Source organism: Eurosta solidaginis, chromosome 2 (assembly GCF_040869045.1).
Source record: "Eurosta solidaginis isolate ZX-2024a chromosome 2, ASM4086904v1, whole genome shotgun sequence".
Taxonomy (NCBI): Eukaryota; Metazoa; Arthropoda; class Insecta; order Diptera; family Tephritidae; genus Eurosta; species Eurosta solidaginis.
Genome location: NC_090320.1, coordinates 204,405,725 through 204,694,082, shown reverse-complemented (window position 1 = coordinate 204,694,082; position 288,358 = coordinate 204,405,725). Strand labels below are relative to the sequence as shown.

The window sequence follows — 288,358 nt, the reverse complement described above, 5'->3', positions numbered from 1 at the left end:
AGCTCTTCATAATTTCAAGGCTGACTCTCGGACTATAAGCAGAGAAAGAAGTTTATTTAGTAGCACTACGGGCTCTTTTAGTTTATGTGAGGGTCTCATGGACCGGCCTAGCTTTTTTAAAATAGATTATATATTAATTACTATATACTATATATTCTATAGGGAACAAGGTGTTGGATTTAATTGTTAATAAAACGAACTTGGACGTGGCGGCGGCCGTGTCCTGGTAGCGTGTTGCCTATAGCAACAAAAGTCCTGGGCTTACGTCGTTGCACGGCAGTGATTTCACGAAAATTCGAAGAGAAGCTCGTCTTAAATCTACTTATTTAAAGAAAATGTAAGCGCGATGACCACCGATTTTAGGTCGAGATTCTGTTCCATTTTGCGTCGTGCTCCCTTTTTTAATTTGTCATACAAATTGCAAATGCGTGACGGGACCTACTTGTTTTATGTCGACTCAGAACGGCTGCTTAATAAATGTTATTTCTAAATAAGGTCATTCCTCGGCAGTGATAAATCTCCTCGGAGGTATTTAAAAAAAATATATATATAAATATTAGGGCAGGTCGATTTAAACATCGCCCATTGCTCTGTGAAAATCGTATTCTAGGGATCAAAACAAGAAACTTTGCCGAAGGAACCATATCTCTAAAACGAATTCTGATGCCCCCCCCCCCCCCCCCACAATTTGGGTCGAACTTTTGGGTAAGGGCAAATTTTGAAAAATCCCACTTTGACCCATTTAGAGTGCTCCAATCGAGTCCAAATGTATGACCGACCCCCACTAACTTTGGAGGCCCGACCTACATCAGAATTCGTTTTAGAGGTATGGTTCCTTCGGCAAAGTTTCTTATTTTGATCCCTAGAATATGATTTTCACAGAGCAATGGGCGATTTTTTTGCCTCCCCACAAATCGACCCGCCCTAATAAATATATATAAAATTTTAGGCGCGATAACCTCCGAAGAGATTTTCGGCCGAGCTTCTCTTCCAATTTGCGTTGGGCTCCTTTTTTTAATTTTTCATACAAATCGGCGGGACGGGACCTACTTGTTTCATGCCGACTTCGAACGGCATATGCAACGCAGATGAGTTTTCACTGAGAGATTTTCATGGCAGAAATACACTCGGAATGCTTGCCAAACACTGCCCCGCTTAGAAAAATTGTCTTCTAACTGAAAAAGCTTGCTTCTAAATTTTTAATGTTGCTTTGCCCGGGGCGTGAACCCAGGCTCGTCGGTGTGGTAGGCGGAACACGCTACCGTCATATCACGGCGGCCGCCGCACAGTGGAACGAATTTGAAAATTTGGGACTTAGGACTTTAAATGTACATTTTCGTATTCTGTGATCTTTTTCCATAATTTATTGTTATATAACATTTTTTCGTAAAACCTAATTTAAAAAAGTTATGACACTTTTAGTAACCGGGCTTCATATGGACATACCCTAACGAGCATATGTGTACATTAGACTGGGTTGGTCCCCATACAAAAAAAAAAGTTGCCAATGTCCGCCACTAAATTTAAAGATTATGTTGAAACGGTTTCGGAAAAATTTTACAAAATTTTTTTTATCCTTCGAAATACAGCCGAAAAGGTTTTTTCGTTGTAACTTGGTTATTTGACGTCCGATTTTTAAAATTGATATGTCATTATTTTGGCCTTGAGAAGCTTCACATTTCCGTTTAATGTCCTTTTAAGCTATGAAGTCGTTTTCACATGATTAGGTCAGCTAACAAAATTTTACCCCACTAATGTATGTTTTTTTCCTTACCATACAAAAGTACTTAAAAATTCAAGAAAATGTTGCTTTGAAACCATATTACTAAAATAATAAACAAAGAAGTTATAGCACTTTAAATATTAATGCAACTGTTATTTTACCTGATTCTTATTATACTTAGACCTGAAACTTATAATATTTTTGGAGGAAAATATATTATTATTAGGGTTTGCATTGAAAAGTTAATAAAGATATGCCAAATATCATGAATAGGAGAAGTCAAAGTAAATAAGTGAGTCAAACCTGTTCTTTCGTATTTATAATAATAACACTATGGGACAAAATCAACTTTTTTCTGGGTATTGGACAAAACCCACTTTTTTGTAGAGATTGAGACTTAAGTAAATAAAGTACTATCTCCGTTTTTCGAACTTAGCCCCCAAAAAATGATTATCGGCTTACGAAGTTCGAAATTTTATTTTTTGTTAACGCGTTCAGAAAATTGAAAAAGTAAAGGTGAAAAGTCAGAAGTCAGAGTCTGACTGTATTCAGAAGTCAGAGTCTGACTTTTCACCTCGTATAACAGCTGTTATACTAAATTTCTCAAAAAAAGAATTCAGCCCTTCAAATAAGGGAAAAGATTTTGTTAGCTGACTTAATCATGTGAAAACGACTTCTTAGCTTAAAAGGACATTAAAGGGAAATGTGAAGTTTCTCAAGGACATAATAATATCATATCAATTTTAAAAATCGGACGTCAACTAACCAAGTTACAACGAAAAAACATTTTCGACTGTAATTGGAAGGATCAAAAAAAATTTCTCCGAAACCCTCTCAACATAATCTTCAAATTTAGAGGAGGACATTGGCAACTTTTTTTTTCGACCCAGTCTAGTGTACATCTATGTAGGTATTTTTTCCAATTTCCAGCAATTTTGGCTTCACTAAAATAATTTTTACTATTCAGACTGGTTTATTGGTAGACGTGGTAAAGCAAGGGCACGGTACAACGAATGGTGGAAATACCGCTAGACGATTTTTCGTTGACATTAAAACTACCGCCTCTACAACTGGTGTTAGTGAAAATCTCATTCAAATATTCTCTATAATATTAGGGACACTTTCATGTGGGTGTTCAATAAATGTACAAAAGTTCAAAATGTACGCCAGAGAAACCATTCGAGTTTACGTCGAACTATATGAATGGTATTACATGCCTTCAAGTGTACATAAAATTTTAGTACACGGAGCTTCAATAATAGAGCATTTTGGTTCCATTGCTAGCGGAAAGTTGTCCGAAGAAGCCGCTGAATTCAGAAATAAAGATTTTAGAGGATATCGTCGAGACCATGCAAGAAAAATTAGCCGCAAAGCCACAAATGAGGACATTTTAATTAATATTTTAAATAAAAACCTCGACTATGACGCAGAAAACTAAATATTTTAGTTTCTCAATTTTAATTGGGTACGAATATACATACTACATATGAAACGCAACATTTACTTAAAATAATAAAAATTGTTTTTTTTTTTAAGTTTTTTTTGGTCATATACCTATATGTATATTTGGAGGTTTCATGGACTACCTATTGACCGATCGAATAATTTTTGCTTTTAATTGCTCTTTTGGTCTTAACGAACAAGCTGGAATATAAGCATCATATAAAAAAAAAATTCACGAACAAGCTGGAATAGCTAAATTTTTGAGTTAAATGCAAATTCAAAATAAAAAAATTAAATGCATAATATGAATTATCAAATATTTTTATTTTTAAATATTACCCAGAATTAAAAAGTGATTCGTAATACTAACATTAACAAAAAAACGAGAAAAAAACAAACAAAAAATATTTTTGTTTTTAAATTCTTTAAATTTAAAGAATTAAAAAGTGATTCGTAATACTAACATTAACAAAAAAACGAGAAAAAAACAAACAAAAAATATTTTTGTTTTTAAATTCTACCCAAAATTAAAGAGTGATTCGCAATACTAAAATAAAAAAATAAAAATAAAAAAAAACCCGAACCTTTTCGAACCACGAAGCCGAGTAAATTGCATAGTATATAACCCTAACTATATAAATAAATTAAGAAGTTTTGAGGAAATGTGAGGAAAATGAGTTAACGGTAAAAATGTGATTTTTCCCATACATAAAATTTTTATATTTGCTATAACTTTTTATTTAAGACTTTATGAAAAAATACTCATATATAAAAACGTCATGTAATGAGACTTAAAATCGATCCCCATCAAATCTTTTGTGTTATTAACTAATATTTTTTTCATTTCCCTAAGTCCACTGAAAGCCAAATCCAGCCCACTGTGCGCCGTATAGTTATTTATTCTGAAAAATAACATGACTGCTATTTAACAACAAAAATATCTAAGTGTATTACTGTATATTGCCCTTGCTATTTTACCTATATTTTCAGAGATTCGTATCATCTGATTGGCTTGAAGAAAACTCAAAAATGTTGACCGAATTTCGAGGAAATCTTGGAACAATCGCTTAAGAGGCGACCGCCTGTTTTGTGAAGTATTTTGATGATATTTTTCTGGGGGTTCAACCTAGGACCTTTGGTAGGTTAGACAAGAACATTAGATACCTTCATACCGCAGCGGCTTTCAAAACTCGAATATAATCAATAATTTTATAAAATCCAATGTATTTCAGCATCAAAGGCGATTTTCGCAAAATCAACAATCCTTCATACGTGACGTGGAATATCTAATTGAAAATTGTATACAAAAACCAAAGCTGAGCTGATACCGAATAAAGTTGAAAACAAACGCGATTAGGTGTATAAACAAAAGAACAACAACAACATAACAAACTACGATAGCTGATGTGCTTGTACCCACCAAAACATTCACACCTCATACACGGCTTAGTTCATTAAATCAAGAGACAATATGCCACCTAAACGAAGTAATGAGTTCACATCTCTTTATTGAAGACTTCATTGGAGTATTTACGGAGAATTTTCATGTTCAGATTTCATCACAAATCTAAGAATGGTACATAATTCCTGCATGAAATGCGGTTAGTGTAGGATGAAAAGCAAAGAAATATGCGACTATAGCCAGTTTTGATCTCTTGGTTGGAGTGAGCCCTTCTTTTTGACCATGTCCTCTGGAGAGACCAATTGTACCTGTTTATGCCTGAACAGGTAGTATCGAATGGGTTCTCTTTATATCCCTACGGGTAGTGTTGGTCAGATTCTTTTTTTATTCTCTTTATACTGTTCGATATGTCATCTTTGCACCCCTACGGGTAGTGTCGGACAGATTCGCTTTGAATTCGGCTTCCAGTGATAATACATATCTACTAAATAAATTTACTATTCTGCTTTGTTGTTACATTGCCTCTTTTTCCAAGCCCTCCGAGCATATTTTTCTCCAAAAAATGTTTCTCAGCAAAAACTCATCTTTGATCGAAGTCGGCATAAAAACTATAACTTACGCCCTTTGTAGGAAAATATTAAAGTACACTGTTGAAAATTTTGGATTAAATCTTATACATTCTGGTCTGCATAAATAAGCAAACTTTTTTTTTTAATGCAGTCCTAGCAAAGTTTAGAACGAAACGGCTAGTTTTTAATTAAAACCTTTTGGTTTAAATTTTAGTACAGAAAATTTCCATTTTTCAAACTTCTGAACTAAAATTTAAACCTAAATATATTAAAAATTGACTTTACCCTCCCATCGTTTATAATATAAACCAAAAAAGTTAAAAAACGAGGTACAGGTAAAACTTTTTGGTTTTAATTTTAGACTTTTCATGGAAAACTATATTTTTCGCGTGTCTGGACCAAAATTAAAACCAAGATATCTTAGAAACGTAGTATAAAATATATGTTTTTTGCTGGCTCAAGGTCCAAATTAAAACACAAACGTTTCGTCTTTTTGTCAATATATTTCGGTTACACTTCGGTAACCATCCTCAGGACACTATTAACAATATAAAAACATCACAATATAAAACAATGTACAATATAAAAAATTTTTGTAAACAAAAAATCACATACATGATAAATATCCGATCCGTCTAATGTGTCTACTGTTGTCGCTTGCTCTCTAACAAATGCCTGTACAAATGTGCGCTGTGGTCTATGTCCGCTTTATAATTCATTCGTATGTTTGTAGGTACGTTGATTATGTAAAGCATTTCCAATGTAAAACGTTTCCTGTAGTGTTGTTCTTGTTCAAGTATAGTTGCTCTGTCAAAGTTAGGAGAATGCCCGGTGCTTTTACAGTGGGACATAAGGGCTGTTTTATGAAAGTTTGTGTTGTGGGACTGTTTGTAGTCAGACTTGTGTTGTGACAGTCTGGTTTTTAACTTTCCTTTTGTTGTACCCACATATATGCTATTACATGGCTCATCCGTTTTACCGTTGCATGGAATTTTGTAAACAACGTTACTTTTTTCGGGTGTTGGAATTTTCTGTTTAGTTCTATTAAATATATTCTTTAAAGTATTAATTGGTTTATGAGCTATTCTCACTTTTCCTTTATTATAACAATCAGATCTCGCTACACGTTCTGACAATTCAGGTACATATGTTAATGATTTGAATATTTTCGCTCTTTCTGAGTTATTTTGATGGGTTTTTGTTGAAGATCGCCTTAATAGAGAATTTATAACCGATTTCGGAAAATCATTGTCTCTTTTATTTCTTATTTTTTATTTCTGTTTTTATCTCTTTGCGGTATATTTCGTCAGATGTTTGTAGCATTCGATGTATACAGGCCCTTGCTGTATTCATTATCATCGTTTTGGGGTGCTTTGAATTGAAGCTGATGATTCGTCCAGATGCGGTTGGCTTTTGATACCACTTCAATTTTAATTGATTTTGTCTTCTAATGATTATTGAATCCAGATAAGCTAATTTTCCGTTTTCTTCTAGCTCTATCGTGAACTTTATATGCTTGTTAAACGAATTTAGTGCGCTCAGTGTGTCTTGTACTTCATTTTCGTTAACTATGGCAAATAAGTCGTCAACATATTTTGTCAGTAGTCTTGGGGGACGTCGTAATCCTGTTATCGTTTTTTCTAAGAGTTCCTCCATTATGATATCCGCAATCACTGGGGATGTTGGTGATCCCATTGGTAGTCCTTTTAGCTGCGTGTATACCACATCGTTAAATTTAAAATACCTATTTTCCTGAATACAAAATGTTACAATTTCCATGAATATTTGTTTTGGTATTTTGGTGTGTTCCTTTATCGTTGACCATTTATTTCGAATTACATCTAATGCCAGCTGTATTGGTATGCTGGGAAAAAGTGAAACCACATCAAAGGAGACAAGTTTTTCGTCGTCACAAATTAGCGTGTTATTAATCCGTTCTTTAAATTCCATTGTATTTTTAGCACTATAGACTGACTTTGAAGTTACATTTTTCAATATGTCGACGATGTATTTGCATAAGCTGTAAGATGGCGATCCGACGGCTGAGCAAATTGGTCTGAGTGGTGTTCCTGTTTTGTGTATTTTTGGCAGACCGTAAATTCTCGGAGCAAGAGCCGTGCTTGTCGTGAGTCTACTTCTTTCTGTTTTTGAGATTAGTTCTAATTTAAAAAGTTTGTCTACTAGGCAATTGTTTCTGTTATGTAATCTGGATGTCGGGTCCTGTCTTTGAATTCTGTACGTAGTAAGGTCATTTAGTATATCTCCCATTTTTTGGTTATATTCATCTAATTCCATCGCTACAGTTTTGTTGCCTTTGTCCGATGTAAGTATTCGTATGTTCGGATTTTCTTTCAGAAATTTTCGTGTTTGTTTCACTGTATCTATTATTGCACAGTCTAATGCGCTTTTCTTTCTTGTTGTTGTGTGGTTCTTTATTAACAACGAAAATTTTTGGTACGTGATTCCTCTTGCTCTTCTTTGTTCTCAAGCGTCTGTATTAAATCTTCTCCATCCGCGATGTATTGGAAGAGGGGGAATTTGTTGTTTTCTACTGGTAAAGCGAACTTTGGACCCTTAGTCATCAGAGCTTTTATGTCTGGTGGGAACTCGACTTTGGTTTTGTTTACAAACCACTCTTCATTTTTGTTGTTGTCAGTAAACATATTGCTTCGTTCGTTTCTCAATTTTTTGTATTTTTCTTCCTGCCGCTTCTTAAGTGTTGTTGTTAAGCTGTTTGCTAAATTTTCTTCGTTTTTCAAAAAATCTGTAAAGTCTTCGCTGCTGAGTTGTTCTTTCAGGTGTTTTTTTGTTTCTTCTTTATGTTGTTGTTGTCTTTTTAATATGTTGTGTTTATGTTTAATAATTAGGCTAAGTATTTTAGTGTGGTAGTAATGTGTGTATCTGTCTAAGGTTTTGTATATATCTGAATGTATGTCAGAGTCAAATACAAATAATTGCTTACATCTGGTGGAATTTTTTATAAAGTTGGGGATTAATTTTGATTTCCTACACTTTAACAGATATTTTATACTGGACTTTAATTTTACCAACTTCTTTGAAACTCTTTGAAATTTATTGATTGATGTCTTGTTGTTATAGTTGTTCTTGATTGTTGCATACTCCATCTTTTGCTGTTATATGCTATCCGGCGTGCCTTCCGTCTTTGTATAATTGATGATTTAGCTACCTTTATAGTATAAAAAAGCTTAAAATCAGCAGTTAACTTTGCTAGGTTTACAAAATAAACTAAAATTTTTCACCGTTACTCTTCAGTCTGCAAATCTTAAGGTAAAAGTGAAAATAGCAGTTGTGAGGAGCATGAGGGTAAAGGCGGAGATATACTCTAAGCAGAGAATGGTAACTGCTAGGATGAAACTAGGAAATCGGGGGTGAGAAAATAAATGAAGAGGAGGACAGCGATAGAGATAAACAGAAATTCGATGGCAAGAATGGGAACTGAGAGGGATATATGTCTCGAGTTTTTAATGCAGGTGGAGATAGAAAAGGAAAGTGTGATGGAGAAACAGAAAGAGATGGACATGGAAATTCAGATGAGATATGGAAATTATTGTGGTTAAGAAAGGAAAGGGGGGATAAATTTCGGATAACGGGAATGTGCCAACGCACCTTATGCAGATTAGTATCTGCCTAACCAGAGCAAACGCCGGGTCGGCTGCAACGAAAAGTGCGAAAAAAAAATATTAAAAAATTATTTTTTTTAAATACGAAACATATATTACCGACAATATAGAGCTGCTGAGTGAATGCCCAATCTACGACAACGTTCCCAAAATACTTCGGAAAATAAAGCACCCTCAGAGTTTTACTAAATAATGCCCTACATTCGTTACATTTTTTAGCAGAGATATGTAAAAGATTAACACCAGGCGTTCTTTAGCAGTATCTAAAATTTGATCCAACAAATCTCTGAGAAAGGGCGTTTTTCAAAATGTTTCTGAAAAAGCGATTTCTTCTAAGAAATTCTAAAATTGGACATTCTCGAACAAAAACGGTTGGTACAACCTAGTTTTTATAAGGGAAAAAATAACAAAATAAGTCGATTGTAATTGCCTTACTATAAATTTGATAGATCATCGGGGAGAGCAGGAGAGGCGGCGCTATTCTAACTCGGTTGTCCAAATCAAAGTCAGGGCAAAGAATTCTACGTAAATCTAGCGTCTTCCCTTATTACCACTGACATTATTCTTTGCTGGGTATCAATGTGTTAAAATAGATAGGCGGAATATAAACATACATATGCGCCAACTATATACATTTTTCAGTTGTGTGTCTGTGTATAAGAGTGGGTGGTGCCAAATCGAGTCAGACACCGAACCAATGTTTTGTGGTTGAACGTCATTCAAAGTACATGCATACATACAAAGCTACAAACCCAAAGCACAATAGGTTAAATATGTATTTGAAGTTTTGAATAAAACATGAACCTATTTAAAACACACATGTGCTATAGAATGCCAACAAAATGTAAGTTCGAATTTCGAGATACTCAATTTTACGAAACGAAAGGATTGCAATGACGGTAATGAATGAAAACATTCTACATATACATATAAACATGACTTGCATATACATACATATGTATGTTTTTCTATATGTAAATGTATGCATGTTTGCTAGCTACGAAATTTCCAATTTGGCAATAACTACACACGTGGATGAATCGGTGTATCCTTACCGTAGGCAGCAGCCAGATAAAGAATGGCATGCAAGTAGCTGACTTGACGTTGCATGATGTGGCTAACTGGCTCATTGCTACAACATAGGCTGACGATGAAGTTCGTGGTTACGAAATCATTGGGTGTATGTGCCTTAATTGCTCAGTCGTTGTACAAAAGGTTTGCAGCGACCCTTAGTAATGTACGTTGGTTGGTTTCTGTGTCAGTCGCACACCGTAAAGTTTGCGCTTGCCACATTGATGAAGGACAATGGTTGAGCGCAGACGGTGCATATAACGAATGCAAAGGAAAAAGGACGATGAAATAAGAAACAAGACGAGATAGATATAACAAACGAAAAATTGCATCAATAATAACAAAAACCAAAAAACAACATACACACACACACATTGACAAAAGCAACCATAGCAATAACATGCGACAATTTTAGATAGCATGACAGTAACACACGTGCAAAAGTTGACTTTTATAGAGTCGCAATCACAATAAAGGAGTCTATTATCCTTTTTATATGCGGCAAAGGAAGTCAGTGGAAGGATCGATATCCATTAGGAAAATTAAAATTGTGGCAGAGGCAATGAACGCAAATGTAAACGTTCACTAGTGTGAAGGCGGCATATAATCGTAGAAGCATATTTACATATACATATACATATATTTCAGCATATATATAATATTAGACTGTATCAGAAGCAAAATTTGTTTCCTAGTGTTAAAAGTTGAATTGGTACGTAGAAAATTGTCTTTGAATCATGGAGTTTGCCGAAAAAAATTTTTTGTGATAACAACAATAAACAATTTTTCGAATTCGGGAAAAGGCTGAAAAGGGCGAATAATTCGTCCAGAAAAAATTTTTCGAAATAGGGAATACTGAAAGCAGAAAGAAATTAAAACACATCCGTAAATATTAGAAGAAAATTTCCAGGATTTATGGTCTTATAACATGCAAGCAAAATCAATCAACGCACAAAACCCGGGGTCAATTAAATAGTGAGGAGGGTTGTTATTTCAGCACTTCACTTCCTATGATTAGGCAAAGCCACGTAGAACACTTCCAGAACCGAAGAGCTCCACTGCTACAACAGCAACAAGAGCTCCACCAGAGCACACAGTAATATGGTACCCAAACTTATATAGGGGATATTCAACCCAGAACCATGATATACATACCGCTGGGACAATTCTAGAGCCTTTTCCATGTTGAAATTTTTATATAAGCCCGTGTGCGGAGATTAACCACCAACAAGGCTACTTAAATGAGAAAACCCTTATACTTAGCGACAGCCAGACCCAACTCAAGGCAATATTTTCTGTTGAGATTACATCTTCAATAGTCGCAAGGTGGGTCCCAGGACACAGAGGGGTGGATAGTAACGAACAGGCGGACAGCCTGACCAGAATGTCAGTAGCCGAAAGACTCATAGACCCCGAACCCATCATTACAAAAGAGTTCATTATAATTAAATAAGAGCTCAGATAGGACATAACAAATTCTTTTCGCGTGCGATGTTTCTGCCAGAAGAAGGCTAAAGATCCTTCCATTGCAAAAGCTAGGTAATAAACACATACGCTCCCAAAAGCTAAATACCATCCTACGGTTTCTGAGTGTACAAGACTTATGAGGTTCTGAACAGTGATTGAGGGCACAAAATACCTATAGGTCGCTGTGCCTGAAGAAGAATAATGGACAATTTTTCAAATTTTTTTTCTTAATTTAAAAAAAAAATATATTATTATATTACACATCCCGCCTGCAGACCTAACGGCCAAAAACATCGCGTTATCAACTGCAACAAGGCTTAAAGCCTCGTGGCAGTTTGAATGCATACCTTATGGCCACAGCAGTATAGCCATCTAATATCGGGCAAACGGAATATATGGTTCCGTGCCTGAGCTTCGAAAGAGATATTAGGGCCACAATGGAGCCGGAGGGTTGGTGCTGGTGTGCAGAAATGGCAGAACTTAATATACACGTTTATACGGATGGTTCCAATTTAATGGAAAGGGTTGGGTCTGATCTTTACTTTGGCGACCCAGAAATAAGTAGATACAGGCTGCCAGATTACTGCAGCGTTTTTCAGGCGGAAGTTATATATATATATATATTGATAGTCAGGCTGCAATTAGGGCAATAATCTCACACAGTACTTCATCAAGAAGTGTTGTAGAATGCAAAGAAGCATTGGAAAAACTTCGCTTATGCCTGACCATACATCTTTACTGGGTTCCCGGTCATAAAGGGATAGAAGGTAACGAAAAGGCGGATGAGTTGGCAAAGGAGGGTGCAATACTCGCTGAGTCGACGATAGACGTCCCAACCCGCTTGGGGGAAATCAAAAGGAGACAGGAGTTGCATATGATCCATCAAGCAGGAAACGCGTGGACAAAAGCGCGGGGCAGCAAAATTTCTAAGATCATGTGCAAAGCCTACGATATTAGACGCACAACTAGTGGCCCATATCTCGCGAAGACTTAAGGCTCACGTTGGGCATACTGACTGCACAATGCCTTCTGTCGTCACATGCCTATAAGTTAGGCCCTGTCAGTAACAGCAAGTGCAGGAAGTGTGAGCTGCAGGAAGAAACGGTTGAGCACGTTCTGTGTTCGTGTCCTACGCTCGCCAGGACAAGGCTCCAGCTATTGGGAGTGACAGAGTTGCCAGATCGCGAGGCAGCAATTAATCTGGGTCCTAGAAAACTGCTAGTATTTGCCAAGAGGACGGAGTTATTCTATAACGCATGTCCTGGCACCTGATTGGGGTTCTTCCGATTGGTCGTCAAATAAATTCTGCTAACACTATGTACACATTCAGTATATGTGAGGCCTTTAATAACGGGCCAGTTCAACTTAACCTAACCTAGAATTGTTTTTAACTCCGAATGGGAGTTATTAAATGCCATTAGTAGCTTATTAAAAAAATTATAATAAATACAAGGTGCGATATATTTCCGTAGATATTTAGGCCAAGCTTCTCCTTAAATTGTCCTTGTGATACTCTTTTAATTTTTCCTGCAAATTCGCGTGACGGAACCAACATATTTTATGCCGAGCCGAACGGTTTCCGCAACCAATGTCCATTTTTACCCCAAATTTTAGGTATGGTCGAGAGAAAACATCAGTCAGTTTAATGTGCTCATAGTCATACATCAACAAAATCATCATCACATACACAAGTATATGAATGTGTCCAAACAAAAATAATGTACATATACGATTTTGTTGGTTTGGATTTTATTCCATTTATTTTGGCTGAATTTGAATTTAATTTCGTTTTCAACAGCGCGTTACAACAACCTCTGAAGTAACTCTGTCTGTCTAACCGGCAAACCATGTGCTTTGTTAGTTAGCCTGGGAAAGGATAGACGCCTACCGTGTATTTGTGTTATAGTTAAATGATTTTGAGCTTAAAAAATGTATTAGCAATGACGGCAATTTACAGTTGCCAAGCGTTGACGGTTTTTATTTTAGCTCTTGTACTTTTAGGTTCTGTGTTTTTTTTATTGAGCGTTATTTTCATACCTTTCATGAACATGAAATGGTATATTAACTTTGGTCCGATGTTTGTAACGTTGAGAAATATAGAAGATAGGCTCACCATTAAGTATACCGAATTGATCAGGGCGACGAACTGAGTTGATATAGCCATGTCAATCTGTCCGTCCGTCCGTCTGTCTGTTTAAACGCAAGCTAGTCCCTCAAATTTTGAGATATCTCTATGAAATTTGGCACAAGGATTTACTTTTATATTATATTAGACAGTTGTCGGATCCGGTAGGATCGGACCACTATAACATATATATCCCATACAACCGATCGTTCAGATAGAAAGATTTTTGGCCATTTCTCCCTTAATTAAAATAAAAAAAAAAAAATGTAAGGCGCGATAACCTCCGAAGAGATCTAAGGCCGAGCTTCTCTTCCAATTTGCGTCGTGCTCCTCTTAATTTTCCCTACAAATTGGCCGGACGGGACCTACATGTTTTATGCCGACTCCGAACGGCATCTGCAAAGCAGATGAGTTTTCACTGAGAGCTTTTCATGGCAGAAATACACCCGGAGTGCTTCCCAAACACTGCCGAGGGGCGACCCCGATTAGAAAAATTTTCTTCTAATTGAAAAATCTTATTTCTAAAATTTTGATGTTGCTTTGCCCGGGAGTTGAACCCAGGGCATACGGTGTGATAGGCGGAGCACGCTACCATCACACCACGGTGGCCGCCCTTAATTAAGAAACTATAAACGTGAAACTCGGTGATATATATTCTAATATATCGTAGAAGATATCCTGTAAAAATAATTTCGATCGGAGCTATATATAATATATATCCCATACAACCGATCGTTCAGATAAGGGGGTTTTTTGCCATTTTTATACTCAGTTGAGCAGAGCTCACAGAGTATATTAAGTTTGATTGGATAACGGTTGGTTGTACATATATAAAGGAATCGAGATAGATATAGACTTCCATATATCAAAATAATCAGGATCGAAAAAAAATTTGATTGAGCCATGTCCGTCCGTCCGTCCGTCCGTCCGTTAACACGATAACTTGAGTAAATTTTGAGGTATCTTGATGAAATTTGGTATGTAGGTTCCTGAGCACTCATCTCAGATCGCTATTTAAAAGGAACGATATCGGACTATAACCACGCCCACTTTTTCGATATCGAAAATTTCGAAAAACCGAAAAAGTGCGATAATTCATTACAAAAGACAGATAAAGCGACGAAACTTGGTAGATGGGTTGACGTTATGACGCAGAATAGAAAATTAGTAAGATTTTGGACAATGGGCGTGGCACCGCCCACTTTTACAAGAAGGTAATTTAAAAGTTTTGCAAGCTGTAATTTAGCAGTCGTTGAAGATATCATGATGAAATTTGGCAGGAACGTTACTACTATTACTCTATATGTGCTAAATAAAAATTAGCAAAATTGGATGAAGAACACGCCCACTTTTTAAAAAAAAATTTTTTTTAATTCAAATTTTAACAAAAAATTTAATATCTTTACTGTATATAAGTAAATTAAGTCAAAATTCAACTGCAGTAATGATATGATGCAACAAAATACAAAAATAAAATAAAATTGCAAAATGGGCGTGGCTCCGCCCATTTTCATTTAGTTTGTCTAGAATACTTTTATTGCCATAAGTCGAACAAAAATTTACCAATCCTTCTCAAATTTGGTAGGAGCATAGATTCTATCACGGTAACTGTTCTCTGTGAAAATGGGCGAAATCGGTGGAAGCCACGCCCAGTTTTTATACACAGTCCACCGTCTGTCCTTCCGCTCGGCCGTTAACACAATAACTTGAGCAAAATCCGATATATCTTTACTAAACTTAGTCCATGTACTTACCTGAACTCACTTTTTCTTGGTATAAAAAATGGGCGAAATCTAACCATAACCACGCCCACTTTATCGATATCGAAAATTACGAAAAATGAAACAAATGCCATAATTCTATACCAAATACGAAAAAAGGGATGAAACATGGTAACTGGATTGGTTTATTGACGCAAAATATAACTTTGGAAAAAACTTTGTAAAATGGGTGTGACACCTACCATATTAAGTAGAAGAAAATGAAAAAGTTCTACAAGGCGAAATCAACAGCCCTTGGAATCTTGGCAGGAATACTGTTAGTGGTATTGCATATATAAATAAATTAGCAGTACCCGACAGATGATTTTCTGGATCACCTGGTCCACATTTTGGTCGATATCGCGAGAACGCTTTCACATATACATCTAAGGGCCACTCGCTTTTAAAACCCTCATTAATACCTTTAATTTGATATCCATATCGTACAAACACATACCAGAGTCACCCCTGTCCCACCCTAATGGCGATATCTCGAAAAGGCGTCCACCTATAGACCTAATGCCCACTCCCTCTTAAAATGCTCACTAACATCTTTCGTTTGATACCCATATCGTACAAACATTCTAGAGTCACCCCTGGCCAACCCTAATGGCGATATCTCGAAAAGGCGTCCACCCATAGACCTAGTGTCCACTCCCTCTTAAAATGCTCAGTAACACCTTTCGTTTGATACCCATATCGTACAAACATTCTAGAGTCACCCCTGGCCCACCCTAATGGCGATATCTCGAAAAGGCGTCCACCTATAGACCTAATGCCCACTCCCTCTTAAAATGCTCAGTAACACCTTTCGTTTGATACCCATATCGTACAAACATTCTAGAGTCACACCTGGCCCACCCTAATGGCGATATTTCGAAAAGGCGTCCACCTATAGAACTAAGGATTACTCCCTTTTAAAATACTCATTACCACCTTTCATTTGATACTCATATCGTACAAACACATTCTAGAGTCACCCTGGCCCACCCTAATGGCGATATCTCGAAAAGGCGTCCACCTATAGACCTAATGTCCACTCCCTCTTAAAAAGGTTAGTAACACCTTTCGTTTGATACCCATATCGTACAAACATTCTAGAGTCACCCCTGGCCCACCCTAATGGCGATATCTCGAAAAGGCGTCCACCTATAGACCTAATGTCCACTCCCTCTTAAAATGCTCAGTAACACCTTTCGTTTGATACCCATATCGTACAAACATTCTAGAGTCACCCCTGTCCCACCCTAATGGCGATATCTCGAAAAGGCGTCCACCTATAGACCTAATGCCCACTCCCTCTTAAAATGCTCAGTAACACCTTTCGTTTGATACCCATATCGTACAAACATTCTAGAGTCACACCTGGCCCACCCTAATGGCGATATCTCGAAAAGGCGTCCACCTATAGAACTAAGGATTACTCCCTTTTAAAATACTCATTACCACTTTTCATTTGATACCCATATCGTACAAACACATTCTAGAGTCACCCTGGCCCACCCTAATGGCGATATCTCGAAAAGGCGTCCACCTATAGACCTAATGCCCACTCCCTCTTAAAATGCTCAGTAACACCTTTCGTTTGATACCCATACCGTACAAACATTCTAGAGTCACCCTTGGTCCACCTTTATGGCGATATCTCGAAAAGGCGTCCACCTATAGAACTAAGGATTACTCCCTTTTAAAATACTCATTACCACCTTTCATTTGATACCCATATCGTACAAACACATTCTAGAGTCACCCTGGCCCACCCTAATGGCGATATCTCGAAAAGGCGTCCACCTATAGACCTAATGCCCACTCCCTCTTAAAATGCTCAATAACACCTTTCGTTTGATACCCATATCGTACAAACATTCTAGAGTCACCCTTGGTCCACCTTTATGGCGATATCCCTAAATGGCGTTCATCCATAGAACTATGGCCTACTCTCTCTTAAAATACTCTTTAATACCTTTCATTTGATACACATGTTATACAACCACATTCCAGGGTTACCCTAGATTGATTTTCCTTATTTTGTCTCCATAGCTCTCAACTGAGTATGTTATGTTCGGTTACACCCGAACTTAGCCTTCCTTACTTGTTTATTTTATATTTATCTTAAAAATCGTTTAGGTATGTACATCTGTTCACTATATATTTCTTATCTTATACATCCGATTATTTGGAGATTACGAACGGGATAAGATTATTGTTCAGTCCCATTCATGAAAGGTATGAAGTCTTCGGTACAGCCGAAGACAGTTCCGTCCTTACTTGTTTTTTTTTTGTGTTTGCTCAAGACTTTGCTTATTATGTTTCAGTCACAGCCATGTTTGCGTCGGAAGCGCTGATTTGGTTTTTTGGTTTAATCTTTAAATTTGCTGAAATATTTGGAAACGGATCGAAATTTCTCAAGTGGACCACTTTAAAATCGATTGTCTCAGTTTTCATTGATTAATACGGTTTTTAATCGGTTTAGAGGTAAAGATCATCTCCCCAAAATATTTTTGCAAACAATTTTTTTTACATTAATTATTAACAGTTGGATTTTTTGATCATGTTATTTTAAACAAGTAATGGTGTCTAAGTTCGGGTGTAACCGAACATTATATACTCAGCGTGAGCTTTAATTGAACATTTCATATCAGATAAATTACTTTTCTACATAACACGTGACACCGCCCGTTAAAAAAAATGTCTCCCCATTTCCTCTTACAATAAAACTTGACAAGTGAAATATCATTGATTAAAAACTATTTTTTGCTAAGCTATAGCTTATTATTCTAGTCTACGACACTTTTAAATAAACAAAATAAATATAAGGCGCGATAAGCTCCGAAGAGATTTTGGGCCGAGCTTCTCTTACAATTTGCGTCGTGCTCCTTTTAATTTTTCATACAAATTAGCGGGATTATGGGAACTCCGAACGGCATCTGCAAGGCAGATGAGTTTTCGCTGAGAGCTTTTTATGGCAGAAATAAAATCGGAGTGCTTGCGAAACACTGCTAAGGGGCGACCCCGCTTAGAAAAGTTTTCTTCTAGTCGAAAAAACTTGTTTCTAAAATTTTGATGTTGCTTTCCCCGGGGCGTGATCCCAGGATCTTCGGTGTGGATGGCGGAGCACGCTACCATCACAACACCGCGGCCCCTTTTAAACTTGTTTTCTAAGTTGCCGTGGTCTTTAACCGATCCCGTCCATCTTTATTAGAAATATTTCCTGCTGTAAGGAAAATATGTGTACCCAATTTTGTTATTATATGAAAATTTGTCTTCGAGTTATGGCTCCTGAAACATAGAAAATTACTTAGCCATAAAAGGGGCGGTGCCACGCCCATTTTTTAAATTTGAAGCTTTTCCTATTTTTTGTTATAAATTGACTTGGAAAATGAAATACCATTGATATCTGACATCACCGCCATCCAAGAAATGCGTTGTACGAAGCAAGGAAGAAAGAAGATCAAAAATTGTGACATATATTGGAGTGGCCATGCGAATAAGCGCAGTTTCGGCGTCGGATTCGTGGTGGGAGAGAGACTTTGTCGCCAAGTGCTGGCGTTCACGCCTGTGGACGAGCGTCTCGCCGCTATTCGAATAAAAGCAAAATTTTTTAATATATCATTCATCTGCGCCCATGCGCCGACAGAGGAGAAAGACGATGAGGTGAAAGACACTTTTTATGAACAATTAGAACGCACATACGAGCGCTGCCCCCGTCATGATATAAAAGTCGTGCTTGGCGACTTTAACGCCAGGGTGGGCAAAGAAGGTGTTTTTGGCCCTACAGTCGGAAAGTTCAGCCTACACAATGAAACTTCTCCTAACGGACTGAGGCTGATTGACTTTGCCGGTGCTCGAAACATGGTCATATCAAGCACGAGGTTCATGCATAAAAAGATACATCAAGCTACATGGCTGTCTCCTGATCGAAATACTCGCAATCAGATCGATCACGTTGTGATAGACGGACGGCATGCCTCCAGTGTTTTAGATGTGCGAACGATCCGAGGACCTAACATCGATTCGGACCATTATCTCGTTGCAGCCAAAATACGCACCCGCCTCAACGCGGCTAAAAACAAGGAACAAAAAACACAAGGAAAGCTAGACGTCGAAAAGCTTCAATCACAACAGACTGCCAATGATTTCGCAACTCGACTCTCACACCTGCTCTCTGAGGGCACAACTCATCCTGAAGGAATACAGGAGCAGTGGGAGCATATCTCCAAAGCACTTCATACTGCCGCCGAGGAAAAAATTGGTTACCGGCGGCCACGAAAAAACAACTGGTATGATGAAGAATGCCGCGTTGCAACCGAAAGAAAAGACGCTGCCTACAGGGCTACGTTAAAAGCGAGCGCGACAAGAGGAGTGTGTGAACGCTATCGTGAGTTGAAAAGGGAAGCGAGACGCCTTTTCAGGAAGAAAAGAGCAGAAGCAGAAAGGCGTGAGTGCGAGGAGTTTGAGCTGCTAGCCACCAGGAATAACGCCCGAAAATTCTACCAAAAAATACGGCGACAGACGGAAGGTTTTAAGACCGGGGCAAACTCCTGTAGGAATGAAAACGGCGACCTTGTAACTGATGTCCAGAGAGTGCTTAGATTATGGAGGGAACACTTCTCTGCTCTCCTAAATGGAGGCAGCAATTCACCGCGCAGAGATGAAGAACCCGATCCCACAATCGATGATGATGGAATATATGTCCCCCCGCCCGATTATGACGAAGTTAGAATAGCAATAACCAGATTGAAAAACAACAAGGCCGTGGGCGCTGATGGATTGCCTGCGGAGCTATTCAAGTTCGGCGGCGAGGAGTTGGTAAGGCGCATGCAGCAGCTTCTTAGCAAAATATGGGCGGACGAAAGCATGCTCGACGGTTGGAATCTAAATGTTCTTTGCCCAGTCCACAAGAAGGGGGATACTGCAAAATGCACCAACTATCGTGGAATCAGCCTTCTTAATATCGCATATAAGGTCCTTTCAAGTGTATTGTGCGAAAGATTGAAGCCCACCGTGAACCGGCTGATTGGACCTTATCAGTGCGGCTTCAGACCTGGTAAATCTACCATCGACCAGATTTTCACAATGCGCCAAATCTTGGAAAAAACCCGTGAAAAGAGAATCGACACACATCACCTCTTCGTCGACTTTAAAGCCGGCTTCGACAGCACGAAAAGGAGCTGCCTATATGCCGCTATGTCTGAATTTGGTTTCCCCGCAAAACTTATACGGCTGTGCAAAATGACGTTGAGCAACACCATCAGCTCAGTCAGAATTGGGAAGGACCTCTCCGAGCCGTTCGAAACTAAACGAGGTTTCAGACAGGGTGACCCCCTATCGTGCGATTTCTTTAATTTAATGCTGGAGAAAATTATACTAGCTGCAGAACTTAATCGCACTGGAACAATATACTATAAAAGCGTGCAATTACTGGCATATGCTGATGACATTGATACCATCGGCCTAAACACCCGCGCTGTTAGTTCTGCTTACTCCAAGCTGGAAAAAGAAGCGGTAAAGATGGGTTTGATGGTGAATGAGGACAAAACGAAGTACCTGCTGTCATCGAGCAAAGAGTCAGCGCATATGCGCCTTGGCAACCACGCTACTGTTGGCAGCCATAATTTCGAAATAGTAAAAGACTTCGTTTATTTGGGAACCAACATCAACATTAGCAACAACATCAGCACTGAAATCCAGCGAAGAATCAATCTTGCCAATAAATGCTACTTTGGACTAGGTAGGCAATTGAAAAGTAAAGTCCTCTCTCGGCGAACGAAAATCATACTCTACAAGTCACTTATCGTACCCGTCCTGCTATATGGGGCAGAAGCATGGACCATGACAACAGCAGATGAAGCGGCTTTGGGAGTGTTCGAGAGAAAAGTTCTTCGAAAGATTTATGGACCTCTACGCGTTGGCGATGGCGAGTACCGAAGAAGATTTAATGATGAGCTGTACGAGCTATACGCAGACATCAACATAGTCCAGCGAATTAAAACGCAGCGGCTGCGCTGGCTAGGCCATGTTATGCGAATGAAAGATGATGCTCCGGCCAAGAAAGTGTTTCTATCGGAACCCGCCTATGGAAGCAGAGGTAGAGGGCGGCCCCCACTCCGTTGGAAGGACCAGGTGGAAAACGATTTAAACTCCCTTGGTGTGACCAATTGGCGCCGGTTGGCGGAGCGAAGGAGCGACTGGCGCGCCTTGTTGGACGGCCATAACCGTTTAGACGGTTAAGCGCCAATTAAGTAAGTAAGTAAGCTTATTATTTTCGTCCACGACCCTTATAAAAATCTTTTATATAAAAGTGGGCGTGGTCTGATTTGGTAAATTTTTCTTCAAAGCATTCCTTATAGTAAAGGCAACCTCTCTACCGCATTTTGTTACGATAGGTTTAACGATTTTTTATTTATGATTAATAATATTTGTAAAATTAATTTTATCACAAGTGGGCGGTGCCAAGCCCATTTTAAAAATTGTTTTCAAATTTTTATCAAGAGTCTCAATATCAGTCCACACGTCAAATTTTAATATTCTAGGTGGATTATTTACTAAATAATTAGGTTTTTTGTCTTTTCCAAAATGTTATATATATAAAAAGTGGGCGTGGTTATCATCCGATTTCGCACTTTTTCAATACCAATCTATTCTGGGTTCAGATAAGCTCGTGTACCAAATTTGGTGAAGATATCTCAATATTTACTCAAGCTATCGTGTTAACGGACAGACGGACGGACCGATATCAATCAAATTTTTTTCGATATTGATGATTTTCCATATCTATATCTATCTCGATTCCGTTATACCTGTACAACCAACCATTATCCAATCAAACTTAATATACTCCGTGTGCAAAGCAAAGCACTCTGAGTATAAAAATTAATAACTCGTGAACGGTTTATCGAAACTCAACGTTCTTTACATCAAAATTTTCGCAAATTAATATACTTTGCCATAAAAAAATTGATTTTTATAACAAATTATTATTTTGCGAAAAAATCCTGTTTGTTTTAAATAATTAAGAATTAATAAAACTTCTCCGCCTGCGAGAAAATTTTAACACATATCATTTAATTCTACAATCCCCTAAAAAAATGTTGGTGAAAAAAAGTCATTATTTTGCATTAGGTCAAAAGTTATACATGTTTTTATGACCGCGCTCCTGCCTCCAGCGCTAGACGAGCCAAAGTCAGAATCACCAAAGTTTTTCAGTTGTATGGCAGCTCGAAATTTAGTCACTTGATGTACATAACTAAACTAAATTGAAAATTCGAACTTCATTCACCAAAATGCTGTGTGGGTAAAGGCCCAAACAGATTCGACTTTTGTGTTGTCATTTAATTTCCTTGCAGTCTTCTAATTTTGCTCGATTTTAATCTTTTTCAATTATTTGGTTTCAACCCAGCCAGCATTTTTTGAAAATTTTGATCAAAAAATATTCAAATATCATACCCCAAGGTGATTAAAAACGTTCAAATTTAAAAGCATTTTCTGTTCGAAAATTAACGTATCGTCGGGAGAAAAATGTACCATAAATGTGATTATTCTTGAATAATCATTTGTGATTCATGTTTCGAAACGCTTTTTATTCATATTTGATATCATTGTAAAATTGAGCTTTAATTGTTTTAGAGTAATATTTGACTACTTTTCAGAGTCATTTTCTGATCATATTCGTGAACATATTTCAATCGTTTTGGTTGAGATTTTTAAATCATTTTTGAATGCGATTATGATGCATTTATTCTTCATATCTCATTCCAAATAGATACTACATGATAATCTTATTTCATCAGGGGAAGAAATCATGCGAAAATGAGCTATTTTAACCACAGGTCACTCGCAAAAAAACTTGACCTATATACACCTGCGACTACAACATCCAGCATCAGGTATGATCGTCAATATTTTAAAATACGATACATTTGCTTATTTACATTTTTTCAATGACAAAAAATTTAAATTCGAGTTTTTCTTTCATTCATTCAAAGTGCTTTCTTTCAAAGTGATCCGAGCGCCAAAACAACGCAAAAGTCGAATGTGTTCGGTACTTAATATAGAAAACTTGACTACTTATTTCACTAATCCTCTGTGTGCAATTGGTATTAAAGTTTTAATAATTAAAAAACAATTTCTAAACAGTACCGGAAACAATTCTGAAACCGTGTGAAAGCTATAACGAAAACGGTTCCCAAATTTTCTACAGGTAGAGCAGAAATTATGCAGACATAGGTACTATCCTATCAGCCACGAAATAGTCTTGAAATTATGCCGAAATTGTGCCAACACTGAACGCTGAAACTATCTCTCAAAAAATGTTTGAAAGAAAATAATCACGAAATATGTCCAATTTGATAGCGAAAACCTTTCAGGCGAAGGCACTGCCTACTTTTCCGAATTGTTAGACTAATGATACTCCGAAGCTTATCTACGTTGTGGTTCATCGTCTAGCTTTATATTATTCGTCAACAGCACGAAAGCAATTGACAAATTTGTTTCACAGCAACTGTTCGTGATAGAAAGCCGATGTAAGAGGCGGCTCTTATCATTTTGCTACCTTTTTGGACACGATAGCGCCAAAGGTTATGATGCTGTTAATATTGTAACGAATTTACTGCAATTTCGCTTATCCCAATTTCTCTGCTAACGTTCGAAACGCTAAACTGTTGAATAAATAACTCCAATATTGAATAATGCAAAAATGGCCTTTATTAAAGTACTTCACAATAACACTTATGTATACTTTGCAACCAATAGCTTGCTTAAACCAAACTGATTGTCGCGCCTCTACTGTTGGTGCTTTTATATTCTGTGATTTCCTCGTTGCATCTTCTAGGCGTTTCCAGAATTTACTTAGTTACTGCTATAAAATTATAACTACAGATGCACGTGTATAGTTTCTCATATGCGCGTGTATTTGTGAGCGACACTTCTACAATTATAATTGCATACTTTTGGGAGCATCTCAGATAAGATATCTGCATGTGTTTGTGCGTCTCTTCTCCGCTGCGTATACGTACATATGTGTAGACATAATGATTGATCTATTGATGTGCATACAAGTCACTGCTTAGCATCGCTTAGAGATGACAGTACCCCTTAGTGTTGCTAATAATAAACAATATCATTAATCATAGTTCACATACATCAAGTTTTTACGATTAAAAATAATTACAAAGTAAATGTTTCCATCGAAAATGGGAGCCCCTATTTTTCAAAAATAGATCCAGTAGATCTTCAAAATTATTTTCTATCTGTGAGCAAAGTTTCAAATCTTTTGAGTGATATGATTGAAATACAAAGGCAACTTTTGGACATCCAACAACAAAGCGAATCTTGGGGAAAAGTAAATCATCAAATTGCGGGTAAGTCATATTTCACCACTATTCGTTAATTTAAAACACTTAAATTTTTTTGTAATAATGACAGTTTAACAACGAGGGAGCTTTGTGCCATATTATTCTTATATCCAACGCACGCCTTTTTTTCACAATAATACCAGAATTTTTCATTCAATATTGTTTTAAACTTATTTTGAAAATTATTTTTAACCATTTAGTTCGATATTATTTAAAAGTGTGATTTTTAGTTTTTTAAACTATATTTATTTGGCGAAGTTTTAAGTTTAAGTTTAATTAAACACCGTGTTTATAGATATTCTCCAAGCACACTCAGAGAAAAAATTAATAAAAAATATTAATAACAAAAAAATTAATATTAAATAACAAAATTTTAAGAAAAAAAGCATATTTCTTCATTCTTCCTTTTGATGATGTAATCTGCACATATACTTAAAACATTTCATAACAAGTTTGAGAATAACCTGTGCATTAACCGATTTATATGGACGAAAGTTAACCGCTAAACCGAGTTTAGGTTCGACGCTTTGCATTCGTATTCACTGTTAGTTATTTCCTATATTTTTTCATCCCTCCAACTTTTCTAACATTTCAATTAACTTATTCATATTTCTTTCTTAACAGTAAAAACCCTGCATAAATTGTTGGATCATGTGGTCCACTGGAGTACTTACAATTATACTCCACTGTAATGCAGGAATGGACCAACTCATGTTTCTACACGAATATAATTGTAAGCCGATCATAGCTCGATTTTAACGATTGTAATCACTACACGATGTTTATTGGACTGTGGGTACTCCATGGATTACTCTGATATAATGCAGAGCTGGAGTATATTTTTTGTATGAATTGTGGTTAGTTTTGGAGCACTCGGTTGGTCCATAGCGAGTACTCCATACATGCATGTATGGAGTACTCGCGATGTTTGCAGGGTATCCATTCAAAAATATTTACTACCCTTTTGTTGCTTACGGCCTTTCATTGAATTTCGTAACATTTTAACTGTGTAATTTCTTCTCAATATTTTTTTTTTTTTATCGCGTAGTTGCTTTCATATTATGTTTCACAATAAAAGCATTATGGCTGTCGGTTGATATTCGTTGTTGTTTTTCTTGCTGTCGCTTACCTGCCATTTAATTTTTTTTTTTTTTTTTTTGCTGCCATTTTTGTTCATTTGTGTCCCAAATTCAATCAATCAAATGTCAAAAGTCCACGCTATTCGCATGATCGTTGAAAGTTTTCGTATTGTTGGTATGTTTTAATTGTTGTTGCATGTTAAATGTTACAATTGACTTTCATTAAAATTTTGCTAGTAACACTTGAAATGTTGTTTGTAAATTTAAATGTTACAATGACAAATAGAAAACTGCCATTTTTTCAGTGGTAATCCGTTAGTTGGTTGATTTGTTGAAAATTTGTTGCTGATCCTTTTCGAATGGTTAAGTCTAATCTGAACAATAAATGACGAAAAGCTCTTTATCTGAACAAGTTGTTTGTATGGGGTATATACAATATACAAAACCGATCACATATATACTACACACCTCTGTATGTAATAGTCTGGTAAAATTTGAAGCTTCTAGCTGATAAATTGAGGAAGATATTATAACAAAACCTCTTTTCTGAAAAATCAGTTATATAAGATTTAGTGGTCCAATCCGGTCGATTCCGACCAATGTCTAATCCAACACAAAGAAAACATGACAAAATTCCATCAACATATTTCAAAAATTTAGGATATAGTTTGCGTTCAAACAGATAGATGGACGAGAGGACAAACGAACATAGCTAAATCCACTCAGATCGTAATCGTGATCAATTCGGTATACTGAATGGTGGGTCTAGCTCTTCTCCTTTAAGGACTTACAATTATGATATTCGTGAAAAACCTAATATAAAACATCATGTTCATGAAAGGTATAAAAATGTTGTCTAAGTGGTGCCGCCTCTCGGCGATGGTTTGTATTTCTGGAATGAATAGTTTTTCATTGAAAATGAATTTGCCTTGCAGATACTGCTTTTTAATTAGTGAAAAAAGCGAAAGCGGGAAAAGCCAGTCATCTGCACCCGAAAGACTGTAGGCCTTTTAGTTTGACATCTTTTCTACTCAAAACTCTAGATAGTTAATAGATGTGTATATAAAATCGAAAATTAACGAGAAATTATTCTCTTTAGAACAACATGCTTACACCAAAGTCAAGTCAGTCGCCACTGCATTGCATAAGATGGTTATGAATATAGAGAAGGTCCTGGAACACCAAGAATATGCCCTAGGTGTTTTTCTGAACATTGCCGGATGTCTCGAAAAGAGCAATCATGGACAGTCTCAAGTCGATCGAAGTTCATCCAGCTTTAGCAAATTGGATTAGCTCCATGTTAAGCTGCAGAATGATCACATCGCAATGGGGTCTATGCGAGCCAACGAAATCTGTACACAGAGGAACGCCGCAAGATGGGGTTTTATCACCAATGCTGTGGACGCTGGTTATAAACCAATTGCTTAGGCCGTTCGACGGAGGACCAGTCAAACTTACGGCATATGAAGATGACGTTTCTGTCATCATAAGGGGCAGATGCCTAACAACTATCAGCTCTCTGATGGTTCAGTCACTTCGGGATGTGCATGCCTTGGCATCTGGAGTCGGGTTAACCCCCAACGTGGAAAAACCGATCTAGTATTATTTACTAGGAAGTGTAAGGTCCCTAATTGGACTAAGCCCAAGCTTGGAGGGGTAACTCTGCAAGAAACATATAGCACAAATTATCTAGGTGTTATACTAGATAGTACGTTGTCGTGGAAACTCCAAGTGGGAGAGATGGCGAAGGAAGCCTCCGCGGCACTCTATGCATGCAAGAGGATGTTAAGATGCACGTGGAAGGGGTTGGGTTTACTGTGTCGACGCAGAAATAAATAGATGCTACAGGCTTCCAGATTACTGCAGCGTGTTTCAGGAGGAAATAACAGCAGCGAAGAAAGCAGCAGAAATTTTGGAGGAAGCGTGCTTAAGTTGCAGCCGCGTCAATTTATTTACTGATAGTCAGACTGCGATTGCGGTAATAATCTCACACAGTACTCCATCAAGAAGTGTTCTGGAATGCAAAGGAGCATTGGATAAACTTTGCTCAGGCCGGACCATACATCTTTACTTGGTTCCCGGTCATAAAGTGATATAAGATAACGAAAGGGCCGATGAGTTGGCAAAAGAGGGTGCAGCACTCGCTGAGACGACGATTAATGTCCCAATCCGTATGGGAGAAATCAAAAGGAGACAGGATTTGTATAAAATCCATCAAACAGGAAGGGCTTGGACCAAAGCGCGGGTCTGCAAAATTTCTAAGATCATGTGCAAAGTCTACGATATTAGACTCACAAACTGGCTTATATCTCTGAAGAGAGTAGACTTAAGGTTCACGATGGGCGTACTGACTGGACACTGCCTTCTGGCGTCACATGCTTATAAGTTAAGCCTTGTCAGTAACAGCAAGTGCACGTTCTGGGTTCATGTGCTGCGCTCGCCAGGTCAAGGCTTCAGCTATTAGGGGCGGCAGAGTTGCTAGATCTCGAGTCAAAAATTAAGCTGTCCTAGAAAACTGCTAGTATTTGCTAAGAGGACGGTGGTATTCTATAACATTGGGGTTCTTCCGTTTGGTCGTCAAATTTTGGTAACACCCTGGACACGTTAATTCTATGGGTCTTTATTGGCCGGCCAGTTCAACCTAACCCAACCCCCTGCGTAGTGCAACACAATACTCCCTCGAATTGTGCGCGAATTGTGCGTGCGTTTGTGCTTGCACACCAAGTTGGCTGTTATGTCTATTTCAATGCACACTAAGAGTTTTGTGAAATATTGTGCCGCACAAATACAATACACAAAAAAATTCTAACTTTGCCAAGTATTTTATTATTTTGTGTTTGGTAGTGTGCATCGTAAAGTCCAATACTATACAATTGAATTGTACCGTTTTGTAAGAATGCACGTTCTGCTGTGGAGGGCCTAACTTGCGGTATATTGCAATTTTCTTTCCCAGACAGTACTAGATAACTTCGGTTGGTCCCCTTGTATGGCGGCCGCCGTGGTGTGGTGGTAGCATGCTCCGCCTACCACACCGTATGCCCTGGATTCACACCCCGTGCAAAGCAAGATGAAAATTTTAGAAATAAGGTTTTTCAATTAGAAGAAAATTTTTCTAAGCGGGGTCGCCCCTCGGCAGTGTTTGGCAAGCGCTCCGAGTGCATATCTGCCATGAAAAGCTCTCAGTGAAAACTCATCTGCCTTGCAGATGCCGTTCGGAGTCGGCATAAAACATGTAGGTCCCGTCCGGCCAATTTGTAGGGAAAAATCAAGAGGAGCACGACGCAAATTGGAAGAGATGCTCGGCCTTAGATCTCATCGGAGGTTATCGCGCCTTACATTTATTTTTTATTTTTCTATTTATTTGGAAGCTCTGCAGAAATATCGTTAAATCTATAATTTAAGGGCTACCTATAAGGTGAAACAAACATAAATGTGAATCAATAGGTACGCAAAAGCCTTCTTTATATTGAAAGCAAAAAAACAACTTGTTCTTTCAGAGAAATTAAATATTTAAGATTTAATTATAAGTTCTAATTTAAATTGATTTGGATACTTCCCAATATAAATGCGAAACCAAAAAGAAAGAAATCGCTATAAAACAAAATTTGAAATGCTTTGAACTTTAACTAATATATGTATGTACATACATATGAATGTACATTCAAGTTTAACAAGTAAAGAAGGCTAAGTTCGGGTATAACCGACCATTACATACTCAGCTGAGCGCTTTAGAGACAAAGTAAGGGAAAATCGCCATGTAGGAAAATGAACCGAGGGAAACCCTGGAATGTGTTTATATGACATGTGTATCAAATGGAAGGTATTAAAGAGTATTTTAAGAGGGAGTGGGCCTAAGTTCTGTAGGTGGACGCCTTTTCGAGATATTGCCACAAAGGCGGACCAGGGGTGACTCTATAATGTGTACGATATGGGTATCAAATTGATGGTATTAATTATGATTTTTAGTTGTATATGTGAAGCCGTTTTCGAGATATCGGTCAAAATGTGGACCAGGCTGACCCAGAACATCATCTGTCGGGTACCGCTAATTTCTTTATATATGTAATACCACGGACAGTATTCCTGCCATGATTCCAAGGGCTTTTGATTTCGCCCTGCAGAACTTTTTCATTTTCTTCTACTTAATATGGTAGGTGTCACAACCATTTTACAAAGTTTTTTCCAAAGTTATATTTTGCGTCAAAAACCAATCCAATCACCATGTTTCATCACTTTTTTCGTATTTGTTGTTGTTGTTGTAGCAGTGCTTCGCCCCACCTAATAGTTGCGACCGATCACAAATTGTCATCAATATCCTCTAACGGGAGTCCAAGGAAACTTGCTGTTTCAACAGGGGTGGACCATAATGAAAGGGGTGTTAGAGCCGTTGGTTCCACATTACAATTAAAGAGGTGGTTGGTGTCACGTGGGGACACATTGCAAGCGGGCGTACATTTTGTATGTCGGGGTTGATTCTGGATAGGTAAGAGTTTAACCTGTTACAGTATCCAGAACGAGGTTGAGCAAGAGTGACACGCGTTTCCCTGGGGAGTATGCGTTCCTATTCCGCAAGTTTTGGGTACTGTTTTTGAGTACTGGATTCACCGGGAAATTCCTGGAATAAAGGTCCGACGCCTGTTTGTGGAGTTCACCAAGGCCTTCTTGTGTTTTTTTGCTTCATACGGCTGAGTTCTCAGGTGCCGTATTTCCTCAAACTGCTTACTGAGATGACTCCTTAAGCCCCTAGGCGGTGTTGGCCCATCAATCAGATGTCTGTTGGGATGCCCAGGTTACTGGGTATTCAACAGGAACTGTTTGGTTAGCATCTCATTTCTCTCGCTGATGGGGAGTATTCTCGCCTCATTATGTAGACGGTGTTCTGGGGACATAAGAAGATAGCCCGTGGCGGTTCTGAGAGCAGTATTTTGGCAGGCCTGTAGCTTCTTCCAGTGGATAGTTTTTAGGCTTGTCGACCATATAGGGGACGCGTAGCATGCAATCGGCTGGGCAATTGCTTTGTATGTGGTAATGAGCGTTTTTTTGTCTTTTCCCCAAGTACTGCCAGCAAGGGATTTTTCGTATTTGGTATAGAATTATGGAATTTTTTTTCGAAATTTTCGATATCGAAAAAGTGGGCGTGGTCATAGTCGGATTTTTAATACCAAGATAAAGTGATTTCAGATAAGTAGGTGAACTAATTTAGTAAAAACATATCGATTTTTGCTTAACTTATCATGTTAATGGCCTAGCGGGAGGACAGACCGTCGACTGTGTATAAAAACTGGGCGTGGCTTCCACCGATTTCGCTTAACTACTTTCACAAAGATTGGTAAATTTTCGTTCGACTTATGGCATTAAAAGTATTCTAAACAAGTTAAATGAAAAAGGGCGGAGCCACGCCCATTTTGAAAATTTCCTTTATTTTTGTATTTTGTTGCATCATATCATTACTGGAGTTGAATGTTGACATAATTTACTTATATACTGTCAAGATATTAAATTTTTTGTTAAAATTTGACTTTTAAATTTTTTTTTTAAGTGGCGTGTTCGTCATCCGATTTTGTTAATTTGTATTTAATAAGATTAAGGTTCCTGCTAAATTTCATTATGATATTTTCAACGACTGCCAAATTACAGCTTGCAAAACTTTTAAATTACCTTCTTTTAAAAGTGGGCGGTGCCACGCCCATTGTCCAACATTTTACCAATTTTCTATTTTGGGTCATAAGTTCAACCCACCTACCAAGTTTCATCGCTTTAGCCGTCTTTGGTAATGAATTATCACTTTTTCGGTTTTTCGAAATTTTCGATATCGGAAAAATGGGCGGGGTTATAGTCCGATTTCATTTTAAATAGCGATCTGAGATGAGTGCCCAGGAACCTACATACCAAATTTCATCAAGATACCTCAAAATTTACTCAAGTTATCGTGTTAACGGACAGACGGACGGACATGGCTAAATGAATTTCTTTTTTCGCCCAGATCATTTTGATTTATAGAAGTCTATATCTATCTCGATTAGTTTATGCCGTTACGGATTACCGTTATGCGAACAAAATTAATATACTATATGAGCTCTGCTCAGCTGAGTATAAAAAAGCTACAAAACTGTTAGCTTTTCTTGCCTGCATACATACATACATACATATATAGGTATTGATGTACAACTATAGCAATCACTGCTTCGATGGATGGATAGATGGATGGTTGGTTGGTTGGTCGGTTGAAAGCAACAGGAATTTTGAGTGACATGTCCTAATTTTAGAAACACTTTTACCGGCTGCCATTTTGCTTTGCAACACGTTGTGACAACAACAACAATAACACTACGTAGTAGTTAGTGAGTGAACCAGCATTTCAATTAACCCAATTAATGTACGAAACCTAATTAAATTTTGAACACGAACAACAATATAAGTAAAACAACAACATCAGAGTAAATTACTACAACAAAAGTCATCGACCATATAGTCAATGCCATCAACAACAGCAAATACTGGCGCTCATGTAATGGCTATAAAACAAAATTAATACAACAAATACAATGCAATTAAAACGGAAAATTTGTGTAAGTCAGGAAAGTACTGCCAACTCTAGAGAATAGTCCATGGTTTGTACGGGATGAATGGTACGAATACAAACAAAGTATTTAGTGAGTTAATATTGTGTGCTACACTTCCAAAAAATTTAGAAACACTCTTCCCAAATACTTTCATAAACTTTGGGTAGGTTGAGCTGGCCGGCTACTTAAGAACTCATTTAGACTGACTATGGTGTTACCAGAATTTGTTTGACGACCAAACGGAAAAACCCCAATATTGTTATAAAACTACTCGGTCTTCTTGGTAAACACTAGTAGTTTTCTAGGACCTAGCTTTTATGCTGACTCCAGATCGCACAACTTTGCCGTCCCTAGTAACCGAAGCCTTTACCTCACAACCGCAGGATACAAACACATAAAGAACTCAATCGTTTCCTGCTACAGCCTGCTTTTTGTTCCACACTTTTCTTGCTTGGTAGACCATGTGCCTGCTTGTTATCGTGCCCAGCCTTGTTGGGATGTCTATGTTACGAGCTCTGCGCGCCTATTTTCTAGTGTCATTAATTCCCACATGCCCAGGGATCCCTTATGGATAAAACTCGGTTTACGAGATTCTGTTGATAACAACGCGCACTTTATTTAATTGCATTTTCCCAATCTGTTTTCGAGTCGATTCCGCTTGTGACTTTTGGTCAAATCTCCACTCACCTCTGCGCCGATGTCGTATATTAATTATTTTTCCTATCTTAGCGAGAAGATATATGGGAATATTTCCCGCAACTAGCAGGACAGCCTCTGCGGAAACATGGCGATAAGATGAAGCCATTTGAGGTTGGCTCGTTACTTTTGGTGTTTCATTACCGTCCGAATTTCTGCGTCGTATAAAAAATTTTCTTAGCCCATAGTAAAGCAGCCTTTTGTAGGATCCTCGAATTTATTTCGGAAAGATGCGCTTAGTCTCTGGTCTTTTTTTTTCAAAAATTTAGTTAAGCCACGTCTTTCTATTCGTTGGCCCCCACCTACTAAATTAAATCTGGGATTGATCCGTCTCTTCGTGACGAGTGCCTTTTTTCTACTGCCGCTGGAAGGTGCTCTCTTGGATGTCCAAGCGAAGAAAACTATCGGAAGCAATTTTCCAGCTTTCATTTCGAAAGACGAATTTAGTGACTTAACGGTCTGGCTTGGCGGCAACGGCTGCCGGAGAACAAGGTACGTACCAGGGAGCCCTCCTACAGTCACTATTGCTGCTGTGCGCTGTTTCTTCAAAAGGCTTTCCTTCGTTTTTCCTGCAGTCTCCAGCATGCATGCATAGTGGACTTACGATGCAGAGTTGGAGTCTCATTTAACCTTCAGGACGAGAAATAGCTGTATTGACTTAAATCTGGTAAGGGAAGATTCGTTTCGTGTGTTTACGTGATAAAAAAAGTGTACACAATGTTTCTTCTCGCATATCGGAGTATTTTCATTACAACACTTTATCTACTTTATCATTGTCCCCATGGTTCTCGATATCTTGTATGCTTCCGACACTTTGGCTTCACGCTTCAGCTTTTCCACCCTATAACGGCATTTCTTTTCCCTCCATCGCATAGGGGCATGCATATCAAACATGACGTAAATAGTACATGAAGTCTGCAACCGTCTCATTCACCTTATGCGGAGAACCTGGCAACATCAGCCTTAGATGCCTCTCATGTTTTGTGTGACCTTTTCCGTATCTGTGTATTATTTACATTAATCCTTGAGATGGAAAATATTATATGTCACTGTTATTGCTGGCAGTTAAGTCCTGCATGCCACCCCATCCAGCAGCGCTCGGCAGCAGGATTTCTAAAACAAATTCTTGCTATCGGTATATTGAGATTATGTCAACGTTGAGTGTTGTCGAAACGGCTTCTTGTTCTTGTAGAGATAAGGAGGCTCTCTAAAAGTTTTGTGGAATTCTATCGATGTTGATGATCCTTTACCACCACCAAGATACTACCCAGACCATCGTGGGAACGATTTCATTTAACCATATTAACCTTCCGCCAGTGCCTTGCCTGCTAAATAGGCAGGATTTGTCACGGATAGGTGAGGTTGACAATTAGGTTGGGAAAGCAATAAAATGCGCTGGCAACCCCTTGCGGTATATACATAACCCCATGATTGCCAACTTTCACAACTGTTAGACTGCGGCTGTTACACAGCGGCTCTTCGGTTGAGTCATCCGCAACATTCTGGTTTCCAGTTAGATCCGTCACATTAACTTTTGAATAGGGCCATTCGAGAATCTTATATATAAATAGGCAAGATGAAAAAATGTGGAACCGTTCTCTGCTAAACTATAATTCTAAGGTATACAAATTATATATGTATTGATAGGAAATTTTGAGCTGCACTGTTATCAACAAATAAAAAAAAAATTTGAAAAATCATTTTAATATAAAAAAATTTAACATAAAATTCACACCACTACACATGCACTTATTCATACTATAGACACGCTGTGTGTGTGTGTACTTGCTTTTTGCCTAATATATTATTTTCATTTCCCTTCCATTGATTTTCCTTCCTTTCCTTTCCTTTCCTTTCCTTTCCTTTCCTTTCCTTTCCTTTCCTTTCCTTTCCTTTCCTTTTCTTTCCTTACCTTTCCTTTCCTACCTTTTGTTTACGAGAAGCAGATTGATACAATCATACCCTTCCTGCCAGAGCAATATAACATTTCCCTATTTTGAGCTTACTTATTCATTATACTACCCATCGATTGTTCCTATTAATATATTAAAATGACAAATTATACTTCTTTTATTTTCATTTCCCTTCCTTTGTTTTTCCTTCCTTTCCTTTCCTTTCCTTTCCTTTCCTTTCCTTTCCTTTCCTGGCCCTTTCCTTTCTTTTCCTTTTCTTTTCTTTCCTTTCCTTTCCTTTACTTTCCTTTCCTTTCCTTTACTTTCCTTTCCTTCCCTTTCTTTCCTTTCCTTTCCTTTTCTCTATTTTCCTTTCTTTCCATTTAATTTTCTTTTTATTTCCTTTCTTTTACTTTCATTTCTCTTCCATTCATATTCCTTCCTTCCCTCTCCTTCCTTCCTTTCTTTTCCTTTCCTTTCCTTTCCATTCCCCTAATTTTCTTTTCTCTCATTTCTTTTATTTTTACATCCCTTCCATTTACTTTCTTTCCTTTCATTTCCTTTCCTTTCCTTTCCTTTCCTTTCCTTTCCTTTCCTTTCCTTTCCTTTCCTTTCCTTTCCTTTCCTTCCTTTCCTTTCCTTTCCTTTCCTTTACTTTCCTTTCCTTTTCTTTATTTTCCTTTCCTTTCTTTTAATTCTCTTTTTATTTCCTTTCTTTTACTTTTATTTCTCTTCCATTCATATTCCTTCCTTTCCTTCCCTTCCTTTCTTTTCCTTTCATTTCCATTCCTCTACTATTCTTTTCTTTAATTTCTTTTATTTTCATTTCATAAATATCGTTAAGTATGAACAATAAAAATTGTATATATTATTTTGGGAGCGTGTCATTATTCTGTATTACAAATTTCTGGGTGACAAAATTCCGGAATCATGGCATGGCGTAGCCGGTGTTGGATCGGCTAAGGGTTATTTTTTTAAAGTGCGGCCGAAGGCCGCCTGCGCAGAAGGGTATACTACGCAGAAGGACATCACCGAGGCGGTAGCCACGGTTATACCACACACCCGCCTATGCAGAAAGGTGTTCTACGCAGAATTACTGTGCATGGCGCACTTTTTCAAAATAATTACATGACATCTTTAACATTGTTAGCATTATATTTTAATACAGAATTTTGTAATACAGAATTTTGAAAGCAGAATTTTAAAAAAGTAGAATTTTGTTTTTAGAATTTTTTACATACAGAATTTCAACATCAACCCTATTATTTTAACTGCTTATGTGGTTGAATTTCAATCACTGGGCGAACTCTGGTAAATTATAATCGCCTATTGTGATATTAGCCTCAGTTGCACGGACGTAGCCTGACCTGGCAACATAGTTCACAACATAGGTGTTGGCAAAAACTTTAAGTTTGACTTTTAATACTGGCACAGGACGAAAATTTTTATGACCCCAAGATAACCACTAAATCTTGTGCTCTTTCAAACTAATTTCCTCAAATGCTTACTTTTATAGTCGCCTACCATGGAAATATTCTAACCCTTGATCCGATGGGGTTCTCAGTATTCTGTGCTATTTTTCAAGGGTTTGAATTTAGTGAAGAGTTGTATAAAACCTAGTACCTATTTTTATTGAAATGGCTGTATGTGTTAAGCATCTACTTTAAGCATATAACGTATATACTTAAATACATAATGTACATATGTACAAGTTATCGTGTAGATATTCATTTACTTTCTCAATGAATGTCTGGCACAAGTGGAGGTCTGTCGCCAGTAAAGTATGTTATCGATTAGTTGTTTCAATGGATGGTGGATGAATGTATGGCTAGCAGACTGCGTACCACTCCTAATAGCTATTAAGTATGTACATATGTAATTCATCATCGCTCGATATCCGGCGATCATAAGCTTTATACGCTACGTCAAATGATGTTAAAGCCCAAATGCGAATGACCTTGAGACGCGCCAAAGGTATCTGACGTAGCCAACAGCTTAGCAATGCTCACTGCTGACGTTTCATTCATTAGTCATGTCATTGCAATGATTTTAGTTGTCAAGTTGGTGGAAGAGAAGGTGGTATACGCTTTAACGGTATACACCTTAAACCAAATTCCAATTAATTTAGAACAATAGGACATGAGAAAGAAAAAAAGACAAGTAAGAAAATCTTAGCTCATGTGGAACGAAACGTTATATAATTAGTTGGGAGTTTTTATCCTTTCCTAAGAAATTATTCAAAGAGTTTGGCCTTAGCAATTAGCAGGAAATATAATTTTTAATTTCCCAAAGTGCCTTATTTTAATAATTGAATAAAGAACTCAGTCATTCCAGAAATTTGTTTATTTAATTTTGCCGGTTTTCTAATTCAATTATCTATCCCTCTCTTTTAAACTCCACATTAATAAATTGCAAAGGGTCGAGGCACGCCCATTTTGCCAAAATTGTATGACGGCGTAAAATATACTATATCGCACATTATTCCATATTGGAGCCAAGCGTACAAGTTGTCCTTCAATTTCGACTATGGAAAATGTCTTAAAGACCACGATTCGAGAAAATGTACCTTGCAATATATTGCACTCTGTTAAAGGAAGGTACCGCTTGACAACCGGCTGATGCCCTCGTGAATCCGGGGCTTAAATCACCACCTTACAGATTACACGATGAAAATGGACGTGACCTGGAAAAAAGTATTGCGCCTTGCGACACCTATTTGACTGGTCAATGAAAGAAGAAAGAAAATCAATACAAAGAAAAACCAAATTAAAGGCATAGTCATGGAGTGTAAAGGGAGAGTACTGCCTCTGTGTCTGACTCTAACTCCCAGATGGGCAAGGTAAAAGGCTTTGATCCAAGAGCCACAAAACTCAGCCGCCATGATGTAATATCTCTCAAAGGTAGACCAACCTAGCCGCCTTCTATTCAAAGAACGCGATCACGTTATGATCGAAGGCAGACATTGATCAAATCAGATCATTGATGATTTTTCCACTTTACTCTCGTGCCTGCTTTCTGAGATTCGTCTAACATAACAACCTAACCCATCAATGGGATCACGTTTCAATTGTTCGATATCACAGGTACGGGAATCCTAACAACTGGCCCGATAAGGAATGCTAGGCTGCCTCGGAAAATAAGGACCATTATCATCATTAATTGGCGCTTAACAGCCTAAATGGTTTTGGCCCTTTCGGACTAAGTCAGCTATCCCTGTTTTGCGATAACTGGGTTCAATTAGAACACCAAGGGAGGTCAAGTCTTCCTCCACTAGCCTCTCTCAACTCCCCTTCCTCTGTTTGCAAACTGCGGTGACGACTGACATTTTTTCTTTGCCGAAACATCGTCATCCGTTCGCAAAACATGACCTGGACAGCGAAGCCTTTTGGGCTTTTATTAGCTGCTTAAAGCCCATAAAGCTCATCATTATACCTCCTTCGATACTCACCATCGCATCATGGAACCAGTCATAAATCTTCTGGAATGCTTTTCTCTCGAACACTCCAAGAGCCATCTGATCTTCTCACAATACCGTCCGTGTTTCCGAGCCAGACACTAGAATAGACGCGACTTGTATAGCATAATTTTTGTTCCTCAAGAGATGACTTTACTATCGAAATGGCTCTGGTTGGTTTAGGAGTCGAGGGGGCTCTGATTGAATTCATTAACAGCAGAACTCTCGCAGCGGAATGGGTAAGGCCTATTATCTAGAGGTTTGTAGCGACACGCCATAGTACCCTTCTATCTCCTTTGCTCTGAGTTGAGGTAGTCAATGAGTTTCTTGTGGAAGTGGCGGTCGGGTGGTTGCCTACGCCGATGACCTGGCTATCCTAGTCAGAGGCAAATTACTGGACAACCTGCACGATGTTCTGCAGACCTACCTGGACACTGTGGCTAGGTGGGCTGAATCATGTGAACTGGCGGTCAACCCGGGAAAAACGGAACTGGTTCCGGAACTGGTTAGATGTAAGATGCCCATTTTCGGGGGTTGTGGTCACGGCGAGTACAACCAAAAAAATATTAGTGTCAGTATAACGGACGGCACCGGTTGGTATCAGCGGCACACTTAGAACAACATTGAATATCATGCTGAATATATATCCAGTAGATATTACCGGAAAGGCGGCCGTGGAACGGTCGTTCGTAAAGGGCTATATGCTTCGGACACTCTAGCTTTCTTACCACGTTCGACTTTATCCCCGAAAGGCGGACTATTGTGCGCCGATAACTGCTCCTTGTACAACCTTCACCCGTCATTCCCTCAAGAGAGAATTGTGGAAGGGGACTCATCTGGGCAGGGGACCAGTTTACTTGTTCAATGATGGGTTGAAGTTAAACAGAAATGTTGGTGCGGGGTCTCTTGGCAAGAGCTAAATATAAACATGCTGTGTAGTGCTGACAAGGTTTGGGGAATTTAAGATCTACTCTGATAGCGAAGTGGTTATCAAGGCCTTGAGTTCAACTATACTGCCTGACCTCGGATTGCATCGAACTATTTTATAAATAGATTATCTGGGTAAAGGGTCATAGTTATATCCCAACTCCCAACTCTCGAGCATATCATTGAACTGGATGAAGATAGCTGTAGAGATTTCGGGATTCTTCTGGCCACCTGTGGTCTGCTCCTGCATGTATTTGCCTCGAGTCAGCTCAGCAAGCTTTGAGCGGACACCGCTTCTTGCAGGGTACCAAGATCCTTCTTCTATCAATGGATATAGGGTTTTGATAGGGCAATACTCAATGGGAATCCATGCGGTACGTCTCATACTCTACTACTCTACTCATATACTGAAAACGCTATCCTGCTGCAGCTGCAGTGGAATCATTGAGTCGCTTTATGCTTGACTTCCTAGCTTTTGCCGACAAAATTTTATATGTTTCATAAGAAAAGAGTATTGCCAGAGGAATTACATAAAAAAATCATTTTTCCGGATATAGTCAAGTGTAGATACATACATACATAATTAAATAAATTATTGATTCCTGCAATTGCGATTATAATTTAAATACTTTGTGACAATTCACTAAATGTGAAGACATCTATATGTTTACATATGTACATATATAAATATATATAGACTAACAAAATTGTAGATTGCAAAATGTAACATTTTGACTTCATTATAAATTTATCATGGCCCCCAGGAAAACCAAAATACGAATACAAAAAACTCCACAACCAAAACTGTTACAATCAACTTCAGAACAAATATATTTTCCAATAATCAATTTATACGTATGTACATATGTATGTTATATCGTCAGTGTATATATAAATACAGTCACATATGTGGAAAAATGTCCCAAGTGTACCATATTCTCAATTTTTTGTGGAGTTTTACCTCTTTGTTGCGCAGACTTTAAAGGACAGCAAAGAGCTTGATATTGTAATGAAACGAAAGAGTTAAAAGATGCGTAACTGAGCCGAAACTGGGCAGGTGTTTAGCCGGAAGGCTAGAAGAACCCATCCTTTGGCGAACACCGCACCAGAAGAGATCATCTACGAATACCGCAACAGAAAGCAAGTGGTTTGCTGGTAAAAAAATATATTTAGGACAGCCTCACTCCTGACAGTGTGTGATCCTAGCATCCATCGACCACGCTTCCAGCTCAAACGACAGCCCCCATCGCTACTATGTATCTACGAAGCTTATGCCCCTGCCCCTGTCTTATCCACCTCTTTCTGGCATCAGGACATGAGTGGGACAGGTAAATGACGTATCACTATGTGCACCGTTTGCCAATACGGAATACATACGTTTGCGCCATCAGCCCAGTGCACTTCCTATCTCGGACGATACCACCTGCTTAGATGTTCTGGACTCAACCACGGTACTGCCGCGACATTTACACTGTCACCGCAGACAGAACCATACGTGTGGAGAACTGCGTTAGTTGGCAGCCGATACTAACCCTAGCATCTGATTTCAGATATCCGATAACCCGCACCGGGCAGCTTGTGGATAAAGACTAGCGTGCGAAATGGGAGCAATATCTATAGAACTTTGACCTCTCTGCCGGTGTTGATAAGCTATGGTTAACTGTAAGGTTTTTTTTTAAATCCGACAAAGCACAATGGGAAAATATCAATCTTTTTTGGTTATAACGTGCTGTAGGATGTGAAGAAATTCGCTTTTTACCGGCAATACAGTAATGCATTCCTTGGTTGAAAAATCTAGACGACAGGCGAAAAGACGCTAACATTAACATAAACGCAGTACCATCAGCACCAAAGCGGTTGAAAAAGCCATCGCATATGCTAAGCCATTACAACCAGAAAGTCCGGATGGGATTGCCTTGACGATGCTATAAAATCTTGACAATGAGGGATTCACTTACCTGGAATTTGTTTCAACTTATCTCCGTCCATCTTTGTCATCCCTGAAAAACGGAATCCCTAACCAAGAAGACTTATACCGTTCCTCCTGTCGCCAGTAGCCAAGACACTTGAAACCGTCCTGCTCTCTCATTTCTCGCAAACTTTTATCCATCCACTTCTCATAAATGAAATATTATATTATTCAGATAGCTGTATCTTGGCAATCCGTTATTATAAAGTCTTTCTTTTTGGCATATAATTCGAGGTACAGTAGTACAACAATCTTACAAAGTTTCATCGAATTTGGATTTATAAAAAATTTTGGGTGGGGTGATACACTTGGGAAATTTTACCCCATGTATGTATGTATGTCAGAGGAAATGCTCAAGAGAACATATCATGTGCACAGAAGCAAGCGGGATGGCACGAACTTCCATATCTACATGCAGCAGCCACAAAAGCAAGCAAAATCAAAAGATCAATAATTATTCCGCTGTTGCAACATTGATGGCAGCCAACCGCATTATAAGATATTTATGTGTGTGCATGTGCATATTGTACATGCGGCTTACAAAGCAGAAACACCTCTTCACGTTCCATTCACACACATGCAGCAGTGATACCCAGCTAGCAATATCGAACAGGGCTCTATGCGGGAATTTAACTGATTCGTGGCGAAAAATGTTTATTTTGCAGGGAAGGCTCTGGCGACCACAAGTTGCTCATGGAACGTGGCGATTGGATGAGCTAGAAGGTTTAATGTGATCATATTAAGTCGTCCTCCAGATGGTCTCTTTAGTACTGTAATGGTTCTTTTCTCGGGAACATACCGGATACATGTCCGTCAAAGCACCATCAACATCTTCACAACTCCCCAAAACCTTCGGCAAGTCTCTTTATCGCTACAAGAAAGTAGTAGGTATTTATGCAAGAAGTGTGCACCTTAAATGCTGGCCAGTTTAAGTTTTCCACAGGCAGTGCACATATATATGGGGTATTCCATCCCATTTCGACCAATTTTGAACCCGACCCCTTTAGAATTGGCTGAAAGTTTTTCTTCTTTTTCTAGCTTACGAAAGACGTTTTTCAGAATTTTTTCAAATTTTTTCATCCAACTCAAAAAAAGTTATAAATTTAAAAAAAAAAACACCGTTTTTGTTTTCAAAATGCTATAACTTTTTCAAAAATTGACCGTTTGTGATCTTTTTTTTTTAAATTTGTTTTTAAAAGTACTTTTCGGAAAAAATACAAAAAAAATTTTAAATTTTGTATTTTTGTAATTTTTCAGTTTTTCGAGATTTTTCGAATTTCGCCAATTTTTTTTGATCCGGGATTAGTGGTCCCGGAGTGCGCCGATTTTTTTTTTTTATTTAATTGAAAAAAAAACTTTAAAAATTTTTTTGTATTTTTTCCGAAAAGTTAAATTTAAAAAAAAAAAACACACACACGGTCAAGTTTTGAAAAATTTATAGCATTTTGAAAACAAAAACGGTGTCCAACTCAAAATATGTTATGAATTAAAAAAAAACCGTGTTTATTTCAAAATGCTATAAATTTTTCAAAAATTGACCGTTTGGGATCTTTTTTTTTTAAATGTACTTTTCGGAAAAAATACAAAAAAATTTTTTAAGTTTTTTTTTTTCAATTAAATAAAAAAAAAAAAAATCGGCCCACTCCGGGATTAGTGGGGATGATTGCAGGATTGATTGAAGTTTTTTATGAGAAAAAAAAATGGCGAAATTCGAAAAATCTCGAAAAACTGAAAAATTACAAAAAAAAAACTTTAAACATTTTTTTGTATTTTTCCGAAAAGTACATTTAAAACCAAATTAAAAAAAAAAAAGATCCCAAACGGTCAATTTTTGAAAAAGTTATAGCATTTTGAAAACAACAACGGTGCTTTTTTTTAAATTCATAACTTTTTTTGAGTTGGATGAAAAAATTTGAAAAAATTCTGAAAAACGTCTTCCGTAAGCTAGAAAAAGAAAAAAAACTTTCAGCCAATTCTAAAGGGGTCGGGTTCAAAATTGGTCGAAATGGGATGGAATACCCCATATATACTACACTCAATTAGTAGCTATTGTCTATCCATTGTCCAATCAACAAAAACAGTTTAGTTAAAAGCTATGGATATTTTCCAAAAATATTACCAAAGTCATAGGTTTTCTAATATCAGAAGAAAGAAGAATTTATGCTTAAAAAAACTACTCAATTAGATTTACGGGTATTGAAATTAAGGCTCCATGGTTCGCCAGAAACATGTTTTTAAAGGTGAGTTTTACCTTTAACTTACTTCCCAAATGTAGCCGTCTGAAATGATAGCATGTTGGACCAGTTGAATTTAAAATCTCAGAAACATGTCGCAACACCTCCAGTGATAAACTTTTTGTTAACAAAAAGACTGTAGGCTTGGTTGTTAACGATCCAAATATTGGTTGAGCTTCCTTTCGCAATCACTAGGAGTAGAAACCATTAAGCTGGACTTGGAAGACCAATTAGGGTCCCTTTCGAAAGAATCTGAGATATCATGCAACTTAAAAAAACACCTGCAAGCTATTTTGTCTTAATGAATGAGCCGGAAACTTGATTTATATTTTTTTAGAATCCTAAGTCTTAACGTATGCCTTTATTATTGTTGCAGGGGCAAGAATACTGCGCGAACGTATTAAGGAGTTATTTCCGTCATTTTGCTAATAGGAGTTCAATACTTTCATTTTGTGTACCCAGAATGAGGTTGCCGCACCAATAGATTTTTAACGTGTTAAAATTTCACCTTGAGAGGCGTCTTCTTCGTAGGTCAGACATCAAGTTGCATTTCACTACCATTTGCGGTAAGACTGTTTTTATAGATTTGTGGCAACCAGCTCTCTATGAAAATGAAGGATGAGAACTGAACGCACAACGATCAGTAACATTCTCAAAATATATACTTCCTCAAAAGAGAATGCCTATCTGCTGCTGTTCTTTTCCGGAAATGATGTGGCGGTTATAAAGACGAGAAGGTTAAACCGATAGATCATATTTCTGTGACTGTCTAGCTCTTAAATAAATAACATTGCACTGCATTTATTAATAACAAGTAAGGGTGTCTAAGTTCGGATTTAACCAAACATTATATACTCAGCGTGAGTTTCAATTGTGCAATTCATTTTAGATAAATTACTTATTGAATTTTGTTACGAGAAATTGTTTTTTAGGCTCTAGAAATGTTGTGTAATGCTTGATCGTAATAGGGGCATGGCACCGCCCATTAAAAAAACAAATGTCTCCCAATTTCTTCCTACAATAAAACTTGGCAAGTGAAATATCGTTTAAAAAAACTATCTTTCGCTAAGATATAGCTTATTATTCTAGTCTATGACCCTTTTAAACATCTTTTATATAAAAGTGGCCGTGGTCTTTAACCGATCCCGCCCATTTATACTAGAAATATTTCCTGCTATAAAGAAAGTATTATTCCCAGTTTTATGTTAATTTTTCTTCGAAACATAGAAAATTGCTCCGGAAACATAGAAAATTGCTTAGTCAAAAAAGAGGCAGCGCCACGCCCACTTTCAAAATTGTTAATTATTTCCTTTTTCTTGTTATAACTCCACTTGCGAAATGAAACGGCATTGATATAAAACTCTTTTTTGCAAAGATATAGCTTATTTTATTCATCCACGACAATTTTAAAAATCTTTATTGTTGTTGTTGTTTTATCGGCCTTCATGGTTAATGTTTTAATAATAGTCGAGGTCTAGGCCAGATCAAATATATGTATATAAATTTAAACCACAAAATGATGAAACATTTATTTGTAAATTTTTATTAATGTCGATATTTCGACTTCATTCTGAAGTCATCTTCAGGACTGAAAACATTAATAATAATAACAAGTAAGGAAGGCTAAGTTCGGATGTAACCGAACATTACATACTCAGCTGAGAGCTATGGAGACAAAATAAGGGAAAATCACCATGTAGGAAAATGAACCTAGGGTAACCCTGTAATGTGTTTGTATGACATGTGTATCAAATGGAAGGTATTAAAGAGTGTTTTAAGAGGGAGTGGGGCTTAGTTCTATATGTGGACGCCTTTTCGAGATATCGCCATAAAGGTGGAACAGGGCTGACCTTAGAATTTGTTTGTACGATATGGGTATCAAATGAAAGGTGTTAATGAGTATTTTAAAAGGGAGAGGGCAGGGCCGCCGAGAGGGGCAGCCAGAGCAATTGCCCTGGGGCCCGGACGGTTTTTGGGGGCCCGCATTGGAGACAAGGTAAAGCAGTATTGATAGTTCTCGAACTAGGATTTCATAGATACATACATATTTCGTTGCTACAAAAAATTGTTTTAAAATTGAAAATCACTTAACTAAAATCATAAGCATCCGATCATATATGGGGCATAGTCATAGTCGAAATAAAATGTGATTTTAAGTTAGATAAGCGTTTTTGACAAAATTTTATAAGCGCTATCTGTCAAAAATGATTCAACTAACTTAAAATCATATTTTATTTCGACTTCCCAACGACTTAAGTGGTCGCCATTTCCTTCAAATCATACTCCATACTACTCTAAAAAACGGAGAAAAAGTAAGGCGTGATTGGCTCGTTTGGAGTGCACCAAAAGAAGCGCTTTTTTGTTTTCCATGCCGGCTTTTCAGCAAAATTTCCAAAAATACCCGATCCGCTTTGACAAAATCTTCAGGTTATTCTAAAGAAAAAGGATGGAAGAGGTTACACAACAAAATTCCTGAACATGAAAATAGTCAAAATCATAAAACTTGCTATATAGCTTGGCGGCCACCGTGGTGTGATCATAGCGTGCTCCGCCTACCACATCGTATGCCCTGGGTTCACACCCCGGGCAAAGCAACATCAAAATTTTAGAAATAAGGTTTTTCAATTAGAAGAAAATTTGTCTAAGTGGGGTCGCCCCTCGGCAGTGTTTGGCAAGCGCTCCGAGTGCATATCTGCCATGAAAAGCTGTCAGTGAAAACTCATCTGCCTTGCAGATGCCGTTCGGAGTCGGCATAAAACATGTAGGTCCCGTCCGGCCAATTTGAAGGGAAAATCAAGAGGAGCACGACGCAAATTGGAAGAGAAGCTCGGCTTAAAATCTCTTCGGAGGTTATCGCGCCTTACATGTCCTTGTTTTTTTTTTTTTTTTTTGCTATATAAAGTGGCGCCAATATGAAATGAGAATTCGAAATGCAAGTTCAGTGGATTTTCTCTTAGCGGAAACCCTTAAAATTGAGGCAGCTCGCTAGAGAGAGATACTTCGCAGAATTCTTGATGTTGTTTTATTTCTTGGAGAAAAGGATGGGCATTTAGAGAGGATAATTCATTGATCGGAAATCCAAAAAATTGAAACTTTCTTCGTGTTTTGGAACTGATCAGCAATTACGACCCCTATTGCATGAACATTTGGAGAACGTGAGGGAATCTCAAACGAAAAAGAATCGTCTCCAAGCACATTATTTGTCTGATGGAATACAAAATGAGTTCATAGTAATTAGAAAGATAGAAGCTTGCTGGAGATGTATTACACAGTAATAGTGGATGCAACCCCTTATTCGGCGCATATTTAGCATGTTTTATTAGACAGGGACTCCGGAAAATGGAAAATCCAAGAAAGCTTTTTAGAGTTTGTCGATTGTAACGCGAAAACAGGAGAAGCTATCGCTGAGCTGATTCGCAGCACTCTAAAAAAGCACAATATTCCACTGGATGACTGCCGTGGGCAAGGGTATGATAATGGCAGTAATATGAGCGGTCATTAAGAGAGGTAATATTTGCACCTTGTGCTTGTCATAGTTTAAATTTATGTGGAGTGCAAGCTGCTGAATGTTGTGCAGAGGTCATCACATTTTTCGGTATTATGCAGAAATTTTATAATATCTTTAGCGCAAGCCCTCAGATATGGGAAATTCTCGAGGAAAAAACTAAGTGCACCTTGCACAGCATATATGGGGAAATTTGAGTGTATCCTCTTAGCCTCCATTTGGCTCAAAGTGTTGACGGTAATCAACCATCGAAATATGATACTGCAATCTAGAAATGCCACACTGGACGTGGAAACAGAAAATATACGTAGCCTGATTGATGAGTTGAAGAAGTTCAGGGATCAATGGTCGATCATACTTCAAGAATGTAAGGTTCTGGCAGGGAATATAGGAGTTGTGAATACCTTCGCAGAGAATAGAAGGAAGATAAGAAAGCGCCAGTTCGATGAATTACCTGGCAAATCACCTGAGTGTGATTCCAAAACTCAATTCAAACAGCAAGTTTATTGCGTTCTTTTGGACTGCTTGATTGGTAACATGACAAGACGTTTCGAAGCCGTAAATGACATTGTGATTAAATTTAGTTTTTTGTGGAAGTATCAGGATCTGATGGAAGAAGAGCTCAGAGAAAAGGCAGCGGCATTCTGCACGCTTTATGGTATCGATATTTCTACGGATCTAATAGATGAAATCATTCATCTCAAAGCCATCCACTTAGCAAATTTGGGATGTGATTCGCTGCCACCATTTCAACTTCTGAAGAAATTTCATGACTTGAAGATGGAAGTATTATTTCCGAATATCTGCATAGCATTAAGAATATTTTGCACACTTCCAGTCAGTGTGGCTGAAGGGGAGCGTTCTTTTAGTCTATTATCTTGCGTGAAAAATTGTTTACGTTCTACCATGGTATAAATATTACAAGGCAAAACCGGTGAGAGCCGAAATGACGTTTAAAAAATTTTAAAATTCTCTTTGCTCTCACATTTTAATTTTTTTATTTTGGTTTTGTTTTCATAATAAAAATATAACAAACTGTAATATATTTGGTAATTCTATACGACAGCATGACACTCTTAATACACGTCCAAAAATATCAAGAGGGGTATCAAAAGACGCGTTTTGGATCCAGGATCGGAGGTAGGTAAAAAATTTTGGGTCTGTCAAGAGATATTTGCAAAAATTTCGAACATAAGTGTTTTGCGCGGATATAGTTTTGGTCTCCAAACCGGTGTTGGACCCACCCAAGGCAATTTTTTATAAGCGCGGTCAAAGACCGCCAATGCAGAAAGGTATTCTGCACAAAAATACTATGGATTCCACCCTCGGCTTCGGAGCACTACGGGGTCATTTTTCAGTTTTTCGTTAATATCTTTTGAGCGATCTAAAATTTTTATTTTCCGCCTTCGGATTATTGTTGTCGAGGTCAATACGAGTCTTTTTACACATCTCTGGATATTTTTGAACGCGTATTACCAGTGTCATGCTGTCGTATAGAATTACCATATATTTTTCCGTTCTAACATTAATATTATGATATTTTATCCAAAACCAAATTTTTTATTGGTGGAAATAAATTTTTTTGGTGGCAAAGAAATCACGGTCAACCGCATTCCAGAATTTTCAATTTTGTATAATGGTTTCCCGCAAAAAAAAAGCATCAGGCCACGATCCTCTTCTGAGGAATTTTCTTCAACAAATTGTTGTGCCAAGGTGTACGTAAGAGATACATACCCACTAATAATAACAATTTGGTGTGACATATGTATATCCGAGGAGATTAAGGTCTAGCTTTCCATCCAATTTGAAGGCTACGTATCGTGTATTCATTTTTCTACGAACTGGCTCACCTAAATACATGTTTTATGCCGAGCCAACACTTTATCTGCTAAGACGGACGAACTTTTGGTGCCAAGGTAATGCCGATGGACAATGGGTACCATTTATACAAATTTGTTTTAATATTTTTAATGGATAGGCCAACACACTAGCTCTAGACCACGGCGGCAGACTTTGGCCGTTCAGGCGGTAAATTCAGCCTCCACGAACTATCGTACTCCAACTGAGCGATGCTGTTTAGCTAAGCTGCGAAGAGCTACAGCGCTTTTGCTCGCGTGGTCAAGTTATGGGAAGATTTCCACTGAGTTCGGAGAAGCAGGTGGGGGAAGACTTTGATCTCTCTTGGTGCCCCCTGTTGGCGTCAGTTATCGCGAAACAGGGTTAGCTGGATGGACTTGTTACGCAACGACCAGCATCTCCTAAATGGTTAAGCGCCAATTAACGAATTTATCTTCCAACCGCGAGGAACATTTGAGACTGCTGATCTCTTATGAAGTAAAGTTTCAGCATATTTAAGGGTTAAAGACGTATCAACCAAGTGAAGAAGGATGAATGAAAAATCAATAGGCGTGGTCTCCAACATTCGCTTCTTAATTAGAAGAGGTTAAGGAGTAAGGTCTTTTCTTTTGTCCCTTTGCAAAAATAGGACGTGTTGAGGCATCCACTATATTGGAACCTATTTTTTTTGGCCATATACATAAAAATGGATTTCAAAACTTTTCGAAATATTTTTTCACTTATTTCTTAAGCATTTTATTTTTTTAGCATTAAAAAAGTGAAATATGTCATACCAACAATTTTTTGTGTGTTTTCTTTGGTTTGGCATTTCCACAAAGTTTAAGAGAGTGATTTAAAATTTTTATTATAAATCAAAAAACCATCATGGCCGCCAAGAAGAGTAAATGGTTTTACCTGGTAATATTTATACCATGCGTTCTACTATGAGCCAAAATCGCTTGACAAGCCTTGGAACATTGGCCTTGGAGTCCAGCCTTGCTCGCAGCATTAATTTTGAATCGGTAATTCCCATATTCGCAGAACAAAAAGCACGGAAGGTTTTCCTTGGCTGATTCAAGCTCTTAAAATGTACATATTTAGAAAAAGTTAAGATAAACAAATCAAACAATGAAATCTAACATTTCATTTATGTAAGTGCTCCAGTAAATCTTATTTTATATGAAATAAAACTGACAATGTGAATTGAAAATTTTTGTATGTTGTTATTTTTTTTTTACTGGATTGAGTTTATTTTTTAGGGGGCCCGTAAACGCGAACTGTCCCAGCGGCCCGGTTCGGCTCTCTGCGGCCCTGCTCGATAGGACACTTTTAAACTCAATTCAGCTTACTATTTTAATGTTTGGAGGTGCCTAATTGCGGCTTGTTGTGTTAACAGTTTTTCCATTCAAATTGTATGGGGAATTTTCATGTTTTTATAAAAAGTGTACCAGAGCTTCCACCCTCGTGGCCCAACGTGCTAGCTATACATATACTTATAGGAAATTGAACGGTTTACAAAAAAGTCCAAAAACTTTTTTTCAAATTCGCCATACGATTTTTATGGAAAAAGTGAAGTTTGGTTGACACACCTCTAAAATAAACAAATATGGTTAAATTAAAAGCTAACATTTTGACTAAATATTTTCACCCGCATTTTTTTGGCAGGCAGATATAGTTCTTGAGTAGAACTTTGTGATCCCATCTTTCTATTGCAGATTTCTTCAATAGCAAAGACCTTGTTAAAGAGTGAAATTCTTCCTTAGTGAAAACGGATCATTTTTGAGGAAAAAATGGCACATCAAAACTACTGAAATAGTTATGTTCGCTGGAGTTAAAAATCGTACACTTTCAAGCAAATATGTACATATACATATTTCAAAACATAAAAAAGTCCAAAAAAGGCTATAAGGGATTTTGCAAGTGCGAAGAGATTAAAAAGGGTGGGTATACCTAAATACAAATAAATGTGGCAAGTGCAACCATTTTGTTGGAAGAATGGTATCAGCAAACTGTGAAAAGCTTTGCAAAGCACAAACAAAATAATAAATAGCAAGAAAACAAGTTAAAGCAGAGCAACAAGGCAGTAAAAAAGTTTTGTGCACAGCATCAACAGCAACGAAGGAGGCGAAATAGCAACAACGGCAGTCAAAACACCATTTTTATTGTTGTCTGTGCGTAGGTGTGTGTATACGCACCCCCCAAACCCCGAGAATATGTACATACACACCTATATACTTATATATATTTGACCACGCATCATAAGCACCATCTTAAGAAGAAGAACGAAAAGAGCAACACAAAATTTAGCTACCTACTTAAACTCAGTACTTTCGTAGTAAAAAACTAAATATTTTTTATCGTTCAACCTGAAAGTGGAGTAAATTGTTGCATTGTGCAATGTTTAGAATGCGAAATACAAATGCTGCTTGGGAATATTTAAACTCGAACATTTGCGCAACGCAGCGCCAGTCATGTGACTTTGCGTGCGAATATGTGCCTATGTGTGTAGGTATGAAAGTGTATGCCTATGAATGTAGCCCGTGTCGAATAGGACTTTGATTGAGCCTTGTCGTTAACATGATAATTTGAGCAAAAACGCAGGTTATTTGTATGTAGCATAGATTTGTACCGAAAATGGGCAAAATTCATTAAAATTTGAACAATTGGTTGTATGGGGATAAATATTATATATATGACCGATCTTGAGCATTTTTTCGGGCAATAATATACACCTTATTTGTGAGCATCTGAAAACATTTGGAGCTGATAGCGGTTAAAGTAAAGAAGAAATCAAGTTAAATCTCTTATCCGAACAATCGGTGGTATGAGATATACATATGTATGTTATATATTGAACCGATCTTGACAATGTTTTCAGACAGCAATGGCCCTATATTTAATCATTCTGTAAAATTTCAATCTTCTAGCTGTTCAAAGGGGGAATAAATGACAAAAATTCAATTGTTCGAAAAATCCCTTGTATTGGGGATATATGCTATAGTAATGGTCCGATCCAGTCGGTTCCCACATAGTATGATCAATTGGACACCCAAATATACTTGCTCACCGAGCTTCATCAATATATATATCTCAAAATATGAGGGACTAGTGTTTATTAAAACAGACGGGTAGACGTACAGACGGACAGACGGACATGGTGGGTCTATCTCTTCTCTTTAAGGATTCACAATTTTGGATATTCGTGCCAAACTTAATAAACCATTTCATATTCATGAAAGGTATAACAATACAAAAGGCTTGTAAAGCAAGGATCCACTTTATTATAATTTTTTAGTCGAAAAAGTTCCGGTCATATAATTGGCCTGAGTAAAAGTTTATACGATTTCATGTTAAATCATACATCCTTTTTTTATACTCAGCTGAGTAGAGCCCACAGAGTATATTAATTTTGTTCGCATAACGGTAATCCGTAACGGCATAAGCTAATCGCGATAGATATAGACTTCTATATATGAAAATGATCTGGGCGAAAAAAAAAAATTCATTTAGCCATGTCCGTCCGTCCGTTCGTGGTATTACATATATAAATAAATTAGCGGTACCCGACAGATAATGTTCTGGGTCACCCTGCTCCACATTTTGGTCGATATCTCGAAAACGCCTTCACATATACAACTAAGGGCCACTCCCTTTTAAATAATCATTAACACTTTTCATTTCATTCCCATATCGTACAAACAAACTCTAGAGTCACCCCTGGTCCACCTTTATGGCGATATCCCTAAATAGCGTCCACCTAAATATAGAACTATGGCCCACTCCCTTTTAAAACACTCATTAATTCCTTCCATTTGATACAAATGTCATACGAACACATTCCAGCGTTAGGTTCATTTTTCTAAATTGTGATTTTCCTTTATTTTCTCTCCAAAGCTCTCAGCTGAGTATGTAATGTTCGGTTACACCCGAACTTAGCCTTCCTTACTTGTTATTTTTCGAACTTTTTCAAAGAAGTCCACAAATAAAAATAAAATCTGAACTTTTGGTTTTTAAAGACAGAATAAAAGCCCGGCCCCTTAACTAAACAACAGCTGATCCAAATTATCTGACTTTTTGACCAATCTATTCTCCTAAATGTATGGATTTGAAAGCTCTCCCTACAGCTTCAAAATTTTTGTTTCTAATACTAGAAATTTGTCATTAAAAAACCATACTCAAGTCCTTTTATTCCTACTCTGTACGAATAAAAATCGTTTCATTGCAAATAGAATTCCGGATTTAATAATTTCTTTTGGACTAAAAAATTTAAATTCCGGGAAGGACTTTTATGAAGGACTTTTACTTCGAAAGGAATAACATTTCTGATGCCTGTTATAAAGCTTTTTAAAGAAATATGGATATGTCTCTTTTCCAATTATAAAAGTTTTGTTAATCAATTACAATTTTATGAACAATGGGTTTAATATATTATTTCCTTATAAGGGCATGGCCAAATACTGGGGCAAGGGTAGGATTTCGCATATACTTATTTCTTTATTTAGGTACACACAATTTTATGACTCAAAGCAGAATCATGTTGTTCTATAGATGAGGTGGTCCTTTTTAAACCACGTAAAAAATACTTTATTTGTAGGGTCAATAATACAGGTCACCTTAGAGATAATCAAGTGGACGAAAGAATGATATTATCCCAATAAAGAGCGACTTTCCAGCATTCAGGGGAAAGCAAGTTTCATTAATTCACTTCGAGAGTTCAGACAAATAAATATATATAAATTCTTAAACACAAATCTTCAACTAAACCGACACGATTAGACATTTACATTGAACAAAATGTCATCAGCATAAGCATGAAAAAGACCGTACTGACCCACAGAGAACACATCGTTAACAAAAAAACTAAACAGTTGAGGGCATGTGCTTGCGGCACATCAGAGGGAACAATACACGGTTTGGATGCAGAGTCTTTGTACATATACCTACTACCTTTTGATTTCTTCCTATCAAGTAGCTGCCCATAAGCACGGAAGCATTGTTAGATAATCCAAAGTAATATTAATCTCTGAGAGGGAACAGTGGGTGAATGCCCCTGATTGGCCCACTAACAGCATTCAGATCTATACAGATGGATCTAAACTGGATAACAGGTCGGAGGGGGTGTCTATTCGGAACGATTGGAGATACAAAGATCGTTTCGCGTGCCGGATCACTGTAGCGTATTTCATGCCGAGCTTGAGGCCATACAAGACGCTGTGGAGAAGCACATTTATATTTTCTCAGACAGTCAAGCAGCACTGAAAGCCCTTGACTCTGTCACAACTAATTCCGGAACTGTAGTAGGCTGTCGCAGATCCTTAACGTGATGGCTGAACAGTTTACTCTGCATCTGGTATAGGTTGCGGGACACAAGGGCATACCAGGTAATGAGATGGCGGATGAGCTTGCACTTTCGCCATCCTGGAAGAGGTTGGGCATGCCGCTCTCCACCTGCAAGCTCAAGATAAAGGAGGCTCTACTGATGGAAGCGGGAGCCAGGTGGAAGCATCATGATAGATGCCACACGGCAAAACTCACAGGAAGGAATCTTTCCTTAGTTGTAGGTCTTCTCACTGGTCATGTTTGTATTGGACCGCATGCGAAAAGGATTGGCGGTCCATTTAATGATTATTGTAGAAGCTGCGGCAACGTAAAGGAGCCTGAAACTGTTAGGCATCTGTTCTGTGAATGTCCAGCGCTCGGTAGAAGAAGGTAACGTTTTATGGGCAAGATGTTTCTCGTAGATCTGACTGATATAGCTGAGGTCAATACACGACGTTTAGTTAGCTTCACAAACTCAACGAAGTGGTTTGATTAGGAGAGTAGGAACAAATCCGTGTGGTTTCACAATGGGCCTATAAAGCCCTAAGTGTGCCACTCCGATGTGGACGGCAGCCACTAACCTAATCTAATCCAAAGTAATATTCCAGTTTTCTGCAGAGGACTATGGCTCACTAAGAAAAATCAAGGAGACACAGAAGTGTTATGTCACCATTATCAAAACGAGTTGTAATGTCATCAAGTTTATGTTTTAGTCAGAATGAATAGCAGCACAAATTTCCCAAGCTTGAAGGAAATCCAACCTTATGCATTTGGATCAAATTTAATTTCCATAAGGAGCTTGAAACCGCTAACATCGAAACTGCCTTAAATTCAAATGTAATTCCGGAGAAAATAACTACTGATGTTTGGAAGTAAAGAATTTTCCCGACATTCACTTGTACTAATAAAATAGTCGTTGAGGATATCCAGGTCAATCTGACAGTCAGTTTGTAACTTCCCACATACATAAGTATCATAAAGCCTACACAAATTTTCATCTAAAAAGTCAAGGTTTCCATCCCCCGAGAAAATAAACCAACTCGATATCAGTCATTAATCAGTCGACATTAGACAAATCAACTACATTAACATACCGAACAATCAGTGGCGGATCTAGGGGGGGGGGGGATATGGGGGCCAAAGCCCCCTCCGTTCGAACTAAGTCATTACGTGCAAGGTTGAGGTATCATACGTGCGAATTACGTGCATTTTGCACGTAACTGCATAATTTTTTATGCCAAAAATTGTCTACTGTGAATATTTTTACCGAAAGCATCTCGCATTTTTTACAGAAATTGAATTAAACTCACTTTCTTATGGCTAGGAAGCTCTGAAAGTTGAAATAAATGGAATATAGGGCTCTACTCGTTAAAAACTTAACAGCATATTGTCAGCCCCGTCCTTACTTGTTATAATTCTATTTATATTTTTTAATAATGCAAATACGTTAAGTAAGCAGTAATTACTTTGTTCCGCCAAATAAAAGAAAAAGCTTAACGCCGGAACATATGGCTCGTCTTGTCATCGAAACGACTTTCATCACTTTCATCGCTTTCTTCATTTTCGAAGTTTTCTGCTGTTGCTGGCACTTGCTTTTTTATTAAATATCTGATAAAAAAATTCTTTAGTGGCGTTTTATGCAAAATATTTCCTTACCTTTTCATTTCTACGTTGTGTAAGTGATGACACTTGATAATCGATTAATGTTTTATTATCAGCTGATTACCAAGCTGCCACATCATCATAACGAAAAAAATAAAATAAAATTTCGATGTCATTTGATACACACATTACAAATTTCACAATCCGAGTTGCCCAAATAGATTTGGAGCCAAAAAAGGGCAAACATTTTAAAGAGGGCCAAAAAAAGGGCTAGGGGCTAAACCCGAATTACAGAGCTACAATTTACTACCCTTTCCTGTACTACATGATTTCTTCATTGACGTCAAGGTTCAAAGGTGAATTTTTGAAAATACTGCCTCTGGAGGGACTGATTCCAGCATACTCTGCAGGAGTAGCGATTGAAGAAATTGTACTTGCTGCTAAAGTTCATAAAGAAGATCTCACCAGTCACAATGAGACAGTGCTGAAAAATGAGATTTTATTGTGGCATAACCATTGCAAAAGTGATCCATTCCAGAGTGCTCAAACAGCTACTGATGCCCTGAAAATCATTAAATCAGCACACTTTTCTTAATTTTTTCCAAACGTGACGACACTGTTGCAAATATTTGCGACTATCCCCGTGACATCAGCGACCGCAGAGCGTTCTTTTTCTGTTCTAAAGCGCTTGAAGACTTATTTGAGAGTCAACATGTCTGAAAATCGACTGACTGGTCTGGCACTAGGGAACGTCCACAAAGAAATAGAAACGTACATTGAAGAATTAACCGATCTTTTCTGTAAATCGAATCCCCGACGACTCGAATCTTTGGATTGGTCGATAGAAGATTAAACCAGCAATAAGTGGGTTTGAAAGAAAGGTTTTTATGACTATTTTTATATGGTTGTTATATCATTATCTCGAGTGTGCTGAATAAAAGAAGAACTTCATTTCAGAAAATATTGCTTGTACTTTATTAGTAAGTTATTTAATTTTTTTAATTGTGACAATCCTCGTTTTGTCATGTCATTTTATATTCTGTATACATTTATTTAACACATCATGGAAAACAAAAACAAAATTTTAAAGTGAAAAAATTTCAACCCCCAGTTCCAAATCCCAGATCCGCCACTGCGGACAATTAAGCCCAAAATTTTATATATAAAAAACTAGGCCATGGTCAGAAATAAAGCTAACTTGGTCTCATAAGATTTGAAGTCGAATTATGTGCATATCTTGTTGGAACAAGATATACGGGCTAGACAGGATACTGCGTACCAAATCGTTCCCGAGATGGTCGTGCTAGTACCTTTATGGTGCTTGGTATCGGAACGCACTGGATCTGCATCCGGCAAAGAACCATCAACATCGATAACACTCCCCAAGGCCTTCGAAGAGTGTCCTCATCGCTACAACAACAACAACAACAGGATACTGCGACACTTATGTAAGTGTTTGCCCTTGAAAAAACTAAGATCCTGTCCCAACTAAGCTAACTTGCTTAGTATCCTGCTTACCTAAATTGATGAAATTTGAAAAGATATAGTGAAGAATTAAACCAATTTGGTTTATAATACAAAGCGGCTTCCGAATAATATTGATTTATTAAATATTTGGGATAATTACTCAGATAAAGACCTAACTGAAGTGATCCAAATTATCCTTGGTGTTATTCCCGTTTGGAATCGGCGATATCGCCGCATGTTTGAGCATTAAATAAAAAAATACTTAGCTTGATTTACCTCTCAGGAGATTTAGACTGAGCTTCTTTTCCGATTTGCGTCGTTCCTTTTAATTTTCCCTACAAATAGGCGGGACGGTACCTACATGTTTTATGCCGACTCCGAACGGCATCTACAAGGCAAATGAAGTTTCACTGAGAAGTTTTTCTTTCAAATTTAAACTCTTCGAGTCTTCATAGAGAAATCTTAATTTTAAACCCTGTGCAACGTCCATAATAGTTTCCAATCGGAACCAAAATTTATATGTGATAGTTTTGATCTTTTTGTTATCGTTTGACTGGAATCGGAAAATTCATGTATAAGAACCTCTCTAAAACCAGGTTCAAAGAGTCATAACACCGCTGTGATGAACCAATCCAAAAGTGCAAAAATGGTTCAAGCTGCTGATCCGAACTGACCACATTTTCAACTGGTTCATGTCGCACATCTAAACATTAGAACTAAAACATAAGGACCTTCTCTTCAAGAAGAATGTCAAGTGAAAATAAATTGTTTATGGATTTCGATTAATTGACATATTGTTTTTCAAGGCATTGTATAGAAAATAATCAAGAAGAAGCGAACAGCTCTTGGGAAAGCAACACCTGGTATTGAATTCGCATTGCTTTGAAATGAAAAATTTGATTTGATTTGAAAAAAGTTGTACTTCATCAGATATTATTGTAACACAGTCATTTCCTATGATTAATCTGTCAATTTATCAGAAATAAACAAAAAAATGGTTTTTAACCTGTTAATAAATCGCATTTTGTTATACTAAAACTAGCTAACTTATCCTATTCTATACCATCAAGTATACTCTAGATAGGTACATGCGTTAATTTAAACAATTGAGTAAGGGGAACACTTTTAATTAGCCAGAAGTTAAAATATTTATGCCAGGAACAATGTCAAGTTCTTAAAAAAAAAAATAAAGAAAAAATCACTTTCGCCCACTGTGCCTACAGCGCCTTATCCTAGCGTTTATCGTAGCCATGCATTCACACATGCATACGAACTAGCACCCATATGTTCACGTATGTACATATGTATATATGTTTGTATCGATACACAGAGGTGGGGCAGCAAAGATAAACCAGTTGTTGTATTCCCTACTATTAGAACGCAACGATTGCAACGCATATCCAACAACAGTATACCTACATACCTACATACATACATACTTCTAAAACAGTGGAGGCCATTGTACACACACATCACATTGCTCCACACAACGGTAAATAGGGAAGCGCAAGCGCACTAACGTTACCCGATTGGCCCGCTTGGACGCCATTTACAAAAAATATACGACCAACATACAAACAAACATAAGTTGGAATGCAAGTAGAAGTGTGCGTACATACATATAAAGTTTGAGCTTAAGAAAAAATTAAGAAGCAGAAAAGAAATCAATGGAGAGGAAGAAATAAGCAGAAGAAAAATTGTGAGCGAAAGCAGCAGTCACCGTAATTGTTGTTGTATGGGGTGGCTGTTGTGTGAACTGCTTCAATTTTATTTTCTTTGAATTGTGTGTGCCATTGGAGAGAAAGAGATGAAATGAGATGCTTTGTGCGAACACCTGTTTTTCGAAGAAGATGCTTGTTTGTTAAGGATGGCAAAGGGAGCAGTGTGTAGTAACATACAAAAACACCATAAGAGAATGAAGAAAAACTACATAAACAAACCTACATGCATATTCGAGTTCGAAACCGGTTGCACCACAACGCCTGCTGTCTTTGCTAACAGCGAGTGTTACTTTAAAACAGAAGAAAAAGAAAGCGCTGTCTAGTGCTCCTCCTTCGATACGTGTGCTTTCGGGGTAGTGTGGTACCGTTAGAGCAGTATGGCGTTATGTTCGAAAAGGGGTGGGCGCTTTCACACACGCACTGATGCATGACTGTCAAACACATTCACACATGCACGAGGTAATAAAAATTAGCCTGCTGCTGGCATTTCAGTTGTTTTTTTTTGTTGATGGTGTTTTTGTTTTCTTTTCCTGCGCAGCAGCTGACGGTTGGTGTGTGGATTTGACTGCGATACCGGTTTAGTCGTTCGTGAGACTTTGTCGTTAACGTTGCTGTATTTTACGTATGGAACGCTTTGTATAGCAGCCCAAATTCGATGGTGCTCTAGTATTGGTATTGTTAAGCGCGTTTACGTACATATATTCGAATGCCGTCGTTATTCATAACGACCCTATTTCCGTTGTGATTTTGCGTTTGCATTTATAATTTGGCAAACGTGTTTTAAAAATATGATTTTAATTTGAGAACAAATAGTGTTGTAGAATAAAAAAAAATTGAGACGATTTTTGTGCGAAAGTGGACTTTCGCGAAGCGTGGTGCGGAAAAGACGAAAAGTGTGTTATCCAAAAGTTTTGTACGAAGAAAATTTTGCTTTGCATGGAATAAAACAAAATAAAACTCGAGTAAAGTAGGAGCTGACTCTAAATACGACGTAATCAGTGATTATCCTTTTGATAAATGTACATAAAATAATTGGGCTTAGAGCGTGCGCAAAAAGTGTAAAGATATTAAGGGTGAAGTAATATGCGATATTAAAAACTGTTACTGGATTTGAGAAAACAACAACTATCATGCATTTTCAGTAACATTGCGCCCTTTAAAGATCTGTATAAAAAACTTAGCAGTGTAAAAATTAACAAAGTATTGCTGCAAAGTGCCTTAAAAAGGAAATAAGCAAAAAAAAAATTTAATATCAAGAAAATCAAAAATATAAGAAAAAATAAAAATTAAAAATAAAAGGGAAAAAAGCTAACGAAAGTAATTATGTATTTGCTCAAAATACCAACTAATGCGGCGTATTAAAACAATTCAACAAGTTCAGAAAAGTTATTAACTAAAAAATACAAACAACACAACATTTAACATAAATATTCAAAAAGGAAATTAGAACGAAAACTATTTAAATATAATAATAATAATAAGAGTAGCTAATATGGTAAAATAAAGAAAATACAAAATACAGATAAAAATGTTTTAAAATAACCTTTAAATAAAAAAAAATTGTATGTTATTTTAGTTATTCAAAAATAAAACACCTTAACAAAAAAAAATTATTAAAAATAAGTGCATTTTTTTGTTTTCAAACTAAAACTTGAAAAAACAATATTTTAATGGTATTCGACAAAGTTCAGATATGAAAAAAATTAAAGGCAGTAAAATTCGTACATTAAAACAATGAAAACAACAAAACAATACAAACAACTTAAGGAAATTTAAGCATTAACAACGTTATGGAGTAAACAAAAACAAGTTAAATAAAAACAACAACTTATTTAAACAAAAATAAATAACCATACTAGGTAAATAATATTATATTCTGCGCATACGGCCATACAAAGTCAAAACGCAGAAGTTTCTGAAAATAATCCGAAAATCGTCGTTAGTCAAAAAATATTCAATAACTTTCAACAAAAAACACAAATTTCCACTTTTCACACCTCTAAAAAAACTATAAGCCCAATAAAAAGTATGAAATTCCGTCGCTTAGACCGGTGCTTATAGTCACCTTACTTTGCCCACATGCCTTTGTGACTTAAAACAAGCAATCTAATCATTATTTGAGTACATTGCCTTAAATTCACTAACATTTTACGTTCATGTCCTTGTTGACATTATTGAACATACGTATTTCACCGTTATCACATATTTTGTGTTTTTTGTGCGACATTTAAATTATCACAGAATTTGACAAAGTGCGCGCGTGTGTGTGTGTGTGTTTCATTGTTGGGTTTGTTTTGTTTTTTTTAAAAACTGCCCGCTTGATCGAGCATCAGTCATTAATTATTTATCAGCAAGACGCCAGTTGTAAGCTTACTATATGGTAATGGCAGAGATTGGTGGCCATTTGGCTCACCAGCTACCAAATTTGCACAATCACACACAAAGTGGATTACAACCGTCGCTGGTGATGAATCATCACCTGGAATTGGATTGTCATGGGCATGATGTGATAAGTGAGTATCTAAAATAATCAATTTTAACTTTTTGAACATTAAAATCATATTCGTCGGTCTAGGTGGCACTTTTGCTTGTGTGTATGTGCACAAACAAAATGGTGCTATTTGCACTTTTGCAACAACTTTTCGATAATGTGTACATATTTGTATAGATAAAAGGTACATGCAACTTTTTTGTACTAAACTATATGACTACACCTAATTCGGTTTAAAATTTATACTTTGGATACAAGTGTTCCTGAAAATTAGTGCGCAGAGCTTGGTTTCAATTGTAAATCCAAGTAGTATCCACAATCAGTTAAAAACAAAAATATAATTGTTCAGTCCCTGAGTAGATTTTGAGTCGAAATACTCTGGCTTTAATTGCAGCCGCGTTAGCTTTTATATTGATAGATAGCAATGTACTGGCGTAGCGAGGGGGGCAACAAGAGAGGTCCCCAAAACCAAAATACTGCTGGAAGATTTGAATTTGTACTACGTTTGTAAATTGAAAGAGTTTTCACAATAATATCTGTTATTTAATGATTGTATTTTTATTTCTGAATTGGCCATTGTGCTATGGTTCTCAATATCTACCAGTTTTGCGAAAACAAAATATGGGGTTAACGTAGAGTTTTGGATATTACCGCTTATTTTATTTAACGATTAAATCAAAGATCATAACCAACACAGATTTCAGGTAGCAGTTGCTGCTTAACCAAAAGCAACAACACGAAAACCTTGTGCACAGAGTGCCACATAGAATCAAAATGATTCAGCTCTACTGCATCAAGCAAATAAAAGTGAAGTTAAGCCACATACAAACAGACGCAGTACACTGAAAGAAAAAGACTGGTAAAATCAACCGAAATACGGGTCAATTCAACCGAAATTTCTGTCAATTTTTATCCATCGCAACAAGATGTTGAATCAACTGCGCACAAATCGTTGATTCGTAATTGACCGTTTTAGTAGTCAAATGAACAAAAAAAGTTGTAAATAAATGTAAGGCGCGATAACCTCCGAAGAGATTTTAGGCCGAGCTTCTCTTCCAATTTGCGTAGTGCTCCTCTCTTGATTTTCCCTACAAATTGGCCGGACGGGACCAACATATTTTATGCCGACTCCGAACGGCATCTACAAGGCATATGAGTTTTCACTGAGAGCTTTTCATGGCAGAAGTACATTCGGAGCGCTTGCCAAACACTGCCGAGGGGCGACCCCGCTTAGAAAAATTTTCTTCTAATTGAAAACCGTGCAAAAATCATTGAATCATGTGGTCCACTGGAGTACTTACCATTATAATCCAATGTAATGCAGCGATGGACCAACTCATTTTTCTATACGAAAATATTGTAAGCCGATCATTGCTCGTTTTTAACGATTGTAATCACTACACGATGTTTATTGGGCTGCGGGTACTCCATGGATTACTCTGATGTTATGTGTAGGTGGAGTATATGGTCCAGTCCTAGGACATCGCAATGTTAATTGGACCATATTTTTTGTATGAATTGGAGCACATAGCGAGTACTCCATACATGCACGCATGGAGTACTCGCTATTTTTGCAGGGAATCCTTATTTCTAAAATTTTGATGCTGCTTTGCCCGGGGTGAGAACCCAGGGCATACGGTGTGACAGGCGGAGCACGCTACCATCACACCACGGTGGCACTTACTAACCGAACGTCAATTGAGCTAAATCAAATATGCTGGCACACATTAAACATTATACACTTTATTATTTTGTTTTATTAAACGCACTTTCACCAAATTTTATATTTTGTAATTTATTTAATTTATAGTTTTGAACTTCGCTTTGCACACACAACTGATTCTCAATTCTTTCAGTTGCAGCTCAGCTCATTCTCAATTTCTTCTCTCGCATGTAGTTGCCACACTTGATTGTTTCGAACATCACTTGTAGTATAAATGTTTGACGTAACATTTTAAAAAGAGAACTTGTAAGTTATAGAAAAGTAAATAATCAAATCGCAGGAAGGTAATTCACCACTGGAGTAACTTTACATGTAACTCGGAAAGTTTAATTTTCGTAACACTTTAAGTTGAAACGATTCCAAACCAACTCAAACTTTTATTTTTACGGAAACATCAATACTAAAAAAAGGACGTTTTTTTTTATTATCTTATTAGATTCATTCGCGTGATTGAAAATTCATAAAAACTTGAACAAAATGTTACTAACTTTGGAAAAATCCTGTTCGTTCAAACAAAACTTTTGCAACAAGAGGGCGCAATTTTGTATTTCGCTTGGAGGAAAAGTTGCAAAATTGTACCCGATAAATAGGTGTCCCGGTACTCTCATAATTTTTTGCACAGTAAATTCAAAAAAGGGTTTTTCGTTTTGTATTGATAACTGAAAAACTAGTTTTTTGTTGTTTTTTCGATTTGATGGTTTTCTTATTTTGGTGTTTTTTTTAACAAGTGGCACCATCGTCATAAGTACAAAGTAGAGAGCGCAGTGCTCATGTATTGAGCCGTTGAATTGACCTGTAAGATCAGTTGTGTTAACAGAAAAATCAGTTTGATTGACCAGGAATCTGTAAATTTTACAGAATTTTGTTAACTTAAGAACAACAATTTCTCTTTTGTTGAAATGACTAAACTAATTTGTGCGTTTGACAAAGAACTCGGTCGAATTAATCATAATTCGATCAATTTCACCGAATCTCCGTCAAGTCAAGAACAACAGAACCGATTTGTTGATTTTACTAGCATCATTTCTTTCAGTGTAATAGCCTTATGGTAGGCTTGCCTAGGTGTTAGAAATTTGACGACTCGAGTTCGAATCGCACTCGGGGTGAATATAATTTCTAATTTAAAAATACAAAGATATCTGAAGCTCCATATCAGTATGTTTAATTCCAGTCAGTTTTTCCGTGATAATAAACTACAATTATTTAATAAGAGAAATTATTGTGAATACGTCTCAAACTGATCAAATTTACGAATGTAATAAATGGATAGATTATTGAATTTCTTTTATAAATGATTTCATGAAAAAATATTTCAAACTAAATGCTAGTGTAATATCATTAATCGATCAGAATATCACCTTGTTCCGCCTGTCAGTGCGGAAACGCGCTACCTCAGAATTCGTTTGAAGAACGCTCTATATCAGATTTTTTTTCATAAATGCCCTAGCTCACGTCCAAACGTATTGAATTAATGTTCAGATAGGGCGTTTTTGCAACGAATTCTGATTTGGAGCATTGCTTAACGTAATTTTGCACAGCTGTATAATTTTTTCGCGGAAACTAAACTTCGACATAGCGGCATATACACACAGAGAAAAACTATTATAAAATTAACTTAAAATCGCGGATACACAACTAAAACTTAGGCATAATTAACGTACTAAGTTTTTTCATCATCTTAATAAATAATAACTAAATTAGGTAATAAATTGCCTAAGCTTTGTTTCCATTGTCGAGCATAAATTGTGTACTTATGTACTTTGGTAGTATGTACAAGTTTCTTGGGCCCCATAAAAAATTCTTTAACTAAGTCAATTTTGTTCGATTTATAATTGTTTTTTCTCTGTGTGTAGACAGCTAATTTTCGTGCTGTCGAAGGCGGATTTTAAATCGGGAAGAGGTCATGAGTGTTTATTCTTTTTTCGTGGTTTTTTTTCCAAGATTTGGTGCATAGTGAAAATCTGGTCGATGATGGATGTACCAGGTCTAAAGTCGCCGATTCACGAAGGCCTTCAATCTCTGGTAAAATACGCTCCATATATCATTTTACCAAAAATGCTTTACCAAAAACTGTCACACTTGAATCGGAACAAGTAAAGACGGGACTGTCTTCGGCTGTGCCGAGGGCCTCATACCTTACATGACTGAAGCTGGGCAATCATTTTATACCATTCCTTATAACCGAATCAAAGAGTTTTTATTTGTTAAGAGACGTCACTTAATACTTTGGCAACAACAAAGCAACCGACTCATGCCGAATGTTTTCTCAAGGAAGTTTTGGTAGACTGCATCCTATATATTTATGCGGTGTAGTGACTTAGCGTAGTTGCGATTTTTTAAAATAAATAAACCCAAATATGAGACGAAAATGTATAGAAGGCATTTTTTTAAATAGTAGTAGTATATATTTATTTTAACAAATCAGAATACAGCTTATGACTAAAGCTACTATGAAAATCGAACAAACATATAAATAAAATAAATAAATAAAAGTACAAAATCGTGACAATAACAGAACTTGTTGCGGGTCGCATTGCATGTTAAATAAGTAAATTGCTTACAAGCTATGAGAATTCGTTTAATATTAAGTTCCTGAATTTAATGCTGTCTGCAAGAAACTTGGCAAGAGAGTCGAAATTAAAAAAATATATATATCTAAAGTTCTTTCCCCAAAATAGAGCAAAAGGATATTGTTATACATAGGACATGAACCAATAAAGTGATAAGCGTCTTCTGCCACCTGCAAGTTACACACTGTGCAAAATGGAGACGATATGTTTTTGTAAGCTCTTGCGTTTAGGTTCAGCAAACCTCCCCTTGCACGTAGAATTAAGCTAACGGCATAAGCGGTGAAATCATCCGTGAAATATGAACTCTCTAATGGCATTAACATGGGGTACAGATCGTGGGTAGTAGACTTTTGAGCCATTTCTGGGAACATACTCGTATTACTCTCAGCAAGGCGATCTAAAAGCGAAGACGTGAAAACCTGAATATTAGCTGTTGAAAATTCCGTAATGAAAACGTTTTCTCATCTTGAGAAACGTATTTTTTGCCATATAAAAAAAATTTTCTTTATGTTGATAACGCTATGATTCTACCACTGTTGAGAAACAACATTTGAGGTTTGAGATGCACGTCAGTTCTCAATTTGACCTCTAATGTGACTCAAGCCTTTATGGTCTTTAAGTACCTCACATACACTTAATGAGTCCATAGTGATACCAGAAGTTTGTTTAATGACCAAACCGAAAACCCTATCAAAAACCAGGACCTATATTATTAAATAACTCCTCTTGGCAAATGCTAGAAACTTTTTAGGACCCATGCCACTTGCTGCTTCTAGATATGCAAGCTGTATCACTCATAATAGCTGGAGTCTTGGCCTGGCAAGCGCAGAGGACGATCACAAAACGTGTTCGTTCATTTCCTCCTCCAACCCTCACTTCCTACATCTGCTATCGCTGACCAAGCCTAATTTAAAGGCATGTGACGCCAAAAGAAGAGATTACTGCCTTAATTGCCAGAGACAATTTTAAAATAGAGATATTGCAGGCGCGAAATTCAGTGGAAGGAAGCGGAGCTTTACAAAAATCTAATAGGTCTCTTTCACCACACCACAAACTTTAACACAATTTTTAATATAATTTAAGGACACAAAATACACTGCCCAGCCAGCATTTTTTGAAAATTTTGATCAAAAAATATTCAAATATCATACCCCAAAATGATTAAAAACGTTCAAATTTAAAAGCATTTTCTGTTCGAAAATTAACGTATCTTCGGGAGAAAAATGTACCATAAATGTGATTATTCTTGAATAATCATTTATGATTCATATTTCGAAACGCTTTTTATTCATATTTGATATCATTGTAAAATTGAGCTTTAATTGTTTTAGAGTAATATTTGACTACTTTTCAGAGTCATTTTCTGATCATATTCGTGAACATATTTCAATTGTTTCGTTGAGATTTTTGAATCATTTTTGAATGCGATTATGATGCATTTGTTCTTCATATCTCATTCAAAATAGATACTACATAATAATCTTATTTCATCAGGGGAAGAAAGCATGCGGAAGTGAGCTATTTGAACCACAGGTCACTCGCAAACAAACTTGACCTATATATACCTGCGACTACAACATCCAACATCAGGTATGAACGTCAATATCTTAAAATACGATACGACACGGGATGTTGAAAACATATCCAGGTACATATGTCAAGAGAGTTTCACTTACCTGGTCAAATAGCTCACACCTTTTGTATTGTCCAACTATTATGTATTTTCTGGGAAGCCGAAGGTGGAGAAATGGTTGGGGAAATCTTCAGGCACGAGCAGCATTTTAATTACATTGTCTTGAAGAATATCTTAATAATAAAAATTTTATATACATATTTTTTCTGAACTTCATGATTGAAAAAATGTGTGTATGTGAAAAAAATAAGATTTCTAATTAAAAGTAAAGTTTTATCAAGTACAAAACTCATTATTCAGTCAACAAATATAGTCAGAAAACATTCAGAAAGCTGATTAAAAAATTATTATAAATTTTTGATCACCTAAAGTAAACACATTTAATCATAAAATGATTCCAAAAAGTGATCGAAAAATGCTTTTCAGTTTTTGATCATCAAACGTTTTCATATTTGATTATTTCTTTTGTTCAATTGTATGATAACTCATTATTTAGTCAGGAAGAGTAATCAAATTGTATTTATATGTAGGGAAATTGAACATTTTATCATCTAAATGCTGAATGGGTGATTGTAGTTTTAGAGTGTAAAAATGTAAATTCTGAACACATTAGCTGAATAAAAAATGGTACAAATAATTGTTAAATAATAAATACAGACAGTGGTAGTTTAACACATTCTGCTATGGTGAGTGGTGAATATGACCTACTAGAGTTTTGTGAAGCTTGCTTCACATTATTTTCCGTTCCTGCAACATCTCTATTTTAAAATTGTCTCTGTAATTGCTGCTTGGCTGTATTAAAAAGTCGACGGCTGCAGTTTAAGCTAATTTCTTTTGGTGCTTCTACTGCTTTGGTGACGGTGATTTGGCAGCTTGTGGGATCTTTTTAGGCACCATTACGCCATCCACCTCTATTGTGGCTCTAACAGACTCTTCGAAGCACAGATACGGAGACATGTAGTCTGTTCGTCCTGTTATTAATGACGATATACTACTATGTCCCTATGGCTTGAGCTCAAGCTACCCCGAAGTACTGAGCCTCGTTGCAGTTGGGTAGTATCGAATATTCTTTTAACTTCTGGGTTTAGTAAGGGACATAGCTGAAATAGAGTTTCCGACACTATGCTCCAGGTTGTTTCCATATCATTTCGGCCTAGGTTAAGGTCAACCTGTATCTGGTGATTTGAGGAACATTCTCCCACCAAACCTTATCCGACGAGCTTCAATTTATTGTTTATAAGTTTGGTTGAACTTTAACCTCACATTATATTTTTTAAATTTTCTGTGCATTTTATTTTTGTAAATCTTTTATAATTTTTGCTTTCTTTCTTTCTGAATTTATTTTGCGTCATTTAATTACTTTTTTTTAATGTTCCCCAATGTGATTGTGCTTGGACGAATTTAAAATACCCGTTGATTTATGACTTCAACAGATGTTTAATGTATTACATACATACAAAGATTCATATTTATACGGAGTTAAATTCGTACGTACCTACATACATACATTGCAAATACATACGTACTTACATATGTTTATTGTTAATTAGTAGTAATAGTAGAATCTGATGAGCTGGTTGAATGACATTTTAATTGTGCCCGAATTGTAAAGAGTTGAAAATGTGAACTTATGTACATACATACATATGTATGGTTTTGATTCATATTTAAACTTAAAGATTATGCGCTGGATTATAATTTACTCAGCTGAGCAGAGCTCACAGAGTATATTAACTTTGTTCGCATAACGGTAATCCGTAACGGCATAAACTAATCGAGATAGATATAGACTTCTATATATCAAAATGATCTGGTTGAAAAAAGAAATTCATCTAGCCATGTCCGTCCGTCTGTCCGTCCGTCTGTAAACACGATAACTTGAGTAAATTTTGGGGTATCTTGATGAAATTTGGGAAGGTTCCTGGGCGCTCATCTCAAATCGCTATTTAAAATGAACTAAATCGGACTACAACCACGCCCACTTTTTCGATATCGAAAATTTCGAAAATCGAAAAAGTGCGATAATTCATTACCAAAGATGGATAAAGCGATGAACCTTATGACGCAAAACAGAAAATTAGAAAAATTTTGGACAATGGGCGTGGCACCGTCCACTTTTAAAAGAAGGTAATTTAAAAGATTTGCAAGCTGTAATTTGGCAGTCGTTGAAGATATCATGATGAAATTTGGTATTCACGTTACTCCTATTACTATATGTACGCTTAATAAAAATTAGCATAATCGGAGAAGGACCACTCCCACTTTTAAAAAAAAATTTTTTTTAAATAAAATTTTTACATACAATTTAATATCTTTACAGTATATAAGTAAATTATGTCAACATTCAACTCCAGTAATGATATGGTGCAACAAAATACAAAGATAAAAGAAAATTTCAAAATGGGCGTAACTCCGCCCAAAACGAACAAAAATTTACCAATCCTTGTGAAATTTGGTAGGGACCAGGCATGCTTAACGAACGAAACGATATCATTTCGTTACGATAATCAACGCTAATAAACGAAACGAAGTCACCTCGTTTCGTTTATTAACGTTAAGATCGTCAAATTAACGTTAATTTGTCGTTCTTAACGTTAATAAACGAAACGAAATGACTTCGTTTCGTTTATTAACGTTGATTATCGTAACGAAATGATATCGTTTCGTTCGTTAAGCATGCCTGGTAGGGACATAGACTCTATGACGGTAACTGTTTTCTGTGAAAATGGGCGAAATCGGTTGAAGCCTCGCCCAGTTTTTATACACAGTCGGCCGTCTGTCCTTCCGCTCGGCCGTTAACACGATAACTTGAACAAAAAACCATATATCTTAACTAAACTTAGTTCATGTACTTATCTGAAGTCACTTTATCTTGGTATCAAATACGGCCGAAATCCGAGTATGACCACGCTCACTTTTCCGATATCGAAAATTACGAAAAATGAAAAAATGCCATAATTCTGTACCAAATTTGAAAAAAGAGATGAAACTTGGTAATTGGATTGGTTTATTGACGCAAAATATAAATTTAGAAAAAACTTTGTAGAATGGGTGTGACACCTTCCATATTAAGTAGAATAAAATGTAAAAGTTCTGCAGGGCGAAATCAAAAGCCCTTGGAATCTTGGCAGGAATACTGTTCGTGGTATGACATATATAAATAAATTAGCGGTACCCGACAGAAGATGTTCTGGGTCACCCTGGTCCACATTTTGGTCGATATCTCGAAAACGCCTTCACATATACAAATCAGGGCTACTCCTCCCCTATTAAAACCTTCATTAATACTTTTAATTTGATACCCATATCGTACAAACACATTCTAGAGCCACCCCTGGTCCACTCTTATTGCGATATCTCGAAAAGGTGTCCACCGATAGAACTAAAGCCCACTATGTATTAAATAATCATTAACACGTTTCATTTGATACACATGTCATACAAACACATTCCAGGGTTACCCTAGGTAAAAGTGTAAAAAGTAAAAAGTGGGCTAGGTAGGCAATTGAAAAGTAAAGTCCTCTCTCGGCGAACGAAAATCATACTCTACATGTCACTTATCGTACTCGTCCTGCTATATGGGGCAGAAGCATGGACCATGACAACAGCAGATGAAGCGGATTTGGGAGTGTTCGAGAGAAAAGTTCTTCGAAAGATTTATGAACCTCTACGCGTTGGCGATGGCGAGTACCGAAGAAGATTTAATGATGAGCTGTACGAGCTATACGCAGACATCAACATAGTCCAGCGAATTAAAACGCAGCGGCTGCGCTGGCTAGGCCATGTTATGCGAATGAATGATTATGCTCCGGCCAAGAAAGTGTTTCTATCGGAACCCGCCTATGGAAGCAGAGGTAGAGGGCGGCCCCCACTCCGTTGGAAGGACCAGGTGGAAAATGATTTAAACTCCTTTGGTGTGACCAATTGGCGCCGGTTGGCGGAGCGAAGGAGCGACTGGAGCGCCATAACCGTTTAGACGGTTAAGCGCCAATTAAGTAAGTAAGTAAGTGAAAAGTAAAATCTGAGAAAAATTGAATTTTTATTTGTTTTAAGTAAACTTCACATTTAAGACTTTGTTTTATTTTTCATTGTGAATTTTAAATGAGTATTATTTAAAGTAATGAGTAAATTGTAACCGCAGAAATGTATTGCCATTAAAATTCCTAAAAGGCATTAAGTGCATTTTACTGCCTTTTTACAGTGGACTTTTACCCTCGCTTCATTTCATAATGAAATAACAAAACTTAAAATAAAATCGCGCAACCAAACCGGCAAATTAGGAATTTAATATTTTAGAGAACTTAACTGTTCATATTAGTTTTAATAGCCAAATTGGCAGAGTTAAGCTGACTTTTCGTACTGAAAAACTGTACCCAGTGACGCCAGAAAATGGAAATTTTTTTGTCTTTCCTATAAAACAAGGGAATTTTCTTGTAGCACAACTACTTATGCATATATTTCTGGCCACTGAAGAAACATTGTCTTTATTTTTTTTTGCTTGGCCTTTCATTCGTATTTTGTACAATTCAAAACAGCATGCATTCATTTAAATAAATAAAATAAATGTAAGGCGCGATAACCTCCGAAGAGATCTAAAGCCGAGCTTCTCTTCCAATTTGCGTTGTGCTCCTCTTGCTTTTCCCTACAAATTGGCCGGACGGGACCTACATGTTTTATGCCGACTACGAACGGCATCTGCAAGGCAGATGAGTTTTCACTGAGAGCTTTCCATGGCAGAAATACACCCGGAGCGCTTGCCAAACACTGCCGAGGGGTGACCCCGCTTAGAAACATTTTTTTCTAATTGAAAAACCTTATTTCTAAAATTTTGATGTTTGCTTTGCCCGGGGTGTGAACCCAGGGCATACGGTGTGGTAGGCGGAGCACGCTACCATCCCACCACGGTGGCATTCATTTAATACACTTCACATTTTGCGACTTTCTTCAGAAGGCATAATTTCAAATATCTCACACAACATTCTTATGTCATCTGCAAAGAAAAAGCATTTCCAAAGAAGTAGCGGGGAGAAGAAAGAATACAGTGGCTAGTTGGAATCTGTGCTGGACGATCCATTCAAAAGGTTTTGTAAGGCGTGCAATGCATCCCACTCATACACATATTTACATATGTATGCGTCTATTCTATTAATTTACGTATTAGACATTGCTGATGATAACGCTTCTGTAGCCGAGCAGCTCGAGATCTCGACGCTTGACAAACCGTTGCCCATCAAAAACTCGGAAAAATAAAAAAATTGCAGGATTAGCCTGGTTTTATTGGGCCACTTGAGGGCAGTGCGCTGCCTCAACGTCACAGAAAAGAAATAAACTCTGTGGGAATTGCATGTGATTTTTTTATTTAGGATGAGGGAAATCGGGGAACTATTTTGTTTTATTGGGTAATTTCACAGAGTTTACCTGGCATCCCTGATGACTGGGCCTTATAATTCAATAATTGCTCTTCTGGTTGTAATGGTCGAATTATGGTCACTTAATATAAAAATATATGATTAGAATACCATTACTCACTTGAAAAGTGCCTTTGAATTTTGTTATTCCATAAGAGGAATGCTTCCAAATTTAATATTCCACATGAGGAATGCAAAACGGAATAATTAACATTTTGCTGCCCCGCCCTTCGCAATAAAATCATTTAAGAATGTTTATTGTTTTTACGACAACTTTTCAAACGTTTATACATCTGAAAGTATTTAAAAACAAGTAAGGAAGGTTAAGTTCGGGTGTAACCGAACATTACATACTCAGCTGAGAGCTATGGTGACAACATAAGGGAAAATCAGCATTTAGCAAAATGAACCGAGGGTAACCCTGGAACCCAGGGCATGTATGGGTTTCAAATGGAAGGTATTAATGAGGGTTTTAAGAGGAAGTGGGCCATAGTTCTATAGATGGACGCTATTTAGGGATATCGCTATAAAGGTGGACCAGGGATGACTCTAGAATGTGTTTGTACGATATGGGTATCAAATTAAAGGTATTAATGAGGGTTTTAAAAGGGAGTGGTGGTAGTTGTATAGGTGGTCGCCTTTTCGAGATATCGCCATAACGGTGGGCCAGGGGTGACTCTAGAATGCGTTTGTACAATATGGGTATCAAATGAAAGGTGTTAATGAGTATTTTAAAAGGGCGTGGGGCTTAGTTCAATAGGTGTACGCCTTTTCGAGATGTCGCCATAAAGGTGGACCAGGGGTGACTCCATAATGTGTTTGTACGATATGGGTATCAAATTAAAGGTATTAATGAGAGTTTTAAAAGGGAGTGGTGGTAGTTGTATATGTGAAGGCGTTTTCCAGATATCGACCAAAATGTGGACCAGGGTGACCCAGGACATCATCTGTTGGATACCGCTAATTTATTTATATATGTAATACCTGCCAAGATTTCAAGAGTTTTTTATTTCGCCCTGCAGAACTTTTTCATTTTCTTCTACTTAATATGGTAGGTGTCACAACCATTTTACAAAGTTTTTTCTAAGGTTATATTTCGCGTCAATAAACCAATCCAATTACCATATTTCATCCCTTTTTTCGTATTTGGTATAGAATTATGGCATTTTTTTCATTTTTCGTAATTTTCGATATCGAAAAAGTGGGCGTGGTCATAGTCGGATTTCGTTAATTTTTTATACCAAGATAAGGTGAGTTCAGATAAGTACGTGAACTAAGTTCAGTAAAGATATGTCGATTTTTGCTCAAGTTATCATATTAACGGCCATGCGGAAGGACAGACGGACGACTGTGTATAAAAACTGGGCGTGGCTTCAACCGATTTCGCTCATTTTCACAGAAAACAGTTAGCGTCATAAAATATATTCCCCTACCAAATTTCAAAAGGATTGGTAAATTTTTGTTCGACTTATGGCGTTAAAAGTATTCTAGACAAATTAAATGAAAAAGGGCGGAGCCACGCCCATTTTGAAATTTTCTTTTATTTTTGTATTTTGTTGCACCATATCATTACTGGAGTTGAATGTTGACATAATTTACTTATATACTGTAAAGATATTAAATTTTATGTTAAAATTTTACTTAAAAAAAAAAAAAATTTTTTTTAAAAGTGGGCGTGGTCCCTCTCCGATTTTGCTAATTTTTATTAATCGTACATATAGTAATAGGAGAAACGTTCCTGCCAAATTTCATCATGATATCTTCAACGACTGCCAAATTACAGCTTGCAAAATTTTTAAATTACCTTCTTTTAAAAGTGGGCGGTGCCACGCCCGTTGTCCAAAATTTTACTAATTTTCTATTTTGCGTCATAAGTTCAACTCACCTACCAAGTTTCATCGCTTTATCTGCCTTTGGTAATGAATTATCGCACTTTTCCTGTTTTTCGAAATTTTCGATATCGAAAAAGTGGGCGTGGTTATAGTTCGATATCGTTCATTTTAAATAGCGATCTGAGATGAGTGCTCAGGAACGTACATACCAAATTTTATCAAGATATTTTTCGATCCTGATGATTTTGATATATGGAAGTCTATATCTATCTCGATTCCAACACTTTGACTGTTACACATTCTTTGCTCTGGAAAGTAAGCGATGATAATATACATACATAACTCTTTCTAAATTTTTAAGACCAGATGTTTTTCGGTGATATTGCAATATCTAAAAAATACTTTCGTGAATATTAAAACATGAAATCGTTTGTGAAATCTTTCCTTATTACATTTTATGTTTTATTTTCTCATTTATAGTATTACATTTTCCCAATTTAGTATGCAAAATCCAAATAGTGTTTTTAAAGACAAGCAAATTTTAACGATAGACTTTGTTCGCCCACTACTTCAGGTGTCAAAGCTACAACCGTTTGCAATAAATTTTCCAGCGAATTTCGCTAAAATTTACAAGCGTGAAATAAAAATTAATTAAAATTGCAATAGCAAATAAGCAAACAAAGTTTTATGACATCCACAACAACAACAACAACAACAACAACATTAATAGTTTAAGCCGACATTTATGTACATTGTACATACATACAAATGTCTATATGCATTCATTAATAAATAGCAATAACTAATATTTGGCTAGAAACACAATGCATAAATTATTTGTGACAGCCATCAAAAAGCAATGATAAACAAACATACATACATATGCACATATGTATGAAACCTAGGGCGGGTCGATTTAAAAATCGCTCATTGCTCTGTGAAAATCGTATTCTAGGGATCAAAATAAGAAACTTTGCAGAAGGAACTATACCTCTAAAACGAATTCTGATGTCCCCCAATTTGGGGCAAACTTTTGGGTAGGGGCAATTTCAATTCTACCTGCTGTGTCTTGTGGTGGCTTAAAAAAAACAACACATGCAATTTTACGATCTGCAATGGTGTCGCAGTGATACCTTCATTTTTTAAAACGGTTGATTAAAAAACCCACACAACTATGTTTACGACATGCAAATGCATCACAGTGATGTCTTGGTTTTAAAAGGGGGTTGTAAAAACGCTAATTTCTAATAATTTTTTTTACTTTCTTTTCTTTTACTAAGTTAAATTAATTTTTTCGTTTACATATGTTCTGACTAAATAAATTTCTAAAGAGAAAAATAAACTCCAAAAAGAAAAAACATAGGCATTTCAAAGTGGGATTTTTCAAAATTTGCCCCTACGACCCAAAGGGTGGGGGGGGGGGGGGGGCATCAGAATTCGTTTTAGAGGTATGGTTCCTTCGGGAAAGTTTCTATCTTTGATCCCTAGAATATGATTTTCATAGAGCAATGGGCGATTTTTTTGCCTCCCCACAAATCGACCCGGCCTAATGAACACACACAGTCCGCCGATTGACCGCCGTTTTGACCGCATCAACACTCAAAGTACGAAGTTAAAAAGGTGGGATACACACTGAGGAGACATTTTAAGTACGCAAATAGTGCAACAAATAATATTTTGTTTAAGCTTAGCAATGAGAGATGAGCGATGGGTGGTGGTGGGCGCGGTTTTAAGTCGCATGCAATTCGTTGCATTGGTCATCATGAGCCTTAATCGAAGTTAGCACGAAGTGGGGGGATTTCGTTTGGAAGTGGCGAAGCCATGCAGTAATTTGTGTGTGTATAGGTTTGTTTCTGTTTATGTGTGGTCTATTCTATTTACAACTCCATTGGAGTGCTTAATAAATATTTACTAAAACTTGCTAAAAACTATTTAAATTGAGACTTTACTGATTTTATTTTGTGGTTAATTTTTTGGGTCAAAGCAATTCGAGCGAATGTACATCAATATTTAATTTAAAAGTTGTACATATAAGAAATATTTTTATTTTCCATTGAGCCGTTATAGATACATACATACATAGATATTTTTCCGAAATTCATGAAAATTTAAAAAAAGTAAAAGTTTTTTTCCGTGAGAAGTTTATTTAACTACTTGATACTAAAATTTACTACCCCAATAACTGATAAAATTGATATAAAGTTATACAGCTGGAAACACGAAAATAGCAGTTCCCTTTTTTTTTTATACTCAGCGTGCTTTGCACACAGAGAATATTAACTTTGATTGGATAACGGTTGGTTGTACAGGTATAAAGGAATCGAGATAGATATAGACTTCCATATATCAAAATCATCAGTATCGAAAAAAAATTTGATTAAGCCATATCTGTCTGTCCGTCCGTCCGTCTATCCGTCTGTCCGTTAACACGCTAACTTGAGTAAATATTGAGATATCTTCACCAAAGTACACGAGTTTACCTGGACCCAGAATAGATTGGTATTGAAAATTAGCGAAATCGGATGATAACCACGCCCACTTTTTATATATATAACATTTTGAAAACACAAAAAACCTGATTATTTAGTAAATAATACACCTAGAATGTTGAAATTTTTCGTGTGGACTGATATTGAGATTTTGATACAAATTTGAAAAAAAAAAATTTAAATGGGCGTGGCACCGCCCACTTGTGATGAAATCAATTTTACAAATGTTATTAATCATAAATCAAAAACCGTTAAACCTATCGTAACAAAATTCGGTAGAGGTTGCCCTTACTATAAGGAATGCTTTGAAGAAAAATTAACTAAATCGGTTAATGACCACGCCCACTTGTATATAAAAAAATTTTAAAAGGGGCGTGGACGAATAAAATAAGCTATATCTTTGCAAAAAAGAGCTTTATATCAATGGTATTTCATTTCCGAAGTGGATTTATAACAAGAAATAGGAAAAACCTCAAATTGAAAAAAATGGGCGTGGCACCGCCCCTTTTATGACTAAGTAATTTTCTATGTTTCGGGAGCCATAACTCAAAGAAAAATTAACGGATCGTAATAAAATTGGGTACACAAATTTTCCCTATAACAGAAAATATTTCTAGGAAAAATGGACGGGATCGGTGAAAGACCACGGCAACTTAGATATAAAACAAGTTGAAAAGGGTCCTAGACCAGAATAATAAGCTATAACTTAGCAAAAAATAGTTTTGAATGAATGATATTTCACTTATCAAGTTTTATTTTAAGAGGAAATGGGGAATACTTTTTTTTAAACGCGTGGTGCCACGTGTTATGTAGAAAAGTAATTTATCTGAAATGAAATGTACAATTGAAGTTCACGCTGAGTATATAATGTTCGGTTACACCCGAACGTAGACACCTTTACTTCTTTAATGTAATTTTATAAATTATACCCTTTTGTTAATGAATTTTATAACCGAAGCAAGCAAAACAATCTCAAAAACGTTTTCGAAAATTCAAGAAGTTCGCATGAAACTTATTTACTTAGTATAAACTAACTAACTAAAAATAAATAAATGAATGTAAGGCGCGATAACCTCCGAAGAGATCTAAGGCCGAGCTTCTCTTCCAATTTGCGTCGTGCTCCTCTTGATTTTCCCGGACGGGCCCTACATGTTTTATGCCGACTCCGAACGGCATCTGCAAGGCAGATGACTTTTCACTGAGAGCTTTTCGTGGCAGAAATACACTTGGAGCGCTTGCCAAACACTGCCGAGGGGCGACCCCGCTTAGAAAAATTTTCTTCTAATTGAAAAACCTTATTTCTAAAATTTTGATGTTGCTTTGCCCGGGGTGTGAACCTAGGGCATACGGTGCGGTAGGCGGAGCACGATACCATCACACCACGGTGGCCGCCTAACTAACTAATAACTCAAAAAAATTTTTTTAGCTTTGTAGCCCAAACAAAAAATTTTTTTAAAATACAAAAATCAAATTAGCATAGATTTTTTTTTTTAATTTTAGTCGAATAATATATAAGTTTTCAGGTTTTCAAGATTCGCATGGATTTTTCACAGTTTTTGCTTTCTAAGGGTGTTTTAGATTTTCTTCTGTACAAAGGGCGCATAGTTTTAGAAAACCTTAAACAAGCATCGGATGAAAAATGTCAAAACTCAATTCCAATTGTGAAAGACTTGCAACACATACTTTATTCGGTTAAAATTGATTGTGCAACTAAATTGTCATCGTGGTGTGCATGTAGGTTGCTCGCATATCCCACCAAAGGTCCTAAGAGCAAGGCCCCGGAAAAGCAATATCAAAATACTGTAGAAAATATTTGTCTCCCCTCGGCAGACATTTGGAAAATACTGCGAGTGTATTCCTGACATAAAAAGCTCCTCACTGAAAATTCATCTAATTAGCCCCTCCCAACAATATGTAGGGAAAATTAAAAGGTAGCAGTTTTCGACCTTAACTTAAGGCAAACCATGAATTTCTCAAACAATTAGTGCATTATCATTTTGAAGAATTGAAACCTGCTTTTGTAATAGTCCTAAAGGTGTGTGAAAAATCCAAAATAAGCATTCGTTTGCACGGACAGCAACAATTTACCGGATTTTGTAGTTACAGTGAGTTAGGTGAAATTTTAGCAGAACAAATAATAATTAAAAGAAAACCGAACTCACCTTATATAGTACTTGCAACAAGGTTTACTTAAGTAACAAATAAAACCAAAATGTGTTTATTCCAAAAAAATATATATCATTAAAATTGAGATGTTTGTACGGGAAATTCAGTTTTTGAATATTAATTTTCTCATATCCTATATAGAAACACTAACGCTTTGGTTATATAAAGCAAATTTTATACATATTAGTTTTATTCCCGTTTGCTTTTAGTAGGCGAAATTTACATATTCCATGTACAGACTTTGTTTAATTCTAGAAAAGCACATTCTGCAGAAACTAGGATTGGTGCGTATTTGATTATGTGATTTTTTTCTTTGTGTTTTTTTTTTTTGTACAAAAGAGCTATTCGAATATCTGTGAAAATTTACGATTTTCCCTGGGATGCTCGATAAAAATATGCTGAATAAGGATTCATGACTTGCAGCACTTTTCTGAAATGAAAGTTTTGTCTTCTTTAGTTTTCAGCATCAAGCATAAACTTTTAGATTTAGTTTTAAAACCAGAAGTGTATATACTCAGAGGAAAACGCCGTTCTAAAATCCAGTCTCATTTCAAGCTTTTCATGTTCTTACTTTTTTGTTCTTGAACAACGAACGACCAGTTCTTAAAACAACAACCTTTTGCATGAACTGACGCCATTTTCTTGAAAAGAGAACGGTTGGTTTAAAAATGTGAACAAATGTTCTATTAATGAAAACAGTGTTCTTTAATTAAGCTAAAGAAAAAGAAACGGTACAATACATGTACACTACAATGTTAAATGCAAAATTTGGCACGAGCTATCAAGCAGTCGTAGTGGCCCAGTGATGTTGCGGTTTCGATCGCGTGGCGCGAATTCGATCACCGTCATACTCTGAACTTTTTTTAGCTACACGTTTTTTTAACTCTTATCTTTTGTTCAATTCGATTTTCCATCCACGTAAGCACAGATAATTCTCACACTTGTTATGAAATGTTTTAAGTATATATGCAGATTAAATAATCAAATAAGAAGAATTTCTCAATTAGAGAAATATATGAAAAAATGCATATTATGCCATTTTTCTTAAACTTATTGGTTTTAAGTTTTTTTGTTTTTAATGACAAAAAAATTGTTATTATAAAATGATCAAGCTTAAACCGTTCGTTTTAGATCGACATTTTTTGTGAGTGTACAAATTAAAATTTTTGATTGTTTAAACATTTTAAATTAATTAAGCTTTTAAATTTAAAACCCCTATGTAGTTTTTGAAACCCATGCTGATGATTGGCTAGACGCAAGTTTACATTGAAATAGGGGATCAGATAGCTTCGAGTGTTTTGGCTACTGGCGATAGGAGAGATAGCGGTCGATATGATTCTCCTACGTTTGCTAATTTCCCAGGCTTAAGAAGCGGTACCACTCACGCCATTTTCCATTTTCCGGGGATGACGAAAGTCATTACATTCAAATTTGACGTAGAAATTAAAATTATCCGCTTGTCAGTACAACACTGTGTAGCGCTTATACACATAAAAAATTTTAAATTTTAACTCTTTTGAAAGCGTTGCTAATTAAAAAAAAAATAAATCAAGAAAAATAAAATTATAATTAGGCACTGTAAAATCTAGATAAATATTGAATTTTTTTTTTTTTTTGTTAATTTGTAATCATAATTTGATATGCCTTTTTTCTCGTAGGCTATACATAGATTATTTAAAGTATTGTAACGAATTTTCTGCAAGTCCTCTTATTTGCAACCTTCTGCTAAGTTCGAATCACTGAACTGTTGAATTAATAACTCCAATATTTAATAATGCAAAAATGGCCTTTATTAAAGTACTTCACAATAAATAACTCTACTATTGCTCGACTCATAGCGTGCTTAATCAAAACTGATTTTCAAAATAATACTGCTATTGCTAGCTAGATAGCGTCTTAAATCCAACTGGTTATCGCGCCTCTACTGTTGCTGCCTTTTATACCCTCCGAATTCCTCGTTTGCATCTTCTAGGCGCTTCCATTTCCAGAATCTACTAGTTGGCCATCAGCTATCAAATTTCTCAGCTGTAACTACAGATGCACGATTTTATAGGTTTTCTCATTGCATACTTTCGGGAGTATCTCAGATATATGCATGTGGTTGTGCGTTGCTTCTCCACTTCGTGTACGTACATATATGTAAACATAATGATTGATTCGTTTATGTATATACAAGTGACTGTCGGCTTTATTGTTGTTGTGACTTCATTTACTTAGCATCAGACTAGGGATGTGAGTATCACTTAGTGTCGCCAATATTTGTCACAGTATTTAAAACTTTGTTCCCAAAAATTGAAGGTATCCCCACGAACTCACACATGGCGCAATTGATGCCTCAAGAAATGCTGAAAGCCAAGCAAAATTTGCTCATTGATTTGTTTTGGAACAGCAAAATAAATTCACTTCACTCAACAGTACGTCCTCATGCTTACACTTAGCGTGTGATTTGTTGGCACAAGCAAATAATAAATACTGGAACGGCTTGTGAAAAGTCTAGAGTTGCGTTTTGTAAATATATATGAAAGTTTGTATGCATATATGTACGTGTGTATACGAAATCTTGTTGAAAGTTTACTGAAATAAATTTAAAGTTAATGGCAGTTCTGAACTGACGCCACATAAAGACACTGAAGCAGGACTTACACTAATATAAGAGGGGATAATTGTAAATTTTGACTATTTTTGCGAAAATAAATATTTAGAGCACACAAGAAACGTGTGCGATGCAAGAATAATATAAAAATATAAAAAAAAAAAAAATTGAAAGATAAACAAAAACGAAAACAAACTTTTTATATCTACTATTTATGTAATTAATTTAAAGACTACTTGAGAAATTATCAGCTGTATGAAGTAAATAAAAATCAAGCAACCATCCCCCAGTCTCTTCTGTTAAGTAAAAAAGAAAATAATAAAACATGAAAAACTCATTAAAATATTTACGTTTGCCCGGTAGTGTGGCAAAAAAAATTCAGCAAAAGCAGCCAATTCGCGCACATAAATATATACATATAGATATGCACATATATATTATTTGTGCTTTTGGAGTTACTTCCAATATGCTAATACTTCCGCCCTAAACCATTTCATATAGAAAACTCGGGTTGCTGTAAATTAAATGGGCGATTCTCCGCGAGCTCTCAGTTTTACTAACCCAAAATTTTGGAAAAAAATATTCGATTTTTAAATATTTTCCATCATTTTTCTATGAGTTTTTATAGCTAAAAAACATTCCCAAAGTGGGCGTGCTGCAGCTATTAATTTCTGTTCTTGATACTGAAACCTGCCACGGTTGTGACATTTTGACAATAAATTGCTCATTGAAAAAATCTAGTATAACTCGCAAGATTTTCCGTGAAATTTTAAGGTTATGTCAGCAAACTTTAAAGAAAAATGGTACAATAGACGGTACTTAACTTAAAACTACAAAGTTACAAGTGCCACGGTTGTGACACGATTTTTTGATACGTGCCGTTTTTCCAGTTCTTCAGTGTTTAAAAATGGATATTAGTTATTTTAAGACAGAAAACATTAGATAACATGGAAATATGCGGGGACACTTGCTGATCAAAATTCACACTCACACAAAATTCACACGCCACAAACCAGTGTGCAATATAGCAGTACCAACCTAACTATTTGAATAAAATTTTTTACTCAAAAACTCATGGACACTTTTCAAAATCAAATTACAAAGCGAAAACAGAAATGTTATCATTAAAAAAAATTTAATATTGCAGATTAGGTGAAGTATTTAATATAATGACAGTTTATTACTCCTGTAATTAAAGATTAAAAAAGTTACCACCTAAAATGTTATGGAAAATGTGGTTGTGGACATGCCACGGTTGTGACATTTGTAGGGTATTATGAACTATATCTTCATAAAACTGATGACCAGTCAATAAAATTCAACATGAAACTTTAAAATAAACATAATTTTAGCTCAATTACATAATTTAATTCATAGACAATGCTTTAATATATTTCAAATTTCGAAAAGACACAAAACTGTAAACTCGCGGAGAATCACCCAAATATCTCTCAGTATTGTGACCTCGAGCCAGCAATACTGAGAGATATTAGTAAACAAAGGTCGCAAAAACATCAAGATGTAAACTAAATATTCTTTGTTGAAGTTGACGCAGACTTTGGCACGAAATACTCGTAATTGGGATTTTAATAGACTTACAAATTAATATGTATCCAGATAGTGCAGACTTAATGGAAGAACTCTAGAGAACTTTAGCTGTTTCTTATGTAGACAACGCCGAATAAAACGTGCAGAAATAATAAAAAATAGTATCCAATCTCTAACTTTAGTAGGGTCTAGCTGTTTAAGTGCCGATTATTGGTACCGGTCTTTTACAATAACCGGAAGAGTAATAAGGTCGATATAGTGTGTGTCCTATATGTTCACATATATATGGACAACGTTGTTTTTCGGTGGAAGCATTAGAAGTTGCAGAAAAGAATCAATTTAGTGCCGTTTCGTTAGTTATACTGGTGGCTGTACCCGGCCTAATTTTAACGCTTTTCGGACCCATGCCAACCGGTTTCTCTCCAGGTTTGTTACGTCAATCATTGTTTCTAAGCGCTAGACAATTTGCAATGCTCCACGGTGCTGTGGGAGGACTCTCTTAATCCCCCTAATCCGTCCTCTTCTCCACTATCACTATTCTTCTCTTACTGGATCACCTGCCGTTAAATTATATGATACAAAACCAGTTTTTTCTTTAATTTGGTATACCTGCCATGACTACCTACTTTGTATGCTAAGAATAATATATAATTTTAACCTTAATGTCTTCAAATTCATTGTTCCCAAGAAACCGCACTAAATTGATACGACATCCAGATATAATACTTAGGCCCGGTTTTTCAGTAGTTGGTTAAGTTAAGCTCAAACTAAGTTTGCTTAAACTCTAGTCAAATGTAAACTCCAGTTAAACTACTGAGCAGTTTTTCAGTCACAGTTTAAGGTCGCCTTTGGGGTATGCTGTTTTGTGCGGCAACATTGTTTTTTTTATTATCTAGATAATTTGTAGGTATGGCAACAGCTGGATTTTGTTTACCCAACAAACATAGAAAAAAATTCTCCGGCGAAATATATATCTAGTTCCGGAAGTGGTATCCAACATCATTATTTAATTATTCTTAAACCAGATAGTTCTCGAGTTGATATCTAACTTCCTTCTCCAATCACTATCCAACCTTTGAGAAAATTTGTAAAATTAAAAGTTTTCGAGTTGATCCCCAACGTCATTAATATTTTCCAATTATTGTCCTAATTTCGAGAGATTTTGAGAAATGTACAGTTATCAAATGAATATTCAACACATTTCTCCAGTTGATATCCTATATGGCATACCGTTGAGGTGGAGTAAAAAAAAATCTGCAAGGTGGTGCGAGGTCCTTCCCAATTCTGACTGAGCTGATGGTATTTCTCAACGTCATTTTGCACAGCAGTATAAGTTTTCCTGCTGTCGAAGGCGAATTTAAAATCGACGAAGAGGTGATGTGTGCCAAATTCATTTCTAGTGGGGGTTTTCAAGTTTTGGCGTATAGTGAAAATCTGGTAGATGCTAGATTTACCAGGCCTGAAACCGCATTTACAAGGTGCAATCAGTCGATCGACAGTGGACATTATATGCAATGTTAAAGAAGGCTGATTCCGTGATAGTTAGCGCAGTTTGCAGGCTCACCATTCTTGACTGGGCAAAGAACCCTAATCTTCCAATCGTTGGGAATTCACTCGTCCGACTATAATATTTTTGTTTTGCAGAATACCAGTTACGTTAACCAGAAACCGGGATAAAATTTTAAATTTTCTGAAAGAGTAGTGATTAGTCAAAGCAACGGCCCTGTACCGCAGGTGCAAATCCACATAAAAATTATCTTATACTTTAATTATCTACCGGCATTTTAATTAAAAAAAAATTATTACTTCTTTGCTTTCGCGAAATTAACTATAACCAAATAATGTATACAAATATGCCCAGCATGGCTAAATTTTTTGTTTGACTATTTTCATTTGGTTAGATTGCCATATTGGCTAATGAAGTGAGGATAAGTTGTTGTTTACGCAGAGCCTATTAACTTTTCTTAATTATTTTATTATAACTAAAGTAAATTGCGAAAATGCGCAAATGCAAAAACTGCGATGGGTTGTATCAAATTACAGTCTTTTCATTTATTCATATGCTTGCGTTTAATTTTCGATATTTGTTGTTTTTGTTTTTAACGCTTACGTGACATTAATTAATTTAAATTTGTGTTGTTTAATCAAAATAAACTCGCTTGATTGGTCAAAGTGTTCATTTTAGATATTTTTCGAAATATTATACATACATCGAATGTCAGGCTCTGGTAATCATTACAAAAATAAAACGAAAGCAAAAATTGTTTGAGTACTTCCTTTATATAAATGAACCAGAAGAAAAGAAAACTTTATCTTTAAACGAAGATATAATTTTGTTTAACTTTGATATTCAAATTTTAGTATGACCACTGTAAAAAATTTCATGGGGAAGAAAAATTTTAAGGTCGACTGCAATAAATAGACTTTCGATATAATCTCTACCTAAGTTCGGCAATGTGCGCACCACCTTTATATTTTTGTTCCTCATGAACATTTTTACATTCGCTCTGCTAAAATTTTAATATCAAACTTCAACAAAAGAGTATGTCTTTTTAACACGCTTATATTAGCTTCACTGTATGTTTGTAACTCTCTAAGCTAGGCGCGCAAAGACACTCATCTAGCGGCAATTATTGAGGAAGGCAGTGGTTAAATAACTCGCTACAAAACGAGTTGTGCTTAATAGCGGAGACACGAACCTCTGTGCTATGGTGTGTTTAGTTTTTAAACAGTTTTATTTAGCTTGGCTTGACAGGGAGGCCGGCTGGCTGGCCGGCATGAATTTTGTAATTGAAATTTAAGTAATTTCCCGATAAGCTACAAGCTTGAAACTTGGAATATAGTTCAGAACCCGATGACAATGCAATAATAAGAAAAAAACCCCAATGGGTGGCGCATGAATCGAAATATTTAAAAAATCGTATTTGTGGTCCGATTTGGTTCATATTTGGAACACATAATACATACATGAATAGAAAGCGACCTATGAAAACTATCGCCGCTTGGTGGCGAAAAGATCGAGATATTAAAAAAAATCGTATTTGTGGTCCGATTTGGTCTATATTTGAAACAAATATTACATACAGTCCGGTAGAAGTGACATCAAAATATTTTGGAGTTCGAGGAGGGACAAGCCTACGTGGCGCAGAGTCGAGTAAAGTCTTTGGAATGATTATGTATTGAGGACTTAGATTGTAATAAATTTTCAGGAAAGAGTCCTTGTACTAATCAGTCACTAAATGAACTAAATAGAATGACAAATAATAGGCATTAAATAAAGACTAAAAACTTGAAAAAAAAAATAATAAAAAAAAAATGTTTAAGTTCAACGGTTTTATTCAAAACAATACTTACATGAAGTAATAATAATACTAAAAGCCAGAAAATAATTAGGTAGGTCCTAGATACTAGTCATCACACTCCTCATCAATCTAGGGCGTTGATCAGACAATTAAATAAAAGCGTTGGACGCTTAAAATTTCTATTGATAGTCATATATAAGACCAACTATACCTTAATCAGGTTATGTGTGCTACGCCTCACATTTTTAGAAATTTCACGCACCCAACGCTTTTATTTAATTGTCTGATCAACGCCCTAGATTGATGAGGAGTGTGATGACTAGTACCTAGGACCTACCTAATTATTTTCTAGCTTTTAGTGTTATTATTACTTCATGTAAATATTATTTTCAATAAAATCGTTTAACTTAAATTTTTTTTTCATTATTTCATTTTAAACTGCATTTATGTTATTTAAAGAGACTTTCTTCGCTGGTTTTGGTCCATTTATATAAAAGAAGTACTTAAAAATATGTATCTTTGAAGTATGTGTAAAGTCTTATGTTTCTACATAGCTCAAAAAGGTGTTACTTAAAAATCGATAGCAGGATTCCACAATTCTAAATTGACTTTTTTTTACCTGTAGTCGATCCAAAATTATACTCTTTATTACAACGTAATAAAGCCCGAAGTTTTATTCAAAGTTCCAGGCCTCTAAATCAACTAACGAAATTTTGTTTACCCTTAGTTACCTTGTCATGGGCTTCTGAAGTATGTTCTTAGTTTCAAGAATCTAGCTCTATGGGAAGTTACCCAAATAGCCCCATTTATTTATTTATTGATTTACTTAGATTTAAGTAAATTGAAATTGAAATATATTAACATAAAACAAGTAAGGAAGGTTAAGTTCGGGTGTAACCGAACATTACATACTCAGTTGAAAGCTATGGTGACAACATAAGGGAAAATAACCATGTAGGAAAATGAACCGAGGGAAACCCTGGAATGTGTTTGTATGACATGCGTATCAAATGAAAGGCATTAAAGAGTATTTTATGAGGGAGTGGGCCATAGTTCTATAGGTGGACGGCATTTAGGGATATAGCCATATAGGTGGATCAGGGTTGACTCTAGAATGCGTTTGTACGATATGGGTATAAAATGAAAGGTGTTAATGAGTATTTTAAAAGGGAGTAATCCTTAGTTCCATAGGTGGACGCCGTTTCGAGATATCGCCATAAAGGTGGACCAGGGGTGACCCTAGAATTTGTTTGTACAATATGGGCATCAAACGAAATGTGTTAATGAGTATTTTAAAAGGGAGTGGGCCTTAGTGAGGGTTTTAAAAGGGAGTGGTGGTTGTTGTATAGGTGGTCGCCTTTTCGAGATATCGCCATAAAGGTGGACCAGGGGTGACTCTAGAATGCGTTTGTACGATATGGGTATCAAATGAAAGGTGTTAATGAGTATTTTAAAAGGGAGTAATCCTTAGTTCCATAGGTGGACGCCGTTTCGAGATATCGCCATAAAGGTGGACCAGGGGTGACCCTAGAATTTGTTTGTACAATATGGGTATCAAAAGAAAGGTGTTAATGAGTATTTTAAAAGGGAGTGGGCCTTAGTTCTATAGGTGGACGCCGTTTCGAAATATCGCCACAAAGGTGGACCAGGGGTGACTCTAGAATGTGTTTGTACGATATGGGTATCAAAAGAAAGGTGTTAATGAGTATTTTAAAAGGGAGTAATCCTTAGTTCCATACGTGGACGCCGTTTCGAGATATCGCCATAAAGGTGGAGCAGGGGTGACCGTAGAATTTGTTTGTACAATATGGGTATCAAAAGAAAGGTGTTACTGAGTATTTTAAAAGGGAGTAATCCTTAGTTCCATAGGTGGACGCCGTTTCGAGATATCGCCATAAAGGTGGAGCAGGGGTGACCCTAGAATTTGTTTGTACAATATGGGTATCAAAAGAAAGGTGTTAATGAGTATTTTAAAAGGGAGTAATCCTTAGTTCCATAGGTGGTCGCATTTTCGAGATATCGCCATAGAGGTGGACCAGGGGTGACCCTTGAATTTGTTTGTACAATATGGGTATCAAAAGAAAGGTGTTAATGAGTATTTTAAAAGGGAGTAATCCTTAGTTCCATAGGTGGACGCCGTTTCGAGATATCGCCATAAAGGTGGAGCAGGGGTGACCCTAGAATTTGTTTGCACAATATGGGCATCAAACGAAAGGTGTTAATGAATATTTTAAAAGGGAGTGGGCCTTAGCTCTATAGGTGGACGCCGTTTCGAAATATCGCCATAAAGGTGGACCAGGGGTGACTCTAGAATGTGTTTGTACGATATGGGTATCAAATTAAAGGTATTAATGAGGGTTTTAAAAGGGAGTGGTGGTTGTTGTATAGGTGGTCGCCTTTTCGAGATATCGCCATAAAGGTGGACCAGGGGTGACTTTAGGATATGTTTGTACGATATGGGTATCAAATGAAAGGTGTTAATGAGTATTTTAAAAGGGCGTAGGGCTTAGTTCCATAGGTGGACGCCGTTTCGAGATATCGCCATAAAGGTGCAGCAGGGGTGACCCTAGAATTTGTTTGTACAATATGGCTATCAAAAGAAAGGTGTTAATGAGTATTTTAAAAGGAGTAATCCTTAGTTCCATAGGTGGACGCCGTTTCGAGATATCGCCATAAAGGTGGAGCAGGGGTGACCCTAGAATTTGTTTGCACAATATGGGCATCAAACGAAAGGTGTTAATGAGTATTTTAAAAGGGAGTGGGCCTTAGTTCTATAGGTGGATGCCTTTTCGAGGTATCGCAATAAAGGTGGACCAGGGGTGGCTCTAGACTTTGTTTGTGCGATATGGGTATCAAATGAAAGGTGTTAATGAGTATTTTTAAAAGGGAGTGGGCCTTCGTTCTATAGGTGTTCGCATTTTCGAGATATCGCCATAAAGGTGGACCAGGGGTGACTTTAGAATATGTTTGTACGATATGGGTATTAAATGAAAGGTGTTAATGAGTATTTTAAAAGGGCGTGGGGATTAGTTCTATAGGTGGACACCATTTCGAGATATCGCCATAAAGGTGGACCAGGGGTGACTCTAGAATGAGTTTGTCCGATATGGGTATCAAATTAAAGGCATTAATGAGAGTTTTAAAAGGGAGTGGTGGTAGTTGTATATGTGAAGGCGTTTTCCAGATATCGACCAAAATGTGGACGAAGGTGACCCAGAGCATTATCTGTTGGATACCGCTAATTTATTTATATATGTAATACCTGCCAAGATTTTAAGGGTTTTTTATTTCGCCCTGCAGAACTTTTTCATTTTCTTCTACTTAATATGGTAGGTGTCACAACCATTTTATAAAGTTTTTTCTAAAGTTATATTTCGCGTCAATAAAACAATCCAATTACCTTACCATGTTTCATCCCTTTTTTCGTATTTGGTATAGAATTATGGCATTTTTTTTCATTTTTCGTAATTTTCGATATCGAAAAAGTGGGCGTGGTCATAGTCGGATTTCGTTCATTTTTCATACCAAGATAAAGTGAGTTCAAGTAAGCACGTGAACTAAGTTCATTAAAGATATGTCGATTTTTGCTCAAGTTATCGTGTTAACGGCCATGCGGAAGGACAGACGGACGACTGTGTATAAAAACTGGGCGTGGCATCAACCGATTCCGCCCATTTTCACAGAAAACAGTTAACGTCATAAAATCTATGCCCCTACCAAATTTCAAAAGGATTGGTTAATTTTTGTTCGACTTATGGCGTTAAAAATATCCTAGACAAATTAAATGAAAAAGGGAGGAGCCACGCCCATTTTTTATTTTTGTATTTTGTTGCACCACATCATTACTGGAGTTAAATGTTGACATAATTTACTTATATACTGTAAATATATTAAATTTTTTGTTAAAATTGTACTTAAAAAAAAATTTTTTTTTAAAAGTGGGCGTGGTCCTTCTCCGATTTTGCTAATTTTTATTAAGCGTACATATAGTAATAGGAGTAACGTTCCTGCCAAATTTCATCATGATATCTTCAACGACTGCCAAATTACAGCTTGCAAAACTTTTAAATTACCTTCTTTTAAAAGTGGGCGGTGCCACGCCCATTGTCCAAAATTTTACTAATTTTCTATTTTGCTTCATAAGTTCAACTCACCTACCAAGTTTCATCGCTTTATCTGTCTTTGGTAATGAATTATCGCACTTTTTCGGTTTTTCGAAATTTTCGATATCGAAAAAGTGGGCGTGGTTATAGTCCGATATCGTTCATTTTAAATAGCGATATGAGATGAGTGCTCAGGAACCTACATACCAAATTTCATCAAGATACCTCAAAATTTACTCAAGTTATCGTGTTAACGGACGGGCGGACGGACGGACATGACCCAATCCAATTTTTTTTCGATCCTGATCATTTTGATATATGGAAGTCTATATCTATCTCGATTCCTTTATATATGTACAACCAACCGTTATCCAATCAAACTTAATATAATCTGTGAGCTCTGCTCAACTGAGTATAATTAATGTTACAATTACAAATAATTAGAAAGCTCGTTTATCCTAAATATTCCAACCAAATAGAGCCCATAACTTCGTTCAAAGTTTCAGATCTCTGAGATGTCGGGAAGTTCCTTAAACCTTGAAAGCAAAGTTTCGAATTTCTGTCGATTTTTAGAATTTTCACGATCCCTGTACAACAAACCTTTTTTCTCTCATGTTAAATTGTGATCAGCCTCCAATATGTGTTCCAAGTTTAAAGACTCTTGCGAAATTCCTTTATTTCGTATGGAATTTGGTGGAAAAACAACGAAGCTAGTATAAAGGAAGTAAAAAAGCTTCGCCATCTGCCAAGGAATGCTATAACCAGATTTCATCTATCTCAAAATATAAAAAGCGCCATCTAGCTGAAAGTGTACTGAATTTATATTAAGGTACGACGTTTTGGAAAGTCTGAGGTGCAATATCTTCTGAGGACTGATATTTATTAAGGTAGACATGTAAATATTGTATATATTCTAAATCAGCTATTGGCTTAGGATACCAATTACAGAAAGAGGATAAAATATGTCAAGCCACACTGAAGGGTAACGCCACTAAAATAAAACGTTATCGCCTAATCAGCTAAAATATTTGAAATAGTAAACAAAGAGACAGAGATTATCAATGGAAAAAGCGAAAAAAAAATGATTTACCAAGAGCAACAAAAAATTTATGGCATTCAAATTGGCTACAGGTACCGCCAATATCCAATATTCTAGGTTTATTTATGCGAGGCATGCGACATTGATGATTGTGTGGGTGTGTGCGTGTGCGATAAAGCAGTATTTGTTTATGAGCAACAAAGATTTTGCACATCCGGTGTTCAATAGGATTTGTGGTGAGAACGAGAGCAGAGCACCAACAAAGAAATCGAAAGGTCATGAATTGTATTGAATAGGCAGTTGGCAGATGTGTGCTGATTAAAAATTGTATACAAATACACAGACACACACACAAAGCCAGATCTGAATATCGGCGTACCTGTGAGAAAATATTTGCACAAACATTAATTCCTTGGGCTTAAATTTAAGGTGACTTTTGTGTACAACATTGTTTTCTATGAGTGCCTTTGTTGTTGTTGTTAGCTTACCTTACCTCAATTTTTCTGTTGCTGATTAAGATTTCTCGGGTGCAAACAATAAATTCCTAAATTGTAGATCATTTATGTATTCCAAAGATTTAAAGATTTTGTTTGTATACTTTTGTATTGGTTGAAGATTTATGTACACATGTGAGTGAGAAAATAGCAGCAAACATTTTTTTTCAAATTTTATTATATACTTTCTCCGTTTTGTTTGGTTTTGTTAACTTGTTTTATGCGTTGTTAAACAAAAACTATGGAAAGCCGTGACAAAATCGTTTTCGAAAATATTCGAGAATGGATAGGTAAGTCTTAGTGAAAGTTTTCAAAGTTTCTTTAGAAATTTACAATAAATAAAATCTGAAAAACTATGTCGGAAGAAAATTGTCAAAAATCAAAAAGTTTGAGAAACTTCAAACTAGTACTTTGCTCATTGTGGATAAAACAAGTGTGATATCTTATCCGTCAAATGCCTGACAGAATGTTCAATATGGCGGCGCAAATGGCCGGCTATCTTCAACGGGTGATAGAAAGAGCTACAGAATGAGACAGCGATAGTCAATAAAAAATCAGGCGATCCATTCTATTTGTAATTTTGACGTTTATGCAAAAGTTATCACACTTTTCTTATCCACATTGACTTTGCTGAACTTAAACAAATTGCTTACCCAAAATAATTTTTGAATTTTTTTGAAATATTATTGCGGATTTATTATTAAATTTTTTCAATTATGTTCTTTTTCTTTTATTAAAAAAAAATTATAAAAACTTTGGAAGCCAATTTCGAAAAAAACTTTGGAAAAGAATAAAGAAATTGAGAAGTATTTTAAAACTTATCGTAAAAATTTCTAAATTTAGATTTTAGAAAGAAATGATGTTTATTTTAATATTTATTTAGGAATTTCCCAAAAACGTTTTTTAAAGTTTTTCACAAAATCTTTTTGTAGTTTTTTAAGCTTAAAGCCGCAGGAATAAATCACCATGTAGTGTATTGTATATTTAATTAATTGGTCGATATTTCGGTTTCAATCTGAAACCATCCTCATTGTTATAATACAATAAGAAAGTAATGGTATACAAGAAATTTCCCGACTTTTTTTTTATCGTTTTTGAAAGTTTTCACATAATTTATGTTAAGTACAAAAATTGAAATAATTTTGTTTTGTTGATTTTCTGACAGGGGTGATATATGATGTATATTGGAACGATTTTCCGTCATTCCTTGTCGAATTTGGTATGGAGACAAACCGGTTTCGGTGTTGTGCTATCTTCAGGGTAATTTTTTCGTTCGAGAACATTGAGGATGGCATAACGCCGAAACCGTGTTTCCTCCAAACTAAATTTAACAAGGGAAAACGAAAACTCGTTTCAATATACATACTACAAAAAGAAAATAACGGTAAGAATTTGTTCATAAGTTTTCAGAAAGATTATAAAAAACTTCTCTAATATTGGACTTTTAAAGACGGGTTTGAAGTTTTGTTGGTTTTGCTATAGTACAAGAACTAAATAAGAGTAAAAACTTGTATATAAACTTTCAAAAAGATTTTTAAAAACTTCTTTATATTTCGAAAAAGAATTAAAGGTATTTAACATATATTTTGTTACAGTGCAAGAATAAAACAACGCTAAAACTTTGCAAATAAAGTAGGATGAGAATTTCTCAAGACTTCCCTAATTTTTCCAAAACTTTTTTGAATTTATTTTTTCAAAACTTTCACTGAACCACAAAAAAAGATGTCAATATGAAAATTAAATTTTATAAACATTTTCTAAAACTTGAACAAATATTGAATTTTTTTGAGAAAGTTTTGAAAGTATTTCACATAACTTTTGCTATACTTAGTGTAAGAATAAAATAAAATATATTTTTACAAAGATTTTTAAGATTTTGTCGGATTTTCGAGATTTCGTTATAATACTACAAAAAAGTTATTGTATAACAGTTTAAATTTGAAAATACGTTTTCATGAAGATTTTCAAAGCTTCTTGAGTTTGCGCAAACGATTTGAAAGTTTTTTACGTAGATTTTGATAAAGAAGATTAGAATAGTGGTCAAAACTTTCAGATTTGAGAATTTAAAATACCTATTGAATTTTGTCGATAACGATTTTGAAATGTTTTAACATATGCTAAACATTATAATAAAATTTATGAAAATAATAAAAATAAAAAAAAAAAATAAAAATAAACGTAAAAAATTTCTTAAGAAATTTTAAGAAGATTTCAAAGAACTCGAATTTTGGAAAATTTTCGAACACATTTTTGAAAATTTTTCACATAATTTTCGTTTTAGTATAGGAAGAAACTAAGGGTTTTAACTTCATAATAAATTTTTAGGAAGATTTTTAAAAACTTCCAAATTTTCGGAGTTTTTCGAACACGTTTTTGAAAGTTTTTCACATTATTTTAGTTATAGTACTGAAGGAAAATAACAGTAAAATTTTAAAATACCTTTTCATAAAGATTTTTAAAAACTTCTAGAATTGTGGAAACGGAAAAAACTTGTAAATAATTGTTAGCTACTAATTTTTTACTGGCAGGTGTTCTTTTTATACTCAGTTGAGCAGAGCTCACAGAGTATATTAAGTTTGATTGGATAACGGTTGGTTGTACATATATAAAGGAATCGAGATAGATATAGACTTCCATATATCAAAATAATCAGGATCGAAAAAAAATTTGATTGAGCCATGTCCGTCCGTCCGTCCGTCCGTCCGTCCGTTAACACGATAACTTGAGTAAATTTTGAGGTATCTTGATGAAATTTGGTATGTAGGTTCCTGAGTACTCATCTCAGATCGCTATTTAAAATGAACGATATCGGACTATAACCACGTCCACTTTTTCGATATCGAAAATTTCGAAAAACCGAAAAAGTGCGATAATTCATTACGAAAGACAGATAAAGCGACGAAACTTGGTAGATGGGTTGACGTTATGACGTAGAATAGAAAATTAGTAAGAGTTTGGACAATGGGCGTGGCACCGCCCACTTTTACAAGAAGGTAATTTAAAAGTTTTGCAAGCTGTAATTTGGCAGTCGTTCAAGATATCATGATGAAATTTAGCAGGAACGTTACTACTGTTACTATATATGTTCTAAATAAAAATTAGCAAAATTGGATGAAGAACACGCCCACTTTTTAAAAAAAATTTTTTTTAAATTCAAATTTTAACAAAAAATTCAATATCTTTACTGTATATAAGTAAATTAAGTCAAAATTCAACTCCAGTAATGATATGATGCAACAAAATACAAAAATAAAAGAAAATTTCAAAATGGGCGTGGCTCCGCCCATTTTCATTTAGTTTGTCTAGAATACTTTTATTGCCATAAGTCGAACAAAAATTTACCAATCCTTCTCAAATTTGGTAAGAGCATAGATTCTATGACGGTAACTGTTCTCTGTGAAAATGGGCGAAATCGGTGGAAGTCACGCCCAGTTTTTATACACAGTCCACCGTCTGTCCTTCCGCTCGGCCGTTAACACAATAACTTGAGCAAAATCCGATATATCTTTACTAAACTAAGCCCACGTACTTATCTGAACTCACTTTATCTTGGTATAAAAAATGGCCGAAATCCGACCATAACCACGCCCACTTTATCGATATCGAAAATTACGAAAAATGAAAAAATGCCATAATTCTATACCAAATACGAAAAAAGGGATGAAACATGGTAACTGGATTGGTTTATTGACGCAAAATATAACTTTGGAAAAAACTTTGTAAAATGGGTGTGACACCTACCACTTAAGTAGAAGAAAATGAAAAAGTTCTACAAGGCGAAATCAACAGCCCTTGGAATCTTGGCAGGAATACTGTTAGTGGTATTGCATATATAAATAAATTAGCAGTACCCGACAGATGATTTTCTGGATCAGCTGGTCCACATTTTGGTCGATATCGCGAGAACGCCTTCACATATACATCTAAGGGCCACTCGCTTTTAAAACCCTCATTAATACCTTTAATTTGATATCCATATCGTACAAACACATACTAGAGTCACCCCTGTCCCACCCTAATGGCGATATCTCGAAAAGGCGTCCACCTATATACCTAATACCCACTCCCTCTTAAAATGCTCAGTAACACCTTTCGTTTGATACCCATATCGTACAAACATTTTATAGTCACCCCTGGCCCACCCTAATGGCGATATCTCGAAAAGGCGTCCACCTATAGACCTAATGTCCACTCCCTCTTAAAATGCTCAGTAACACCTTTCGTTTGATACCCATATCGTACAAACATTCTAGAGTCACCCCTGGCCCACCCTAATGGCGATATCTCGAAAAGGCGTCCACCTATAGACCTAATGTCCACTCCCTCTTAAAATGCTCAGTAACACCTTTCGTTGGATACCCATATCGTACAAACATTCTAGAGTCACACCTGGCCCACCCTAATGGCGATATCTCGAAAAGGCGTCCACCTATAGACCTAATTCCCACTCCCTCTTAAAATGCTCAGTAACACCTTTCGTTTGATACCCATATCGTACAAACATTCTAGAGTCACCCTTGGTCCACCTTTATGGCGATATCTCGAAAAGGCGTCCACCTATAGAACTAATGATTACTCCCTTTTAAAATACTCATTACCACCTTTCATTTGATACCCATATCGTACAAACACATTCTAGAGTCACCCTGGCCCACCCTAATGGCGATATCTCGAAAAGGCGTCCACCTATAGACCTAATGGCCACTCCCTCTTAAAATGCTCAGTAACACCTTTCGTTTGATACCCATATCGTACAAACATTCTAGAGTCACCCCTGGCCCACCCTAATGGCGATATCTCGAAAGGGCGTCCACCTATAGACCTAATGCCTACTCCCTCTTAAAATGCTCAGTAACACCTTTCATTTGATACCCATATCGTACAAACATTCTAGAGTCACCCCTGGCCCACCCTAATGGCGAAATCTCGAAAGGGCGTCCACCTATAGACCTAGTGCCCACTCCCTCTTAAAATGCTCAGTAACACCTTTCGTTTGATGCCCATATCGTACAAACACATTCTAGAGTCACCCCTGGCCCACCCTAATGACGATATCTCGAAAAGGCGTCCACCTATAGACCTCATGCCCACTCCCTCTTAAAATGCTCAGTAACACCTTTCGTTTGATACCTATATCGTACAAACATTCTAGAGTCACCCTTGGTCCACCTTTATGGCGATATCTCGAAAAGGCGTCCACCTATAGAACTAAGGATTACTCCCTTTTAAAATACTCATTACCATCTTTCATTTGATACCCATATCATACAAACACATTCTAGAGTCACCCCTGGCCCACCCTAATGTCGACATTTCGAAAAGGCGTCCACCTATAGACCTAATGCCCACTCCCTCTTAAAATGCTCAGTAAAACTTTTCGTTTGATACCCATATCGTACAAACACATTCTAGAGACACCCCTGGTCCACCTTTATGGCGATATCTCGAAACGGCGTCCACCTATGGAACTAAGGATCACTCCTTTTCAAAATACTCATTAGCAGCTTTCATTTGATACCCATATCGTACAAACATATTCTAGAGTCAGCCCTGGTCCACCTTTATGGCGATTTCTCGAAAAGGCGTTCACCGATAGAACTAAAGCCCATTCCCTTTTAAAATACTCATTACCACCTTTCATTTGATACCCATATCGTACAAACACATTCTAGAGTCACCCCTGGTCCACCTTAATGGGGATATCTCGAAAAGGCGTCCACCGATAGACCTAAGGCCCACTCCCTCTTAAAATGCTCAGTAACACCTTTCATTTGATACCCATATCGTACAAACAAATTCTAGAGTCAGCTCTGGTCCACCTTTATGGCGATATCCCTAAATGGCGTCCATTCATAGAACTATGGCCTACTCTCTCTTAAAATAATCTTTAATACCTTTCATTTGATACACATGTCATACAACCACATTCCAGGGTTACCCCAGGTTCATTTTCCTTATTTTGTCTCCATAGCTCTCAACTGAGTATGTAATGTTCGGTTACACCCGAACTTAGCCTTCCTTACTTGTTATATATATTTCTGACTTTAAAAAATGTGTTTCTACCTGCGCCTTCTTTCTTTGAGTCACGGTATTTATGACTAGAAAATTTCTGGGTGCAGCTGTGCGTTGTGAGATTAGAAAGGAATTAAAAAAACCTGGCAGACATAACCCAAATGGAGAAGACTCATTGAGAAGAGATTAGCATAAAGGTTTTGCTTAGATTAATTAGTAACGGCAGTCGAAGTGTTGGTATGATAAAGCGCCACATTGGACAATGTGCTGATGAATTGATGATTGCGAGCATTTTTATGGACATTTTTGGGATGGAACAATTTTAAGATGCTACATATATAGTTTGGGACTAAATATTTGCGAAAGTGCCATCATAAATTTGAGCGAGTAGTGATATAATATGTGAGATATATATATGTATATTAGGGCGGATCGAATCCTTTCACATAAAGTACATTCGCACAAAATGCTCAAAATGTTGCGAAACATCTCAATAAACATTACAGCTGAATATAGTGCAGGACAAATTGAAGTAAGATTGTAGCCTCCAACTTTATTTAAACCATAATTTATATGTGCATATAGTCAATTAAATGTTTTCTCTGGTGACTTTATCATGATCACTTTTTTAAGTTCAAGTTTGTGAAATTTTATTACTAAGATTTTTTGTAATACTAAGCCTTTCAAAGCTTTCAAAAAATTTAATTTTAGATATTTTAAGTGCGCATATTCAAGAAATAAATTTTTATAACTATTTGTTAAACATTTCATGTAACACAAATTTCATAGCACAACTATGCCTGCTTTATAATCTATCCATATACACTCAACCAATTAGTTAATCAGCACATTAATTTATGTATATTACCAGTTTGTGTTGCACTCAAATTTTTAATATTTTTTCTTATTCATTTTCTTGTTTACTTAACGTACAAAAGTTATTTTTTAAATATTTGCTAAAAATTAATGTACATAATTATTTTCTGTTGTGAAACCAAACTTTTAACATAATCAATTAAAAAAACTATTACGAAATCATTTTTTCGATAATAATACTTTTTAGTCGGAGCCTAATCTTTCATTCGCATAACACGACCTAGCCAGCGTAGGCGCTGTGTTTTGACTCGCTTGACTATGTTGGTGCCCGCACAAATCTTGTACACCACATCATTAAATCTAAAACAACTTTTCTCCCGAACAAACCCAGAGCCGTCACATCCGATGTTGTCATGGTTCATACCTTTGCACGGGCGAATACAATAAGTGATTCGTAGCGCATGATTTTCGTTTACCAAGAGACAGGACTTTACTTTTCCAGTGTCTACTCAGTCCAAACTACCACTTCTTGGCAAGAGCGATTATTCGACTTTAAAGCTGGTGTTGTTTTTTGTGTTAATGCTTGTTACCAAACAAATGAAAGTCTTTTAGTATTTCGAAATTATAGTGCCAACAGTGGCCAGGTTGCCAAGGCTGATATGCGCTGACTCTTCGCTTGATGACAGCAACATAGATACGCCAGTAATTTTATGCACTTATAGAATATTGTTACAGAGCTGTTAAGTTATGCAGCTGGTATAATTTTCTCCAGCATCAAATTAAAGAAATCGCCCGACAGGGGGTCTGAAACTTCTCTTAGTATCGAACGGCTCCGAAAGATCCTTATCACTTCTGACTGCGCTGATGGTATTGCTCAATGTCATTTTGCACTGCGTGGAAGTTTTACGGGGAAACTAAATTCAGACATAACAGCATATAGACAACTCCTTTTCATGCTGAAGAGATGATGTTTATCAATTCTTTTTTCGCGGTTTTTTCAAAGATATGTGAAAATCTGTTCGATGGTAAATTTACCAGGTCTGAAGCCGCACTAATAAAGTCCAATCAGCCGATTTGCGGTGGGCTTCAATCTTTTGCACAATACGCTTGACAGGACCTTATATGCGATATGAAGAAGGCTGATTCCGCGCTAGTGGGTGTAGTTTACAGGATCCTTCTTGTCATGAGAAAGTGAACGCGGGTGCATTGATAATTTTTCTTATGCAACTGAAGATAGTGTGGCTTCAAATGTTGTAAAACATTCAATCAACCTTAAAATATTAAATTTAATCTTGGAATTAATTTTCAATACCTTTTTAAGAGTAAAAGTGAACTACTGACTTAATAATTTCAATTAGGTTGAAAAAGCTTGCTGTTGATATACTCAATTTTACAAGTCGTTCGTTTATTTCATATTTGTTATAAATGTTTACAAATCGTTTTAAATATATCTAGCAATTGAGTTTAGACTTCTTTGAAGCTGTTTAAGAATTATTCAACAATGAAATATGTCCCACCCGTGGCAAATACGCGAAAATATTTGCTAGAAATAAATAGGCATTGCTAATACGCCATATAACAACCCTCATAGAGGTATCAACTAATTCGGTCCAGTCGAAATTTTAATCAAAATACCAGATGCATGAATTTGGTTTTTTCATGGCGTTTGAATCTGAGTCAAAGATTTAGAGAGTGAAAATTCTAAAAATTTGCGGAGACTAAAATTTATTGAGCCCATGAAATTATTTAATGACATGAACCATATTTTGAACTTTTATAACACTTTATTTACTATAAAAACGTTTATTAAATGCTTTTAATTCGAAAATGTCCCACCCATGATAACTGCTGTTTCAACCGTGATAGTAGTATTTTTGATTATAACAATAAAACAATTTAAAAAAAAATATTTTTTTTACGGCATTTGATTCCCCAAATGTTCGTATATCCTAAAGTGTCTATTTTTTGTCCCACTCGTGACAGTTATAAAACGTATAGAATAGGATAGGTTAGGTGGTAGCTGCCCTGATAAGGATAGCTCACTTGGACAACACGAAGGTCCGTTGTGATACCACATACACCAAAAATAACGGTGACCTAGATCCAGCTACTTAGAGAATCGTTGGGTAGCAACGATAAAGCTCCGAATGATACCGATCTCAACTTTGGATATATCCTCGGGAGATCCAAGTGAGTCGCGACCGAAGTACTTTCGCCTAATTCTGGCAAAAGCTGGACAATCAAGCATAAAGTGATTTGGTGATTCCACCTCATCATCCTCCATACAGCTGCAGCAGGATGGAGTTTCCAGTATATTGAGACGTACCGCATGGATACCCATGGGACAGTGCCCTGTCAAAACCCCAATGACCATTGATAGGTGAGCCTTAGTGAACCCAATTATTTCAGCAGACCTCCTGCCATCCACTTTCGGCCAGAAAGATCTTGCTACCCTGCAAGACGTGGTATCCGCCCAACGTTTGCTGAGCTGATTCGAGGCCCAGCTATGGAGGAGCAATCCACAGGTGGCCAGCGGGATCCCGAAGTCCCTACAGCCATCTTCATCCGGTTCAGTTGTACCGATGCGGGCTAAGAGATCCGCTTGACAGTTACCCGGGATATCACTATGGCCCGGGACCCAGATAATCTTAATTGTAAAATAATTCGATGCAATCGCAAGCGAGGTCAGGCACTCCCAGACCACCCTCGATCGCACTGTAGTTGAGCTCAAGGCCTTGATAGCCGATTGGCTATCAGAGTAGATGTTAAATTCCCTAACCGTGGTAGCACTGGATAGCATTCCATCCACCGCATCCTTAATCGCAGCAATTTCCGCTTGGAATACACTGCAGTGATCAGCCAACTTAAACTTGCGGCTTAAATTTAGCTCTTGACAAAAGACCCCCCCACCAACCTTTCCATCCAGCTTTGACCCATCCGTGAACAAGTTAACCGGTCCCATGCCCCAGATAATTCCTCTTCCCCAATCCTCTCTCTCTGGAATAACTGGGGTGAAGGTTGTATAGGGAGCTGTTATCGGCATACAGTAGTCCGTTCTGTCCGGGATGAAGTCGAAACTGGTAAGAAGGCTAGAGTGTCCGCGGTCAGAAAGTCTATATCCCATATCACGAAGCCTGACCAACGACCTTGCCGCGGCCGCCTTTCCCGCAATATCTACTGGGTATATGTTCAGCATGACGTTCAGTGCCAAGGTAGGCGTTGTTCTGAGAGCGCCACTGATACCGATCAGCGCCGTCCGTTGCACTGACACTAACATTTTGGAGGTGCTCGCCGTGTCCAGTGCTTTCCACCAGACCAGCACCCCATATAGCAGAATCGGTTTGACCACCATCTCATAAAGCCAGTGTACTATTCTTGGCGAGAGTCCCCATCTCTTTCCGATAGCTCCTCTGCAGCAGTACAAGGCAATGGCGGCCTTCCTGGCCCGATCTTCCGCATTGGGTCTCCAGGACAGTTTCTTGTCCAAAACAATCCCCAAATATTTAACCCTATCAGAAAGTACCAACGGTACCCCTGCAATCGAGGGAGTTCTGAAATCGGGCACCTTATATCTTCTTGTGAAAAGGACCAATTCCGTTTTTCCCGGGTTGACCGCCAATCCACATGATTCAGCCCACCTAGCCACAGTATCCAGGTAGCCCTGAAGAACATCGCGCAGGGCGCCCAGAAATTTGCCTCTGACTAGGATAGCGAGGTCATCTGCATAGGCAACCACCCGACAACCATTGGCTTCCAGCTCCACAAGAAGCTCGTTGACTACCACAACCCAGAGGAGAGGAGATAGGACACCCCCCTGTGGCGTGCCCCTGCACACCTTCCTCTTAATTATGGCCCCTCCCCACTCCGCTGCGACAATTCTGCCGCATAGAAGTTTGCTAATAAATTCAACCAGAGCCGCCTCGACTCCTAAACCCACCAGAGCTCTTTCGATTGACCCCGGTAAGACATTGTTAAAAGCTCCCTCGATGTCTAGAAAGGCACCCAGAGCATACTCATTGTGTTCTAGGGACCCCTCTATTTGCTTTACAATCGAATGGAGAGCCGTTTCCGTCGATCTGCCCTTGCAGTACGCATGTTGTGAAGCCGACAGTAACCCCCGAGGTATCCTTTCCCGTAGGTACAGGTCAATCAACCGCTCAAACGTCTTAAGAAGAAACGACGAGAGACTGATTGGCCTGAAATCCTTAGGTGATACATGAGAGCTTCTGCCGGCCTTCGGAATGAAATTAACCCTAACCGTGTGCCAAGACTTCGGGATATAGTTAAGCCTGAGGCAGTTAGTATATATGATGGCCAACCAGCGGCAGGAAATCCCCAAAGACCTTTGAAGCTGCGCAGGAATGATTCCATCCGGGCCCGGAGACTTATAGGGCTTGAACGACCCTATAGCCCAGGTTATCTGACTTTCCCGTATTGGAATGGCAGGCACTTCTGCATGGCCAACGACCGCCGACCATGCAGGCGAAGATCCCTGCGCAACTGGGACATCGGGAAAATGATTGTCCAGTAAAAGCCTTAGGGACTCCTCGCTACTCATCGACCAGTCCCCACCATCATCTCTCAGATACCCCAGAGGAGCGGGGTTCCTAGAGAGTATTTTTCTAAATCTCGCGGATTCATTGCAGCCTTCTACGTTTTCGCAGAAGCTTCGCCATGCATCTCGCTTGGCTATCCTTATTTCATATTTATAAATCCCCAGACTCACCTTATAGAGCTCCCAGTCCGAGGGTAATTTACTCCTCCTGGCTCTGTTGAAGAGCCGCCGACTGGACGCTCTTAGGTCGTCAAGAGAATCCGACCACCAGGGCGGCTTGCCCTTCCCCCTGTAAGTTTTCAATGGGCAGGACAGCTGAAAGGCGCTATTGCTTGCCGAGGTGAAGTTTTCCACCAGAACGTCTATGTCAGATTCGGACAGGCCCGAACTAATGATAGGCACCGCAGGCAGTAGCTCTCCCAGCTTCCTACAATACAAGTCCCAGTTAGTACTTTTAGGGTTCCTAAAAGATATTTTACCGGGACGTTCTTCGTTCACTGAGAACTGAATATATCGGTGATCAGAGAAGGAGTGCTCGTTGAGAACCCTCCATCCAGATATCCGACCTTCCAGTTCTCTACTAACCAGGGTGAGGTCCAGGACCTCCTCCCTTAACGCAGTAATAAAAGTCGGGTCATTCCCCCTATTACATATACAAAGTCCCTCATCTACAAAAAAAGTAAATAAAGACTCACCTCTAGTGTTGGTATCCGAGCTTCCCCAAATGCTATGATGGGCATTTGCATCGGCACCGATGATCACGCCAACACCTCTCCGCCTTGCTTCAGCGGTGATTACACCCAGTATCGCAGGTGGTGGTCCCACTATGTCCCCGTGGGGCATGTACGCTGAGACCACCCACATTTCATTACTTCCTCGCTCGAGGCAGACCGTGGTTACGTCAGCATTGCTGAAATTAGAGAGAATAAAAGCTTTAATCTCTTTTTTTAACAAGCACACAGGATCTAGGCCTACTTGCCTCCGCATGCACCAAGGTGTTGAATTTTCCAGTCCTTAATCCAGAAATCTTACTGCCGTTACTACTCAGCCACGGCTCCTGGACAAGGACTATATCCACTCCGCCTTTTTCAAGGCAGAGCAACAAATTTGCGGAAAAACGTATAATTAACATATGTATATAAAAAGCTACTGTGACTTTTTTTACATAACAGAAATGGTTGAATGTTAAGTGTCTCAACCTATATATTAAAATCAGAAATCTCTAGCTGGTTTTATCAGAATGCTTCAACAAAGATGGAATATTGCGTACGACTGCCCCACCCGAGACGATTAAACATCCCGCACGCAACCGTCCGTCCATATTTACCAAAGAAGCTGCTTGCGGGGTTGCGTTCATCACCACTGGCGGTACATCGCTGTGTTCTTTTTCTTCATTTAGAAGAGCAGAGCGGTGTTCCCTCCATAATCTAAGATTCCAATTAAAAGATTTATATAAACAAACAAAAATTCAAAAACTGGGCTCGACAGTTCTCTTCTAAGTCGGTTAAATATTACGATCTGCAAGGGTTTATGAAACAAAATGTTCAATTTTTCTTTACATTTAGTTTAGTCATAAATGTAGTACAAAATATTTTTAGACTAAGGCTCAAACTTTTGACCGTATAGTCTGAATTGCTGCCTTTACCACCTCAACCTCGTTGTTTTCAAGCAAAAAATTGGGTAGCCCCCGCCTATTTTTTAATTTTTTTTGTAGTAAGTAAACTTGTTTTACATTTTTATCTAAAATACACGTATGACATTCATTCAATTTGTCATGCTTAAATGCTTGTATGTATGTATACTTTTGCCAATAAATTATTTATTTTATCATTCGTTTGATTATTGATTGTAGTATTTAATTGCAATACCATTTTCTTATCATTTCATATTTCTTCAACAACAATTTGCAATTCTTGCTCTTTAAAGATTAAATATTTTTGCAGTAGATTTTGTTAAATTTCAAATCATTCAAAAATATTCACTTCAACTTAAATCATGTGTTTTTGTTGAATTGGTTGCCACAAATAAAATAAAAATTGGCTGGCATTTATTGCTAGCTATTTGTGGCATGCAACACATACAGCATACTGACACCAATGCCGTGCCCAACTGCGTGACAGGCGCAATGAGAACCACAATGAAACATGCAAATAAAAACGTAGAAATAAACACAGATAGATACAACAAAAAATATATAAAAAATTCAAAAAAAAAAAAAGTGAATTCATTCGAATATAAAGCGGCAGCCATTGTGGCCATTGTTATGTGGCTGCTGTTGCCAGTGTTGTCAGAAACACAAAAAACAAGAAAAGTATTGACCAACGAATTGATGGCGTTGCATTTCGGCAGATATTTGAATAGAATGAACGCCATATTGTCGGCGCTTTTAAAGTCAAGCGGTTGCTAACGGCATCATAGTTTATTGGTGTTGCATTTATTTTAATCAACTTTTTGCCGATATTTCTTTATTTGCATTTACCTGCTGAATGTATGTACACTAATATGTACGAATATGCGAGCTGATGGCTGCATCATTAACTACTGGTATTACTTACCGCTTCCCATTCTTTTGTTGCGGTTGAATGTTGAGCGCAACGTCACGTTCTGCACCTGAGCGTATTCAACATGCATAACGCAAACGTGCAACGCATACATACAAACTAATATAGGACATATTTATTATGTGTCTGTTCTTCATATGTGGCCACCATCGCATAAAGTGTCATATATGTAGCTCAGCGGGTGTTCGCGGTGTGAACTCCCAGGATAGTTCTGCTCATTTGCTGTCGCGCCGCGTTGTTGTGCGCTTAGTCGTCTGCTTACTGACGCGCTTGCTGCCGTATGACGCGTCTTTCAAATCTATCCTCGCGGGAATATTGCGCTTAATGAGCGCATAGCGCCAGTCGCACGCGATAAACGGGCGTGGCGCTCATTATGAAAATATGATATTTATATGTTTGTGTGTGTATGTAAATGAAAGGAAATAAATATTGCACCGCAAAAGTTAAAAAGAGCCTCCTTGCCGCGCCCCCAAAGAACATTCAAAGCAGTCTGATTTCCGTACATACATACATATGGGTGAGTTTGATTAAAGTCGATATGCTTGTATATTAGGGCTGGTCGATTAAAAAATCGCTCATTGCTCTGTGAAAATCGTATTCAAGAATGAAATGGTAATTTCAATTCTACCTGCTGTGTCTTGTGGTGGCTTAAAAAAAAACAACACAAGCAATTTTACGATCTGCAATGGTGTCGCAGTGATACCTTCATTTTTTAAAACGGTTGAATATAAAACCAACACAACTATGTTTACGACATGCAAATGCATCACAGTGATGCCTTGGTTTTAAAAGGGTTGTAAAAACGCTAATTTCTAATAATTTTTTTAAAATTTCTTTTCTATTACTAAGTTAAATTTATTTTTAGCACGCTTTTATTAGCTTGGCCTGTATGTAACGGAATTTTGAGCTTAATTTTCACCGGTTTCTAGAAGTCTGATTAATTTGAAACTTTACATACGTATCAAGGACCGATGACAATGCATTAATGTGATGGGGTGGTGACATAATGTCAACGGCCATAAGGTCAATTGGCCTTATCACCACTTTGAATGGCGATAAGTTTGATTGCAACTTTGCACACCTATCAAGGCTCGATGACAATGCATTAATGTGATGGTGTGGTGACATAAGGTCAACGGCCATAAGGTCAATTGGCCTTATTACCACATAGCCATTTAGCTGATTTTTTCATGTAAAGTGCAAAACCGGCAATTTTTTTAAATGTTTGTATGGTGAACCCCCAGGTGGGTTCCAGGGGGTGTGCCACTGGCATCGGTGGGTCGGGCCTCCAAAGTTAGTGGGGGTCGGTCATACATTTGGACTCGATTGGAGCACTCTAAATGGGTCAAAGTGGGATTTTTCAAAATTTGCCCCTACCCAAAAGTTCGACCCAAATTGGGGGACATCAGAATTCGTTCTAGAGGTATGGTTCCTTCGGCAAAGTTTCTTATTTTGATCCCTAGAATATGATTTTCATAGAGCAATGATCGACTTTTTTGCCTCCCCACAAATCGACCCGGCCTATTGTATATATATACATTCTGTTCCTTTACCGATAACTGCGACTGGTGCTTAGTGCTCGTAATACATATACACTAGAAATTTTGTGTTGGTGTTATGGCAATGTTTTTTTGTTTTATTTAAATGTGCATTCTTGTTGGAGCAGAAAATAATATTTTTTTTTTTGAAATTTAATATGTTGGCAGCTTTAGTTGCCAAACCTTGCGTTTACTAACTACTCCTTTAAAGCGCGATGTATTTATTTTTGTTGGTATATGAAATTTGTTGCGCTGTTGGCAGTAGCCAAAACGCTGACAGGCGCTGACACTTCCACAAGAAAAGCTGCCAGCTGAGAAAACATATCGTTTGTTAAATATGTATTGGCAAGAGAAAATGAGCTTTAAATTGGCGATGAGAAAGGTGCAGTAAAATTTATTGGAGATAAAAAAAAAAAAACAACAAACAATAAAAATTAAAAAAATTAAAACAAAACAAAATCAAATATAAAATAAAATTAAACAAAAATAAATAAAAAACAACATTTAAATAAAAAAGGAGAAAAAAATAAAACAAACTAGTAAAATGAAAGAACAAAATGCAAAAAATAAATAAAACAAAATTTAAAAAACAAATAAATAAATAAAAAAATTATTTAAAAAACTTTTAGTAAAAAAGAAGTATAGGATAAAGCAAGCAAGGAAAATGAAAACAGTGCAAAAAAAATACAATAAAAAAAATAAATAAAATAAAATAAAGTAATATAAAATAAAATTAAAAAAAGTAAGATGAAATGAAATAAAATTAAAAAAAATAAATGAAATAAAATAAAAGTAAAAAATAAAAGAAAATGAAAATTAAAAAAAAATATAGAAAAATAAAAAAACTAAAATAAAATAGAAAAAAAATAAGTTATTAAATATATAACAAATAAAATATGAAAGAGTATAAAAAAAAAACAATATAATATAAAATAGAAAAATAAAATAAAATGAAATAAAGTTGTAAAAAAATGAAAAAGTAAAATTGAGTAAAATTAACAAAAAAATATATAAAATAGATAAAGAAAAACGAAACAATATAAAATAATGAAAAATTAAAAAAATTTTAACGCAAATAAAAACAGCCTAACGTCGTAACTGACATGTCACACTCCAGTAAAATATTATAACGCTAAACTTTATTCCTTACCATCACTCAAAAATGTGAGTGACAGTGATGATTAATTTGACATCAAATTCAATCTTTCAATACTCAACGCCGCGCTTCTATCTCTAAACAAGTTGGTCGTCAGTTGCCTCGAAGAAACACGTCTATTCTCAATTAACTTTAGTGTGCATTTTATGTGTGTCACAATTTTAATAGCTGCGCTGAACTCATAACCAAAGACAAGACATAAATGCAGTCATAGCAGCACCTTTTATTGCTAATTAGCCAAACACGTGTTTAGCTGTCGAACAAAGGTTCTACTTTTAATATGTGTCTTCTTTTATAATCAAATAAATATTTTATTTATACATATCACCAACAGCGAGTAGTACAAACTGGGAGACCTTACCCAGTTGTTTTAGCAGAGGCAAGATACCCAATTCGACAAGCTCTTTCCCTTCGCCGTATTACCATGGCCGTTATCAAGTCTCTTCGGTGAAGTTTTCTAAAGGCATTTAGTTTAGAATGTTAAGGATATTAAGAGAAAGTATACCCAAAAGTCTCTCTCTGTGTGGCATGATGAGAAAAAGTGTACCCTAAAGTCTGCAGAGTGTGGCAGGTCGCCCTTGCTGTTAGCGTAAATTTCTCAAGATCTTTAGTTGGCTACGTGTGGCAGAACGCCACCTCCAATGGCATGACAATGTTAAAAGGTGTAATGATGTATATTGGAACGATTTGCCGTCATCCCTTGTCAAATTTGGTTTCGAGACAAACCGGTTTCGGCGTTATGCCATCATCAGTGTCGATTTTCGTTCTGCTATAGGCGGTAGTTGCCCCTACTGCAACGGGTATAAGAATGCGCATGCCTAGTGGTAGACCTGTAGAGCTACCGGATATGAATTCCATAGGTAATTTATAAAAGGCTATTAAAAACAGTTGGCACATGCAGTTTTTTCTAAACCTATATAATAAAACACATTTTGAGAGTCCCCAACAAATAATGGCATCTGGACCTTAATATGCTAAGTGTATTCCTTCATATAATCAAAATCTAAGAGCGAAAGTTTGTCTCTTTTTCACGAACAGTACTTTCACCGGTAGGCGGCATTATGACGCCAGCTACTGATCCAGTTTCAATCAGTTTTCAAGTGAACAGTGGAAACCCCTAACAATGAATTTGAAGGTGGTCGACATAAGAGCTATATATGTATGTAAATAAATTGTATTTTTCACAAAGAGTTCTTTTGCGACATTTTCAAGAATTTTTCTTTCCCATTGTTAGTTCTACTCTCATTGCAATTGGCATGTGGCATGTGAAATCTTTATTTTTATTTGTATGCACATCTTATACCTACTCTTTAAGTGATTGTAATTCTATTCCATATTATGATGCAACATTTGGCAATTCAAGTGGCGCTTGATGTACACAATTTCAGTTTTGCCGGTATTCATTCAAAGCGTTTCACTACAACTCTATTTCACGCATCAGTACGAAATTTATGTGGACTGAATAATTGTGGCTAGACATTACTGGCGCGACTCTAAGTACATACTTTGTTCTATTGTATATATGTTTGTTCAAATGTAAATAAAAACGGTATTAAATTACTTAAGCGCCACTTAAAATTGCCTCGTTGATATTTTTGAGGTTGAGTCAATTTTGGGTATACTTTAAAAAACTGCATATATAAACACGTTTAGTATACTTTGAAGCATTTATCACTTGACAAGATTGGCTTATTTATACCTACTGAGTACGTATCAATGCCGTAATGCAGTGCTACGCTTGGTCGCTGTGCCTCTGAAATGACGTCAAGTTTCTATATACGTTCTGGCAATATTCAAAACAAAATTTTAGGTTTCAAACCAATCTTTTGCAAAGCAATCAAGCTGTTTCAAAAACGTTCTAGAACCAGAGCACGTCAGATATACAGCAAAGGACTGTCAACATCGCCAGCCTTAGACAAACATATAGTTCTCAACTGAATGTTCAACATCATTCTCAAATTATTATCCAATCCTAAAGAAATTTTGAGAAATCTATAGCCAGCACATTTCTCCAGTTGAAATCCCAGATTGGATATCGAGTTAAGGTGAAGTTGAAAATAAAAATGTTCCCCATGGGTGACGCTACCAAAGCCAATAGCTGTATATTGTGCAGAAATGAAGCGGAGGGTGATATCAGGTCAACGGTCATAACGTCAATTGAACTTATGACCACTGTAAATGGACACAGAGTCAATTTAAGTTTTGACCATATGAAAGAGTCAAGATGTCAAATTGTTACAATGTCAACGATATTGCTTTTCGAAATTGTCATAAAGTCAACTCGTTTTTTCTCAAGTGGCCGTAAGTTCAATCATATTGCTCCACGTATTAAAATGTTAACCACATTTCAATCACAGTCACGTTTTATAGTTTTCGCTATATTTGTGTTGCCAAATGAAAGTATAATTTTTTTTATAATTTATAATTTTCGGATATGACGCTTTTTTTCGATTCGTCCCATTCTAGTGGAAACCCGTGTAAAAAACTGGCCCAATGAGGTTCTCTCTGAGATAGGAACAAGTAAGGAAGGCTAAGTTCGGGTGTAACCGAACATTACATACTCAGTTGAGAGCTATGGAGACAAAATAAGGAAAATCACAATGTAGGAAAATGAACCTAGGGTATCCCTGGAATGTGGTTGTATGACATGTGTATCAAATGGAAGGTATTAAAGAGTATTTTAAGAGAGAGTAGGCCATAGTTCTATGGATGGACGCCATTTAGGGATATCGCCATAAAGGTGGACCAGGGCTGACTCTAGAATGTGTTTGTACGATATGGGTATCAAATGAAAGGTGATAATGAGTATTTTAAAAGGGAATGGGCTTTAGTTCTATAGGTGAACGCCTTTTCGAGAAATCGCCATAAAGGTGGACCAGGGGTGACTCTAGAATATGTTTGTACGATATGGGTATCAAATGAAAGCTGTTAATGAGTATTTTGAAAAGGAGAGATCCTTAGTTCCATAGGTGGACGCCGTTTCGAGATATCGCCATAAAGGTGGACCAGGGGTGACTCTAGTTGTACGATATGGGAATCAAATGAAAGGTGTTACTGAGCATTTTAAGAGGGAGTGGGCATTAGGTCTATAGGTGGACGCCTTTTCGAAATGTCGCCATTAGGGTGGGCCAGGGGTGACTCTAGAATGTGTTTGTATGATATGGGTATCAAATGAAAGATGGTAATGAGTATTTTAAAAGGGAGTAATCCTTAGTTCTATAGGTGGACGCCTTTTCGAGATATCGCCATAAAGGTGGACCAAGGGTGACTCTAGAATGTTTGTACGATATGGGTATCAAACGAAAGGTGATACTGAGCATTTTAAGAGGGAGTGGGCATGAGGTCTATAGGTGGACGCCTTTTCGAGATATTGTCATTAGGGTGGGCCAGGGGTGACTCTAGAATGTGTTTGTACGATATGGGTATCAAACGAAAGGTGTTACTGAGCATTTTAAGAGGGAGTGGGCATTAGGTCTATAGGTGGACGCCTTTTCGAGATATCGCCATTAGGGTGGGCCAGGGGTGACTAGAATGTTTGTACGATATGGGTATCAAACGAAAGGTGTTACTGAGCATTTTAAGAGGGAGTGGGCATTAGGTCTATAGGAGGACGCCTTTTCGAGATATCGCCATTAGGGTGGGCCAGGGGTGACTCTAGAATGTGTTTGTATGATATGGGTATCAAATGAAAGATGGTAATGAGTATTTTAAAAGGGAGTAATCCTTAGTTCTATAGGTGGACGCCTTTTCGAGATATCGCCATAAAGGTGGACCAAGGGTGACTCTAGAATGTTTGTACGATATGGGTATCAAACGAAAGGTGATACTGAGCATTTTAAGAGGGAGTGGGCATGAGGTCTATAGGTGGACGCCTTTTCGAGATATTGTCATTAGGGTGGGCCAGGGGTGACTCTAGAATGTGTTTGTACGATATGGGTATCAAACGAAAGGTGTTACTGAGCATTTTAAGAGGGAGTGGGCATTAGGTCTATAGGAGGACGCCTTTTCGAGATATCGCCATTAGGGTGGGCCAGGGGTGACTCTAGAATGTTTTTGTACGATATGGGTATAAAATGAAAGGTGGTAATGAGTATTTTAAAAGGGAGTAATCCTTAGTTCTATAGGTGGACGCCTTTTCGAGATATCGCCATAAAGGTGGACCAAGGGTGACTCTAGAATGTTTGTACGATATGGGTATCAAACGAAAGGTGTTACTGAGCATTTTAAGAGGGAGTGGGCATTAGGTCCATAGGTGGACGCCTTTTCGAGATATCGCCATTAGGGTGGGCCAGGGGTGACTCTAGAATGTTTGTACGATATGGGTATCAAACGAAAGGTGTTACTGAGCATTTTAAGAGGGAGTGGGCATTAGGTCCATAGGTGGACGCCTTTTCGAGATATCGCCATTAGGGTGGGCCAGGGGTGACTAGAATGTTTGTACGATATGGGTATCAAACGAAAGGTGTTACTGAGCATTTTAAGAGGGAGTGGGCATTAGGTCTATAGGTGGACGCCTTTTCGAGATATCGCCATTAGGGTGGGCCAGGGTGACTCTAGAATGTTTGTACGATATGGGTATCAAACGAAAGGTGTTACTGAGCATTTTAAGAGGGAGTGGGCATTAGGTCTATAGGTGGACGGCTTTTCGAGATATCGCCATTAGGGTGGGCCAGGGGTGACTCTAGAATGTTTGTACGATATGGGTATCAAACGAAAGGTGTTACTGAGCATTTTAAGAGGGAGTGGGCATTAGGTCTATGGGTGGACGCCTTTTCGAGATATCGCCATTAGGGTGGGCCAGGGGTGACTCTAGAATGTTTGTACGATATGGGTATCAAACGAAAGGTGTTACTGAGCATTTTAAGAGGGAGTGGACATTAGGTATATAGGTGGACGCCTTTTCGAGATATCGCCATTAGGGTGGGCCAGGGTGACTCTAGAATGTGTTTGTACGATATGGGTATCAAATGAAAGGTGGTAATGAGTATTTTAAAAGGGAGTAATCCTTAGTTCTATAGGTGGACGCCTTTTCGAGATATCGCCATTAAGGTGGACCAAGGGTGACTCTAGAATGTTTGTACGATATGGGTATCAAACGAAAGGTGTTACTGAGCATTTTAAGAGGGAGTGGGCATTAGGTCCATAGGTGGACGCCTTTTCGAGATATCGCCATTAGGGTGGGCCAGCGGTGACTCTAGAATGTTTGTACGATATGGGTATCAAACGAAAGGTGTTACTGAGCATTTTAAGAGGGAGTGGGCATTAGGTCTATAGGTGGACGCCTTTTCGAGATATCGCCATTAGGGTGGGCCAGGGGTGACTCTAGAATGTTTGTACGATATGGGTATCAAACGAAAGGTGTTACTGAGCATTTTAAGAGGGAGTGGACATTAGGCATATAGGTGGACGCCTTTTCGATATATCGCCATTAGGGTGGGCCAGGGGTGACTCTAGAATGTTTGTACGATATGGGTATCAAACGAAAGGTGTTACTGAGCATTTTAAGAGGGAGTGGGCATTAGGTCTATAGGTGGACGCCTTTTCGAGATATCGCCATTAGGGTGGGCCAGGGTGACTCTAGAATGTGTTTGTACGATATGGATATCAAATAAAAAGTATTAATGAGGGTTTTAAAAGCGAGTGGCCCTTAGATGTATATGTGCAGGCGTTCTCGCGATATCGACCAAAATGTGGACCAGGTGATCCAGAAAATCATCTGTCGGGTACTGCTAAAATATTTATATATACAATACCACTAACAGTATTCCTGCCAAGATTCCAAGGGCTGTTGATTTCGCCTTGTAGAACTTTTTCATTTTCTTCTACATAATATGGTAGGTGTCACACCCATTTTACAAAGTTTTTTCCAAAGTTATATTTTGCGTCAATAAACCAATCCAGTTACCATGTTTCATCCCTTTTTTCGTAGTTGGTATAGAATTATGGCATTTTTTCATTTTTCGTAATTTTCGATATCGATAAAGTGGGCGTGGTTATGGTCGGATTTCGGCCATTTTTTATACCAAAATAAAGTGAGTTCAGATAAGTACGTGGGCCAAGTTTAGTAAAGATATATCGGTTTTTGCTCAAGTTATTGTGTTAACGGCCGAGCGGAAGGACAGACGGTGGACTGTGTATAAAAACTGGGCGTGGCTTCCACCGGGTTCGCCCATTTTCACAGAGAACAGTTACCGTCACAGAATCTATGCTCCTACCAAATTTGAGAAGGATTGGTAAATTTTTGTTCGACTTATGGCATTAAAAGTATTCTAGACAAATTAAATGAAAAAGGGGGGGAGCCACACCCATTTTGAAATTTTCTTTTATTTTTGTATTTTGTTGCATCATGTCATTACTGGAGTTGAATTTTGACTTAATTTACTTATATACAGTAAAGATATTAAATTTTTTGTTAAAATTTGAATTAAAAAAAATTTTTTTTTAAAAAGTGGACGTGTTCTTCATCCAATTTTGCTAATTTTTATTTAGCACATATATAATAATAGTAGTAACGTTCTTGCCAAATTTCATCATGATATCTTCAACGACTGCCAAATTACAGCTTGCAAAACTTTTAAATTACCTTCTTGTAAAAGTGGGCGGTGCCACGCCCATTGTCCAAACTCTTACTAATTTTCTATTCTGCGTCATAACGTCAACCCATCTACCAAGTTTCATCGCTTCAGCAGCCTTTGGCAATGAATTATCGCATTTTTTCGATTTTTCGAAATTTTCGATATCGAAAAAGTGGGCGTGGTTATAGTCCGATATCGTTCATTTTAAATAGCGATCTGAGATGAGTGCTCAGGAACCTACATACCAAATTTCATCAAGATACCTCAAAATTTACTCAAGTTATCGTGTTAACGGACGGACGGACGGACGGACATGGCTCAATCAAATTTTTTTTCGATCCTGATTATTTTGATATATGGAAGTCTATATCTATCTCGATTCCTTTATATATGTACAACCAACCGTTATCCAATCAAACTTAATATACTCTGTGAGCTCTGCTCAACTGAGTATAAAAACTTATTCAAAGTGTAGAGAAACTTTGCTCTGTGGTGCTTCTTTTCTTATTCTGGCGAATATTAGCAGTTCTATACATCACTATGCTCTAGTAAATAAATGCACAACAACAGCAAAGCAAGCTGCCGCATATACATGTAAACCGCTAAGCTAACAGTAAAAACAATATTTCACATACATATATGTAGTCGGCAGCTAAGAGCAGAAATTGTGACTCACACATACACACGCATATAACTAGAAGAGAAACGTAAATATCAGATACGTAAAGGAGACATAAATAAGCAACTGTTCGCGAAAAAACTAGACCGTGGGAGAAAAGGGTGAACGAGGTATCCGAGAGTATTAAAGCAACGTGAGCTGAGGAATCAGTTTGATTTAAACACGCTATCGGTGAATACGGGAGTATTGTAATTGTGAAGTAGAGTTATAAATAAAGAACATTTTGCCATACTGAATATTGGAGATATTAATTCAAAAGTTCAGCGATTCGAACGTTAACAGAAAGTGCATAATAATCAGAATTTCCCAAAATTCGTTACATTATACACCAATCTCATTTTAGTGGAAAATCTGGTTTTAAGCAGAGCAACGCAGCCCTGAAACGGATGTTATGGTACAGGGACTCGGAATATGCAATGTTGATTGTTTTTTTTTTTTAATTTTCAATCGATAACACATTTTCTCAGACATTTGCGCTTTCATAACAATCGCCTTGCTCGTGTTGCGTGAGCTTCTGATTTTAATGATCGTTTCAGAGATTCCCAATTTTGGGGTATCTTTGTTTCGCTTGTATGCTGTTTATCCTTTTAGTAAATAAGTGGCGTCATTGAGATTACAACACGTCGTCTGCGCTTGCTCAATTCAAAGGGCGGCTTATCACTTCAACTTGTCAACCAGTTTCTACAGCTTGTTCACTTTTTAGGTTTTGTTCTTGCATTCTCGACATATTCAAGTATTTTATGTAACCAACATAAAATTGCTCTAATTTTATTTTTGTCATGCATTCTATCAAGGTACAGATAATTTCTTGTTCATAACATTCGAATACCTTTGTATCTCCCGCAGTTGCTTTTCTAGTTCATTTTGTTCATTTTTTTTTTTTTTGGTTTTTTTTGTAGCACTTTGCTCCCTATGCACATGCATGTGTGCATGTAATTAAATCTGGTTATTGTTGGAAGTGTCCAACTGACCTTTGACAAGGTGCAGATCTATTCTATAATGCAATTGTTTTTTTTTTTTATATATCTTGTTAAAGGGTGCGTAGTCTGAGGAGCTAGATATAATTTATGAAGGTAATTTATTTGTTATTCATGCCTTCAAATGAGCGTTTATTGAAATAAAATAAAAATAAAAAGTACGGACGATTTTTAGTAAAAAAAAACGCAGTATATTTTTATAATTCGTTGAACAAAATGTTTAGCCATAGAAATCTTTTTCGAATGATGCAAAAAGCTGTCTAAGATCTTCCCTAGGCGACTCGGCCCGTCATCATACGCACTCAGATTTTTCATTTAGCGACATTGACGTTATGCTTACAGATCCATAAACGATCGGCAAAGTACGATTCGTCAAAATGTAGAGCTATGAAGAAGCAGAGGAGTAGAAGGGGTGGCTTCCACTCCCTCGGTGTAACCAATTGGCGTCAGTTAGCAGAGCGAACGTCTTGTTGGACGTCCATAACCGTTTGAACGGTTAAGCGCCAATTAAAGAAGTAAGTAAGCTATGAAGAATTTGTGTTAATAAAATAACAGAAAAGAGGCAGCATTTGGTGATCCCTGTATTGAAGGCGCAATGCATCTAATATTTCAATGGCAGAAATTGCTTCTTAAGTCCTTTGAAGTCGCATATATACAACCTCCTAAACATACAGAAGAACGCGATTGATATGCTTCTCCCAGGCAGGTTCGTTTTCGCCTTTTGCAATGGTTAGAAAGTTAGATCTGAAAACTGATTTCACTGGCCGTGAGTTGATTAAGGAAACTAGCGATTCGGTTTGGAGGCAGTTGGGGTCCTAGCTATGTTCCTGATTTATTTTGGTTTTACAGATTTCTCCTTATTTGACAAGTGGAACTCCGTCAAACAGTTTGTCGACTAGAATATCACAGTTTATAACATTCAGTATTTAATTACGCTATTTAACATTGAACATTGCCCCGTCGCTGCGTGGATCTAGCACAGTGATTATAAGGAGACGACCAGTGGATATTTTGAGTACGGGGTTTTTCAGGCCCAAGGCTTTCTCTTTCGTATATCACACAAATATACCAAACTGGCAACGTAATGCACTTGATACTCTGGTCAATAGCTAGCAATGTTTCTTTGCATATTCTCCAAGTTACGGCTATGCATTTTAGGGACAAGTTTGCATGCAAATAGAAGCTACGACTACTAATGAACGTCAAACCGAAGATTTAAGGGTTTCTTGCTAGGAGGGGGTTTTGATATTTAAAAGCTAAACAAAATTTCGGCGGTTATAAATGCTTTTCCATATCATTCCCCGTCATTGGATGATTTTCCAGGCTTTTAAGTAGCGATACCAGTCAATGCTGTTTCCATTTTTTAGGAGTGTTAATGAGAAGCTAACGAGATCTCTCTTCGTCGAGGTATTTCAACGTTGGTAGTTTGAAAGCACGACCCGCGGGTTTGGAGTGTTGGGTCTTTCGACGGCCAAAAGAGATCTATGTTTTCTCTTTTATTTTTGGGGATTTGATAAGGACTTCACGGTTGCGGAATCAGTCGTCTTATTTTGATAAAGAAGCCGTTTGAATTTCTTGTGTAGGTGCTTTTTAGGGTATTATTATAGCTCTGCCAGATGGTATGAAACGAGCAGTGGCCTGAGGTGAAATACATTCAGAATACAGAGCAAGTCCCTGTAATTCCCTGAGGCCTCGATCATTAGTTTTTTTTTTTATATTTTTATTATTATTATTTTTTTTATTGTGATTTCCTGAGTCCGGCTGGACGATCAATTGATAGAAACATGGTTAGTGAAGGTGTCGCACTGTGTCGCGATCCCATATAAGTGTGATCAAAATTACTTTACGTACCGCAATTCCACTGTATTTCATCATGGAATATCCACGTACTGCAGATAGAAAAATCTGAAATATAATCTACGCGCTCTTTAAACTATCCGGCGGCAAACTAAAAATGCAGCGATTTCAATGAAACTTGGTAAATAAGTCTATGCTAACCTGGAAGAAATTTGTAGATCTAGCAGTCAACACGCCCACAAAAATAAAATATATTTGTAAACCTAATTTCTTTACAAAACAAGAGCGTCACATATAGCGCCAACCGTAAGAGAAGGCATCGCTTTAAAATACAAACATTACATGCGACAAAATATCAAAAAATTGCGGTGGAATTAGAAGTAGTTTTTTTTTTTTATTCTCTTCTAAAGTTACCACCACGGATAAAAATGCGTTTAATTTTTGGAACGATATGCATCACGTGTTCGATGAATAAATAAAAAGGTAGAGTTGCCATCTGTGGATAACTTCCAAACTCTCCAAAGTTTTTACTAGCTGAATTTAAGTTTGTTTTAGTTAACTTTTTTAAAATGAAAAATGATCAAATTTCCTCAAAATTCCCTAGCGTTTGGTAAACTTGTATAACAAAATCCATCCATGGACTTTTGGTCGATTTGCGACATTGTGAGACCTCGCCACCGCCGCCGTCTACGCTAACCGCCAGTAAATGGATGGGCATCAATTTTTGTCAGTAGCGTAACCATACTAATTTGGAATCTTGGTGCCCTGCAAACGAATAAAGATATGATTTATTTTGAATAGCACTTTTTTCTGGATAGAAGATGCTCATGGCTTTGACTAACAGAGTAAAAAAACTTAGACTAAATCCTTTCAACCCTCCTCTACACCGTCTACAACAAAAAGTCATGAAACTTTAGTTACCTTGTCGCGACACCTGGCCAATAATTTAAGATCGTAGACAAATATAATTACGTCGTCAAGTGTATTTATGAGTAGTCATAAAGTGGCCACTTACCTTTATTATGGATAGGTACCTAAATAAACAGAAGTTTACCTTCAGAAGCAGAACAAAACAGTTCACAATAGAATACGAAAAAAGTTAAGCAAATTTATTGATGATTATATACAAAGAGGCAAATATAAATAGAAGAGGGTAACAGGATAAATATTCTAGCATGCAGAGGACTTCATGAGGAAAAATCGGTAACAAAAACAAATATTCTTAGAAATTAGCTGCTAGTTTCGTATATGCGGTTATTAGACAAAACCAGTCGCGCAAACACAGACACACAAACACACACAAAAGAGAATCAGGTAAACGTAAAGATCAGGCTCATAATTTTTAGGTAGCTGAAGGCTGGCCTGCGGCGGATTTTGTTAATTGTTTTACGTCACCTTAATACCAAGGAAATTCAATATACCAACTAACACACACACATACATACACATTTATGTACATGAAGACATAAATAAAATGATAAAGTGTCTCGAAGTTGCTGGCGACGGCAAAAGGCTATATGTATAAAAAGACGTCCTTCTTCACGGCGGTAAATCGAGATACTTAACTCCCGATACACACGAGTGACTTAGTAGTAAAGATCGCTTCTAGAGCGCCAGCCTACCAGCGCTAGTTAAGTTATGAATGAACGCACTCCTGCTGTGCTATGGATAACCTGAAGTGAATTTAAGGCGTGGCGCAACGAATGGTGGCGAGTCGAGAGCATGAAAAGATTTGTGACAACTCAGCATGTTGCCAACTGGGTTACAAAAGGGCGCTGCTGGTTTTGTTGACAGAAGGAGTGTCTGGTGGTGAAGTGACAATCAATTGATGATGAGTGTAACTAATCAGCATGAGGGTTACATTTTTTCATGGATTATCCATTAGATAATTTTATTTGCGAATTCCGCTAAATTTCCGGTGATCGTAATTGATAGTTTGAGATGGTGGGGCCTTAAAAAGATGTTTTAAGCTGGGAGTTCTTTAATGTTAATGGCTCTTGGCTTAGCATAAGATTAGGAGTTTTTGTTAGCAAACTTGTTTTCTTGCGAAGGAAGTTTAAAGATGATTCTCCCTCCTATTTATGTAGCGATAAGGAGACTCCCCAAAGTTGTATCGATGTTGGTAGTCTTTTGCCGGATATTCATCCGGTACGTTTAGGAAAATAGCACTATTAAGATACTAGCCGGACTTTTGTCGGAACGATTTGATATGACCGCGTTGACCCTACCCCTCCTTCCATGAAGAACCTGAGATCGCCAGAGTCTCGCCTGTTAATCAAACAGAGTTCGTCATCGATAGGTGAAGCTGGAAATTGGGTCGGAGAAGCTATACGTTGTGCTGGCAGCGCATTGTTGTTGGTTGCTCAAAACAAACACTTGAATCCCAGTGAAATCCTACTCTGTCGTCGATTTCCAGTATAATAGGAACACTGTTACAATCGCCAACTTGCATGGGCTGTCAACTCTTTCAAAAGCTGTAAGCCTTAGGAGCCGGATGGCATGCTTCCCGCGCAACTGCGGCAGCTGGCTGGCTTCCATTTACGCTAACTTACTGAGGTTGGGCTAAATTCCCACGCCAATATTTTATATCAACATGACTGTTCTTGTTCCTTCTAAAAACGTCTAATTTATATTCTCATAAGGTGCAGGATTCCTCTAGAGCAGTTTCGGGCATCTCCTCATGCTCGCAATGAGGACAGCTCTGCGAAAGTTGGCAGAGTGACATAGTGGATTATGCTGATGAATGACATTCCTACTAAGTGGAAATCTCTAAATATGCTCATGGACGTCGTACAGCGTATCTGGATATCGAGAGCAGGTGAATTGAATCAGCCCTAGCAAAATAGAGCTGACTCGTTTTATGAGAAGGTACAGGATTACTGAACTTAGACCGTCCCTGTCAATGTATGGTTTCAAGCTTTACGGGAGAGGTGGGGTGGGACGATTTGAGCTGAATCCACACGCTGTGGCATCGAACGAAAATAAAAAATTATCTGGGCGCCAAGGCATAAAAATATCTCTAACCACTGTCACACTGATGGGAGTGCATGCATTGCGCCTTAATATCTTGTACAGCACAAGCTGTGTTAGCTATATGGAGGACGACTAGGTGGAATCATCCAGTCGCTTTGCGAGAAGGAGACGCAAATATCTCGATCTTACTGTCACACTTTCATTCAGCTACCCTTTACAAGTTACTAAAGCAGCTGAGCTCTGTATCAATAGCTTTGTTTGCTAACGTCCACTTTACAGATCACAATCACCTCATGGTGCACAAGAATGGACGAACTCACCCATGAACACTCATACAACTACCGACAGCAATTCATTGCCACAACTTTGCCTGGATATTCAATAGGAACAAAACTGCGAAACGATATGCATCAACTTAAAACAAGCTACTGAGCCACTACTTCAGGGAGGAGAGCAAATACATAGCAAAAAGTTATGCCAACACTTGCAGTGCTGCTTTGTATGATAAAAGCACAACAACAGCAAAAAGCACCGAGCGAAAAGAAGCTGCCACTTCTTAATAACACAAAGTTAGCTTCATTGATCGAGCGCAAAATGGGCAAGAAAAACAGGCAATGCAACTTGCCGCGCTATGTTCAAAGTTGCATACAGTGCCGGTTAATAGTGACTAATTTATGGGCAGCGTGTTGACTTTTGCGGTTACTACACATTTTCGCATTAAGCATGCAACATGCTCAAAAACAAAAAAACAAAACACATGGCGGAAGGAACTAGTAAAAATTGATGCGACTTCGACTTAAGGCGCGGTTAGAATAAAGCAGGTTTGCACTTACGCTTACTAACCTCTGTAAATTTTATAATCAATACGGTGGTCCGCGGGTTTAACGCGCGCTGCGCAGTGTTATCAACATGCACTACGCGCGCTCACTTTTGTACAAAGGCGCGGCTATCATGTGTGTAAACAAGTACCTCTCATTATGTCAAATTGAAATGTTGCGGTAAATAAATGTGCAGGCTGGAGTGAGCGCATACGCATGCGCGAGGGGCACTTGCTCGTCACAAACTATGAGCAAGGCGGCAACAATCATTTGCAATGCGATCACTGACAAATCGTTGCAATCTGCATTACAGCTGCTGTGTTTTACGTTGGTTTTTTTTTTTTTTTTTGTAAGTATTTAGCTGTCATTTAATACCTACAGTGTATTTTTAATAGAGCGCAATTGCAGTGATTTAACTTTTGCTATGCTTTGTTGCATCTGTTCCTACAGCGCTATCTGCGCCGCGCGCATACATTCGTGAATAATTTTAGCGCGTCATTTTTAATGCAGCATTTATGAGTTATAAATAGCTTCAAATAATCCTAATAAAGCATAGCACGTTATTTGATACAGCAAAATAAAAATTGTAGAAACGCGAAAGAACAATTACAATAATAAAAATTGTTTTTGTTTTGTTTGTTTTACAACACTATTGACGCGAATGCGTTGCCGCTGCAAGGTGCTGCTAATTTTTATGGCGCATATCATAAATGCTTCAGCAACTTGCTGACAGGCTGGCACTTGAGTGGCGCATAGGTGGTCAGGCGAATAAACAGTGAAGCACGCAGTGAGTGAGGCAGCGTTGGAGTTTATATTGTTTTATGGTGAAGATTTCGTAGTTTAAAGCGATGCGCTCTGCTGAAACACCCAAGTTGAGCGGTTATACTGTATGGAATTTTCAAAATCCCCACCATATATATTTGGTTGCGGCGCTATGCGTATTATAGGTCGTCTAATAAAAACACATGCATTTTCATATAGATACATACATGCGTATATATATCGAATTTTTGTTGCATGAATGTGCCAGTGTAATAAAAATAAAGGATTATCAGCGCCTATAAAGCAGCCATACATACTTAAATTGCAATAAAATCAGCAATTTATGCGGCAATCACTCGCACCGATCTGATGGTGAATGTGACGCGTGCATAGAGCTGGTATGCAGTGAACGATAGTTGTGTGTATAGTCAAATGGCTTCACTTAGTTGCATAAAAAGGTGCCCAAAGTAAAAAAGAAACAGAAGAATATCTCACTATCCAAGTCCAGCACCATCAAATCAGCTTTGTATCAACATCTTTTGATCACCTTTACCCAATGCGGCGCACACTCAAAAGCAGCGCAACGAATGCCACAAACATGCTGTAGCGGTATTTTCTTCTTGAAATTCAAATTTTATGCCACTCATTAAATATAAATTTGTCGTTGGTTATTTTGTGTGGAGCGCCACGGCAACAGTTATAGTGGTGCGGCCGTAAAGGCAGCAGCAACTACAACACCATCCAATATTACTACGTTGAATTGTCCAAGCTGCAGCGGCAACCTCTGAACATATCAACGTACACGCGAACTACACAAATGCTTCATGAACCACGGAAAGCAGCGTCAATGTACTGTGGGTCAGCAAAATGCTTCTAGCAACAAAAAATGAGAGATGGTGTTTCTTGTTTTTATTAAACGTCCCAATATTTGTTCTGCTTCAGTCGAGCCAAGACTTAAAAAACTCTAGTTTAAAGTTATGCCTACTTTCACGTTTCCTAACTTAACCCCAATGCATTGCATATGCGATTTAACTATAAGCCGATTAATCTTCGGCGCAAAGTCATGTCTAAAGCTAGAAATTCCCTTACCATATGTGGAAAAGACAGCCAGTTTTTTGCGTTTGTTAGTTTTTCGGTATTAAAGTTTAGATGTACGTTGTGCAGTCTTCAAGGAGTGATAATCCTTGCTTTGTGATTTTGTTTTCCTTCTCCAATTAACTTTAGAACAATTTTTTCCCATCATTCCTTCAAAATTGTGTTTTGGAGATAAACCGGTTTCGACGTTGTGCGATCTTCAATTATTTTGTGCTTTCTATTGCGTTAGTGTTTAGTGGCATGTTTTTTTTAGTCTATGACTCCTCTGTATTGATTGCTTGGACGTCTTTAATCTATAGCATGTATCAGGGTATTAGGTTGTTCACGTGTGTTAAAAAATGCGCTGAACACATTTATCAGCATTTAACTGATTTATTGAATCTGTCCCCAAAACGTAGAGTCCTTCCTTCTGCTTGGAAGGAATTTTTCCTCATACCCCTATACAAAAGTGGTAGTAGGTCGTGTGTAGAAAACTATCGAGGAATAGCAAAGTTGTCGGCCATCCCAAAGTTGTTGAAGCTATCGTTACCAATCAGCTAACATTTTCCATTTCTACTTTGATTGCAGAACCGTAACACGGATTCTGTAAAGGCAAATCTGCCATTACTAATCTACTTGAATTCACAACTCATGTTTCTAATGGATTTAGAGAAAATCTTCACACCGATGTTATTTATACTGATTTCAGTAAAGCATTTGACAAAGTATCCCACTCTTTACTTATCTTCAAGCTGGATCGGCTTGGCTTCCAACCTGGCCTCACCCAGTGTATCTCGTCATATCTCTGCGGTCGAACGTAACAAATTATTTTTAAAAATACTTTTTCAAATGTCATCGATGTTCCCTCTGGCGTCCCACAAAGCAGTCACCTTGGTCCAATTCTGTTCTTGCTATTTATTAATGATATCTGTACCACTATAAAATATTCCGAAATCTTAATGTATGCTGATGATGTAAAACTTTTTAGGCCTTATGCGTCTATCGAAGAACGTCCATTGCTTCAAGCGGATTTAAACTGCCTAGTCACCTGGTGCAACGTGAATTCAATGCGACTGAACCTCAATAAATGCAAATTCATGTGTCTCTCTCGAAAATCTTTGCCAGCAGCCTCTTACGTAATTAATAATTTTTGTCTTCTATTTTGTGGACTTGGGAGTCACGATAGATGGTAAACATAGTTTCAACCTTCATATTAATGATACTGTCAATAAGGCTAGAGGTGTTATTTCATTTGCGAAACTTTAGTTAGACCGATACTAGAATATGGATCAATAGTGTGGAATCCACAATATCGAGTCATGCAGATAGACTTGAATCAATACAAAAGCAATTTCTACTTTTCTCTTTAAGGAATTTTCAGTGGGACTCTGCGTATAATCTTCCACCTTATACTAGTCGGTTGAAGCTTATCAATCTTGCAACTCTTGCAAGTCGTAGAGAAATGCTAGGCGTAATATTTATGGATAAACTCCTAAATGGATTGATTTCTAGTCCAATTCTTTTGAACGAAGTAAACTTTAACGTCCCATCACGGGTGTCTCTTTTGAGGCCGTGTAGAACTAATTTCGAATTAAATGAACCTTTTCGGTGCTTGTGTATTGATTTTAACACTCATTCTATTTCATTTGATATAACGGACACTTGTTTTACCATAAAGAAAACGGTCTTATCCTATCTTAACTCTTAAAAAAAAGAAACAATCAAATAAACTAAAAATGTTCACTTATTTACAATGTAGTATGTATATGTATAATTTCTAACTGTTATGTAATTTCTAACTGTACTCAGCTGATGATTTTTACTCTGCAGCTGAGCAGTTTTAGATCTCGACGCTTAACAAACCTCCGCCTATCAACAACTAAGTATTTCGTTATACAATTTGTTGCCAGGTAGAAATCAGTTCTTCTAGTTTGTTTGCCGTCTTTTTTCGTAAAGGGGGGGGGGGGGGGGGGGAGGGTCTTAACTAAACAAAATACGTATGGAAAGTACCCTACCAGATTGATTTTCTTACTGCCGCTGATATCCCTCTTCGCCTCGCTATGATCCGTATACACAAAATTACATGCAGCAAATTCCTTTGTTGAAGCTTTCCAATCAGTCCTAAAAAAAATCGCATTACGAGATCGAATGCGAGAGCCAACGCCAAGTTTTCATGGTTCTTTTTGCTGTCTATCGCAACGTAATCGATTAGGTTCCACCTTATCTGATCAGATGTCAAAGCGGAAACTAGTCTGAGACTTTTTGAGAACACACTAAAAACAAAATCTTTAGTCAGTATGGTGTTCGTCTACAAAAGCGGTAATATCCAAAACTCTACCTTATCCCTATAGTTTGTTTTCGCAAAAACTTGTATTGAGACCCATTGTACATTGGTCAATTATGAATTTACTTAAAAAAAATAAAGAAAAACTCCAAGCAAGAAACCAAAGAATTACGACACCCAAATAAAATAATATAAATTAATTAACAAAACGAACTTCAGCGCAATCAAATACATACAACTCAAACCAATGCACGACAGTGGATATACTGAGATTGTGATTGTGATGAGGAGCTCGCTTTGGTAGCAGGCGTTGAGACCTCAACGCAACACCGCCTTAGTTTGAGCCGTCAATGAAATCGTAATGAAAATTTGCATAAAATCAAAAGGCGCGCACATGCAATAAAAGCAAAAAACTTGTACAAAAATCCATTAAAACAAAAATTCGAAAATAAATATAGAGCGTTTGTAGGAGCGGCCGGCTGGACAGTTCACATTTTGTATGAGTGTGTGCTAACCGCCTGTGCGTGCGCGTAATCGCTCGCTAAGAAACTGGTAGATTTTTAAAGGACAACAATCATAAAATTGGCTTATAAACATATTCGCGCAAAAACTAAAATAAAAATTGTGGGCGCAAAGCAATAATTGACATACACATACATGAGGGGCATAATCATATGTTTAAGTAAGAATTGCTAAGGCGTCGTCAGCATTTAACAGCTAAACTGTTGCGGCGCGCCAACAAAAAAGGTGTTGCTGTAGCGGTTATTATTAGCGACGCCGCATCAGTTATTGATTTTTTATTTATTGGTTTAACCACTTTTTGGGAGGCGCGCATACCAAGTAAATATTATATTTATACACACTTATCATGAAGCGCTACAATTGCGCATACGCGTCTTGTGATTATTAGAGCACGTTTAAATAAGCGTTGCTATTAAGGGAAGTGCGTGTTTTATTACTTAAGTTACTTCAGTTGCGCATAATTATTTACACGCTAAAACTTATTTTTTTTTGCAAAAATCTCTTTGAGTGTTTTGAAATTGCTCATATACTTACATTTAATAGAATTTATAAACAAAAAATGGATTCTCAGAAAGCTTTGTATTCAGTGTTGTATTTCGCACTTTGCTCTGAAATACTTTCAAAGTTCTGCGTATGTTAGCATAGCAGCATAGAGTCATTTGCTTGGACGCGCGCTTTCCTAGCATAGATATTTTTGTAGCTATCTTCTCTATTTACGTTAATCGCGCCGTCTGTACAAATTTACTATTTGTTGCGATTCTTCAGGCTTACACTAAAACTTACCTAAAACATATATCTGTATCTCTAAGCACCTTCTAAATACCCACTAAGAAATTAATTATAAATGTAAAGTCTTCGCTAGAAGCGCTCCGTCGAAAGACAGAACAGACAGCTCACACGACTGCTCACTGAGAGCAATGTTGGACCTATTAATGTAACAGAGCAGAGAAATCAAATTTCTCTCACGACGCACCGCCTCTGGGGATATCAAAGGTTTCCATTGAGCACGGAAAAGCAACCGTTACGATGAGGAATTTCGCTCTGCCTCGGAAAAAAGTACACTGCATATGGCACCACGCTGCGTACAGGTGCAACAACGCGCGTTACATAGCAGCTTATCGTGAAGCGATTTCGGAAGAGCGGAACCGAAAAATTCTACCAAAAACTGGCAGATTACAGACATCTCAAAACCGTGTAAAAGTTCTGCTGAAATGAAATTACGACTGGTAACCCAAGTTCATAGTGCGATAAAGTTATGTAGGGGGTCTTTGTCTGCTAGATTTCGCAGATGAGCATCGAGCCGGCACTCTCGCAATTATAGTTTTTTGACACTTCATTGGACTCAAGGTATATTACTTTGACATCGCGCCGTAATCACTACCGGTTTACCGATATGACAGTTCATTTAGCGACTCTGCAGTCCATTGCTACCATCGATTAAGTCGCTTTGGTCACTAATTGACGGTCAAAGTAAATTACCGCGGAGTGTAGACTGAACAGCCGCCACCGTGCATGCCTCCTTAGGGCTATTTGCTATGCTTGAAAAACATTGCAACTATTCGGTAGCTTTATGCTTAAGAAGAGTGAGTGATTTTCCGATTAGACACCACTACCCTCGTTGGCATTAACTGTGGAGAATAGGAAAGTAATAAAATGTAATTGGCGTAAGTTTTCGAGGAGGTTCCTCAGAAATCTGTAGATGTATGTAGCTCCTGAACAACACTGAATACAAACTAACTGTATTACGACTGCATTTTACATGCAGGTTTCTCCAGCGCCTTTGATGGTATCGAGGAGAGTGCCACTGATATAAGCTTTGCGGCTGACCGCTGTAATCTGCTATCCAGCAGACTGCAATTTCTTTCCAATGCCGTCCATGAAGCCGTGATGCCGTAGAATAAGATTGCTTTAACCAATACGGCGTACAATCAGTGGATTTAAACCCCACATTCCATAAACGCATGCTTTACAGAAATAGCTTTCTCCTTGGAGTTTTCCCTAAAAGCATACCAAATTCCACAATCGGCCGATCCAACTCCAGAAATATTAAGTGTTTCAATTTGTAGAAGTCTCTTTAGGTTTGGAGTAAAACGCACATCATAGCAAATGGCCTGAAGCCGTTTGGCTTTGCATGCGCAACCCATCATCCTTTGTGTATGAAGACTATCTTTGCCTGGGTATGTATTTTTGGGAAGTTAAAAAAATATTAGGCAAGTTTAATAGATTTCTTAAAGCAACAGGAAAAGATGATGTCTATTCCCAGATGTTACAGGGAATCGAAGGATTTGATGTCACATTCGACCAAGGTGCAGTTGGGCTTTTTGAGAGGATTTTGCGTAGGTTGTTGATCTCCGATATACCTTATTATATGGTCGCAAAAGTGTTTATGGCTTATTTTTTGTTATTATTGACAATTTTTAGGGTAAATTTGTAAATTTTCCAACACCCTATCCTGCCAGTTTTGATAGTTAAAAGTTTCCTATTGGCACCGTTCACCGACTGCACCTCCTCTTACCTTGAACCGGCGACTTTGTCATCTAAAGATCATCTGCCCATCATTTGACTAATTACAACTGTCTGTTTAACTCACCCTAAAAATATAAGCGTTTACTTATTGGTAGAGGAGCTGGGAGTTCTACTCGACTCTGGATTGGATGAGTGCTACTCCAGCTTTCGAGAAGTTCTTAGTGGGCATGTGGACAATGCAAAAATTCAAACGTTTTTTTTCTTTTGTCTACGTGTTCATACAAATTCAGTATTTGTACAAAGTATTAATTATTTGTGTTTATGTAACACATTCTTCTAGTCAATAAGCCTCTTTGCCCTATGTTCGTTTGTTTTCGAAATCCGTAATCATGTCTTTCACCATTGTCTTGTTACCTTTGCGGCATTTTGTGCAACATTCTCTTACGACGCATTCCAACATTGTTTGCCACATATTGATACAATATATGTGCATGCAACATCTAAACCTGGTGACCTGAATCATAAAATACACTGAGAGAAATTTTTTCGGAAGAAAATACTTGGAGTTCTAAAAGTGGAAATACTTCAAAGGTGCAAAAAGAAAGTAAAAAAAAAAGGTATTGATAAAAAATTGTGGTATATAAAAGACGCCTGGAAAATAAAAAACGCCTTCAACAAATTCCCTAACACAATCGACTTTTCGACAGCGCATTGAACTAAGGCTGCGTAACTCTGCGCGGTGTTGAGTTATTGCGCTGATACGAAAACGGCGCTACTGATTATCGCAGCTACTATAACAAATTTGCCAAATACTTCAACTCAATAGGGCTGATTACATTCAACACGGCGTCTACAGACCACAACCACAATTAAGCAAAGCTTGACGACAACCGTAGCCAAGCATTGGCGTCTTGATTACTTTGAAAGCGGCAGCCACCAATATAAATTACAGCAAACAGTGGCGAAAGATTTAGAAAACAATATTAATTATGTTTAAAAAACTCCCAAAAGAATGATTTTAGCTTTTATTACCTGTAATTTACTTCTATTTCAGTTTTTATTGACAAAATAAAAAGGTCGCCACACACCTCCGCTTCCCAAAAATAGAATTAGGTTAGGATTGATTGTCGTGCTGCTCTGTAGCGCCGAAAATAACGACACTCATAAGAACATGTGTAAAAATAATATGACAGATGTGGCGGCTACACCGTCATCGTGAATGTAATCAGCCCTAATGGGGTACAGATTTCAATGCCAACGAATGCCAAAGGCGTTATAAAGCGAGTGACATCTGTTAACAGATATTATTGAAAGGTGCTGCTTAATAACTAAGGATACAACGAAATCAAAATATTTAACTAAAAGCGGAGCGGAAAAGCAATATTGAAACAGTCATCATCTATAACAAAATTTCAATTGCAAAGTACTTTAGCTCAGTGGCGCCAATGGCAACATTTGCTTGATTATACGCACCTAACGAGCAGCTCCAAAAACTCCCTTAGCGAAAACGCGCTAACACATTGCATTGATACCGACTATGGCGCTAGCTTTTTTATATCAATAGCCAGAGCTGCTCAACCCCTATACACTTATAGCACTTTTGTATTTGCTTTGCCTTTTGAATATAAAAAAAAAATTTCATAGCACTACCATATGTCCTCACATATAAATTCGACTCATATGAAAGTGCCTGAATTTCATATGAAAGTGCAAAGAAAAAGCACTTCCATATAAAGCCAAGGCACTTCGGTATGATATTCAAATTTACACTAACAAATTGACAACAAGAATTTTTTCAAAAATATTGCAGCACTGAGAAAAAATTTAATTCAAAATTTATTCATTAAGGGGACCATCAAAATTTTTCAAACATTAGATTCGATTTTTTTTTCTTGAACAGCGCTGTCAATAACAATTTCTCACCATAAAATTCGCTCAGTGTAATTTGCTAAAAAGTTGCAAGTCTTATAGGTAGAAGATCATTTTGCGCACAATGCAGTGAAGTGAGATTGCAACAAAGCAAAAAGTTGTGTTGTTATTTGCTTGCATATGAGTCTATGAAATAAAACTACAAATACTACAAGAGATTTCATAAGAAATGAACTGTGAGGCAAATATCAGCGCGCGTGTTTTTATTTTGTTTATTATTTGACACAAATAAACTAAAAATAAGCTCGCATAAGTCAATATATGGACCGAAGGTATGCAAATATTTACGCAATAAAAGGCAAAATTGAAAAAATATTAAAGCCATCCAAAAATCGGACAACGTCCTGAGAAGCACTAAACTTTAAATGCTAAGCTCTTGACTTAAATACTAAACCAACAAAAAGAATTGTTGTAAGAATGTAAGAGAATAGCCGCATGAGCTACAAAAAGAATACACAGCAACAAAAACAATATCAGCAACAACAATATCCATCATCATACACAACAACAACAATACAACAAAATCTCATACAAGGTAGCAACAATAAAAACATTTAACTTTTTACGACTCGCGAGTCTAAAGACAGACGGTAATAGTTCTGTCAGGTGCATGAGCGTTGTAAGAAAAATAACGAACAAAATTCGTTATTCGCAGCGTATTTATTTTACAAGTGTCAGCTGTCAGTTGCCAAACAGGAGAAAAAATTTAAAATTTTGACAGCTGTCAAATTTATTATTATACTCAGCTGAGCAGAGCTCACAGAGTATATTAACTTTGTTCGCATAACGGTAATCCGTAACGGCATAAACTAATCGAGATACATATAGACTTCTATATATCAAAATGATCTGGGTGAAAAAAAGAACTTCATTTACCCATGTCCGTCCGTCCGTCCGTCTGTAAACACGATAACTTGAGTAAATTTTGAGGTATATTGATGAAATTTGGTACGTAGGTTCCTGGGCGCTCATCTCAGATCGCTATTTAAAATGAACGAAATCGGAGTACAACCACGCCCACTTTTTCGATATCGAAAATTAGGAAAGCCCGAAAAAGTGCGATAATTCATTACCAAAGACGGATAAAGCGATTAAACTTGGTAGGTGCGTTGACCTTATGACGCAAAATATAAAATTAGAAAAATTTTGGACAATGGGCGTGGCACCGCCCACTTTTAAAAGAAGGTAATTTAAAAGTTTTGCAAGCTGTAATTTGGCAGTCGTTGAAGATATCATGATGAAATTTGGTAGGCACGTTACTCCTGTTACTTTATGTGTGCTAAATAAATATTAACAAAGTCGGACGACGAACACGTCCACTTTTAAAATTTTATTTTTTTTTAAGTCAAATTTTGACAAAAAATTTAATATCTTTACAGTATAAAAGTAAATTATGTCAACATTCGACTGCAGTAATGATATGGTGCAACAAAATACAAAGATAAAAGAAAATTTCAAAATGGGCGTAACTCCGCCCTTTTTCATTTAATTCGTCTAGAATACTTTTAATGCCACAAAAATTTACCAATCCTTGTGAAATTTGGTAGGGACATAGATTCTATGATGACAACTGTTTTCTGTGAAAATTGGCGAAATCGGTTGAAGCCACACCCAGTTTTTATACACAGTCGACCGTCTGTCCTTCTGCTCGACCGTTAACACGATAACTTGAGGAAAAATCAATATATCTTTACTAAACTTAGTTCACGTACTTATTTGAAGTCACTTTATCTTGGTATAAAATATGGCCGAAATCCGATTATGACCACGCCCACTTTTCCGATATTGAAAATAACGAAAAATCAAAAAAAAAATGCCATAATTCTGTACCAAATATGAAAAAAGAGATGAAACATGGTAATTGGATTGGTTTTTTGACGCAAAATATAACTTTAGGAAAAACTTTGTAAAATGGGCGTGACACCTACCATATTAAGTAGAAGGAAATGAAAAAGTTCTGCAGGGGGAAATCAAAAGCCCTTGGAATCTTGGCAGGAATACTGTTCATGGTATGACATATATAAATAAATTAGCGGTACCCAACATAAGATGTTCTAGGTCACCCTGGTCCAAATTTTGGTCGATATCTCGAAAACGCCTTCACATATACAACTAAGGGCTACTCCCTTTTAAAACCCTCATTAATACCTTTCATTTGATACCCATATCGTACAAACACATTATAGAGTCACTCCTGGTCCACCCTTATTGCGATATCTCGAAAAGGCGTCCACCTATAGAACTAAGGCCCACTACGTTTTAAATAATCATTAACACCTTTCATTTGATACACATGTCATACAAACACATTCCAGGGTTACCCTAGGTTCATTTTGCTAAATGGTGATTTTCCCTTATTTTGTCGCCAAAGCTCTCAGCTGAGTATGTAATGTTCGGTTACACCCGAACTTAGCTTTCCTTACTTGTTTTTATATTTTGTTTTAATCCAAGATTAAAATATTTAAAAATTTGTGCAATTCAAAAGAGTTTCTGCTAAATTTTAAGATTTGAATTGTTTCCATGGTTTGCAATATAAAATTTGAATAAAGCATAGCACATACGGTGAATCTCCTATTCCTTGTGAATGGCCTAATTATCAAGCCGAATCTATACAAGTTGATATCAAAGCGAATTCAACCATTTCGCCGTGCAGAAGAATGTCACGTCAAAAGAAAATTTTCATTGATTTCGATTAACTGACATATTGTGGTACAAATGAGTGTGGAAAATAATCAACAAGCAATCAGCTGTTCGGATAACAATACCTGGTACTGATTTCGCCTTACTTATTATCAAACAGAATTAGTACATGCATATTTACTTATTTATCAAGTATGTTCAATCTATGTTAGAGGTTTAGATATTTGAGAAACTTTTAAAGAGATCTGGATGTTTTGGTTTGAAGTTCCAATTTTATTACTGATTCACTGGATAGAGGCTTAAACATTGACCAGGATGTTGGGTGAAAGGCAGAGGTAGAGGAGCAGTTTTTTTTTCCTATTATGAGAGTATTTGGAAAACTTTCAAAATTTTAAAATCATGTGTAACTTTTTTTTCAAAAATTTTCGATTATAACAAAGAGAGTAGGAAGACGAATCTATACAAAGTGATGGCAAAGCGATAATTTGCTTTGGTTTCGATTAACTGATTGATGAATTGTATGGAACATTATAAAGAGAAGCAATCAGCTGTTGAGATAACAACACCTGGTGCTCTCCAGAATAAAGTATATACAAAACAACAAAATAAAAAAAATGAAAAAATAAAAATAACCAAAAATAATTTTCAGAACATTTTGTACGGAATTTTCCTATGATAAATGTTTTATTCTGTCCATTCAAGGAAATATGTTTAAACTATTCCGAGTCAGAAGTTTCTGAAATATGGCTATCAGGTAACTCACTTGCATCCTCAATGGCGTACTTTGAAGTACTTTTAGATTTTGAAGGTATGAAAGGGTTCGGTCAAGCCAACAGAGTGTGCAACAAATACTCCATGATGTGCAATATCGAGTTTTTTCGCGTGTGGTTCCGCATGTCATTTCGAAAAGTCTTGCTTCTAGCTTCAATCGTCTCTTCTGACATTAATAATAGTTGCGCCATATATTAAGATTTTTTGAACAGATGAGGGAATGTAAAACCAAGGGTATTATGTTGCAAATATGTTTGCACATAACATAACAGTCTCTTTTGGCTTTACCCAGAACATCGTAGCTTAGATAAATATTCAGTTGCGAACTTCTTCAGGTTTGTTGGGAGCAGCGGTTTTTTGTCTCACCCTATACAGGTCTGAGCATTTTGAAGCTGTTTCTGGTTCTGAGGACAACGTGGGACCATCTGTGAAGCATTTATTTTTCCGTATTTGTGAAGACTCACTAGCACTGCCACCAGTAGATCTTCCTATGGAGTATTTTTAACAAGATATGTCACTTTTTTCTATCCTATATAGGAACATTTAAGCCCGGATGGGCTTGGTATGATTTAAAAACCATTTCGTGATTCTGTAAAGATAAGTTCGGGACTAAAGCGTTGTTTATCAAAACTCGCTCATATTGAGAATCAACGCGTTCTCCACAACGCATTTGATTTATATTTGGAAAAAAATGCTGTTTCTCAAGTTGGGAAAAATATTCCCATGCTGCGTTATTTTCATGACAATAAAATAAAACATTCAACAATTATTTTCAATTTATATCGCTTCATTAATGTTACCCCCCACCCCCTTCTGCACAATAAACAGCTGATGGCATTGGTGGTGCCACCTTCGAGAACATTTTATTTTCAACTTCACCTCAACTCGATATTCAATGTGGGATATCAACTAGGGAAGTGTGCTGTATATAGATTTGAGAAGTAAAAATTTCTCAAAATTTCTATAAGGATAGAGAATAATTGAGAATGATGTTGGAGATCAATTTGAAAAGTATATATTTATCGAAGGCCGGATACATATTTTTTCGATTATTTTTGGGCATGTTTATTTCGGGATTATTTTGAAGATCAGCGCAGGACTGGTTCGTGACCATTTCTGAACTATTTCCAGATCATTTTATAATGGTGTTAGAAACAATTCGTACATTTTTTTATCATTCGAAACTTTTTTCAAGACCATTGCGAATAAAAGCTAGTATTCAATAACGTGAAAAAATATAAAACGGTTACTTTACATTATAACCTAAGAATTCAAGTCTAGCCACACCATTCTATGTAAATTGCTCCCAAGGGTCGACCTCTGATCTATATTCAAAGAGTAAAACAAAATCGATTCACATTACTTTTGCTCCGATCTTCTCTTTGCTTCAGCGGTGCGAAGCAATGGAAAAGCATCATCAACCCGAAAGCGGATTAATGTCAATTGACATTAACTCAATTGTCATTATTACATACTCCTGAAAATATCTCTGTTTTTCCTAGCACTCAATTGGGAAGGGTTAAAGCTCAGTTCAACTCTAAACTTAGTTTATACCTGCCGTGAAAAATCACGTCCCATAAAATATATTTTGCCGGCCGCCGTGGTGTGTGTTAGCGTGCTCCGTCAACCACACCTAAGATCCCGGGTTCAAGCCCCGTGCAAAGCAACATCAAAAATTTTAGAAACAAGTTTTTTCAATTAGAATAAAATTTTTCTAAGCGGGTCGCCCCTCGGCAGTGTATGGCAAGCATTCCGAGTGTATTTCTGCCATGAAAAGCTCTCAGTAAATTGGAAGAGAATCTCTTCCGAGGTTATCGTGCCTTACATTTATTTTTTTATAAACGAACTCATCAATTACAACAAATCTCACGAATCACAAAATTCATTGCCGATGACACTTACGGTCAACACTCCTTTAAATTAGCCACAATACTCGACACTCGAAGGCATACATCAAATAAAAAAAAATGCATGTAAATATACCTAGAGACCTCAAGCAAACCAATGAAATATTCAAACACTACATTAAATGTGTGCCTCTCTGCCTGTGTGCCTACCAAATTTTCAGTGGCGGCAAATCCTTTCATTTCCTTTTACCTTGGTTTTGCATCTTCAAGCAGCCAACAAATATTCGTTTTTTACTTGATTTCTTACTAATACTTATTTTATTTGTAGACATTCGATGCGCTTTGTTTTTGTTGTTATTTGCTGTTTGTGGTTGCATACAACAAAAATTGTTGCATCCGCCAGCAACCAGAATAACAACAAAAATCATGATCATTAAACATTTCAAGCCAAGAGCAAAGGCAACATAGAACAAACATCAAACGGCTGCAGCTAACTTGGTCAGCTAAGAGAAATTGATGGTAGTGTGAGTAAGTTGACGACAGGACGTGTCTTTAAAACAACAAAAATGTGCATGTATGGGCTCAAAAAGTCATTTGATCGCATTGACGTACTTGGATTGGTTGGTTAGTTATATAGGGCCTGTGACACGTTGCGGCTGTGACTCTTAGCATTTTTATTTTATCCTTTTCTCTATTTTCTGTGTGTCACCTTTGGCGGTTACTTGCGTTGGCTATTTACATATTTAAATGTTGTTTCAAAAAACTTCGCTGGAAAAACTATAGGCAGCAGGGATTGCAAATAACTGTTGTTGGTGCAAGGTGGATGACGTCAGCCAATCCAGAGTTGGAAAGGAGCCTACCTATTTTCTTTCTAAATGAGTACACGTTACTTTGTTGCGGAGAGTTTTATCTAGTTGTATCATTTAAGGGGAACTCTAACCAGGCGCTGATTGATGGAAGGTGTGACAGACCTAGAATCGATGGACACTGTCCGGCTGCCGATGGAATCGGTGGTCAAGCAGTATAAAACGGATCAGCGGTGCATAGATTAAAGGTCACCTTACGATTGCTGGTGTTATCGGTGAACGGTGGCGAGGTTTGGAGCGGACTAGTGTCTCTTCAACCAGTAGAAAACGAGAGTCGTAGATCACGAATCGGTGAATTGGTGTATGTATTGGCGCAGTTTACGAATCGGTGCATCGATTTCGAAGCAACCGGTGGTTTGGGAGTCGAAGCTGACGTCGGTGCTGGTTGCTGGATACCGATGGATCGATTTCCGAGCGACTTGAGGTTTATGAAATCGATGTACGGTATTCCATGCGATGGACTGATGGATCGATTGCCTTTTAACCGACGGCTGGAGAGATCGATGTTACCCAGGTAATTTATATGGTGGCCTAACACCATAGGTACGAGGCCGGTGGGCGCATCTGTGTCTGTGAAAAGGAGGAGGAATTAGGATCCTTTACGCCAAATATTCGGACACACTAGTAGTGGGCGACCGAGGTCATGAATTGATAAAAAGTTGCGGGACAATGCAAGCTGCGGGAATTACGTCTGTTCGAGAAAAGTGTTTGCGGTACAAACTTCCCTTAAATTGTTAAGTTGTTATGAACAGTATGAGAAGTTTGCTCACTCGCGATTAGGCGACTGTGGCGAGAATAATATGCTTGCAAGTGATGACTTGCATTTTTCCTGTGAATTATCATGCGCCTGCTGATCGCTGTTACAGTAGGGCCGTATGTAGTGGTAACTATATGAATGTGGGATAGTGATGCCACTGAATACTTGTGATGCTACAGAAAGCGGTATTATATTGGTAAAATTTTAATCCAAAAATATCGTAGAGTTGGGGTAATGCCACCTACTATGCCAATGAGTTCCAAAGTCACAAACGAAGTAAAAAAACTAAAAATATAGCTTTTTGTTTGCCGAGCGAACCGAAAAAGTAAGACAATAACTATAATTCGAGCGAAAGAAAAACTCAAAAAATTACTGTTATTTCCGAGCTTAATAAAAATTTCTAAAAATAACAGTTATTTTTCAAAAAGAATATAAAACCGTTATTCCTCGATCGAAATAGGAAACTCAAAAAATTACTTTTATTTTTCGGGGGCCATTTAAAGTTCAAACAATAATTATTAAAATGAAATGTTTATTATAAAACTTACTTCCTTCTAAATAATACACAAACTTTTTATAATAAAAAGGCTTCCGATCCCTGATTTTATGCACTTCTTAAAATTGTATTCTATTTTTTCTAAAAATGTATCTGCACCTTTGCGGGTACTTGCATCGGCACTTAACATATTCAAATGCTATTTCAATAAACTCACACTCAAACAAATATAAGTAGGTATCGCGTTAGCGATTGTTGAATAGTCATCTATGGAGCTCTTCATACCCCTTTGTTTTATATGCATATGTAGTTTGTGTACCGCTTTGTTGCCTTACTTCGCTGCCGATGGCCTTTACATCGAATGGCCTTATGTTGTTGTTGTTGTAGCAGTGTTTCGCCCGATCTAATAGGTGCGACCGATCACAAATTGATTTAATATCCTCTAACGGGAGTCCAAGGAAACCTGCTGTTTCAATAGGGCGGACCATATTGAGAAGGGTGTTAGAGGCGTTGGTTCCACAATACAGTTAAAGAGATGGTTGGTGTCATGTGGGGACACATTACAAACAGGACATATGTTTTGTATGTCGGGGTTGATTCTGGATAGGTAAGGTTTAACCTGTTACAGTATCCAGATCGAATTTGAGCTAGAGTGACTCACGTTTCTCTAGGGAGAGTGCTAGTTTTGGGTATTGTTCTTTGAGTACAGGACAATTCCTGGCATAGAACTCCGACGCCTGTTTGTGGTGATGGCCTTATGTCATTGGTTGCGCTGCAACTTTACTCATTTGATTTTGATTTGCTTTTGCTTTGATGCGATATTTAATTAGCCACAATTCAGCGTATCTCCACTAACGATTTATGGCGTAAAATTAATGACAGCGCAATATATTCTTCGTACAATAATATAATGCAATTTTTATTGATTTTCCTTTTTGTTTTTGCTCGCTTCTGGGAAATCGTAAATATTTGCAAATTTATATCCCCATTCCTCAACTGAAAACAAAACACGGCAACAGCAATAAAAACAAAATAAACAAAGAACCCTTTTTACTCATTCACCACATTTCTCAAATGTCAACACAATAATTGGCTTAATTTCTCCAATACACAGTAAATCCTTTGGTTATGTGAATCATTTGGTCAGTCAATAAAAATCACCCACAATCACTGCCATATGATCGTAAATTAATTGACATTCATTGAAAGTCAGCTCATACGAGTGCAAACTACCGTTGGCAAGGGAGGAGTGTGGAGAAGTCAGCGAAGAAATGAATTAATGCTGTGAAGATAATGAAGAAGGACTTACAGATCCAATATTGAATTAGTTAATTTAAGGTGTAATAAAATGAATGAAATAAATTAAGATAAGAAAAGAGTAAACGTATTCGAAAAATAATGTCTTATAAATATCAAAAATGTACTTTAGTGAAGGAGAGTAACAAAGAAAATGAGAAGAAATAGAGGGGAGAATGAGAGCATGTAGGAGAAGGAGTAAGGGGGTGGTAGGTGAAGTAGAAGTAGACAGATAAGGGAAATATCAAGAATGTACTTTAGTGAAGGAGAGTAACAAAGAAAATGAGAAGAAATAGAGGGGAGAATGAGAACATGTAGGAGAAGGAGTAAGGGGGTGGTAGGTGAAGTAAAAGTAGACAGATAAGGGAAATATCAAGAATGTACTTTAGTGAAGGAGAGTAACAAAGAAAATGAGAAGAAATAGAGGGGAGAATGAGAACATGTAGGAGACGGAGTAAGGGGGTGGTAGGTGAAGTAGAAGTAGACAGATAAGGGAAAGGAAAAAAGAAGGAGACGAAAAATGGTAATGAGCATGAGGAGAAGAACATGGGGAAAGGGAAAAAGAAGAAGAAATATTAAGAGAAACAGAATAATACGAATGCGGATAAAGATAACGGTAGGGATAAGGGCAAGGATACGAATGCGGAGAAGACTACGTATACAGATATGGACAAGGATAAGGAAAAGGATAAGTATAAGAATAAGAATACGGATAAGGATAACAACAAGGATAAGCAAAAGGATAAGGAGAAGCATATACTGATAAAGATAAGGATAAGGATAATGGTGAGGATAAGGATAAGGATAAGGATAAGAAGAAGAATAAGAATAAGAATAAGAATAAGAATAACAACAAGAATATGAATAAGAATAAGAATAAGAATAAGAATAGGAATAAGAATATGAATAACAATAAGAATAAGAATAATAAGAAGAATACACTATAGACTACAGTGTCCGTTAAAGTACCCGGTGAGCATACGTAGGCCGTCTTTAATTATTGGCTGATACTCGTTATGGTGGAAGCTTTAACAGTTTGGCCCGTATTTTCCATAGCATGGATCCAGAATTCTCTGAGCTGTTCTATAAACCAGTTGGTCAGTTGGTGGTCCCCGGTTCTTCGCCATAGAATCTTGCTGTTGAAGCCTGTTTGACAAGACGGTCTCTCATGACCATGACCTCTTGCTAATAGCATTTTGTATTTCGTTTCCAAATTTATGACTTGAACTTAGAAATGATTGTATGAGTCTAAAAGTGTTTCAAGGCTGCCTGAAATAATGTTGACACGTCTCGCTCATATACATTCTTAAAGTAATCTGCTTCCAATCTTCTATGGCATGAATTTCTGCCTAAAATATCATTATATAGTTTGGCCAAACGAGATCCAGTTATACCAGAAAGTGTTGATAGGAACATAATTTCTTCTCTGATCTGAATTAAATATTGGCCGTTGGTCTACTATTATACTCATCTTAAGGGCGACCGCTCCTCGGTCGAACCGTTCTAGTTAAAAATGATGGCAATGCTATAGATGTGCGTCATCTTGTAATAGGATGAGCTTAGACCGCTCTCACTGTTATGAAGCCTGTAGGTCTGACAGACTGTAGACTAATTCCTGAGTGAATAATTCAGAAACTCTATTTTTAACATTTAAGAGGACCGTTTTGGGAAGAACACTTCTGAAACCACAAGTTTTACCGCTTTTGGGTATATTCAAAGTAATCATAAAACTTGTCTATATTTAACAAATTTTTTTAATAATAAAATCAAGGCATTTCCTCTTATACCTGCATACTGCAGCAGATACATTCCTTCCACTTTCATAAGCGCTAGCAATAAGTCTCACTTCGTACTCAGCTATCACTTGGCTACATACTAAAAAATTTGTGTCCAAACTGTGCTTATCTACAAAATTGATGAGCCTGTCAAAATGAGCATTTCACAGGCACGTGTTCATGCATTGCGTTGGCGCTGAATACCAAAGTAAGGACGTCATTCAAAACGGATCGAACGGAAACGAACAGCGATCAATGGTTCTTGGCTGGCTATAGTGACGCCAATCGCACGTCCACCGACGCCACAAAACAATATCATAAAGAGACATGCATACATACATTCATACATGTGAATCTGTACCTAAATACAAAAAGAAGGAAACAAGAAAAAAGTGGACATTTTATGCCTTTCTTTTTAGCATCTCGTCGACAGGTAAGGCACAATATCTTTCGAACTGCTTTTTTAAGTTAACGCGCATAAAAAAGGTATTAATGAATTAAAGTAAACAAATGCATATATGTATAAATATATGTATGTTGATATGTAGGCAGGTTGGTTACCAGGAGTTGATCATGATTTTAATTCCAGGAATATTACTAAAATTTCATGGAATCTACACCTTGGTTACACTTGATTGTACCGATTGTATACGTTGTGGGTATTTCCCAAAAAGGTAAATGCATTTACATATGTATAAGAACGAATAGCCTCAAGATCCTCCATGTTTATCCTTATACATGCATATATGTATGCACATTAGGGTGGCTCAAAAAATATTTTGTACCTGTTGGGATAGTGAAAACTGTGTTCAGTTATCCGAAAATCATCGCGAATTCAGTTTTTCCATACGAATCGTATGAGGAATCCCAAACAATTTGAGGTTAAACTTTAACTTCGAATAACTACTAAACGAGTCAACTTAGCAAAAGTTCTTTTAAGACCGTTCAATTTCCCGTAGGTTAGGTTAAGTTGTTACTAGAAGTCGTTAACAAACTGAAAATCCTGTCAAAAACCAGTACCTATGTTATAAAGTAATTCCATCCTCTTGGCACTCCTAAAAACTGGAGTCTTAGCCTGGCAAGCGCAGGGCGCAAGCGCAAAACGTGCTCGTTCGTTTCTTCCTCCAACCCGCACGTCCTACATTTGCTAACACTGACCAAGCCCAATTTAAAGGCATGTGACGGCAGAAGGCAGTGTCCAGTCTGGGTACCCGTCAGGACTCTACAGTCCTCTCATTTTAATGATAGAAACAACTTTGTTAGTCTAAGGTTGTAAGACCAACACTTAATCTTCGACACTTTACAGCCCCGCCTTGAACCCACGCCTTTCCCGCTTGGTCGATCATGTGCACCTCTCGCCTTCGCTTAATCTTGCACATTCTAATTGGGGCGTCTATGGAGCAAGCTTCAAGGGATGCGCCCTTTTTAGCTAGTTCATCCGCTTTTTCATTCCCATCTATTCCCATATGACCTGGGACTCAATATAGATGTATACTTTTCCCCGTCCCGATTCCTTCAGGGATTGCTTGTACTCTAACACATTATTAGATGCTGTGCGATGCAATATTATTGCCTTAATTGCTGCTTGTCTGTCAATATATAAGTTACCACGGCTGCAGTTTAAGCTATTCTCTTCCAGTGTTTCTATTGCTTTTGTTACGGCTAATCCTTCCGCATGTAAAAACCTACAGTGATCTGGAAGCTTATAGGATCTGTTTATTTCCGGCTCAGCGCATTATACTGCATACCCTATTCTTTTCACTACTTTGGAACCATCTGTGTACACATGTATCGCCTCGTCCGCCATTTAAGCACCCTAGCGCCAACCATCCACCTCTATTTCCTATAAGAATATATATATTTAAATATACGAGCATGACCCGTGCGCATCTTGCGCAACCAATAAAAAGTCTCTTATCAAATATCAACAGAAATCAGCTGTTCTATTAAATCACAGCTTACGCTGCCATCTAGCGTATAATAGCAACTGCCTGTAATGCAGTGCAAATATTCACAATAGTGCCATAGTACAAATAGAATTCTTTGTGTGCTCACAAACGTTTATTTTTAACAAATTATTTTAATAAAATGTAGCTAAACAAAAGCACTACGACAAAAATTGCCCTAAGCTCGTTAATAGCCCGAATGTCCATCTTTACAACCAAAACTTTATTTATAGATTTGGATTCCAAATAAGAGGGAAAACGGGACCCGTACATGAAAACAGCAATTAGAAATAATTCTCCACATGATTTTATATGGAAAAACTAAATTCGCGACATTAAAATCAAACGCTGAAATTTTGGGGGGGGCTCTTTTTTGTATGTCTTGAGCAATACCTTCACTATACTAAATGGAAAAAAAATTGCCCCACCCTAATGTATATACATTTTGATGATCTGTTATTCTGAAACTCATATGTTTGAGATGTACGAACTTTTTAACAGATGACTGAAGTCAGTAGGTATACATAGTATATTAGATCTTCTGAAGTGAGGATAGGTTTACTACAAAAAATGCAATTAATTCAGGATGAATCAGGGATGAGTTGCCAAGGAGTATGCCAGTTTTGACCTCTTCATTTGTGTTGGGGTGATCGCTTTTGTTTGAGCATGTCCTATGGAGAGACCAATTGTATCTGCTTATGCCTGAACGGGTAGTGTCGGATTGGTCCTCTTTATACCCAGGTGGGCACTGTCGGACAGAATCTTTTATCTACTCTCCTTCATGCCCTTTCGAGTACGGTCGGCAAGTTCTCTTGATATACCTTCAGGCACTGTCGGACAAATCCCTTTCGTACGCCTACGGGTATTGTCGATCAGGTCCTCTCCTCAATGGTTTTGTAGAAAAGTAAGACAAAAGGAATTTTTACGACAATGGAACATGTGGTGCTGGTATTCCGGCTCTATATGAGCCTCCGCATTTTTTCTTCAATAATTTTATTCCAATTCTATTTTTTGTATTTTATTTTCCCATTATGTTGCGATTTTTTATTGTTTCTTAAACTAAGCTACATATATAAATTTCAAATAGACTAATCCCAACTGTACCAAAAAGGACTAGATGGGATCAGTTATACCCCACCTTTCTCTAGGTGATTAATTGCAGACTGATATCTGCTTAGGGATTAGACGCACGTTTATTGCATCACGCCACTGTTGTCAGCCATAACCTCGAAATAATAAAGTACTTTGTATATTTGGGAACCAGCATTAACACAAGCAACAACATCAGTTTGAAATCCAGCGAAGAATCACTCTAGCCAATAGATGCCAGATATACGTATCTCTGCGCATTAGCGACGGCTAGTACCGAAGAAGATTTAATCATGAGCTGTACGAGCTTTACGCGGACATCAACATGGTGCAATGAATTAAAACACAGCGGCTACGCTGGCTAGGCTATGTTATCCGAAGGAAAGATGATGCTCCGGCTGAAAAGTATTCTTATTGGAACCCGCCTATGGAAGTAGAAATAAGGGCGCCCCCCACATCGGGCCAGGTGGAAAACGATTTAAATTCCCTTTGTGTGATCAATTCGCACCAGTTAACCCAACGAAGAAGCGACTGACACACCTTGTTGGAAGGTCCTAGCCGTTTAGTAGGTTAAGCGCTAATTAGGTAAGTAAGTAAGTAAGTTCTTGCAGGGTTATCTTAGAAGAATTATTATAAATTACCAAACTTCCACTCGGATACATGCTTGCCCTCATTGAGTTCAATTTCTAATTAATTCTTATAAAACCGCTTGAACTTAGGAAGGCAAAAAGGAAGTCTGAGTTGTTCTGTCTATAGTTCTTTAAAACGTGAATGTGCTGTTGTAACGCTCGTAAGCATTCTTATCGCAGATGTTTTTAATAAAGAGGCTCTTTATATTTCTATTCAAGTATGGCGATATAGACTTTGCAATCGTCTCGATTGGTTAATAATAAGGTCATTTCCCTAAAAATTTGAGGATGAAGCGTTTACCAGGGTGCAAGCATCTACGAGTCGACGAGGATGATGCCCGTGTGAGCAAGACGAGACATCCTCATCGAAGAAACCCTGAAAATTGTAGTACCTTTCTAAAAAATGTGGTAAATTTTTCCACAAAACGCCACATCCGAAATCTCTTGTAATGCAGTCGTAAGTACAACGTTCGCCTTCTGTCTAGAAATTCAAATTTAACTTCTAAGATCTCTAAAGTTCCATTAGGTATTTATTTTTATTTATGACTATATAAATTGCGTGTTTATCTCAACTCTAACTCTGCTTGACCTCACAGTAATTACCACGTCTGTGACTATATTGAAATTGTTATTGTATTTTTATGATCTTGTGAAATTCCTAAATCTACTGTGATGTGTGTCCAGCCAAAATTAAAACACTCTAATATAATAAAAAAAAACGTTTTTTACGATATCTTATCACCATATGGATCTTTAAAGACTTTGTTGCGATTTTTCCCCAAAAAAACAAACTTTTTTACGATATGTTTTTAAATCCGATTTACAACAATATCTTTTATAGCCCACATTGTTATAGTATAGCATGAGTATTACTATTATGATAAGCGTTTTGTCTTTTGTATGTTATGAGTCATAACTTTTACTAATCTTAGCTACAATTCTCATATACAGCGCCTCTAAACAACAATGTTAGAAATCTGGCATTGACAAAGACTTAATAGAATCGTTGTCGCTTTCAGTTATATTGCTATTTACCCATTAAACTCCGTTGGCCATGAAACGCAGCTTTCGTTTTTGCATTATTTAAACATACAAACACGGGTGAGATTAAGGCAGACCAGCTCAAGTATGCAACAAAACAAAAAGTACGGCTTAAGCGTATTCGTCCCTGCATTCAACCATTCATCTTGCTTCGATATAAGATCGTTCCACTCGCTATCCGCACTCCACAATCTGTGGATCGCTTGTTGCACAGTAGTTGCAACGGATTTGCGTTTGCTGTAGCTTCCATGATTTGCTCTTGCACTGCTGCCACTGCTGCGTATACTATTTGTTGTTGTAGTTGTTTTGTTGTGAAAAGGGTATCCATATCTTATCAACAGCGACTGCATTTGTGCAAAAAGATAGTTGTGCAAGGATTTGTGTTTGTTGTATTATTATAATATTTTTTTTGTTTATTTTTCTTTTAAGCCAATTTTTGTGCTGGCCATTATGTTGTTGCCTGATCAGGAGGCAACTCCTACAGCACGAATTTGTTTATGAAAAAAGTGAAAAAAGAAGAACAGAATAAAAATGCATATGTTTGATCATCGACTTGAAGGCCGATCTGATACCTTCAAAAAAAGCCGTGCCTTTTGTCTTACATTCATCCACTTCGTCTCTTTCTATCTTGGTTTAAAAATGTGTAATTTTTATTTCTTTTTATTTTATTTTCCCTGAAGTTTTTTTATATGACTTTTGTGTTCGGTTTTCTTCATGCATTCTGTTTGTCTTGTTGTTTAGTTCTTGGCTGCACGCTTTGAGAGATTTCCGACTTGATAAGCAAATTCACGATCTCTCGATCGCCTGAGGAACGCATAACAAGCGCATGCGCAGCATTGCCAATAAACAATCTGAAATAAAAGCAGACTAGATAAAAGTTATAATAATAATAAAAATGCAGGCAAAAATACATACAAAACAAAACTAAATTAAATGGCGGCAAAAAATGTTTAATGGAAATGTAACAAGTTTAAGCCAAATTGCTTAAAGTCAATGGTAAGAAAAAGCTTTGCAAAAAAGCTTGTAAAATAAAAAGTACAAATAACTCGAAAGAATCACAAGGCAATCCTCTTCAGTCGTTTTGTTGATAGTGAAAGAAGCCCCAAAAATTCCTTTTTGATACTGCAACTGGTTGTAGAGTTGTTGTACTATGTTGCGTCTTTGTGCCAAATAAACAGCGGAATGAAAATGCTCAAAAGTTGGAGAATCTGTAAACTACTGATTTAAATTTCCAAAACACCTTTTTATACTCAGTTGAGCAGAGCTTACAGACTATATTAACTTTGATTGGATAACGGTTAGTTGTACAGGTATAAAGGAATAGACAGGTATAAAGATATAGACTTCCATATATCAAAATCATCAGTATCGAAAAAAAATTTGATTAAGCCATGTCCGTCCATCCGTCTGTCTGTCCGTCCGTCTGTCCGTTAACACGATAACTTGAGTAAATTTTGAGGTATCTTGATGAAATTTGGTATGTGGGTTCCTGGGCACTCATCTGAGATCCCTATTTAAAATGAACGATATCGGACTATAACCAACGAAAAATGGGATGAAACATGGTAATTGGATTGGTTTATTGACGCAAAATATAACTTTAGAAAATAACTTTGTAAAATAGGTGTGACACCTACCATATTAAGTTGAAGAAAATGAAAAAGTTCTGCAGGGCGAAATCAAAAGCCCTTGGAATCTTGGTAGGAATACTGTTCCTGGTATTACATATATAAATAAATTAGCGGTACCCGACACATGACGTTCTGGGTTGCTTTGGTCCACATTTTGGTCAATATCTCGAAAATGCCTTCATATATACAACTACCACCACTCCCTTTTAAAATACTCACCTTCCATTTGATACACATGTCATACAAACACATTCCAGGGTTACCCTAGGTTCATTTTCCTACATGTTAATTTTCCCTTATTTTGTCTCCATAGCTCTCAGCTGAGTATGTAATGTTCGGTTATACCCGAACTTAGCCTTCCTTACTTGTTTCAACTTGTTTACTATTTGAGAAACATTTGAGGTCGGTATTTCGTTCATCGGTCGGAAAAAGCCAAGTGGTGTCTCATATAAAGCCCTCTCTTTCTCAATTATATTTCGTTATCGCATTTGAGAAGGATGGGAGGAAATCTTATTGCTCAATTTGGGAAGAAAATAAATCAAATATTAAAAAATTTCCTTCTAGTTTGAGAACGCCATCAATGGTTATATGAGTTGCATTTGCGAACTTATTATTGAGACTTTAGAACAAGATTATGTCTAAAATTTTTATTGGATCGTTACTATTTTAACAGCGAAGTTTTTCGACAGCGTGTCTGAAGCGAGAGTAATTTGATGTTAGTTGTCACGTCGCTCTAGTTGGGGATATTCGGTTAGTTAGGAGAGTACACTACCTCAGTATCACGGCGGCCGCTAGATTGAACCAGGTGGATAATCCCTTGAACCTAATCAGCTAGTGCTATGGTACATTAGGTTGGGTGTCAGCTTGGTAGAAAAATGTCACTTGGACCATTTGCAATTCTGGGTTTGACATCATATAAAAAACGTTGATGTTGTTTGGAATATGATTTATCTCGATTCAATCTTGTCATCTTTCATGCAGCTGCAGCAGGAAAGCTTTTGCAGAATATGGCTCGAAGATACTAGAGGGCATTGTAGTGAGGATCTTCGGTACTTTAAGGGTGCTATCCTATAGAACTATCCTGGTATCAATATCGATTGATCGATATGATACTGATGTTGGTCTTGCAAGAGCAAAAATCTTGCCCAAAGGTTTAGGGGAGTGTTACCAATGAAGACCGACATTCTATTTCCTATGTTCGCTGCGTTATCGGCTTTCCACAGCGGCCATCAGTGCTTGAAAACTGTTCTGTCCTTCATTGGGAATTTGATGTAAGATCGCCTCCAAGATATCCGGAATACCAGATTTGTACGTAGTCTGTATTACAGTTTTTTACTGAGGCCGTTTTCCAAATTGTAGCTTGAAAACATGGAAAAGAGTTGCATGGTTTATCTGTAACTCATACATACGACCTTTTAATGCATTCACCCTGGCCTCCAAACTATTCTGAAATTGTACAGTTTTCTTTTCGTTACACAAGTCTTGTGCTTTCAGTTGAGATGCGCCTTCTGTTTCTGTAGCTGAGCTGAGCTTGTAAGTGACGTCTGGCATGTTTACAACGACACATCCTATTTACATATGTAAGTACGTACCTTTTATGCTTAAATTTTTGCCAGCGCTTACCCTGCTTCGTTTTTCTCCTAACTTTTTTTGAAGATTCCTCTACATCAGGATGAATGAATAACTCCTCCTGCCCTCTGCTCCTTAAGGCTCTTTTAAACGTAGTTCTTACTCAGTTGTAGGTATTTGGTCCACCTTTTTCCAACTCTTTTTCAGATCCTGGTTCTACAGTTCACTCAAAGCCCCGTCAAATAAGCAGTTTTTCATAGGGACGCGTTTAACACAACACACATGTAAATTTTAGAATTATAGAATTATATTTCCTATCAAAAATTTTCCAAGCTAAACAAAGCGATTCTAGTCGAAATGAAACCAAAGTGTTCTCAATTTCGATCAATCGATTTTTGCGATTTTTATGCACAATTGCACGTCTTCTTGCCTCTGTATTTCCGAAAACCATTGGTGCTGGCATTTTGTTCAAATTTTTCCAGAATTTTAATTTAAAATAAATAAAAACAGCTTTTTCGCTTGATTATCGCCTCGAAATGAAAACGATTCGAAATCGACTTCGAATCGATTTGTTTCAATCGGAATTGAGAACACCAAAAAGAAATCGACTCGGAATCAGCCTCGTTTTACTTTCCAAAACGAGTCGGAATTCAGAACAGGCCTGTTTATCTTATTTAGGGTGAGATATATTTGAATTAAGTAAAACACGTTTTCCTTCTTTCGCGATCAGAATATAATCGCTTGCGACTGGATTCGGGCTTCCGTTCTTCTCTTCCAATTTTGTTAATATCTCGTCCCCATCAGGTTGAAAGACATACTCGTCCACATTAATTCCTTTCGACTTCATAACCTCTTGTAGTCGTGCTTGAAGTTCGAATTTATTATCGGTTGTAGTTAACGCACGTTTCTCCACCTCCTTTTTCAGTTGCTGGATCTTTAATTCACTTAACTTTGCCATGTCTAAGTTGTATACGAAATCTTCGGAATTTATTCAACAATTCCTCTTCTGACACCAATTGTAATGAATTTTGGAGAATTCCTGACTATTTTGCAGCTGCTGTTAACGTTCGAATCTCTGAACTGTCGAATAAATAACTCAACTATTTAGTATAGCAAAACGTTCTTTATTTAAACTACTTTGGGAGTAGTACTTCACAATTACAATTATTGCGTACTTCACTAATAGCGTATTAAAATCACTCTGATTGATTATTGCTTCCACTGCGCTGCTTTTATACTCTAAGTTAGACTTGTTCACCTATTTCTCCTAAGGTCTAGACTTTTCACGAACATGCCTTCTGGAATAGTTTTATCTCATACTTAGTTATTTAGGTATATACATGTACATATATCTGTAGTTTATATTTTTTTTTCTAGCTATATGCGTGTTTATGTGTGAGTAACAGCTTCTGTCCTTAGCTGATGATAACATGATGTATGATTTGTTACAAAAGCTCTTCTGACTTATCGGCGTCTTCTCACTACCTTGTATTCATTTACACTCTCTGCTACTTTTGCTCCTGCATACAGATCACATTTGTGTGTGGAGCTTTCGTACTATATATTTTCTGCTTACATTATGCGCTTTCAGAGAACATTTTTTTGATAATACCTTGCAATCATGTTTCCGTCAATTAAGTGATAGAAAAGGATTTCTTAAATCATTTATTACATTTCACCATAGTATCAAGTGTAAAAATTTTATTCATAACCAACACTTTAAAATATCAAGGAACTATAAGACAGACGAATAAATACGTTGAGCAAATGTGGCGCAAAATATTTCTGCTTAGTAATTTGACGTAACGACTGCTCAACATTTGTGTTTCCTGAAGGTGCCCATTGTTGGGCCCGTTCTAACAGAGTTCGCTTACTAGGGTATCAAAAGGAAACAGTATCGATATGATACCATATCTAATGGATGCTGGTATCTCTAAGTAAGCGCCACGTAATAATGATGCCGATTTTCTTTATAATAAGCAAACTTTTTTAAAACAAGGTCGACGGATCACAACTTTTACCAGGAGGTTTACTGTATTCAGGATATGAGCCTGCCTACTCATTTAATTTGGTTTGGTTTTGGTGTTGTTTGAAATACTCAAAAAAGGTTTGGCTGATGATTCATGGTTTTGTTATAACTCGCAAACCTTCAAATTATCAAATTAATAGCTCTACTTCCTTCGCCTAGTCTAAAATGCCATCAGCCGCATGTTTTCCAAAACACAAGCCTGTATTTCTCTATAAATAATATGTTTTTTTTTTTCTTTTTAAATGAGATGCAGTGTCAAAATATTTCAAATTAACACCCATCCAATTACATATCATTCATCATTCCATGTCTGGGGGGAAAATGGACAACAGGCAAAAAATAAAGGAAAAGGTTGCAACAAACCGGTGAACTGACAGTTTGCCTTATGCAGCTACAAAACGCTTGAGAAAATGTTGAAACCCCGATAGAGACAGAAACGTGTAGGTTGTTCATATTCGTAGTAGGAAAGGTGGGCGAACTTTTTATGTAAAATAGTAAATATATGCGTGTGTGTATGTGTGTGAATGATAAATAAGCGAACCAACAAGACGTATATGCATTCAAGAAAAACACGACAAAACGCGTGTAATTAGATAAAATAAAATGTAAACTTTGTAAGATATGCTTTGACGAGCCACGAGGAGATTTAGAGTCGCGCGTTGATAGTTTGCAGTGGCGTGAAGTAGCGCTAGCTGGACAAAGCGATGGATAGTGAAACAAGAACGCCGCACGCCTTCGCATAAGCGCAGAGACAAATATATGGATATAAAGTACATATTTAGATATATTTACATACAAATGTAATACACTGTAGTCAAAACGAACTGTTAAGTTGTACACTACGTCTTAACTAGTCTTAATCGTAGGTTTGCCTAGTCAACCTTACTTACTTACTTAATTGCCGTTTAAACGTTTTAACAGCTATGGCCGCTTCTTCGCTGTGCTAACTGGCGACAATTGGTAACACCAAGGGAATTTAAATCGTCTTCTACTTGATCCTTCTAGCGGAGTGGGGCTGGCTCTCTTCCTCTGCTTCCGATAAAAATACGTTTCTAGCCAGATCATCATCTTTCATTCGTATAACATGGCCTAGTCAGCGTAGCCTAGTCACCCAGCTGTATATTTTCTTCACAGGCAGCTAATATTCCTAACATGGATATGTCCTACGAGGTTTCAACTGTCCCTTTTGGAAAAAAAGCATCAAAATTCTTTAGAAACGCTTTTTTCTATGCGGGTCACCCCTCGGCAGTGGAGTAATTCTGCCAGTTGTCGTCCGCATAAAACGTGTAGGTCCAGTCCTGCAACTCTTAGAAAAAATTAAAAAGTATAACCACTCAAATTGAAAGCGAATCCTAAGTAGCTTAAATCTCTTCGGAGTTATGTTGCGCCAAATTGATATTATTTTTATTAAAGTTTGGTGGCAACCTTTCTCAAAAACATTTTTATTTTATACCATATTTTTATTGATTATTTTAAAATTGAAAAAATGCTACCTTGTGAAAGCATCACATGAAGCGACGTCCAGGTAACAGACTTTAGAGTTTAGCTATTTGCCTATATACAACATTTCATCCAAATGCGTGAAGCCATTTTTCGAACTTCAAAGTTAAACTACGATGTTAAATACCATTCGTTTGATACCCATATTGGCATATCTTCATAATTTCAAAGAAATGGCAACTCTACTTAGAAATAGTTTGATAAAAATACGACGTAAAATACCTAATTTTTAATACCTGTTTCGGCATATCTCATTAATACTCATTTCCGCACATTTCAACATTGGCAGCATCGTATAAACATCCTAGTTAGAAGTACGGAATTGAAAGAGCTTGAAATTAGTCCGATTAGTCGGAACTCTAAATGAACAACCCATCTATGAATATTTTTGTTGAAATACGACGTTTAATACCATTCGCTGGATACCCATATTGGAATATCGTAATTTTTTATTTCAAATAGGTGGCAACCTTGTAAAACTATCTTTTCAATAACACCCAAGAAAAATTGATTGGAATGGGCAGTGTAGCTTACGAACAAATTCCAAGTGGGTCAAAGCATTTAAGATAGTAGCGGATTAGTTGGTAACCCTAGATGGCAGCCGTACTTTAAAATAATTTTGTAGACATTCAATGTAAAGTACCTTTAATTTCATAGCGATACTGTCAAACTTTTTAAATGCTTTGTCAGTGGGAACATCTTGATAAAAAGCCATAGAGTATACGAAATTTTATATTTAAATCGGTTGTGTTGTTTTTAAACATTTGATTTAGAGTAACAATCCAGGCCTTCCAACTGGCGTGATCGCAAGGATCGGATCTTTCGTTCATACGCATAATATTTACAAGCCAACGAAGCCGCTGGGTTTCAATATATTCACTGTGCTTACATCCGCGTAGAGCTCGGGAAGTTCATCATTGAATCTAACTCGAAACTCACAGCTGGCACAAAGTAAAGGTTCAATCGTACAATACAGTTGTAACAACAGATATGTAGAACATGAACCTTCTTTACTTTATTTCTCCAATTATTACTAAGTTCACCATAGAATTATTTGTAAGAGGGATACTTTTTCCTCATATCAATTTTATTTTGCCTTTCTATCCACGCTAATAATAGCCGCGTTTTTTTATACACGCGTATACGTTTACTTTGAACCAGTTGCGATGAATTGTGGATACATAGAATACATAGAATTAGTATAGAGGGTGAAACAAAGACACATATTTCAGTTACATCTGAGTATAATGCGTATTGAAATTTAGTAGTACACATTTCAGCAATTTCAGACGTGTATTTAAAGTTGGATGCTTAGCAGTCCATATAAAGTTTAAGCGTATAGACGTTAAGTGTAAAAAAAACACGGCTAATATTGATATAAACTGACATTTCAATGTTACGTCACCCTAATTTACTTACAACGCGTTAAAATCAAGCTGTACATCATGCGCTGGTTCAACGCCGCTTATAACTATCGGCTGTCAGGTGCCAGACATCCCTAACATGATTTCTTCAATGAGCGCCTGGATTAGTCCTGTATCACATTTTATAATACTCCTTTGATGCATCGGCGGCTCATCATTATGTATGTAGCTTTCGTGTCTTGTGTTTACGATGTCGTTGTTGTTGTGAAAGCCTTTGTTTATTAGAGGGGAGACTTTTAGTAGTGCATGTTAAGCAAGACTGCAAAACCTCCAGGTTAGAATAGCCCGGCTGGTCATTTCACGGCGTTTTAATTTTTTTTTAGGCGTGCGATATAGGTTTTCTTACTTCGTCGCAGTCGGATGATGGCAAGTAGGGTTTCCTGTTATCGAAAGTGGTATCGGGCTCATTACTATTTAGCGCTGAGGAGAATTGTATTACTATTGCAGCAATTTGCTTCGGCCTCCATCTACATAAATATATTTTTGGACAACACATATTCACATCCTTCCATAATATACTTATATCAGTGGCGGATTTACGGGGAGGGTATTCGGGTTCAAACCTATGTAAGTGGATACCGCTTCATGACATTGGGCCATCTTGTTGGGCAAACGCTTTGCAATTTTTGTCTTCGACTTTCTTTTTATACCCAGCTGTACTTGTACACAGGGTATTATAGCTTTGATTGGATAAAGGTTGGTTGTACAGGTATAAAGGAATCGAGATAGATACAGACTTCCATATATCAAAATCATCAGTATCGAAAAAAAATTTGATTGAGCCATATCCGTCCGTCCGTCCTTCCGTCCGTCTGTCCGTTAACACGATAACTTGAGTAAATATTGAGATATCTTCACCAAATTTGGACACAAGCTTATCTGGACCCAGAATAGATTGGTATTGAAAGTGAGCGAAATCAGATGATAACCACGCCCACTTTTTATATATATAACATTTTGGAAAACACAAAAAAGCTGATTATTTAGTAAACAATACACATATAATGTTCAAATTTGACGTGTGGGCTGATATTGAGACTGTTGATAAAAAAAAATTTAAATGGGCGTGGCACCGCCCACTTGTGATAAAATCAATTTTAAAAATATTATTAATCATAAATCAAAAATCGTTAAACCTATCGTAACAAAATTCGGCAGAGGGGTTGCCTTTACTATAAGGAATGCTTTGAAGAAAAATTAACGAAATCGGTTAAGGACCACACCCACTTTTATATAAAAGATTTTTAAAAGGGTCGTGGACGAATAAAATAAGCTATATCTTTGCAAAAAAAGAGCTTTATATAAATGGTATTTCATTTCCCAAGTGGATTTATAACAATAAATAGGAAAAACTTCAAATTTTAAAAAATGGTTCTGGCACCTCCCCTTTAATGACTAAGCAATTTTATATGCCTCGGGACCCATAACTCGAAGAAAAATTAGTTCAAAATAGAACCATATGTATAGGTATGAATTATTGCGCAGCCTTGTAACACTATTCAGCACACAAAACAAACAACAACAGCATTTCAAGTGTACAGCTGGGTATGTAATGTTCGGTTTCACACGAACTTAGGCTTCCTTACTTGTTGCATAATCGAAATTTTTTCTGGAGAACGTTTTGCCTTTTTGGCCATCAATAAAAATCAAAATAAACGCACCCTGCCGACATTATGATACAATCAAATATACGACATAAAAATAATGAAGTAAACCGCCGCCCCCGGAAGTACAATCCTAGATCTGCCACTGACTTACATATTTAAGATACCAAGATACATAATATATACATATGCAAACGTATGAATGTAGTTTCGCATACGTTTAAGCACCCATTATAAACACAATAACTGTATTGGATACCCTAGCGGTCGCCCGAAAGCACCACCAAATGCCGGAAATACGTGTTGGTTCCACCAGTATCCCTATATCTCATTTTTTTATTTACATACATATATGTACATACATACACATTTAACCCGCACTGAAAATACAGTTCAACATAAATTCTTTGAAGCATGGCTGCCAAAGTAAGGAAGAAGAAGAATAAAATATTACACGAGAAAAAATGGCGAGCAACTGTTGCGGCAACAGTATTTATGCTGCTGTTGTTGTTTTTTACTTTTTATTGTTGGCCACTGCATAGGACGAGGTATTGTCAGCCAGCCAGCCAGTCGGGCAGCCAGGCAATCAAACAAATGCGAACAAATGGGGTCGACACACTTTGTGTGGGCCGTATGGGCGCTTTACGCAAGAAATGGCATACAATAACCAGACATTTGCAATGACTATATACCATTTGAAAGTACACGATTTAGCAACAACAAAAACCATTTCATCTAGGTAGAGTAAGCATACATATATAGGTACATACATACGTAAATATTTTACGTATCCATAATATTGTACGTTTAGTGCGCAGGATCCATCATTCCTCACAAAACTTTGTTAATGTTGTTGCTGTTTTTGTAAAGCACTCATGTGAATCTTGCGTATAAAGCAATGAAAAGCAGCATCGACAGCGCCATAGACAAATTACAAAAGACGATGGCTGCCGACGTGCTGTCACGCATAGTTGTTATTCGGGTCGTGTACGAGTGTATCTAACGGAAACACAAACATACAGATCCTTTAGAAGCAAAAAAAGTGAAAAAATAGCTGCAAATAAATATAAAATTTTGTGCAATTTTTTCTCGTTGTAAAAAAAAGATTTTAGTGCAAAATTTTGCGAAAGCGCGAGGCCAGTGTAGTAGAAAAAAACGAAGACAAACTTAGTGTGACGAAAATAAAAACTGGGAATGAAAGTGTTAAACATGAAGTACAAATACCAGAAGGTATATGCAGCTTTGCATGCCAACTTATTCTACCGATTGAATTTGAATGCCTTTTGTACCAATTAAAAAAGTTCTCAAGCATACATATATGTATGTAATACATACTCCTACATTGCTAATAGAAAATGCTCGCAATGTGTTTTGAATTCGAAATCAAACCAAGACAGCCTATAAAATTTTTGTGATTGTAGCAGCATAAGTGTGACAAGAAAAAAAATTAAATTTAGGTACATTCGATTATTGAATACAAAAACAAAAACGTTTAAACAGCAATATATTGGCACTCTGATCTTTGGGAATGTACCTAGCCTTTTGTAGCAATATAGGAGTATTACATATATGTTCTCAAGCCAATTTTATTTAAACTAAATGTTTTTTAATAAATTTTTCTGAAGAAAACTATGTAAAAACAAGTAAGGACGGGACTGTCTTCGGCTGTGCTGAATGGGGCTGAACAATAATCTTATCCCGTTCGTAATCTCCAAATAATCGGATGTATAAGATAAGAAATATATAGTGAACAGATGTACATACCTAAACGATTTTTAAGATAAATATAAAATAAAAAATGGCAAAAAACCCCCTTATCTGAACGAGCGGTTGTATGGGATATATATTATATATAGCTCCGATCGAAATGATTTTTACAGGAAATCTTCTATGATATATTAGAATATATATCACCAATTTTCACGTTTTTATATTGGAAACTAAGGGAGAAATTGACAAACAACTTTCTATCTGAACAATCGGTTGTATGGGATAGGTTTATACTATATACATATAGCTCCGATCAAAGTGATTTTTTCAGGAAATCTTCTATGATATTTAGAATAAATACAACCGAGTTTAACGTTTTTATATTGGAAATTAAGGGAGAAATTGACAAACAACTTTCTATCTGAACGATCGGTTGTATGGGATATATATAATATATAGCTCCGATCGAAATGATTTTTACAGGAAATCTTCTATGATACATTAGAATATATACCACCAAGTTTCACGTTTTTATATTGGAAACTAAGGGAGAAATGGCCAAACATCTTTCTATTTGAAATATCTGTTGTATGGGATATATACTATATATAGCTCCGATCAAAGTGATTTTTTCAGTATATCTTCTATGATATATTAGAATATATATCACCGAGTTTCACGTTTATAATTTTTAAATTGCGGCAGGAATGACCAAAATCGTCTTATCTGAACGATAGGTTGTATGGGAGATATATGTTATAGTGCTCCGATACTACCGGATCCGACAAATGTCTAATATAATACAAAAATACATCCTTGTGCCAAATTTCATTGAGATATCTCAAAATTTGAGGGTTTGTAGTTTGCGTTCAAACAGACAGACGGACAGACGGACGGAAGGACAGACGGTCATGGCTATATCAACTCAGTACGTCGCCCTGATCAATTCGGTGTACTTAATGGTGAGTCTATCTTCTATATTTCTCAACGTTACAAACATCGGACCAAGGTTAATATACCATTTCATGTTCATGAGGGGTATAAAAATCATTAAATTTGCGTACCTTTTTGTAAAAGCAAATTTTTCAAATAGTAAAAGCACCCACTCTCAGCCTGCTCTAGTAATTAAATAATTACTTATTGGTTGTAATCAAGATGCATTAACTATAGGTGACTGATGTTGGCAGATGCTCTTTCTAATCCGCCATCTTAAACTTACTCAGAAATTTACAAAAATGACGGCATGACTTTTTTCTCTGATTCTCTGACCAAGCTCAGCTCGACGTAACTTAAATTTGCTTCAAGAACTCTACAGCTTCGCGACGAGAAATATACAAGCATAAATAAGGGAAGTCGGCAACCCCCAATTGAAAAAAACTATCTCTCATTTGTAAAAACATCTTAACTACCAATATCTTAGTAAGAGAGCTCGAAATACCGACAACGTATATGAAGGGCTCCGGCGATTAACAACGAGATTGACTGAATTTTTGTATGTGTGCGAGTCGCGTATTTGACGCTTGCCCCGCGACTATCAAATAAAAAGCCATCAATCAACATTTGCATTGAGAAACTGTAGCGTTTGGGCGTGAATATGTCGTTATCGGATGATGATTTTTTTTACTTGCAACTACAGCAGTTTTATTAAAAAAAGGAAAAAGAGTGATGAAAAGAAATTGTGGATGAAAAGATTGTACGCAAAACGTAATACATTGATTATTTTCAATAAATTTTAATATGAATTGCTGTTCTTCCGCGCATTTGTTCATTTCGAATGTCAACACAAACTAAATACAGCACTGCTGTTGTGTCAATCACATCCCGCGACTATCAAATAAGCAAGCGTCAAATGAAAAAATCAAAAATTTTTGATTTTCATCAACGTGTAGACTACAACAAATACGTGTGTCACGAAGCCGCCCGACTGCACTAACACACACAAAATTCAGTCAATCTCGTTGTTAATCGCCTGAGCCCTTAATATACAAAAATTCATTGATATGCCCCAATTCGCGGATATATAAAGAAATAAATACAATAAGATTAAGTGGTAACACAAGGTGGCAAAGCCACTTACAAATATACGTTTTTTTTTTAGATTTTTCAAGTTTATAGCAATACCTAACAACAGCAAGTCAGTTTTCGTTCCTCTTCCGCTACATGATGCGGCGGTTCTGGGAGTATTGGAGAGAAAAGCTCTACGGGAGATTTCTAGACATTAGCGTTTGCGATGGCGAGTAAGCTATTGGAGCTGTTTGGAAACATTAACATAGTTCAGAAAATTAAGACACAGCTGCTATGCAAATGAATTAAGATGATCCGGCCAGGAGGGTATTCTCAGCGAGACATGCCCGTAGAAGCAGAGGCAGAGGAAAGCTCCCCTAAGCATTAAATGCCTTACGCAAGCTTTAACTTATCACAGGGGTGTAGCCCTAACGTTTGTGGTTGTATGTATATGTAAACAAAAAATAAAAAAGATATACATAAGTGCTTTGCATTTTCAGAGCTTTAATGGCTTTGGGGGAAACTTTTGAAAGGGAATTGAAGATCCCATGAAGCCTCATGGTAGTTGTATGTGCATGCATTTGAACTTCTTTAGTGGTACAAAAGTTTTATTTCTTTATTTAAAGGGCTCTCAGTAAAAATGAAGGCGAAGAGGTGAGAAGTAATTTGCCGGTCCATGAGTGCACTACCTCTTCCTCTCTTCTTTATGAGTTTATCATGATATCTATTTCGTATTTTCCTTCTTCAACTATCACAAGCAAATAGCACCATAAATAAGATTTGGATAAGTCGATCTCGGGTCAATTTCCAGGAAAATAACGTTGTCTTTTTCTCGTTTCCTCTTTAAGCTTATGCCTTTCTCTCGCTTTTCCCTTCCCTTTTACGTCCCCCTCCCCCGCTACTGCGCCCTTCCCTGTAAAAAGTATGAGAAATTCTAGCCTACGGTTCATTGAAGACAACAGTCACCGGTGATATAAGAGCACAATGGCAATAAAAATAAAAGAAAACAGAAATAGCTACAAAAATTAAAGCAAAATCACAATACGCACATAAAAACAAAAAAATAAAAAATATAAAAGTAAAAGCACCTTATAAACGCCAACAATAGCAGACCAACCAAGTGCACACCCACTAACATATGTACATATGAAAATAATACCCAACAAACAACAGAAAAAAATACTCGAAATTATATTTATTCACAATTTTTACCATTTGAGAATAATGCATGATTTGCATTGGAACAAAATGACGGACATGAGAAACTGCCCAAGCAGACCCGATGGTCAGTTGGTGTCCAATGCGCTTCCATTTTGTGCGTTACCGTAGTTGATAAAAGAGATTTTGGTCCCACCTATACTCAATATTTGTTTTTATTTATTTCACTTCCCATTTCATATAAGTTGAAAAAAGGTTTATATTCAATTTGAAGTAGAATTGAGAAACGTTTGAAAAGGGCATTTCGTTTCCATTCCGTTCCGAATGGTTAAGAATATAAAAATGTGTCTGTATTAGAGATATAAGTTTGTGTATGCGAATCACCAGCCAAAATTTATCACGCAAGCCTAGGTTCTAGCAACAAAGTCAAGTGCCTGGGAGCCATTCTAGAAATGGAAGTTCTCTGAAGTAACAATAAAGCAGGGTGAGTAAAGAAGGCAACAACTGCGTTGTTCTGCTGTAAGAGAACAATCTGTGTCTTGTAGAAATTTGTCGGATTTAGTGGGGAAAAGGAGCATGCAACAGATTTGAGCACAAATACCCCAGTATCAATACCAATGCTCACTGATTATTGCAATTTCTAGCTACATCTTCTTTAGCAAATATGCAGTGTGCATTCCCACACGACAAGAGTCGGCCAATAGACACTGTTCAGGGTGCACTCACTATATTCACCGATGGCACTAAGTTCGACCAGACCTGGGATTGGAAATGGTTGCAATAAATCCTTCTGACAACGAGTGTTGTGTCACAGCCCACATCAATTTAAAGTAACTGTAGAGCTGATGAGCTGGCCATAAAATATACGAACGCCCGCAACCCTCGGTAGGCATGGTGGGTATACATATGCTCTCTATTAAGACCCATGTCAGCGTAAATAGGGTAAATGTGATATGGTCACCACTTTCCACGTGTGAGACATCAATATATATTTGGCCTTCCTGTGCGGAATGACGGACAAACAAACTTCTGACCCGCCCGAAGTTGAAGGTGCTTAGATTATCGGTCAACTGGTGGCCATTGATCTTACGGAGGATTCTACACTTAAAATAAAGGCGATAGCTGAAACTGATTTATGCAAATTGTTCCATCGGCGGTAGGTAGTAATCGTAATGGGCTCATCAGTGGCCTAAGTTTCGTGCTAGGAAATTCCTTTTTCGTACTCGGATTAGTCAACCGTATGTAACGTCGAAGATTTAAGAATGTGGTTATTTCTTCAATGCTTCTAAAGTTGAGTTTAAACAAAGAACTTTATTGGGTACCCTCAAGCACACGTAGCACGAAGTGCACAAAAGCGTAATGGAGGACCGCAACTTTGCGAAGGCAACAATAAAACAAAAAAAAAAACAGAGATTGGATACAATAAGAGTTCTGTTATATACATACATACACAAATACATGAAGAATAATACAAGAAAGAGAATACAATTGTATGTATAAACATTCAGCGCCACAAATATTTATCCATTCAGGGAACAGCCACAGTCAGAGACACCGTTTGCCCCCCTTCCAAATTTTTTCTACCTTTTGCACCTTAAAACTCACCTACCTACTTCGTAGTTCTTATTACATGCTTCGTTCTCTTATTGTTGTAATTTTTTTTTACTTTTATGGGGGAAAAAATTGTCTGCTCCGCCTTCATAAATAATTCATGGAAACAGCAAAAGCGCGGCAAAAAGGAAAAAAAAAAAACATGAAGGCAACAGCAAAATAAAGATAGTGAACGCCAATTGTGGAGATACCCGCTCATGGAGGTTGATCTACAAATGTACAACGATATACGAATGTATGTACATTGTACATACTCACATTCCTTGTATGACCGAATGAATATTTACGTTCATATATACGTGAATATACTTGAAGAGGGCGGGGAGCCTTATACTTATATAGTCTTTGAGTTGCAAATGCTCTGGTTTGGTTGGTAGCAAAGCTCTGGCAGGTTGGCAAATGTGCGTTTTGCTACGTAAAAGGAAAAAATTAAGAAAGTATGAAATTTGTACAGTAGTTGTAGCCAAGATTATAAAAAAGAAAATTTTCAGATAGTAAATCTAAATCTAAATTAAGAATAAATGATAAAGAATTACTGCAAATAATTTATATTATGTATGAGTTGAAAAATGAAATTATGAAATGCGCAACCTGAAATTAAATATACATTTTTTTCTACTAAAGAAGTACAGTTACATACAGAACGGCTTTCCGTTATCGCTTTTCAATACTATTTTGGAGACAAGCCGTTTTCGTTGCGGCCTCTTCGGTGTCATTCTTCTTTGGTACTGAAAATGGCATTGAAGAACAGACGAAGTGACAAATAGTTATCGTCATGAAAGCAATGCTCTTACGAAAATGTATTACGGTTGAAATTTTCTAAGACTTATGGCCGGGTCACAATCAACTTTTTCATATACATAGATGCGTTCAACCCAGTTTTATGCATGACAGTGAAATCGCCATAATCACGCAAGATGTTGCAATTGAAACTTATTTCGCCTTGTCCATTCACATAAAAAATTTCTCGAAGCACTGTTTGTTATAAACTTTCTCACTATACAACAAAATATTTGCAAACATATTTTGTCTCCTATTCTTTTGTTAAAATGCAGTTCTTAATTAAGAAAAGGTTAGCAAAGTACCAACGAGTGGGAAAAATAATATTACTTGCAAAGTGTGAAAGCACTCTTAGTGTTTGTGTCGCTCGATCTGCTGTTCTCCATCTACTAATCATGCATAAGTTTGCGTTGAACGCATCTATATGAAAACGTCATTGTAGCTCGGCTGCTATGGAATAGAGTTCTGCCCAGTGGTTGAAATTCCTCAACTACAGACAATTTCTTAATTACTTTCCTTTGTTGTTTTTCCTTGCATCCCCTTCTCATTCCTTTCCTTTACAGTCCTTTATATTTTCACTTTTTTCTCTCCCATCCGTTACTTTCGTTTCCTTTATATTTCCTTATTGTCCGAGAGATATAGCTTGGCCTTTGTCACGCCTCGTCTAATATCATTCGACGGTTAATGGCGTGATGACTTCGGTCCATGTTGTTTGAAAGATTAAGCTTGGCTCTCGTCTAGAATCGCTGAAAAATTAGCACAAGACCCTAGAAAAAAAGTTTCTCCGAAAACGAGATCCGCATTGTAAGGTAGCGATATGAATGTTACTCATACGCCAAGGCACATAGTGCATAAATAAAACAAGTAAAGTTGTCTAAGCTCGAGTGTAACCGAACATTGTATGCTCAGCGTGAGCTTCAATTGTACATTTGATTTCAGATAAATTACTTTTTTATATAACACGTGGCACCGCCCGTTTAAAAAAATGTCTCCCCATTTCCTCTTACAATAAAATTTGATAAATGAGATATCATTGATTCGAAACTATTTTTTGCTAAGTTATAGCTCATTATTCTAGTCTACGACCCTTTTAAACATTTAAAATTGTTTTATATCTAAGTTGCCGTGGTCTGTAACCGATCCCGTCCATTACTAGAAATATTTTCTGCTATAAGGAAAATATGTGTACACAATTTCATTACGATATGTTAAATTTTCTGGCGGCCGCCGTGGTGTAATAGTAGCATACTCGGCCTTCCACACCGGATGCTCTGGGTTCAAACCCCGGGCAAAGCAACATCAAAAATTTTAGAAATAAGGCTTTTCAATTAGAAGAAAAATGTTCTAAGCGAGTTCGCCCCTCGGCAGTGTTTGGCAAGCACTCCGAGTATATTTCTACCATGAAAAGCTCTCAGTGAAAACTCATCTGCCTTGAAGATGCCGTTCGGAGTCGGCATTAAACAAGTAGGTCCCATCCCGCCAATTTGTAGGAAAAAATAGGAGCACGACGCAAATTGGAAGAGAAGCTCGGCCTTAGTTCTCTTCGGAGGTTATCGCGCCTTACATTTATTTTTATTATTTATGTAACTTTTTCTTCGAGAAAATTGCGTAGTCATAAAAGGGACGGTGCCACACCCATTTTCCAAAATTTTTCGTGTTTTCCAATTTAATGTTATAATTCAATTTAGAAAGTAAAATTATATTGATACAAAGCTCTTTTTTGCTAAGGACAAACATCTTTTTTATAAAAGTGGCCGTAGTCTTTAACCGATCTCGTCCATTTTTCTAGAAATATTTCCTTCTATAGGGAAAATTTGTGGACCCAAATTTATAACGATCCGTTAGTTTTTCTTCGAGTTATGGCTCCCGAAACATAGAAAATTGCTTAGTGATAAAAGGGGCGGTGCCACGCCCGTTTCTTTAAATTTGAAGTTTTTCCTATTTGTTGTTATAAATCCACTTGGGAAATGAAATACCATTGATATAAAGCTCTTTTTTTGCAAATATTTAGCTTATTTTATTCCACGACCCTTCCTAAAATCGTTTATATAAAAGTGGGCGTGGTCCTTAACCGATTTTGTTTATTTTTTCTGCACAGCGTTCCTTATAATAAAGGCAAACTCTCTGCCGAATTTTGTTACGTTAGGTTAAACGATTTTTGATCTATGATTAATCATATTTTTAAAATTGATTTTATCAGAAGTGGGTGGTGCCACGCCCATTTTGAAAAATGTTTCCACATTTTTATTAATAGTCTCAATATCAGTCCACATGTCAAATTTCAACATTCCTAGTGTATTAGTTACTAAATAATCATTTTTTTATGTTTTCCCAAATGTTATATATATAAAAAGTGGGCGTGGTTATCATCCGATTTTGCTCGTTTTCAATACCAATATATTCTGGGTCCAGGTAAGCTAGTGTACCAAATTTGGTGAAGATATCTCAATATTTACTCAAGTTATCGTGTTAACGGGCGGACGGACCGACGGACGGACATGGCTCAATCAAATTTTTTTTCGATAATGATGAGTTTGATATATGGAAGTCTATATCTATTTCGATTCCTTTATACCTGTACAACCAACCATTATCCAATCAAAGTTTATATACTCTGTGTGCACAGCACGATGGGTATAAAAATTCAATTCTTGGCGCGTTTCACCTCCGAAGAGATTCAATATGTTTTAACGTGAGTACCTGACAATGAAACACTCAACCCCACGGTGTCAAACACGGATATAATTGCATGATGAGTGGCCCAACTATCAACTCCACCTTGCCTACCTCAAAACTTCGTAGCCGAATCATTGGTCCCAAATAACCTTGTTCTGATATGGAGTATATCCAAGCTCCTACCGTTTTAAGGATAATGGCATCCGGGTGCAAGGCAACTCCGCCTTGAATAACATTACTATTATATACCAAGCACAAATATCTCGCTGTAAAATGTTCTGACCCTATGGCACGATGTCTAACATACATGATACAATTCCACAACTTTAATACAAGTATTAGAGGATGTGAACAACCCTTTCTGAGCACCAAGAATAATAATAAAAAAAAGCCTGCTTCACAATTAAGGGACTGTGGTTCGACCTCTCCAACACATCATTATTAAAATGTCCGTTCGCTACAAACTTTCCAATGAAGAAGACCACATTACTCCGAAAATAATGCCGCATTGTCTGAATTAGGGCTGAAGTGACCGCATTACTCCAGCGAAGAAGTGACTACATAGCTTCATTAAGTATGCTTTATTGTCAACTTTATTGTATGCTTTATTGTCAAAAGTGAATTCATCGCATTAAGGAAAAAACTAAAAGAAAATCCAAAATCCCATCTAAATCCACCATGTGAACTTGCTACATGGTATTATGATCGCCTCTTACGATCGGTTTACCTTTCACGGGTATATTCTTAGCCCCTAACCCGCAGGGGGATCACCGAAAAGATGTAAGCCGAGCTTTTCTTCCAATTTGCGCCGTGCTCGCTTTGAAGTTTCCCTACAAATTTGCTGGACGAGACCTACAAAGCCAGCTGCATTTTCTTACTTACTTAATTGGCGCTTAACCGTTTAAATGGTTATGGCTGTCCAACAAGGCGCGCCAGTCGCTCCTTCTCTCAGGCAACCGGCGCCAATTGGTCACACCAAGGGAGTTAAAATCGTTTTCCACCTGGTCCTTCCAACGGAGTGAGGGCTGCCCTCTACCTCTGCTTCCATAGGCGGATTCCGATAGAAACACTCTCTTGGCCGGAGCGTCATCTTTCATTCGCATAACATGGCCCAGCCAGCGCAGCTGCTGCGTTTTAATTCGCTAGACTATGTTGATGTCTGCGTAAAGCTCGTACAGCTCATCGTCAAATCTTCTTCGGTACTCGCCATCGCTAACGCGTAGAGGTCCATAAATCTTTCGAAGAAATTTTCTCTCGAACACTCCCAAAGCCGCTTCATCTGCTGTTGTCATGGTCCATTCTTCTGCCCCATATAGCAGGACGGGTACGATAAGTGACTTGTAGAGTATGATTTTCGTTTGCCGAGAGAGGAATTTACTTTTCAATTGCCTACCTAGTCCAAAGTAGCATTTATTGGCAAGAGTGATTCTTTGCTGTATTCCAGAGCTGATGTTGTGTGTAGTGTTGATGCTGGTTCCCAAATAAATGAAGTCTTTTACTATTTCGAAATTATGGCTGCCAACAGTAGCGTGGTTGCCAAGGCGCTTAAGCGCTGACTCTTTGCTCGATGACAGCAGGTACTTCGTTTTGTCCTCATTCACCATCAAACCTATCTTTACCGCCGCTTTTTCGAGTTTGGAGTGAGCTGGAGCTGCATTTTCACTGAGAAGCTTTTTATGGCAAAAGTATACACTCCGAGGGGCCGCGCTTAGCAGAATTTCGTTTCTAATTGAATAACTTTGTTTTGAATTCTTGGTGTTGCTTTGCCCGGGACTTGAACCCAGGACCTTCGGTTTGGGAGGCGGAGCAAATCTGACTACTGAACTCTAGACTGAGTGGGAAGAAAAAGTAGCAAAACTCCGGTCCTTAATTCCAAGCTTATATTCAGAGTACCACAAAACAAAACGAATTTGTTCATCCTTCACAGAGCTAAGAAAACAGGACTATGTAAAAACTAACGCAGAGCACCAATCTCTCTCAAGTCCATGACGACATATCAATTTTTAAATAGTATAACAAATAACCAAGTTACGAATTGCAAGGATAAAAAACTTAACTTTTCATAAGCTTTCAACAAAAAAGTTCGTACGGTGTGGGAACCGACCCAGTCTAGGCTATATTACAAAGTGATTAAAGGTCATTATTAAAATTTGATTTAATAATTCCGTCCGTATTAGGGTCATCTTAACCAAGGGATGCACCATAACGTTAAGATAATCGTTTATCAAAAAATTTCCACCGTTTCTGTTGAAACACTTCGAAATATTATCGATAAAGAAATTATCAAGATAAATTGTATCTCGTTTTTAACCGAAACGAAAAGCTTTCGTTAACGTTAAAAACGTTAACAAAAACGTGATACTTTATGTTTGAATTGTGCTGGCAATGCTATAGCCATGGTGAAGCCGTAAGGTGGTAACAGCGAGCGGACATACACACAAACTCCATGTAATTTGTTTGTGTAATTCGTTGGTGGTAATGTCAAAAATACTCTAAGAAATGTTCGTACTGTCAAAATTCATGAGAAAAGTTGCAATCAGCTTGGCTAATGCTTTCACCTTTAATGACTCCGCCATCAATCAGCTTTGCCAGCATAGTTTGACATTAATAATCAACATAAACGATTTGATTTCGTTTTGATATGGCAGAAAACGAAACAAAATCATTTCGTTAATTTGACGTTCTTAACGTTAATAAATGAAACGAAATGACTTTGTTTCGTTTATTAAACTTAATTATCGTAACGAAATGATATCGGTTCGATGGTTAAGCGTGCCTGTCTTAACCATCTTCAATTATGCATAGGTTTTCTCCATGCTAACTACACCATCGACTATCCATAAGTGAAAGGGAAAAGTGTAAGCAAAAGTCAGCTGTTTTTTCTTTTTCGTATATTTACAACAGATTTTTGCGACTTGTTCTACAAAATATTCGCTATTATCGATTTAAGTGGGTGATTTGTCAACCTTTGTTGGTGAAAACGAAAATCTTAAATAAAGCTGACTAACGGACTGCTATCATCTACTTAAGTTCTAACTTAGCTAGGAATGGTAAAACGTTCATAAGCCACTCTATAGAATACCATTATTTCTGTAAAGTGTTTCCTTTAGCGACAGGAACTTCTAAGTATATGTCCTTGTAACAAAAGCCATTTGAAGGCGCTTTTTAATAAAATTTGTTTATATATATAACTATGAGATAACCTGATAACCATATCGACGCGCATACTGAAAGTAATAAAATAATTAATGGAAAAAAACGTAATATATTTTTTCTAATAAAAATAATATTAGTATACACACATACATATGTACATCTATGTAGATAAAAACAATATGTCATCATTACTCACTTCCTCCTAAAGTTTTCCCCAGTTCACCATAAAAAGTTATACACTTTGCACAGAACTTAAATTTCTATTAAAGCAAAATTACACACTCATACACACGCAAGTAATAGAGAGAAATAAAGCAGGCGTAAGCTTTATAACAGAGGGATTGGCAAGTGGTATGCCCCAACCTGCCATCCTTGGTAAGAGACAAATTGAAAACTTCAACGTTATTACGCACATTTAACGTCCTTTTATATGCTGTTTTTTCGCTTTTGTTGTTGTTGCGCCACCTTGTTTGAAAGCTGCTCGTGAAAAAAATGCCTGTAAATGTGGAGAAAATTTGAGATACACGTTCATACTGAATAGGGAATAAGTCAATTTTAAAAATTTATTATTTTATCCGCATAACATTGAATGAATTTAAATTTTTTTTTGATAATTTGTTTATTTTATTTTTTCACTTTACAAAATTTCAAAATAATTTCTAGAAAATTTTATTAGTTGTTCAACTTATAAACATGAAAAAATTAAGTTAAGCGCAGAGTAAAAAAGCAAATTGCAAAAAAAAAAGAGGTGAAAAATGATAAAAGCAGTTGGGAAAAGGTTGTATGTACGTACATATATATATATATATTTTTTTTTTTTTTTTTTTTTACGAGGAGGAAGCATCGAAAGCCTCATAGTCAGTGTGGGACTTTAACCGCACTAAACCTCCTACCGTCTGAGTACCATTTACCCCCCGGTACTACCGTCAAGTATTCCGTCGGGAGGTAGGTTGAGCACTAAGCTCTACGTCTGTCGGGGTCACGTTGCTGTACTTAGATAGTGCCGCGGTATGGTTAACGCTGGGACTGACACGCCCTGCTTACTACCTGAATGTGCTTGACGCATACCCCTTCTACTAATATTTGCAAGCCTACCTTAAACACTGTGCATATAGTGCTTGTGGCATGCTTGTGCGTTCGACTACTTGTATTTTAGAGTTTTGTTTTTTATATATGTATATATGTGTAAATAAATTATATATGTATAAATAGAAAATTTTTTTTTTTTTTTATTTCAATAGGTTTTTCCGTTTTTCATTTCATTTTCTTTTTTTTTTTTTTTTTTTGTTTTTTTTTTCCACAATACGTAACGGGGCTTTCCTCGTACTTCCACCGGTTGGAGAGGTCTTCTCTCCAATCCGAGTATAAACTCTGATTACATGTGAGACGTTTACCCTCATACTCGTTGTTTCTACGGTTGGAGAGGCCTTGTCTCCAATCCGTAGGTTTGTCGTTGCGTGTATGTTGACTGCTTTTGGTCGCACGGTTGAAGAGGCCGTGTCTCCAATCCGTACTTTATTCCTTCACTTGGGGCAGTATTCGAACGGTTGAAGATGCGCTACAGACGCGTAGTGCACACAGGCGGTAAGTCGACTTTACCCCGCGGAAGTATGATTTATACTCCGTGGCCTGATGCCAAACAGGAGCCCCGTAAAGTATTTGGCTTTTTACAACGCCAGCCAGAAGTTGACGCCGTTGTTGCTTTGGTCCTCTTGCATTTATCATTATCCTAGATAATGCTGCTACGGTTTTTGCTACCTTTCCATTGGCATACTCTAAGTGGGATTTGAATGACAACCTCCTATCTATCACAACACCCAAGTATTTTATTGCAGGCAGCGTGTCGATGTCATGGCGGCCGATTCTAATAGTGACCTGATCCACCCTTTTCCTACTTGATATGAGTACAGCCTCTGTTTTTTGTTCCGCCAGCTGCAGTCCATTTTTCGTAAGCCACGATTGAACCATCGCTATGCTTGTATTAGATTTGGCGCATATTTCGCCTAGGTGCTTGGCGGTGATTACCAATGCGATATCGTCCGCGAAGCCGATAATTTTCACCCCATTGGGTACCTTGAGTCGAAATACTCCGTCGTACATAATATTCCAAAGCAGTGGACCGAGCACGGAGCCTTGAGGAACACCGCCTGTGACGTGAAGCTTTTCTACTCCAGCAGCCGTTTCATATTCCAGCACTGTACCTTCAAAGTAGCTGCGTATGATCCTACGCAGGTAAAGGGATATGCCTATCTGCTCCAGCGTGTCTGTTTGTGTATGTTTGTAATTGTGTGTACATGGTGCACACACTGAAAGAAAAAGACTGGTAAAATCAACCGAAATACGGGTAAATTCAACCGAAATTTCGGTCAATTTTTATCCATCGCAACAAGATGTTGAATCAACTGCGCACAAATCGTTGATTCGTAATGGACCGTTTTAGTAGTCAAATGAACAAAAAAAGTTGTTGCGACAGCTTTGTACGAAAGTACCTACGTTGCGGCATTTGCAAGGCAGATGAGTTTTCACTGAGATCTTTTCATGGCAGAAATACACTCGGAGTGCTTCCCGAACGGTGCCGAGGGGCGACCTCGCTTAGGAAAATTTTCTTCTAATTGAAAAAACTTATTTCTAAAATTTTTATGTTGCTTTGCCCGGGGTGTGAACCCAGGGTCTTCGGTGTGGTAGGCGGAGCACGCTACCATCGCACCACGGCGGCCGCCATATACATACGTAAATATGTGCATACATATAGTACACAGCATACATAAGTACAAAGTAGAGAGCGCAGTGAGCGTAAAATTCTCTTTGAAATTTGCTCATGTATTGACTGTTGATCGCTGTTGAAATAACCAGTGAGATCAATTGTGTTAACAAAAAATCAGTTAGATTGATTAGGAATCTGTCAATTTTACAGAATTTTGTTTAATTAAGAGCGACAATATCTCTTCTGTTGAAATGAATGAACTAATTTGTTCGCTTGACAAAGAACTCGGTCGAATTAACAATAATTCGATCAATTTCACCGAATCTCCGTTAAGTCAAGAACAACAGAACGGATTTGTTGATTTTACTAGCACCATTTCTTTCAGTGCAGTAAAACGTGTGCTGTCAAATATATTAAAAATTCAGTTTAAAGATTTGAATAAAAAAATCACTACAATCAGTGGTTAACAAACAAAATAAAATAAAATCGGTGTACCTTGTTCAACCTTACTTAAAATAGAGAGTCACATTTTTGCAAAATTATTATTTTTTTTCTGGTTGTGGGGATTTGAGAAACGATAAGCTTTGCTAGAGCTGTGATCAAATGTTGTTCAAATGTAAAATTTGGTCTGAAACGGACTATATTTTTGAAATAAAAGCGCCCGAAGGCGTTGTTTCCTAATAAAACGGAACGCCCACGAAATGTATTTCCTTTTGCCGATGGGCTTTTGAAATTGCGTTTCTTCTCGAATAACTAACTTCTCTTTGCTTTATTATTAAATTTATATATATAAATTTTATTTTATTTTTCTTTTGCTGCAACATACAGTTTTCTTCATGGAATATTTTATAAAATTTGTATATTATTTTATTTTATTACTTTTTATTATACTTAGCTGAGCATAGCTCACAGAGTATATTAACTTTGTTCGCATAACGGTAATCCGTAACGGCATAAACTAATCGAGATAGACATAGACTTCTATATATCAAAATGATCTGGGCGAAAAAAGAATTACGTCCGTCCGTAAACACGATAACTTGAGTAAATTTTGAGATATCTTGATAAAATTTGGTATGTAGGTTCCTGGGCACCCATCTCAGATCGCTATTTAAAATGAACGAAATCGGACCATAACCACGCCCACTTTTTCGATATCGAAAATTTCGAAAAACGGGTAAAGTGCGATAATTCATTACCAAAGACGGCTAAACCGATGAAACTTGGTAGGTGGGTTGACCTTTGACACAGAATAGAAAATTAGTAAAATTTTGGACAATAGGCGTGGCAACGCCCACTTTTAAAAGAAGATAATTTCAAAGTTTTGCAAGCTGTAATTTGGCAGTCGTTGAAGATATCATGATGAAATTTGGCAGGAACGTTACTCCTATTACTATATGTATGTTAAGGAAAAATTAGCAAAATCTGATTACGAACACGCCCACTTTAAAAAAAAAATTTTTTTAAAGTCAAATTTAAAAAAAAAAATTGAATATCTTTACAGTATATAAGTAAATTATGTCAACATTCAACTCCAGTAATGATATGGTACAACAAAATACAAAACTAAAAGAAAATCTCAAAATGGGCGTGACTCCGCCCTTTTCATTCATTTCGTCTGGAATACTTTTAATGCCATAAATCGAACAAAAATTTACCAATCCTTCTGAAATTTGGTATGGGCATAGATTTTATGACGTTAACTGTTTTCTGTGAAAATGGGCGAAATCGGTTGAAGCCACGCCCAGTTCTTATACACAGTGGTCCGCCTGTCCTCCCGCTCGGCCGTTAATACGACAACTTGAGCAAAAATCGACATATCTTTACTAAACTTAGTTCACGTACTTATCTGAGCTCACTTTATCTGGGTGTAAAAAATTGCCGAAATCCGACTATGACCACGCCCACTTTTTCGATATCGAAAATTACGAAAAATGAAAAAAATGCCATAATTCTATACCAAATATGAAAAAAGGGATGAAACATGGTAATTGGATTGGTTTATTGACGCAAAATATAACTTTAGAGAAAAACGTTGTAAAATGGGTGTGACACCTACCATATTAAGTAGAAGAAAATGACAAAAGTTCTGCAGGGCGAAATCAAAAGCCCTTGGAATCTTGGCAGGAATACTGTTCCTGGTATTACATATATAAATAAATTAGCGGTACCCGACATATGATGTTCTGGGTCACCCTGGTCCACATTTTGGTCGATATCTCGAAAACGCCTTCACATTTACAACTAAGGGCCACTCCCTTTTAAAATACTCATTAACACCTTTCATTTGATCTTTGATCATTTGAGTCACCCCTGGTCCACCTTTATGGCGATATCCTGAAATGGCGTCCACCTATAGAACTATGGCCCACTCCCTTTTAAAATACTCTTTATACCTTCCATTTGAAACCCATGTCATACAAACACATTCCAGGGTTACCCTAGGTTAATTTTGCTAAATGGTGATTTTCCCTTATTTTGTCTCCAAAGCTCTCAGCGAGCATATAATGTTCGGTTACACCCGAACTTAGCCTTCCTTACTTGTTTTATTTTTTTTTTTGTTCTTTTTATTACATTATATTTTATTTCATCTTATCTTATTTTGTTTTATTTTAATTCATTTTATTTTACTTTCGTTTATTTTAGTTTTATTTTATTTAGTTCTTTTTATTACATTATATTTTATTTTATTTTATCATATTTTAATTTATTTTATTTTATTTTATTTCATTTTATTTTATGTTATATTGATCTTTTTATTACATTATATTTTGTTTTATCTTATCTTATCGGATTTTGTTTTTTGTTTTTTTGCTTTATTTTATTTTATTTTTATTTACTTTATTTTATTTAAATTTTATTTATTTTGTTTTATTTTGTGTTATTTTATTTAATTTAATTTTTTATTGTATTTTTTTTTTATTTCTTTTATTTTATTTCATTTTGTGTTATTTTATGTTTTTTGTTTTATTTTATTTTATTTGTGATTTCGTTATATTTAACTTCATTTGGTTTGAATTTACTTTACTTTATTTTATGATTCTCCTTTATTCCAATGTGCGCCAGAAAATAGTTTTTATTTTTAAAGGCACAGTAGTCGTTATTTCCCTTTTGAAAACGAAATAAGGACACTTTTTTAAGAAATACTTCCGCAGTCGCTTTTGCTGTTTTGTTATTAGATTTGAATCCGGTGCGTTTTGGTCACAAGACGATTACGGTACAAGCCCGACCATCTCGGGAACGATTTAATAAGACCACATTAAATCTTCTAGGTCATTCCGTCCCCACTCGTCGCCAGAGCCTCGCCTACTAAAGAAATAAGATTCGCCACAATTGATATTGATATTTTTTGCTTCTGTAAATTCTTCAACTTTGTTCTACACAGATACCTACATAAACAAATGTATATATATGTTTCTAAAATTTTACTCAACTTTAAAGGTTTCTGTAATTGATATTAGAGAAAAATTGTAAGTTTACAAACGGCGATGGAAAGGTTTCCGTCGGCAGCGTTTAGAAGTGGGCATTTCCCTGAGCTTTATTTCACTGAACCGTGTCCTTGGTTCGATTTCATTTTAATCAATGTCTTATATTGTTACCACAAAACCGCGTTGCAAAATTTCGTTGATCTGCGATAACTGAAGCTTTTTTACCACTTACTATATGGACACGTTATACTGTGCGCCGGCAAGTTTTTCGAGTGTAATAAAAGTTAAGTATACGTCGGGGTCTATAAATGGCGTTATTACGAAAGGGAATGGTGCAGGCAACTGCCATGGATAGAATGCGGAAAATGGAAGCTTAGAAAAAAAAAGTTAATAAAATCAATGCTATCACAAAGCCATTAAGTACATATCAAATATACAAGTACATACATATATAGCAACATAAAATAATGTACATGCATATGTACATATACACATACAGCACAAATACGTAGTTCTCTTATGTATCCAAAATGGCGCATATCTTAAAAGACCTAAATTTCTAAAAAATCATAGTGAAAAAGGTGCTAAAAGGCGTATTGAAGTATGAGCGGATTAAAGAAGTTAGTGGACATTTCGAAGTTTAAATTTTTATGTATGTAGTACATATGATGTTTGGTAATGTGCGTGTAAATGTGTGTATTCACAAATATGTATATAGTATGAAGTCGCAAAGGACTTGTTTTGGCCTGAAGCATTTTGGCAGAAATTTGTGCATGTTAAATGCAGAAAAAACTTTCGCATGCTATGTCAAAACTTTTTTTCTGTGCGAATCTTTTTTATGTCTTTACGTCTTAAATGTTTTTAAATGCTGTTTTAGTCGCCCGAATTGCTAGCGACGTAGGATGTTGGTTTATTTTTTTTTTCGCTTTTTGTTTGAAACATCTCAGCTGAGCTGTTGTTTTCTTCTTCTCTCCGCCTGTTCATACTTTTTTGTTTTGTAAGCTTCTGCTTTTCAGCTTTCCCTTATTCGTTTAAGTCCTTTGATATTTTTGGCTCCTGTAAATGCTTCAACTTTGTTCCACACAGATACCTACATAAACAAATGTATATGTATGTTTCTAAAATTTTACTCAACTTTAAAGATTTCCGTCGGCAGCGTTTAGTAATGAGCTTTCCTTCATGCCAATGGCGGATACAGGGGGGGGGGGGGGGGTCGATCGCCCCATCGCGCCCCCCCCCCCCCCTCCCCCCAGAACTACCTGAATAAATATTGGGCGTGCTTAATTTGCCAGAAATTGAAATGCATTTTTTAGATTTCCGTAAAATTGAGATTGAATGAAATATTTCTTATCTTCTTTTGTCTGCTTGTCTAGCGAAAAAGGTAAATAATAAATAAGTGAGTTTTGCTTTTTCCGCTTATTGCCGCAGATATGCCATGGTTTGTGAATAAAATAGTTGAAATATGGTGACCTTGCAAAACATAAACAAATTCTTCATATTACCAACCAACTTCATTTTTCTTATAAAAGTTCCGGAACCCACCTAATATGTCGTTTCATTTATGCAATATCAGAGCCACTGATGACCTGATACGAAACTTTTATTCTCTCTCAATTCGTTTCCAGGAATGGGGCTCGAAATCAGCTGTCTGTTCATTCAATTGTAAACAAAAGTTCATTCGTTGTAAACAAAAGTTCATTCGTTTCCAAGAATGGGGTCTGAAGTCAAATTATTCATCTCTTTTTTTCCTTTTTTGATTGCTGCAATAGATATAGATTCAAAATAACTCCACTTAGTTAAAGCCACAAGTGAAGCTCTCTTATCAGAAAGAACTAGCTTCTACCTTTGAGCTGTATAAAATCATTTCTTGATTGTTTTTTGTTCGAATTCTTTCAATTAGTTGAGCTAATTTGAGTGCTTAAAGATAAATTCGATACGTTTATTTGTAATTATGTCAAAATGGTGTTCTGAAGTTAATCATTAATTTATATTACTGACTTCCATGGCAAAAATGGATTTTGAGCTTTCGGCCATGATCGCCCCCCCTCATCTGGAGACCTGTATCCGCCCCTGCTTCATGCCAAGTTCTAGTGTAGGCACAGTTAAATTAAAAAATATAATATAAACTCCTTGCTTAAATTAATTTATATGTTAAAAGGAATTCGTTTTGCTAGTTAAGAGTCTTATATAGCATCAGCCTTCGAGAACTGAAGCTTCGATCCGATTTTTACGATACGCTAAATCTTGGAAAATACTTTTTAAAAAATTTATTCCTTACACTGTCCTGATTTCAAAATTTAATATCTTTTTCTCTCAAATTTTTTTTTGCAGAAAAACAACGATTATCGCTTTGTGTCGGCTGTGGCGGTCAAATTCACGATCAATATATCCTGCGAGTTGCCCCCGATCTGGAATGGCATGCGGCGTGCCTGAAATGTCAAGAATGTCGACAATTTCTGGACGAAAGCTGTACGTGTTTCGTGCGTGATGGCAAAACGTATTGTAAACGTGATTACGTTAGGTAAGTGTAAGAGCGAACAATAAATTTATAAAAAAATTATAAACAAATATCGTACACCTAGATCTTGAGGCAGCTAAGTAAAAAAAAAACATGCATTTTTAAGTAATGAATACCACCAACTTTCTCTATTCGCAACTTTGTGCCTAGTTCGGAAGCATATAGGAAAAAACCCAAAAGCTCATTACACTCAGAAACTGCACCAAATATAGTTCTACGTGGGCATACTGAAAAGGTTCATAAAGAAGCATCCGAAATTACTCGAAATTCTAATTCCTTTCTGAAGCCATATTGGGATCATATTGCCATTGTTCGGAAAAATTCTTTAATGAATACGAAAAATAATCGGGCTGTTATTGTCATCGTTATCGCCTTGTTATCGTCATGTTAATAATTTGTTATTTATACGTTATAGAATTATTGGTTTATTATCGAAAAGTTATGCATGTGCTATTGAAAAAATATCGATTTGTTATCGAAACGTTATTGAATAAATATGGACTTGTAGTTGAAAAGCTATCAATTTGTTATCGATTATTTATCGATACTTTATCTAAAAGGTATCGATTTTCTATCGAAAATATAACGACAACTTTGCTATAACAAATTGATATGTCTTCGCTAATTTTTCGATAACAAATCCATATTTCTTAAAGTAAAAAATCGATAATTTTTATTAACAGAACGTGATATATGTATATTTTTTCGGTAATCGATTGTTCTCGGTCACAGACTAATATTGTTGTTGTAGGAGTGCTAACCCTGCAGTAAATTGGAGAGACAGTCACACCAAGCTACAGTTTCAAACTACAGCTTTAATGACTATCTTCGAAGTTCCAACTGATGCTAATCGGATGCGGAGCGTGACAGTTAGTAGCCCACTTATACCAACAGCGCTGAAGTTTGAGCTATGTACAGTTGCGGTCAAAGTCTTAGTAGTGCTTATGGCTCATTTCATTTAACTGGCCAATTTTTTTTTATAACAACATATTTTTGATTTCCACTGTAAAATACATTAGACTAGAAAGTCGGCTTTAAAATATGCAACTACTTGTTAGAATAAACCAGCTGGTTTTGTTAAATTTGTATGAAATTTTAGTTGCAACGGCTTTTTAGGCAGTCAAAATCAAAGTAGGGCGTGAAAAAGTATAAAAAAATTTATATTATCGCAACTATCTTTGTGAAAAATTATTAATGTTCTATAACTAATGGCCAAATTTTTATTACTCCTTATTCATTAATATCGAGAATGAAATTGATTGCTGACGGCAAAACTTATGTATGTGGAAGTGCAAAATATCATTGGTTGCTCATTATTAATGGTACGTAATGCCATTAAGTACCAACCAATTGGCAAAAAGCGTGGAAGGACGCTAGCACTATAGGTAAGAAAAGTTACGTTCGTCGTCAAAGTTGCTACTGGCATTAAAGATGTTTTAAAAGTGTCTTGAAGCGTTGAGCCTGATCGTCGGCGTCGCGTGGGCACAACCTGTGTGCACACAGTCCACTGTTGGTTTGACGCATGAACAAAATTATTAAATAAATTATAAAATTAAAAATTGCTTCAAATAAATGTTTTCATACATTAAAAAAGCAATACGGGCAATCCCCGATTAAATCATACAAAAGAGGCTTCGATTTGCCAAAGAACATTTGAATTGGCCTACGGTCAAATGGCGCAATATTTTATGGTCGAACGAGTCGAATATTGTCATGCATGACGGAAAGGGATCGCGCTAATATGTATGTAAGACGGCCATCTAATACCGAATACCATTCGAAGTATACAACAAAAACTGTAAAGCATGGAAGTATTTTCCTTGGCTAGGCATGGGACCCATTTATTGGGTTAGGGAAATTATGACTGGTGCTTTATTAAGCTGCCATATGGTAGAGATGAAATGCCAGTTGTTTGGACGTTCCAGCAAGGCAAAGACCCGAAATATACGAGCACAGTAGCAAAAATATGGTTTGCGGAAAGCCAGATCAACGTCATGAAGTGGCTGCCACACAAAACCAGTTTATGTCACCAGACAGTGTCAGTGCCACGTCGCTGTGCTGCAATTACAAGAATAATTTGGCTATAAGAGGCAAAAATTTTATTTTTTTAGAAATAATTACAGGTACTTGTTTAATTCATTATTTTTTAAGTATGTCCATTACTAGGTTAGGTTAGGTTAGAGTGGCTGCCTCCGCTGTCCGAGCGGAGACTCACGTAGGCCGTTGTGGCCCGGTGTGCTACCACGCAGGGGGCCCCTATTTCCTATTACCCTACTTTCGAAGAAGAGGAGAGTTTAGACCCCAGTGAGGCCAAACCAGCGCGTTTGCCTAATGAAACGCAAGATATCGTTTGGGTTTATAGATTCAAGCTCCGCAAGGCACCCAAAAGAGTGTCTGTGGAGGCATTGGTACCTGGTTTTTGACAGTGCGGGACAGTGGCACAGATAGTGCTCAACGCTTTCTATCTCCTCCTCGTCCCTACAGCTGCGGCAGAAGTCATTTGTCTGCAGGCCCATATAGGCACCGTGAGTGCCCATGAGACAGTGACCTGTAAGAAGGCCCACTAGTGGGCTTATAAAGATACGGTTTAATAATATCACCGATCGCGATCTCTTTTCATCCAGCTTAGGCCAGATTTGCTTGGATATACTACATGTAGGTTCCCTCGACCATCTGGCGTTTGCCTGATCCGTGAAAAGAGATCGCAGGTGGTATTTGCAAGTGTTTAGAGGAGGGCTGGCCCAATCAGCGAAGGTTGTTGTTTGCAAGTTGGTGCCTTCCCTAGCTAGCTCATCCGCAGCGCAGTTTCCTGAGATGTCACAGTGGCCAGGAACCCATATTATGCTTAGGTTGCAATTTTCAGCTAGTTTGTTGAGGGTTTCTCTGCACTTCAATGCCACTAGTGACGAGGTGTTACTGCATTGCAGGGATTTTATGGCAGCTTGGCTGTCAGAGAAAATTGAAATAGAATTGGTTACCTGTAGGTTAGCCAGATAGCGGGCTGCTTCCCAGATAGCTATGAGTTCAGCCTGAAAAACACTGCAGTGATCAGGTAGGCGAAAGCTCTCGCTTAGATTGAGCTTCTCCGAGAATATCCCGCTGCCGACTCTGTTGTTTAGTTTAGAGCCATCTGTAAAAACGGAGATTTCGTGTGATCCCGGCTCTACGCCGTTTGCCCACTCGTTCCTCTCTGGGATTCTTGTGGAAAATTTGTTGTCCCAGCAAGGGGCCGATGTTGTATGGTCCAATTTCAAGAAGGTTTCAGGGACTTGCTTCAGGATCCGGGTGTGACCAAACCTGCAATCCCTCCATGGTTCGATAGCGTTGAGCCTCGCAGCGTTGCAGGAGGCACAGTATCTGCCATATAGATCAGTTGGGAGAAGGAATAATATGGTTTCAAGAGCTTTGGTGGGAGTGGAGGGAAGGGCACCGCTGGTGAGCATTGCCGCCATCCTCTGCACTCTCGTTACTTTACTCCTGTTAGATTCGATATCGAGTGCCGTCCACCATACGGTGGCGGCGTAGAAGAGTATGGGTCTCACCACTGCCGTATAGATCCAATATAGACTATGCGTGGCTGGAGACCCCACCTTTTTCCGATTGCCGACTTACAAGCGTAGAGAGCCATTGTGGCTTTCCTGGATCGTTCCTCCACATTTCGCTTCCAGTCAAGCTTCCTGTCTAGAATAACTCCGAGATATTTAACCTCGGTAGAGAGTTTGATTTCCTTCCCGTTTAGGGATGAGAGGGTAAATTCCGGTATACTGCGTTTGCGGGTAAAAAGCACCATCTCAGTTTTTTCACTGCTGATGCTGAGTCCGCATTCCATAGACCATGTGTTTGTTAGATTAAGAGCATTTTGCCGGAGTTCGCCAAGCACCGGAAGGTGTTTGCCGGTAACTGTCAAGGCTATGTCGTCGGCATATGCAATGACTTGGCATCCGGTGGGCCGTAGTATAGATAACAGAGCGTTCACCGTCAGGTTCCATAGTAGAGGAGAAAGAACGCCCCCCTGGGGGGTTCCTCTGTTGGTATACCTTATTAACGATGAGCTGCCCAGCTCAGAGATAATGATTCTCTTGTTTAGAAGGAGCTCGACGAACTTCACAAGAGGCTCTTCCACCCCTAAAGAACGTAGAGATTTTGTGACCGCTGCTGGGAGAACGTTGTTGAAGGCTCCTTCTATGTCGAGAAAGATACCCAGCGTAAATTCTTTAAAGGCAAGACCCTTCTCTATCTTAGTAGTGATAGCATGTAAAGCTGTCTCTACGGATTTGCCCTTAGAGTAGTCGTGTTGGTTGTTGGAGATGAGTGCCTTATTTGCCGATCGTCTAATGTAGGCGTCCAGCAATCGTTCTAGAACTTTTAGGAGGAAGGAGGTCAGACTTATTGGTCTGAAATCCTTTGGACTGTTGCCCGATATCCTGCCTCCTTTGGGTATGAAGACTACCTTTGCCTTGGTCCATTCCGTGGGGATATAGACCAGGTTGAGGCAAGCCTTGTAGATTTTAGCTAGCAGCGGGCTTATAACATCGCTTGCAGCTTGCAATTCAGCGGGAAATATTCCATCCGTTCCCGGAGATTTGAAGGGTTTAAAGGACTTGATTGCCCAGATAACTCCTTTTTCACTTACAATGTGGTCCAGGGGTTGAAATGGCCCTGGGTTAGATTGCGTGTTTAAGATGTATGGTTGAGATCTGCAGCCCGGAAAGTGAGTGCTGATCAGGGTTTCGAGAATTTCCGTACTAGAAGTGGCCCATTCTCCGCTCGTTGTGCGAATGCAGCTTGGAGGTATGGGGTTTTTGGAGAGGACCTTTCGTAGGCGATTGGCCTCTGAGACTTCTTCGATGTCATTAGTGAAGTTCTTCCAGGAGTCCCTTTTGGCCTTCTGGATTAACTTCTTAAAATATTTTAAGGCGTCCCTATAATGGGACCAGATTCCCGTGCGCTTAGCCTCGTTAAAGAGTTTTCTGCTGTTTTTCCTCTGCTCGGAGATTTCTTGGTTCCACCAATAGGGTTTCTTCTTTCCCCTCACCTTAATCTCCGGGCAGGCTACTGTGAAGGCAGCGTTACAAGATTTGGTGATAAGATCTACTGCTTCTTCTATTTTTGACGATGAGTCTAGCTCACCGAGAGAAGCAAATGTTGTGTCTAAAGGAGGCGCTTCATCAATTGTTAGCGGTAGGCTCGGCCTACCGTGAGAAGCGTTCTTTAGGAGAGTAGAGGATAGGACTTTTTTATAAAGGTTCCAGTCCGTACGTCTCCTATTCCTTTAAGCCACCCTAGGCGGTGTACGCAAGAGCAGAGTGAAAATGATATACATATGATCAGAGTAGGAGTTTTCGTTGGAAACTCTCCAATTTTTGACAAGGTCAGTGAATGCCCCAGAAACTAGAGTAACATCTAGAACCTCCTTCCTATTTGAGGTGATGAAAGTTGGTTTGTCTCCAGAGTTGCATATACTTAGATTGTTACTTATAATAGAATCAAAAAGAGACTCACCCCTACTGTTAATGTCGGTAGAGCCCCAAGCAGTGTGATGTGCATTGGCATCGGCCCCAATTATTATCGGGAACCCTTTATTGTGGGCCTCCCGTACCGCTTTGCAGAGCCGGTCCTGCACAGAAGTTGGGCGATCGTGCGATAGATATGCGGACATCAGCCAGATTGTTTGCCCCTGTAGCTCGAGGCTAATACAGGTAAAGTCCTCGTCGCTAAAAAGAGATAGTAAAATAAATACTAGATTTTTCTTTACTAGAATACAAGATCTGATTCTATCTGTCACGGGCGGTGTCACCAGCCGGTAGTTTTTAGAAACGAGTCCACAGACCTTGCTGCCAACGACCCAAGGCTCCTGGACTAGAACGACGTCCTCATACGTAGTGCTGAGGCGTAATATTAGGGCAGCCGAGGCTGCCTTAGAATGGTGCAGGTTTATCTGTAGTACCTGCGCGCCCGTTACGTTTCGCTTGTGGCATCGACGTCCATCCTCTGCTGATCCGCATCGTCGGATGCCTCCTCTACGATAGTATCGTCAAATTCGGCATCCGACGGGTCGGATTCCAGCAAAAGCCGCTCGTCCATGCCCGTAAATAACTGGCCCGCAAACTCAGATACCGAGAGTGTATCGCTCTCGGCATCCGGAGTGCTGCGTGCCAGTTCGATATCGGCCCCATGTCCACTCAAGGTGTTGCATGGGACCGTGAGATTCAATGTGGCGATTGCGGGTTCACTCGAGGCGGTATCCCCGATCACCAGATCCTCCGGAGCGGTGGCAGTCCCTTCCGCAGTGCCATGGGCAGCAGATCCACTTGGGGTGTTTCTGTCTGACCCCTCGCCCTGCGGTACAGGCTCACCCTCGTCCGGTGTTTCCTCCTTCGCACCATCCCGTCGAATTTTCAATGTGATGGAGTAGAAGCCGTAGCTTAATACTCCACCACATTCGTCAAGCCAAGGGAGAGAAGCCTCGTTTATGATGAAACCAACATAACGCTGCTTCGCCCTTGTCTCGCCGACCCGGACTATCCTCCAATCGCTCGAAGGCAGCCCCGGATTCGACTCCGCGATGGTATCAAGGATCTCGCCAGGATCCGCTATGCCGTCTGGGACCCAGGCCCAGGCTCTCGGTCTGTTCGGAATTTCTTCCACACCGACCGCATCCAACCTGGCCCCAGGCCACAGCTGTCCCAGCGAAGCTATGGCGAGTTTGTAGAACTTGCACGAGCGCTCATCGGCGCAGGAAACAAGCTTGACCCTACCCTGGTACCAGCCGGCATCACGGATAGTGGGAGCCGGCCCCGGATGCTTGGTCATGATGTCCTTAAAGATCTTGAGAAGGCCGTTAAGGACATCCTTCCAGTTATCCGGGGTCATGTTCCCATCCGGGTGACCGCGGTTCAAAACCGCCAGCGTAAAGTTGGCCTTAGCCGCCTCGCTGAAGGTTTTGGTCAGGGCAGGGGGAGTAGAGGCCGAAGGCCGGTGCCTTTTGGGATCGCTCGAGGTCAGAAGTTTGTTTGGTGGCAGAAGAGGAAGGGGTGGGGTTGTTGTTGCTGCTCTTCTTGGCAGCAATAATCTTCCTGGCCCAGGCCAGAGAACTTTTTTGCTCTGCCGTCAACTTGTCGCTGGGAGAGTTGCCAAGTTTCTCAACGATTTTGACGGCATTGCGAATGTTCCGCTGGTTGCGGACCGAAGTCGGGATTCGCTTATTTGCCTTGGAACCCTCAAGGGGTTCAGCCGGCTTGCGAGGTAACTTTGCGGCGGTGGAAGCAGTACTTTTGTCCGTGGAGGATTTAGTGCTGTTACCAGCAACCTGCTGACAAGAGGTGCCCGGTACGGGCGTGGGACGGGCCTCCTGTGCTTGCTCAGTCGGACATTGCTTTCCCTCTTTGGGGCTAGCTTTGCCGGCTGCTGCGGAATTGGACTTGCCCTCAAGGGGTTTAGTTCTTCCGCTAGCTTGCACAGTTGGCCAAAGATTTTTTTGTTGCCGTGAAGGCCTGGTCGGCGCCGTCAGTGCGGTTCCCGACGAATTGTGGACTTTTTTAATGCCTAGTCCAAGGGCGGCATCTTTACCCGTGCAGGGATCCGAGGCCAGGTTTTTGTTATTCATTAATATATCTTGTTCTTTAGCTGCCTACTAAGGTGAGACCGTTCGGCAGCCTGAAGTTAAAGGGATAGGGGAAACAATGCGGTCGACTGCGGTAGAGCCCCATACCGCAGCAAGTCGCCGTTACTCCCGGAGGTGGACCGGTATCCGGGAGGCTCCGTAAGAATACAGTCGGATGTCCCTGACTGCAAACCATCCAATGGGCACGGAATCGCATTACACCCTGGATTAGGGGTGGACCACCTTTTCAACTGGGCGTGGTCCAGTTCCCACCTTGAGGCCACGTTTAAAAACCATTTCCATATGCCTAAGCTATTAAGGAGCTGGGGCACAAATGGAGATAATTCCTAAACTTAGCTAGCACTCCCCTGGAAGGGGAAACTGTTGTGCATATTACCAGCCGGCACCCTCTGTGAGGGTTCAGCCCAAGGATTTGCGCCAGCCATGTCCATTACTAAGATTTTGGCCCCAGCTTTTTATGTATTCAAATTAATAATTCAAAGAATGTTATTTCAGAACCATTTAAGAAGGCACCAGTTAAGAATACGTCCAAAAAAGGTCTGCAGTGAAGTTGCCCCCTCACGCCATTTTATAGGGCACCAACATGCTAAAAATGCTAGTTGTAAGCAGTACGAGGGGATAGTTAGTACTAGTACCATCTCCTATTGCGCTTGTTCGGAACTAGTGCGGTTCGCTGAGTGGGAGCTATAGTCTCCGATTTCTGATTTTGAGTTATATATGAGTTCAATATTAGTAGCAATCTTCAAAAAAAAAAACCTTTTTTAAAAAAATATTATTTGCAATTTTCCAGCAAATCTCAATTTTTAGTTTTCAAATTATTAACTAGGTTTGTGCTATTTTAATTGATAATTTCAGGCATACGATACTAGAAAAAATTTACTTGATGCTTGAAGTGTGAACTAAATATTTTTTTTGCATTTGCCGTCGGGGTCAACCATAAATAGCAAATAGGCTGGTCGATTACCAAAATAACCACTCGCTTGAAGCTCTAATTTATTGTGATAATGTTTTTTTTTTTTAATTCTACAATGGTATAAATAAAAAATACCGCTAATATGCAAATGAATTGTACAAATTAAAATCTCCAAGCGCATTTTTAAGCTACTCAATGGCCATTTAACAAACCTTTGCTAAATATATGACAATAATAACATTTAAATAACAATTTGGAGAGTATTTAACAACAGTAGCTAATAAACTGACATGCGTACAAACACACATTTAACAAATATTTGTTTAACAATTTTCTGTGATTATCAACTATCATAACACGCTTTTACCAATGTGGCAGCTGACCAGAAAAAGAAAAGTAGTAAAAGAGATTTCTTTTTGTGACTAAAATCAGACGCTGCTAATGTTGCCATGGAGTGTGAAAACGCCTCAATTCGTTTGAAAATAGATGCGCTATAATTCAACAATTTTAAGCAGATAAAAATAACCCAGATTCAGTGATATAGCTGGTTGGACCTGGAGGCCACCATGGTATTAGCATATGTTAGTGTTTAAGCCTGCATAGCAAAGGCCCCATGTAGTGACATTAAAAGATTTTAAGAAAAAATTTTCTAAACACGGTCGCTTCTCGATTGTGGCTTGCCTAGAACTCTCAGTGTATTTCTGTCATGAAACGCTACTCAACAAATTGATCAGCTTTAGCAGATGTCGTTCGAATGTAGCATTTTTACGACATCACTTAACTGGCTAGTGGATTTTGGGAACGTTAATCAACCGGAGAACTTCTCTCTCAAAGAATGCACTTTGTGCTCTTGTGGTGTTACCGTTACTTATACAACGCAACACTTGTTGGCGAGATTGATTCTCCGTTGAATTTCAAGGCTGATTTTGTTGTCGCTCTCAATGCTGTTTCCCAAATAGACCAAGTCCTTCAAGGTTTCGGTACGGATAGTTTCTTTCCAATCAACGAAGCCATATTAATTTTGCAGGGAGATCTTATTTATTTTAACTTATTATTTCTTATTATTATTTATCTTATCGTAGGTCTTCTACAGTTCTGAAGCTGCACTGATAAGGCCCAACCAGTTTGCTGACCTTCATTGGGATTCAGTCTTACGCACAATGCGTTAGATAGAAACTTATATGTGATATCAAACAGTCTGATTTCGCGATAACTAGCGCGGAAGGCAGGATCGTCTTTATGTTGGCTTGGGCGGGCACACTTAAGCTCCATATTTTGCAAAAGAGGATAAGTTTTATACCAGCTCTTCACCTCCTTGGCCCGTAGACAGTCCAACATGTAAAGCTCCCCGTACTCACGCCGTTCGGCTATGCATGTTTTTCGTATAACTTCTCCCTTTTTCTCGTTACGATAAAGCTCCCGTGATACTGCGGCCGCCTCAGCGTAGCCGTGTAAGCGGCTCCTTTTTTTTCGAGGCGGCGCGAGATTCCTCATACCTCACACCCTACGATGTGTACAGCGGTAGTATGTAGTGAGTGAGTTACATTGTCCATCCGAACAGGTGTGAAGACCTCTTTCTTATCCCTTTTCCTAAACACTGTGGTATACGTTGCAAAGCCCTGTTGTTCTCCTGCCTTGTCTTGTCAATCGCGTTTGTTTTATGGCTATTATATCAGCCTTTGTATTCATGACGACAATATTCAGCCGGCATCTCTACCCTCTCTAAATCGTTTTTCATGGTCGTCAGAGGTCTCATCCAGGGCTTGTTCAGCTTTTCAATGGAACTTATAGCCAAAACATACACCCACTTTTATATGAAAGGTTTTTAAAGAGACCTTATGCGAGTTTTAGGAGCAATGCGAAAAACGTTTTTATACCAATACTAGCTTACTTCTAAATTGTACTTAGAGCAAAAAACAAACAAGTAAGAACGGGACTGTCTTCGGCTGTGCCGAAGACTTCATACCTTTCATGAATGGGGCTGAACAATAATCTTATCCTGTTCGTAATCTCCGAATAATCGGATGTATAAGATAAGAAATATATAGTGAACAGATCTGCATACCTTAACGATTTTTAAGATAAATATAAAATAAAAAACAGGTAGGTACTTTGTGGGAGGATGCAAAGTTTCTGGTTTTTTGTGGTCTGCGTGTAAAAACTATGACTACGAATCACGTATTTCAACAATATATGACGTAAACGTAACTATTTGATGAAATTTGATGAATTTTGAAGCTTCTAGCCGTAAAAAGGGGGCAAAAATTAGAGTTTATATGGGGTATATAATATATATACCACCGATCTCTATGATTTTTTCAGACAACAATATATGCTATACACGTAAGCATATAGTGAAATTTGAACATATCTAAACGATTTTTAAGATAAATATAAAATAAAAAATAGGTAGGTAATCTGTGTGAGGATGCAAAGCTTCACGTTTTTTGTGGTCTGCATGTAAAAACTATGACTACGAATCACGTATTTCAAAAATATATGACGTAAACGTAACTATTTGATGAAATTTGATGAATTTTGAAGCTTTTAGCCGTAAAAAAGGGGCAAAAATGACAGTTTGTATGAAGTGTATAATATATATACCACCGATCTCTATACTTTTTTCAGACAACAATATATGCTATATCCGTAAGCATTTTGTGAAATTTGAAGCTTCTAGCTGTTAAAACGGGTCAGAAATTGCGCAAAGTTTCTTATCTGAACAATCGGTTGTATGAGATATATACTATATATACCACCGATCTCTATGATTTTTTCAGACAACAATATATGCTATATATGTAAGAATTTGGTGAAATTTGAAGCTTCTAGCTGTTAAAACGGGGCAGAAATTGCGAAAAGTTTCTTATCTGAACAATCGGTTGTATGAGATATATACTATATATACAACCGATCTCTATGATTTTTTCAGACAACAATATATGCTATATATGTAAGCAATCGGTGAAATTTGAAACTTATAGCTGTTAAAATGGGGTAGAAATTGCGAAAAGTTTCTTATCTGAACAATCGGTTGTATGAGATATATACTATATATATAACCGATCTCTATGATTTTTTCAGACAACAATATATACTATATGCGTAAGCAATCGGTAAAATTTGAAGCTTATAGCAGTTAAAATGGGGTAGAAATTGCGAAAAGTTTCTTATCTGAACAATCGGTTGTATGAGATATATACTATATATACAACCGATCTCTATTATTTTTTCAGACAACAATATATGCTATATACGTAAGTATTCGGTGAAATTTGAAGCTTCTAGCTGTTAAAATGGGGCTAAAATTTGCCAAAAATATATATATATATACTATATATACCACCATATATATACTATATATACCACCGATCTTTATGATTTTTTCAGACAACAATATATGCTATATACCTAAGCATTCGTTGAAATTTGAAGCCTCTAGCTCTTAAAATGGGGCAGTAATTACGAAAAGTTCCTTATCTGAACAATCGGTTGTGGGGGATATATATTCTATATATACGACCGATCTCATCAATTTTTTCAGGCAACAGTATGTGCAATATACGAAAGTATATGGTGAAGTTTGAAGCTTCAATCTGTTAAATTGGGTAAGATATTACAAAAATCCTCTTTTTCTGAAAAATCGGTTGTATGGAGGATATATGCTATAGTGGTCCGATCCGGTCGGTTCCGACAAATGTCTAATCGGACACCCAAATACACCCGCTCACCAAATTTTATCAAGATATCTCAAAAATTGAGGGACTAGTTTGCATACAAACAGACAGACGGACAGACGGACAGACGGACATGGCTAAATCAACTCAGCTCTTCAACCTGATTATTTCGGTATACTTAATGGTGGGTCTATCTATTTTCCTTTAAGGACTTACAATTTTCGGTTTCGTGACGAAATTAATATACCATTTCATTTTCATGAAAGGTATAATTAATTACAAAAACGTTTTTAAATGGGCGCGGCACCGCCTCTTTTTTACCAAGCATTTTCTCGAGTTCCGGGCGCTATAACTGGAAGGTCTGTTGACGTTTTTGGACCAAATTTGGTAAACGTATTTTGCTTATAACATTTATAACCCGATTTTGCAAAACGTGGACAGTGTGGCCACGCCCACTTTGACATAAAACTGGTTTTAAACGACCCTAGATGAATAAAATAGGCTATAGCTTGGCAAAATTTAACTTAAGTAATATCAATGCCACTCGTACAGTGTCTTATTAACAAAAAAGAAACATATATAAGAAATCTTTGGAAATGGGAGCGACGCCGGTCCTGCTTTGGGCAATTATTCTTCTACGTTTTGGGAATAGTTCTAATAAAAGTGGGCAACATCTTTCAGCTTAGAATTCAATGTTCGGTTACACCCGATATTTTCTTACCTTGTTTTATTTTACGATATGAGCGAACTCATACATTTAAGCAATATGGTTGGTTTCTGTTCCGCCCGGACACCAAAGATCCGGGCCCAAGTAACGCACGTCACTATTTTGATGCACATTTCTCCTGGAGCCAATTTCTGTATGGGTATGTTTTAGTATGGGTAGTTGGTACTCCGTTCGAACCATATGTTGCAGAAAATGAACCTGCTGATATTTTTTACAAAGCATTTTCCAACTTTTCTAAGTTCCGGCAGTAAATAACTGCCCAGTTGAAAATCTCGTGAGTGTGCTAGAGCTTGGCATTCACACAGGTAGTGCGCGACTGTTTCTTTGCTGCCCGCCTCGCCGCAGCTCCTGCAAATGCTGTTGTAAGTAATTCCTATTCCCTCGGCACGTAGGTCAAGCGGCCAGTGTCCCGTGATTGTGGTAATGATCCTGAAGATTTCTTTCCTTGACCTATTTAGTAGATTCTCTGTTCTCCTACTACCCAAATTCGGCCACGTGTGCTTGGTTATTTGCAGTGTCCGAGGGTCACCAGTAGGATACTGCTAAATCCTTGAATCGGCTATGTAAGTGGCACCCCTCCATTCCCCTGTTGAGAGGGGCTTAACTCTACTACACCTGTCAAAACTCTAAGCAACATAGTTTGTTTGGAACTTTGTGTAAAAATTGTTTTACTAGTCATAAGAACTTACAACTAGTTGTATAATTTTCAGTTCATTCCAACCTTAGACTTCCCCACTTACTATATTTGATCTTACAATTTGCATAACAAAATGTTTGAAAAATTCATTGACGCGCGACAGGAAGGCAATCGATAATAAATTAGCACATTTTTTTATTTATTTAAGAAAATAATGAGAAAAAAGACGCGTGTAGGTGAAGAAAAAATACAAATATATATTCATATATGGACACAATCAAAGCTCTTCCAATAGATTTTTTTCTAAATTTTTACAATTTCTTCTCATAATAATATTAATTTTAATATTTATGTGCTTTCGAAGTTGTGAAAATTTATCACAATTAAAATGTGTGCATATCTTAAACAAATAAGGATAATATTTAATTTATATATTTCTAGGTCAGCTAAATGGTAATAAACTAACAAAGCTTAAATATAAAATTTACATAAATATGCAACATTAATATTTTCATTTAATAAATTTACATGTTTTCAAGGTTATATACATACATACACGTTTACATACCACGCTTGTTGTTGAGTGAAATAAATAGTTGAATAATATAGCAAAAGGCTGTACCTATGCGTTATTCTTTATTGCGAATGAATATAATATAATTAGTAAACAAAATGAGAATAAAGAGCGCAGTGAACAGCGAAAGCAATGCTAATAACGCATTGCTATAAATCCAATATTACCAAGTTCTGTTGAACGCGCCGCATGCATACGTTTGTACCCAATTGTGTATAGAAGGAATAGCAACAAAAAGGCAATACTTAAAGACCAATTACAAAACGTGCCGTGCAGTGGAGCATTCATATGGCATAGTGAATGGAGGCAACTGCCTATACAGTAATGTGAAGTATGAATGTTGGAAATTTCGAGTGCCAAACTCAGCTCCCGAAAAATTAGATCAATTAGAAAAAGTTAAATTCGTACTAGGACAATCACCGTATGCAAATTTAGTAATTTTTCTCTAATACCAAGAATAAAAATCATATATATTATTTCTAATTGCTGTTTTTATATACGGGTCCCTTTTTAGCTCTGATTTGGAATCCAAACCTATAAATAAAGCAGGCATGCTTAACCAACGAACCGATATCATTTCGTTACGATAATTAACGTTAATAAACGAAACAAAGTCATTTCGTTTCGTTTATTAACGTTAAGAACGTCAAATTAAGGAAATGATTTCGTTTCGTTTTCTGCCATATCAAAACGAAATCAAATCGTTTATGTTGATTATTAATTTCAAGCTATGCTGGCAAAGCTGATTGATGGCGGAGTCATTAAAGGTGAAAGCATTAGCCAAGCTGATTGCAACTTTTCTCATGAATTTTGACAGTACGAACATTTCTCAGAGTATTTTGACATTACCACCAACGAATTACACAAACAAATTACATGGAGTTTGTGTGTGTATGTCCGCTCGCTGTTGCCACCTTACGGCTTCATCATGGCTATAGCATTGCCAGCACAATTCAAACATAAAGTATCACGTTTTTGTTAACGTTTTTAACGTTAACGAAAGCCTTTCGTTTCGGTTAAAAACGAGATACAATTTATCTTGATAATTTCTTTATCGATAATAGCCGTGTTTTTTAACACGCGTGTATCCGTTTACGCTTAAACTTTATATTGACTGCTAAGAGACAAACTATAAATACACCTCTGAAATTGCTGCGCATAAATTTTGTCCTACTAAATTTCAATACGCATTATACTCAGATGTAACTGAAATATGTGTCTTTGTTTCACCCTGTACACTAATTCTATGTATTATATGTGTGTCCACAATTCATCGCAACTGATTCAGCTATATGTTATACCCTATGGCCATCAGAGCGTTGCGTCTCCGCTTTTCGGTACACCCTGTTGCTGTAGCTAGTTGTTTTACCACAGCCGCTAGATGGGTCTCCTAAGCATTATCTAAGCGAAGATAGGCGTTTTTTAACACGCGCAAACGAAACGTATACGCGCGTGTTAAAAAACACGGCTATTATTTCGAAGTGTTTCAACGGAAACGGTGGAAATTTTTTGATAAACGATTAGCTTAACGTTAAGGTGCATCCCTGAAATAAAGTTTTGGTTTTAAAGATGGAGATTCAGGCTATTAGCGAGCTTTGGGCAATTTTGGTCGTAGTGCTTTTGTTTAGCTATGTTTTATTAAAATAATTTGTTAAAAATGAACGATTGTGAGCACACAAAGAAATCTATTTGTAATAAGCACTATTGTAAATATTTGCACTGCATTACCGGACGTTGCTATTGTACGCTAGATGGCAGGCAACTGCAAGTTTTAATTGATTTACGGCAGTTGCTATTATACGCCAGATGGCAGCGCAATCTGTAAGCTGTAAGTTAATAGAACAGCTGATTTCTGTTGATATTTGATAAGAGACTTTTTTATTGGTTGCGCAAGATGCGCACGGGTCCGCTCGTTTACATATATTTTGCTTTTCAATATATATATTTTTTTATATTTATTTATTTATTATTAAGCTGTTCGTATTTGTCTGGCAAATTCCAAAACGTGCAGTGATATTTGATATTTTTAATGAAATAAAAAAAAAATTGTACGAATAGGCACTTCGCAGTTATTAATTGATAACAATTCCTATTTAATCTAAATTTGAAAAAATTTCTTTGCAGATTATTTGGTACAAAATGTGATAAATGTGGGAGCTCATTTAGTAAAAATGACTTTGTGATGAGGGCAAAAACGAAAATCTTTCATATTGAATGCTTTCGTTGTTCGGCGTGTGCGAGGCAACTTTTACCAGGTAAGTACAACGTACAACCTCTAATAAAATACAGGATGACTTTAATACTCATACATTATCGATCATTTCTGTTGCGGTTGACATCGTAAAAAAACGATATTTAAATTACCCATAACTCTAAAAGTACGCACCTTTTTTTAATAGAACGAACATAACCATCGGGTCATCTTTCTTCAGTTGCCCTGCTCCAAGCTCATGTCAGGAACATATGTTTTTTATCGTGTTCGAGCTAAACTGACCACATATTTGGATTTAGCATATTGAAATATGTGTCTGGCCAAATTACTTCGTGGTATGAACCGCCCACATTCTTCAAATGCGGCCAGGCCTGTGCTGAAGGCATATCTTTGTTATTGCAGGGGCAGAAGAAAAGAGGGATGGTGAAGAAAAGAGAGTATTAGAAAAGGGGAAAAGTTTAGAAAGTAAAAGATGGAAGTCCAGGGGAAAAGAGAGACAGGCAGAGAGCAAGAAGAGAACGAGAAAGAAGTGAAAGAGTCAGAAGGAGTGGGAGAGGGATGAAAGGAAAAATTAGGGAGGTGAAGAAAAATGTTAATTAAAAGACAAACGCAAGGTGTGTGAAAAAGAGCAGGAAAGAAATAGTGAAACGTTAGTTAAGATAAAAGGTGAGAGAAAGTAAAGGAAGAGACAAAATAATATTGAAAAGCTTCTAAGTGAAAATTCATTCTGAGTCGGCCTAAAACTGACTTAGGTAAGGAAAGACTAAAGAGAAAAGTTGAAGTGTTAGTATGATATGTTAAGGTTAGCCATTTAAACGTCATCATTGAATCTTCTTCGGTACTCGACATCGCCAACGCGTAGAGATCGGTAAATCTTTCGAAGAACTTCTCGGTCGTACACTCCCAGAGCCGCTTCATCTGATGTTGTCATGGTCCATGCTTCTGCATTAGAAACCAGGTCGGGTACGGGACTTGTAGAGCATGATTTTCGTTTGACGAGAGAGGATTTTAATCTTCATTTGCCTACCTAGTCCATAGCTTTGTACAGGGAAACAATATTTTCCAAAACAACAAAGTTGTAGCTCTCCCAAATTGCTTACAAACTTGATCATAGAAAATAACTTAGACATGCTGTACTATAAGTTTGTTAAGCGAAAATGATCTGTCTGTGGAAAGTATGTTACAAGGGAAATGCAGTACCAGGTGTTTTTATCCCAACAGCTGATTGCTTCTTCTTGATTATTTTCCATACAACGCCTTGATACAACAATATTGTGACGAATACTAGCAACACTAAGGGATAATATCATCCCTAAGCCGATACTGAGCAGTGACTTGTATGCACATAACTAAACTAATCATTATGTCTACACATATGTCCATACAAGCAGCGGAGAGCAACGCACAAACACATGCATATATCTTAGATACTCCCAAAAGTAGGCAATTATTTTTGCAAGTATCACTCACATATACACGCGCATATGAGAAGCTATACACGTGCATCTGTAGTTATAATTTTATAGCTGGTAACTAAGTAAATTCTGGAAACGCCTAGAAGTATGGAACGAGGAAATAGTATAAAAGAGTGCAATCTGAGCAATCATGAAGTTAGTTTGATTTAAGCACGCTATCTGTTGAGAAGTAGAAGTGTTATTGTGAAAGTAGTCTAATAAAGACCATTTTTCATTATTGAATATTGGAGTTATTTATTCAACAGTTTAGTGATTCGAACGTTAGCAGAAGGTTGCAAATAAGCGGAATTTCCCAAAATTCGTTACAATATCATGGTTTAACCATATGGTTGGCTCATCTCTACAGCAAAAACATACCTTAGTTCAGATTGTCAAAATCTGCGTTTGGTGTTAGGCATATGGAATGGAGAGAAAACATAAAACTTTGCAATTCTTGTAAAATAACTGAAAGTAATGTGAAACTATTTTTTTACAAAAAATTTACCAGCACTGCAGTAAATTATTGTCAATGTGTTGGTGACATATTACGTTTGCCATCTTCTTTTGACAATCCCTATACCAGTGAAATGAAAACAAGTAAAGGTGTCTAAGTCCGGGTGTAACCGAACATTATATACTCAGCGTGAGCTTCAATTGCACATATCATTTCAGATAAATTACTTTTCTACATAACACGTAGCACCACGCGTTTAAAAAAAAGTATTCCCCATTTCCTCTTAAAATAAAACTTGATAAGTGAAATATCATTGATTCAAAACTATTTTTTGCTAAGTTATAGCTTATTATTCTAGTCTAAGACACTATTAAACTTGTTTTATATCTAAGTTGCCGTGGTCTTTAACCGATCCCGTTCATTTTTCTAGAAATATTTTCTACTATAGGGAAAATTTGTGTACCCAATTTTATTACAATCCGTTAATTTTTCTTCGGGTTATGGCTCCCGAAACATAGAAAATTGCTTAGTCATTAAAGGAACGGTGCCACACCCATTTTCAAAAATTTTTTAGTATTTTCTAATTTAATGTTATAATTCTATTTAAAAAGTAAAATTCTATTGATACAAAGCTCTTTTTGCTAAGATATAGCTTACTATTTTCGTCTGCGACCCTTTTAAAAATCTTTTATATTAAAGTGGGCGTGGTCTTTAACCGATCTCGTCCATTTTTTCTAGAAATATTTCCTGCTACAGGGAAAATGTGTGTACCCAATTGTATTGCGATCCATTAATTTTTCTTCGAGTTATGCCTCCCGAAACATAGAAAATAAAAAGGGAGGTGCCACGCCCATTTTTTTATATTTGAAGTTTTTCCTATTTATTGTTATAAATCGATTTGGGAAATGAAATACCATTGACATAAAGCTCTTTTTTGCAAAGATGTAGCTTATTTTATTCATCCACGACCCTTTTAAAAATCTTTTATATAAAAGTGGACGTGGTCCTTAACCGATTTCGTTAATTTTTCTTCAAATAATTCCTTATAGTAAAGGCAACCTCTCTGCCGAATGTTGTTACGATAGGTTTAACGGTTTTTGATTTTTGATTAATAATATTTGTAAAATTGATTTTATCACAAGTGGGCGGTGCCACGCCCATTTTAACAAATTTTTTAAAATTTTTATCAAACGTCCCAATATCAGTTCACATGTCAAATTTCAACATTCTAGGTGTATTATTTACTAAATAATCAGCTTTTTTGTTTTTTCCAAAATGTTATATATATAAAAATTGGGCGTGGTTACATCCGATTTCGCTCATTTTCGATACCAATCTATTCTGGGTCCAGATAAGCTCGTGTATCAAATTTGGTGAAGATATCTCAATATTTACTCAAGTTATCGTGTTAACGGGCAGACGGACGGACGGACGGACATGGCTCAATCAAATTTTTTTTCGACACTGATGATTTTGATATATGGAAGTCTATATCTATCTCGATTCCTTTATACCTGTACAACCAACCGTTATCCAATCAAAGTTAATATACTCTGTGTACAAAGCACACAGAGTATGAAAATAAAATCAGCTGATGAAATGAGCCAACCATATAATTGAGCCATGTAACAATATGTGAGTTAATCGAAATCAATGCAAATTTTCTTTTGACTTGACGATCTGCTTGGCGAACTGGTTGAACTCGCTTTGCCATCACCGTGTATAGATTCGTCTTAATCTGTTTTATGAAAAATACCATAGTTGCTCTATTTGCAAAAAAAAAACTTCAAACTTTATTGTACTGTTATCGGAACCTAAATAGGTTAATATTTTCATTTGCAGGTGATGAGTTTGCGTTACGAGATGGCGGCATTTTATATTGCAAAGAAGATCATGATGTTCTAGAGAAATCCTCAAAAAGTAGTCTGACGCCATCATCAATAGAGAGCAACAACAATAATAATAGTAGTAGCAATAATAATAATACGAGTCTAAGTAATAATAATCATTCCAGCGAATTGGGTTCAATGTCAGGTGAGTTATTAATTGTAATGAAATAAATAAGTTAATAATTAAATAATGGTGATATAGCTGTATGAGGCAGTGGTGTGACCAGTGCTGATGTATGGCTCTACAATGTGGTGGGAAGCTGCGTGCGTTGGTGTCACGGTGGCTTTAGACCCGTCTTAAACCTGTTTCTGTTAGATATGCACATGTTATGTACATCGGTACAAACCGTACTGAGACTCAGAGAATCTGAGTGCTGGAAAGATACTCAGAAAGGACATAGCGGTATCCTAAATTTACTTCCGCGTAAGCTTTGTACTCCGAAATAGATTACTATCCCGCAAACTGCAGTTTGTGGGCGGTGTTAACGCCATCATTCCATGTACGAATGATTGGAAAAGGGTCACGGTTCCAGCTAACTACAACATACTTATTTACGCCGATGGCTGCAAAATGCACACAGGTTTGGCATGATAGCAGCTTATGGCTGCTTTAACCGACGCTTGGGATAAATCCATTATCTGGGTTTTGGGACAAAGGGGAATCGAAGGAAATGAGATGGCTGATGACCTGGCATGTATGGCTCAGCGGAAGGAAGTGGGGGTAAAACAATCGTCGAAGAAGGTATACCACTGGTGGTAACCAAGGCGGAAACTCGAAATTTTTACGTTAATAAAAATATCAGCAAACGTGAAAGGAGGACCAGGAATCTACTAGGTAGATCTAGGGCCGGCACCAATAAACGTTTAGCGTTCTGCATCGGTCATTGGGCTTTAGGCACGCATGCGATTGGATATTCCGTACAATGATCACTGTAAAAGATGTAAAGCCGTAACTGCAAAAAATACTGTTGAGCATTTTCTATGTATAAGCCCAGATCTAGCTGGAACACATGTAATATCCTTTGGAAGCCCCTTTTAGGAAAATATGAGAAGATAATCGTAAATGGGCATTCCAAATGTTCTTGAATTTATAAACAACTCGGGCTGGTTGTAGTCATATCCGATGCAGCACTCAGTAGGTTCAAACGAGTTTTGTGGTATTCAAACCGCGTTTCATTAGCTATTTGGACGTCCTAAGCCGCAGCCATTATACATACCTATCTTCCTACCATATTACCCTATACACATAATACGAACCTGATCTACAATTTATCGAACTGTGCAAATTTACCCCGAAAACAACGATCTTATATTCTAATCTATTTATCCATAGTTATGTATCAGATGTTAATGTCAATTGAGAAAACAATCGTAATTATGTCTTGTTTGTTCATGTAACACAATTACAAGCTGTTACCTAATTGCGGGTGTTCTTTGTTGTGCAGCGTCTTTCCCTGAAAGATTGCTATACGATCGATTTTAATTTAGTAAAGTTTCATTCATACGAGTCGGTAACTTTTTGATCACATCAAAATGTTTGTGATTGTAATCTTTGTTGTAATGATATTTTTTCTTTGACTGCGGCTTACATCAAACTTAATGATGACATATGTTTTTTGTACATTTTTTGCATGAATGTACAAGTATCTGAAGAGTTGGGAAGAAATTGGTTAAAGATAGTGCAAGTTTCCTTTAAACATTGTGGGTCTTTCAAGGTCGAAATAATTGATAGAAGTTTCGCTGATAATCTTGAACACCTAGGTTTAACTCAACACCGACCGATCTGTAAAATCGAGCCAATTATAGCTTCACAACTAACCCGAAAAGAAAGAGGGAGAGAGGTAAAAACACAAAAAAGGTCAGATTACTAGGGTGATATAGAAGGAAATAGAAATATTTATATAAATGAAGGAAGTTGCATACATTGTTATAGAGCACAATAGATTCGTCCTCTTTCTCAGCTTCCGTAGGCTAATTTCGACAAGAACACCTTCTTCGGATCATAAGCTTTCATTCGCATAAAATGGCCTACAGGGGCTACGCGACTGGACTATGACGATGTTTGCATAAAGCTCGCACAGCTCATTACTACATCGTTTCGGTATTCGCCGTCGCCAACACGTAGAGGTCTGTAAATCTTTGGAAGAACTTTTTTTCGAAAACTCCCAGCGCTTTGGAACTTGTTGCTTGACTATAGCAGATACTTCGTTTTATCCTCATTCACCATCAAACACATATTATCCGGTTCTTTTTCCAGCTTCGAGTAAACAGAGGTTACGGCGAGCGTTTTCAGGTGATGATATCAATGTCGTCTGAATACGCCAGTTATTGCAGGCTTTTATAGAATAGTGTTTCAGAGCTGTTGAGTTCTGCCGTTAGTTGCGAACGGCTCCGAGAGGTCCTGCCCAATTCTGACTGAGTTGAATGTGTCGCTCAACCTCAATTGGCAAAGCCGTATAAGTTTTGCGGGGAAGCCAAATTCAGACATAGCTGCCGATAGGCAGCTTCGTTTTGTGCTGTCATAGGCGGCTTTGACATCGAAAAAGAGGGGATGTGTGCTAATACTTTTTTCGCGGACTTTCCCCATGATTTGAAGCACGGTTAAAATTGAGTCCACGGCAGATTTACCAGGTCTGGAGCCGCACTAATAGGGCCCAATCAGCCGATTCGCGGTGGACTAAACTTACGCAGAGTACGCTTGACAAGACCTTATATGCGGTAATAAAAAGGCTGATTCCTCGTTAGTTGGCGCAGTTTAGAGGATTCTCCTTCTTGAGGATTGGGCAAGGAATACCTAGACACCAATCGACACTCGTCTCACGACACTTTGCAAAGAAGATGATACACCTTGCCAACTCTTCGCGGCCTTATTGCTTAAGGGCCCAGGCTATGTATAGATTTTTCCACAGTAATTTCTAGTCGGATAGTATCTATCTCAAAGCGAAATCTATTTCTGCGGCTTGCTCCGCCAAAGATTCTTCAAAGTTTCTTGCTTCTGAGTCAAGATATTCAAGCAAGCAAAATGGTAGAACACACTATTCCCAGAACTAGTCTTCTAATGCGTTCTTCTTGAACACTGTGACATCTCCTACAATTGCTTACATTGTTCTCTTTGTAATATATATACCGATCGTAACATAAAACGTACCGCCAAATATAAACATAACAACATATTGTACACTGCAATGACATGAGGTACACAAATTTCGATAGTTCACCAAACAATTGACAACGATTGGAAATCAAACAAAAATCAAAGTCGTAAGAAATGAACAACAAAGTAAAAAAACAGAGTGATCGATAGGATGAAACAAACAACACGATCGCGATTGTCTATCATAGGTCGCCAGTTGCTAGGTGTAGCGGTGGGCGGGCGGACGGCCAAGACTGGACTCACCGACTATCTACAGGTGACGCTGCTGCACGATCGTTGAAATTTCGTTTCGGCATTGAATATCTTCGTCCCGAGAATTTGTCAACAAAAATAGACAAACAAAATTCTTTGCAGCGTAGCAGAAAACCAACCGAGCAACCAACCAGACATACATGCAGACAGACGAACATTCATTCAAGCAAATCGCTCATTCAGCCATCGTAAAGTAAAGCTTTATCATCTAAATATTGATCTTTTGGACCTTAAAAAAATTACGTTTGTATTAGCTCACTCGCCAACGGACTGACTGTGTGGAATACGCTTGAGCGCTTCTTTGCGTTTTTTGTTTGCGTTTCATTGGCGGATCAGCGGATCGGCGGCACTTTTGTGTTATCCTTTTATTGTTTCTGTAGTTGATTTTCGGAATGTCTATGATAAGCGCCTGCTGTTTTTTTTGTTTTTGTTGAGGCATTTCAGTTTTGCAAATATAAAAATTCTATAACCAGATGGTGGTACTTTGTGCTTTTATGAATATGTATACGCACACCTGCGAGTAAAAAAATAGCAGTAGAAACCAATAACAGTTTTCTTTTTTTTTCTTCTCTAATTAAAAAAAAAAACTTAACGAATTTCATGATACAAATATATGAAGTTAGTTCTTCTTCGCCATTACCGCCATTTGACATAACCTGACAGACGAGTGGATTGCAGGTATTTGCATGGCGAGCAAATGCAAAAGTAGCCAACTTCCAACTTTTGTTGCAAACAGCAAAGCATAAGACGACGAAATATGTCAGCAACTGATTTTCTTGTATACTGAGAATGTTTATAATAGTGCTTCGAGAAATTTTGCACATTAATAGGCAAGTAGAAATAAGTTTGAGGTGTTCTTTATATTTAGATACCGTGACGAATATTAGCATCACTAAGCTGCTACTAAATAAAGACACAACAACATTAAAGCAGCTGCCACTCTTGTGTACATGAACACATGAACTTAATCCATTTACACACGTACATAAAAAGCGACGAAGAATAACTCACGCACACACATGTAGTCATCAGCCGAAGTTGGTTCTCACACATACACACGCATATAGCTGGTAACCAAGCAGGAGATTCTACAAGGTGAAACGGCTAGACCTTCGGAGAAATATGCGAACAAAGCAACAGAGTATAAAAGCAGCGCAGGCTGACGAATCACTAATCAGTTGGATCAGTTGCGAAGTGAAATATAATTGTGAAGTATAATTGTTCTACTCCTAAAGTAGTCTAATAAAGACCATTTTGTATTGGAAATATTGGAGTGATTTATTCAACAGTTTAGCGATTCGAACGTTAGCAGAAGGTTTGAAATAAGCGGAATTCCGCAGAATTCGTTACGATACAAACGCCACATCTTGCTCGATTGTAACGATACTCGCTTCTGCAACAAAACTCATGAACATAAGAAAATCCGTTCTAACAAGGCCATAAGTTTCTTCTCCACTATTTGATCTTAAGTCATTGCTGGGACAAGCAGCTTTTCACTGATGTTAAGGCTTAGCCCTTCTATTTATATTTGTGGCTTAGGTGCTTGCACGCGTGAATTGCGCTGTATTTGAACAGAGCCTTTCCCTCACTGGGAGCGTCTTGCGAAGTAACGGTGGCCTTGTCGGAGCAAAGGCGCTGCTGCTACAAAGTGATTGATAATCTGAAGTGCGGTCACAAAGAAACTCCGGTTGCACTCTGAGATTCTAAAAGAAGCAAACTGCTGGGGCTGTGGTTGTCCATAAGAAGATGAACGGAGCGACGAAGCACTTCCTGACTGTGACGCAAATAGTTGTAGCAATTCTTTCGGGGCAGGTGTATATCGCAACAATGGAGTTAAGTTGATAAGACTGAATCAGTATTAGAATGTTGGTATATATAAATAAATAAAAAAAAAAAATAAATGTAAGGCGCGATAACCTCCGAAGAGATCTAAGGCCGAGCTTCTCTTCTAATTTGCGTCGTGCTCCTCTTGATTTTCCCTACAAATTGGCCGGACGGGACCTACATGTTTTATGCCGACTCCGAACGGCATCTGCAAAGCAGATGAGTTTTCATTGATAGCTTTTCATGGCAGAAATACACCCGGAGCGCTTGCCAAACACTACCGAGGGACGACCCCGCTTAGAAACATTTTCTTCTAATTGAAAAACCTTATTTCTAAAATTTTGATGATTCTTTGCCCGGGGTGCGATAGGCGTGCTACCATCACACCACGGTGGCCGCCGGTATATATAAGGAAGTTTTTTTTAATTTTCCAAAGGGCAAGAATCTCTTGTGAGGGGGCCTGAGGACGTGTCGAACCTGTCGCATAATCAAAACCGTAGTTAGCAAAAAGGCGGAGTATTTGTTGTACCCAGAGCAAAAAGAAGACGTAGTCGCAATGCCTGAAATGTTAGAGGGAAACAAACAAACTTGTTTTTTTTTTTTTGTACTTAAGAGCTCAGTTCGCTTTACTATTTGTATGTGGCATTTTACTTACTAATAAATATCCTTCAAATATTCATAGTTAAATAAAAATACCCCATAAAAAACTATAGATTTCCAAAACAAAAATTTTGTTGAGGTGGCAATGCTTTTTCGGAATTTTACGACAATCAAATTTGTCAATCACTTCTTTGCAGATGTTCAGGTCGAAAAAAATTTTAATATTTCGCTTGAACTTGAAAAGACTGGTTTAGCAGGCAATTCTATAAGAAACAACTCCAGAGGTCAAAAGGAGCTTAAAAAGATTTATATTGATTTTCGAAACAAAAATTATGGCATAACAAATTCAAAAATCAGGGGTCCTACCGTGTTGTGCGATCCGCAATGATAAAACGGATTAATGAAATATGTGTACTGGGGAAACCGAGCACAGAGAGTGGATTCACAAAAGGAGACATGAACTGCATATACTAAGATCAAGCGCAAGTTCTACCACATTAGACTGAGCTTCTTTGTGCTCATATATCTAGAGAAGACTTAAGGCTCACGATAGGCATACTAACTGGACGCTGCCTTCTGGCGCCACATGCTTATAAGTTACCCTCGTCAGTAACAGCAGATGCAGAAAGTGCTAGCTGAAGGAAGAAACTGTGAAGCACGTTCTGTGTTCGTGTCTGCGCTCGCGAGATCAAGGCTCCAGATACTAGGGGCAGCAGAACTGCCAGACCTCGAGGCAGCAATTAAGCTAGGTCCTAGACAACTTCTAGTATATGTTATAGAGCTATTCTATCTTGGTACCTAATTTGTGGTTTTTTTTTCATTTGGTCGTCGACCAAATTCTGGGAACACTATGGAAACATCTGGTCTTTATGCCAGTTCAAACTTACATAACCTATTTTCTTCATAAGTCCCTATTAACTCTGATTACTGTAAAAATCATAAATTTAAGACAACATCAAAACTATCCCCTCATCTTCAAAATTCTCCTTAATTTAAGTACAAAAGTTGACATTGCGTAGGACTTCGTATTTTATGCATATTAATTGAACACTTATATGCAAAAAGGCATTTATCGCATACCTTTTAAAGTTTATTTTAAAATTAGCGAGATCTCAAAAATTTCAACAGTTGATCTCAATACTTTGTCTGTACCAGCAAACATCTGCTTTGATCTGAGCCGAAACCCGCCAAGAAGTAAATATTTTTTTCTGCAATTTTTCAACACAGTCGGCTGAGAAAACTAATTTTAGTTTGGCAAACTAAAAATAAATGTAACAAGTAAGGAAGGCTAAGTTCGGGTGTAACCGCACATTACATACTCAGTTGAGAGCTATGGAGACAAAATAAGGAAAATCACCATGTAGGAAAATGAACCTAGGGTAACCCTGGAATGTGGTTGTATGACATGTGTATCAAATGGAAGGTATTAAAGAGTATTTTAAGAGAGAGTTGGCCATAGTTCTATGGATGGACGCCATTTAGGGATATCGCCATAAAGGTGGACCAGGGCTGACTCTAGAATTTGTTTGTACGATATGGGTATCAAATGAAAGGTGTTACTGAGCATTTTAAGATGGAGTGGGCCTTAGGTCTACCGGTGGACGCCTTTTCGAGATATCGTCATTAGGGTGGGCCAGTGGTGACTCTAGAATGTGTTTGTACGATATGGGTATCAAACGAAAGGTGTTACTGAGCAATTTAAGAGGGAGTGGGCATTAGGTCTATAGGTGGACGCCTTTTCGAGATATCGCCATTAGGGTGGGCCAGGGGTGACTCTAGAATGTTTGTACGATATGGGTATCAAACGAAAGGTGTTACTGAGCATTTTAAGAGGGAGTGGGCATTAGGTCTATAGGTGGACGCCTTTACGAGATATCGCCATTAGGGTGGGCCAGGGGTGACTCTAGAATGTGTTTGTACGATATGGGTATCAAATGAAAGGTGGTAATGAGTATTTTAATAGGGAGTAATCCTTAGTTCTATAGGTGGACGCCTTTTCGAGATATCGCCATAAAGGTGGACCAAGGGTGACTCTAGAATGTTTGTACGATATGGGTATCAAACGAAAGGTGTTACTGAGCATTTTAAGAGGGAGTGGGCATTAGGTCTATAGGTGGACGCCTTTTCGAGATATCGCCATTAGGGTGGGCCAGGGTAACTCTAGAATGTGTTTGTACGATATGGGTATCAACTGAAAGGTGGTAATGAGTATTTTAAAAGGGAGTAATCCTTATTTCTATAGGTGGACGCCTTTTAGAGATATCGCCATAAAGGTGGACCAAGGGTGACTCTAGAATGTTTGTACGATATGGGTATCAAACGAAAGGTGTTACTGAGCATTTTAAGAGGGAGTGTGCATTAGGTCTATACGTGGACGCCTTTTCGAGATATCGCCATTAGGGTGGGCCAGGGGTGACTCTAGAATGTTTGTACGATATGGGTATCAAACGAAAGGTGTTACTGAGCATTTTAAGAGGGAGTGGGCATTAGGTCTATAGGTGGACGCCTTTTCGAGATATCTCCATTAGGGTGGGCCAGGGGTGACTTTAGAATGTTTGTACGATATGGGTATCAAACGAAAGGTGTCACTGAGCATTTTAATAGGGAGTGGGCATTAGGTCTATAGGTGGACGCCTTTTCGAGATATCGCCGTTAGGGTGGGCCAGGGGTGACTCTAGAATGTGTTTGTACGATATGGATATCAAATTAAAGGTATTAATGAGGGTTTTAAAAGCGAGTGGCCCTTAGATGTATATGTGAGGGCGTTCTCGCGATATCGACCAAAATGTGGACCAGGTGATCCAGAAAATCATCTGTCGATATGGGTATCAGATATCGCCATTAGGGTGGGCCAGGGGTGACTCTAGAATGTGTTTGTACGATATGGATATCAAATTAAAGGTATTAATGAAGGTTTTAAAAGCGAGTGGCCCTTAGATGTATATGTGAGGGCGTTCTCGCGATATCGACCAAAATGTGGACCAGGTGATCCAGAAAATCATCTGTCGGGTACTACTAATTTATTTATATATGCAATACCACTAACAGTATTCCTGCCAAGATTCCAAGGGCTGTTGATTTCGCCTTGTAGAACTTTTTCATTTTCTTCTACTTAATATGGTAGGTGTCACACCCATTTTACAAAGTTTTTTCCAAAGTTATATTTTGTGTCAATAAACCAATTCAGTTACCATGTTTCATCCCTTTTTTCGTATTTGGTATAGAATTATGGCATTTTTTCATTTTTCGTAATTTTCGATATCGATAAAGTGGGCGTGGTTATGGTCGGATTTCGGCCATTTTTTATACCAAGATAAAGTGAGTTCAGATAAGAACGTGGGCTAAGTTTAGTAAAGATATATCGGTTTTTGCTCAAGTTATTGTGTTAAGGGCCGAGCGGAAGGCCAGACGGTGGACTGTGTATAAAAACTGGGCGTGGCTTCCACCGATTTCGCCCATTTTCACAGAGAACAGTTACCGTCATAGAATCTATGCCCCTACCAAATTTGAGAAGGATTGGTAAATTTTGAAATTTTATTTTATTTTTGTATTTTGTTGCATCATATCATTACTGGAGTTGAATTTTGACTTAATTTACTTATATACAGTAAAGATATTAAATTTTTTGTTAAAATTTGAATTTAAAAAATTTTTTTTTAAAAAGTGGGCGTGTTCTTCATCGAATTTTACTAATTTTTATTTAGCACATATATAGTAATAGTAGTAACGTTCCTGCCAAATTTCATTATGATATCTTTAACGACTGTAAAATTACAGCTAGCAAAACTTTTAAATTACCTTCTTGTAAAAGTGGGCGGTGCCACGCCCATTGTCCAAAATCTTACTAATTTTCTATTCTGCGTCATAACGCCAACCCATCTACCAAGTTTCATCGCTTTAACCGCCTTTGGCAATGAATTATCGCATTTTTTCGGTTTTTCGAAATTTTCGATATCGAAAAAGTGGGCGTGGTTATAGTCCGATATCGTTCATTTTAAATAGCGATCTGAGAGGAGTGCCCAGGAATCTACGTACCAAATTTCATCAAGATACCTCAAAATTTACTCAAGTTATCGTGTTAACGGACAGACGGACGGACGGACGGACATGGCTCAATCAATTTTTTTTTCGATACTGATGATTTTGATATATGGAAGTCTATATCTATCTCGATTCCTTTATACCTGTACAACCAACCGTTATCCAATCAAAGTTAATATACTCTGTGAGCTCTGCTCAACTGAGTATAAATATAAATAACGGAATTTCTTTTCCTTTGTCCGCTTGACAAAATTAGCCTAGCGGTTTGTGAATCAGATTTTGTATGGATTTGAACCATACCATTTCCAACTGTATTTGAGAGAATACACATTTCTTCTCAAATTCATTGGTCCATTTCTCAAATACATTATGAGCTCTGCAGATACAATCCGTCACCGTCACGATGAACGCCATTCTCCACTGACAGCGCGTACGTGGTGTAATGTGAGACACGTAACGACTGACGTAAACACTTTTATTTAGCAATAAAATAGTAGATTCCATTATCAAAATAAAAATATATAGTCAACTAATAGCATTCAAGTCTAGTCAACTAATAGAATTCAATCAACACCAATTTGTCACACACGCGTACTAAAAATTGCAAATAAATAAAGTGAAAATTGGCAAAATATGAAGGACTCGACAACTGATACTTTGTCTATCTGGCCATTACCATTAAAATAGGCACAGCTAACTCTGCAGTAAGTTTCTTCCTTGTCCGCTAAGCAAGTAACGTATTTTATCTGCTTAATCCATTAGCCCTTTCGTCAAATAAGTTGAAGAAGGTGTAGACAGCTCGCTCATAAAACTTAAATTTCGACGGAATATACGAAACGTAGTACTCTTAACATTTCTTACGTAGAATTGAAATTTTCTCTCGAGTACTTCAAGGGTCATCCCACCTTCTTTGGACGCCGTATATGATTCAGCGTCATACGTCAAGACAGCTATGATGAGAGAGCGTAATTTTTGTGCGTCAAGATAAGATTTTACGATTGATTACTGAGTCTTCAGCAGCACTTGTTAGAAATAAACATTCTACCCTATATTTCTAAGCTGTCATTGTTTTCGCTGTTAATGCTGGTTCCCACATAGACGAAGTCCTTCACAGTTTCAAATTTATATCTGCTAACATCCGTTATATCCGCTAACACTTCGTGTTGTCCTTCTCCGCCGGTATATGCACTCTCTTTCGTCTTTTTATCCAGAGGGGAGAAAGCAGAGCTAACGGCTAGAGATCAATGGTATCAATATCAATAACATACGCCAGCGATTTTACGCTCTTAAAATGTATTGTATCTTCGCGGTTTAGATTAGTTGCTTGGATTATCTTTATCTTCTCCATCATCAGGTTAAAATATCATGCGTTACGCTCGAAGAGGTCCTTCCATCGCAGTTCTTTAAACATCCTGAACGGAATCAGCTTTGGTAAAAACTGTTCACATGTCGAGCCCCAGCGCCTCGGCAACTGAACTTATAACGGCGGCCGCTGTGGTGTGATGGTAGCATGCTCCGCCTACCACACCGTATACCCTGGGTTCGCACCCCGGACAAAGCAACATCAAAATTTTAGAAATAATGTTTTTCAATTAGAAGAAATTTTTTCTAAGTGGGGTCGCCCCTCGGCAGTGTTTGGCAAGCGCTCCGGGTGTATTTCTGCCATGAAAAGCTCTCAGTGAAAACTCATCTGCCTTGCAGATGCCGTTCGGAATCGGCATAAAACATGTAGGTCCCGGCCAATTTGTAGGGAAAATCAAGAGGAGCACGACGCAAATTGGAAGAGAAGCTCGGCCTTAGATCTCTTCGGAGGTTATCGCGCCTTACATTTATTTTTTTATTATATATTTCAAATCGACCCTTGAAGGCAATTAAACATATTCCAAAAGCTAAACCGTAGCACCAACGCAGCTTAGTCATCTTTGTGCTCCTTACCTATTTCTTTAGTTGCATACTTCCAAAAATAACCAAAAGATCCAAAGAGCTGCGAAAGAAGGTCTAAGTGAACTACAGCTAATCCTAGAACTATCAGTTTTTAACTGTAAATACCATTTATATTGTAATTTTTGAGCTTCCCAGTTTACTCTACAAATTGTTGTACTTCTTAAAAAGTCTCTCTGGGTTTAGTTTATAACTTAGTACTTAATTGAAAAGATATTATATACAATCAGTTATTATAAATATGTTCAACATTTTTTAAGTAATCTAAAAATTCTTTTACAGATTCTGGTAGCGAATCGGGCTCACATAAAAGTATTAGGGAAAAAAGGACTTCGGGACCATCTGACGGCAAACCGACACGTGTGCGAACGGTTTTAAATGAGAAACAACTGCACACGTTAAGGTAAGTTTTAACACCAAAATAAGCAATTTTTCCCCAAGAGGTAAGATTCCCTTCCCAAAAGAGTCTCAACCCCCCCCCCCCCCCTCTTTTTCACTTGTGTAAATGTGCTGTTTTGTCCATCACGTCCAAACGTCGACAGGGCAACCTATTGCATTAAAGAGGTCAATGTTGGCCCTTGGTCCAAGAACTTCTTTCATGACTCTCAAAATTGGATCAGCGTTTTTTTCATTTAGAGTTTATTTTGGCTGGGAAAAGGCCTTCCTAAAACCTATCCCTAACGAAATCATAACTTTATAAATATTTGTAACCCGCTACCTGAATTATAAGGCTTGGATGAGAGGGCGAGCATCTGATTTCCGCACTGCTACAGGAAGAAGAAGAGGGGCATGCGTGGAAGTTTACTATAATTCCATTCGGAGGCCTTTTTGTACATTTTGACCACCCTCGCTGAGTGCCGAGTAGAGGCACATTCATCCAATAACATTTATGCACCTACCAAAACTTCACAAGACCATCAAAAAAAGTGCGCCCAGGAATCTGAGTCATTTTGTATGTGGCCCAATACATCCTCAAAAAAAAGTGATGCATCGACTCTTCTCGCCTCGTATTGAGAGGATGGAACTTGTTGGTATATACTATAGTTGTAACGTCGGTGCAATAGCAACTATCCTATAAAGTACGCTCACTACAGATTTCATAAGTTTGAGAAGTTCTTAGTAAATCCAATAATGGCCTTGGGAGCCTAAGATTGTACTCTCGGATTCTCTTTTCGAGATCGCCCAATAGTCTTACAGAGTTTTCCACCTCAGTTATGTCTATTTTGCAGTCTTTCCTTAGAATCTTATCTGCGATCTCGTTTCCTTCAATTTTGTTATGTCCTACATATATTGATCAGCGAGGCTCAACACTTCCGTACAATTTCCGAGCTGATACAATTAGATTTCAATACCTGTCGACAAATTCGATATGCTAGTCACACTATTCTTTATGAATCAAGCTGCTCTTGTTATGGCCAAGATGTCGGCCTAGAAGACAATTCACCAGTTCCTTTTGCCTTTTGTTGTCGTCCATCCACCCCCCCCCCCCCCCCTCCCCCGTACTCCTTACATGAAGGGTAAACTACATTCTGTTTCTGCAAGTCAGCAAATGACGTGATAAAGTCCATGTGAGACTTTGAATAAGGTTTGATACCTTTTAGTCTTACATTTCCCATGTCATCTATTATCGTTGCATCTCTGTATTTCGGTGATTTCCACATGTTTGTTTCTCTCTCAAAGTGAGGGCGTTCTTTGTTGCTAAACCTAAAGATTTCATTAAGCCAAGGTGCGCTGCTCGTTTCACCTGATATTCCTAAGAACGCTAGACGTTGCACCTGCACACCTTTCAATTTTCTGACGCATTGGCTTGCTATACGCTTTCATATACTCAACTTAACTCTCTCATGACAAATTATTAAAACGTCCCCCTTTCATTCTACAGAACCTGCTACAACGCTAATCCGCGACCTGATGCGCTCATGAAAGAGCAACTGGTAGAGATGACCGGTCTATCGCCACGCGTCATACGAGTTTGGTTTCAAAATAAACGCTGTAAAGATAAGAAGAAGACGATACAAATGAAGCTACAAATGCAACAGGAGAAGGTGGGTATTAATCGCTTATAAATGACGATCTCACGTCCTGTTTATCAAGTTGCGCTTAAAATCATCACAGTTTTTCTACTCTTTTCGTTTATAGGAGGGACGAAAACTCGGCTATGGCGCCATGCAAGGCATACCAATGATTGCAAGTTCACCCGTACGCCACGATTCACCGCTCAATCTACAGGGCATAGATGTGCAAACATATCAACCACCATGGAAAGCCTTATCCGATTTCGCGCTACATGCGGATTTGGACAGTAATGGTGCGATAAATACGCATACGCCCGCGTTTCAACAGCTGGTCAATCAGGTGGGTAGTATATGCTATAATTTTTAGATCCGCGCCGTTGCTGAGGATGCAACTAAAACTTGTATTACATTTACAGATGCATGGCTATGATCTCAATGGCATGCCACCGCTGCCGCCACATCAACAGCATGGACCACATCCGCCGCCGCACGGCCAAATGAATGGACCACCCTTGGGTAGCATGGATTCTGGTATAACATCACATCATCATCCGGACAGCACTGACTCATATGTGACCTATCTGGAAAGCGATGACAGTATGCAAGGAAGTCCGTAGAAAAGCTTGTGCAAACGAATCTAATTTGCTATTCTTCTTCTTCTCGTTCTTGTGTCGATTCAAAAAAAATTTCAAAAAATAACAAACTACATAGAGTCCAAACTGGCTTTGACACCAACATCATCAATGTCTCTATCAATGTCATCATCATCACTTTCATCATCATCAGCATCGGCAGCTACATCAACCGCTTCGCCGCCATCAGCTTCAAATACGGCCAATGGTAATTTGAGTGGCATCATGGGTACTAATATAAATGGAGGACTAGGTCTAGGTGGTAATAGTACTGGTGTCGGTGGTATGGCTTATGCGCTGAACACACCTCATTGCTTGGGAGTGGCACACGGAATTAGCCCTGCTGTTGCTGGTGGCGGCGGCGGGAGCAGTCTTGGACTTGGGGGCGCAGCAAACTGCGGCCTAGCGCAATCGGCAACGGAGCATTTGATGCAAATGCTACATAAGGTGACTTCTTCACCATCACATGCGGTGCTGTGAAGGATGTACGAAGAGTTCTGTCGTCAGGCGGGAACTCAGTGATGCGCAAAACAGGGCAAATGTGCAATTTTTTTCGAGTGAAGTATGGAGCTAGAAGATGATGATTTGGACGGTATAGATAAAAGCAGTCATGTAATGATTGGCAGAAGCTGACCGCCCAGTGGGAAAACTCAGTAGAAACATGTATTAATTCTAAAATACAGATAAAACCGAACAGCAATGTTGGAAAGACTCAACAAAAAAGTCACGCCAAAATTTCAATTTCAAAATTGATTTATTGCAGTTTTCACCATGCCCTGTTAACGCTAACTGGCCCATTGTTTGATAGAAATCTTTCGATGATGAAACAAAGATAGTAAAAGCGGCCCTATGTCACGCCTAAAATAATATAAAACTTTCAATATTTGTACGGCGCGATGGCTGAACAAAGTGCTTAAAAGTTGCATACTTTTAGGTGCACTACAAATTTAAGGCCCGGTTTTTCAGTGCGAGTTTAAATGCCAGTTAAAATTTACTAGAGTTTAACCCTGCCACTTCAGCCGCTTAAGCTGCTACGATCAGTGACTGAAAACAATTTTCACTGAAGCGATAACTATGCAGTTGTCAAACTTTTCTTAAAAATTATAATAAGTTATGGATCTAACGAGTACTATTTGACACTACTTCAAAAATGCCATTAATCCGATCCACCATTTCAGAGCTATTGGGATTTAAAAAATGAGTTTCGATCACGGATCGTAACACGTATACGGGCCCAGAGATGATCAGCAAAATTTTATGATATCGAACGAAATGGCAAGGTTAAACTCTAGTCAACTTTAACTAGAGTTTAAACTCGCACTTAAAAACCAGACATAAGTCTGTTTTTGAGAATTGGAATTTTGGCAATTTATATTACACTGCAATAAATAATGGGACACATTTATAGAAAAATAGCCAACATTGCTTCTTCGTAAAATTTCTTAAATTTGTCATAAACGTGTGTAAACAAAAATTCAAGTCATTTGAGTAAAAGAAATTGTTTGACAAAAAGTTAGTGCTTGGTATTTGTTAATGGGCCCAATAAATCGATTGTTTATTTTCGGCAAATATGTAATTTATTTTATTATATTTTCTCCATAAATATTGTGAATTGTTTAAAAATTTTCAAATGAAATGCATTTGCATAAAGTAGTTTTTTGAAAAATAACTGTAAATTAAAACAGAAATGCTCACACACTTCAAAAGTTTATTATGTAATTGTAAAAATAACTAATTTGAAGTTTTCTAAATTCTAAGGGCCGTTTTCTCAGATAAATTCTAAGGTATATCTGTGAGACAAATCAATATTTTGTGAACAAAATTTGTGTTTACAGGACAGATAAAGTTGACATGAGAAAATGGCCATTAAACTGTAAAATAAATATAATTGAAAAAATTATTTCGAAGCGAAATTGTAACTTAAACCCAAAGCTAAATAAACATAGGGAATTAAAATTTGTAAAAAGAACGTAAAAAAGCTACAAATCCTATAATATATATGTACTTTAATTAATATAAATAAATTTAATACTTGTCACTCAGATAACAGGACGTAATTAAGTAATAAAAAAAATATTGTGTAGTTAAACTAAACTAAAAAATAAAGAAATCACTAAAAAAGCAAAACATTTCTTCAAATTAACCAAATAGTAATTTAAAACAAAACAAAATCTCAATTAATCAAGAAGTAGTTCAAATTTGGCGAAGTGACTAAATTGCGCCTAAAATTAGGCAAAAAAACATTTCTAAACCGATACCTTCAACAGAGGGAATGGTTTAAAGCAATTGAGAAATTTAAGCTAATAGAAGAACTTTGGAAAATTGATAGAATAATGGACTAACGGCCTTTTTGCGTATTCACAATGATGTTATCAATTTAATTGTGTGCTGGTCACCCTGTGTTGCCATCCTCCAGTTACCCTGTAGGGAAAACCTCTAGTTCAGAACTGATGCGGTTCTAGTTCGCCCTCTAATTCTTTTGTATGCTTTTAACTGGCGAATTTAACATAGCGTTGTCCTAGGCGGTGGAAATTCTCCCATTGCATTACCTTTTCTATAGTTTCGAACTAGATACATATTTCCAATTTAGAAATAGTTGGTTTATTGACACATTTCAGTAATTCTGACCTAGTGTAAAAAATTACAATTTAGACCTTGTTCTTTTGTGTGTACTATAAAGTTGGTCCCGAACCGGACAGAAATTCCACATGTTGCTTCTAGTATGATTATATCCTTTTTGTTGATAGTTCCGAACCAGTGTAAATATCAGTGGGAAGGTAAAGCCTGGAATGGAATGGAAAGAAAGGATATACATGGTCGAAGCTCTTAAAGCTAAAGGCAGTTTTTTGTAGGTAGCTTTTTTCAAATATATGTTGAATATGAAATATAAAAACCCCCACACTGCCGACTAAAACTTGTTTGGTATTTTAAGTCTACTTCGGGACCAGAAATTTGTATCACTAGCTACTGAGGGTAAATTCTAACTTAACCAAGGATGGTGAAAACGCATGCAAACTCAGATGCATATAAAGTACAAAACCTATAAGTCGCAAGGTCAAGGCTACAGAGCTGCCTCGGGATGTCTCTTTATGACATACTAGCCTTTACCCGCGGCCCCGTCCGCAAGGAGAAAATAAAATATATGTGCTATTCAAGTTAGCCTGCTTATCAAGTTATCTGTTTAAAAATTATTTTTGTCTAATGTATTTTATTTTTGTAATTTAGTAAAAAAAGGAACTAAATGAGAAGATAAGCTGAAAGGCACGCTTTCATGAATAGTACAATACAGTTTTTTCGAATTAAAAAAAAATTAATTTTGCTTTTAAATTAAATTAGCTGATATGAGAGGGGTGAAAGAATTACTACTCATAGAACAAAGGAGTGAAACTACAATTACCTAAAACCAAAGAGAATTTTTTAAATGAAAATAGTGTTGCTTTTTCGGGTATTTAGTTGGTCAAAATATTACAAAAAGTGTAATTATAGTTATAACAGTTCGTTACAGCATTCATTTAAAACACTCAAAAATAGATAAAACATACCGAATTTTAATTTGGAATAATTTGCAGCAAATCCATGGCCATAAAAGCTCATAATTTAAAAAGGCATGTGTGCTGAACTACCGGTTGCGAAGAGACCAAAAATGATCATGGAAGGGTCCCAAAATGATACCACAATAGTAACGAAATAATGCCGACGGGAACCTGGACAAATCCCGAAAATCATAGAGAAATTAACCAGGAGGAGTCCCAAAATGATTCCGAAATAGTCCCGAAAAAGTCCCGAAATGACCCTGATGGGTTCCCGTACAGATCCCGAAACCTATCCAGAAATGATGCTGGAAGGGTCCCCAAATAGTCCCATATTAGTCGAGAAAAAGTCTTGAAATGACCCCGGCGGGATCCCCGACACATCCCGAAAACCATCCAGAAATGATGCCGGAAAGGTCCCTAAATGATCGGGAAATAGTCCCGGAATAGTCCCGAAAATATCCAAAATAACCCCGACGGGATCCCGGACGGATCCCGAAAACTATACAGAAATGATCCTGGAAGGGTCCCAAAATGATCCCGAAATAGTACCGAAGAAGTCCCGAATTGACCCTGATGGGATCTCGAACGGATCCCGAAACGCATCCAGAATTAATGCCGACAGGGTCCCCATATGATCTCGTAATATTGCAGAAAAAGTCACGAAATGACCCCTAAAGGGTCCCCAAACGATCCCGTATTAGTCCTGAAAAATTCCCGACATAACCCCGACGGGTTCCCAAACGGATCCCGAAAACCATCCAGAAATCATGCCGAAAGGCTCCCCAAATCATCCCGTATTAGTCCCAAAAAAGTTCAGGAATGGCCCCGACGGGATCCTGAACGGATACCGAAAACCATCCAGAAGTGATGCCGGAAAGGTCCTCAAATGATCACCTAATAGTCCCAAAATGACCCTGACGGCATCCCGGACTGATCCCGAAATCCATCCAGAAATGATCTTGGAAAGGTCCCAAAATGATCCCGAAATAGTCTCGGAAAGTCCAGAAATTACCCTGACGGGTTCCTGGACGAATCCTGAAAGCCATTCTTAAATGATCCCGAAAAAGTCCCGAAAATCCCGAAAGGATCCCGAAAACTATCCAGAAATGATGCCGGAAAGGTCCTCAAATGACCTCCTAATAGTTCCGAAAAGACCCTGACGTGATCCCGAACGGATCCCGACAACTATCCAGAAATGATACCGAAAGGGCCCGCAAATTATCCCGTATTAGTCGAGAAAAAGTCCCAAAATGGCCCCAACGGGATGCCGGACGAATCCCAAAAACCATCCAGAAATGATGCCGGAAGGGACCCCAATGATCCCGAAAAAGTCCCGCAATTATTCCGACGGGATCCTGAACGGATACCGAAAACCATCCAGAATTGATGCCGGAAAGGTCCTCAAATGATCACCTAATAGTCCCAAAATGACCCTGACGGCATCCCGGACAAATCCCGAAATCCATCCAGAAATGATCTTGGGAAGGTCCCAAAATGATCCCGAAATAGTATCGGAAAAGTCCAGAAATTACCCTGACGGGTTCCCGGACAAATCCTGAAAGCCATCCTTAAATGATCCCGAAAAAGCCCCGAAATGACCCTGACGGGATCCCGAAAGGATTCCGAAAACTATCCAGAAATGATGCCGGAAAGGTCCACAAATGATCCCCTAATAGTCCCGAAATTACCCTGATGGGATCCCGGACGGATCCCGAAAACCATCCAGAAATGATGCCGAAAGGGTTCCCAAATGATCCCGTATTAGTCGCGAAAAAGTCCCGAAATGACCCCGACGGCATCCCGGACGGATCCCGCAAACCATCCAGAAATGATGCCGGTAGGTATCCCAAATGATCCCGAAATAATCCCGAAATGACCTCGTCGGACGGATACCGAAAATTATCCAGAAATGATGCCGGAAAGGTCCACAGATGATCCCCTAATAGTCCCGAAATTACCCTGATGGGATCCCGGACGGATCCCGAAAACATCCAGAAATGATGCCGAAATGGTTCCCAAATGATCCCGTATTAGTCGCGAAAAAGTCCCGAAATGACCCCGACGGCATCCCGTACGGATCCCGCAAACCATTCAGAAATGATGCCGGAAGAGCCCCAAATGATCCCGAGAAGGTCCCCAAATGACCCCGACGATATCCTGGACGGATACCGGAAACCATCCAGAAATGATGCCGGTAGGTACCCCAAATGATCCCGAAATATTCCCGAAATGACCCCGTCCGGATCCCGGACGGATCCCGAAAACTATCCAGAAATGATGTCGAAAGGGTCCCCAAATGATCCCGTATTAGTCGAGAAAAAGTCCCGAAATGACCCCGACGGGATCCCGGACGGATTCCGAAAACCATCCAGAAATGATGCCGGAAGAGCCCCCAAATGATCCCGAAAAAGTCCCCAAATGACCCCGACATACTCCAGAAAAAGTTCCGAAATGGCTCCGAGGGAATCAACGACGGATCGCGAAAACCATACCGAAATGATTCCGGAAGGATCCCAAAATGATCCCGAAATAGTCCGGAAATGACCCAGATGGGATCCCGAACAGATCCAGAAATGATCCCGGAAGGGTCCAAAAACTATCCCGGAAAAGTAACAAAAAATCCCGAAATGGCTCCTACGGCATCCCGGACGGATCCAGAAATGATCTCGGAAGGGTCCCCAAATGATCCCAAAATGGTCCCGAAATGACCCTGATGGATCCGGCAAACCATCAAGAAATTATGCCGGAAGGGTCCCCAAATGATCCCGAAATAAAACAGAAAAAGTCACGAAACGACCCCTAGAGGATCCCCAACTGATCCCGTATTAGCCCCGAAAAGGTCCCGAAATAGCCCCGACGGGATCCCGGAAAAATCCCGAAAACAATCCAGAAATAATGCCGGAACGGATCCCAAATGATTCCGAAAAAGTTCCGCAATGATTCCGACGGGATCCCGAACGGATACCGAAAATCATCCAGAAGTGATGCCGGAAAGGTCCTCAAATAATCACCCAATAGTCCCGAAATGACCTTTAAGGGATCCGGGACAGACCTCGTAAACCATCCAGAAATGAGCGCGATATAGTCCCGAAGAAGTCCCGAAATGACCCTGACGGGATCTCGAACGAATCTCTAAATGACCCTGACGGGACCCCGAATAGATCCCGAAATCCATCCAGAAATGATCTTGGGAGGGACCCCAAATGATCCCGAAAAAGTCCCGCAATTATTCCGACGGGATCCTGAACGGATACCGAAAACCATCCAGAAGTGATGCCGGAAAGGTCCTCAAATGATCACCTAATAGTCCCAAAATTACCCTGACGGCATCCCGGACCGATCCCGAAATCCATCTAGAAATGATCTTGGGAAGGTCCCAAAATAATCCCGAAATAGTCTCGGAAAATTCCAGAAATTACCCTGACGGGTTCCCGGACGAATCCTGAAAGCCATCCTTAAATGATCCCGAAAAAGTCCCAAAATGACCCTGACGGGATCCCGAAAGGATTCCGAAAGCAATCCAGAAATGATGCCGGAGAGGTCCTCAAATGATCCCCTAATAGTCCCGAAATGACCGTGACGGGATCCCGACAACTATCCAGAAATGATGCCGAAAGGGTCCACAAATGATCCCGTATTAGTCGAGAAAAAGTCCCGAAATGACCCCGACGGGATCCCGGACGAATCCCAAAAACCATCTAGAAATGATGGCGGAAGAGCCCCAAAATGATCCCGAAATAATCCCGAAATGACCTCGTCGGCATCCCGGACGGATACCGAAAAATATCCAGAAATGATGCCGGAAAGGTCCACAAATGATCCCCTAATAGTCCCGAAATTACCCTGATGGGATCCCGGACGGATCCCGCAAACCATCCATAAATGATGCCGGAAGAGCCCCCAAAATGATCCCGAAAAAGTCCCCAAATTACCCCGACGATATCCCGGACGGATCCCGAAAACCATCCAGAAATGATGCCGGAAGAGCCCCCAAAATGATCCCGAAAAAGTCCCCAAATTACCCCGACGATATCCCGGACGGATCCCAAAAACCATCCAGAAATGATGCCGGTAGGTATCCCAAATGATCCCGAAATAGTCCCGAAAGGACCTCGTCGGCATCCCGGACGGATCCCGAAAATTATCCAGAAATGATGCCGGAAAGGTTCCCAAATAATCCCCTAATAGTCCCGAAATTACCCTAATGGGATCCCGGGCGGATCCCGAAAACCATCCAGAAATGATGCCGAAAGGGTTCCCAAATGATCCCGTATTAGTCGCGAAAAAGTCCCGAAATGACCCCGACGGGATCCCGGACGGATCCCGAAAACCATCCAGAAATGATGCCGAAAGGGTTCCCAATGATCCCGTATTAGTCGCGAAAAAGTCCCGAAAAGACCCCGACGGGATCCCGGACGGATCCCGAAAACCATCCAGAAATGATGCCGGATGAGCCCCAAAATGATCCCGAAAAAGTCCCCAAATGACCCCGACGAGATCCCAGACGGATCCCGAAAACCATCCAGAAATGATGCCGGAAGCACCCCCAAATGATCCCGAAAAAGTCCCCAAATGACCCCGGGGATATCCCGGACGGATCCCGAAAACCATCCAGAAATGATGCCGGAAGGGTCCCCAAATGATCGCGAAATAGTCCCGAAATGATTCCGGAATAGTCCCGAAAATGTTCCAAAACAACTCCGACGGGATCCCGGACGGATCCCGTAAACTATACAGAAATGATCCCGGAAGGGTCCCAAAATGATCCCGAAATAGTCCCGAAAAAGTCCCGAAATTACCCCGGCGTAATCCCGGACCGATCCCGAAAACCATCCAGAAATGATCCCGGAAGGGTCTCGATATGACCCTTACGGGATTACAAATAAGGTGAAGCTAATTATAAAACCATGTTAATAAGGCAGCAGGCGCATTGGAGCGAATAAAAAGTTAGATAGAAACATACAGGTAAAGCTAATAAAAGCGTGCTAATAAAAACAATTGATGGAGGGCGGATGGCGGGAGTAGAGGAGAGGACCACTGATCGTTCCTCCAAAATTGTCTAGATCTCGTTCTGTATGCACCAGATACCAAAAACTATTGATTTAGGAGAAAATTTAGATTGAGTTATAACAATTTATGGATTTTACACCAGAGGGGGAGATAAAGGGGGGCGGGCGGAGGGTGTCACTGCTTACTTTGTAAGCCCTCGACTTAATTGACCCCTTGAGTCTGTGATATTGGTGAAGGCCAGTATACGTAAAGTTATAATGTGTAAAAATTATGAAAAATAATTTCTCGAAGGGTCGTGGGACCCCCACCCCTCTTTCCATGTTCGAAAAAAATTTCGCTAGTAGACTACTGTCTGTGTCCCAAATTTCATCAAAATCCGTGTAGCCATTCTGGCGCGATTCAGTCGCAAAGACGAAAAAATATAATAATTAAATTATAACTGTTCCTAGGGGGCGGGGACCATGCCCCTTTTGAAAAATATATAGCTAGTAGATCCTTCTAGACTATTGGCTATATGTGTGCAAAATTTCATCCAAATCGGTCCAGCCGTTCTTGCGTTATTGAGTCACAAAGACAAACGTCTGGACAAACATCCAAACATCCAAACATCCAAACATCCAAACATCCAAACATCCAAACATCTAAACATCCAAACATCTTAACATCCAAACTTTCCCATTTATAATATACTAGCCTTTACCCGCGGCCCCGTCCGCAAGGAGAAATTTAAATATATGGGCTATTCGCGTTAGCCTGCTTATTATCTGTTTAAAATTTTGTTTTCTGTCTAATGCATTTTATTTTTGTAATTGAGTAAAAAAAATAACTAAATGAGCTGATAACCTGATAGGATCCCAAATGATCCCGAAATTATCCAGAAAAAGATACGAAATGACCCCCACGCTATCGCGGACGGATCCCGAAAGCCATCCAGAAATGCCCCGAAAGGGTCTCCAAAAGTTCCCCGAATAGTCCCAAAAAAACCGACTCTAGACGTATCCAGAGAACCACACAGAAATGATCCCTGAAGGTGTTCCAAAATGATCCCGAAAAGGTTCCGAAATGACCCTGACGGGCTCCTGGGCGGATCTCAAAAACCATCCAGTAAATATCCAGGACCCTCCCTAAATTATCCCGACATACTCCAGAAAAAGTTCCGAAATGGCTCCGAGGGGATCCACGACGGATCGCGAAAACCATACAGAAATGATTCCGGAAGGATCCCAAAATGATCCCAAAATAGTCTGGAAATGACCCAGATGGGATCCCACACAGATCCAGAAATGATCCCGGAAAGGTGCAAAAACTATTCCGGAAAAGTAACAAAAAATCCCGAAATGGATCCTACGGCATCCCGGACGGATCCAGAAATGATCTCGAAAGGGTCCCCAAATGATCCCAAAATGGTCCCGAAATGACCCTGATGGATCCGGCAAACCATCAAGAAATTATGCCGAAAGGGTCCCAAAATGATCCCGAAATAACACAGAAAAAGTCACGAAACGACCCCTAGAGGATCCCCAAATGATCCCGTATTAGAACCGAAAAGGTCCCGAAATAACCCCGACGGGATCCTGGACAAATCCCGAAAACCATCCAGAAATGATGCCGGAAAGAATCCCAAATGATTCCGAAAAAGTCCCGCATTGATTCCGACGGGATCCCGAACTGATACCGAAAATCATCCAGAAGTGATGCCGGAAAGGTCCTCAAATGATCACCTAATAGTCCCGAAATGACCCTTAAGGGGTCATGGACGGATCCCATAAACCAAATGAAAATGATCCCGATATATTCCCGAAGAAGTCCCGAAATGACCCTGACGGGATCTAGAACGCACCCCTAAATGACCCTGACGGGATCCCGGACAGATCCCGAAATCCATCCAGAAATGATCTTGGGAGGGACCCCAAATGATCCCGAAAAAGTCCCGCAATGATTCCGACGGGATCCTGATCGGATACCGAAAACCATCCCGAAGTGATGCCGGAAAGGTCCTCAAATGATCACCTAATACCAAAATTACCCTGACGGCATCACGGACTGGTCCCGAAATCCATCCAGAAATGATCTTGAGAAAGTCCCAAAATTATCCCGAAATAGTCTCGGAAAAGTTCAGAAATTACCCTGACGGGTTCCCGGACGAATCCTGAAAGCCATCTCTAAATGATCCCGAAAAAGTCCCGAAATGACCCTGACTGGACCCCGAAAGGATCCCGAAAACTATCCAGAAATGATGCCGGAAAGGTCCTCAAATGATCTCCTAATAGTTCCGAAATGACCCCGACGGGATGCCGGACGAATCCCAAAAACCATCCAGAAATGATGCCGGAAGGGACACCAAATGCTCCCGAAAAAGTCCCGCAATTATTCCGACGGGATCCTGAACGGATACCGAAAACCATCCAGAAGTGATGCCGGAAAGGTCCTCAAATGATCACCTAATAGTCCCAAATTTACCCTGACGGCATCCCCATCCCGGACAGATCCCGAAATCCATCCAGAAATGATCTTGGGAGGGTCCCAAAATTATCCCGAAATAGTCACGGAAAAGTCCAGAAATTACCCTGACGGGATCCCGGACGAATCCTGAAAACCAATCTTAAATGATGCCGAAAAAGTTCTGAAATGACCTTGATGGGACCCGGAAAGGATCCCGAAAACTAACCAGAAATGATGCCGGAAAGTTCCTCAAATGATCTCCCAATAGTTCCGAAAAGACCCTGACGGGATCCCGAATGGATCCCGACAACTATCCAGAAATGTTACCGAAAGGGCCCGAAAATGATCCCGTATTAGTCGAAAAAAAGTCCCGAAATGACCCCGACGGGATGCCGGACGAATCCCAAAAACCATCCAAAAATGATGTCGGAAGGGACCCCAATGATCCCGAAAAAGTCCCGCAATTATTCCGACGGGATCCTGAACGGATACCGAAAACCATCCAGAAGTGATGCCGGAAAGGTCCTCAAATGCTCATCTAATAGTCCCAAAATGACCCTGACGGCATCCCGGACAAATCCCGAAATCCATCCAGAAATGATCTTGGGAAGGTCCCAAAATGATCCCGAAATAGTCTCGGAAAAGACCAGACGAATCCTGAAAGCCATCCTTAAATGATCCCGAAAAAGCCCCGAAATGACCCTGACGGGATCCCGAAAGGATTCCGAAAACTATCCAGAAATGATGCCGGAAAGGTCCTCAAATGATCCCTTAATAGTCCCGAAATTACCGTGACAGGATCCCGAACGGATCCCGAAAACCATACAGAAATGATGCCGGAAGAGCCCCCAAATGATCCCGAAAAAGTCCCCAAATGACCCCGACATACTCCAGAAAAAGTTCCGAAATGGCTCCGAGGGAATCAACGACGGATCGCGAAAACCATACACAAATCATTCCGGAAGGATCCCATAATGATCCCGAAATAGTCCGGAAATGACCCAGATGGGATCCCGCACAGATCCAGAAATGATCCCGGAAGGGTCCAAAAACTATCCCGGAAAAGTAACAAAAAATCCCGAAATGGCTCCTACGGCATCCCGGAAGGATCCAGAAATGATCTCGGAAGGGTCCCCAAATGATCCCAAAATGGTCCCGAAATGACCCTGGTGGATCCGGCAAACCATCAAGAAATTATGCCGGAAGGGTCCCCAAATTATCCCGATATAAAACAGAAAAAGTCACGAAACGACCCATAGAGGATCCCCAAAAGATCCCGTATTAGCCCCGAAAAAGTCCCAAAATGACCCTGACGTGATCCCGAAAGGATTCCGAAAACAATCCAGAAATGATGCCGGAAAGGTCCTCAAAGGATCCCCTAATAGTCCCGAAATTACCGTGACGGGATCCCGACAACTATCCAGAAATGATGCCGAAAGGGTTCCCAAATGATCCCGTATTAGTCGCGAAAAAGTCCCGAAATGACCCCGACGGGATCCCGGACGGATAAAGAAAACCATCCAGAAATGATGCCGAGAGGGTTCCCAAATGATCCCGTATTAGTCGCGAAAAAGTCCCGAAATGACCCCGACGAGATCCCGGACGGATCCCGAAAACCATCCAGAAATGATGCCGGAAGAGCCCCCAAATGGTCCCGAAAAAGTCCCCAAATGACCCAGACGAGATCCCGGATGGATCCCGAAAACCATCCAGAAATGATGCCGGAAGAGCCCCCAGATGATCCCGAAAAAGTCCCCAAATGACCCCGACGAGATCCCGGACGGATCCCGAAAACCATCCAGAAATGATGCGGGAAGAGCCCCCAAATGATCCCGAAAAAGTCCGCAAATGGCCCCGACGAGATCAAGGACGGATCCCGAAAACCATCCAGAAATGATGCCGGAAGAGCCCCCAAATGATCCCGAAAAGTCCCCAAATGACCCCGACGAGATCCCGGACGGATCCCGAAAACCATCCAGAAATGATGCCGAATGATCCCGTATTAGTCGGGAAAAGTCCCGAAATGACCCCGACGGGATGCCGGACGAATCCCGAGGACCATCCAGAAATGATGCCTAAAGGGACCCAAAATAACCCCGAAAAAGTCCCGTAATGATCCCGGAAACCATCAAGAATTTATCTCTCGAAGGTATGCAAATGATCCCGAAAGTACCCCACGGGATCCCGAAAACCATCCAGAAATGATGCCGGAAGGGTCCCCAAATGATCGCGAAATAGTCCCGAAATGATTCCGGAATAGTCCCGAAAATGTCCCAAAATAACCCCGATGGGATCCCGGACGGATCCCGAAAACTATACAGAAATGATCCCGAAAGGGTCCCAAAATGATCCCGAAATACTCCTGAAAAAGTCCCGAAATTACCCCGGCGTAATCCCAGACCGATCCCGAAAACCATCCAGAAATGATCTCGGAAGGGTCTCGATATGACCCTTACGGGATTACAAATAAGGTGAAGCTAATTATAAAACCATGTTAATAAGGCAGCAGGCGCATTGGAGCGAATAAAAAGTTACATAGAAACATACAGGTAAAGCTAATAAAAGCGTGCTAATAAAAACAATTGTTGGAGGGCGTATGGCGGGAGTAAAGGAGAGGACCACTGATCGTTCCTCCAAAATTGTCTAGATCTCGTTCTGTATGTACCAGATACCAAAAACTATTGATTTAGGAGAAAATTTAGATTGAGTTATAACAATTTATGGATTTTACACCAGAGGGGGAGATAAAGGGGGGGCGGGCGGAGGGTGTCACTGCTTACTTTGTAAGCCCTCGACTTATTTGACCCCTTGAGTCTGTGATATTGGTGAAGGCCAGTATACGTAAAGTTATAATGTGTAAAAATTATGAAAAATAATTTCTCGAAGGGGTCGTGGGACCCCCACCCCTCTTTCCATGTTCGAAAAAAATTTCGCTAGTAGACTACTGTCTGTGTCCCAAATTTCATCAAAATCCGTGTAGCCATTCTGGCGTGATTCAGTCGCAAAGACGAAAAAATATAATAATTAAATTATAACTGTTCCTAGGGGGCGGGGACCACGCCGCTTTTGAAAAATATATAGCTAGTAGATCCTTCTAGACTATTGGCTATATGTGTGCAAAATTTCATCCAAATCGGTCCAGCCGTTCTTGCGTTATTGAGTCACAAAGACAAACGTCTGGACAAACATCCAAACATCCAAACATCCCCAAATGATCCCGTATTAGCCCCGAAAAAGTCCCAAAATGACCCTGACGGGATCCCGAAAGGATTCCGAAAACAATACAGAAACGATGCCGGAAAGGTCCTCAAATGATCCCCTAATAGTCCTGAAATGACCGTGACGGGATCCCAACAACTATCCAGAAATGATGCCGAAAGGGTCCGCAAATGATCCCGTATTAGTCGAAAAAAAGTCCCGAAAGGACCACGACGGGATCCCGGACGAATCCCAAAAACCATCCAGAAATGATGCCGGTAGGTATCCCAAATGATCCCGAAATAGTCCCGAAATGACCTCGTCGGCATCCCGGACGGATCCCGAAAATTATCCAGAAATGATGCCGGAAAGGTTCCCAAATGATCCCCTAATAGTCCCGAAATTACCCTAATGGGATCCCGGACGGATCCCGAAAACCATCCAGAAATGATGCCGAAAGGGTTACCAAATGATCCCGTATTAGTCGCGAAAAAGTCCCGAAATGACCCCGACGGGATCTCGGACGGATCCCGAAAACCATCCAGAAATGATGCCGGATGAGCCCCAAAATGATCCCGAAAAAGTCCCCAAATTACCCCGACGAGATCCCGGACGGATCCCGAAAACCATCCAGAAATGATGCCGGAAGAGCCCCCAAATGATCCCGAAAAAGTCCCCAAATGACCCCGACGATATCCCGGACGGATCCCGAAAACCATCCAGAAATGATGCCGGAAGAGCCGTCAAATGATCCCGAAAAAGTCCCCATATGACCCCGACGAGATCCCGCACGGATCCCGAAAACCATCCAGAAATGATGCCGGAAGGGTCCCCAAATGATCGCGAAATAGTCCCGAAATGATTCCGGAATGGTCCCGAAAATGTTCCAAAATAACCCCGACGGGATCCCGGACGGATCCCGTAAACTATACAGAAATGATCCCGGAAGGGTCCCAAAATGATCCCGAAATAGTCCCGAAAAAGTCCCGAAATTACCCCGGCGTAATCCCGGACCGATCCCGAAAACCATCCAGAAATGATCCCGGAAGGGTTCCGATATGACCCTTACGGGATTACAAATAAGGTGAAGCTAATTATAAAACCATGTTAATAAGGCAGCAGGCGCATTGGAGCGAATAAAAAGTTAGATAGAAACATACAGGTAAAGCTAATAAAAGCGTGCTAATAAAAACAATTGATGGAGGGCGGATGGCGGGAGTAGAGGAGAGGACCACTGATCGTTCCTTCAAAATTGTCTAGATCTCGTTCTGTATGTACCAGATACCAAAAACTGTTGATTTAGGAGAAAATTTAGATTGAGTTATAACAATTTATGGATTTTACACCAGAGGGGGAGATAAAGGGGGGCGGGCGGAGGGTGTCACTGCTTACTTTGTAAGCCCTCGACTTATTTGACCCCTTGAGTCTGTGATATTGGTGAAGGCCAGTATACGTAAAGTTATAATGTGTAAAAATTATGAAAAATAATTTCTCGAAGGGGTCGTGGGACCCCCACCCCTCTTTCCATGTTCGAAAAAAATTTCGCTAGTAGACTACTGTCTGTGTCCCAAATTTCATCAAAATCCGTGTAGCCATTCTGGCGTGATTCAGTCGCAAAGACGAAAAAATATAATAATTAAATTATAACTGTTCCTAGGGGGCGGGGACCACGCCCCTTTTGAAAAATATATAGCTAGTAGATCCTTCTAGACTATTGGCTATATGTGTGCAAAATTTCATCCAAATCGGTCCAGCCGTTCTTGCGTTATTGAGTCACAAAGTCAAACGTCTGGACAAACATCCAAACATCCAAACATCTTAACATCCAAACTTTCCCATTTATAATATACTAGCCTTTACCCGCGGCCCCGTCCGCAAGGAGAAAATGAAATATGTGGGCTATTCACGTTAGCCTACTTATAAAGTTATCTGTTAAAAATTTTTTTTCTGTCTAATGCATTTTATTTTTGTAATTGAGTAAAAAAAAGAACTTTATGAGCTGATAACCTGATAGGATCCCAAAATGATAACGAAATTATCCAGAAAAAGCCACGAAAAGACCCCGACGCTATCGCGGACGGATCCCGAAAACCATCCAGAAACGCCCCGGAAGTGTTTCCAAAAGTTCCCGAAGTAGTCCCAAAAAAACCCGAAATGACAACGACACGATTATAGACTTATCCAGATAACCACACAGAAATGATGCCTGAAGGGTACCAAATTGATCCCGAAATAGTCCCGAAAAAGTTCCGAAATTACCCTGACGGGCTCCCGGGCGGATCTCAGAAACCATCCAGAAAATATCCAGGAAGGGTCCCTAAATTATCCCGACTAACTCCAGAAAAAGTTCCGAAATGGCTCCGAGGGGATCCACGATGGATCGCGAAAACCATACAGAAATGATTCCGGAAGGATTCCAAAATGATCCCGAAATAGTCCGGAATTGACCCAGATGGGATCCCGCACAGATCCAGAAATGATCCCGGAAGGGTGCAAAAACTATCCCGGAAAAGTAACAAAAAATCCCGAAATGGCTCCTACGGCATCCCGGACGGATCCAGAAATGATCTCGGAAGGGTCCCCAAATGATCCCAAAATGGTCCCGAAATGACCCTGATGGATCCGGCAAACCATCAAGAAATTATGCCGAAAGGGTCCCAAAATGATCCCGAAATAATACAGAAAAAGTCATGAAACGACCCCTAGAGGATCCCCAAATGATCCCGTATTAGCCCCGAAAAGGTCCCGAAATAACCCCGACGGGATCCCGGACAAATCCCGAAAACCATCCAGAAATGATGCCGGAAGGAATCCCAAATGATTCCGTAAAAGTCCCGCATTGATTCCGACGGGATCCCGAACGGATACCGAAAATCATCCAGAAGTGACGCCGGAAAGGTCCTCAAATGATCACCTAATAGTCCCGAAATGACCCTTAAGGGGTCATGGACGGATCCCATAAACAATCCAGAAATGATCCCGATATATTCCCGAAGAAGTCCCGAAATGGCCCTGACGGGATCTCGAACGCACCCCTAAATGACCCTGACGGGATCCCGGACAGATCCCGAAATCCATCCAATGATCCCGAAAAAGTCCCGCAATGATTCCGAGGGGACCCTGATCGGATACCGATAACCATCCAGAAGTGATGCCGGAAAGGTCCTCAAATGATCACCTAATACCAAAATGACCCTGATGGCATCCCGGACTGATCCCAAAATCCATCCAGAAATGATCTTGGGAAGGTCCCAAAATTATCCCGAAATAGTCTCGGAAAAGTTCAGAAATTACGATGACGGGTTCCCGGACGAATCCTGAAAGCCATCTCTAAATGATCCCGAAAAAGTCCCGAAATGACCCTGACTGGACCCCGAAAGGATCCCGAAAACTATCCAGAAATGATGCCGGAAATGTCCTCAAATGATCACCTAATAGTTCCGAAAAGACCCTGACGGGATCCCGAACGGATCCCGACAACTATCTAGAAATGATGCCGAAAGGGCCCGCAAATGATCCCGTATTAGTCGAGAAAAAGTCCCGAAATGAACCCGACGGGATGCCGGACGAATCCCAAAAACCAGCCAGAAATGATGCCGGAAGGGACACCAAATGATCCCGAAAAAGTCCCGCAATAATTCCGACGGGATCCTGAGCGGATACCGAAAACCATTCAGAAGTGATGCCGAAAAGGTCCTCAAATGATCACCTAATAGTCCCAAAATGACCCTGACGGCATCCCGGACAGATCCCGAAATCCATCCAGAAATGATCTTGGGAGGGTCCCAAAATTATCCCGAAATAGTCTGGGAAAAGTCCAGAAATTACCCTGACGGATACCGGACGAATCCTGAAAACCAATCTTAAATGATGCCGAAAAAGTCCCGAAATGACCCTGATGGGACCCGGAAAGGATCCCGAAAACTAACCAGAAATGATGCCGGAAAGGTCCTCAAATGATCTCCCAATAGTTCCGAAAAGACCCTGACGGGATCCCGAACGGATCCCGACAACTATCCAGAAATGATACCGAAAGGGCCCGCAAATGATCCCGTATTAGTCGAGAGAAAGTCCCGAAATGACCCCGACGGGATGCCGGACGAATCCCAAAAACCATCCAGAAATGATTTTGGAAGGGACCCCAATGATCCCGAAAAAGTCCCGCAATTATTCCGACGGGAATCTGAACGGATACCGAAAACCATCCAGAAGTGATGCCGGAACGGTCCTCAAATGCTCACCTAATAGTCCCAAAATGACCCTGAGGGCATCCCGGACAAATCCCGAAATCCATCCAGAAATGATCTTGGGAAGGTCCCAAAATGATCCCGAAATAGTCTCGGAAAAGTCCAGAAATTACCGTGACGGGTTCCCGGACGAATCCTGAAAGCCATCCTTAAATGATCCCGAAAAAGCCCCGAAATGACCCTGACGGGATCCCGAACGGATTCCGACAACTATCTAGAAATGATGCCGAAAGGGCCCGCAAATGATCCCGTATTAGTCGAGAAAAAGTCCCGAAATGACCCCGACGGGATCCCGGACGAATCCCAAAAACCATCCAGAAATGATGCCGGTAGGTATCCCAAATGAACCCGAAATAATCCCGAAGTGACCTCGTCGGCATCCCGGACGGATACCGAAAATTATCCAGAAATGATGCCGGAAAGGTCCACAAATGATCCCCTAATAGTCCCGAAATTACCCTGATGGGATCCCGGACGGATCCCGAAAACCATCCAGAAATGATGCCGGAAGAGCCCCCAAATGATCCCGAAAAAGTCCCCAAATGACCCCGACGACATGCCGGACGGATCCCGAAAACCATCCAGAAATGATGCCGGAAGAGCCCCCAAATGATCCCGAAAAAGTCCCCAAATGACCCCGACGAGATCCCGCACGGATCCCGAAAACCATCCAGAAATGATGCCGGAAGAGCCCCAAATGATCCCGAAAAAGTCCCCAAATTACCCCGACATACTCCAGAAAAGGTTCCGAAATGGCTCCGAGGGAGAAATGATTCCGGAAGGATCCCAAAATGATCCCGAAATAGTCCGGAAATGACCCAGATGGGATCCCGCACAGATCCAGAAATGATCCCGGAAGGGTCCAAAAACTATCCCGGAAAAGTAACAAAAAATTCCGAAATGGCTCCTACGGCATCCCGGACGGATCCAGAAATGATCTCGGAAGGGTCCCCAAATGATCCCAAAATGGTCCCCAAATGACCCTGATGGATCCGGCAAACCATCAAGAAATTATGCCGGAAGGGTCCCCAAATGATCCCGAAATAAAACAGAAAAAGTCACGAAACGACCCCTAGAGGATCCCCAAATGATCCCGTATTAGCCCCAAAAGAGTCCCAAAATGACCCTGACAGGATCCCGAAAGGATTCCGAAAACAATACAGAAATGATGCCGGAAAGGTCCTCAAATGATCCTCTAATAGTCCCGAAATGACCGTGACGGGATCCCGACAACTATCCAGAAATGATGCCGAAAGGGTCCGCAAATGATCCCGTATTAGTCGAAAAAAAAGTCCCGAAAGGACCACGGCGGGATCCCGGACGAATCCCAAAAACCATCCAGAAATGATGCCGGTAGGTATCCCAAATGATCGCGAAGTAGTCCCGAAATGACCTCGTCGGCATCCCGGACGGATCCCGAAAATTATCCAGAAATGATGCCGGAAAGGTTCCCAAATGATCCCCTAATAGTCCCGAAATTACCCTAATGGGATCCCGGACGGATCCCGAAAACCATCCAGAAATGATGCCGAAAGGGTTCCCAAATGATCCCGTATTAGTCGCGAAAAAGTCCCGAAATGACCCCGACGGGATCCCGGACGGATCCCGAAAACCATCCAGAAATGATGCCGAAAGGGTTCCCAAATGATCCCGTATTGGTCGCGAAAAAGTCCCGAAATGACCCCGACGGGATCCCGGACGGATCCCGAAAACCATCCAGAAATGATGCCGGATGAGCCCCAAAATGATCCCGAAAAAGTCCCCAAATGACCCCGACGAGATCCCGGACGGATCCCGAAAACCATCCAGAAATGATGCCGGAAGAGCCCCCAAATAATCCCGAAAAAGTCCCCAAATGACCCCGACGATATCCCGGACGGATCACGAAAACCATCCAGAAATTATGCCGGAAGAGCCCTCAAATGATCCCGAAAAAGTCCCCATATGACCCCGACGAGATCCCGCACGGATCCCGAAAACCATCCAGAAATGATGCCGGAAGGGTCCCCAAATGATCGCGAAATAGTCCCAAAATGATTCCGGAATAGTCCCGAAAATGTTCCAAAATAACCCCGACGGGATCCCGGACGGATCCCGTAAACTATACAGAAATGATCCTGGAAGGGTCCCAAAATGATCCCGAAATAGTCCCGAAAAAGTCCCGAAATTACCCCGGCGTAATCCCGGACCGATCCCGAAAACCATCCAGAAATGATCCCGGAAGGGTCTCGATATGACCCTTACGGGATTACAAATAAGGTGAAGCTAATTATAAAACCATGTTAATAAGGCAGCAGGCGCATTGGAGCGAATAAAAAGTTAGATAGAAACATACAGGTAAAGCTAATAAAAGCTGCTAATAAAAACAATTGATGGAGGGCGGATGGCGGGAGTAGAGGAGAGGACCACTGATCGTTCCTCCAAAATTGCCTAGATCTCGTTCTGTATGTACCAGATACCAAAAACTATTGATTTAGGAGAAAATTTAGATTGAGTTATAACAATTTATGGATTTTACACCAGAGGGGGAGATAAAGGGGGGCGGGCGGAGGGTGTCAGTGCTTACTTTGTAAGCCCTCGACTTATTTGACCCCTTGAGTCTGTGATATTGGTGAAGGCCAGTATACGTAAAGTTATAATGTGTAAAAATTATGAAAAATAATTTCTCGAAGGGTCGTGGGACCCCCACCCTTCTTTCCATAGTCGAAAAAAATTTCTCTAGTAGACTACTGTCTGTGTCCCAAATTTCATCAAAATCCGTGTAGCCATTCTGGCGTGATTCAGTCGCAAAGACGAAAAAATATAATAATTAAATTATAACTGTTCCTAGGGGGCGGGGACCACGCCCCTTTTGAAAAATATATAGCTAGTAGATCCTTCTAGACTATTGGCTATATGTGTGCAAAATTTCATCCAAATCGGTCCAGCCGTTCTTGCGTTATTGAGTCACAAAGGCAAACGTCTGGACAAACATCCAAACATCCAAACATCCAAACATCCAAACATCTAAACATCCAAACATCCAAACATCTTAACATCCAAACTTTCCCATTTATAATATATATTAGATTAGATATTAGATATATTAGATCTAATATCAAATCTAATATCTAATCTAATATATATTATAAATGGGAAAGTTTGGATGTTAAGATGTTTGGATGTTTGGATGTTTAGATGTTTGGATGTTTGGATGTTTGGATGTTTGGATGTTTGGATGTTTGTCCAGACGTTTGTCTTTGTGACTCAATAACGCAAGAACGGCTGGACCGATTTGGATGAAATTTTGCACACATATAGCCAATAGTCTAGAAGGATCTACTAGCTATATATTTTTCAAAAGTGGCGTGGTCCCCGCCCCCTAGGAACAGTTATAATTTAATTATTATATTTTTTCGTCTTTGCGACTGAATCACGCCAGAATGGCTACACGGATTTTGATGAAATTTGGGACACAGACAGTAGTCTACTAGCGAATTTTTTTTCGAACATTGAAAGAGGGGTGGGGGTCCCACGACCCTTCGAGAAATTATTTTTCATAATTTTTACACATTATAACTTTACGTATACTGGCCTTCATCAATATCACAGACTCAAGGGGTCAAATAAGTCGAGGGCTTACAAAGTAAGCAGTGACACCCTCCGACCGCCCCCTTTATCTCCCCCTCTGGTGTAAAATCCATAAATTGTTATAACTCAATCTAAATTTTCTCCTAAATCAATAGTTTTTGGTATCTGGTACATACAGAACGAGATCTAGACAATTTTGGAGGAACGATCAGTGGTCCTCTCCTCTACTCCCGCCATCCGCCCTCCATCAATTGTTTTTACTAGCACGCTTTTATTAGCTTTACCTGTATGTTTCTATCTAAATTTTTATTCGCTCCAATGCGCCTGCTGCCTTATTAACATGGTTTTATAATTAGCTTCACCTTATTTGTAATCCCGTAAGGGGCATATCGAGACCCTTCCGGGATCATTTCTGGATGGTTTTCGGGATCGGTCCGGGATTACGCCGGGGTAATTTCGGGACTTTTTCGGGACTATTTCGGGATCATTTTGGGACCCTTCCGGGATAATTTCTGTATAGTTTACGGGATCCGTCCGGGATCCCGTCGGGGTTATTTTGGAACATTTTCGGGACTATTCCGGAATCATTTCGGGACTATTTCGCGATCATTTGGGGACCCTTCCGGCATCATTTCTGGATGGTTTTCGGGATCCGTGCGGGATCTCGTCGGGGTCATATGGGGACTTTTTCGGGATCATTTGAGGGCTCTTCCGACATCATTTCTGGATGGTTTTCGGGATCCGTCCGGGATATCGTCGGGGTCATTTGGGGACTTTTTCGGGATCATTTGGGGGCTCTTCCGGCATCATTTCTGGATGGTTTTCGGGATCCGTCCGGGATCTCGTCGGGGTCATTTGGGGACTTTTTCGGGATCATTTTGGGGCTCATCCGGCATCATTTCTGGATGGTTTTCGGGATCCGTCCGGGATCCCGTCGGGGTCATTTCGGGACTTTTTCGCGACTAATACGGGATCATTTGGGAACCCTTTCGGCATCATTTCTGGATGGTCTTCGGGATCCGTCCGGGATCCCATTAGGGTAATTTCGGGACTATTAGGGGATCATTTGGGAACCTTTCCGGCATCATTTCTGGATAATTTTCGGGATCCGTCCGGGATGCCGACGAGGTCATTTCGGGACTATTTCGGGATCATTTGGGATACCTACCGGCATCATTTCTGGATGGTTTTTGGGATTCGTCCGGGATCCCGTCGTGGTCCTTTCGGGACTTTTTTTCGACTAATACGGGATCATTTGCGGACCCTTTCGGCATCATTTCTGGATAGTTGTCGGGATCCCGTCACGGTCATTTCGGGACTATTAGGGGATCATTTGAGGACCTTTCCGGCATCATTTCTGTATTGTTTTCGGAATCCTTTCGGGATCCCGTCAGGGTCATTTTGGGACTTTTTTGGGCTAATACGGGATCATTTGGGGATCCTCTAGGGGTCGTTTCGTAACTTTTTCTGTTTTATTTCGGGATCATTTGGGGACCCTTCCGGCTTAATTTCTTGATGGTTTGCCGGATCCATCAGGGTCATTTCGGGACCATTTTGGGATCATTTGGGGACCCTTCCGAGATCATTTCTGGATCCGTCCGGGATGCCGTAGGAGCCATTTCGGGATTTTTTGTTACTTTTCCGGGATAGTTTTTGGACCCTTCCGGGATCATTTCTGGATCTGTGCGGGATCCCATCTGGGTCATTTCCGGACTATTTCGGGATCATTTTGGGATCCTTCCGGAATCATTTCTGTATGGTTTTCGCGATCCGTCGTTGATTCCCTCGGAGCCATTTCGGAACCTTTTCTGGAGTATGTCGGGGTCATTTGGGGAATTTTTCGGGATCATTTGGGGCTCTTCCGGCATCATTTCTGGATGGTTTTCGGGATCCGTGCGGGATCTCGTCGGGGTCATTTGGGGACTTTTTCGGGATCATTTGGGGGCTCTTCCGGCATCATTTCTGGATGGTTTTCGGGATCTGTCCGGGATATCGTCGGGGTCATTTGGGGACTTTTTCGGGATCATTTGGGGGCTCTTCCGGCATCATTTCTGGATGGTTTTCGGGATCCGTCCGGGATCCCATCAGGGTAATTTCGGGACTATTAGGGGATCATTTGTGGACTTTTCCGGCATCATTTCTGGATAATTTACGGTATCCATCCGGGATGCCGACGAGGTCATTTCGGGATTATTTCGGGATCATTTGGGATACCTACCGGCATCATTTCTGGATGGTTTTTGGGATTCGTCCGGGATCCCGTTGGGGTCATTTCGGGACTTTTTCTCGACTAATACGGGATAATTTGCGGACCCTTTCGGCATAATTTCTGGATAGTTGTCGGGATCCGTTCGGGATCCCGTCACGGTCATTTCGGAACTATTAGGGGATCATTTGAGGACCTTTCCGGCATCATTTCTGGATAGTTTTTGGAATCCTTTCGTGATCCCGTCAGGGTCATTTCGGGGCTTTTTCGGGATCATTTAAGGATGGCTTTCAGGATTCGTCCGGGAACCCGTCAGGGTAATTTCTGGACTTTTCCGAAACTATTTCGGGATCATTTTGGGACCTTCCCAAGATCATTTCTGGATGGATTTCGGGATTTGTCCGGGATACCCTCAGGGTCATTTTGGGACTATTAGGTGAACATTTGAGGACCGTTCCGGCATCACTTCTGGATGGTTTTCGGTATCCGTTCAGATTCCCGTCGGAATAATTGCGGGACTTTTTCGGGATCATTAGGGTCCCTTCCAAAATCATTTCTGGATGGTTTTTGGGATTCGTCCGGCATCCCGTCGGGGTCATTTCGGGACTTTTTCTCCACTAATACGGGATCATTTGCGGGCCCTTTCGGTATCATTTCTGGATAGTTGTCGGGATCTGTTCGGGATCCCGTCAGGGTCTTTTCGGAACTATTGGGAGATCATTTGAGGACCTTTCCGGCATCATTTCTGGTTAGTTTTCGGGATCCTTTCCGGGTCCCATCAGGGTCATTTCGGGACTTTTTCGGCATCATTTAAGATTGGTTTTCAGGATTCGTCCGGTATCCGTCAGGGTGATTTCTGGACTTTTCCCAGACTATTTCGGGATAATTTTGGGACCCTCCCAAGATCATTTCTGGATGGATTTCGGGATCTGTCCGGGATGCCGTCAGGGTCATTTTGGGACTATTAGGTGATCATTTGAGGACTTTTTCGGCATCACTTCTGGATGGTTTTCGGTATCCGCTCAGGATCCCGTCGGAATTATTGCGGGACTTTTTCGGGATCATTTGGTGTCCCTTCCGGCATCATTTCTGGCTGGTTTTTGGGATTCGTCCGGCATCCCGTCGGGTTCATTTCGGGACTTTTTCTCGACTAATACGGGATCATTTGCGGGCCATTTCGGCATCATTTCTAGATAGTTGTCGGGATCCGTTCGGGATCCCGTCAGGGTCTTTTCGGAACTATTAGGTGTTCATTTGAGGACATTTCCGGCATCATTTCTGGATAGTTTTCGGGATCCTTTCGGGGTCCAGTCAGGGTCATTTCGGGACTTTTTCGGGATCATTTAGAGATGGCTTTCAGGATTCGTCCGGGAACCCGTCAGGGTAATTTCTGAACTTTTCCGAGACTATTTCGGGATAATTTTGGGACCTTCCCAAGATCATTTCTGGATGGATTTTGGGATCAGTCCGGGATGCCGTCAGGGTCATTTTGGTATTAGGTGATCATTTGAGGACCTTTCCGGCATCACGTCTGGATGGTTATCGGTATCCGATCAGGATCCCCTCGGAATCATTGCGGGACTTTTTCGGGATAATTTGGGGTCCCTCCCAAGATCATTTCTTGATGGATTTCGGGATCTGTCCGGGATCCCGTCAGGGTCATTTAGGGGTGCGTTCGAGATCCCGTCAGGGTCATTTCGGGACTTCTTCGGGAATATATCGGGATCATTTCTGGATGGTTTATGGGATCCGTCCATGACCCCTTAAGGGTCATTTCGGGACTATTAAGTGATCATTTGAGGACCTTTGCGGCATCACTTCTGGATGATTTTCGGTATCCGTTCGGGATCCCGTCGGAATCAATGCGGGAATTTTACGGAATCATTTGGGATTCCTTCCGGCATCATTTCTGGATGGTTTTCGGGATTTGTCCGGGATCCCGTCGGGGTTATTTCGGGACCTTTTCGGGGCTAATACGGGATCATTTCGGGATCCTCTAGGGGTCGTTTCGTGACTTTTTCTGTATTATTTCGGGATCGTTTTGGGACCCTTTCGGCATAATTTCTTGATGGTTTGCCGGATCCATCAGGGTCATTTCGGGACCATTTTGGGATCATTTGGGGACCCTTCCGAGATCATTTCTGGATCCGTCCGGGATGCCGTAGGAGCCATTTCGGGATTTTTTGTTACTTTTCCGGGATAGTTTTTGCACCCTTCCGGGATCATTTCTGGATCTGTGCGGGATCCCATCTGGGTCAATTCCGGACTATTTCGGGATCATTTTGGAATCCTTCCGGAATCATTTCTGTATGGTTTTCGCGATCCATCGTGGATCCCCTCGGAGCCATTTCGGAACTTTTTCTGGAGTTAGTCGGGATAATTTAGGGACCCTTCCTGGATATTTTCTGGATGGTTTCTGAGATCCGTCCGGGAGCCCGTCAGGGTAATTTCGGAACTTTTTCGGGACTATTTCGGGATCAATTTGGTACCCTTCAGGCATCAATTCTGTGTGGTTATCTGGATAAGTCTAGAATCGTGTCGTTGTCATTTCGGGTTTTTTTGGGACTACTTCGGGAACTTTTGGAAACACTTCCGGGGCATTTCTGGATGGTTTTCGGGATCCGTCCGCGATAGCGTCGGGGTCATTTCGTGGCTTTTTCTGGATAATTTCGTTATCATTTTGGGATCCTATCAGGTTATCAGCTCAAAAAGTTCTTTTTTTTTACTCAATTACAAAAATAAAATGCATTAGACAGAAAAAAAATTTTAAACAGATAACTTTATAAGCAGGCTAACGTGAATAGCCCACATATTTCATTTTCTCCTTGCGGACGGGGCCGCGGGTAAAGGCTAGTATATTATAAATGGGAAAGTTTGGATGTTTGAATGTTTGGATGTTTGTCCAGACGTTTGTCTTTGTGACTCAATCACGCAAGAACGGCTGGACCGAATTGGGTGAAATTTTGTACACATATAGCCAATAGTCTAGAAGGATCTACTAGCTATATATTTTTCAAAACGGGCCTGGTCCCCGTCACCTAGGAACAGTTATAATTTAATTATTATATTTTTTCGTCTTTGCAACTGAAACAGGCCAGAATGGCTACACGGATTTTGATGAAATTTGGGACACAGACAGTAGTCTACTAGCGAAATTTTTTTCGAACATGGAAAGAGGGGTGGGGGTCCCACGACCCCTTCGAGCAATTATTTTTCATAATTTTTACACATTATAACTTTACGTATACTGGCCTTCACCAATATCACAGACTCAAGGGGTCAAATAAGTTCAGGGCTTACAAAGTAAGCAGTGACACCCTCCGCCCGCCCCTTTATCTCCCCCTCTGGTGTAAAATCTATAAATTGTTATAACTCAATATACATTTTCTCCTAAATCAGTAGTTTTTGGTATCTGGCACATACAGATCGAAATCTAGACAATTTTGGAAAACGATCAGAGATCCTCTCCTTCTCCTCCTGATATCCGCCCTCCACCAATTGCTTTTATTAGCTTTACCTGTATGTTTCTATGTAACTCTTCATTCGCTCCAACGCGCCTGCTGCCTTATTAACACGGTTTTATAATTAGCTTCAACTTATTTGTAATCCCGCTAGGGTCATATCGAGACCCTTCCGGTGTAATTTCTGGATGGTTTTCGGGATCCGTCCGGGATCCCGCCGGGGTCATTTCGGGACTTTTTCGGGACTCTTTCGGGATCATTTTGGGACCCTTCCGGGATAATTTCTGTATAGTTTTCGGGATCCCGTCGGGGTTATTTTGGGACATTTTCGGGACTATTCCGGGATAATTTCGGAACTGTTTCGCGATCATTTGGGGACCTTTCCGGCATCATTTCTTGATGGCTTTCGGGATCCATCCGGCATCCCGTCGGGGTATTTTCGGGATAATTTGCGTACCTTTGAGAGATAAATTCTTTACTGTTTCCGGGATCACTTCGGGACTTTTTCGGGGTCATTTTGGGTCCCTTCCACCATCATTTCTGGATGGTTTTCGGGATCCGTTAGGGATCATTTCGGGACTATTAGGGGATCATTTGAAGACCTTTGCGGCAGCATTTCTGCATAGCTTCCGGGATTCGTCGGGGATCATTTCGGGACTATTAGGAGATCATTTGAAGACCTTTCCGGCATCATTTCTGCATAGTTTCCGGGATCAGTTGAGGAGATCGACGGGGTCATTTCGGGATCATTTCTGCATAGTTTCCGGAGTTCGTCCGAGATACCGTCGGGGTCATTTCGGGACTTTTTCTCGACTAATACGTGATCATTTGGGGACCCTTTCGGCATCATTTCTGGATGGACTTCGGTATCCGTCCGGGATTCCCTCAGGGTGATTTCGAGACTATTAGGGGATCATTTGAAGACCTTTCCGGCATCATTTCTGGATAGTTTTGGGGATCCGTTCGGAATCCCGACGGGGTCATTTTGGGACTATTTCGGGATCACTTTGGGGTACCTACCGGCATCATTTCTGGATGGTTTTCGGTATCCGTCCGGGATCCCGTCGGGGTCATTTCGATACTTTTTCGGGATTTTTGGGGTCCCTTCGGGTATCAATTCTGGGTGGTTTTGGGGATAACGTCGGAGTAATTTCAGGACTTCTTCGAGATCATCTGGGGTCCCTTCCTGCATCATTTATGGATGGTTTTAGGGATCCCTCCGGGATCCCGTTGGGTTAATTTCGGGACTATTTCGGGATCATTTGGTGCACCTTCCGGCATCATTTATACATGGTTTTCGGGATCCGTCCGTTATCCCGTCGGAGTAATTTCGGGACTTTTTCTCGAATAATACGGGATAATTTAGGAACCATTTCGGCATCCGGGAGCCGTCGGGGTCATTTTAGGACCATTAGGGGATAATTTTGGGCCCTTTTCGGCATCATTTCTGGATAGTTTTAGGGATCCGCTCGGGATCCCGACGAGGTCATTTCGGGATCATTTGGGGTACCTACCGGCATCATTTCTGGTTGGTTTTCGGGATCCGTCCGGGATCCCGTCGGGGTCATTTCGGGACTTTTTCGCGACTAATACGGGATCATTTGGGAACCCTTTCGGCATCATTTCTGGATGGTTTTCGGGATCCGCCCGGGATCCCATCGGGGTAATTTCGGGATTATTAGGGGATCATTTGGGGACCTTTCGGTATCATTTCTGGGTAGTTGTCGGGATCCGTTCGGGATCCCGTGAGGGTCTTTTCGGAAATATTAGGAGATCATTTGAGGACCTTTCCTGCATCATTTCTGGATAGTTTTCGGAATACTTTCGGGGTCCCATCAGGGTCATTTCGGGACTTTTTCGGCATCATTTAAGATTTGTTTTCAGGATTCGTCCGGGATCCCGTCAGGGTAATTTCTGGACTTTTCCAGGATTTCGGGGTCAGTCCGGGATGCCGTCAGGGTAATTTGGTATTAGGTGATCATTTGAGGACCTTTCCGGCATCACTTCTGGATGGTTTCGGTATCCGTTCAGGATCCCGTCGGAATAATTGCGGGACTTTTTCGGGATAATTTGGGGTCCCTTCCGGAATCTTTTCTGGATGCTTTTTGGGATTCGTCCGGCATCCCGTCGGGGTCATTTCGGGACTTTTTCTCGACTAATACGGGATCATTTGCGGGCCCTTTCGGCATCATTTCTAGATAGTTGTCGGGATCCGTTCGGGATCCCGTCAGGGTCTGTTCGGAACTATTAGGAGATCATTTGAGGACCTTTCCGGCATTATTTCTGGATAGTTTTCGGGATCCTTTCGGGGTCCCGTCAGGGTCATTTCGGGACTTTTTCGGGATCATTTAAGGATGGCTTTCAGGATTCGTCCGGGAACCCGTCAGGGTAATTTCTGGACTTTTCCGAGACTATTTCGGGATCTTTTTGGGACCTTCCCAAGATCATATCTGAATGGATTTCGGGATCAGTCCGGGATGCCGTCAGGTTTATTTTGGTATTAGGTGATCATTTGAGGACCTTTCCGGCATCACTTCTGGATGGTTTTGGTATCCGTTCAGAATCCCGTCGGAGTCATTGCGGGACTTTTCGGGATCATTTGGGTCCCTCCCAAGATCATTTCTGGATGGCTTTCGGAATATGTCCGGTATCCCGTCAGGGTCATTTAGGGATGCGTTCGAGATCCCGTCAGGGTCATTTCGGGACTTCTTCGGGACTATATCGGGATCATTTCTGGATGGTTTATGGGATCCGTCCAGGACCCCTTAAGGGTCATTTCGGGACTATTAGGTGATCATTTGAGGACCTTTCCGGAATCACTTCTGGATGATTTTCGGTATCCGTTCGGGATCCCGTCGGAATCATTGCCGGACTCTTTCAGAATCATTTGGTATCCCTTCCGGCATCATTTCTGGATGGTTTTCGGGATTTGTCCGGGATGCCGTCGGGGTTATTTCGGGACCTTTTCGGGGCTAATACGGGATCATTTGGGGATCCTCTAGGGGTCTTTTCGTGGCTTTTTCTGTATTATTTCGGGATCATTTGGGGACCCTTCCGGCATAATTTCTTGATGGTTTGCCGGATCCATCAGGGTCATTTCGGGACCATTTTGGGATCATTTGGGGACCCTTTCGAGATTATTTCTGGATCCGTCCGGGATGCCGTAGGAGCCATTTCGGGGTTTTTTGTTACTTTTCCGGGATAGTTTTTGGCCCCTTCCGGGATCATTTCTGGATCTGTGCGGGATCCCATCTGGGTCATTTCCGGACTATTTCGGGATCATTTTGGGATCCTTCCGGAATCATTTCTGTATGGTTTTCGCGATCCATCGTGGATCCCCTCGGAGCCATTTCGGAACTTTTTCTGGAGTATGTCGGGATAATTTAGGGACCCTTCCTGGATATTTTCTGGATGGTTTTTGAGATCCGCCCGGGAGCCCGACAGAGTCATTTCGGAACCTTTTCGGGATCATTTTGGAACACCTTCAGGGATCATTTCTGTGTGGTTCTTTGGATACGTCTAGAATGGTGTCGTTGTCATTTCGGGTTTTTTTGGGACTATTCCGGGAACTTTTGGAAACCCTTCCGGGGCATTTTTGGATGGTTTTCGGGATCGGTCCGCGATAGCGTGCGGGTCATTTCGTAGCTTTTTCTGGATAATTTCGGGATCATTTGGGATCCTATCAGGTTATCAGCTCATTTAGTTCGTTTTTTTACTCAATTACAAAAATAAAATGCATTAGACAGAAAACAAAATTTTAAACAGATAACTTGATAATAAGCAGGCTAACGCGAATAGCCCATATATTTAAATTTCTCCTTGCGGACTGGGCCGCGGGTAAAGGCTAGTATGTACATATATAAATCAAATTCTATGTGTATGTTCGCTATGGAAACGTATTTCTTACAGAGTCATTTCGGAACCTTTTCGGGATCATTTTGGAACACCTTCAGGGATCATTTCTGTGTGGTTCTTTGGATACGTCTAGAATGGTGTCGTTGTCATTTCGGGTTTTTTTGGGACTATTCCGGGAACTTTTGGAAACCCTTCCGGGGAATTTTTGGATGGTTTTCGGGATCCGTCCGCGATAGCGTGCGGGTCATTTCGTAGCTTTTTCTGGATAATTTCGGGATCATTTGGGATCCTATCAGGTTATCAGCTCATTTAGTTCTTTTTTTTAATCAATTACAAAAATAAAATGCATTAGACAGAAAACAAAAGTTTAAACAGATAACTTGATAATAAGCAGGCTAACGCGAATAGCCCATATATTTAAATTTCTCCTTGCGGACGGGGCCGCGGGTAAAGGCTAGTATGTACATATATAAATCAAATTCTATGTCTATGTTCGCTATGGAAACGTATTTCCCACACTTCAATCATCACCAAATTTTGGATATAGGTTCCTTCGATCAACGGGAAGATTTTGAGCTAAAAATAATTTCGATATATGAAAGGGGCGTGGCACCTCCCATACAAATGGAATCTTTGGTACTGCATAACTTTGAAGGTATACATGCCAGAACATTCATATTCAGTAAGGAGTTATATGAGGTCAATCCCTAACACCACCATGAAAATGTGGAATTAGGAAAAAGGGGCGTGGCACCTCCCACACAAATGTAATATATCATACTGCATATCTCTGGATGTAGTAATGGTAAGGAGCTATATGACATTAAATCCTAACATCTCCAGTAAAATGTGGAATTGGGAATAAAGGGGCGTGGCACCTTCCCTACAAATGGGATTTTTCATAACTACGTTTGACTGCATTTTTGAGTTTGGCTGTTATTCCTTTTGGACGTTTAGTAATCTGCCGCCTTTAAAAAAATGTGTTAGCTTCATTCTATCTACATATTCTATAAAAATCAAATTCTGTGTGTATGTTCCCTATGGAAACGTATTTCCCACACTTCAATCATCACCAAATTTTGGATATGGGTTCCTTCGATCAAGACGAAGGTTTTTCATACTTCAGAATTAAGAATTTTAAATTACAATTATTTTTTTTTGGCTATGGGAACGAACAATCTTAGCTCCCAATATTGATCATGTATACAAAATGAATAATCGCGTTCAAAACTAAATTCCTGGTGAATTGACGAAATATAAATCGATCGACACAGTTACAGATGAAGATCGAATTGTGAATTATCCAAATGAATTTCTAAACTCCTTAGAACCACCTGGAATACCTACGCATATATTGACTTTGAAAATTGGCTCACCAATCATGCTTCTTCGGAATTTAGACCCACCAAAATTGTGCAATGGAACCCGACTTCGCGTTAAGAAATTAATGCCAAATGTTATCGAAGCAACAATCATCAGCGGTAAAAGCAAAGGTAAAGATGTGCTCATACCACGCATCCCAATGATTCCTACAGATTTGCCATTAAATTTTAAGCTCTTACAGTTTCCTGTACGCCTTGCTTTTGCAATTACAATCAACAAAGCACAAGGACAATCGCTTACTGTTGCAGGATTAAACTTAGAGGGTCTGTGCTTTTCCCATGGCCAGCTATATGTTGCTTGCTCTAGAGTTGGAACGCCAAAAAAAATTTGTTTATCTTTGCACCGAACGAAAAAAACCAAAAATATTGTGTACCCACATACATTACAATAACACACAATAATAAAATGTTTTAAACGAAAATTTCACCAAATATGCGTACAAAATGCAATTCAATTTACAGAACAATAAACTAAATTATCACAAACAAAACAGAAAAAATAACGCAACGTTCACTCGATCTCGGGCGTTACAACGTGCGCCGCGTAAAGCTAGTTATTATATAAAACTTACAGGATTGTGTATTGTCTACAAACTGTTTTGTCGATATTTCTTATGTCGTTTTTACTGATTGGTGGGCGATTGAATGGCAAGGAAAGGAAACGGATAGGGGCAACGCGGTATCCATCGCCTTTCCTCGGGGCCCTCTCACCACACATCGTCAAAAAAAAATCTGTTGTCGGGGTGGAATTTCTGTTTGAATTATATTGTTTGCTGCAAATCACTTACCGAAAGCGTAGCTGGGCATGAACCTTCTTTTGTAGTTCCGAGGATTCCAAAGAAAGTGCAAAAGGTGGCAGCTCCGTCGAATATCTTTGATCCACTCAAGACTTTGGAGTTTACGTCACATTACTGAGCATTTACTCAATGTTTGTATTCGGTTTGCAGATTTTTGACATTTTAAAGTGCTGGTTATTAATACAATTTATCTTTTTAATATTATAGTGAAGCCGGTTTCATTAAAATTTAAGAACAAAGATTTCATTGTATCAATAAAAATTGTGTTCGCTGAAATCACCCTACAACTCCATCACAAGAATTTATTGAAAAAAAAAAAAACTATTCGAATAGTCTATATGTCAAAAGCACGCAATTAGTCGACAAGTGACAATCGATTATTTTGCTAGACAATTTCTGCTAACCGATTCTTGGATTAGTCGACTACCAAGAGCTTTAGGGAAAACTGATTTTCGGATCAAATTATCAGTTAAATTTCACTTTCCGTATTAAAACAAATTAACGGGTTAAAGAAGTTACTGGTACAGTTTGATTCTTTGCTTGATAGCATTGTGTACAAAACATGTGTGATGTCTTATACATCAACTGCCTGACAGGATGTTCAAGATAGCTACTTATTATCGTTTTGGTATCGTATTGACAGGATATTTGTTATGACGGTACATACGTTTAGCTATCTTCAGCAGGTTATAGAAAGAGATACAGAATGAGACAACGATATTCACCTTAAAAATCAGGTTATAGTTTATATTTGTTATTTCGAGGTCTATGCTGAAGATATCTATCACACTTGTCTTATCCACAATACCTACTTGATAGAAAAATGTTTCCTCTAGTTGAAAATGAAATGAAATGAAGACTTAACATTCCTTAATTTCAAAAAAAAACAATACTAGTGCTGTGCCAAGTTTTAACCTTTGTTTTGATTAATAAATAAAATAATTAAAAAAAAAAATTTAAGTTAACGGTTTTATTTGAAAACAATACTTACATGAAGTAATAATAATAAAAAAAATGTAAGGCGCGATAACGTCCGAAGAGATCTAAGGCCGAGCTTCTCTTCCAATTTGCGTCGTGCTCCTCTTGATTTTCCCTGCAAATTGGCCGGGCGGGACCTACATGTTTTATTCCGACTCCGAACGGCATCTGCAAGACAGCCGAGTTTTCACTGAGAGCTTTTCATGGCAGAAATACACCCGGAGCGCTTGCCAAACACTGCCGAGGGGCGACCCCGCTTAGAAAAAGTTTCTTCTAATTGAAAAACCTTATTTCTAAAATTTTGATGTTGCTTTGCCCGGGGTGTGAATCCAGGGCATACGATGTGGTAAGCGGAGCACGCTACCATCACACCACGGTGGCCGCCTAAACTAAAAATGTGAGGCGTAGCATAACCTTAAGGTGTAGTCATTGGTGCCGTTTGTCGTATCGCTGTAGTCGTATCCCTAACGTAATCAGCTGTTTATCGTTACGACGGTCAACCAAAAACCAATTGGTTGGCTACGATACGGTTACGACCTTAGCGGCACCAATAATCGATTGAATTGATTCTCATAAGGTTAGTCGAATCAGCTGTTATAAGGTTACCGATACGGCTACCGATAAAGCACCAATGTCTGCAGCTTTATTAAGGTTCAGTTGGTCTTACTAATAGAAATTTGACGCATCCAACGCTTTTATTTAATTGCTGATCAACGCCCTAGATTGATGAGGAGTGTGAAGACTAGTACCTAGGACCTAATTATTTTCTAGCTTTTAGTATTATTATTATTTCATGTTATTGTTTTCAATAAATTCGTTTAGCTTAAACATTTTTTTGTAATTATTTTATTTTCAAGTTTTTAGTCTTTATTTAATTGTCCATTATTTCTCATTCTATTTAGTTCATTTAGTGACTCATTATTACAAGGACTGTTTCCTGACAATTTGTTACAATTTAAGTCCTCAATACATAATCCTTTCAAAGACGTTACTCGACTCTGCGCCACGTATGCTTGTCCCTCTTCCAAGTCCAAAATATTTTGATGTCACTTCTACCGGACTGTATGTAATATTTGTTCCAAATATGAGCCAAATCGGACATCATATATCACTTTCAATTCATGTATGTATTATGTGTTCCAAATATGAACCAAATCGGACCACAAATACGATTTTTTGAAATATTTCGATCCATGCGCCACCTATCGGAGTTTGTTTCTTATTATTGCATTGTCATCGGGTTCTGAACTATATTCCAAGTTTCAAGCGTGTAGCTTATCGGGAAGTTACTTAAATTTCAATTACAAAATTCGTTCACAACGGCCGTGCAGCCGTGCGGCCGGCCTGTCAAGTCAAGCTAAATAAAATCGTTTAAAATCTTATGAAAATATCGCAGGAAAATATTTGCTCGATCATTTACTACATTTGTTTCATAAACAAATTTATTTCTTATTTGAATTTGTGCACAAATTTTTCAAAATTGCTTAGTTTGATTAGTGTCACCTCTTAATTTTATTTGGGTGTGCAATTAAAAACGTTTACCAAATGATCGCTGTACCCTACAAAAACGCTGATAGTTTTACTAAACACTCACACTTGTAATTGACAATGCTGACCCTGCGATGACGTAAACATCGATACTCAAATTTATGTATGTTCCTTTGTTCACTCACGCATGTCCGCATGTTCCCAACGACAGCCTATAATCATGAAAAAGGACTCAAACTGGGAAAGCTTCGGACACCTGGTACAGAACAAAATAACATACAGCAGATACCATTATGCATGTGAGACAGATACATAATTCTCAACGGAATTTTATGTATGCGAGAACAGTTTATCCGATTTAATCATGTTGTCACTACTGACTGTCATATGACAATCAAATGATTATCACGGTTGTTTTGTTATTTTTTAAATTCTGCCATTTTCAACCGACGAAAACCATATAAAAAATAAATTTAAAAAATGAAAAAGAGAGCATTTCAAAGCTCCATGCTAAAAGAAAAAAAATCGGAAATAATATTAAAAAATACCAAAAGCTGTCGGAATGTATGGGGCGCACTCAAAAAATTGATACGCGAAAAATAATAGTGGTTAGTGGTGATTCATTTTTAAATGTGTTTCCGCATGAGAAAAGCTATCTTCTGTTGTTTTGTTATTTTCTGAATTTAAATTGAACATTCTGAACTCGAATTCTTATAAAACTATTTATTTTAAACAAATAAGAAATACGTATGCTTTTATCACGTAATAGCAGGCGCTATGTGCATCAGCGCACCGTTATGCCAATACAAACTGGTCGTTTGCTTAATTTTGGTATCGTTGTTCTTTGCGTGGCCTTGGTCATCAAACTAAGAAAGCATGGGCTTCACAACGGTATTAAATGCCCAGTATACCATTTTGGGAGATAGCCCCCATGTTTTGGCCTAGAGTCGAGTGCAAGCAAAGAAAGCTCTTGTTGCTTTGTTCGAAGTAGCATCTAGATGAACATTCCACTTGAGGGCTCTAACTTTAAAATATTTTTGTTCTATTGAAAATCGGAATTGGTGTTGCTTTGGATGGTTCCTCGTGATGCAGTTTACTAGGACATATGCATACCCTTGCGTGCCAAATCCACTGGATGTCTATAACTGAAGGAGGCCATCTATGACTATGGTCACAACTGACTCAGTTTTGTGACTTATACTATCCGGTGCAGCTTAGTTGCAGATACTTGATGAGCGGAGCGAAAGAAGTCGGCACTTTTGGGGTCAAGGACGGGTGAATGCCATCTCGCCTTCCCCGCCCTTTAGTTCCATGAGGAGCTTGGGGTCTTCAGAGCTTCGCCTGCTAAATGAACTGGATTCGTTACGGGTAGTTAAGGTTGACTATTGGTTATGAGAAGTTAAAAACTGCACTGGCAATCCCTTAAAAGCGTTACACTACAAAATCCCTTGAATCCAACTTCGGCTGTTGCTGCCAGAGGGTACACGGTGCATAGTTGGCTGCACTTGATATCAGGGACCAGGATATGGTGGTGTGGTCTTACACAGGTAATTGTGCCGGAAGGAGTAGTGCCTTTATCTTTACAAAAAAAAGAAGAAGCCAAAGCGGGTATTTGACGCCATTGGAAGTAAACTGAAAATCCGTATGGTATAAGCATCCTTTGCACTAGATACGCTGACACTTGTGTGACCGACATAAATAAATCTTTTCCGGAAGACATAGACCAACCTCTAGGCCCGAGGATGGATTCAATGCCTTACCGAATCGAGTATGAAGAGCAGTCCAGGTTCACAGAGCTGCTTCGGGATTGGTAATTTATGAGCCATACATCACAAATGAAACATGGTTACATTGAAATGAAAGCTCATGGCCGGTGATAAAATCCTGACACTCCTATACATCCTTCCTTGTATCGTACGCTTCTCAACTCAGCGAATAAAACACGTAACGATCTTGGACCACCAAGCGCTTGGAGCCAAAATCTTGACAGAATACACGACAAGAGATGGTATCACCACAGCGTTACTTTGTTGACTCGAGACCCACGTGCTCGGAAGCATATAGCAAATAACCAACGGATTATGTTGTTGTTTTTGTAGCGATAAAAACACTCCCGAAGATTTGGTAAAGTGTTATTGGTGTTGATAGTCCTTTGCCGCATATAGGTCCGGTACGTTCCGGTAGAAAGTACCAGTAAAGCATCCATTAATGCCCAACCATCCCGGGAACGATTAAATATGATCTCATTGAGCCATCTAGGCCATTCCATGTGGACCTTGGGGCCGTCAGTGCCTCGCCTGCTAAATATGAGTATGATACATTTATATTTGTAACTGGATTCCCCGCGGGTAGGTGAAGTTGACAGTGGGGTTGCGGAAGCTGTGAAGCTATAAAGCTTTGTATTGCGCTTATCAGCCCCTTAAGTACCAGCCAACGAACAGGCAAAGTCTTCACTGGCAGACACGTTCAGTTCACCAGTGCCTGCTCCGGCCAAAGGATTAGCCTTCCAGTTACCAAGGATACTCTTATGCCCTTCTACCCAGAGAATCGAAAAGCAGTCAGATGCCACCGCAAGTAAGATCCATCAATCCCCTACAGACCTTGAGCCCATGGTATTGGAGCTTTGCGCTTTGATAGTGATCGGACTATCTAGCTCAATGTTAAATAGTTGCAGTGTTGCATAGCGGATACCTCCGCTGGAAGACAGTACAGAGCTCTTCTTCTTCCTGTAGCAGTGATTCGCCCCATCCAATAGGTGCGACTACTCACAAATTGTCATCCATATACCCTAACGGGGCTCCGATAAACTTGGATCAATATTACAATTGAAAAGATGGTTAGCGTCATGGACATATATTGCGTATGTTTCGATGACTCTAGATGCATAATTAAGGGTTTAACCCATTACAGTATCCAAACCGAATTTGTGGCGCGCGTCTTCCTGGTAAGTCTGCTATCCACTACTGCGATTTTGGGGTATTGGACTCTATGAACTGGGTTTGCCGTGCTTTTATCAGCTTTGCCGACTCCTTGTGGATGACTCTGGGGGCTTTTATGCTCTTCTGCTTCAAAGGGCTACATTTTGAGATGCCCCTCACATTCCTTGGAGGCGGGCCGCATCAATCAGTGGTCTGTAAGGATTCCCCGGTTACTTTTTTCAGCAGTTCGTTTTTCTCTCTATAGATAGTATTTACTACCTATTATTAGCTACATTGAGTTTCTTTTAAACTCAGCGACCGTATCGGAGACGAGTATCACAAAAGCGGATGGCAAATAGCTTTATTAGTATTTATTCGAGTTTATTTTTGTCCCCAAGTGCTGCCATCGAGGGACTTATGGATTTTGTTACATCTCTACCCTTAGGTACCCCTTGTATAATTCTTCTTGGTTGGGATTTTGCGTCCCTAGTTTACGGTCCACCTTTTAAGACTAGGTGGAAGGGTAGACCCTCCTATGTCTTGGTGTAACGTGCTGTCATTGACTGTGTCAAAAACCTTTGACAGCATGCAAATTTAAAAGTGTTAATCATGATACAAAAAATAGAGGTAGTTCCATTTAGAGTGACGTTCCCGGCAAAAATTGTTGGATTACGTGTGCCATTTTCTTCATGTTGGAGTACTCTAACAATACTCCTTTGCAATGCGTTTGCGGACTACCATCAGCCGATCATTGCTCGTTTTTAACGACCGTGAACACGACACGATGACGATCGAACAGAGTTGCCAAAAGTAAAATATTGCATACAAATAACTGATAATAAAATTTTACTATGGCAACTCTGATAAAATGCAACCGCGCACTGGTTTTATGTATACATACTATAGTATAGAGAAATATTAGTTTCTTTATTCACACAAATGCTAAATAACATAAGAATATTCGTAGTAAAAAATATAAAAGTTGTATTGCCCCTCTTCACGTACTTTCATTTTAAATTAAATTCACTCCGATAATTCTTTCCGACACAATTCCTCTTTAGTACTTTGGCATATGATCCTCTGTGGGTGCTCCATGGAGTACTACAGTGAAAGTACTTTGGAAAGTACTCACACGAATGTACACTATGGAATACTCACAAACAAAGCGAGAGTGGGATCACCTACTCCTCTCCTAGGACATCGCAATGTTAATTGGAGCAGATTTTTTGTATGAATACAGATTAGTTTTGGAACACTTCTATACTCCCAAAGGAGTATTCCTTACATTATTTATGGAGTACTCGCGTTTTTTGGAGGGTATTTATGGAGTAATCGCGTTTTTTGAAAGGTTAGCCACTTGACTTTCCCAAAAACAAGGTACCAGATTGAAAAATGTTACGAATTTTTCTAATTTGATGGATTTTATATTAACGAATACGACTAAATTACTTTCATAGTTATTTTAAATATAAAAGAAAAAATTGAGCCGCATGCGTTGGAAATATTTTAGTGCCTAGTGCCTAGAAAATGGTTTTAATAAGTCTTTCGAGCTCCCGAAAATTGCTCTGGTGGAAGAAACATGGGTCGAAGTATTATTATTATTACTAGGTCTGGAAGCACTGCGACCTTTGGGTAGATCTATTGTGGGTCAAAGTATGCACAGCAAGGGAATATAGCCTTCTTAAGTGTCCGCACGTTTGCTCAGAACATGTTGACAAAACATACACGTTTGAAAATGCCCAAAGGAGGTCCTTTCTAAAGAGTTTAGCATACTGAAACGCAATTTTTATGAAATTGAATGGTGATAAATTGGCTACAAATCCACATTTTTTATTTATTGTATAATTCAAGAGTAGCTCTTGAGGAGGGAATTGCTAAGCCATTTTTTAGGGAGAACATTGCCCTGTAGCTCTGCAGGTTAGCCACTAGTTATGAGAGTTATTTTGCCCATTGGACCAGGGGCACCTTGGGGCAAGCCCTACCTACACATATTTTGTGCCCTTTTAGCATTGAGATAGATGTGGCATCCCACAAAAGTAACAAATTAAACACCTACCACTCATTGCAGACTTTGGAGGTAGACTTTTTCTCAACATGCCGTGTGAAATATCCACTGTAGAGGCATGATAATAGGGCCATGCTAGAACAACCAAATTTTTCGTGTATTTTTTTCTGTCTAGGGGAGAAGTTGCCATAAAGATATGAGTCATTATCCACTACTTTTCAATAAAATTGCATGTTTTACTGTATTCTCGATCGATATTTATGCACATACATCGTGCTAAGCATATTATTATTGTCTCAGATGACCATTACCTTTTCATTCTGAAGGAAATTTCAATCCCGGAAAACCATAATTTCGCCTTAAACAATACGGCAAGGCAACACTTTTAGCAAAACAACAAACATTATGAAACTTCAAAAATCCCCAAATACGTAAAAAAATTTTGAGTGGAACTACCTTCTTTTAATACCATGGTGTTAATGGCTTTTAGCGCGGTGGCGTTAATATGTAATATTCGAAAACCATTGTGGTGGTTGACAAGCCGCAGGAGGTTTCTGGTAAAATAGGGGAGCATGACGGTTTTTAGTTACCGTAGCGTACCGGATCTGTATCCGGCAAAGGACCATCACACTGAAAACACTTTATAACTTTTATAACCTTATCGCTACAACAACAACAACAACGGTTTTTAGTTTCCTAGCTACTGGGTGACAAGACATATCGGACGATATGAGTCTTGTTGATAAGCTTGTTTCTCAGGCTCTAGGAGTGGTGATATGAATACACACGTATTCTGGACTATAGAACCGCCTGTCATGGGAAGCAACGCTGCAGTGACCGGCTGAGACCAAGGATCTGGCAGATTCCCCCCCCCCCCCCTCCCACATGATCACAAGACTCCCGTCACAAATTAATTCCCAATTCCATTTCTCCCTTGAGGGAATTTCAGTGGTGGATATGACAACAGGAGCAGAAGAAGCACTGTAGTCTGTCCTGTCAGGGATGAAGCCAAGCCGGTCAGCTTTACTGTGTTGTTGTTGTAGCGATAAGGACACTCTCCGAAGGCCTTGGGGAGTGTTATCGATGGTGATGGTCCTTTGTCGGATGCACATCCGGTAGGTTCAGGTACCAAGCCCGACCATCTCGGTAACGATTTTTTATGACCACATGCGACCTTCTTTCCCCCCCCCCCCCCCCAGCGGGTTAGGGGGTCAGAATATACCCGCGGTAGGTATGCTTGTCGTAATAGGCGACTAAAATACCAGATTCAAGGGGCAGTGTAGCGCAACCCTTCAGGTTGCCAGCGCAATATATAGCTTCTCCAAACCCAATTGTCAACCTCACCTATCCGCGGCGAATCCTGTTTCACTAACAGACGAGGCTCTGGCGAGTCCAAGCTCCTCATGGAACTTGGGGGTGGGGAGGGAGGTATGGCCTGCAGGTTTAATGTGGCCCCATAAATCGTTCTCGAGATGGTCGGGCTAGCACCTTAATGGTGCTGTGTTACCGGAGCGTACCGGATCTTTTTCCGGCAAAGGACCATCACATCGATAACACTCCCCAAAACCTTCGGGGAGCAACCTTATCGCTACAACAACAACAACAACAACCTTCTTGGCCATCCCGCCTTCCCACCCCCTAGATCCATGAGGAGTTCGGGGTCGCCAGAGCCTCGGCTGTTAATGAAACAGGATTCGCCACGGATAGGTGAGGTTGAGAATTTGGTTGGGAGAAGCTATATATTGCGCTAGCAACCTGAAAGGGTTGCGCTACACAACCACTTGAATCTGGTATTTTAGTCGCCTCTTACGACAAGCATACCTACCGCGGGTATATTCTGACCCCCTAACCCGCTGGAGGAGAGCAGCTTTACTGTCAGTTGTTGTTGTTTCTGTATTAACAGTTCTTCGCCCCATTCAATGGGCACGACTACTCACAAATTGTCATCAAAGTCCTCTAACGGGAGACCAAAGAAACTAGCTGTTTAAACAGGGGCGGTGTTAGAGGCGAGGGTTCCACATTACTATTGAAAAGATGGTTGGTGTCATGTGGGGACACCTCGCATGCAGGACATACATTACGTATGTCGGGGTTGTTTCTGGACAAGTAAGAGTTTAATCTGTTACAGTATCCAGAACGAAGTTGGGCCAGGGTGACTCACGTCTCCCTTGGTAGTGTGATTTCTTCTTCTGCAAGGTTTGTGACAATTTAGCAAAAACTGCATGTTCAGCATTTCGTTTTGCTCTTAAATATTGAGCTCTTTGGTCCTACTATGTAGGTGGAGTTCGGGGGTCATAAGGAGACATCCGGTGGCAGTTCTGATTGTAGCATTTTGACAGGCCTGTAGCCTTTTCCAGTGTGTATTTTTAAGACCAGTCGACCAAACTGGTGACGCGTAGCTCACGAGCGGCCGGCCAATTGCTTTGTACGTGGTTAGCGTTTATTTATCTTTTTCCCAGGTGCTGCCGGCAAGCGACTTGAGGGTTTTGTTGTGTCTTTGTACTTTAGATACAATTTCGGTGGGATGAGCCTTGATGGTTAAAGTATTATCGAACGTTACCCATATGATTCCCCCCAGCGGGTTAGGGGGTTAGAATATAACCGCGGTGGGATGGCCTAGAAGGTCGCATGTGGTCATAACAAATCTTCGGGGAGTGTACTTATAGCTACAACAACCCATAAGATCTTTGAGTGACTCGACTGTCGGTAGTGTGACACCATCGACGCGTGCGTCCAATATTTCCGACATCTGTACCTTCCACGTCGTAAACAGAGTGGCCGTGGATTTTGTCGGTGATAATGCCAAGTTTTGCGAGGTGAAGAAACTGGAAAGATCGGGGAGATAGCCCACCCCCCCCCCCCCCCAGCGGGTTAAGGGGTCAGAATATACCCGCGGTAGGTATGCGTGTCGTAGGTTAGGTTAGGTTGCGAGGGCTGAGCTGGACACTATGGTAAGAGCTCACTACTTAGGCCACCAATGGGCTCATTCTAATACCCTATACGGTCTCAAAGAAGACCCCTACCCTGCCTAAAGCGGGTCAAACCACTTCGTGGAATTTATATATTTTGCTAGAGCCTTAACTTCATAGCTAGAGACCTCAGCAAGGTCATGTAGAAAAGGTTTACCATGGATGGCCAACCTACGCCTACTAAGTGCTGGACAATTACAGAAAATGTGTTGGACATTCTCCTCTGATGTAGCTCTGCAGCTGCGACAATAGTCGAAGGTCGTTAACCCCATTCTAGCACCATCCATACCTATTAAACAAAGCCCTGTTAGAACCCTTATCAGGGACGACAGAACTGATTTGTTTAACTCTTGTGCGCCCCTTGTCATATGAGGGCCAGGTTAGCCTGGATGTCTCACACGATGATATGGCTGACCAAAGTCCATTTGGAATTCTTATAGTGCTTGTGTTCACACGAAGCCTGAAATTGGCCGTGGGTATACCTACCGAATCATTTCCCGGAAAGATATGGTCGGTGGTGCCTCTTCTTACCAGCTCGTCTGCTATGCAGTTGCCTTCAATATCCCTGTGCCCAGGTACCCATATAAGGCTGATACTGAAGTGCTGAGCCATCTCGTTAAGAGATCTGCGGCATTCAGTGCCCGACTTTGCGTTGTCGACGAATGAGTCCAGGGCCTTTAATGCGGCCTGGCTATCTGAGAAAATAAACACCCGTTTACCATCCTTAAGCATAGACCCGAGATGATTCACAACCCTGTGTATTGCCGGCATTTTCGCTTGGTAAACACTACAGTGATCTGGTAGGCGAAAAGAGACCTTTAGACCCAGATCCGGTGAAAAGAGGCCTGCTCCCAGACAACTGATTTCTTTAAAATCAGAAGCGCTCTTGTGCGCCCCTTGTCATATGAGGGCCAGGTAAGCCTGGATGTCTCACACGATGATATGGCTGACCATAGTCCATTTGGAATTCTTATAGTGCTTGTGTTCACACGAAACCTGAAAGTGGCCATAGGTATACCTACCGAATAATTTCCCGGAAGGATATGGTCGGTGGTGCCTCTTCTGGCCAGCTCGTCTGCTCTGCAGTTGCCTTCAATATCCCTGTGCCCAGGTACCCATATAAGGCTGATACTGAAGTGCTGAGCGATCTCGTTAAGAGATCTGCGGCATTCAGTGACCGACTTTGCGTTGTCGACGAATGAGTCCAGGGCCTTTAATGTGGCCTGGCTATTTGAGAAAATAAACACCCGTTTACCATCCTTAGGCATAGACCCGATATGATTCACAGCCCTGTGTATTGCCAGCATTTCCGCTTGGTAAACACTACAGTGATCTGGTAGGCGAACAGAGACCTCTAGACCCAGATCCGGTGAAAAGAGGCCTACTCCCACCGTCAAGCTTAGAACTATCCGTGAATATGTTGATGGCACCCGGTATTGTATGTTGTCTGGTATTCCAGTCTTGTTGCGATGTATATATACTATAGTTTTTAACGAAGACCTTCTTTGGCGTGCATTAGTTAGTTCGTACCGGTATTGGGACTGGGGCGTTCTTTCCCAGGATTGTGGCGTGTCCACTAGATCCATTTGACGACAGACCTGTTTCCCTTATGCGTATAGCGGCGATGACCGCTATTTCCTTCGCCATCAGGTCAAGAGGTGGAAGGTATAGCATTGTGTTTAGTGCTTCAGACGGAGTTGAGCCGAGAGCCCCGGTAATGCAGAGCTCCGAACTCCATTGCACCTTTTGAAGCATTTTCAGATAGGTACTTTTAGCTAGTGCAGGCCACCAGACCAAGGCACCATAAAGAAGAATCGGGCGCACAATGGCTGTTTAAATCCAGTAGGCCACCTTAGGGGAGAATCCCCAGGAGGTGCCAATTGCCCTCTTGCATGTGAACAGCGCTGCTGCTACCTTCTTGGATCGCTCCACTATGTGGTCACTCCATAATAGCTTCCTATCCAGAATGACTCCCAAATACTTGACTTGATCGCTAAACGCTAAAAACGTACCCCCAATTCTTGGCAGTTAGATTTGATACTTTGTACCTCCTCGTGAAGAGGACAAGCTCGGTTTGAAGGTTCTATTTCTTTCCTTTTCCCAAATTGTTTGCCTCCCCGTTTCCTTCTTTGGATTATTGGGGTAGGTATCTTCGGAATTTCTTTCGTTTTATGAGGCTTGTTCCGTCGCCGATACTCTTCTATAGTAATCGGTGTCCTCAGAGATTTTAATAAATTCTCTTATAGTGTCTTCACACTTTTTAAATACTTTGTGGAATTCTTCTTCCATGTTTATTGCTTGCATATCAAAAGAAATAACTGAACCATTGTGAATGAAACTAAGTGTGATATCTTATCTGTCAACTGCCTGACAGGATGTTCAATATGGCTACTTTTTAGCGTTTTGACAGGGTATGGCGGCACATATCTTCAGCGGGTGATAGAAAGAGATACACAATGAACTGAACCTTCTTTTTTCTTTTCCATAAGGCCGATCAATTTATTCTAAACTTGGTAGGATCTCTTCCAGTCAGATTATTCTAGCAGTTTTGCTGATGTTAATCTAGACTGGCAGGATCGCCATATAATCGATGGAGGGGGGGAGGTCGCCGCTGTTGTTGTTGTTGTAGCAATGCTCGCCCCACCTAATAGCCGCGACCGATCACAAATTGTCATCAATATCCTCTAACGGGAGTCCAAGGAAACTTGCCGTTTCAACAGGGGTGGACCATAAGGAAAGGGGTGTTAGAGGCGTTGGTTCCACATTACAATTAAAGAGATGGTTGGTGTCATGTGGGGACACATTGCAAGCGGGGCATACATTTTGTATGTCGGGGTTGATTCTGGATAGGTAAGAGTTTAACCTGTTACAGTATCCAGAACGAAGTTGAGCAAGAGTGACACGCGTTTCCCTGGGGAGTATGCGTTCCTCTTCCGCGAGTTCTGGATATTTTTCTTCAAGTACTGGATTCACCGGGCAATTCCCGACATAAAGGTCCGACGCCTGTCTATGGAGTTCACCAAGGACCTGCTTGTGTTTTTTCGCTTCATACGGCTGGGTTCTCAGGTGCCGTATTTCCTCAAAGTGCTTACGGAGATGACTCCTTAGGCCCCTAGGCGGTGCTGGTTCGTCAATCAGATGTCTGTTGGGATGCCCAGGTTTCTGGGTATTCAACAGAAACTGTTTGGTCAGCATCTCATTTCTCTCCCTGATGGGGAGTATTCTCGCCTCATTATGCAGATGGTGTTCTGGGGACATAAGAAGACAGCCCGTGGCGATTCTGAGAGCAGTATTTTGGCAGGCCTGTAGTTTCTTCCAGTGGGTAGTTTTTAGGCTTGGCGACCATATGGGTGACGCGTAGCACGTAATCGGCTGGATAATTGCTTTGTATGTGGTCATGAGCGTTTCTTTATCTTTTCCCCAGGTACTGACAGCAAGGGATTTGAGGATTTTATTACGGCTCTGAATTCTCGGAACAATTGCGGTTGCGTGCGCACCAAAATGTAGATCCTGATCAAACGTCACACCCAAGATCTTGGGGTGTAGGACAGTCGGTAGCGTAGTGCCATCGACGTGGATGTTCAATATGGTCGACATTTGGGGCGTCCATGTTGTAAATAAGGTCGCGGAAGATTTAGTCGGTGACAATGCCGGGTTTCGCGAGGAGAAAAAACTGGAGAGATCAGGGAGATAGCCGTTTATTTTATTGCATAGCTCATCGATCTCTGGGCCTGGGCCTGTGGCCATTATTGTGCAGTCATCGGCGTAGGAAACGATTGTGACTCCTTCCGGTGGTGAAGGTAGCTTAGATATGTAGAAATTAAACAAAAGTGGGGATAGGACACCACCCTGTGGCACCCCTTGTTTAATTCTCCTTGGTTTTGATGTTTCGTTTCTGAATTGCACCGATGCCTGCCGACCACCCAGATAATTTGCGGTCCACCTTTTAAGACATGGGGGAAGGGTAGACCCTTCCAGGTCTTGCAGTAATGAGCCATGGTTGACCGTATCAAAGGCTTTTGATAGGTCTAGCGCTACGAGTACTGTTCTATGGTGGGGGTATTGATTCAAACCGCAATTTATCTGGGTGCTAATGATATTTAGCGCGTAGGTAGTGCTATAAAGTTTTCTGGAGCCATGCTGATGAGGGGCTAGCTGCAAATGTGCTTGGAAATAAGGGAGCAAAATGGCTTCAAGCGTCTTTGCCACTGGCGATAGGAGAGATATCGGACGATATGACTCACCTACGTTAGCTGGTTTCCCAGGCTTTAGTAGCGGGACCACCTTGGCCATTTTCCATTTCTCGGGTATGGCAAAGGTGGAGAGAGACAGGTTGAAGACATGCGCTAAATATTTGAAACCCTCTTTCCCTAGGTTTTTAAACATCGGCATGGCTATGCCGTCTGGGCCCACTGCTTTGGATGGTTTAGCGCGACCAATGGCGTCCTCAACCTCTCTAGCGGTGATGGTGATTGGTGACGCGCTGAATTTGTGTTTATGTGTGTGTCTATTGGCTCTCCGTCTATCTTTGTCGACCGTAGGATGCATTATATATTGTCGGCAGAAAGCGCTCGCGAATTTTTCCGCATCCGACAGCACGTTATCGCCAAAGGCGATGGAAACTTTGTCTTTGTGCTTAGTCGAATTCGATAGGGACTTTACGGTGGACCAAAGTTTACCTACACCGGTAGAGAGGTTACAACCTCTTAGGTGCTCTTCCCATTTCGCCCGCTTGTGTTCGTCCACAAACAATCTGATGCGTTGGTTTATATCCCCTATTTGGGGGTCGCCTGGATCAAGCTGTCTTATAAGGTCGCGTTCCCTCGCTAAGCTCGCGGCCTCCGCCGGGAAGTGGGGCCGGATTTCGGGAATTCTCCCGGCGGGAATGAAATGTGCCGAGGCGGATTCAATGACCTTACGGAAGGCACGCTCCCCTTGGCGGGCATCAGTCGGGATAGGGAGGGCAGCAAAGCTGCTGTCTGTTGCAGATTTATATTCTTCCCACTTTCCTTTTTTGAAGTTTATGAAAGTGCGTTTTTCGGTGACGATGAAGTCGGCGGTACGCTCGAACGAAATAAGTATGGGCAGGTGGTCGGATGCCAATGTTACCATCGGTTGCCAGTTGACGCAGTTTACGAGTTCTGCGCTCACGATTGAGATATCTGGCGAGCTATGACAGGTTCCTACCATACGTGTGGGGGCGTCTCCGTTTATTGTGCAGAACGTCGTTTCTTCTATTTGATCCGCCAACATCTCACCCCTACTGTCCGCCCGCAAGTTTGAATGCCATAGGTCGTGATGGGCATTGAAATCGCCTAAGATAATGCGATTGTTGCCAGTGAGTAAGGCCTCGATTTTAGGGCGGTATCCACTGGGGCAACAGGTGACAGGAGGGATGTAGATGTTGATGATTTCTAGATTTGCATCGCCTGACCGGAGAGATAGGCCTTGACGTTCTAAGACATTGTCCCTGCGGTCGATGCCAGGATCAAATATATGATATTGCACAGAGTGGTGTATAATAAACGCGAGGCCGCCTCCATTTCCGCTCTCGCGGTCCTTCCTGTGGACATTATACCCAGAGCAGGTCTGCAATGCAGATCTTGCTGTGAGTTTAGTCTCTTGAATCGCAGCAATGCGGATGTTGTGCCGCTTCATGAAATCGACTATCTCCGTAATCTTCCCAGTTAGTCCATTACAGTTTAACTGCAGAATTCTGAAGTGCATGAGGGGTGACGCTGCCACTCTAGGGGTAAGTGACGGGTGACTACGCCTAGGTTGTGGAAGGCCAGGACGCAATTGCTGTTGTGGCCTTGGGACTGGGCGCCCTTGGGCAAGCATTGGGGTACCCGGATGATTTGGGTTTGCGACCTGGCAACATGGCGCGATGAAACCCGTCGAGGGGTTGCCGTCGCGGAGACCAGAACATCTAGGAAAGTGGCACCACCCAAGGCAGGAGCTGCATTGAGCGGATGTCGCAAACCTATATATTCTGTGTTGGCAGACGGTGCAAACGGAGGGAGGGACTAAGAGTCTGTTTCCCTGACCTGCACGATTGCTGCCAGAAAAGAGGGGGGAGAAGAAGACGGGGGCAGGGGCTGATGCTCAGCATTGCTACCAGCTCTACTACGAAGGTAGTAGTTATGAGTGGTATCAGCTGTTTGAGTTGTTGGCGCCGTGGGGCGCGAGCAGCAGCGGGTACTTGTTGTGGTTTGCTGAGCAGCGAGGCTGCTGGAAGGTAGTGGAGGGGCACTTAGGCGTAGACTACGGGACACCCTTTGGCGTGAGCAGCAAGGAGCCACAAAAGATTTATAAAAGTTACGTGGACGTCGGGTTTTGGGATCAAGCCCAGAACAACCTGTCCGATGCAACCATCCCTTGCACGAGACACACTGAACAGAGTATGACCGTCCTAAAAAGATTCTTTTCTGGCAAATGCAGCAAAACCATTTCTCAGGACCGGGGTCAGGAGACGGACCCGGATTGGGTTCGATACCTTCCCGGAGTAAGAGAATATGTAGCAGTCCTGCTGCCAGGAGCTGCTGGGAGGATGACAATTTGTGGGAGGAATGAAACAAATTAAATGGGGTCACACTGAAATGACAGTCCTTGGTCGGGAAAAATCCCGAGTCGCTCCGGTACATAGAACCGACTGCCTTGGGAAGCGTAGCGTAGCGGGAGGTCGCCGCTCGAATTCGCCGCCGAAGCGTTACCAGCTGCCACCACGAGGAGGCTCCGCCCTCTATGAGGGAGAGAGGGTGCAAAAAACACCTACGAGTCGACGATTTGGGGTGACGCCGGTGAGTGCAAGGCGCAACACCCCCATCAAAGGCACCCATGCCTGTCGTAAGAGGCGACTAGAATACCAGATTCAAGGGACTGTGTAGCGCAACCCTTTCAGGTTGCCAGCGCTATATAGTCTTCAAACCCAATTGTCAACCTATCCTGCTCTAGCGACCCCAAGCTCCTCATGGAACTTTGGGTGAGGAGCGAGGGATGGCCTGAAGGTTTAATGTCGCCATATAAATCGTTCCCGAAATGGTCGGCCTAGCACCTTAATGGTGCTGTGTTACCGGCGCGTACCGGATCTGTATCCCGCAAAGGACCATATCATCGATAACATTCCCCAAAGCCTTCGGGGAGCAACCTTATCGCTGCAACAAAAACAACAACATCGGGGAGATAGCTGTTTATTTTAGAAACTAATTCATCACTGTCAGTATAGATGTTGTACGAAGGGCCCCGTATCGATAAGCAGCGGTGCAATAGAATGGGTTGGTCCCAATTCAAAACAAAAGATTTGCAAATGTTCGCACTCAAATTTGAAGCTTATTTCGGAAATTTTATTTTTAATTGTGTTCATCCATGGGAATACAGCCGACATTTTTTTGTTGCAACTTGATTATGTGCCATGGAATTTTTAAATTTAATATGTCACTTTTGGTTTGAGAAACTCCATTATACCAGTATTGTCCTTTTGCGCTCTGCAGTTGTTTTCACATACTCGTTTTTTCATAAGAAAAGCATATTTTAAGGAGCTACAACTAGTTTAACGGAAAGCACTTTGAGCTCACTACTTCATATCTCAAAAGGACATTAGAACAAATTATAGATTCTTTGGAGAAAAATTTATCCATCCAAATAAAAGTCAGATGTGCAAGAAAAACCAATATAGGCTGTATTTGCAAGGATCAAAAAAAAATTTTTTTTTCATTTTCAAAGGCCCCCTCAACTCATAAAGTTTTAAGGGCAGACTTTTTCAAAAAAATTTTTCGACCGAGTCTACCGTAAAATTTAGGAACAAAACTGAAAAATTATGATGAAAATGAAGGCAAGGTGTGGTGTTATTCCACATTTGTGTAATTATATAAACATTTTATCTGCTTTATACAAAAGCAGTTTTAATACTCAACGTGTAAATACAACTGCGCCTTTGCATGTTAGCCAAGCGACGAAAAAGGAGATATTGATTATTATGCTATTGTCATTATTACATTTTTTATACAAATTTTTAGAATAATATTCTTAACGTAAAACCTAAGCTAAAATACTAAAAACTTTACATCCCATGCTAAAAATATACCCTCCCAAAAGGTGGCACTCAATATGAAACGCATGCATAAGCCCTATGCATTGGTTTCCTTATTAGTTGTAGCACGCGATTCCCCACGTCGGCGTATGCGTTCCAAAAGTTCCTCTTTCCAACGTTCTTCTGGAACACCAGCTGCCCAATCTGGAACTACAGCATTTGGAAGTGTAATATTTGCCATCACGTTTAGTATCTGTATTAATTTTAGCACAAATAAACACAAGTGAATACATACATTCTTTAAAAGCAGATTCTAAAAATCATACCTGTGTTGTTTTTGTATTGTCTAAATCCAATAGCAACTCCTTAGGTCGTGGTTCACTCCATACTTGCCTTTCGATTTCGGTATCAACACTTTCTACTTTTGGTAAATTTTCAGCCAAATCACTTCCATGAGCAATTTCACTTTCAGCCTTGTGTATGGTAGTTTCTTGTGAAACATCATTATCGCCATCAACATCTTCTGAGTCCCTATCATCCATTGCCACATCAGAAGGTTCATCGCCCATGGCTAATGGTTGATAGCCATGATAAGCATCGATTGTGTTGTTCATTTCATAGTCACTATCATCACTGGGCACTGGTGGATGATGCACAACTGCTTGTGTTGGATTAACATCTTCCTGTCCAGGATCGCTAGGCAATTCAGGAGCACCCATTTCGATCTATTTAATGTTTTTTTTTTGGTAATAGTGCAGTTTACGGTACCCACCCAAATTTGGGTGAGGTATCAAAAGACGCGTATTCACGACTAGATCACGAATCCGAAAGCGGAAGTTAACTTTTTTTACCCGTTCAAAAGATATTAACGAAAAACCGAAAAAAGACCCGCGGGTCCGTCCGAAACCGGGGGTGGGATCCATAGTATTTTTGCGCAGAACACCTTTCTGCGTTGGGGGCCTTCGGCCGCGCTTATAAAAAATAACCCTGGGCTACGCCATGCCAAGTCCGGGTGTGTGGTATAACCGTGGCTACCGCCACGGTGATGCACGGTTTTTTTGTGGGTATAAACACAAAAACAACCACATTAAAATCGCCAACTTCAACTGCAAATATCTCCGAACAGAGATACAATTTTTGGTAATAGTCTAGTTGAGGGGTCGACTGCTAATACGCTACCAAAAATATCGAGAGAGGTGTTAAACGACGCGTATTAATCTCGAGAACAATAATCCGATGGCGGAAAAGAAAAATTTTATCTCTGTCTGGAGATATTTGCATTTGAAGTTGGCGATTTCCATGTGGTTGTTGTTGTGTTTGTACCCCCAAAAAAAATTGTGCATCACCGTGGCGGTAGCCACGGTTATACCACACACCCGGACTTGGCATGGCGTAGCCCAGGGTTATTTTTTATAATCGCGGCCGAAGGCCGCCAACGCAGAAAGGTGTTCTGCGCAAAAATACTATGGATCCGACCCCCGATTTCGGAGGTACCCGCGGGTCTTTTTTCGGTTTTTCGTTAATATCTTTTGAACGCGTTAAAATTTTTATTTTCCGCCTTCGGATTATTAATACTGATGTCAAGACGCGCCGTTTGACACCTCTCTCGATATTTTTAGTAGCGTATTAGCAGTCGACCCCTCAACTAGACTATTACCCAATTTTTCTTTTCCGCCTTCGGATTATTGTTCTCGAGATTAATATGCGTCTTTTGATACCTCACTCGAAAATCTTGGCCCAAATTTCGGTGGGTACCGTAAACTGCACTGCTACCTTTTTTTTTTGTAGTTTACAGAATTCGGTCTTTGTTTATTTTCCCTTTGCAATCAATTTTTGCAGCAGCTGTTTTTGACAGCCAATAAATAGTATAGCTCATGGTGGAGCCATACAAGGTGGCAGCATGGTGACATACCTACATACATAAATACAAGCTCGATGTACATTGTTTTTCTAAATTCGATGGGCTAATGTCAAAATCGTACTGCGTCGGAAGTTGAAATATCAAATAAAAGGGGGACTCATGTAACCGTATAAATGCCTTATAAAGTGTGTAAACGTATAAATTTATCTAGTGCGTAAACGAACTGTCAAATTTTGTATGAAAAATCATTTACACAATTTGTATAAATTTACGCGCACATTTCATTAGGGGGACTTATGTAACCGTATAAATGCCTTATAAAGTGTGTAAACGTATAAATTTATCTAGTTTACGCACGAGCTGTCAAATTTTGTATGAAAAATCATTTACACGATTTGTATAAATTTACGCGCACATTTTACCGTGTAAACGTGATAAACTCAAAGGAATGCAACCTTGCAGACATAACAGCTGATAAAAACTATTTGCGTTTGCTAAAAAGTTAATTCAAGCAATGGAGGAGGTAAAATAAACAATTCTTTTGTAATTTTTCCATTTTTATATATAATCTATTGTATTTCAGAACACAAAACAAAAATCCGGTAATAGTCTAGTTGAGGGGTCGACTGCTAATACGCTACCTAAAATATCGAGAGAGGTGTCAAACGACGCGTATTAATCTCGAGAACAATAATCCGATGGCGGAAAAGAAAAATTTTATCTCTGTCCGGAGATATTTGCATTTGAAGTTGGCGATTTCCATGTGGTTGTTGTTGTGTTTGTACCCCCAAAAAAAATTGTGCATCACCGTGGCGGTAGCCACGGTTATACCACACACCCGGACTTGGCATGGCGTAGCCCAGGGTTATTTTTTATAATCGCGGCCGAAGGCCGCCAACGCAGAAAGGTGTTCTGCGCAAAAATACTATGGATCCGACCCCCGGTTTCGGAGGTACCCGCGGGTCTTTTTTCGGTTTTTCGTTAATATCTTTTGAACGCGTTAAAATTTTTATTTTCCGCCTTCGGATTATGAATACTGATGTCAAGACGCGTCGTTTGACACCTCTCTCGATATTTTTGGTAGCGTATTAGCAGTCGACCCCTCAACTAGACTATTACCAAAAATCCAAACGAAGAAGAGTAAATCCATCACACCGATGGACAGAATCAGAAAATATGGATTTAATTGAAGCAGTTGCTGACGCAACTAGAGGCCGGCCGAAGTCTTTTGAGGTATGTATACAATTGTTATGAGGGCATTAATTGCTGATAACTAAAAGTAATCTGTTTAAAGTTTAACATATGCGGTAGTCGACTTAACCTGCCCAATATTGCTGCCACCAGCTCGACTAACTTTCAATTTAGCTGCAATATTTACCAGCCTTGGCCAGGAGCAATGTGTCGCATGTTTCTTTACATATTTATATGTGATTGTTTATTGCGTATTTTATGCCAACTTGCACTGACCCAGCGTTGCTGTTACATGTTTCAACTAAATATCGCCGTTCAGGCTGGGTCAGTCTGTTGTATACATATGTACATGTGCATAATTGTGGCCGTATGTATGTACGTTGATTTTGTGATTCTTTTACTAGGATTCTATGGTCTACCTACTTTGGCAAAATGATGTAAATACTTATATTCAAATATTTTGCTATTTCAGAAGCCGAACGCTTCTACACAAGAATAAAATCAATGGCAAGCAGTCTAGGACAAATAGAATGGATGTCATTAAAATGCAAAATGAGATACCTCAAGGCATCGTACGTGTCTGCTCTCGATTGGAAGAACAAGACGGGGTCTGGTTTGTTGGCCAGTGGTGACGAGTCTAGTGTGACAGCATACATACAAAAAATATGCCCAAATTTCGATATGCTTGCTGATATATTTGGGCAGCGCAAAAATGTAAGCCCGCCGTTTATTTTCGACAGCCAAATTGATACGCAAATGACAATCGACCATTCCTACTTAATTTCCTATGTCACAGACACAGAACCAGAACAGGACTACGTCTTTGAGCCTGTCGCCAGAAGCCAAACTAGTACTCCTGAGCCTCTTCGTCTTCAAAGTAATGTTGATTTAACGCAACACAAGCAGAACAGAATGTGTAATGCAAAACCGGTCAATACACAACATAGCACTTTTGAGCATAAATTGCCACAAACCAGAACGTTATCACCGATTCAACAACGAACAAAAACAAACGGAAAAAAATGCCTACTACTAACACCTTTAACGACCTTCTTCTTATTCAAGAAAAAAAACTGGAGTTAGAAGTTAAAAACTAGAGCTTGAGAGGGAAAGGGAAAAAAATAAAGTACAACTAAAAGAGCTTGAATTAAAAAATCAAATTGAATTAAGAAAGATGGAACTTGAAATACAAAAAGAAGAGAAATTACAAATTGAAAAATTAAAATTAGAAAGTCAGGAAAGATTGAAGAAGTATGAAATTGATTGTAAGCTTAAGTAGTTTCATTCTTGTATTTTAACCAAGCAGACGGACACACTGCTTATTGTCATAGTGAAGCCCATCGAGACAAAGTTTAGCTATGATACTATGATGGCATAGTTGGGAACAATGCATTAGATTTAAATTTCCACTACCACTAAATTTTTTCATGGTAATGAAAACAATTTGGACTACTACTTAATTTTTTAATGGTAAAAAATTTAATGCTGGTAGAGAACGTTACACTAAAATTATAATGGTAGTGGAAAATTTAATTTAAATCAAAAAATTTAGTGGTAGTAGAAATTAAAACCTAATGCATTTTGTTCAACTATGAATAAAAGTAATTTTCTGGCAGCTAGGGTCACGACTATTAATTTACCTGCTTTGTTGAACAAAAAATATGTGAGTAAAATGATTTTGTTTGTTTTTTAGGGTAATATAAATTTTTAGAAAATGAATTACTTAATTATATTTAATCAGATATTAATGGCAACAACTCTGCCTATATCAGCACTTTTTAAAGAAACTAAAAATTTCAGTGCAATCGTATTTTTGTTTAATGAAATTTCACATTTTCAGTTCTTTAATTTAAAATTTTTTATTACAAAATAAAAGCGAATTCAAATGCAATGAATTTTAAAAATTAATAAATATGAATAATTACAAAATGGATTGTGGAGTTTTCCAAACATATAGCAAAAATTAATGTGTGTGTGTGATTTTGTAGAGAGAGTGAGGGGAATAGAAATAAAAATTAGAACAGGAATAGGAATAAGGATAGGATAAGAAACAGAGGCAGTGGAAAATACGGAGAAAAATTGGTGGGAGGATGAAAATTGGGGAGATGAAGAGGAAGAAGAGTAAGTGGAAGGAATAAAAAGGAAGAAGAGAGGTTGGTATGGTTATAGGTGTAGAGAGAGGGATAAGGATAGAAATGTGTAGTTCTGTTAATGTGATGCGTGCATAAAAGTTAGAATAGCACGCCGTTTTGCTTCACCCTCGCTGCTAGACCAATTTGGTGTTTCAGGCCCCTCTTCATCCTCGCCACCAATATCACCCTCAGTTATGTCGGTTATGTTAATGTTATCGTCTTTTTGCTGTATGACAATGTTGTGTAGAATTGCACATACTAGTATCCACCTACAAGCAAATTTAACCGACTCATCATTTCGTATCGTAACTCTGAGCTCTTTTAAACTGTTAAAGCGCTCCTTCAATATACCATAACAATGCTCAATTCTTATTCGATATTGGCTAAATTGGCGGTTAAATGCATTTCGCTCATGCGAAGTCATTTCTGTAGAGGTGGATCTGTAGGGGGTTATAACAGTACTTGTTAATTTATAAGCACTGTCGCCTGCCAGCCATTGTGCACCTGTAAACAAGCTTGAAGCTTGGGTCACTAAACTACAATTGTTGTATATTCTGGCATCGTGGACGCTTCCAGGGAAGCCGAGCACCAAATGACGGATTCGTAGCTTATAGTCGCACACAGCCTGCGCTTTCAATGAATACACATGCTTCCTAGAAAAGTAAGCTTCCGGATCGTCAAGCGGTTTCTCGGCTAACTTTATTTCAGTGCCATCAACATAGCCAATACAGTGGGGCAACTCGTCAAAAGTTTCAGCTACTAAACTTTGACGCTCAGCACTGTCTGGCCAGTACACAAACTGCTGTCTCACCTTCAAAATGGCTTGAAATATTCTGTTCGTCATGTTCTGTATAAAGATTTGGTATTAATTATTATTTTTCAAAAAAAAATTTTAAGTTCTACCTGTATTGCTCCGCCATCGCTAACACCAAACAAACTCGCAATTTTGCTTATCGTGGCACCCTCTCCACTTGAGCCCAGGCGATATAAAACAACTAAAAGTTGCGTTTCTAGCGAGAACTGCTTGCAAGAGCGCGGACCGTTGAATATTTCGTCGTCCTTGATCAAGTCATACAACACTTGGAACGTTGAGCGGCTAACTCGAGCAATTGTTCGAAACCTTTTTTCATCTAAGTCAGGCCATACGTCTTGCAAAAACTGGTGAGATTTAGGGACGGAATGGTGAACAAAGTCACACCCATACCTTATCTCAGTGAACGCTACCATAGCAAACGTGAAATCCTCCCAAATTTCGTCCTCTTTCCTTTTTTTATTCTCTGCAATGAAAATGGTTTTTACACAAGCCATCTGGCCAAAAGCACAAATATTACCGTCATTTTCATCAGAAATCTCCAACATCAGCAAGTCATTTACAAGAATATTTTTGTAGAGACGTTTTAGTTTTAATTTTTCACTTAATCTTGGCATTTTTTAAATAATAATAATAATGAAAATTTTTTTTGACAGTAAAACAGCTGATCGACAATTCAGTTTATCAAGAGTATTACTAGGTGCGCTCATATAACAGCGTGTGTAAATGCATATAATTTTACACCTTATAAGTTTATAAGCTATCATGAGTCCCCCTATTGTGTAAACGCGGTAAACTCAAAGGAATCCAACCTTGCAGACATTACAGTAGGCATTTTCATCAGAAATCTCCAACATCTGCAAGTAAAGGCGTTTTAGTTTTGATTTTTCACTTAATGTTGGCATTTTTTAATTTGTATAACAATCAAAAAAATTTTGTTTGGCAATAATACAGCTGATAAACAATCAAGTTTATCAAGAGTATTACTAGGTGCGTTCATATAACAGCGTGTGTAAATGGATATAATTTTACACCTTATAAGTTTATATGCTTTCATGAGTCCCCCTAAAATAAAATAAAGTATATAATCAGTTGTCCCATGCTCCCACCTTGTATAGTTCCGCCATGGTATAGCTATGGGTGGTATTTCCCTATCGGCCCTTATATTTCACTAATGCTGGGCTATTTCTTTGGATTTTTAAATAAAAGGCTCGGCCATATCCATATACATATAAAGCAGGGGCCCTATTCGCTAACTGTGAGTTTTAAAGTGTACACAAGAATTCTTCAAGAATACTGACTATCATCTGATTGTCAGCAACCCTACAAGAAACGCTGATAGTTTTACTAATACACTCACACTTGTAATTGACAATGCTGATCCTGCGATGACGTAAACATTGATACTCAAATTTATGTATGTTCCTTTGTTCGCTCACGCATGTCCGCATATTCCCAACGACAGCCTATAATCATGAAAAATGACTCAAACTGGGAAGGCTTCGGACACCTGGTACAGAACAAAAGAACATACAGCAGATACCATAATGCATGTGAGACAGATACATAATTCTCAACGGAATTTTATGTATGCGAGAACAGTTTATCCGATTTAATCATGTTGTCACTACTGACTGTCATATGGCAATCAAATGATTATCACGGTTGTTTTGTTATTTTTTAAATTCCGCCATTTTCAAACGACGAAAACCATATAAAAAATAAGTCTAAAAAATGAAAAAGAGAGCATTTCAAAGCTCCATGCTAAAAGAAATAAAATCTAAAATAATATTAAAAAATACCAAAAGCTGTCGGAATGTATGGGACGCACTCAAAAAATTGATACGCAAAAAATAATAGTGGTTAGTGGTGATTCATTTTTAAATGTGTTTCCGCATGAGGAAAGCGCTCTTCTGTTGTTTTGTTATTTTCTGAATTTAAATTGAACATTTTGAACTCGAATTCTTATAAAACTATTTATTTTAAACAAATAAGAAACACGTATGATTTATCACGTACAAAATTAAAAACGTAATGAAATAAAGTAAATAAAAAGCAAAAAGCATTGTTTCATTTTTGGCGGAATATAACAATGGTCATTTATGATAGTATAACAGTCAAACCTGATATCTACAGTAAACTATCATTTATGACACTTTTTGATAGTTAGAGTGTCAGCACTGATCCAGGAAAAGGAATGAGAGTGAGCAGTACTGCTATATACTTAATCAGTAGGCCATGTTAATGTATAAGAAGGAGACAAAAGCTCACACGTACACAGTTGTTTACATCACATTTGCGCAAGTCCCCTTAAGTTTGTGATAGAAAGTTTGTATGAGGCGCTGATCGTTAGGTTGACATTGCTGACAATCAGATGATAGTCATACAAGAACACTGACTATCATATGACTATCATCTGATTGTCAGCAATGTCAACCTAACGATCAGCGCCTTATACAAACTTTCTATCACAAACTTAAGGGGACTTGCGCAAATGTGATGTAAACAACTGTGTACGTGTGTGTTTATGTCTCCTTCTTATACACCAACATGGCCTTAATCAGTAATATATAGCCGTACTGCTCACTCTCATTCCTTTTCCTGGATCAGTGCTGACACTATAACTATCAAAAAGTGTCATAAATGATAGTTTACTGTAGATATCAGGTTTGACTGTTATACTATCATAAATGACCATTGTTATATTCCGCCAAAAATAAAACAATGCTTTTTGCTTTTTATTTACTTTATTTCATTACGTTTTTAATTTTGTACGTGATAAAAGCATACGCGTTTCTTATTTGTTTAAAATAAATAGTTTTATAAGAATTCGACTTCAGAAGGTTCAATTTAAATTCAGAAAATAACAAAACAACAGAATAGCGCTTTCCTCATGCGGAAACACATTTAAAAATTAATCACCACTAACCACTATTATTTTTCGCGTATCAATTTTTTGATACATTCCGACAGCTTTTGGTATTTTTTAATATTATTTTCGATTTTTTTTCTTTTAGCATGGAGCTTTGAAATGCTCTCTTTTTCATTTTTTAAACTTATTTTTTATATGTTTTCGTCGGTTGAAAATGGCGGAATTTTAAAAATAACAAAACAACCGTGATAATCATTTGATTGTCATATGACAGTCAGTAGTGACAACATAATTAAATCGGATAAACTGTTCTCGCATACATAAAATTCCGTTGAGAATTATGTATCTGTCCACATGCATAATGGTATCTGCTGTATGTTCTTTTGTTCTGTACCAGGTGTCCGAAGCTTTCCCAGTTTGAGTCCTTTTTCATGATTATAGGCTGTCGTTGGGAGCATGCGGACATGCGTGAGCGATCAAAGGAACATACATAAATTTGAGTATCAATGTTTACGTCATCGCAGGATCAGCATTGTCAATTACAAGTGTGAGTGTATTAGTAAAACTATCAGCGTTTCTTGTAGGGAAATTGTGTAAAGTTTGAAATACTGATTCTGTAAAGCAAAACTGTGAACAAAAAAACACTGATAAAAACTTCGTGAGTTTTCTTGGCAGCCAGTGTACACTATTGTGACATTTAAAACTCATACGCACTGTTGTAGAATGAGATTTTTGTTTTCATGGCGTTTGATGAATAATTTCTCACTGACATAAGGCTTTTACATTCAGCGCTCATTCAGCAAAACAATGTACACTATAATTTACAGAATCGCATGAAAATTTAAAGTTTAAATTGTGTGTGCAAATGAGTTTTCAATGAGTGTACATTTTTCAGTTTTTCACAGTTACAGAATTGACCCCCAGGAGTCAATCGCAATGGAAAAAATAATATTTTTCACAGACTACAAAATCTCAATGCTGAATTGATTGGGATCGGATGTTCCGCACATATTATACACAATTCAGCCCATCATGGATTGGAGCAGTTTGTTCTACTTGATAAAAATTGTATTGTGTACAAATTGTACGAACACTTCTCTATTTACACTGTTCGAACAACGGAATTGAAGTCCTTTTGCGAATTCGTTGGGACAGATTATAAAAATCTGCTCAATCATTGTAAAACGCGCTGATTGAGCCATTTTCCTACAGTCGAGAGGATTTTGAAAATGTTTGAGGATTTGAAATCTTATTTTTTATCTCAAAACAAACCACCTGCAATGATAGATCGTGTTTTTTAATAATTACCTCAGCGAAAGTTATCTATTATTTGTCCATTCATTTATGGCTTTGTTCCATTCAAAAATCGCTTCTATTGAAAAAAACAAGACAATAGCATTTTAGACATAGTTTCAGTTTACGATGATCTCCTATTAAAAGTGGATGAACGACAAAAATCGAATTTTATTCCATTAGCTGTAAGGCGAATTTGGCACAATTAAGAAAAGATGGAAAGGACCATGCTTGCAACGAATTTTTTGCAAAAATCGAAATTGTTTATTGTGAAACATTAGAATATCTGAAACTTTGGACGTCAGGATTTTCGGAATTCAGAGTTTTCAAATGGTTGGATTTCAAAACAGATCAAAACTTGCAATATAGTGAAGTAGAACCATGCCTCTTTTATTCGCTTGAAAAAAAGTGACCATCAATGATTCTTTGTTACATGATCAAATAGTAAATTTGAGAAAATTTTTGGAATCCCAGGCCGATGATCATGATTTTTTTGCACAAAAATCTGCAAGGGCCAAAATGGCTGCGTTTTGTTCAGCTAATAAAGATCTCGAAGGATATTCGAAAGTGCTCAAAATTTCTCAATTTTTCTATTCGATACCATGTCACAATGCGAACTGCGAAAGAATTTCCTCCTTAATGAGCTCGCAATGGACAAAAGATAGAAATCGTTTGACTGCTTAAAATGTTGGGCACATCTTTCGAGTGAAGTTTAATTTTTTAGATTTTACATGTCTCGAATTCCAAAAAAATTTTAACCCTTCCTGAGAATGCTAAACTTTTGAAAAAAATCAGCAATTCCCAGAAATATGTCGGGAAGTGCTGACAGAAAAAGAGCACCAGATTCTTGAAATTAGAAGTAAGAAAAAAGAATGTATAAATAATTATCTGTAATAAACAACATGTTTGTGCGAATTGTTAAATTATTTACAATATTCGCCTACCCTTTATAAATTTTTATGCAGTTGTCTGGGTGCAATTGCCCTTCTTCGACTGCGTTTAGAAGGTTAAACTTGGTCAAACTTTTTACTATTGAAATTTGATTACCTTTTTTGCTGGAAGTGTCCCCGATTCATGTCAAAAATGGCTCAAATATTTTGTCGGAACGTGTCGCTACATGTCGCGTCGAATAATGTGCATGAATCTCAAAGACCAATTAATGGTGACTTATAACCATAAAAGCATAACCAGATAAAACAGCTGATCGAACCTACCTTATGGAAATCAATGTAATCGATTAATGGTGCCAAACCATAACGCCCATGGCTCAATTATATGGTTGGCTCATCTCATCAGCTGATTTTATTATTTTCATTGCATGGTCGATGGGATTGTCAAAAGGAAATAGAGAATGCAAAACATAAACAAAGGTTACAAAAACAACCAAAACGTTGTTGTTTTCGAAGTCTGTTTGGAAAATTAAATAAATTAATTTTCAAATTTAATACATTTACAAATTAAAATTTGTAATATAAAAAAGAAACATGTCCAAGTGTGTGATATGTGGAAAACGATCCAACCAGGAAGTGGTCCATTTTTCCAAGCTCCTAAAGACCTTAAACACTTCGATTTTTTTCAAAATATTTATTAAAAGAGCTTTCATATTTCACCATGTTGCGGAGATATGAGTTCAATTGGTGTAACGGGGAGAAAATGTCTCATGGTAGTCACTGGAAACGTGGCAAAGAGTTCTCATGGCAGCGCCGTTGCTGGGATATTTTTTTTCGTCTGATGCTTAACTTATAGCTCTATCTCCTTTAATACCTGGAACGTAAAGAAGGTTTGGTTTATTTGTAAAACATTCTCTACATCTTCGTCGCTAAAGTTATGGTACATTATCTTTTGCAGTTGTCCGACTCTTATTCTACACACTTCTTAGAGTGGCAACTCCATAAACCTCGGTTCACTTTCCATCGGCATTCGTTGATTCAAAGCCGATGGAGACGGAACCACGGTAAGTAAAACTCGTGAAATTTAATTTAATTCTCATTTAAAATGTACAATGTATTCATTTCATAGAAATAAACGTCGATACAATCAAAATACAAATGCATTGTAGCATTTATAATTCGTAGTCTCCAGGCAATCAACAATTTTATTTCGCGTCCATTTGTATGCAATATAATATCGCATCAGCCATTTATATTCGTGTTATGAATTAAGACACGCCAACAAACAAAGCACTAATTTTCAGATGAATTCTGGAAATTTCTACGATACCTCAAATGCTAACAGCGCAGCCAGCGCTGAAGCAGAAAAAGACCAAGAAAATGTTGCAGTCAACGGCGCAGCTAGCGCGGCACAGCAAAATCAACTTGCATCGTAGACACAGATAATGACGAAGAGCGTACAATTAAAGCCTTCCAGGAACAAATTATTGCATTGGAGAATAAACTCGAAAATGTTCAGCAAAGATATATTGAAAGCGAATTTCAACAAGAAGCACTCAAAGTAGCGCTTCAGTACGCCTCAGCCGCAAGAAATACAGTGACAGCATCTGCCGCCCCTGCTGTTACTATGGATATGCATTCAAGTTCTGCCGTAATTTATACCAACACATCAGGCGTTGGCTTAGATCCCACTAGTACAGGCATTGCACCTGATGCATATCTCACCCAAACGCCAGTCGGAATGAGTTACATGCCACCAGCTATCTCGCCTAACGCCGTTCGTCATCCCTTCACAGCCTTCCAGCCTACAGCTGGCCCTGTCATAGTATCGCCTGCTCCTATTACTGCCATAACCCATTCTAGCTTTGCTGCCGCCTCACCTAACACCTCATGCCAGTATGCCACATTTGGGCATCAAAATAATAAATCAACCGCTGCTACAACTTCTACAGTGTATAATGGTGGAGCCAGCCATAATGCCGCCGTTTCTATGAGTGCCGTCCTCACACAGTCACCATGTTATTCTACCAACGTCTCAACTGGTCAAGGAATTAATGGTCCTCAGTCGTCCATGGGAATTCCTGAAGTACCACCAGCGAACGTAGCAGTAACACCATAATAATAATCCTTTGGGTGCAGTCAGCCCTTCACATGCAAACCCCTATGGCCACCAGATTGGGGGATTAATGGTTCTACGTAAGTTACAAGACCTACCTGAGTTTAGTGGTCACGCGGAGGACTGGCCAGTGTTTTTCACAGCATTTCAACAAACGACCGCAGCATATGGCTACAGTAACCTCGAGAACAACCAGCGATTGCAAAAATCTTTAAAGGGAGAAGCTCGAGAATCCGTCAAATCACTATTAATACACCCAGATAATGTTGTAGCGATTATCGAACAGCTACGTTTTCAATTTGGACGCCCCGAGCAACAGATTCGAAGTCAGCTGTACCAATTTAGAGAAATACCACCTATATCAGAAAACAGTCGTGGCATTTTTGCAGTCAGCGAACGGGCAACTTCACCTTGCCAATCCGACACTGATAGAGGAACTGGTTGGCAAGTTGCCAATGATAAAAAAGATTGAGTGGGCCAAATATTCACTAGCAACCCAACCGTATGCAACCGTGGTACACTTTAATGAATGGTTGACACAAACAGCAAACTTGATCCGTACAGTGCAGGACTATGAAAAATATGGGCAATCAAAATGTCGACCAGTCTTACATGTTTCAGGAAAGCAAAACGAAAGCTTTAACGAGCAGCAGCAGGCTCATGTACCGGATGAGTCACAATCGCTACAACTGAAATGCGCTGTATGCTATAATGCGCATAAAACAGCGGAATGTCAACGTCTTCGTGAGTCAACTACGGCCGATAGATGGAAAGAAGTCAAGCGTTGTCGGCTGTGTTTCTCGTGCCTTAGTCAAGGGCACACAACTCGGGAGTGTCGTCGCCGTAAACCAAGTCATATTGATGGATGCCAAAGGATGCACCATAGAATGCTGCACGACAACGATCAAACTCAAACGCAACCGAAGAACCCCTCCACTGTGCAAAGCGGGGAGCAAGCGGTTACTCAAAACAAACCTATTTTGAGCTGTTCTGACACTAAAGGTGAACGAAAGCTATTGTTTCGCATATTACCCGTAACATTGCATGGTCAAAGAAAGTCCATCGATACCTTCGCATTGTTGGATGAAGGATCAGCCGTCACGCTAATTCATAACGACCTCTGTAAGGAACTAGGTTTGCAAGGTGAGAAGCACAACCTAAACGTACAATGGTTCGGAGGGAAGATGGCTCAGGAGCCAAGTGTAGTGGTTGACCTTTTCGTCAGAGGAATTGGTAAGAAAAAGAAACACAAATTGTCTAACGTTTACAGCGTGTTAAATTTAAACCTTCCTGCGCAAACTCTGAAGGAGGCCGACTTATTGTACTCTGCTAGTGGTACGAGGAAATTACCACTGGAACCATATAATGGAGCAGTGCCAAAGCTCTTGATAGGACTTGACCACTGCCAGTTGGGTTTACCTTCCGAAATAATAAAAATAAATTGCACTGGGCCGTATGCCGCTAATGCTGAACTTGGTTGGACAGTTTTTGGACCAATCACGGAGATTGCTGCGAGAGCGCAGATATGTTTACTTACGACACCTATACCAGATCAAACGACGCACGACATGATTGCAGAATACTTTGAAATAGAGAACTTTGGAGTGAAGGCAGCACCAGTAATTAACAGTGCAGCTGACTTGCGCGGTAGAACTATTCTAGATGCAACAACGCGCCGAGTGAATGGGCGGTTTGAAACGGGTTTGTTGTGGAAGCAAGACTTCATTAAAATGCCGGATAGCTACGATTTGGCCGAGAAACGATTGATAAGCATTGAAAAAAATGCAGCGTGATGACACTTTCGCCGACGCATACAAAAATATCATTGCCTCATATGTCGCGAAAGATTACGCGCGAAAGTTGACGTCCGACGAGGCCACAAGAACAAATAATAAGACGTGGTACTTGCCACAATTTGGAGTGGTCAATCCAAATAAACCAGCTAAACTTCGTCTCGTCTTCGACGCCGCCGCAGAAATACAGGGCATGTCCCTTAACTCGCAGTTTCTGAAGGGGCCTCAATGTTATCAAGCGCTACCAACCGTTCTATTTCATTTCCGTGAAGGTGCCATAGCCGTGTGTGGGGACATCAAGGAAATGTTCCATCAGATTATGATTCGAGAGGAGGACAGATGCGCCCAAAGGTTTTTATGGCGCGATGGCGATGCCTCAAGAAATCCAGACGTCTATGAGATGAAAGCGATGACATTTGGGGCAGAATGTTCGCCTTGCGCTGCACAGTACATCAAAACGCTGAATGCTCTGGAGCTGTGAAGGCAATCCTGGAGTACCATTACGTAGACGACTTTGTCGACAGCTTCGGCAACGTAGAAGAAGCCATTTTCGTATCACGAAGGGTAAGAGACATTCACCGTGGTGCTGGGTTTGAACTACGAAACTTCACATCAAATTCGCCAGAAGTACTCGCAGCCCTTGATGGCGTGGAAGCCACAATCCCAATTTTTAATAAGAATGGAACGTCCACAGAAAAGGTCTTAGGGATGGCTTGGCGACCCTCAACTGATGACTTCTTATTTCAATTAAAGTTCAACAACGTAGACGAAAGAGTATTATACGGCGAGTGACGCCCTTCAAAAAGGGAATTATTGAGTATAATTATGTCTATATTTGATCCCCTTGGGTTCCTGAGCCATATCACAATTGCTGCTAAACTGATCATGCGCGAAGTGTAGAGACAACAGTTACAATGGGATGCCCCGTTGCCGGATGATATAGCTGCTGCATGGTAACGCTGGCGTCAAATTATTCCTGACGTGATGGAAATAAAAATTCCACGGCATTATTTCCGAAATGGTGTGCCACAGCAATTCCAACTTCATGTTTTCGTGGACGCCAGCGAGGACGCCTTCGCAGCCGTAGCATATTGGCGCACCACAAATTCCCATGGAGAAGTCGAGGTTGCCTTTATCTGCTCAAAGGCAAGGACCGCACCACTGAAGCCATTAACAATCCCACGCTTGGAACTTCAGGCTGCTGTCCTTGGAACACGTTTGCTACAGACCATCAGAGATGAGCATTCTGTCAGCTGTTGTAATTTCACGCTATGGACCGATTCTAAAACCGTACTAAACTGGATTAACAGCGAACATCGGCGTTATAAACCATTTGTAGCCCACCGTGTGGCCGAAATCTTGGCCGCCACTGCAACATCAAGCTGGAAGTGGGTCCCAACCATAGAAAACGTCGCGGATGAAGCAACTCGTGCATGTGGTAAACTTAAATATTGTTCTACTCAACGCTGGTTTTGTGGGCCTCAATTTTTGCGTGCGGAGAGTCGACGTGGCCAAGTCAAACTATCGACGGTGACCGTATCCCAGAAGTGGAAGAGCTGCGTCCGAAATTGGCTATGGTCATTGTAAGTAACACATTTTTGGATTTTAATCGTTTTTCTTCTTTAAATAGACTCGTCAGAGCCACTGGTTGGATGCTACGGTTTGTCAATAAATGCCGCCGTAAATATGGTAACGTATCCGCATATGGTCGAACATCGACAGAGCTTGACGCTGCAAGATGTCTTCTTTTCCGTCGCGCCCAGCAAGAAGCATTCGCAGTAGAACTAAAACATTTAGAGATCGGTGAGGCGGTTCCTCGCAACAGCAGCCTAATTCAGCTGACACCGTACGTAGATGATGAAGGAATCCTACGTGTGAAGGGTCGAATCGACAACGCTAGCTGGCTTCCCCTGGATGCAAGACGGCCTGTGATCCTCCCACCAAATCATACATTGACAAAACTACTTGTCGCTCATTATCACTGCGAAATGAAGCACCAAAACACCGGAGCCGCTGTATGTGAAATTCGCCGTCGTTTCTGGATTCCACGTTTACGACAAACATTACGAAGCGTCATTGCCAATTGTTTCGTGTGTGGCCTAAGCAAAACGATGCCCGATACGCCAATAATGGGTCCGTTGCCAGAGGATCGCCTCACACTTTTCATCAGGCCATTCACATATACTGGTTTGGATTATTTTGGCCCTGTTAATGTCACTATCGGTCGTCGCCAGGAGAAACGTTGGGTGGCTCTCTTCACATGTCTCACGGTGAGAGCAGTCCATCTGGAGATTGCATTTGATTTAAGTACAGACGCATGTATCACGGCCATACGAAACTTTATTAACAGGCGCGATGTACCAGTTAGACTAAGAAATGACAATGGTAAAAATTTCGTTGGCGCAAACCAAGAAGCAAAACGATTCTCAGAAGTATTTGATTGTGGCCGAGTTCAGCACGAAATGGGAACAAGAGGCGTAGAATGGCTTTTTAATTGCCCTATCAACCCGTCAGAAGGGGGCATATGGGAACGTATGGTTCAAAGCGTCAAACGTGTGTTACGCCAAACGCTTAAGGGGTCGCACCAAGGGAGCACACACTTCAGTGCTTCCTTATTGAAGCAGAAAATGTTGTGAATTCAAGGCCGTTGACCCATTTACCTATCACCGCCGACCAAGGCGAGCCTCTTACACCGAACCATTTCTTACTTGGAACCGCCAACACCGCACAGACGCCGAGCGCTTACGCCGAACCAGAAAAGATTTGTAGTCTGCGTAAACAATGGCGAATTGCCCGCCAACTTCGTGACCATTTTTGGAAGAGGTGGATTGCTGAATATTTTCCTACACTTACTCGTCGTACTAAATGGTGCAACCTCACTGAACCACTAAAGGAAGGTGACGTAGTCTTCGTGTGTGACGCAAACGTACCAAGAAGGCAATGGTGTCGATGCGTGGTGGAACGCATGTATCCTGGTAAAGATGGAGTGGTCCGACAAGCTGATGTACGCGTGGCTGGAGGAGGCATCATACGACGTGCTGCACCTAAGTTAGCCGTTCTGCACTTGGAAAGTAGTGAATCAGAACGATTCACGGGGGATGGGGTGTCGCGGAATGACTCTTAAATACAGCACGGCGTTAATCATATTTCGACGGTTGAGATTCAAATATTGTACACACTTCTTAGAGTGGCAACTCCATAAACCTCGGTTCTCTTTCCATCGGCATTCGTTGATTCAAAGCCGATGGAGACGGAACCGCGGTAAGTAAAACTCGTGAAATTTAATTTAATTCTCATTTAAAATGTACAATATATTCATTTCATAGAAATAAACGTCAATACAATCAAAATACAAATGCAATGTAGCAGTTATAATTCGTAGTCTCCAGGGAATCAACAGAAGAGTTCAAGATATTTATTAATTTGCTGTCGAATTTGTATGCGCTATGGATAGCAATCGATTAGCAATTAATTCTATGAAGTTTTCGCAGATATAATTTGCAATGACATAAATTCATGTTTTTCGTGAAAAGTTATTGTGAATTCAGTATCTCAAAATCCAATCGACTACAACGTTGCAATACTTGACACAACAATTGACGTTTCTATTACATTCGCGTAATACCAATACACAGATTTTGACAATTTGAACAGACATATTTTGTTGCTGTACAGATGAGCCAACCATATATAATTGAACCATGATAACGCCCTAGCCATAACGATACCCTAGCGAACCAATTGGCTTAAGCTGCAGACATTGGTGCTTTAGCGGTAACCGTATCGGTAACCTTATAACAGCTGATTCGACCAACCTTATGGGAATCAATGCAATCGATTATTGGTGCCGCTAAGGTCGTAACCGTATCGTAGCCAACCAATTGGTTTTTGGTTGACCGTCGTAACAATAAACAGCTGATTACGTTAGGGATACGACTACAGCTATACGACATATGGCACCAATGACTCCCGATTTATGGTTTCTCACCATAACGTTTCGTATATATTTCATGTGCTAAGACCACGTTTACACATGCCGATACCGAGTGGAAAATATTGTCACGGATATTAGCATCACTAAGCTATACCATCACTAAGGCGATGCTAAGGCCATGCCAAGCAGTATTTACGTCAATAATCAAATCATGTATACACATATTTAAGGCAGCCGAAATAAGTTACACACAGATGCATTTACTTATACGCCTATGTATGCGCGAGAGACTGTAAACTACAAACATCACATCAATAATTCAATCATTATGTATCTACATAAACGAATAAATAATTGCGTCTACACATATGTACGTATACGAGCAGCGGAGCGGTAATGCACAAAGCCATGCATATATCTTATCTGAGTTGTCACAAGAGAGAGCAATAATTTGTGCACGTAGTTGTGGCTGGCGATTTTGTAGCCGAAACAAACTAGTAAGTTCTGGAAACCGAAGAGCCTAGAAGTATGCAGCGTAAACTATAAAAGCGTGGCAGGCGAGTAAGAAGTAATTCAGTTTGAGTTGAGCTATCAATCAGTTTGCTTAAGCACGCGATCTGGCGGCCAATAGTAGAGTTCCATTTGATTAATCAGTTTGGTTACCACCCTACAAGAATACTGACTATCATATGACTATCATCTGATTGTCAGCAATGTCAACCTCAACGATCAGCGCCTCATACAAACTTTCTATCACAAACTTAAGGGGACTTGCGCAAATGTGATGTAAACAACTGTGTACGTGTGAGTTTTTGTCTCTTTCTTATACACCAACATGGCCTACTGATTAAGTATATAGCCGTACTGCTCCCTCTCATTCATTTTCCTGGATCAATGCTGACACTCTAACTATCAAAAAGTGTCATAAATGATAGTTTACTGTAGATATCAGGTTTGACTGTTATACTATCATAAATGACCATTATTATATTCCGCCAAAAATGAAACAATGCTTTTTGCTTTTTATTTACTTTATTTCATTACGTTTTTAATTTTGTACGTGATAAAAGCATACGTGTTTCTTATTTGTTTAAAATAAATAGTTTTATAAGAATTCGAGTTCAGAATGTTCAATTTAAATTCAGAAAATAACAAAACAACAGAAGAGCGCTTTCCTCAAGCGGAAACACATTTAAAAATGAATCACCACTAACCACTATTATTCTTCGCGTATCAATTTTTTGAGTGCGCCCCACACATTCCGACAGCTTTTGGTATTTTTTAATATTATTTTCGATTTTTTTTTTCTTTTAGCATGGAGCTTTGAAATGATCTCTTTTTAATTTTTTAAACTTATTTTTTATATGGCTTTCGTCGGTTGAAAATGGCGGAATTTAAAAAATAACAACACAACCGTGATAATCATTTGATTGTCATATGACAGTCAGTAGTGACAACATGATTAAATCGGATAAACTGTTCTCGCATACGTAAAATTCCGTTGAGACTTATGTATCTGTCTCACATGCATAATGGTATCTGCTGTATGTTCTTTTGTTCTGTACCAGGTGTCCGAAGCTTTCCCAGAGTGAGTCCTTTTTCATGATTATAGGCTGTCGTTGGGTACATGCGGACATGCGTGAGCGAACAAAGGAACATACATAAATTTGAGTATCAATGTTTACGTCATTGCAGGATCAGCATTGTCAATTACAACTGTGAGTGTATTAGTAAAACTATCAGCGTTTCTTGTAGGGCAAGCCAGCGAGTAGCAAAGTATAAGTGTTATTGTGAAGTACTTTAATAAAGGCCATTTTTCCATCATTCAATATTGGAGTTATTTATTCAACAGTTTAGTGATTCGAACTTAGCAGAGGATTGCAAATAAGAGGATTTGCAAGTGAATTCGTTACAATTGGTGTCAGAAGTGGGATTGTTGAATAAATTCCAGCAGACAACAAGGACATGGCAAAGTTCAGTGAATTGAAGATCCAGCAACTGAAAAAGGAGTTGGAGAACCGTGGATTAAATACAACTGGCAATAAGATCGAACTTCAAGCACGGCTACGAGAGGTAATGGAATCGCAAGAAATTGATGTGGACGAGTTTGTCTCTTATCCTGATGGGGACGAGACAACAACAAAAATTGAAGAGAAAAACGAAACATCCCAGACAGTTACGAGCACAGACTTGAACATGATATTGGCTGCAATAACTGCTCAAACATCGACAGTAACATCCAAGATGGAAGCACAGGAGGCACGCATTTCAGAAATGTCGACACAGATTACATCCAAGATGGAAACTCAGCTGGAATCGCAGGAGAACCGTATAACAGCGAAGATTGAAGCCCAATAGACACGTATAACATCAAAGATTGAAGCACAAGAAACACGGATATCCGAAATGTCGGCGCAAATTTCAGCACAGATATCATCGCAGATCTCTGCTCAACTGGAAGAGCAAGAAGAACGTATTTCCTCGAAGTTGGAGGCGCAAGATACAAAAATTTTACAGTTTGAAGAAAAAATCGAGGCCGAGGTGAATGCTTTGAGAGGACGTATCGAGCAGTTGCAACGAAATCGCCCAGCAGTTTCAACTAGTAATCCAAAGGTAAAAACACCATCCTTTGACGGTTCTGTTCCTTTCCAGGTTTTCAAGCTACAGTTTGAGAAGACCGCAGCAGTGAACAACTGGAATGCGGAAGATAAAGTTACTGCACTATTCGTGGCATTGAAAGGGCCTGCAGCGGAAATCTTACAGACCATCCCAGAGTACGAGCGGAACCACTACGAAACATTGATGAGCGCTTTAGAGAGACGTTACGGAAGCGAGCATAGGGAACAGATATTCCAAATTGAGTTGCAAAACCGCTACCAAAAAGCAAATGAGACATTGCAGGAGTTTTCTTCAGATATTGAAAGATTGGCTCATCTTGCAAATGCAGACGCACCCGTGGAATACACTCAAAGGGTAAAAATCCAGAGCTTCATAAATGGCATAAGGGACGCCGAAACAAAGCGAGCTACATACGCAAACCCAAAGCCAACATTCGCAGAAACGGTGTCACAAGCTCTGATTCAGGAAACAGCCTCACTTTTGAGTAAGCCAGCGTACAAAGCTCATCGCGTGGAAGTGGAAAAGCCAGACTGGGTAGACACAATTTTGGGAGCACTGAAGGGATCTCAACAGAAGAATGCCGGAGTTATTAAATGTTTCAAGTGCGGCAACCCAGGTCACATTGCACGTCATTGCGATCTTGGTCCTAATAGTTCCAACGATGTGGGTGGCCGTAAACGCAAAGCTGGCGGAAATGAGCAAGAGCGTGTCGGATGTAAAGAACGAAAACTTGCCCCGGCTATTGAATGTCCTGTGATATCTGTGTCGCAGATTGGAAGGAAATCAAGCAGTCTTACCATCAGAGGGAATGTGGATGGTAAAGAGCGTATACTGACTGTAGATACCGGGGCATCTCATTCCTTGATTCGATCTGATTTGGTCCACAGGAGAGTAAAGTCATTACCTGGAGCAAGGTTGCGTACGGTCACAGGCGAGTATAATGAAGTCCAAGGCGAAGTGGTATGTGAGGTATTAATTGGAAAAGTCATGGTTCTACACAAATTCGTTGTGGCGGAGATCGTTGATGAAGTCATATTGGGAGTGGACTTCTTGGTTGACCATGACGTCAGGATAGATATGCGGAGGAAAATTATGCGCTATAAGAACCAGGACGTACCACTTAACTTTAGTTTGGAAAAAGGGTTCAGCAGTAATCGGATACTGGTGGAAAAGCCTCGACAAAGACCACGAAAGTCAAAGGCAAAGGTTGATAGATCGAATGGGCCAAATAAATCAAAATCAAAAGTACCTGCGAGAGAAACACTGGCATTGAAAAAACCTAAACGACGCAGAAAAACGAAGCAACGAATTTCCAAGAAAGAATGCGAGGGTAGTTTCAAGCCAGAGCACACTACTGTTGTGAAATGAGGGAACGATACTGATTATGCGAAGCCAATCCGTCAAGCGCAAGCTCTACGAAGTAGTTCCTTGGCCAAACAACAGAGTGTGAAGGAACGAACCAAGGTATTGAGTGGTACGATGAAACACAGGTACCATGAGAACAATAATTCGAAAGGTTCTTGGCGGGAGATTTGGTACTGTTATACAACCCTCACCGGCGGAAAGGTGTTCCATCCAAATTTTGGTGCAGTTGGGAAGGCCCGTACAAGATTGTGAAGAAGATCAGTGATACCATCTACCGCATACAAAGCATTGAGAAACCACGGAGTAGAAGAGTGGTACATTTGGCGATGCTAGCAGCGTTTAGATCGAGAGATTTGTCTGATCGGGACGATCAGACTTAGGTGGAGGGCAGTGTAACGGATATTAGCATCACTAA

At 38.9% G+C, this 288,358-nt stretch overlaps 3 protein-coding genes across 7 annotated transcripts; 1 reads left to right on the top strand and 2 right to left on the bottom strand.

Annotated features, from left to right (window-relative positions):
- The first annotated feature begins 59,415 nt into the window (after nt 1–59,415).
- tup (LIM1_Isl and LIM2_Isl domain-containing protein tup) lies at nt 59,416–215,105 on the top strand. The gene is made up of 9 exons (XM_067766972.1): nt 59,416–61,331; nt 178,172–178,361; nt 194,635–194,765; nt 198,473–198,664; nt 210,614–210,734; nt 212,214–212,376; nt 212,471–212,686; nt 212,763–212,943; nt 213,058–215,105. The coding sequence occupies exons 1-9, from the start codon at nt 61,196–61,198 to the stop codon at nt 213,456–213,458; spliced, it is 1,731 nt and encodes a 576-aa protein (XP_067623073.1). The 5' UTR covers nt 59,416–61,195; the 3' UTR covers nt 213,459–215,105.
- Nucleotides 215,106–264,211: 49,106 nt separating this feature from the next.
- LOC137242567 (uncharacterized) lies at nt 264,212–266,917 on the bottom strand. 5 transcript variants are annotated; one of them, XM_067769840.1, is made up of 3 exons: nt 266,785–266,917; nt 265,393–265,791; nt 264,212–265,319 (listed from the first exon to the last, which is right to left on the bottom strand). In XM_067769840.1, the coding sequence occupies exons 2-3, from the start codon at nt 265,783–265,785 to the stop codon at nt 265,164–265,166; spliced, it is 549 nt and encodes a 182-aa protein (XP_067625941.1). In that variant the 5' UTR covers nt 265,786–265,791; nt 266,785–266,917; the 3' UTR covers nt 264,212–265,163. The 5 variants fall into 5 exon arrangements, with proteins under 5 accessions (XP_067625941.1, XP_067625942.1, XP_067625943.1 ...); XM_067769841.1 differs by having other exon boundaries at nt 265,393–265,793; nt 266,844–266,917; XM_067769842.1 differs by having other exon boundaries at nt 266,790–266,900.
- A 3,341-nt stretch (nt 266,918–270,258) lies between these two features.
- LOC137242566 (putative nuclease HARBI1) lies at nt 270,259–271,938 on the bottom strand. The gene is made up of 3 exons (XM_067769839.1): nt 271,582–271,938; nt 271,154–271,527; nt 270,259–271,097 (listed from the first exon to the last, which is right to left on the bottom strand). The coding sequence occupies exons 1-3, from the start codon at nt 271,676–271,678 to the stop codon at nt 270,327–270,329; spliced, it is 1,242 nt and encodes a 413-aa protein (XP_067625940.1). The 5' UTR covers nt 271,679–271,938; the 3' UTR covers nt 270,259–270,326.
- Nucleotides 271,939–288,358: the final 16,420 nt, after the last annotated feature.

What these genes read in the sequence shown, in the direction of transcription:
- tup (XM_067766972.1), top strand. Translation starts at nt 61,196, where the DNA reads ATGGTAATGGCAGAGATTGGTGGCCATTTGGCTCACCAGCTACCAAAT. An exon ending in TGCGAGGCAACTTTTACCAG is followed by an intron (nt 194,766 to 198,472) that starts GTAAGTACAACG and finishes TTTCATTTGCAG; the next exon opens with GTGATGAGTTTGCGTTACGA. An exon ending in TACAAATGCAACAGGAGAAG is followed by an intron (nt 212,377 to 212,470) that starts GTGGGTATTAAT and finishes TTTCGTTTATAG; the next exon opens with GAGGGACGAAAACTCGGCTA.
- LOC137242567 (XM_067769840.1), bottom strand. Translation starts at nt 265,785, where the DNA reads ATGGGTGCTCCTGAATTGCCTAGCGATCCTGGACAGGAAGATGTTAAT. An exon ending in ACAATACAAAAACAACACAG is followed by an intron (nt 265,320 to 265,392) that starts GTATGATTTTTA and finishes AAATTAATACAG; the next exon opens with ATACTAAACGTGATGGCAAA.
- LOC137242566 (XM_067769839.1), bottom strand. Translation starts at nt 271,678, where the DNA reads ATGCCAAGATTAAGTGAAAAATTAAAACTAAAACGTCTCTACAAAAAT. An exon ending in GATTTCTGATGAAAATGACG is followed by an intron (nt 271,528 to 271,581) that starts GTAATATTTGTG and finishes TTTTCATTGCAG; the next exon opens with AGAATAAAAAAAGGAAAGAG. An exon ending in GCGATGGCGGAGCAATACAG is followed by an intron (nt 271,098 to 271,153) that starts GTAGAACTTAAA and finishes ATCTTTATACAG; the next exon opens with AACATGACGAACAGAATATT.